Raw genomic sequence first — 288,358 nt, 5'->3', positions numbered from 1 at the left:
TATTATTTTTGTTTCTCTCCACTGTGGGTAAATGAGGTCTGGAGAAAGCTGGATGACTGAGAGAACAGCCAAGAGCTTCAAAACACTTTATTGGTGAGACGTGAAAGAGAAAGAAATCACAGGGACCCTTGTATCCCCCCAGTGTGGGAACGGACTGCAGCAGTGGGAAGACTCTCATCCCTTTTCTCCAGGAGACCCACTGTCCATCATCCTGTAATGTTCAACTGATAAAAGACTTACCTCCTGGCACCCGAACACAATGTCTGATGAGCAGGAGGAAGCAAGGGCAGGATGCTGGCCAGGGGATGGGCTAATAGAATCCAAGGACGAATGTGACATGCTTTGTAGGGACTCACTATTGAGGGAAGTTTAAAGACTTGGATCTGCATATTCTTTCTGGTTCAAAGTGATGGAAATCACACATACTGAGTGGAGGAATGTTTGGATTTGATTTTTGAATAAATTACTGTGACTCAGTCCATCCTCCCAGGGAGTCATATCTAAATAAAAATCACACGCACAGAAATGAAAGTGACCCTTCCTAACATCAACTTCAAGGGTTGAAAGGAAATGCATTTTGTACCAGTTTCCAGCAACTCTGGCTGACTATTGAGTTGATGAGGCCCACTGATGAGGCCCTTCTGTAGCACAACCTTGGGAAAATGCAAGCAGGACCTTGGGAAAATTCTCCCTTTGTCTGGGAGAAAAATGAGCACATCTGCCGAGGGAGTAGCTGAGCTTGAAAGGAGAGGGTGCTAGGGACTGAATGTTTGTGTCCCTGAAATTCATATGTTGAAATCTTAACCCCCAATGTGATGGTGTTAGGAGGTGAGGCCTTTGGAAGGTGATTAGCAAGGCCTTTGGGAGGTGGAGCCTTCATGAATAGTTTAGTGTCTTTTAAGCTTCGAGTGTATGCCTGTGTGTTAAATTGCTTCAGTAGTGTGCGACTCTTTGCAACCCTTTGGACTCTAGCCCTCCAGGCTCCTCTGTCCATGGAATTGTCCAGGCAAGAATACTGGAGTGAGTAGCCATTCCCTTCTCCAGGGGATCTTCCCAACCCAGGGATTAAACCCTGTGTCTCCTGCATTGCTAGCAGATTCTTTACCGCTGAGCTATCAGGGAAGCCCCTTTTAAACTTCTCCCAATATCAAATCCTTACTTGGGATTGGTGTCCTTATAAAAAGAGGAGGAGAGCTAACTACCTTTCACTCTGTCTCTCCCTGCCCTGAGGTATGCAACTGGAAGATGGCCATCTGCAAGCCAGGCAAAGGGCCCTCAGCAGACACTGGATCTGCTGGCACCTTGACCTTGAACCTCTCAGCTCTGAAAACTCTGGGAAATAAATATTTGTTGTTTAACACATTATTGACCTGGGGGATTTTTGCAGAAACTAATGCCTGTGGCCATAATATGTGTCTGGTCAATAATGTGCTAAGCCGTTCAGTTTTTGGTAATTTGTTACAGCAGCCTGAACGGAATCAGACAGAGGGAAAAAGAAATGTCACAGTGAACAGGCTGCTCAGGAAGCTTGTCCTAACCTCCCACAAGATATGGAAGATGCAGGGTTCCAAGCACAAACCCAGCCCCAGGAGCACAGAGGTAGGCCTATAGTCTTGGCCGGTCTATTAACTTTTTACACAACTCTGGGCCCTTGCTGAACAAGTCTCCTGGTCTCTGGTCTATGACTCTTGAAATAAATGATCACCAGCCTGAGTGCTCACTCCACCAGGCAGAGGCAGTGGAGAGTAGCAGTTGGGGAAAGCGGCTCTGAGAGCCAGGGTGAGGGTCCGAACACCAGCTCTCCATTCAGCCCTGTACAGCTCACACTCTTCATCTGTACTAACAAGTGAATAATAGTACACATCCGGCAGAAGGAATTGTTCCTGGCACAAAGGGAGCAGCTTACTTTGTGTTACGTGCATAAATATAAAACTAAACGAACCGGGGAACTTGTGACAAATACGGATTCCTCAGCCCCTTGAGGTGGGGGATCAAGTGGACAAGTCCTGGAATCTACATTTTTAACAAGCCCTCCCTAAGGGAATTCTAATGCAAATGATCCAGAGAAGAAAGTTTGAGAAACAATGAAGCGAAATCCTTGATTTTCAAACCTTTCTGAGACTGATTTCAATAAGAAACCAATTTTAAGACAATGCACAAGGCGTTCACACACACACAATCAAAACAGAAGTTTCATAAAACATATAAGGCTTATCTTGGAAGGACTGATGCTGAAGCTGAAGTTCCAGTATTTTGGTTATCTGATGCAAACAGCCAACTCATTGGAAAAGTCCCTGATGCTGGGAAAGATTGAAGGTAGAAGGAGAAGAGAGCAACAGAGGATGAGATGGTTGGATGGCATCACCGATTCAATGGACATGACCTTGGGCAAATTCTGGGAGATTGTGAGAGAGGCCTGGGCAATCGAACAACAAAGATTTGTCTTGTTCACGGCACTCTAATCTATTTTGCACTGTTTTTGTTCAATTTTATCTCATTTTTAAAAATGCTGTCCTTGCCTCACTAATTGCTTTTGCAAGTCACAAATTGAAAAACAAAACACTTAGAAAAAGATTTCTAAGTGCCCTCATTGGAAGGAGAACCTGATGCAGAAGAGGGCAGCAAAGGATGAGATGGATAGATAGCATCACCTACTCAATGAACAAGAATTTGATCAAACTTCAGGAGATAGTGGAGGACAGAGGAGCCTTGTGTGCTGCAGTCCATGGGGGTCACAGAGTCAGTCACGACCTAGTGTTCTCCCAACTCTTTGTGATAAAATCAAGATTAGCCATCCTGACACAACAAGTGTTCCCACAGATGGGACAAAATGAAACAGAGGAGCTACAGTGAAGCTCAAAGTATTTGCTATCTGCGGAGACAAAGAGATCCCTCCTGTGCTCAGGAGGGAAACTTGGATCAAGATGAGGAGGAGGAGGAATACCCTGCAGGGGTGCCATAAAGCGGGGAGAAGACAGGGGCAGGCCTACCAGGTGGGGAAGGGCAGTGTGCACTCTGACACCACTTCCTGGGCCCTTGAACCTTCATGAAAGTGAATGAGCTCACCTACTGCTTGATTGGCACTTCTGAAGGAGCCAGTTTGCATTTGTCTTGATAAAAGTCTACTCGGACTTCAAACAGAATTGCAGGAGCAGAGTCAGAGCGGACGCAGAGATGCTGCTGCCTACCTGTGGGCTATTTTTTACTTCTTGGTGAACCTGACAAAACCTCCCATTTTACAGGTGGAAAAGTTGAGTCATCCTATAATTTAGAAGCTAAATTTGGACTGAGAACAAAACTGTCCAAACCCTCCTCCAAGGCTTCTTGGCCCCCTCTTAGGATGCACCACCCAGGGTGGAAGATGAGCTGACTGGGGCACAAGAGGGCCAAGGTCCCAGCCTGGACTCCCCAGCCTGTTTTTTGCCCTCCTTTCCCTGGAGCAGAGTCTTCCCATGAGGAGAGTTGAGTGAAGCAGGAGAACTGATCCATCTGCCTCATGTAATCTGGGTTTTGTGTGTCCTGACTAGGAAGATGTCACACTTCTTTCAATGAGCAGGTGTGATGGCATGACCACTCCCCCCTTCCAAGTGCAGGACTTACCTGGTCAGGGAGGAGGGCAGGTTGACAGGCCCCTTCCAGCTTTGTTTCAGGTTCGCTGTGTCACACAAACAGGCTCCATTCAAAGAGCCAGCATTCAACAAAAGGACACAGAGATGGCAAGGGCAAGAAGCCACACGGAAGTCACATTTGTAATTACCACTCACTCTCCGCACCCAACCAGGCTGATGAAAACCTAACAAGAGTCCCTCTTGGTACCTACCTGACGTGCATATTTTTGTTCTTTGCAGCAAAGAATTGCTTATTCTTCAGGCTACATTTCCTATTGTCATGTCCCATCGTGTTCAGGACTGCTTGCCTCAGTAACAAACTGCTGGGGTAAATGCAAGTGACTTACAAGGAAAAAATTCGGTAAGTCTTCTATTTATAGCCTAAAATGAATGCAGTGGAGTGTTCTCCAATTCCACCTGCCCTGGGTATAACAGAAAGCAGTAAGAACATCAGCACAGACAGCATCGGGCAGTAGCCAAAGAAGGAGAGAGAGAGAGAGAGACCCCATGTGCAGGCTGTGGCAAGCACATAGGTAGGAAAAGAAAGACCTAAATTGCATCTGCTGGATCTGCAGAGTGCCTGGGACCTTTCCCACTTTGCTTCATCTCCCCTTCTGAACAGTTCTGTGAGGGAACTATTGTTATCTCCATTTTCAAACTTCCAAAAGCTACACAGCAAGTAAGAGTAAATGACTGAACGTGGACTTAAATACAACCCAAAACATATGTTGGGTCGACACTGCCACTCAGGTAACCAGTCCTCCCACCTCTCGTGCACTCCTGACCTGGATCACCTGGACTCCTGCCGATACCAAATGGCCTGTGAATGAAGAAAGAGTTGGTCCATTGCTGTATAGCACAGGGAACTCTGCTCCATGTTATATGGCTGGCTGGATGGGAGGGGAGTTTGGGGAAAAATGGATACTTGGAATGTACGACTGAGTTCCTTAGCTGTTCGCTTGAAACTGTCACAACTTTGTTAACCAGCTGTACCCCAGTACAAAATAAATTTAAAAAAAGAAAGCAAAGAGTTGGTCCAAGTGAGGGGAGGCCTCCTCTTCTCTTTGGCTCTCCTGGTCCCCTTAAGGCAATTTCATGTGTGGCCCCCATGGACATTATCCCTCAGATTCCTGCTTTTCAATGGTCAAGTTGTCTAGACCCTCACGTAGCCTGTACCAAAGGAAAACAGCATGTGGAATAGAAAGATCCGTGGCCCTAGTGCTGGCACTATGCGGTCACCTTATGACTTTCATGGGCCTTAAGCATTTTTGCCTTCGCGAGTCTCTTCCTCCATTAAAAAATATTAAAAATTTTATTTTGCAAGCGTGTTAGTATAGAGACTCATATAATCCAGTTTGGATTTATTATTATATATTCATTTATTATTCCTTCATTTTTTTCCTTCTGATTTTTTTTTATTGAATAGTTAATGTACAATATTATATAAGTTGCTGTTGTTTTAGTTGCTAAATCATGTCTGATTCTTTTGCAACGCTGTGGACTATAGCCCACCAAGCCCCCATCCATGGGATTTCCCAGGCAAGAATACTGGAGTGAGTTTCCATTTCCTTCTCCAGAGGATCTTCCTGACACAGGGATCAAACTTAGGTCTCATGCACTGAGGCAGATTCTTTACAACTGAGCCACTAGGGAAGCCCCACCTTCTGATTTTTAAAAGGAATGAAGAGGAAAACATTTCCACAGACCTCTGAAAGCCGGCCTTTGGCACTATGCTTACTGCACCTAATGAATATGAGCTCCCTCTGTCAAAAAATAGCCAGGTGACCTTGAGTAAGTCATATGACCTTTACACATTTCTACCTCCTCATCTGTCCTGAAATTCAGGAAATCAGTCCTGAATATTCATTGGAAGGACCGATACTGAAGCTGAAACTCCAATACTTTGGCTACCTGATATGAAGAACTGACTCCTTAGAAAAGACTCTGATGCTGGGAAAGATTGAAGGCAGGAGAAGAAGGGGATGACAGAGGATGAGATGGTTGGATGGCATCACCAACTCGATGGACATGAGTTTGAGCAAGCTTCAGAGTTGGTGATGGACAGGGAAGCCTGGTGTGCTGCACTCCATGGGGTCACAAAGAGTCAGACATGACTGAGCAACTGAACTGAACTGAACTGACTGACCTCCTTATCTGTAGGTCAGGTCTGTCTGCTCCACAGGGAGTGAGTATGGATCATGGAAGATAATTGTGCTCAGAATTCAGCCTAGCAGAGTCTATCACTTATGCCCTGACAGTGAAGACAGTGAGGGGCTGCAAGATGTATTGAGATAGCTCACTGAGTGGGACAGAAGCCAGAATCATACATCTCATCCCAGAAGAGCTTGAGCAGCCCAGCTGGGTGTCCACAAACACAGCACAGCAAGCTGTGGTCGCCAGAGCCAGCAGACCTCCCTGATCCAGCAGCTACACAGAGCACATACAGTTTAGATGCTTTGAGCCTATGTCCCAGCCCAGCAAATCTCACAGTTCCTAAGTAGAACTTCAACAGCCAGACTCACTTCTGCCTGCCCATTTCAACCGGGACGTGTTTCTCTGACTTCAGATCTTTCTTGCCTTTCAGTTTCAGCACCTGTTTTACCACCTCTCCTAATATTCTATCCAGCTTCACAACTGTGTTTACATTTTGCATCTACACTCTTGGCCGGGGGCTTCCCCAGCAGCTGCCACTTTTTGACTCACAGAAAGTCAAGCTGCGCTCACAGGTAGCTTTGGCTGTACATGGCCTGACACCTTGACCTCTGTTGAGAACTTGGAGGGTAACATTCTGATTCCAACTACAGTTTTTGTATTTTTCTCAGTACTTCCAAGCAGTTCTCCAACACCAAATGGGTATCCTACGATTCAGCTCAATTCTGACACTACATACCTGGAAATAGTGTCAGATTCCCAAGTTAAGGGCTCAGTCCCACACGGCTGTCCCCATCCCTCACTCTGATACAAGTTGTTACCTGTGCTCTGACCATAGATCAGAGGTTCCAATAACACCTTCCTCAAGTTTAATTAATTTACTAAAGTGGCTCACTCAGAAAAACACTGAACTCAGAGAAACATTTTACTTACTAGATTATCAGCTTATTATAAAAGGACATAACTCAAGAAGAGCCAGATGGAAAAGATACACAGGGCAAGGTACGGGAAAAGGACATGAAATTCACGTGCCCTCTCCAGGCACACCATTCTCCTCACCGCTTCACATGTTCACCAGTCCAGAGACTCTCCAAATGCCATCTTTTGGGGTTTTATGGAGGCTTCATTACATAGACATTATTGATGAAATCATTGGTCATTGGAAGTTGGGGGTGGGGGAGGGGAAATTTTCAACCTTCGAATCCCACACTTTGTTTCCATGGCAACCAGCCTCCAACCTTAGATATTTTCCAAAATCACCTCATTGACATAAACCCAGGTGTGGTTGAGAGGTTTGTTATGGATATCAACACACCTTTATTGCTCTTATCACTTAGGAAATTCCAAGAATTTCAGGAGCTCTGTGCCAGGAACACAGATAAAGACCAAATATATATTTATCATAAATCACAATATCACAGAGGGCTAGACCAGACAGTGAGGAATCCAGGGCAGGTGACACTTAAGTGTAGACAGCATACAGACCTGTACCTCTGGCCGTGAACAACAGGTCCCAACCACAGACCAGCAACCACCTAACGCCCATCTATCAGAGGATTGTTGAATAAATAACTCTCAATGAAAAATTAATCAGTCAATACAAGAAAGAAATGGAAAAATTATTTTGAGCCAAATTGAGGATTATAACCAGGAATAGCATCTCAGAAAGCTTTGAGAACTGTTCTGCCTTTTTAGACATCAAAACAGAGTTATATAAGTTTTTTGAGACAGAGAGCTGTACCTTATATGACATATTTTTAAGTTTACACAGTCCAGAGCTAAGTGTCATCATGGTCCCCTACAAGATCAAGAAGGAATGTTATCTTTTAAAGAGTTGTCTTGTAGATGCTAGGAGAATGCTGCTGTTTATGGTTAAGTAAGTATTTCTGTCAACGGGGAGGTTTTGCCGATGCAAAAGGCAGATACACAATGCACAGTAAACGGGAGATAGGAGGCCAAAGGGTAGAGAAAATGTTCTATGTCTAAATTTTTCTTCTCTTGCCATAAAATACATATTTTATTTCACAGACAGTCCTGTGGCAGGAAGGAAGACCCTTTCCAGGGCCCAAGAATGGGCTCTTGTCTAACACTTGGAAATAAATTGCCTGAGGAGACACATGTGCTGACAAAGCAAGAGACTTTATTGGGAAGGGGAGCCTGGGCGGAGAGTAGCAGGGTAAGGGAACCCAGGAGAACTGCTCTGCAGCGTGGTTTGCAGTCTTGGATTTTACGGTGATGGAGTTAGCTTCCAGGTTGACCTTGGCCAGCCATCCTGACTCAGGCTCCTTCCTGGTAGTGTGTGTATCATTCAGTCAAGATGGATTCCAGATTGTAGGACATAGGGACTGGCATCTCCTCTCTCCTTTTGAGCTTTTCCAAATTCTTCAGGTTGGTGGTAACTTGTTAGTTCTGCATTCCTTACAAGGACCTCCTGTTGTAACATAACTCAAGAGAGTGGTTACTATTGGGCCTGGCTAGGGAGGGAAGTTTTGGTCACTGGTTCCCCTAACAGTACAACAAAGAAGCATGCAACTATACAAAAGAGTAAGAAAGAGCTCTGCAAACTGAATGAAGCACTTTCCAGGATGTGGTGCTAAGTGAGAAGGGCAAAGCACAAAACAGAATCTATAGTTTGTTATCTCTAGTAGAAGAAAAAATTGTTTAGAAACTCTACATGTATCTTCTCTTTTGTGCAAAAATTTAAAAAAAAGAAAGAAAGAAAGAAACATAGGAAGGGATAGCCAGAAAAATACAATGAAGTTCATTATCCACAGGGGATGGGAGGCTGGGAATGGGTGAAAAACATGGCAGCAGTGGTGGTTTGGGGAAGAATTAACAATTTTCTGAGGATACTTTCTGCATCACTTTGATTTTTAGAATCATGTTAATGCCTTATATACTAAAAAATTTAAAAATAAACAAAACCATCAGGGACTCTGGTGGAGAAATTCAAATGGGAAACAGAAATAAATGACCCTTCAGTTCAGTTCAGTTCGTTTCAGTCGCTCAGTCATGTCCAACTCTTTGCAACCCCAAGGACTGCAGCACGCCAGGCTTCCCTGTCAATCACTAACTCCCGGAGCTTACTCAAACTCATGTCCAAAGAGTCAGTGATGCCATCCAATCATCTCATCCTCTGTCATCCCCTTCTTCTCCTCTCTTCAATGTTTCACAGCATCAGGGTCTTTTCAAATGAGTCAGTTCTTTGCATCAGGTGGCCAAAGTATTGGAGTTTCAGCTTCAGCATCAGTCCTTCCAATGAACATTCAGGACTGATCTCCTTTAGGATGGACCGGTTGGATCTCCTTGCAGTCCAAGGGACTCTCAAGAGTCTTCTCCAACACCACCGTTCAAAATCATCAGTTCTTTGGCTTTCAGTTTTCTTTATAGTCCAACTTTCATATCCATACATGACTACTGGAAAAACCATAACTTTGACCTTTGTTGGCAAAGCAATGTCTCTACTTTTTAATATGCTGTCTAGGTTGGTCATAGCTTTTCTTTCAAGGAGCAAGCATCTTTTAATTTCATGGCTGTAGTCACCAACTGCAGTGATTTTGGAGCCCAAAAAAATAGTCTCTCACTGTTTCCACTGTTTCCCCATCTATTTGTTGTGAAGTGATGGGACCGGAAGCCATGATCTTAGTTTTCTGAATGTTGAGTTTTAAGCAAACTTTTTCATTCCTCTTTCTCTTTCATCAAGAGGCTCTTTAGTTCTTCTTTGCTTTCTTCCATTAGGGTGGTGTCATCTGCATATCTGAGGTTATTGATATTTCTCCCAGCAATCTTGATTCCACCTTGTGCTTTATCCAGCCTGGCATTTTGCATGATGTGCTCTGCATATAAGTTAAATAAGCAGGGTGATGATATACAGCCTTGATATACTCCTTTCCCAATTTGGAACCAGTCTGATGTTCTGGAAGGACTGATGTTGAAGCTGAAACTGCAATACTTTGGCCACCTGATACGAAGATCTGACTCTTTTGAAAAGACCCCTATGCTGGGAAAGATTGAAGGTAGGAGGAGAAGTGGATGACAGAAGATGAGATGGTTGGATGGCATCACCAACTCAATGGACATGAGTTTGAGCAAACTCCGGGAGTTGGTGATGGACAGGGAGGCCTGGCGTGCTGTAGTTCATGGGGTCGCAAAGAGTTGGACGTGACTGAGCAACTGAACTGAACTGAATTGATGTTGCATGTCCAGTTTTAACCATTGCTTCTTGGCCTGCATACAGATTTCTCAGGAGGCAGGTCTGGTATTCCCATCTCTTTAAGAATTTTCCATGGTCTGTTGTGATCCACACAGTCAAAGGCTTTGGCATAGTCGATAAAGCAGAAATAGATATTTTTCTGGAACTCTGTTCCTTTTGATGATCCTATGGATGTTGGCAATTTGATCTCTGGTTCCTCTGCCTTTTCTGAATCCAGCTTGACCATCTGAAAGTTCATGGTTCACATACTATTGAAGCCTAGCTTGGAGAATTTGAGCATTACTTTTCTAGCATTTTTTGGCATTGCCTTTCTTCATGATTAGAATGAAAACAGACTTTTTCCAGTCCTGTGGCCACTGCTGAGTTTTCCAAATTTGCTGGCATATTGAGTGCAGCACTTTCACAGCATCATCTTTTCTTTAATATGAATTTATTTATTTTAATTGGAGGTTAATTACTTTACAATATTGTATTGGTTTTGCCATACATCAACATGTATCCACCACAGGTATACACGTGTTCCCCATCCTGAACCCCCCTCTCTCTTCCCTCCCCGTACCATCCCTCTGGGTCATCTCAGTGTACCAGCCCCAAGCATCCAGTATCATGCATGGAACCTGGACTGGCAATTCATTTCATATATGATATTATACATGTTTCAATGCCATTTCCCAAATCATCCCACCCTCGCCCTCTCCCACAGAGTCCAAAAGACTGTTCTATACATCTGTGTCTCTTTTGCTGTCTCACATACAGGGTTATTGGTACCATCTTTCTAAATTCCATATATATGCGTTAGTATTCTGTATTGGTGTTTTTCTTTCTGGCTTACATCACTCTGTATAATAGGCTCCAGTTTCATCCACCTCATTAGAACTGATTCAAATGTATTCTTTTTAATGGCTGAGTAATACTCCATTGTGTATATGTACCACAGCTCTCTTATCCATTCATCTGCTGATGGACATCTAGGTTGCTTCCATGTCCTGGCTATTATAAACAGTGCTGCGATGAACATTGGGGTACATGTGTCTCTTTCAGTTCTGGTTTCCTCAAGTGTGTATGCCCAGCAGTGGGATTGCTGGGTCATAAGGCAGTTCTATTTCCAGTTTTTTAAGGAATCTCCACACTGTTCTCCATAGTGGCTGTACTAGTTTGCATTCCCACCAACAGCGTAAGAGGGTTCCCTTTTCTCCACACCCTCGCCAGCATTTATTGCTTGTAGACTTTTGGATCGCAACCATTCTGACGCGTGAAATGGTACCTCGTTGTGGTTTTGATTTGCATTTCTCTGATAATGAGTGACGGTGAGCATCTTTTCATGTGTTTGTTAGCCATCTGTATGTCTTCTTTGGAGAAATGTCTACTTAGTTCTTTGGCCCGTTTTTTGATTGGGTCATTTATTTTTCTGGAATTGAGCTGCAGGAGTTGCTTGTATATTTTTGAGATTAGTTGTTTGTCAGTTGCTTCATTTGCTATTATTTTATCCCATTCTGAAGGCTGTCTTTCCACCTTGCTTATAGTTTCTTTTGCTGTGCAGAAGCTTTTAAGTTTATTTGGTCCCATTTGTTTATTTTTGCTTTTATTTCTGAAATTATGGGGGGTGGGTCATAGAGGATTCTGCTGTGATTTATGTCGGAGAGTGTTTTGTCTATGTTCTCCTCTAGGAGTTTTATAGTTTCTGGCCTTATGTTTAGTTCTTTAATCCATTTTGAGTTTATTTTTGTGTATGGTGTTAGAAAGTGTTCTAGTGTCATTCTTTTACAAGTGGTTGACCAGTTTTCCCAGCACAACTTGTTAAAGAGATTGTCTTTAATCCATTGTATATTCTTGCCTTCTTTGTCAAAGATAAGGTGTCCATAGGTGTGTGGATTTATCTCTGGGCTTTCTATTTTATTCCATTTATCTATATTTCTGATGACATGATCCTCTACATAGAAAACCCTAAAAACTCCACCAGAAAATTACTAGAGCTAATCAATGAATATAGTAAAGTTGCAGAATATAAAATCAACACACAGAAATCCCTTGCATTCCTATACACTAATAATGAGAAAATAGAAAGAGAAATTAAGGAAACAATTCCATTCACCATTGCAACAAAAAGAATAAAATACTTGGGAGCATATCTACCTAAAAAACTAAAGACCCCTATAAAGAAAACTATAAAACACTGGTGAAAGAAATCAAAGAGGACACTAATAGATGGAGAAATACACCATGTTCATGGATCAGAAGAATCAATATAGTGAAAATGAGTATACTACCCAAAGCAATCTATAGATTCAATGCAATCCTTATCAAGCTACCAATGGTATTTTTCACAGAGCTAGAACAAATAATTTCACAATTTGTATGGAAATACAAAAAACCTTGAATAGCCAAAGAAATCTTGAGAAAGAAGAATGGAACTGGAGGAATCAACCTGCCTGACTTCAGGCTCTACTACAAAGCCACAGTCATCAAGACAGTATGGTACTAGCATCATCTTTTAGGATATGAAATAGCTCAACGGGAATTCCATCACCTCCAATAGCATTGTTTGTAGTGATGCTTCCTAAAGCACATTTGACTTGGCATTCCAGGATGTCTGACTCTAGGTGAGTGATCACATCATCCTGGTTATTTGGGTCATTAAGCTCTTTTTTGTATAGTTCTTCTGTGTATTCTTGCCACCTCTTCTTAATATCTTCTACTTCTATTAGCTCCGTACCATTTCTGTCCTTTATTGTGCACATCTTTGCATGAAACATACCCTTGGTATCTCATTTTTTAAAAGAGATCTCTAGTCTTTCCCATTCTCTTGTTTTCCTCTATTTCCTTGCATTGATCACTGAGGAAGGCTTTCTTAGATAAATGACCTCTACTGTACTTCAAATGAATAAAATAATTACACTGAAAGGGGGCAGAGGGGAGGGTAGTATAGAACTAACATAAGTAACTTAGGAACAACATGTTTTGAAAAACTGTAAATAAATATTGTACTCTAGTTAGTAGATCTGTTTTCACTATAATATGGGTTACTAATTCTAAAACTACTTTAGCTGTATTAACATGAGGACTAAGCAAATAAGTGGACACATTGCAGATAAAAAAGAGACCGATTTCTCACTGTTGGAGAACTTACATGTAAGTAAAGGGGGAAGGCAAGTGAACCCTGTGTAGTATTGGAGGGAACCTGAAGATATCATTGTAAACTTGAGCTCATGGCTGTGTGTGCATGCACACACACATAGACACAGATGTGCTTTGTGTGCATGTGTGTGTGTGTATGTGGTTATAGGTTACCCGCCCCCATTCTAAAGTTAGGATTCCTATGAAAGCTTTCATAAGCTGATTGGTATAAAGTGAAAAAGCAATTACCTTAGAACACATCTTGCTAATGGATACACAAAATAAATCAAAATAAAGTACAGATGTTCATAGACACAGTACAAAGCTATGGCTTTGATGCAGAGATGCTTGAGTGTAGTTCCTGAGGAAGGACCTTGTCGGGGTCATTCTCATTACTCAGGGTGCAGGCTGCCTGTGTCATGACTGGCTGCAAAACAGTCCTTGAGCACTGTTTTCACATTTTTCTGTAAAAGTGAAGAATCCCTTCGAATTTCTATCAGGATTGGAAAACAGCTACTAGTGTAGATCTTTTACACAAGTGAAGTAGTATAAAGTGAGCTTTTGAAAAGCAGGAGATACCTCTGTGTGTGATGTGTACATATTTGTATGTACATTGATAGATATATAAGACACGTTTCTTAGCTCTGTTCACTGAAGGAGCTTAAAACTAATGACACCAAACATGAACACATGTAAGAATTAAAGATTTTAAAATTTAATAAAAAAAAAAATAAAAAAATAAAAAAAAAAAAAACTAATGACACCAAAGAAAGGGAAAACCAGTGAGCAAACCTAGGTCTTGATTTCACAATACCATTTTCCAATAAGAAGGACTAGGATCCCTTGGAGAAATGGCTATTTCCGGGGCCGAGGCACTGAAAACAAAAAGTCTGGAGTATCTTGTGATGTCAGAAACCAAGGAAATGTTCAAAAAAGGATGAGGACGTGCCAAAAGAACCTAGGAGCCCACTAGAAGAGGCTCCCTCCAGTCAAACATGGGACAATTTGAGCAGCAAATTAACAATGGATGATAACCAACAAAACAAAAGAATCCACAAACACACAGTGACTTAAACAAATAGATGGGGAAAAGAACAAATGCTTCCAACTAGTAAAAGTAGCAAAAACACCACTTGGAAACTACCACAGCAGCACCTGTTTCAGGCTAGAATCATTACTAAATGATCAATGTAGGGGGAGAAAGCATGAGAAACAGGATATTTATATGGTTTCAAAGTATTTATCATGAACCGTGAACTTTCAGATGTTCAAGCTGGTTTTAGAAAAGGCAGAGGAACCAAAGATAAAATTGCCAACATCTGCTGGATCATGGAAAAAGCAAGAGAGTTCCAGAAAAACATCTATTTCTGCTTTATTGACTATGTCAAAGCCTTTGACTCTGTGGATCACAATAAACTGTGGAAAATTCTGAGAGAGATGGGAATACCAGACCACCTGACCTGCCTCTTGAGAAACCTGTATGCAGGTCAGGAAGCAACAGTTAGAACTGGACATGGAACAACAGACTGGTTCCAAATAGGAAAAGGAGTATGTCAAGGCTGTATATTGTCACCCTGCTGATTTAACTTATATGCAGAGTACATCATGAGAAACACTGGGCTGGATGAAGCACAAACTGGAATCAAGATTGCCAGGAGAAATATCAATAACCTCAGATATGCAGATGACACCACCCTTATGGCAGAAAGTGGAGAGGAACTAAAAAGCCTCTTGATGAAAGTGAAAGAGGAGAGTGAAAAAGTTGGCTTAAAGCTCAACATTCAGAAAACTAAGATCACGGCATCTGGTCCCATCACTTCATGGGAAATAGATGGGGAAACAATGGAAACAATGGCTGACTTTATTTTTTGGGGCTCCAAAATCACTGCAGATGTTGATTGCAGCCATGAAATTAAAAGATGCTTACTCCTTGGAAGAAAAGTTATGACCAACCTAGATAGCATATTCAAAAGCAAAGATATTACTTTGCCGACTAAGGTCCGTCTAGTCAAGGCTATGGTTTTTTCCAGTGGTCATGTATGGATGTGAGAGTTGGACTGTGAAGAAAGCTGAGCGCCAAAGAATTGATGCTTCTGAACTGTGGTGTTGGAGAAGACTCTTGAGAGTCCCTTGGACTGCAAAGAGATCCAACCAGTCCATCCTAAAGGAGATCAGTCCTGGGTGTTCTTTGGAAGGAATGATGTTAAAGCTGAAACTCCAGTACTTTGGCCACCTCATGTGAAGAGTTGACTCATTGGAAAAGACTCTGATGCTGGGAGGGATTTGGGGCAGGAGGAGAAGGGGATGACAGAGGATGACATGGCTGGATGACATCACTGACTCAATGGATGTGAGTTTGAGTGAACTCTGGGAGTTGGTGATGGACAGGGAGGCCTGGCATGCTGCAGTTCATGGGGTTGCAAAGAGTCAGACATGACTGAGCGACTGAACTAAACTGAACTGAACTGAACTGAACTGAAAGTATTTATCCACAAAATACTTAATAAGCAGAAATGTAAAAAAAAGTTATGATGGAGAAATCTGTAAGCACCAACTTAATCACATGATCAAAGAAAGTGAACATCATTTGTAATAAAAAAAGAAAAGAAATAAATGCAATCTGTGATCGTAGACCAGGTAAAGGGCATTTGTGAGAGAACTGGCAAACTCTGAATGAGATCCTCCCCTAAATTAGTAAAAATGTTAATTGATGACATGTATGACTGCATAAATTATAAGAGAATGTCCACATATTCAGGAAAGAAACACTGAAACATACAGAAGTCAATACCCTAAAACATTTTGTAAAACTAATTTTGTGTGTGTGTGTGTGTGTTTGTGTGTGTGTCAGTTGGTCTGTCCACATGTCTGTGTGAAGACAGAGAACAAATGATTAAGCAAGTGTGGTACAATTTCAACATTTAGAGAACGTGAGTGAAGGGTATATGGAAATTCTTTGAGTTATATTTTTCCTAAACCTGAAATTATTTCAAAATAAACAGTTGAAAATATAGCATGAATGTGAGTTGCTGATATGAACAACAAAAGGCATCTTTTGAAAGCCCAGCAATTCAGACTGATCAGAATGTAACTTCAACTGACAGCACACAACTGCCGCTTTAAAGCTGAGGTTATAATGTAGTTTCTCTGCAACGCTTGCCATTTTGATTCTTTTCATGTTTGCTAATGATAAGTCATATAATGTTCCTGTCAAGAAGCAAATAATCACAGATTCTTATTCATGAAAATGACCCAGAAGAACAATTAGCTCAATTTCTCATTTTAACAATGAGGAAACCGAGGCTCAAAGAAGTAAAGTGCTTTTCCAGAGTTGCAATGGAGCAGGAAGGTCACCATCATTCTAATTCAACAACCGAAGAAGCCGACCCATAGAGGCCAAACGCCGCCCATGCAGAAGAGACACAGGCTGGAACCTAATACCAGAAACTGACAGCTAGATCTCTCAGGTAAGGATGGAGGACCACTTTGGTTGCTAAAACTCTGCCCTAGAGCTGTGGCATGATTGATGTTTTACCACAGTGATGGCAAACATAGTCATTTCTACAAAGTTCTCCCCTGAAAATCCTGCCTTGGGCGGCTCCCACCAAGGAGTACTTGGGGGAGGCACTGATTATTGGGAGCTGGTGACAGACCTAGAGCTTCAGTATAGTTTCTGCCCAGGGAAGGCACTACCCCCTGGGTATCTGCTTGGACCTAGATATTCAGGGTAGTCGGGAAACACCTTGCTTAGCATATTCTATTGGCAGAGTAATGACCTTGACATCAGAAGACTCTGGGTCTAGTCCAGGCCTCACCACTGACCATGTAATCCATACAATATAACTGAGTGAGACTAAATTTTCTCTACTCAAAATGGAGATGTTTGCCCACTCTAGCTGACAGTGTTGGTGTTCCACTCAGATCCTTTCAGAATGCTTTCCATCAGCTTTTTTTGCGCATCTCCTTCTCAAGTACAAAGCAAGTAAAGACTCAGCCAGGAAAGAAGCAATGAAATCTTTTTTATTTTCAGGCAGTTTATTATTCACATGCCACCCCTCAGGAGTGAGATCCGTTAATAGGGCCAGGTCTCGTGAATGCACAGGGTGGGTGACACCAAACACAAGGGGCCAGACGACTACAGCACAGATAATGGGATGCTCTGTTGCTGAGAAACTGTGCTATAAATATTTTCAATTTTGGGTATATTATGATATTCTGACATCTTTAAAAAAAGCCTTTCTGGCAGGGAAAGACTGTCCTTTCCTGGGCTGCTAGTTCTTACAGACTGGTCAAAGGGAGTTTTTGATCTGCCGACTAAGCCATTCAAAGTCCCTCCTCCTCCAAGTGGCTCTGGGGGTTGAGGGGAGGACAATATTTCTCTGTATTATCATCCCAGAGCCAGGTGCCAGGCAACCAGGAAGTAGTAGTGTTAGTCCCTCAGTTGTGTCCAACTCTTTGCGATCCCATGGACTGTAGCCCACCAGGCTCCTCTGTCTGTGGAATTGCCCAGGCAAGAATACTGGAGTGGGTTGCCATTCCCTTCTCCAGGAGATCTTCCCAACCCAGGGACCAAACCCAGATTTCCAGCATTGCAGGCAGATTCTTTACCATCTGAGCTACCAGGGAAGCCCAGGCAATCAGGGGCACCCCTATGACCCAAAGCCTGCCCATATTATTCAGATTAGCCAGTCTTAAGTTTTGTCTTGCCTTCCCGCAGAAAGCCCAATAAAGGCTCTAAACCTTCCCTTCACTCTATTGTCTTCTGCCTGCTGACCATCCTGCTGTCTTTCCCACGTGGCACTGCAGGGTGAGCCTCACCTCCTGTCTCTAGCACCTGTGAAGGTAAAAAGCTTTGTTTCTGAATTTCTCTTCTGTCTCCTCTTTTGGCCACGTTTGACTGACCTCTGGAAAGAATATGAAAACAGAAGCCCAGGTCCTACTGCAGCCAAGCTGTTTTAGAGCCAGCAGCTGTATCCCAGGTGCAGCCAAGCAGACAGCCTCCAACCTCATCAGAACCTGGGAGGCGTGAGCACTGTCTCCAGCCAGCCTCTCGGGGTAGAAAGCGGGTGAGTGAACCATGGCCTTGGACTCACTTCTCACTGGCCCCTGACCCTCTCATGTTCTGGGAGGATCACGGAGTATTCTAGCAAGACTTAGATTCAGCCTTAGTTCAAGCTCTGCCTTTGTGGCTTCTGTGGGGTTGTGCACAGGTGCACGGGTGTAGGGCACTGGGCCAAGCTGTTCCCTGCGCCCCCAGTTTTGGCATGCAAGTTGCTTCCAATAGCCAGTAATTGCTGCTCTTTTTCAAAGGACCATCCTCCACAGCAAAGAAGCAAGAAATGACTGGGAATCTATTCTTTTTCTCTCTGCAGCCCCTGTCTCACCCAGGGAGACCTTAGTTAATGACTGACATGCAGAAATTTGAAACTCTTGACTGTCTTGCCCTAGAAAAAGAGAAGATGTGAAGGGCAGAGCAGTGCAGGACAGGAGGACAGAGGGCAGATAAGAGCAGGTATGCAGAGGTCCATACAGAGTGCTATTCCAGGAAAAAGTACAGGCTGATTATACCTGCATTGTGTCATCCAAAAATAAAGTTGTTCATGGTACTGTCCTCATGAATGTGTGTGTTAGTCGTTCAGTTGTGTCTGACTCTTTGTGACCTCATGGACCATAGCACTCCAGGCTCCTTTGCCATGGGATTCTCCAGACAAGAATACTGGAGAGTGTTGCCATCCAGGGCATCTTCCCCATCCAGGAATTGAACCCGGGTCTCTTTAGTTGCATACAGATTCTTTACCATCTGAGCATCAGGGAAGCCCCCTTATCTCTGCTATCCCCACAGAGACAGAATTATATATCTGGGCCTTAAAGAGACCTTGGGAACTTGCCAAGGATCACAGAACTCACAAAGTGGAGGACTTGAAGCTTAAACCCAGGTCCCTTTGCTGGTTTGTTCTTTTGATGTGATTCATCTGCTTTGCCGTCTTAAGGCTTGTGAAGCCTCCACCTCTCCATGCCAGATCTCCTCCACCATGAAAACAATTCCCACTGCCTTCTCTCCCAGAATAATGTCTATGAAGTGCTGCAGGGCTTCTGGAAGGACCCATGCCACCATCGCTTTGGAGGCCAGCAGGAGACCATCCACCCACTGGTGAAACATTTTTTTTCCTGCTGCTGAGGTCCTTGGAAAGGGCTTCCCAGGTGGCACTAGCAGTAGAGACCCTGCCTGCCAACGCAGGAGATGTAAGAGATGCAGGTTCAATCCCTGGGTTGGGAAGATCCCCTAGAGGAGGGAATGGCAACCACTCCAGTATTCTTGCCTGGAGAATCTCATGGATAGAGGAGCCTGGCAAACTACACTCCATGGAGTCACAAAGAGTCAGGCATAACAGAACTGACTGAGCACGAACCAAGGCCTTGGACCCCAAAGGGCTACAAACCACAAGAGTATCAACCAACTTCATTAAGAGTTCACTCTTGGCCAGAAACTCTGATAAAAGTTTTACAGATCTTAATCCATTTAACCCTCCAAAAACATCATGAGATAGACAGTACCAGTCACCTTTTGCAAGAAGCAAAACCACAAAGTTAAGTCACTAGCTAAACACCACAGGACTGCTGAGCATCAGAGCTGGACAAACCCACTACCCTCTGACCCTAAGACCCTTTCTCTTAGCATAAGGCTTCAGTGTCTCCCTGACATGGTTCAGTTCAGTTCAGTTTAGTTGCTAAGTCATGTCCAACCCTTTGCAACCCCATGGACTGCAGCATGCCAGGCTTCCCTGTCCATCCTCAGCTCCTGGAGCTTACTCAAACTCATGTCCATTGAGTCGGCGATACCATCCAACCATCTCATCTTCTATCGTCCCCTTCTCCATCCGCCTTCAGTCTTACCCAGCATTAAGGTCTTTTCCATTGAGTCAGTTCTTCATATCAGGTGGCCAAAGTATTGGAGTTTCAGTTTCAGCATCAGTCCTTCCAATGAATATTCAGGACTGATTTCCTTAGGATGACTGGTTGGATCTCCTTGCAGTCCAAGGGACTCTCAAGAGTCTTCTCCAACACCACAGTTCAAAAGCATCAATTCTTTGGCACTCAGCTTTCTTTATAGTCCAACTCTCACATCCATACATGACCACTGGGAAAACCATAGCCTTGACTAGATGGACCTTTGTTGGCAAAGTAATGTTTCTGCTTTTTAGTATGCTGTCTAGGTTGGCCATAGCTTTTCTTCCAAGAAGTAAGCATCTTTTAATTTTGTGGCTGCAGTCACCATCTGCAGTGATTTTGAAGCCCAAGAAAATAAAGTCTGTCACTGTTTCCATTGTTTCCCCATCTATTTGCCATGAAGTGATGAGACTGGATGCCATGATCTTAGTTTTTTGAATGTTGAGTTTTAAGCTAACTGACATGGTTCGGAATCCTCAAATTCATTGTCTGTGGACTAAGGAAGAAATACCTATATGTCATAGAGACTGATAACATATAGATTCACTGAAAAATCATTAATCAATGCCTTGGAGCTATTTCATTATGCTCTCAATCAGCTGTGTACTAAAATCACCATCAACTATGAATTTAAAATTTCTAGTCTTTATCACACAAAACATAGTATTTAGTGCTGATTTTTCTGTCCTGCGCCTCTGTTTACCTTTTGGTGTTTTTGTATTATTTCTTCAATCAAGTAAACTCTTAGTTAGTGGAAATACACAAAATATAGTTAGTAGAAAGACTCAGAAGAATTTTGACTCAAATTCTTTTGAGTCTTTCTTGGTGTTCTTCCAGCATCTTACCCTTCATAAACATTCCATAGATTCAGGTTTGGCTGATGGATTGATTAGAATAGCTTCTGTAATATTTCTCCTCATAAAGGCCCATAGGGTGATGAGTCTCAAATCTCCTGCAGTGGATCATCACCGGGAGTGTCCTAATGTAGCCAGCATCTTTCTATCTAAAACCAGGCAGGATGGGGTGGGGGAACAGTAAAAATAACTACACATTTGGAGTGCCAACTATGCACCACATTCTGCACTCAGTGCTGGGGATGCAGCAGTGAAAAACCAAAGCACAGAGCTTGTCAAGTGACCACAGACGGCATTTCATTAAAACAACCACCTATAGGAAAAATGTCATCACCTCCTTTTACCAATGGAGAAGTTGTAGAGTAGCAGAGCTTCAGCTAAGATTTATCTCAGAATGTTTCAAATTGAGAGTTATGACCTAATGTTGGATTCAGTTCAGTTCAGTTCAGTTCAGTCGCTCAGTCGTGTCCGACTCTTTGCGACCCCATGAATCGCAGCACACCAGGCCTCCCTGTCCATCATCAACTCCCAGAGTTCGCTCAGACTCTTGTCCGTTGAGTCAGTGATGCCATCCAGCCATCTCATCCTCTGTCGTCCCCTTCTTCTCCTGCCCCCAATCCCTCCCAGCATCAAAGTCTTTTCCAATGAGTCAGCTCTTTGCATCAGGTGGCCAAAGTACTGGAGTTTCAGCTTTAGCATCATTCCTTCCAAAGAAATTCCAGGGTTGATCTCCTTTAGAATGGACTGGTTGGATCTCCTTGCAGTCCAAGGGACTCTCAAGAGTCTTCTCCAAAACCACAGTTCAAAAGCATCAATTCTTCAGCGCTCAGCCTTCTTCACAGTCCAACTCTCACATCCATACATGACCACAGGAAAAACCATAGCCTTCACTAGTGCATAGTAAAATTTACTCAGTGGGTCACAACTAACATTAATTTTAAAGGATTGGATTGGAATGGAATTATCAGAGCACTTAGGGGTACATAGTATGTAATAAAAGTATTATTTTCTGAGACTTCTGTTTCATTTATACACACACATATGAGCCACAACGTATTTCTTACTGTGGATCATGCCAAGAAAACATAAAAGCCACTGGTTTGTTCAAATTCCAACATGTCCTCCTAATTTCTATATTGTCTCTCCAGAGGAAGAAACTACATAGCATATTCTGGGAGTCTTTGTAAGCTTCCATGAACATTTTGGCCCTGATTATACTATGGAATGGACTTCCCCAGTGGTTCAGCAGTAAAGAATCTGCCTGCAATACAGGAGACACAAGAGATGCGGGTTCAATCTCTGGGTTGGGAAGATCCCCTGAAGGAGGGCATGACAACCTACTCCAGTGTTCTTGCCTGGAGAATCCCATAGACAGAGGAGCCTGGTGGGCTACAGTCCACGGGGTCATGAAGAGTCAGACACAACTGAAGTGACTGCATACATACTTTGGAATATGGGATACGCCGGCATCTTCCCTAGTGGCTCAATCACTAAAGAAACCACCTGCAATGCAGGAGACCTAGGTTCAACCCCTGGGTCAAGAAGATTCTCTGGAGAAGGAAATGGCAACCTACTCCAGTATTCTTGCCTGGAGAAACCCATGGACAGAGGACCCTGGAGGGCTACAGTCCATAGGGTTGCAGAGTCAGACACGACTGAGTGACTAACATTTTCACTTTCACCTGCCATGCTTAGGCAGTGTAGTTATGCTCCCATCATCCCTCCCACTGGAAAGCATCATTCAGTTCGCCTGCAGAACTCTGTCTCACTTTAACATTAACAAGCAACTCCTCCTCATTCAACTATTGTCTCTGTTGGTTTTATCAGCTTGAGATGCACAGTTAAGCTCCATGACAACCACAAAGATATGATGGATATCATCTAATTTTTTATCACTTAATAATAAAATGCTAACAAATGATACAAGAAAAAGGATAGATAATACCATCTAATCCTCTTGAGTGCCAGAACCACAATAACATATTAACCACAGAAGTATCTGAGTAACCACAAGTATCTGAGCATGTAGCCACCAAGACTTAAGAACACAGGTACAGGATGATATCTGAAGTTGCCAAGGAATTATGTGGCCTTTACACCAGAAACTAGACTCCTCATTTTGCACCTTGAGGAACTTGAGGCATCTGGCAGCTCCTCTTGTGCGTGTAGGAGAGGATGGGATGAAGAGATGCAGTGGGTGGTTCTATGGAAACAGCATAGCACTAGCAATGAGAAGACTGGGTCTAGTCCCAGTTCTTTCTCTCACTAAACATGGACTTGAGCAAGTCATTTAGTCTATAAGCCCCAATTTATTGCTTTCAAAATGGAAATGTAAAAGGATTTGCATTATTTATGGAATTATGAAGATTAGTTAAGATCATATAATCCAACTATAATTCTAAAATCAATTTAGATTTAAGGACATGCATAGTGTGAAAATGAAGAAATAGAAAAAGATACTTCCTGCAAATGATAATCAAAGGAGAGCAAGAATGGTTAAACTTACTTCAGACAAAATAGATTTTAAGTAAAAAATGGTAACAAGAGACAAAGAAGGACATTATATAATGATAATGGATCAATTCACTAGGAATATTAAACAATTAAAAATATAAATATATATGTACCCATCATTAGAGCACCTAAATATAGAAAGCAAACATTGAGAAATATATAAAAATACAACAATAGTAGGAAACTTCAATACCCCTCTTTTACTAATGGATGGAAGGTCCAGACAGATCACTAAGGAAACAGAGGACTTGAATAATATTAATCAGCAATTTAAAAACTTCTTAACAAAGAAAAGCCCAGAATCTATGGGCTTCACTGGTAAATTCTACCAAAAATTTGAAGAACAATTAATGCCAATCCTCCTCAAACTCTTCCCAAAAAAACTGATGAGGAGAGAACACTTCAAACTCACTTACAAGGCCAGTGTTACCCTGATATCAAAGTCAGACAAAGACATCAAAAGCATGATTCTACTTATATGAGGTATCTAATATAGTCAAATTCATAAAACCAAAGAATGAGATGGTGGTTGCCAGGGGCTGATGGAAAGGGGATGGGGAATTATAAATAAATGAGCATAAAATTTCAGTTGAGTAAGATGGGTAAGTTCCAGAGATCTGCTCTACAGCATTATACACATAGACAACAACACAGTTCAGTTCAGTTCAGTTCAGTCACTCAGTCGTGTCCGACTCAGATGTACACTCAAAAACCTGTTGAGAAGGTAGATCTCATATTAAGTGTTCTTACCAAAATTAGACTAAAATAAATTTTAAATAAAGCATTTTGTAAATATAAGACGTTTCTACATTTAGATAACAGTATTTAGCATTCGAAAAATAGTAGTAGTAACAGTAGAAAAAATATTAGCACAAGTAGTAGGCAAACTTTCTACAACTGCAAAATTCTAGTAACAACAAAAATTTTGTAAAACACAATTTTAACACAGAATGTCTCAACTACATAAGACAAAACAAATCCAAAATAACTAAAGTATGTATAATAAAATATATTCAAAGGAAACATATCTAAATGTTAGCAATGATTGGGCTGGTAGTCTTTCTTCCAATTTCTATATTCCTGTATTTAAACTTTAGTGTAATGAATATATAAATATATTTTGTAATGAAAAAAATATTTATTAAAGATGGCAAAAAAGATATCATTAACTTTTTAAAAAAGAGAACAAACGATTCCTGATTGGAAAGAGAGTTGAAAAGTTCTTTGGAAAATTCAGGGGCTCCAGGAATGGAAGACACATGAAGTTTTCACTTGTCAATTTGCATTCATTTTTCCCAGAAAGAAGCCAACACTACTAACCAAGTCATTAGAGAGCTATTGATATTGCCATAAGTAAAACTGTATTCATTAAATTGCACCATAATATAAATAAATTTTTCTTAGCTCTGTGACTTGAGAAGGACCTTTAACCCTCCTGAGACTGCATTTCCTCAGGTGGAAAATGGCAGGAATTCAGTGAAGATTAAATGAGACAATGCATGTAAGAGCCCCCACTTGTTTTTCCCCTTCCTCATCCAGCAAGGATCTTCTGATGTGTCTTTACTGTAATTCCTTGTCTTATTTGAGAGCCTTTATTCACAAATAACCGAAACCAACGGGAACCAGCTTAAAAAAAAAAAAAAAAAGCAAATGTCCTGGAAAGACACAAGAGCATCTCACAGATGGCAAAGCAGAGGTGGAGACAGGCTTCAAGGCATCATGTGATACTTGAACCAAGAACCAGCAAGCTGCTGCGGCTCAGAGAACAGCTCTCATGGTCTTGTCTCTGGGTCCACCTCTCTTCATGCTTTCATAGTCTGTGACATCGGTTCCTCCTTTCTCACGCTGCAGTTTGACAGTGCCTGTTTTTTCTCCTCAGGGCAGCCCACAGCTTCGGAGTTTACTCTCCTCACTGCCAGCCTCTCTCAGAGACTGGCAGGAAGTTGCTCACTTTAAGTCTCAATTCAAGGGAGGAAGTGGCTGTTGATTGGCCAACATGGGTCAGATGTCCACTCCAGGTCCAATCAACTCTTTCCTTCATCTACTTTTTGGAGAATTAGACCTTCTCCTCAGAAAAATGCACACATATGCAATTTTTACACATAATTTCAAGGGATTCACAGAACTGAGACATAACCACGAGCCATAAACCCCAGGGAAAGAATCCTTGGTCAGCACAGTTAACAAAACTCACTGTTTACCTCTTATATGTGAAAGAAATGAATCACTAATATAGTTTGCATAAGGTAAACATCCATATTCCAGAGGCACATCTTATAACCAGATTATAATAAAATGCTGCTTGGATACAAGCACAGCAACAGCACTTATATTTTACTGTTTTCTAACTGACTATGGCAACCACATGTCTTTACAAACCATTCCCATACATGCCGCTTAGCAGAACACCCACCTGGAGCTCCAGTGAATAACATTTCCATGTGGCTGTTTGGCTGTATCACTTTTCCTGCCCCTACACTTACACACACCCATGCTGTCTTTTTAAGGTGCGTATAAATTCTAATCTCCTTTCTTTTCCTGTTTTCCACCTGAGTTCTGTGAGATACTGAATCTTGCCTCATATGAAAATACGAGCCAAGCTTTTCCATCTGTTTCATGTGCCTTTCCCACCATATTACTCCAAGTTGCAAGCTTCTATCAGAATTTGAGTTGTAAAAACAAATAAACAAACAAAGAAACTATAACTCCAACTGTTTGGAGAGAAGGAAATTATTAGCTTATTACATAAATATTAGGTCACCCTAGGTCATGTAACTGAAAAATCCAAAGTAAGTAGAACTGACATTGGTGAAGGTGAAGTCGCTCAGTCATGTCCGACTCTTTGGGACCCCGTGGACTGTAGCCTACTAGGCTTCTCCGTCCATGGGATTCTCCAGGCAAGAATACTGGAGTGGGTTACCATTTCCTTCTCCAGAGAATCTTCCCAACCCAGGGATCGAACCCAGGTCTCCCACATTGGAGGCAGACGCCTTAACCTCTGAGCCACCAGGGGGTACACCTATACCTAGGGACAGAAGAAGGTCATTCAGATCGAGCCCATACATCTCTCTTCTCATCTCCCTGGTCTGCTTTCCTCTTTGTTGGCTTCACCTCAAACAGGACCTATCCACAATGAACCCCTGCCAGCTCCTGGTTTATACTCTCCTTTTAGCTAGCATTCTAGGAGAAGAAGAGCTTCTTCATCCTAATAATTTCAATAGAGCCTCAAAACTGAGTCTCCTTGGGGAAATTTGAATCATGTGCAGATTCCTGGACCCATCACTGTGGCTAAGGAGATGGCAGGTACTCATTGGCCAGGCCAAGGTTATACAGTTATCCCTGGTATCAACGACCAGGGGGTTGACCTCACCAAAACCTTATGGAGTGAAGTGGTTCTCCAAGAGAAAATCAGAGCTATTCTCAGAAAAGGAAGGATAAATAGTAGGCAGGTGAAAAGTACAAGTGTCCATTACTTTATCAAATTAAATTGTGTTTCCTTTTTCTTCCATTCTCTTCTTAGTTTTATAGCATCTTTTTATACCCGAGAACAAAAACAGCTACACTGAAGTCCAGCATATGCTTTGAGGGTCTCTCAACTCCAATAAGGTCCTTCTCTAGTGTCAAGTATGACTCAAGACTTGACAACCCAAACTCCTGGACCCCCAGAGGGATGAATGATGGAAAGTGAGTATAGCCTCAAACTCTTCATACCTCACACCCTGAGCCAGAACATAGATTGGCTATTCTAGGAGAAGAAGAGCTTCTTCATCCTAATAATTACAATACAGCCTCAAAACTGAAGAGTAATTCTACATATGTGTGCCTAGACTTCACAATTCATGACTTGGTAAACAAGGCCATCTGTTCATAACCAAAGATAATTAGAAGGATGACCCAGAATTTGTTTCTAGAATCCCAGAAAAGGGATTCTGATCAAGCACATAGTGTTCCCCAGTGGTTTTCTCACTGTGCAATAATCAATGTAACTTGGACTGTGTCATCTCTTCTCTAAAGCTTAAGAAGTGATTGAATTTTCTTTTTAAGCCCTATTTAATCCTAACACTTGTCCTGCCTACTTCACGGTAGGCTCCAAGAAGCAAATGGGGTGATGTGTGTGGATGTACTTTGAAAATTATAGAGTACAATTCAAAAGCAAGCTATTTTTATTATTTAACAATTAAAGTCATTTATTAAATTGTTCAATATTTATTTTCTAAATATTTACTGTTTTTCAAGCATCATGGCATTTTCTAGGGCTATGAAAATGAATAAGATGGCCTCAGGGATAGCACAAGTAACTACAGTACAGTGGGCTCTGAGATGGGTACAGACGTTGCAGATGCACGGGAGGAGGACCCAAGTCATCTTGGTGGGGGCGGCGGGGTGGGGGGGGGGGCGGGATGGGATTCACCTGAAAGGACATTTGAAAGAAGCATCCAATAGTGAGTATCCTCCTGCCAACTAGAGCAGGGAATGAGAATGTTTTTATTGTTCAGTTGCTAAGTCATGTCTGACTCTTTGCAACCCCATGGACTGTAGCCTGTCAGGCCTCCTGATCGCTCATTATCTCCCAGAGTTTGCTCAAGTTTATGTCCATTAAATCAGTGATACTATCCCACCATCTCATCCTCTGCTGGGAAGGAAGGTGTGTCTGACCAAAGACCCAGTGTGAGTAAAGACAGAAAGTGGACAAGCTTATGCCAGGCAGAGATTTGTCCAAGACGTCTTGGTTTGCTGGTTTATCTGTCTCTACCTGGCTATACCCATCATTCTCAATTTCCTGGCCTTTACAGGGTTTGTCACTATTTTAAATAACACCATAGCACTGCAGATGGTGATTGCAGCCATGAAATTAAAAGACTCCTTGGAAGGAAAGTTATGACCAACCTCAACAGCATATTAAAAAGCAGAGACATTACTTTGCCAACAAAGGTCCGTCTAGTCAAGGCTATGGTTTTTCCAGTGGTGATGTATGGATGTGAGAGTTGGACTATAAAGAATGCTGAGCACCTAAGAATTGATGTTTTTGAACTGTGGTGTTGGAGAAGACTCTTGAGAGTCCCTTGGACTGCAAGGAGATCCAACCAGTCCATCCTAACGGAGATCAGTCCTGGGTGTTCATTGGAAGGACTGATGCTGAAGCTGAAACTCCACCTCATGTGAAGAGCTGAGTCATTTGAAAAGACCCTGATGCTGGGAAAGATTGAGGGCAGGAGGAGAAGGGGACGACAGAGGATGAGATGGTTGGACTGCATCACTGACTCAATGGACATTGGTTTGGGTGGACTCCAGGAGTTGGTGATGGACAGGGAGACCTGGCGTGCTGTGGTTCATGAGGTAGCAAAGAATCAGACATGACTGAGTAACTGAACTGAACTGATAGCTACATATGTTTTGCCACCGATGGGGTTCAGGACACGTTACACTAAAATATGGCACCCCAGAATACTGACTATCTTCAGCTGCAGGAGTCAAAGAAAACAGTAAAAGCAGGAAGGTTGTTCTGAACTCCCCAACCACCCACCCTTCTTTCATAAAAGCAGGAGATAAATCTTCCATGTGAAATATACCTTGCCTGTACCAGGAGAAAGGGAGACATCCTTATCACAAGAGACAGGTTGTTTTAGGACCAAAACAGCTGTAAAAACAACCTTGTATCTTCATCATTTCCTACCCCTAGCCATAACCTCTCTGCCTTGTCAATTCTTCACATATTTATTGTTTATTTATTTAAAAGGTATAAAGGCTTCTTTATTTGGACCTATATCCTTGTAGGTCCATACATATGAAATTATGAATTTCATATGAATTTCCATACATATGAAATTAAATCTGTTTTTTTCTCCTGCTAAGCTGCTTTCAGTCAGTTCAGTTCAGTTCAGTCGCTCAGTTGTGTCCAACTCTTTGCGACCCCATGGACTGCAGCACCCCAAGCTTCCCTGTCCATCACCAACTCCTGAAGCTTGCTCAAACTCATGTCCATTGAGTCGGTGATGCCATCCAACCATCTCATCCTCTGTTGTCCCCTTCTCCTCTGCCTTCAATCTTTCCCAGAATCAGGGTCTTTCCAATAAGTCAGTTCTTCACATCAGGTGGCCAAAGTATTGGAGCTTCAGCTTCAGTCCTTCCAGTGAATATTCAGGACTGATTTCCTTTGGGACTGACTGGTTTGATCTCCTTGCATTCCAAGGGACTCTCAAGAGTCTTCTCCAACACCACCGTTCAAAAGCATCAATTCTTAGGTGCTCAGTTTTCTTCATAGTCCAACTCTCACATCCATACATGACTACTGGAAAAACCATAACTTTGACTAGATGGAATTTTGTTGGCAAAATAATGTTTCTACTTTTTAATATGTTGTCTCTTTTGGTCATAACTTTTCTTCCAAAGAGCAAGCGTCTTTTAATTTTGTGGCTCCAGTCACCATCTGCAGTGATTTTGGAGCCCAAGAAAATAAAATCTGTCACTGTTTCCACTGTTTCCCCATCTATTTGCCATGATGTGATGGGACCAGATGCCATGATCTTCATTTTTTGAATGTTGAGTTTTAAGCCTACTTTTTCATGCTCCTCTTTCACTTTCATCAAGCTCTTTAGTTCCTCTTCACTTTCTGCCATAAGGTGGTATCATCTGCATATCTAAGGCTGTTGATATTTCTCCCTGCAATCTTGATTCCAGTTTGTGCTTTATCCAGCCCGGCATTTCGCATGATGTATTCTGCATAGAAACTAAGTAAGCAAGGTGACAATATACAGCCTTGATATACTCCTTTCCCAATTGGAACCAGTCCATTGTTGCATGGCTGGTTCAAACTGTTGCTTCTTGACCTGCATGCAGATTTCTCAGGAGGCAGTTCAGGTGATCTAGTATACCCATCTCTTTAAGAATTTTCCACAGTTTGTTGTGATCCACACAGTCAAAGGCTTTAGCATAGTTAATGAAGCAGAAGTAGATGCTTTTCGGAATTCTCTTGCTTTTTCTATGATCCAGTGGATATTGGTAATTTGATCTCTGGTTCCTCTGCCTCTCTAAACTTGAACATCTGGAAGTTCTCAGTTCACATACTGTTGAAGCCTAGCTTGGAGAATTTTGAGCATTACTTTGCTAGTGTGTGAGATGAGTACAATTGTGCCTTGCATCAGTTTAATTATTAGACCGGCACAGAACCTAAACAGGAAGAAGGGAAATTTTTTCCCTCTCAACTTAATCTGATATTTGCTGTAATTCATCTTTCACCCTTTAAAACCTTCCTTCTTCTGTTTTTTGTTTTTTGTTTGAATTTTTCCTTCCTCTTCTCTCAGAAAGTATCAGTAACCATTTCGTCATTCCTGCTTTGAGGGAAAGATGAAATTTCTCAAACTGCCTGCAGAATTAACATGTACTTACCCCAACAGTTATTACCTTGATGTTGGGACTATTATTGACAGTCAATGGTCACTAAGACTATCCTAATTGTGACTTTTTAGTGAAAGAAATTAATTTCATGAAGATGTTTCCCTCCAAGTTGTTGTTCAGTTGCTAAGTTGTATCCAACTCTTTGCAACCCCATGAACTACAGCGTGTCCACAGAGCAGTATCCCACACAAGCAAGTATATTAGTTATTTTCCCCTGAATAGATGGTCAATGACAGTGTTCATCATAATTGTTCATTGAATATGATTTCTAATTACACAGCCATGAGCAGGGCTCCAGTTTTCATTCCAATTATGTTGTTCCAGAGGAATTTTTCCATGTTTCTCTCACCTAGATATGAATTCCCTGCCTCAGTCTCTCTACCTACTGTAGAAAATTGGCTGGACCAACCTTTGTTCTCACTATGGAATCCAGAAAACGTGAACTTGTATATAATCCTATTGTTATTTATAACTCACATTTCATCTCCAAGGAAAGAAGTCCCTCCTGCTCTTAAAAAAAAAAAAAAAGAGTTTTGATCTATGTGGATATCTTGAACCATAAAACTTTTTGTTGCAATCATGAAGCCAGGCCATGTTATTTTATTAGCTGGATACATGCAGCCATCACATCTGGTCAGAGCGGGTGGTGTCTTGGTGGAAGTGCTTAAGATTGCATGCTGCATGATGCTTACTCTATCAGATAAGGAAAAGTAGGTGAAAGAAAAATCAGAGTGGGGATCAGAAAGCAGAAGCATTCCTGTCAGGCTACAATTTGGAAATAGGAAATAAATCTATATCCCTTTTACAACCATCCGCATCCAATTAGGAGAGAGGCAAAGCATTAAATCGCTAGGCACTTTATTTAATTAATCACTAGTGAAGAAGAAGAGAAAACAAATAAATAGAGCAAGTGTCTTATTACCTTCATTACTCATCACTCTCACTGCAGTTTCGGCACCTAGTGCCTGCTGCTTCTAATGACATTTTAATGGCTCTTCACTCAGACAGTTTGGTTTGGAACAGTGGGACAGAGTCAAGACTTCAGTAGCAAGGTGAGATACCAGCCATTATGAGGGGTTAGGTGTCCCTCAGCAGTGCCCAACGCAGCAGGACATTCTGGCATCCTATCTGCCACCCAGGGGCCACTCTCCAATTAACTCATGAACACTGTTTGCCCTGACATTTCATCTGGGAAATGAAGACATCGTGACTTCTGGGGAGACCAGAAGGCCAAGCAGCCAAGGAGCCTGGAGGCAGGAATAGGAAGGTGGGATCCAGAGTTTTGCGATAGCTACCGCAGCACGTGCTAAGCAAGGTGAAGACCCCTGTGGTGACACTCCAAGAGGCCGAGTCTTCATCCCACACAGTAGTCTTCATGGATGTATCCACTCTTCCTTCAACAAGCAGTCACTAAGGGCTTATCAGAGGGCATACGACATTAGATGAGGGAGTGATCGGAGAAATAGGAGACACTGCCTCCAGGGAATAGGTGAGCCTGTACAAGAGGAAAAAGATGTGTCCCAAATGGTGATAAAGGGGAGAGTCCCAGGATGAAGCTGTGTGGGTGACCAGGGGATCAATCAATTCAAGTCAGAGGTAAGAAACGGGCTGAAATTTTTTTCTGAGAAAATGAAGTTGATAGAATACCCACTGGGTTTTGAATAATTGACAGATTTACATAACTGGGAAAGAGCTTGGGGACTAATTAGTGATAAGTACCTTAAAAACTCAGCAGAGACCATTATTAACCCACTACCACCACCAAAAATAGATTCCAAAATTTATGCCACAAAGGCTCAGCTGTGAATAGGGTTTACCTGGTCATAATAATGTAACTCCTGACTATTGATTGGATCAAAATGACCATATAACTACACTGGGAGATTGTGAAGGACAGTTGGCTTGGAGAAGGTGGTGAAAGCTTAAGTTCTCTTCTTCCTTAGAAGGAAGTCAATAGATAATGTCAGAAACTGAGAAATCAAGATATAGCAGTACAGCATGGAGGTTAGAGAAATGAAGCTATACCTCACTGGCCAGAAAAAAATCAGGTAGAGGAACTGAAAATAGTTGTTTCTGGATCTGCAAGAAATGAAGAAAGAGAAGAGTAAAAGAACCATGTTTTTATAGCAAGTCACAGCGAACTGTTTGACTTCCTGCACTTTGTGGGTGTGTAATGTGGATGAAGATAAAATGTTAAACTAACAAAACGAAAGCAGCTCTATGAGTCTCCATGGTGTGTTTATCAAGTCCGGTTGATAAATAAAATATGGAAACCCCCAATGACTTTGAATTTCAAATAAACATAAAAAATGTTTAAATCTAACATTTTGGCAATAAAATTATATATTTTTATGGTATACAAAGTGATATTTTGATATATGTTTATATTGTGAAATGATTATCATGATCAAAATAATTAATATATCCAGGACCTCACATAGTTACTTTGTGTGTGTGTGTGTGTGTGTGTGTGTGTATGGTGAGAAAACTTAAAATCTATTTGCTTAGCAAGTTTTAGGTATATGACATAGTATTATTAACTGCAGCCACCATACTGCACACTTAATCTCCAGAGTTTGTTCATCCTGCCTAACTGAAACTTTGTATCCTTAACCAATATCTCCCCATTTTCTGCACTCCTAGACCCTGGCAACCACCATTCCACTCTCTGCTTTTATGAGTTCAGCTTTTTGAGACTCCACATATAAGTGAGATTATGTAGTATCCAATAATTTGTTTTAATTTATTTTTTGGCCATGCCATATGGCATGCAGGATCTTAGCTCCTTGACCAAAGATCAAACTCGTGCCTCCTGCATCAGAAATTCTAACCACCGAACTGCCAGAGCAGTCCTCAATAATTTTTTAGTAGAAGTAATATTGAAAATATTTCATAGGACATACTTAAACTAAAAAATCATTCATTGCTATCTGAAATTCAAATTTAATTGGTATTCTATAGTTTTGTTTTAACCCAGCAACCCTCATCGTGACAATATCTTAATACTAAACATCTTGTTCATTATATTAGAGTCCACTTTGTAAAGAACCAGGGTAGAAATTTCTTTAAGATCTGAGGTCCAGAAAGAAATCCTGAGCAACATGAATGTATTGGTTTTACTTCTGGACACTATGAACTATATAGAAAAACTGATCTGGACTAGAGAATTGTTATCAATAAGTTATCATTCTGGTGAAGTCTACTCATTGGCCTAAAAAACTGCCAGAACCACCACAGATTTGGTTCTATTGCCTGGCCACTGGTAATAAGGAAGATGGCTACCTAAACAAGAGACAAATTGTATTACAAAAAAAAAAAAGAACAGAAATTAAATAAACAACAATGAAAACAAGCTCTCTGCTTTTCTAAGCCAGTCTGTTTTGATGGCTTCAAAGAAGTTCCAGGGGTGGGTGGACCAGAGCCTTCTTCAGCATTAGCTGGCTTAACAGTGAGGCCAGTGTTCATGGTGGTCCCAGGAGCCAGCCTTTGTGCCTCATAAGCCAACATCTTTCAGACAGCACCGAAATGTATCTAGAAATAAAACCTTTCCCTTCCCTTGCACCACGTGAGCATGAGGCATGAAACCCCAGCTGGCCACTCATTAGATGCCAGGGTTTGCTGCTTTCTCTCTGTAGGAAGAGTGTCTGTCATTGGGGAGGTGCTATCCTCAGCTGCTGGAAATGGGGAATAAATTATCTCTTTCCTGACATCCCCTGCCAGCTTGTTAGCATCACTGACAACTGCTCAAAGGCAGCAGAGCAAGAGAGGTGGCAATGAAGTAGGGAGAAAAAAAAAGTTGCCACTTTCAAGCTTACACTGGGCAGATTCTTATTTAGAGCAATAAGTCAGCATCAGTTTTGCTCAGATGTTCACGTCTCCCTCTGGCTTCCTATATAACAACACAAAACGCAGCCTGCGATCCCTATCCCAGTTGTAGCCGTGTACCTGTGCTCTGCCTACGTGTCGATGTGAAAGCATCGAGAAAGGATGAGTATTTCTGAGCCGCTCCCTACAAATGCTAGAGGGCATCGTGTAGGGGCTAAAGGGTACTCTCTGAGGTCAGCAGGGCCTAGGGCTTAAAACCTGACTGTATCGCTTATCTATTAGCTGAGTTCACTTTGAAGAAATAGCCTCCATAAGACTTTGTTCTCTCATCTGCAAAACTGGTACAATGAGTCCATCTTCACCCCAAGTTTACTGTGAGGATTAAATATTTTTTAAAAAACCAAATGGTCCTTGGCATAGAGTAAAAGCTCACTGGATGTGCTTATTAACCCGCATAGCCAAGCCTTTGAGCTGTGCAGCCCTCCTCCTCCAGCCATCCCATAATTACTGCCTTCTCAGCCCTACTGAGGGCAGCTAAACGATCAGTTCTCACACTCTGGGTGAGAGAAAACAAGGTGGGACAATGCTTGCTATGGCAGGAGTGCTAGCTGCAGGTCTCAGGCCAGCTGGCATGGCAGGAAGTTTCAGTAGTGGAATCACCAATGCCCCAGGACAGCACCCACCTTCTGGGACATGCCTGGCAGTGCACAGATGGATCTTCCTTTCTGAATCAGTGACTTGCTCCCAGGATGTAGGTGAAGCTTAGTAGTCTGCACAGCCTTCCAGAGCTCATGGCAAAAGTTTGTTTGAGGCAACTGATTAGAGGCTTTGTTGGGGTGGCTGTGCAGAGAAAGATCAGACAAGAGCATTTTCTTTTAGCCTCAAGACTCCTGCTTCAGGTGAGGGGGCAGGGCCAGAAAGGAAAGGCTTATTCTCAGATCCCCACTGGTTACCAAGCCCAGAGCTTCCATAAGCTGTTTCCTTGTGGGTAGGACATTACATTTTGTGGCAAAAACAATTTGCCACTCTGATATCCATTCACCCCTCTGTCTTGGTGATTAAATCCTTAATTTTCAGCTGTGCATGTGTGTGACTGAAGACCAGCTTCCCATTCTCCATTGCTGCTAAGTATGGCCCTGAGGTTAAATGCTGGTCAGTTAGATGGGGTCAGAAGTGCTATGCAGCAACTTTCAGGAACCTTCCTTGAAAGTTAGCTAATGCATGCTCTTTGCTACTTTCTCTTCCTTTCTTATTCTTGAGGAAAAATGTGGACATGAGGGCTGGAGTTTAAGCAGACTTTTCAGGGGAAGAAGACAAATGCTGATGAAGGAATAGATGAACTGAAAAAGTGTGGGAGCCTGGGTCTCTGAGGCTGTGAACAGCCACTGCGTTAGATCGGGACTGTCTCCATTTGTACTTCTTTCACAATGGCAAGAACTAAACTCTCTTTTGAAGCCACTTCTACTTATATATTTGTTTTTGTTGTACACATTTGGACCTAATTCTAACAGATACACCTTTTTATTCTGAATTAATATAGAATCATGCACCAATAGAGAAGATGATCTGAATGGTAGTAGGACCAAACAGTTTTCATTCTAGACAAGCAAAAATATTTTTTTCTGTTTTAAATTACTTTGTTACTGTTTCTTTGATATTGTTTTTATTGTTTATTTTCTCTCTTTTCTTGTCTTCCTTTCTTCTTGTTTTTTCAATGGGAGGTTCAGGTTTTAAAAAACATAAAATCTGTTTCTGTTTTTAAATTACTTGGTTATTGTTTCCTTGTCATTGTTTTTGTTGTTTATTTTCTCTCTTTTCCTGTCTTTGTTTCATCTTGTATTTTTTTTTTTGGCGGGGGGAGGTTAGTTTTGTCCATTCAGAAAATTAAACACAATTCCCTTGGCCCCACATCCCTTTATATTCTATTTTATTTCTGAAAGGCCAGTTTTCTGCCTGGAGATAAATGTTTTATGATTTTGTTTTTATCTTCAAATTGCTGCCACTTGAAAGACTTGTCATAAGTTTGAATTTAAATAAAAGGCTTTTAAAAATCTTTTCTCCCTGTCCTTTCTGTTGATATACTGGCATACTCCAGCATTTCTTTAGCAGCCTGTAAGGAAGGATACCCTTTAGGGAAGAAACCACCCCCACTGCTCAGGTCCAGCTGTGTCTGTTCAGCATTTGGACTTGGCATTTTCTCTGCAGCTTCATCATTGCAACCATCTACAACCACCCATGTCACTGAGCCCACTATGTTCTTATAGCCCAAGAAATCTACTTCCCTCAGTCATTCTGAGGCCCTGCCTAGTTTATATAGGCCATTTTCACAGCTGGCATCCTCTAAAGTCAGTCCACAAAAGCTAATTAAGCTAATTCATCACAATTATCCCAGTCACAGTTACTAGTCCATGTTATATATCTCAGATCCCCAGGAAATCATGTCAGGCTCATAAAAAATGGCAGCTGTTATCAAACCTGGGCTTTTTCATCTCCTTTTGCTTGGATTTTATAGGGGCAGGTGTCTCAGGAAGCCTCTTGCTTCGTGTCTCATACACATGCCTGACTTTAGCTTCCCCATAAAACTCACAGTTTGGGACTATGGGGGGAGGGAGGAATTTGATGATTACCTGTGCTTCCCAAATTCTTAGATGACAAATTTTTAGATTTCTGGATGACAAGAGTCACCTCTCAGATCCTAAATTCTCCCAACCCAGCTCAGATCTACCAAATCAGAATCTCCAGGGGAGATCAGGGAAACACTGGGCAGTTAGGGAAACACTGATCTAGATCTTTCTGAGCAAAACTAACATGGATGTGACAAGGGAGCTTCAGAGTGTGGCCCTAGAGTTAAACAGACCTCACCTCTCTTGCTTTAAGCAAGAGATTTAACTTTTCAACCCTCAATTTCATCGTCTCTAAAATGGAGGTAACAAGTCCAGCCCATCTGACTTGTGATGTAGATTAGAAATAAGATCCAGGGACTTCCCTGGTGGTCCAGTGGTTAAGACTTCGCTTTCCAATGCAAGGGGTGCAGGTTTGATCCCTGGTCCAGAGCTCAGATCCCACATGCCCTGTGGCCAGATCACCAAAACATAAAATTGAAACAATAGTGTAATAAATTCAATAAAGACATCAAAAAAAATGTTTAAAAAAATAAGAGAGAGAGAGAAGATCCCTGTGAAACAATTGATGCTTAGCAAGAACTCAGTGGTGGCTACCTGCATTCTTTCAGTGACAATGAGTTTTATGAGCCTGAAGAGCTCTTAATTTGCATTCAAAAATGAAGAGGACTTAAAACTTCACCCAGGAGACTGGAGCTCTTCTAACTTCAGCATACTGAAAGCTGGCTTGACAGGCAGATGGGAGAGAGGCATTTTTATCTTCTAACACGGAAACAAGGTAGAAGGCACAGTAGTTCTGTGATATAGGCAAGTCTAAGAGGGTAGACTTTTCAGGGACATTAGTGAACGTGATTCAGTCACTCAGTCATGTCCAACTCTTTTCGACCCCATGAACTGTAGTCCACCAGGCTCCCTTGTCCATGGAATTTTCCAGGCAAGAATACTGGAGTAGGTTGCCATTCCCTTCTCCAGGAGATCTTCCCAACGCAGGAAACGAACCTGGATCTCCTGCATTGCAGGCAGATTCTTTACCTTCTGAACCACCAGGGAAACCCAGCACATTAGCTTGTAAGGTATTTTCCCAGAAGGCAGGTGGGTAGGTAATTTCTTGGTAGGGGATAATTTTTGGTATTGCCTTGATGGTGGTGGTTTAGTCGCTAAATCGTGTCTGACTCTTGCAACCCCATGGACTGTAGCCCACCAGGCTCTCTTTCCATGGGATTTTCCAGGCAAGAATACTGGAGTGGATTGCCATTTCCTTCTCCAGGGGATCTTCCCGACCCAGGAATCGAACCCAGCTCTCCTGCACTGCAGGCAGATTCTTTACCGAGTGAGCTATGAGGGAAGCCTTGTTCAAGTAGAAATATTATAGTCAATTCTCAAGTCATATATCTTGGATTTTAAACCTGGGCTTCCCCGGTAGCCTGGTTGATAGAAAAACTGCCTGCAGTGCCAAAGACCTGGGTTCAATCCCTGGGTCAGGAAGATTCCCTGGAGAAAGAAATGGCAACCCACTCCAATATTCTTGCCTGGAGAAATCCATGGACAGAGGAGTCTGGCGGGCTACAGTCCATGGGGTTGCAAGAGTCAGACACAACTTAGCAACTAAACCACCACCACCACAAATCCAAAGAGAAGGTGTTAGTCCAAATTATCTTAAATATTTAGTCTGGGCTTTTCTGCTGCTGGGCCTCTGACCTCTCTACAGGCCTGGCCTAAAACCCTTCTTGACCTTGGTTTCCTCCTCCTCACTTACATACTGAGGTCCAGAAGTGGGAATTTGGACTCAGAAGGCTGGGGAACTCCTAAGGAACCAGGCAGGTCTTACTTCCCTTATCTCCTTGGAATAATATGAAGACTCCAGGTGGATCTAAACATTATTATCCCCTCAGCCTGTCCTAATCTCCTGGCTGGCATGAAGTCAAACAATGGAGAGTTATGACTGTTTAGTAGCAAAAAGACGAACTTGGGGACACTTGGCTAATTATGAAGCCCTCCATTATATGCCCAAAGTATAGCAAAGAGTTGAGGGCAGGAAGAGAAGCGTGGGTGAATGAAGAATTTTCAAAATTCTAGGCAAACTGAGCATTGTATCATTTAGTTTTCATAACAGCCCCATGTAATGAACTTTATTCTACACATTTACCAGTAAGAAAACAGATATTTTTCACAAATTGCTCAAGTCAAGCAAATTGCTCAAAATCACACAGCCAGTATGTTGAAGAGCCAGGGTATAGGTCTATGAACGTTTAATCCAAAACTGATGCCCTCTACTGTCTACCAGACTGCTTCTAATGACACTCAAGAAGAGAATTAAGAAATTCATAAACTAAAGGTTTCCTAGAGACATTCAATGGCCCCCACTCCAGTACTCTTGCCTGGAAAATCCCATGGACGGAGGAGCCTGGTGGGCTGCAGTCCATGGGGTCGCTAAGAGTCAGACACGACTAAGCGAACACTTTGACTTTTCACTTTCATGCATTGGAGAAGGAAATGGCAACCCACTCCAGTGTTCTTGCCTGGAGAATCCCAGGGACGGCAGAGCCTGGTGGCTGCTGTCTATGGCGTCGCACAGAGTCGGACACGACTGGAGCGACTTAGCAGCAGCAGCAGCAGAGACATTCCTAGGGCTTTCCTGGTGGTCCAGCGGCTAAAACGTTGCATTCCCAATACAGGGCAGCCCGGTTTGATCCCTGGTCAGGGAACTAGATCCCACATCCCGCAACTAAAAGTCCCATGTGCCACAACAAGGACTTGCCACAGCCAAACAAATAAATAGAATAAAAAGGCATTCCTGTACTTGGTTTAGATTTTACCTGGTTTCTCTTGAAATAACCTGTGTCACCTCAACTCAGGCCCTGCAGTCCACATGTTTTGTGTGGCAAACCACCTTTGCCTGTATAGGTGAGAACAGCACAGAAGTGATACACACGAATGAGCTGTCTGTGTTGCAGTGAAAGTATTTACACCAACAGCTGTCATTTGCCAGCCCCTGCTCTAGAGGAACAAGGTTCTTCCCTACTTCTCTTCCAAGCTTTTTTTTTGTCTCATCCAAATCCCATCCAAGTGTGTGGACTATGAATATAGGCATAGAAACCAGATGTTAGCTGATGCACTCTGCTCTCTGAGATTAAAATGAAACCACTTGCAGAGGTAGGCCTGCACGCCACCCAGGTTCTCAAGGGTAAATGAACATACCCTGTGGTATAAAGTGGTTCAATGTATGGATCATATTGCCTTCTCATATTTTCTATCCTTATTCTACACCGCATCATGCCAGACATAGATCCTAGGCTTGTTCCTTAATACACACACACACATCTGGTCATACAGAAATTTGTTCATAGCTGACAAATATCCATGGGGAAATGGATACTGAATTCACAGTGAAATAATTCAAACTATTTAACATCAAATGTGTTATTCTCAAGATTCTTCTGGCCACTTTACCCCCTAATTTCTAGCTCCCTACCATCTTTTTGCTTACCATCTTCCAGATAATTCTCACATTTTGTTAGGCAGAGCTACTCGATCCATCTCCATGCTCACTAGGCGTGGCTCTGCAAGGAGATGCCCTGCCTTTTCTTCACTCTCCCCCCAGCCTCTGTAAGAGGAAATGGATGACTTAGAAATACCTCCCCATCATCTCGAAACCACCCTCCTCTCTAAAACCAAAAGGTACTTTACAGTTTTCGTTTTAAGTGTTATTTCCCCTCCATTACACAAATTAAAATCACTCTGTAAGGATTTTTTTACTTTGAGCAAAAGAAGTAAGCTCTACCATAAATAGGAGATAGGTGTTATTGAATGTATACTGAGGAAAAGCTGAAGAAATGGTTTCAGAGTGGCAAACAAGACATAGCACAGGCCTCGGTGGGCAGGAGCCTGTGGTTTCTGTTTCTCTAACGTACACCCACTAAATGTGATACCAGAGGCTTTGACCCCGAGTGTCTCTGTTCCAGACTGGATTCCAGAAAGAGTGACTCACTCTAATTATCTGGACCACATATAGTTCTTGTGGTCAAGAGTCTGAGTACTGAAATGAGCAGCCGCATCAGAACCCATCAAGTCTGGGAAGGCAAAGTCTACAAAAGGGATGCTGTGCCCTCCTCAAAAACAACCAAACAGATATTCACTCTACTATGCTTCCAGTTGAAGACTTCTCAGCCAGAAGGACAGAATTACTAGTTAGAATGCTCCAAATATATCTTACAGGCAAATGTAAGGAGATCAAAACATTTGCTTTTTGGGGGAAAGGGGGGTGAAATTCCCTGGAGATCTAGTGTTTAAGAATCCACCTGCCAATGCAGGGGACATAGGTTCAATCCCTGGTCTGGGAAGATTCCACATGCCTCAGAGCAATTAAGCCCATGCACCACAATTACTGAAGCCTGTGTGTCCTACAGCTTGTACTCCAAACAAGAAAAACCACCTCAATGGCCCGTCCACCGCAGGAGCCCCCTCTCGCCACAACTTGAGGAAAGCCCATGTGCAGCAACAAAACCCCACTGCAGCCAAAAATAAATAAATACATAAATAATTTTTTTAAACTTAGATTTTTTCCATTAGCTACCTCTCACTTGCCTAGCACTGGTTAACGTAGTAAATGTTTTCTAAGGTACAGGTGTAGCTGGTACCTAAATCCAGGCTCCCCCGCTGAAAGTCTTGCTCTTTGACTTACAGACTCTCATTTATTCATGATTGTCCTACAAATTATAGATGAAGGTGTATTATTATGCCCATTTCACAGATGTGGACATTGTGACTCCATTTCTGTGACAGGTCACTGACACACCTAATTTGTGCCAGAGGTGGAGTGTGAAATTGGTCTTTACTACTTCAAGCCCACACTCTTTGGCAGGATTGTTGTTAAGAGATCTTTTGAATGTATAGGTCACCTGACTATCCCAGACCTCATCTGTATAAACTACATGACTCTTTGCCACCTGCTTACACAGAAACCACCCCCTTTGAATCCCCCTAGTCTCCCTCCCTCCCTGGGAGAGCATCTCATGAATGCTCAGAAAACACTTGCTCATATTCTCTGCCCCAGCTCCTCACTGAGGCTCCTGGCCCCTCTACTGAGGCTGAACCCCAGGAGGATACAAAGATACCTCTATAGAACTCAGGCCTCTTTCCCTGATGAACCTGGAGTTCTCAGGGTACCAGACATGCCCAGGGCACTGGCAATCAGAAGCAGAGTGGAAGGACAGCCCCTTATCTGACTATGAATTTTACTGTTTCTTTGCCCCCCAAAAGATGCTGATGGTTCCCAGACAGGGACAAAGTCTTTCAGTGACACTAATCTTTCAGCTTCTGGCCCCAACCTCCTCCTGCTCACTAGTTTCCAGTTCAGAGTCCTTGAAGGGTTTGTTTGACTGCCCAGGCCTCGGTTATGCATCACACACAGGCAGCAAAAAGGCCAGGGTAACGATTGTCTAGACTTCTCCCCTCACACTGTGGAAGTCCTAAATATACAAAAAGATTCAGAAGTTAGAAGGTCAAAAATAAATAAATAAAAAGGGCAAATGTCCATTGGATGCCACGTAGCCCCTCCGCTATCACCCTCACCCCCAGCTCTATCATCAGATCCTCTTTACTCCTTTGGCAAAAACAGCCAAGCAAACCAAAAAAATTTTTAATCCTCTTTGCATATGAAATTATGCAATTCAATATCTGGGAGGAGGTACAACCCTACACACCAGAGGAATCAAAGTACTGCCATTCTGAGGACAATGGGGAGCTCAGTCATAATTCATTAAGGAGGACACAATTGGGAGACCAAGGAAAGATAAGGATGGGGGCAGGGAATGAGGAGCCGAAGTCTTAAGGCTTAGCGTGGATACTTTCTATAAATCAGCTCCTAAAACTTGTAAAAGAAAGACTTCACGCTCTAAAGTCAAATAGACCCAAGTTTCAAACTTTGGTTTCATCACTCTGTAAACTTGTACAAGTTACAATATCTCTGAACTGAAGCTTCTTCATTTGTAAAATAATGAAACAGAAAATCGCTGCCCAATTTAAATAAGATAATGGAAATAAAGTGGCTTGGAGATTGTCACTTAATAAATACTCTTTCTCCCCCTCCCCTCTGGGGAATTAAGATAAATAAAATTTTCATTTGCACAGTAAGCTAGTTTGTATATTTCTTGCATGATTTTCCATATTTATAACTTTTAATGAAAGTATTTTTAATATGGCTGTGAAAAAGCATCTATAATTACATTTAACAAGAATTTTAAATGACTATTTTAAAAAAGGGTTTTTCTTCTAAGTGGAAATTGTAGATTAAAAGTTATGAAAGAGTAGTCTATATAGTGTGGCTATCTAAGTAAATTGTAATATATGATTTTTGGCTTATAGGGAAGAGGGTAAATTAACTTTTGCAGGGTGGTGTTATTGGGTGCCTGCCACTAGGCTGGGTGCTTTATATTTAATCTTTATAGCAACCCTATAAGAAAGTCATTTTACAGATAGAGGAACTTGAGGCATTAAGCAATGTAGCCAAAGTCACAAAAGAGAAGTTTGCCTGACAACGAGGCACATCATGGAGAGTTTAGCCAAGTTACTTGATGGTGTTGCTGCCTCTGCCTCCCTTTTGTTCAGCCAAATAGCCTGCAGGGCCCTAAACTAACACGAGGCCTCTCCTGCAAGCACAAGCCCTGGAGAGCAGCCACAGAGTCACAAGTGAATGCAAGCTCCTGATAGGACTTCTCGACAACCCTTGTGTCCAAGGTCTCCCCTGCCCCCCAGCTCTTGCCCTTTAGGTGCCGCTTAGGTAAGCCATGCTCTCCCAATGGAGTTTACCAAAACCTTGCTCTTTTGGTTTGAATTGACCAATCAGGCCCTAGCCCAGGATCTCCAAAGCCCTACACCCACAGACCCTAATAAAGGCACATGCCCCAGGTCCTGACTTTCTCTCTAACTCTGCCTTGACCTCCCCATGTGGCCCCTTGCAGTGTGCCTGGTGCTTCCTCCCACCCAAGAGGACTAACCTTCTATTTCAATTTCTCTTGCGGTCTGTTTTGAATTGTACTCAGCTCACCATCCAGCACCATGGATCCCACTTACTATATGCTAATTTGACAAAGTAATGACACACATACTCAGGCTACTTCCACTAATCCACTCTTGCTCACTCAGACCGTGGCCACCAAACAAAAGCAATAATAAGTGTGTCCAACCGTCAAGTATTCACTAAGCAGCAGCAGAGCAATAACAGTTTGTCTTCTCACAGCCCCATAGCTTTGGCCAGCAAGAAGACAGTAAGTCCAGACAGATTGAGACGTTTTATTATGCACAGCGCAGCAGACAGTGTAAGCTCCCTGCCTGCATCAGGTCCTTACTGCCCAAGTCCCATGGGGGCGACGCAGAGGCAGGCACACTTGAATATCATGCAAGGAGCGGGTGTCTGACCCCTGAGGAACCCTGAGCTGCCTATCCTCCCCTCACCCCACACCCCTAGGAGATAGGAGATTTATTACCCTGCAGTATAAACAAATTTTCCTTGAGAAAGGGAGAGGGAGGTCTTTATCTTTACTGTCCTGGACTCTCTCCATGAAAGGAAACATTCTCTCTACACTCCTGGAATGTAAACAAATCTGAGTAAACTGGTGGTTAAAACCTAGCTGAGAAGAATGTGAGAGATTCATAAGGAATTGTCTCCCATCCCCCTAAAAATGTAATGGGGTGTTAACACACCACTCTTTTTTGTTTAATTTTTCCTTCATTTATCAAACAAATGTTAATTCATTGATTCACTCATTCAAAATCTATTCACATATTACTAAGTGATTCCTGTGTATACTGGTAGGTGTGCTGATTGCTGAGCATAAAGCCATAAGACAAACACAGTCCTTACCTTCATGGGGCCAACATTTTGGCTGGGGGTCAAAATCTGTTTCCACAGCAATCTTTGGCAGGTGGTATTCACCAGGGCCGACCCAGAAAAATCCAGTTGTCTCTGAAAGAAGGCATGTGCTTAGTCACTCAGTAATGTCTGACTCTTTGTGACCCCGTGGACTGTAGCCCGCCAGGCTCCTCTGTCCATGGGGATTCTCCAGGCAAGAATACTGGAGTGGGTTGCCATGGTCTCCCCCCAAGAGATCTTCCCAACCCAGGGATCTAACCCAGATCTCCTGCCTTGCAGGTGGATTCTTTACCAACTGAGCCACCAGGGAAGCCCAAGAAAGTAGGCATAGGCAGTAAAACAACTCACAAAATCCTTTCATAGGCACTAAATGAACCTACATATAGACTCATCATTAAAGAAAGGAACTGAATGTCAGGGCATATTGAGGTTCCTAACACATTCACCAAGTATTCTGGTAGATGGTGTCATTGTTGCTGGTGAGGAGACCCAGGTAAAAAGGACTGAAGAGCCAAGAAAAGCAGTCATTTTTTCCTTAGAATTTAATCTTACCAACAAAAATTCTCCTATTTCCATAATAATTACTAATTTGTTAGATACTATTTTAGTTTTCATTATATCTGAAAATAATATATGCTTATTGTTAAAAGGGAAACCCTTAAAACATGTAGAAAGTGTAAAGGAATGAGTTATCATGCAACATGATGCCACTCAGGTAAAACTATTTTAACTTACTGGAGTAGTATTTCCCTGGTTAACTCAAATTCACATATTCAGATATCTGTGGGGATTTTGTTGGTCTTTCTTTTCCTGAATCTATTTTACATTCTACACTGGATTATTCTGTTAAACTCTCAGCTTTTGAGGGGAAGTGGATGATAAGGGTGAGGAGGAAGAAAGGGAAAAGGGTGCAGGAAAAGACAGATTCAGAGGCAGACAGCACTCACATATTTGTAATCCAGGAGTTCGTTCTTCCCAGAGTGCAGTGGGTGGGGGCGCGTATCCATTTTCCTGAATTTGGTTCCAGGAATAAGCTCTGGTTGACCAATGCTTCTGGACTCTTCCCCTGTGGTCCCCATCAGAGTCTTCAGTGATTTTCATAATAGATGAGGTCACTGACAACTCTTCAGTTTTAGAACTTTAGAGAGTTCCCCTTTGCAGGGGCTGAGAAGTATCATAGCCTCAGTCATGTTGCCCAAGACTAACTCTTTAAATTATATCCAGATTACAAATGTAATTTTTCAGAGAGTCTTTGCTTTTGTAGATTTTTTTCAAAAATATTTCATATTAGCTTTAAGAATATTGGGAATGAAGAAGATAATATGAGAAAATAGACCATCCATAGTCTTCACAATCACAGTCATTGTTAACATTTCAGCAATTTTTCTTCCAGGCTATTATTCATACTTTTTTTCCTTTTATAAAATTGTAGTCTTACTCAGCTTTTTTCCACTAAACATTGCCATGAGCGTTTTTCCATGATATTACATAACCTACAAAAACATTCTTTTTAATGGCTACAAGATATCCCAGTGAGAAGAAGAAACATAATTTCTGTTGCCATTCCCTGTGGGAAGGCACTTAGAATATTTCTGACTATAAATAATCCATGTCAACACTTCTGCCTATAAAGCTAATTAAAGCAATGTTAGCTTTGCTCTGAGACAGATAATTTTTAGATACAAAATAGTAATAATGGCTAATAAAAATAGTGATGACTTATTGAACACTCATTAGTCTCCAGGAACTTTACTTATATTACTCTTAGTCACAATGACTTTTTTCAGGTAAATAGTAATAGCTCCATTTTGTCAATGAAGACGCCAAGACTCAGGCATTAATTTATCTAAAATGTAATGCTAAAGCTCAACCGAGATCCTTTCATTTCAAAATCCCTTTCTTTCCATCCAAACATACTGTTCTTTTATTATATCAAACAGTGTAAATATTTTTAAAGATCTTGACACATGTCATGTCCTACTATTTCTGCCATCTTTTCTTCAACATAGAAAGTTATAATTTTCATGGATCTGTTTATTTGTTTGCCTGACTAACATGGATAATAAACATGGATTTGTTTATTTGTTGGACCTAGAATGGTTTTTAGAGGTTTATTTTGTGAGTGTCAGTCTTCCCCTCTATTCTAAGGTTGGAAAGTTGGTAAGTATCACTTTTTTCTGTAGTTTGAATTTTTTATATTTAATGACTTAGTCCATCAAAAAATTTAATTTAGTATATATTCTACATGCTAAAGAGAAGAATTTTTCTCTTGAATTCCTAATCACTTACCCTATGCCCATTTATTGCTGATATTCTCTTTCCTGTTAAAAGAGATAAGATGCCTGTATGTAATAGGATGTGTTTCTTTGCTTCCTCCTTTCATTTATCCATTCACTCTTTTAGCAAAAATTAATTCAATGGCTACCCTGTGCCAGACACTGTACCAGGTCTTGGGGATACATTCATAAAGACAGCAAATTTACTAAACAAATAAACCAAGTATTAACGATACAATGGTGCAAACCACTCCAGTATTCTTCCCTGGAGAATCCCATGGAGGGAGGAACCTGGCATGCTATATAGTCCATGGAGTCGCAAAGAGTCGGACACAACTGAGTGACCAACACTGTCACTAACACATTAATAGGTACAACAGCTCTAAAGAAAATAGAGAGGACCAGGGTGGCTCACAGCAAGAGTACCTTAGCTTATTCTTGCACAAATTTCACACTTCTAATTACTGAAGTTTTCTTAATTTTAGTATCTAATAAGTTAATATTTCCTCCCTAACTCATTGCTCTTCTTGACTGCTTATTCTTCCAGATGAAAGTAGGAATGATTTTTTTTTCAACTTTTGAAATTATCACATTGTACTATTGAATTAAATAACATTAAACAATAATGAAATTGCAAGACTTGACATCATTATGAAATTCCATAATTCTACCCTGGTTTTCTTTTCTAATTCTCAGTAACATTTTGTAGTTTTCTCCAATACATTGTTCAATTTTCTTGTTAAGGTTGGTTGCAGGCATTTCATATTTTTCTGCTATTGTAGTCAAGATCCCAGTTTTTATTATATTTTATAACTTGTTTTTAATGTTTATAAAAGCAAACTATTGATTTTTATATATTTATAATGCTTTCAGTATTCTACTGAGCTCATTAGTTCTCATATTTTTTCCAATTTTGCTCCTTTCAGTTTTCTGTAGATACAGTCCTATCCACAAATAATAAGCTTTTTTTTTTTTTTTTTTTACTAAATCGGCCAGAATTTCCAGAAAAAACAAATTAAAATGGTGATTATGGGTTTCCTTTTCTGTGCCTGGTTTGATGAAACTTTCATTATTCCACTGTTTCATATGATGCTGGTTGATGGTAAGCCTGATACTTTTTAATCAGAATAAGAAAGTATCCATTTATTCCTAATTTTTAAAAAGAGATGTTATTAGGAACAGGGATTTAATTTTATTATTTCTGTGATCTTCTGTAATGTTTTTTTTTCCTAATGATCTTGATGTAGGAGATAGACAGGCCTCTGGGCTGGACAGCTGGTGTTCATCAAGTGGAACAAAATTGAAGCTTTGTTCTCACCCAGACGCTCCAAGGACAAAGCTTATGGCAGAAGCTGAGCTCTGCTGAAGCAAAGAGATAAGGTGCCCACTCCTAAGGCCAAGGAAAACTTCCCTGTCTACACTTGCACAGGAAGGCTTCTTGGGAGACAAAATGGGAGGGGGCACCACCCCATAATAAGTGTGGACATGCACCCACGGGCCTCTTTGGTGGGATCCAGTTTAGCAAAATGTTGCACAGACTTGCTGGCGCAAGTCCTGGGACAAGTCAGATGCACGAAAGAAACAAGATAATTGGCCAAAATATAAACAAAGAACCAGAAGGAGTGTCCTATACAAGTGATTTACGTCACCTCCTGAGTTCCTCGTTCAGGAAGCCTGTCCTCCTCTTCGGGTGTGTATTTCTGCCTAGCTTCTGATTTACTGTGCTCCTCTTCATTAGAGAGGACACCCATACCCTTCCTCTCTGGGAGGTGTATTTCTGCCTTGCTTCTGTCTTAAAGAGCCTGTTTCTCTGTGTAGTCTTCCACTTGTGCTGTGTCTCTAATAATCAACTTTGTACCTGTTTTTACAGTTTTTGCCTCCTTGAAACATTCTTGCTTTCAAATGGAGGAAACACCGGGGAACTTTGCTTGTAGACTGTAGCCCCTGGGGGGGGTCTCACAGTTAGGATTCCTGGTTTTCATTCAGGCTACCCAGCTCCAATTTCTGAGCAAGAAACTAAGATCTCTCTTCAGGACTGCTCACTGCTCTCCTTCCGAGATCAATCTCTCTTTTTTATTTTTATTTTTTACTATCTACATAACATGATTTTATTGTCCCCCAGTAGTCATTAACATGGCTTTAATATTTTAAGAAACTCTTGCCTAGGAAGATAAAAGTTGCAAATAAATAGTATTGTTCATTTTAGAAACATCCAGAAAACTTATTTATTTATTTTTGAGGTTTTTCTGGCTTATAGTTGATTGAAAATGTTGTGTCAGTTTCTGCTGTACAGCAAACTGAATCAGCTCTACATTTACATATGTCCACTCTTTTTAAAAGTCTTTTCCTGTATAGGTCGCTACAGAATATTGAGAAGAGTTCCCTGTGCTATTCAGTAGGTCCTTATTAGTTATCTGTTTTATATATGATAGTGTGTATATGTCAATCCTAATCTCTCAATTTATCCTTCCCTCACCCCCTCTCCCCCTTAGTAAACATAAGTTTGTTTTTACACAGCTGTGACTTTATTTTTGTTTCATAAATAAGTTTATTTATACCATTTTTTAGATTCTTCATGTAAGCAATATCATACGATATTTTTTTTTTTCTGTCTGACTTATTTCACTCAGTGTAAGTCCATCCACGTTGCTGCGGACATTATTTCATTCTTCTTAATGGCTGGGTAATATTCATATATATATATATTTATATATATATACCTCATCTTCTTTACCCATTCATCAGTTGATGGATATTTATGTTGCTTCCATATCCTGCTGTTGTAAATAGTCCTGCAATGAACATTGAGATACACGTATCTTTTCAAATTATGGTTTTCTCTGGGTATAAGTCCAGGAGTGGGATTGAAGCATTGTATTGCAGCTCTATTTTTCATTTTTTAAGCAACCCACGTGTCATGGCAGTCCAAATGTAGGTTGTAAAAGAATTTCCACACACAGTATTGCAGAAAGAATAAGTATACTAAGAACAAAGAGCAGAGATAACATGGGCATTGCAAGCACAGTGGGCTGACACCTCCTGACAGGCCAGGGAGAGTTGATGCTTTTTGTGGATCAGAAGCCAATTTTTATAGTCTCAAAACAAAGAAAACTCCTGCTGGAGGGTTGGAATTAGGTGACTGGTTAGGGTGCTACAGAGTAACTATTAGGGTGGGTGTTTTTGCATACTTTGGGGTCAGAAAGCTGGCCAGTAAGGATCAGGGGGCTTTTGGCAGTGGTTCCAGTGGGGTTCAGCCAGTTCTGGAGGTGACCTTCTTTCTGGGCTCTGCTTCAGCAGCCTCAGTACAAGGCCTACAACCTGTGGCCTTGGGATAGGACTCCACACTCTATATGGTTTTCCACAGTGGCTGCACGAATTTACATTCCTACCAACTGTATAGGAGGGTTCCCTCTTCTCCATACCCTCTCCAGCATTAATTGTTTATTATTTTCTTGATGATGGCCATTCTGACCAGTGTTATGTGATGCCTCATTGAAGTTGTGATTTGCATTTCTCTGATAACTAGTGATGTCGAGCACCTAATGACTTTCAATGTCAGATAATTATTTCTTTAGTTCATAGCTGTTGCATTGGTCACATTTGGTTTGGCAATTTGGTGATTTTTTTTCCCCCTAAAGATGACTGTAACATTCCTGAGTACTTTGGTAGCTTTGAAAAGAGACTGGAACCAGGAGCTAGCCCACCTTGGAAGTGTAGGAACAGCGCTGTGAATTCAAGTGGAATATGTGCAAGGTCCTGAAGAATAAAGCCAAACTCCCACAGGCATCTAAGTGAGGACCACTGCAGAAGGTTCTGTAATTTGGGGGAACATTTATTTTTCTGAGAGAATAATGAATTGATTTGATAACGGAAGGGGCATGGAGTTTTCAGTGTCATAGAGAGTCAAAAATTTGGTGCAAGTCCTCTTCCTGGCATGCGGTGTTAAAGTTTGATGAAGGACATAGCCAAATACAATTTGAAAAGTAAAGTTAATCTTGGCCATAACTTTGGACTCTTGCAATTACACGCAAGAATCTTGACTTGCTGACTTGCCCATCTCAATGACCATTTATTCATGAATATTTATTGGTATTCTTACATGTCCTGCACTAGGCTAGAGTGTCTTAAAAAGGTAGGTTTTATTATATCTCAGGTATTGTGAGGCCAATAGATTAGGAGATGGTTGCCACTGAAAAATAATCTGTTACTTCATAGGGTTAGGCTCTCTGCTTCTGATTTTTCCTCAAGATTGCTATGGCAATTCTGGGCCTTTTATGGTTCCGTGATGAATTTTAGGATTTTTTTGCTCTAGTTTCATGAAAAATGTCATCGTTAATTTGACAGTGATTGCAGTAAATCTGTATATTGCTTTCGGTAGTATGGCCATTTTAACAATATTTCTTCCAATCCAAGAGCATGGGATATGCAAACAGCTCATAAAACTCAAGAACAACAACAAAAATCCAATTTAAAAAAATGGGCAGAATACCTAAACAGACATTTTTCCAAAGACAAACAGGCCCACAGAAAGATATTCAACATCACTAATTCTTAGAGAAATGCTCATCAAAACTACAATAAGGTACCTACCACATCACATCAGTCAGAAAGGCCATTGTTAAAAAATCTACAAATAACATTCTGGAGAGGATATGGAGAGAAGGGAACTCTCCTACACTGTTGGTGGGACTACAAATTGGTGCAGTTCAGTTCAGTCCCTCAGTTGTGTCTGACTCTTTGAGACCCCATGAATCGCAGAATGCCAGGCCTCCCTATCCATCACCAAATCCCGGAGTTCTTCAGACTCACATCCATCAAGTCAGTGGTGCCATCCAGCCATCTCATCCTCTGTTGTCCCCTTCTCCTCCTGCCTTCAATCCCTCCCAACATCAGAGTCTTTTCCAATGAGTCAACTCTTCGCATGAGGTGGCCAAAGTACTGGAGTTTCAGCTTTAGCATCATTTTTTCCAAAGAAATCCCAGGGCTGATCTCCTTCAGAATGGACTGGTTGGATCTCCCTGCAGTCCAAGGGACTCTCAAGAGTCTTCTTCAACATCACAGTTCAAAAGCATCAATTCTTTGGCGCTCAGCCTTCTTCACAGTCCTACTCTCATATCCATACATGACCACAGGAAAAACCATAGCCTTGACTAGATGGACCTTAGTCGGCAGAGTAATGTCTCTGCTTTTGAATATGCTATCTAGGTTGGTCATAACTTTTCTTCCAAGGAGCAAGCGTCTTTTAATTTCATGGCTGCAATTACCATCTGCAGTGATTTTGGAGCCCAAAAAAATAAAGTCTGACACTGTTTTCCCATCTATTTCCCATGAAGTGATGGGACTGGATGCCCTGATCTTCGTCTTCTGAATGTTGAGCTTTAAGCCAACTTTTTCACTCTCCTCTTTCACTTTCATCAAGAGGCTTTTTAGTTCCTCTTCACTTTCTGCCATAAGGGTGGTGTCATCTGCCTATCTGAGGTTATTGATATTTCTCCCGGCAATTGATTCCAGCTTGTGTTTCTTCCAGTCCAGCGTTTCTCATGATGTATTCTGCATATAAGTTAAATAAGCAGGGTGACAATATACAGCCTTGACGTCCTCCTTTTCCTATTTGGAACCAGTCTATTGTTCCATGTCCAGTTCGAACTGTTGCTTCCTGACCTGCATACAGATTTCTCAGGAGGCAGGTCAAGTGGTCTGGATTCCCATCTCTTTCAGAATTTTCCACAGTGTATTGTGATCCACACAGTCAAAGGCTTTGACATAGTCAATTAAGCAGACATAGATGTTTTTCTGGAACTCTCTTGCTTTTTCCATGATCCAGCAGATGGTGGCAATTTGATCTCTGGTTCTTCTGCCTTTTCTAAAACCAGCTTGAACATCTGGAAGTTCACGGTTCGCATATTGCTAAAGCCTGGCTTGGAGAATTTTGAGCATTACTTTACTAGTGTGTGAGATGAGTGCAATTGTGCAGTAGTTTGAGCACTCTTTGGCATTGCCTTTCTTTGGGATTGGAATGAAAACTGACCTTTTTCAGTCCTGTGGCCACTGCTGAGTTTTCCAAATTTGCTGGCATATCGAGTGCAGCACTTTCACAGCATCCTCTTTCAGGATTTGAAATAGCTCCACTGGAATTCTGTCACCTTCACTAGCTTTGTTCGTAGTGATGCTTTCTAAGGCCCACTTGACTTCACATTCCAGGATGTCTGGCTCTAGATGAGTGATCACATCATCGTGATTATCTGGGTCATGAAGACCTTTTTTGTGCAGTTCTTCTGTGTATTCTTGCCACCTCTTCTTAATATCTTCTGCTTCTGTTAGGTCCATACCATTTCTGTCCTTTATTGAGCCCATCTTTGCATGAAATGTTCCCTTGGTGTCTCTAATTTTCTTGAAGAGATCTCTAGTCTTTCTTATTCTGTTGTTTTCCTCTATTTCTTTGCATTGATCGCTGAAAAAGGCTTTCTTATCTCTTCTTGCTATTCTTTGGAACTCTGCATTCAGATGCTTATATCTTTACTTTTCTCCTTTGTTTTTCACTGCTAAATAAATTGGTGCAGCCACTATAAAAAAAGAGCATGAAGCTTCTTAAAAAACTAAAATAAAGTCACCATATGATCCAGCAATCCCACTCCTGGGCCTATATATGGACAAAACTATAATTTGAAAAGATACATGCAACCCAATGTTCAGGGCTTCTCTGGTGACTCAGATGGTAAAGAAACTGACTGCAATACAAGAGACTCAAGTTCGATCCATGGGTAGGGAAAATCCCCTTTAGGAGGAAATGGCAACCCACTCCAGTATTCTTCCCTGGAGAATCTGATGGACAGAGGAGCCTGGCAGGCTACGGTCCATGAGGTAGCAAAGAGTCCATAGCAACACTATTTATAATAGCCAAGACATGAAAGGAACCTAAGTGTCCATCAACAGAGGGATGGATAAAGACTATGTGGCAATATATATATATACACATATATGTATATATATACAATGGAATATTACTCAGCTACCAAAAAAATGAAATAATACCTTTTGTAGCAACATGGACGAACCTATAGATTATCATGGCAAGTGAAGCAAGTCAGATGGAGAAAGGCAAATGTCACATATCATTTATATGTGAAATCTAAACTATGACACAAATAAACTTATCTGCAAAACAGAAACAGACTCAAGGATACAGAGAACAGACTTGCGGTTGCCACAGAACAGGGAGGTGCGAGGGATAAATTAGGAGTTTAGGAGTAACAGATGCACATCAATATATACAAAATAGATTAAAAACAAAGTCCTACCGTATAGCACAGGGAACTGTATTCAATATCCTGTAATAAAGCATAATAGAAAAGAATATGAAAAAGAAAGTATATATGTGCATGTGTATATATGTATATGTGTGTATGTGTATGTATGTATAACTGATTCACTTTGCTATATACCAGAAAAACAGGGCTGTAAAACAACTACAGTTCAATAAAAAATAAATTTACAAAAAAGAATAGAGAATTGTTTCAATAAATAATGGTTAATCATTTATTCAGTTTTTAGATTATTTATTGGTTAAATACACGATTAAACTATAAAATTGCAGGGTTTTTTCCTTACAAGTCTCCTTTGCCATTTGCAAGGATTATTTTATGATGCAGAACAGTATCAAGAAAACAGAGAACTTTTCATCTTGCTGAGATTGTTTTCATCAGCAGTTGAAAGGGGACACAGTTTCAAGGCTAAGCAACATAATTCCACTTTTTAGCACATAGAAAAAAATGTAATGGGCTAAGGATCTGAGAACTCACAGTACTGAAAGGAGAGGATAGCACAGCGGTATTAACAAATATATTTCAGGACATGAGAAGTTTTTCCACTTTGCACTCAAAAGCAATTCCAATTTTTACTGATGTTCTTAAAGAATATCACAGAGGATATAGTTCTAAACCATAGCAACGTGTCTTAAAATCCTTTCTTTTTCTTCCCTCTCAATCTTGCTTCTCCACCTTGTTGTTCAAAGCCTCTCTCTCCATTTCATTTCCAGCTCGCTGCCAACCCTCTGCTATAACTCATCCTAGTGACTCTCAACTCCTTTGGCTCCCATCTTCCCCCCAACCCCCCCACCCCTGACTCTTGGATCTATTTTTTCTCTCTCACACCAGATATTTGCTTCCTTTTTGATGGAAAAGTTCTGGCCTCTCCCATTAGATGCTCCAGCCCAGGCATTGAGCTGACTTTCTCTTAGAAGGGGAGGGGGAAGAAGATTCAATGATTCTCTTTCTTTCACTGTCAGTGGGATGGGGAAAATGCTGTAAATCACATAATTTAACTTTTTCTTTGTGACTCTTATCATCATGTGGCGGTATCTTCAGGATCAAGCTTAGGGTGTAGATCTAGAAAAAAATGGCCCACAGAATGCAATTGGCATGCTTTTAGTCCGGACCAGGGATCCTTGGGTGTGATGGGTGCAGGGGCTGGGAGAGGGAAGAGGAAAGTTGTTTATTTCCAGGGGAACTTTTTCAAATTCTCCATCTCCCTGGAAATCCTGAGTGCTTTCAGCTGAGAATCACCTTGACATCTCCTGCATTCAGTTTTCCAGCCCTGCATTCGGTTTACCAGTAAATCCTGTTGACTTGACTTCAGAAAATTCCACAATCTAATCACTTTTTAACATCTTTTCAGCCACCACTCTAGTCCAAGGTGTGATCAACTCCCACTTGGATTACTGAAGTAGCAAACCTGTATTCGTTTCCATTGCTGCTATAACAAATTACCATGAACTTAGTGGCTTAAAACAACACAAATATATTATCTTACAGTTCTAGAGGTCTGAAGTCCAAAATGGATCTCAGTGGTCTAAACTCAAGATGTCAGTAAGGCTGCTTTCCTTTCTGGCTCTAGGGGAGAATCTGGGTCCTTGCCTTTTCGAGCTCCTATAGACCACTTGCATTGCTTGGCTCATGGTCAAGTCTTTCTCACACTGCATCATTTTCTCAATCTCCTGTCTCACTCTTGCCCTTATAAGGACTTTTGTGACTACATCTGTCCAACCTGGAAAATTCAGGATAATATCTCCATCTCAAGGTCAGCTGATTATCAATCATAATTCCACCTGCAACCTTCATTCCCCTTGCCTGTAAAATAACATATCCATAGCTTCCAGAATTAAGATGTGGACATCTTTGGGAGGATCTTACTCTGCGTACCACACTTCTAACTCATCTCCCAGCTTTCACTTGCCTCATTTCAGTCTTTTCTCCACAGCCAAAGTGATTCTATTAAGCTATTTATCACATTACTCCACTCTGCTCAAAACCTTCCCACACCTCCCACTTCATAATCCCAATACCTCTCAACATCACCAAGGTTCTCATTGGCTCTATTAATAAATTCGCTAATAGTGAATAGTCCTTTCCGGCATTGACCCTACAGCACTGCGGAGAGTAGGACTGCATTTTTTGTCCTCATGTTTCGTTTAGAACGTATTTGCCTGTGTTCATCAGTGAGGTAGGCCTTTTGCTTTCTCTGTGCTCTTCATTTGATTTTGCTTTGTATAATAGGTAGAAGGCTATGCATCATCTGTAGCTCAGAGAAATTGAAACAGCATAGAAAACTTTAGCTCCTTAAAATTTTGAAAACATTCTGTGTCTTTTAATTTTTTTAATTTAAGGGAGCTTAAAACAATTGAGCATAACACATATTAAGTAGTAAGGTGACCAAGTTTTATAGAGCAAGTATTTTAAAAATACATGTAATTTGGGCTTCCCTGGTGGCTCAGTGGTAAAGAGTCTGTCTGCCAATGCAGGAGACACAGGTTCAATGCCTGATCTGGGACGATCTCACATGCAGCAGAGCAACGAAGCCCATGTACCACAGCTGCTGAGCCTGTCTTCTAGAGTCTGAGAGCCACAACTACTGAAGCCCAAGCACCCAGGGCCAGTGCTCTCCAACAAGAGAAGCCACCACCAACAGAGGCCTACACACCGCAACTAGAGAGGAGCCCGAGCAGTGGTGAAGCCCAGCACAACCAAAAATAAAGAGATGAAACTTACATTTTAAAAAATACATGTAATTTGTTGCCTTTTTCCAGGGTCCTTCTCATTCTGTTTATTCATTCATTCTAATCCAAATAGAATACAAAAACTTTGATTATGGTGCTCCTTTCTACCGTGTCCAGGCCTATCTGATAACCTAAATTGTAACACTGCCAGAGTTTCAAGGTGATTGGTTTCCAGAGGTCTCTTCCTGTTAGCCAGGTTGTTGCCTCAGTTTACAGGCAGCCTGTTCACCTGGGTAAACTGAGAGAGCTATTGGAAGAGAAGGCCTGAGGTCAGTTTCTAGGACTCTGGAGTAGCTGGGAAATCCTTCCCCAGTTCTTTCCACCCCAAGAGTCCCCTACATGCACCCTCTGACAAGCCAGACTGAAAATGGAATTGGTTACAATTCTCCCCACACACGTTAAGACACTTCAAGCCACCACGACAACATACCATAGGCTGGTGGCTTAAACAACAGACATTTCTTCCTCACAATTCTAGAGACCAGGAAGTCCCAGATCAAGGTGCCTGTGTGGCTGATTTCTGGTAAGAATGCTCTTCCTGGCTTGTCAACAGCTGCCTTCTTGCCCTGTGCTCATGTGGCAGAGAGAAGGGGCAAGCTCTCTGGTCTTTTCTTATAAGGACGCTAATTCCATCATAAGGATCCCACCCTCAAGACCTCATCTAAACCCAGTTATTTCTCAAAAGCCCCAAGTCCTAACACCATCACACTGTGGGTTAGAGCTTCTGTATACGAATCTGGATTGGGGCAGGGTGGGGGAACATAATTCAATCTACAGAGCTTCCGAAGTGGCTCAGTGGTGAAGAATCCTCCTGCCAAAGTGGGAGCCGCAGGAGACGTGGGTAGGAAGATCCCCTGGAGGAGGAAATGGCAACCTATTCCAGTATTCTTTGGAATAATCCCATGGACAGAAGAGCCTGGTGGGCTACAGTCCATGGGGTCCCAAAGAGTCAAACACGACTAAGCGACTGAGAATGCATTCGTGCAACAACTCAGTCCACAGCAAACAGCTATCTCTAGTCAGTAAGAGGTCATCTTCCACATTAATCTAGTGGGAGAATCAAATGTTGTCACCTCCCCCCACCCCCCCCCCACACACACACATACACAGCCTCCTTTATTTGAATTAAAAGCTGCTGACGAGTTTGCATATTGTTATTTTCCTGAACATCACCTCAGTCAATTTTTATAATGCACTTCTACAAGAAACCCCTTCAGAAACTGCTCTCAGAAAGAGCCTAAACCCATTCTAAGAAGGAGTCCCATGTTAAATGCTAAATATGTAAACATGACTTTGGAACTGAGACTACAAGTTCACTCTGTACCTTAGAATAAGTCTTTGCTGCCCTGAAGAGTTGACGGGAGCAGTTCTGGAAGTCTTGACTGCCAAATAATGTGAGGGTCTTTGCTGATCCACTAAACCACATCATGGCTATGAGTCCTGGGCTTTCTTGTGTTTCAGATGAAAATTAAGAGAGAATTAGCTATATGTACTACATCCATGCATTCCCCCAGGGTTTGCTACAGAGTGTGGAGCATCCCTGCTACAGTTGTGAAGGGAAGCATTCCAGGTCCCCCCCACCCACCTCACTCCCCCACCCCACCCTGACACTGCATTCAGCGCTGCAGCCTCAGAGGTGTATCAACCACACAAGGAAAGACAGTCAACCACAATGCTCCTAGCGGGCCAGAGTGGCGTGGACATTCATAGCAGTGACCATGGCATAGTTACCTAGACCAATATTTTTCCTCTCTCTTTTCACATCTCAAATCAATGAGAGGAGTTACTGCATATCATAAAGTGATGGTATGACCAAAAGCCACATGAGACCATTAGCTCCATTTGGTTACAATGCAATCTGTGTAAGACCTGATCCCCAGCTGCAGGCAACATACAGTACAGTTAGGGAAACAAGAACAATACAACAGGAGATTATCCATGTAAGTATTTAGCATATCACATACCTGGCACATAGTGGGGATTCAAAGAGCATCAGCTGTTAGTACCATTACGATTGCTACTGTGAAGATGAGGCTGCGGTGGGGCTTCCCTGGTTCAGTGGTTATCAATCTGCCGTGCAATGCAGGGGGACGTGGGTTCAATCCCTGATCAGGGAAGTAAGACCCCACGTGTGTCAGGGCTACGAAGTCCCCATGCCTCAACTACTGAGCCCATGCATTCCAGAGCCAGTGTGCTGCAATGAAGACCCAGCACATACCAAGTAAAAAATAAAGTTAAAAAAAGATAAATAGATGAGGCTGTGATTGGAAGCAAGAGAACAATGTTGAGAAGCACTCATATCCTCACTGCTTCTCTGGTCACCATCCACCCTCCTCCCCCTACAAGGGCCAGGAGGTCTGAAAATGAGGCAGCACGAGGTCGCCAGGGACAGGCTTCCAGTCTGAGCTGTCTGGGGTATAAAGAGTCAGAAGACGGGGCACTGAGACAAGACCTGAGGAACTGCCAAGAGTCAGGGCCAGGAGAGCAAGTGTAAAAACCCACATCCAAGTGCTGTTTGTGAGCAAGAGAAGAAGCTGGAGGTCAGGGGCCAAGTAGGCCAGAGTAGCAAAGAAGCTGCTGCTGCTGGTTAAGTCGCTTCAGTCGTGTCCGACTCTGTGCGACCCCATAGACTGCAGCCCACCAGGCTCCCCCGTCCCTGGGATTCTCCAGGCAAGAACACTGGAGTGGGTTGCCATTTCCTTCTCCAATGCATGAAAGTGAAAAGTGAAAGTGAAGTCGCTCAGTCGTGTCTGCCTCTTAGTTTGAAGGAAATCAAGGAGGATCCTGGGAGGCTGTCCAAAAGGATGGAGAATAGCCACGGATCACCCTGACAGGCTGTCGGGCATGGCCATGTCTAACCATCAGAAAGCTTTAACTGTAGCATAAAGAATATGATAGGTAACTGGCTCTTGACGTGGGGGCCTGAGGTCGAGCAGCAGTGGCATCACCTGGAAACTTGTTTGAAATGCAAATTCTCAAGCCCCACCCCTGACCTGCTGAATATGAAAATCCAAGGGTGAGCCCCCTGGGCTTCCTTAGAATCCATTTGCAATGCAGGAGCTGCAGGAGATGCAGGTTCAATCCGTGGGTCAGGAAGATCCACTGGAGGAGGACATGGCAACCCACTCCAGTATTCTCGCCTGCAGAATCTCATGGACAGAGGAGCCTGGCAGGCTGTAGTCCATAGTGTCACAAGGAGATGGACATGACTTAAGTGACTTAGCAAGCATGCATGCAAAGGTGAGCTCAGTGTCTGCCCTCAGGAAGTACAGTAAGACAAACTTTCAAAATCAGCATTTCTCTCCTTTGAAAGTGAAAGTGAAGTCGCTCAGTCGTACCCTACTCTTTGCGACCCCATGGATAGTAGCCTGCACCAAGCTCCTCCGTCCATGGGATTTTCAAGGCAAGAATACTGGAGTGGGTTGCCATTGCTTGCTCCAGGGAATCTTCCCAACCCAGGGATAGAACCCAGGTCTCTCACATTGTAGACAGACGCTTTACCATCTGAGCCACCAGGGAAGTCCTACTTCTCTACTTTAGCTATACCCTAAGATCACCTGAGCAACCCATCCTACATCAATGACATCAAAATCTTTGAAAGATGGGGTCATGGGGAATTTACCTGTTATTTTAAAAATGCCCAGGGCAATTCCAGCAGTAGAAAACTACTAATTTCAAAAAACCTTCCTTAGGAGAAATCTATTTATAAATGAGGGGTATTAATATATCATTGCTGTTCCCTGGGCTGGAAATGGTGAGAGACCATATGTCCCAATTTTATCAGCCCTCTTCTCTGGGTTTCATATAGCCTTAAATGAGATGGCTTATTGGAAGGACCTTTAACATTAACTGGCTCTAGTTGGTAAGGCTTTCTACCCTCCTTCCCAACAAATAACTCCTCAAGTGTCAGAGTAGAAAGTATAATCCTTTAAAGTGAGTAAGGGCATGCTTTCCAGAAACCTGGGATCAACAGAATCAAACTGCGTGTGTCATCTCACAAATGACTGAGTAAAGACCAAATGCTTCTTCAACTGAGATGAAAATTAACTCTAAAGTCAATACAGCTTCATTGTGTTCATTGCAGTGGAGTATCTGCATACTGATTTCATCTGGGGCTTAAATTATTACTGTCTTCTCAGCATTTCAATCTTTTTTCAATTTTTTAATGCTTCTCTACTGAATTTTAATCAGGGATGTTATTATGTCCCCTCTGGTTTTTCCTCTCCTCTTCTCTGAATTCCTCCTGCTCATCCCTCCTCCTTTTCACACTGAGATACATCATGTAGATTTCATGTGAATTACATGTCCTTGGGATTGTGGCAGTGCTTGTGTTAGGACCAGGGGCAGTTACCTCCAGCCATAATGGCCATAATAATTAGATGCAATTATTTGCTAAGTGTGCTTACAAATTTACCAGAGAGCCTAGATTAATTGCCATCCATATCTTAAAGCTTCCTATCACCTTAAGGGGCCACTTAATCCCTTCCTTCCTCTAAACTAATTAATCCACAAGCAATATGTGCTTAATAGTCTCTGAATAATTACCAAGCCGGTCCAATCTTTGCTAAGCTCAGCCCAAGTGAGGTAGTCACGCAGGGTCCCCAGGGCAGCAGCACCAACCCAGCTTCCTATACGTGGAGCTGCCTCCCTGGCATCCTGCTCTGTTTGCCTCCCTGGGAGCAAGTGAACTCCCTTTCTCCATAATAATGTTTCTGAATATTTATTTGCTTCTTTTTTGAATGAGGAGGGATGGGACATAGAAGCAGAAATAACCTTTCATGCCTACAAAGTCAGCTTTTTCATTCCTAACTCAACCTCTCATTGAGTGCAACAGGGGTGATTGAAGGAGGGCGGGAGGTAGGGAACTGTCTGGCTGCCTTAAATTGCAAGCTGCAAGCGATTAGGAAAGTGGTGTGAGGATTCCCGGCAGCAGCCTGTTTGAATGCTGTAGATTAACCTGCACCCACTTCCACTCCCCACCCACCCTCCCGTGCCTTGCACTTCACAGCCATTGCCAGCATCCCCACATTGTAAAAAAAGCATGCCTCTTGGTTCACAAACACTTTCGCATCTCATTTTCACTGGGAACAATTTAGGTGACTTGACTTAGCAAGTTTCCTCTCCATCTTACAAATAGCAGAAATGAGGCTCCCGGAGTTTCAGTGACTTGCCCCAGGCAGAACTCAGACTACTGACTCCAGACTGCAGTTCCTTGGGGGAACTACACTGCTTCTCTGGGAAACTTAAAATCTTCCAAAAATACCTTCTTGGAGTTGGTGCTTGCCCACCCACCAATCTCCATATTGAAAGTTCCAAACTAGAGATGTTCCGTTTGTCTGGGACCCAGGGTCTGAGTTAAAGTGTGCTACCTTCAGATTCCATGGAACACTAACAAGACCTTGATTAAACTTCATGCTCAGAATGTTCCTTGCTGAGTGGAGACTGAGGGTCTAGGAAAGAAGAAAGCAGCTTTCTTGAGAACAGGAAACAAGAAGGCCGGCCCCCAGAAAGCAGATATGTAGTACACTCTGTGATGTGGGGTGGGGAACGTGAAAGTGGACAGAGAACAGAGGTCAGAGAAACGGGAGTTACCGGCTGCATACCTCATAACTTAGCTTCAGGGCAGCCTCATCTCCTAGATGAGGAGTGCTAAAATGTGCTTGCACTGTATAATCCTAAGGGATTTGATTTAGGTCATACCTGAATGGTCTAGTGGTTTTCCCTACTTTCTTCAATTTAAGTCTGAATTTAGCAATAAGTAGTTCATGATCTGAGCCACAGTCAGCTCCTGGTCTTGTTTTTGTTGACTGTATAGAGCTTCTCTATCTTTGTCTGCAAAGAATATAATCAATCTGATTTCGGTGTTGACCATCTGGTGACGTCCATGTGCAGAGTCTTCTCTTGTGTTGTTGGAAGAGGGTGTTTGCTATTCTTGGCAAAACTCTATTAGTCTTTGCCCTGCTTCATTCCGTATTCCAAGGCCAAACTTTCCTGTTACTCCAGGTGTTTCTTGACTTCCTACTTTTGCATTCCAGTCCCCTATAATGAAAAGCATATCTTTTTTGTCTGTGAGTTCTGAAAGGTCTTGTAGGTCTTCATAGACCCATCCAACATCAGCGTCTTCAAAATTACTGGTTGGGGCATAGGCTTGGATTACTGTGATATTGAATGGTTTGCATTGGAAACAAACAGAGATCATTCTGTCATTTTTGAGATTGCATCCAACTTCTGCATTTCAGACTCTTTTTTGACCATGATGGCTACTCCATTTCTTCTGAGGGATTCCTGCCTGCAGTACTAGATATAATGGTCATCTGATGCTAAAAGCAGAAGCTCCAGTACTTTGGCCACCTCATGCGAAGAGTTGACTCATTGGAAAAGACTGATGCTGGGAGGGATTGGGGGCAGGAGGAGAAGGGGACGACCGAGGATGAGGCGGCTGGATGGCATCACGAACTCGATGGATGTGAGTCTGAGTGAACTCCAGGAGATGGTGATGGACAGGGAGGCCTGGCGTGCTGCAATTCATGGGGTCAAAAAGAGTCGGACACGACTGAGCGACTGAACTGAACTGAACTGAGTTAAATTCACCCATTCCAGTCCATTTTAGTTTGCTGATTCCTAGAATGTCGACGTTCATTCTTGCCATCTCCTGTTTGACCTCTTCCAATTTGCCTTGATTCATGGACCTGACATTCCAGGTTCCTATGCAATATTGCTCTTTACAGCATCAGACCTTGCTTCTATCACCTGTCACATCAACAACTGGGTGTTGTTTTTGCTTTGGCTCCATCCCTTCATTCTTTCTGGAGTTATTTCTCCACTGATCTCCAGTAGCATATTGGACACCTACTGACCTGGGGAGTTCCTCTTTCAGTATCCTATCATTTTGCCTTTTCATACTGTTCATGGGGTTCTCAAGGCAAGAATAGTGAAGTGGTTTGCCATTCCCTTCTCCAGTAGACCACATTCTGTCAGAATCAAATTCTGTCTAAATCAAATCCCTTATGATTATAAGGTGGAAGTGAGAAATAGATTTAAGGGACTAGATCTGATAGATAGAGTGCCTGATGAATTGTGGACCGAGGTTTGTGACATTGTACAGGAGACAGGGATCAAGACCATCCCCATGGAAAAGAATTGCAAAAAAGTAAAATGGCTATCTGAGGAGGCTTTACAAATAGCTGTGAAAAGAAGAGAGGCAAAAAGCAAAGGAGAAAAGGAAAGATATAAGCATCTGAATGCAGAGTTCCAAAGAATAGCAAGGAGGGATAAGAAAGCCTTTTTCAGCGATCAATGTAAATAAATAGAGGAAAACAACAGAATGGAAAAGACTAGAGATCTCTTCAAGAAAATTAGAGATATCAAGGGAACATTTCATGCAAAGATGGGCTCGATAAAGGACAGAAATGGAATGGACCTAACAGAAGCAGAAGATATTAAGAAGAGGTGGCAAGGATGCACGGAAGAATTGTACAAAAAAGATCTTCACGACCAAGATAATCAAAATGGTGTGATCACTCACCTAGAGCCAGACACCCTGGAATGTGAAGTCAAGTGGGCCTGAGAAAGCATCACTACAAACAAAGCTAGTGGAGGGAATGGAATTCCAGTTGAGCTATTTCAAATCCTGAAAGAGGATGCTGTGAAAGTGCTGCATTCAATATGCCAGCAAATTTGGAAAACTCAGCAGTGGCCACAGGACTGGAAAATGTCAGTTTTCATTCCAATCCCAAAGAAAGGCAATGCCAAAGAGTGCTCAAACTACTGCACAATTGCACTCATCTCACACGCTAGTAAAGTAATGCTCAAAATTCTCCAAGCCAGGCTTCAACGGTATGTGAGCCATGAACTTCCAGATGTTCAACTGGTTTTAGAAAAGGCAGAGGAACCAGAGATCAAATTGCCAATATCCGTTGGATCATCAAGAAAGCAAGAGAGTTGCAGAAAAACATCTATTTCTGCTTTATTGACTATGCCAAAGTCTTTGACTGTGTGGATCACAATACACTGTGGAAAATTCTGAAAGAGATGAGAATACCAGACCACCCGACCTGCCTTGTGAGAAATCTGTATGCAGGTCAGGAAGCAACAGTTAGAACTGGACATGGAACAACAGACTGGTTTCAAATAGGAAAAGGAGTACATCAAGGCTGTATATTGTCACCCTGCTTATTTAACTTCTATGCATAGTACATCATGAGAAACACTGGGCTGGAAGAAGCACAAGCTGAAATCAAGATTTCTGGGAGAAATATTAATAACCTCAGATATGCAGATGACACCACCCTTATGGCAGAAAGTGAAGAGGAACTAAAAAGCCTCTTGATGAAGTGAAAGAGGAGAGTGAAAAAGTTGGCTTAAAACTCAGCATTCAGAAAACGAAGATCATGGCATCTGGTCCCATCACTTCCTGGGAAATAGATGGGGAAACAGTGGAAACAGTGTCAGACTTTGTTTTTGTGTGGCTCCAAAATCACTGCAGATGATGATTGCAGCCATGAAATTAAAAGATGCTTACTCCTTGGAAGGAAAGTTATGACCAACCTAGATAGCATATTCAAAAGCAGAGACATTACTTTGCCAACAAAGGTCTGTCTAGTCAAGGATATGGTTTTTCCAGTGGTCATGTATGGATGTGAGAGTTGGACCGTGAAGAAAGCTGAGCGCAAAGAATTGATGCTTTTGAACTGTGGTGTTGGAGAAGACTCTTGAGAGTCCCTTGGACTACAAGGAGATCCAACCAGTCCATTCTGAAGGAGATCAGCCTGGGATGTTCTTTGGAAGGAATGTTTCTGAAGCTGAAAATCCAATACTTTGGCCATCTCATGCAAAGTGTTGACTCATTGGAAAAGACTCTGATGCTGGGAGGGATTGAGGGCAGGAGGAGAAGGGGATGACAGAGGATGAGATGGCTGGATGGCATCACCAACTTGATGGACATGAGTCTGAGTGAACTCCGGGAGTTGGTGATGGACAGGGAGGCCTGGCGTTCTGCGATTCATGGGGTCACAAAGAGTCAGACGTGACTGAGCGATTGAACTGAACTGAACACGTGCTACCAGACCTGAAATGTCTTCTCTGTTCAGGTCTAAAAGGCCAGGGACATAGCCCATCTCAAAGAGGGACAGAAGAGGCAATCAGGCAGGAGCCCCAGATCTGTGCTGCACTCAGATTCTGCCCCTTTCTTTTGTCCAAGGCTGACACCTTTCCCCATGCTTGTTGCTAACACAGCAGAAACCTGGATTTTGTCATGGGATGAAGCAAGGTATGAGATATGAGATCACAAGCTATTTCATTGTAGTTAGTCTCCTTTGAAGGATTTCTAGGTGGGTGGCACTAAAGGTAAAGAGTCTACCTGTCAATGCAGGAGACATGAATTTTATCCCTGGGTAGGAAAGCTCCCCTGGAAGAGGACACAGCAACCCACTCCAGTGTTCTGGCCTGGAGAATTCCATGGACAGAGGAACCTGGTGGCTACAGTCCATGGGATCACAAAGAGACATGACTGAGCAATTAACACTTTCACATTTTCACTTTCTTTCAGGCTCCTTTGGAAAAACCTGATTTAAAACAGGTTAACACTCTTCTGCCAAAGCCTTTGACTGTGTGGATCACAATAAACTATGGAAAATTCTGAAAGAGATAGGAATACCAGACCACCTGACCTGAGAAACCTATATGTAGGTCAGGAAGCAACAGTTCGAACTGGACATGGAACAACAGACTGGTTCCAAATAGGAAAAGGCATATGTCAAAGGCTGTATATTGTCACCCTGCTTATTTAACTTATATGCAGAGTGCATCATGAGAAACACTGGGCTGGAAGAAGCACAAGCTGGAATCAAGATTTCTGGGAGAAATATCAATAACCTCAGATATGCAGATGACACCACCCTTACGGCAGAAAGTGAAGAGGAACTAAAAAGCCTCTTGATGAAAGTGAAAGAGGAGAGTGAAAAAGTTGGCTTAAAACTCAGCATTCAGAAAATGAAGATCATGGCATCTGGTCCCATCACTTCCTGGGAAATAGATGGGGAAACTGTGGAAACAGTGTCAGACTTTGTTTCGGGGGGGCTCCAAAATCACTGCAGATGGTGACTGCAGCCATGAAATTAAAAGATGCTTACTCCTTGGAAGGAAAGTTATGACCAACTTAGATAGCATATTCAAAAGCAGAGACATTACTTTGCCAACAAAGGTCTGTCTAGTTAAGGCTATGGTTTTTCCAGTGGTCACATATGGATGTGAGAGTTGGACTGTGAAGAAAGCTGAGCACTGAAGAATTGATGCTTTTGAACTGTGGTGTTGGAGAAGACTCTTGAGAGTCCCTTGGATTGCAAGGAGATCCAACCAGTCCGATCGTCCTGGGTGTTCTTGGGAAGGAACGATGCTAAAGCTGAAACTCCAGTACTTTGACCGCCTCATGCGAAGAGCTGACTCATTGGAAAAGACTCTGATGCTGGGAGGGATTAGGGGCAGGAGAAGAAGGGGACGACAGAGGATGAGATGGCTGGATGGCATCACCGACTCGATGAGCGTGAGTCTGAGTGAACTCCGGCAGTTGGTGATGGACAGGGAGGCCTGGCGTGCTGCCACTCATGGGGTCACAAAGAGTCGGACATGACTGAGCAACTGGACAGTACTGAACTGAACACTCTCCTAGTGCCCACTTCAGAGATAGTGAAAGTGAAAGTGAAGTCGCTCAGTCGTGTCCAACTCTTTTGCGACCCCATGGACTGTAGCCTACCAGGCTCCTCTGTCCATGGGGTTTTCCAGGCAATAGTACTGGAGTGGATTACCATTTCCTTCTCCAGGGGATCTTCCCGACCCAGATGCTTTACCGTCTAAGCCACCAGGGAAGTCCTTCAGAGATATATATATGTATATACACATATATACACCTGTACTCCTGAATCATTGTAAAGCAATGTGCTTCAATTTTAAAAAAATAACAAAGTCTATCTTGAGTGCTCAAAAAAAAAACAAAACAAACTTGGTTAAATATGTGGACAAAAAATGTCACCTGCCATATCAGTTAAGAAAGGATGTAGCAAGCGTCAAGCCATCACGCACCGTAGCTGCCTCAACTGTGCCACCTGAGGGGATACAAGAAGAAGAAAAATGGGATACTGGCCCTCAGTAGTTAAGATGAATGTCAAAGGAATGATTTCAATGAGCCTATTGCAGGAAGCAGGACCCCTTCCAAGGCCAGAGAGTGGGCCTTGTCTAACACTTGGAAATGAATCATCCGAGCTGACACGCGTGCTGATAAGCAAGAGACTAAAGACTTCTTATTAGGAAGGGGCGTTCAGGTGGCAAGCAGAAGGGCCAGGGAAGCCAGGAGAACTGCTCTGCCACGGGGCTCACAGTCTCAGGTCTGATGGTAATAGTGTTAGTTTCCCGGTCGTCTCAGGCCAATCGTTCTGACTCAGGGTCCTTCCTAGTGTCCCGCACATCATTCAGCCAAGATGGCTTCCAGTGAGGAGGAATCTGGGGGGTTTTTAGGACATATGGACTGGCATCTCTTCTCTCCCTTTGACCTTTCCCAAATTCTTCTGGTTGGTGGTAGCTTATTAGTTCCATATTCCTTACCAGGACCTCTGTTGTAACATAACTGAAGTGAATGGTTACTATCGGGCCTGGCCAGGGCAGGTGGTTTTGGTCAGTGGCTCCCCTAACAAGCCCAGACTCTTGCATTTTCCCATACACAGTCAAGCACTAAATTCATTAACCTGAGATGTCTGGTTTTCTTTAATTAGCAGTAATCTTTTTGATGCTCACTGCCTGCTTTTTCATCTGTTTGTTTGTTTGACTGCCCATACAGCCTGGCTTCTCCCTTAACCACTTCAGAGCACTCTCTCAGAGCTATATGAGAGGCTGCCTCCCAGGCTTAAGCCCTCAGCAAGTTTCATCAAACAAAACGTAATTCTCAACTTCAAGGCTGTAATTTTTTTTTCACTCAACAAACAAATAAAAATGAAGTCTAGCTGAATATGACACCCCAAAGGATGCCACTTTGGCTTTAGAATTATTTTATGCTGAAAGAAGTTGAGAAGAAACAAAAATAAGAACTCTCTGCCCTTCACACAATTTGCCTAAAAGCAGGACATAAATTTACCAGCATGACCCCTTACCCTCTCTACCAAGAGGGACAAAGGTTAATCAGCGCCCATCCCCAACAACTTGAAACCTTCATCAATGGAGAAGGCTTGGGCCTAAATTTGTATCATTCTCTCGTTACCTGTATTTTTCCTGGTCACCTCCTCAGATCCTCCTCCATCCCTACCACATACACACCTTTCTTTTCTTTGTATTTATTAGAAGATGCCATATAAGTTGCAGTTTTAAGCCACCTCTGAGAATCACTCATATTCCCTTGGGTATCTCTCATGTATACATGAGTTATACATGTTCTTAAAAACAACATTCAGGTAAGTAAATTTAATGATCTAGCCGGCTTTATTCAATAGTTCATGAATCAAGCAGCCTTTCAGCTAACAAATGGAATGGAGCTCTGAGGAGGTGTATGAAATGGAAGGATTCTACAGGCAGAAGAGGGCAGGAAAAGGAAGTGTCTAATAAACACAAGGAGCTTAACTCGGTGCTCTGTGATGACATAGAGGGGTGGGATCGGGGGTCAGAGGGAGAATCTAGAGGGAGAGGATATGTGTATACTTGTAGCTGACTCACATTGTACAGCAGAAAATAACACACATTGTGAAGCAATTATCCTCCAATTAGAAAAAAGTTTTCACGATAAGCTTAAAAAAAAAAGTGGATTGTTTCAGTCAAGGTCACCTTCCTATGGGGGACAGAACAGGTCTATTAGAGGACTGCCTCAGCAGTGCTAACCAGGAAATTCCAGACTGACCAGTTTAAGTTTGCATTCCCAGGAGAGGCTAACACTTCTATTAGGTTAGGTGTTAAGTCCTGATTTGCTGACCTGGGACTTAGTACAGGTTGACTCCATTTGGTGCTTGCTCTTTCTTTTCTTTGTTTCTTCTTATTTAAAATTATTTCTCCCTTTTGATCAGACTCTCACTTTAACTGAGAGATTAAAATTAAAGGCATTAGCATCACTCCCAGCTACTTGTCTCTATTTCTTACAGCTTTTACTGATCCTGTGTCGTAGTCACATGACATGTTTTGCTGAATCTCTGTGATCTTCATAGGTCAGGACTTCAGAATCACATTTCTTAAGTTGGTTATTCTCTTTGTCCCCTGTTTGATGTTTCAGCCTTAGAAAGAACATTTGCTTTGCGGTGAGCAGCTGCAAACATGCATTGAAAGCTTTTGAGACAATACAACGCACTAGGGAGGTGACTGTGATTGTTATAAGCAGGGTAATTCCCAACGTTTGGAGTGCACTTCAGAGCCACGGTCCCAAAAGCAAAACCAAAATCAAATAAGTTCAAGGAAGACCCTGTTGAAGGAGTTACCGTTTTAAGCCAGTGGCTCACTCAGTGATCTTCCATATTGAGCCTCAGTTTCCCCAGAAGCATTAATCCAGGAGCAGCAGGTGATGTTGGCCACGGCACAGACATCTCTTTGCTCAGCTAAAAGATAATCAGGGATAATATCCCAATACTGGTACAGTTTTGGCCAGAGAGTCTAAGGATTTTTGTTCGGCAGCTCCTGCTTTAGCAGTAGATTCTGCAGTATCTTCAAGAGCTAAAGAAAGGTTTCTGGTCATAGACTCATTTTCACTTACTCCTAGCCAAAGCAACAGTGATCTGCCAGAAAAACTCATTTTGAATCATGAATGCCTCTCGGTAATTTCCATTTGAGTCTGTGGCTTAAGGTTGGAAACGTAGGCCAGTAAAAGTCACAGGTGGTTTTATTCTTATTACCCTTGCCTTGTGTCACTTTCTTTGTATAGAGCCTGGAAACAAGGTTTCTCAAGTTTGGGGTTGTTAACCGGAAACACGGAAATGGGCCCACAGAATCTCAGAGTCTGACACGAAAGGGGGGCTGCGTTTACTCCAGATAAACTGAGGCACTGAAAATCTGGGTGAAAATTGTAATGGGCAGAAATACAAGATTATGATGACATCAGGAATCGAAGAAAAATCGGTCATAGTAAGGACCACAGGGTCCTCAGCATCTTGGACATATCAGAGTTTCTTTTATGACAAATCTTGCAGTCTCGTAAGATTACCACCACCCCTTCTGGCAGTGAATGTACAGGGTGATGGCATTATTTTTACATGCCAATGCCAGAGTGAAGGAAAGAGAGAAAAGAAAGGGTTTTATGTTTAATTGAAATGGAAAGTCTTGACCCAATGTCTTGTGTAGAAGCATTCTATGTCATGTGTCAGCTGCTTCTCTTCCTCATTAAGTGGCTTGAAGCAGGGCTTCAGTTTCCAGCCAGAGACTGAAGTCAGACGGCGGGGGTGAGAGCACAGAATCCTAGCCACTAGACCAGGGGTCTGTGACCAGGCCCTGACTCTTTGGCTTTGCAGAAAAAGAATTCCCACAAAGTCTGGAAGTAGTGAAACAAATAAAGTATTTATTAGGAGGAAAAAAGAGTACAGTATGGGTGGATAGACACATGCACAGACTCAGAGTGAACGTGACAGAGTCTTGCCCTAGTGGTAGCTTGAATTACTTTTATGAGGGTGTTGCAGGGAGAAAGCCAATTCTGACTCCATGTTGGAAACTGTTTTTTTGACTTGCTTTTCCCTGCTTTTATTATTAAAATCATACTCAATGGCTTGCCTGGAGGACCTTGCCACTCTGCTTGACTGCAAATTAAAGTGCCTTTGTTCAGCTCCTAGACAGATAGTTTGTCCCTGCCCACCTGTGAATAGAAGAAATTAACACACCCCTTCCAAAGGCTGGACATTCCCTTGGAGATGTTTTACAAGACAGAAGACCCTTTCGCTTCACTTCCCTACTTCATCTCCCGCTCAATGCTGCCTTTTGATTTTCGTTCTTCATTGCTTCTTTCTCTCTGATTTATAAAAGAACCTGGCATCCAGACCCCAATAAGATGGTTATTTTAAGGTGCTAGCCTGCCATCTTCTTGGTCTGCCGGCTCCCAGATTAAAGTCTCTTGCTTCAACATGTCATCTGTTGAATTCATTGGCCTGTCTTGCGGCAAGCAGAATGAGCTTGGACCCAGTAACAGGGACATTTCTTCCAGGTTTCCTTTGCCAATCATTTTGATTTGCCTGGTTCCAAGACCATATCTGATATACCTCAGGATCCTCCCATGTGCACACACATCTCTTAGCCAAGATGGATTCTATCAAAGAGGCCTATGGGTAGTGAGCCATCAGTTAGGATCACTCCCTTTTTTACCTCCAAGAAGCCTTTCTGCGCATGTGTGGTCAGGGTGGTCTCCTGACTTCAACGGTGAAAAATATGTGGTTTTTTATCTTCCATCTGGGCAGGGGATGCTTCTTGAGGTCAAGGCTGGCAAGAGTTCAGTTCTTCAATACTGGCAGAAATAGTCACTGGTTTTCCCAACTGAAAACTGACAAGATATTTGAAAGGATTTTTTTCAAAGTAGCCTTGTGTCCAGAAATTGGACAAATGGAAAGCTGATATTCAGAACCTGATAGAAACATTTCTTAGGCCTCCTACCTTAAGCTAAAATAAAACTGTGTACCCAGAGGAGCAAAAAAAAGTCTTCCAAATACTCTGTGAAAGGATTTACTAAAACATTTCAAAGACAGAAGTTCTAAATCCAGGACATATATCTTTTGATTTCCATCTTAGGTGGAAATCTTCTCTCTGATATAAAGAAGCAATTTGAAGATACTGTGGTTGGATAGGTGGCTCAACTTTTGATGGCATTTAAGCTGCAACCTACTTGTCCTTTTTAACAATTAACCCTGGTGGCTCAGAGGTTAAAGCGTCTGCCTGCAATCCAGGAGACCAGGGTTCAATCCCTAGGTTGGGAAGGTCCCCTGGAGAAGGAAATGGCCACCCACTCCAGTACTCTTGCCTGGAGAATCCCATGGACAGAGGAGCCTGGTAGGCTACAGTCCAGGGGTCTCAAAGAGTCAGGACACTGAGAGACTTCACATTCATCTCAAAAGACTTGTAGGTATTATAAAAAACTCTGCCCTTAGGAAACAAAAGTCCTTCTTAACAGGCACTTGTATTCTTTTCCTGGGCCTTTCAGGTGTAAATATTCTACTTGATTCCTCTAGGAATTCTTATCTAGGTCATCTCTTTGAAATACCAACTTCAGGGAGATAATTCTTATCAGAAGAAAAACAAAAGGGGGAAAGGTTATTTTGAAACTTAGGTGAATAAAAAGTCTGTCTTCCTCCAAATATTAATAAGCTTTAGCAATCTAAGCAGGTAACTTATCTCATCTGCCAAAAAAAATTTGGATCCAATCTCTTTTATAACTGGTGAGTTCAGTATTACTGCACCAGATTCACAGCTAAAATTGGAAATCGGAAGCTATAAGGTCTCTGTTTACTTCTGAATGTATGTTTATGCATATGGATGCGTGCATGCTAAGTCACTTCGGTCGTGTCTGACTCTTTACCATCCTATGGATTATAGCCTGTCAGGCTTCTCTGTCCATGGCATTCACCAGGCAAGAACACTGGAGTGGGTTGCCATGCCCTCCTCCAAAGGATCTTCCTGACCCAGACATGGAACCTGCATCTCTTACGTCTCCTGCATTGGCAGGCAGGTTCTTCATCACTAGTGCCACCTGGGAAGCCCATGTATATGGGCCCTCGATCTTTCTCAAAGATGGAGAAGCTCTATTAGAGTCAGCAAAAATAAGACCGGGAGCTGACTGTGGCTCAGATCATGAACTCCTTATTGCCAAATTCAGACTTAAATTGAAGAAAGTAGGGAAAACCACTAGACCATTCAGGTATGACCTAAATCAAATCCCTTATGATTATACAGTGGAAGTGACAAATAAATTCAAGGGATGAGATCTGATAGAGAGAGTGCGTGAAGAACCATGGACGGAGGTTCATGATATTGTATAGGAGGCAGTGGTCAAGACCATCCCCAAGAAAAAGAAATGCAAAAAGGTTGTCTGGGAAGGCCTTACAAACAGCTATGAGAAGAAGAAAAGTTAAAGGCAATCCGGAAAAGTAAAGCTATAGCCATTTGAATGCAGGGTTCCAAAGAATAGTAAGGGAGAGATAGGAAAACCTTCTTCAGCCATCAGTGCAAAGAAATAGAGGAAAACAATACAATGGGAAAGACTAGAGATCCCTTCAAGAAAATTAGAGATACTGTTAGGGGAAGCAAACTGATTGAAACCGCCCACCCTGGCCAGGCACCATAGTAACCATTTGCATGAGTTGTTTTATGACAGGAGGTCCTGATAAGGAATACAGAACTAATAAGCCACCAAAGCCACCACCAACCGGAAGAGTCCGGGAAAGGCCGAAAGGAGACACCGTGAGTCCGTCCACGTCCCAGAATCCCTCTCACTAGCATCCATCTTGGCTAAACGATGGGTGCACCACCAGGAAAGACTCTGATAAGAATGATTGGCCAAAGACCACCCGGAAACTAATCCCATCACCATAAAACCCGACATTGTGAGCCACGCGGCAGAGCAGTTCTCGTGGGTTCCCTTACCCTACTGCTCTCCACCCGGGTGCCCTTTCCCAATAAAATCTCTTGCTTGTCAGCACATGTGTCTCCTTGGACAATTCATTTCCAAGTGTTAGACAAGAGCCAAGTTTCAGACTCTGGAAGGGGTCCACCTTCCTGCAACAATACCAAGAGAAATTTTCATGCAAAGTTGGGCACAATAAAGGACAGGAATGGTATGGACCTAACAGAAGCAGAAGATATTAAAAAGAGGTGGCAAGAATACACAGAAGAACTATACAAAAAAGATCTTTACAACCCAGATAATCAAAATGGTGTGATCACTCATCTAGAGCCAGACATCCTGGAATATGAAGCCAAGTGGGCTTTAAGAAGCATCACTACAAACAAAGCTAGGTGATGGAGGTGATGGAATTCCAGTTGAGCTATTTCAAATCCTGAAAGATGATGCTGTGAAAGTGTTGCACTCAATATGCCAGCAAATTTGGAAAGCTCAGCAGTGGCCACAGGACTGGAAAAGGTCCATTTTCATCCCAATCTCAAAGAAAGGCAATGCTAAAGAATGCTCAAACTGCCACACAGTTGCACTCATCTCACACGCTAGCAAAGTAATGCTCAAAATTCTCCAAGCCAGGCTTCAGCAGTACGTGAACCACAAACTTTCAGATGTTCAAGCTGGACTTAGAAAAGGCAAAGGAACCAGAGACCAAATTGTCAACATCCACTGGATCATAGAAAAAGCAAGAGAGTTCCAGAAAAACATTTATTTCTGCCTTATTGACTACACCAAATCCTTTGGCTGTGTGGACACAACAACCTGTGGAAAATTCTTCAAGAGATGGGAATAACACATCACCTTACCTGCCTCCTGAGAAATCTGTATGCAGGTCAAAAAGCAACAGTTATAACTGGACATGGAACAACAGACTGGTTCCACATTGGGAAAGGAGTACATCAAGGCTGTATATTGTCACCCCGCTTATTTAACTTATATGCAGAGTACATCATGAGAAATGCTGGACCGGATGAAGCACAAGCTGGATTCAAGATTTCCAGGAGCAATAATGAAGAAATAAAGAGCCTCTTGATGAAAGTGAAAGAGGAAAGTGAAAAAGTAGGCTTAAAACTCAACATTCAGAAAACGAAGATCATGGCATCCAGTCCCATTGCTGTAGCCATGCGTTCTGGGCAACAAACTCCCTCAGAAGGACAATGCAGATACTGGAGTGCAGTTTATTACATCCGCAGGCCCGAGGCAGAGTCTCCTCTTAGCCAAGGACCGTGACCAGTTTTTGTGAAAACCTTATATATCCTAAAATAAGTGCCCAAACCCACCTCCCCAAATTCCTTGAAACTAGTTTGAACAAAGGAAAAGAAAGATACAATCAAAACTAACCCGTGATTCATATGCCTTAAGCCTAGGTAGTTAACAGTGGACAAATATGTTCAGCTATCAGACCACCTGACCTGCCTCTTGAGAAATCTGTATGTAGGTCAGGGAGCAAAATTTAGAACTGGACATGGAACAACAGACTGGTTTCAAATAGGAAAAGGAGTATGTCAAGGCTGTATATTGTCACCCTGCATATTTAACTTATATGCAGAGTACATCATGAGAAACGCTGGACTGGAAGAAACACAAGCTGGAATGAAGATCACTGGGAGAAATATCAATAACCTCAGATACGCAGATGACACCACCCTTATGGCAGAAAGTGAAGAGGAACTAAAAAGCCTCTTGATGAAAGTGAAAGAGGAGAGTGAAAAAGTTGGCTTAAAACTCAACATTCAGAAAATGAATCTGGTCCCATCACTTCATGGGAAAATAGATGGGTAAACAGTAGAAACAGTGTCAGACTTTATTTTTTTGGGCTCCAAAATCACTGCAGATGGTGACTGCAGCCATGAAATTAAAAGACACTTACTCCTTGGAAGAAAAGTTATGACCAACCTAGATAGCATACTCAAAAGCAGAGACATTACTTTGTCAACTGAGGTCCGTCTAGTCAAGGCTATGGTCTTTCCTGTGGTCATGTATGGATGTGAGAGTTGGACTGTGAAAAAGTCTGAGTGCCGAAGAATTGATGCTTTTGAACTGTGGTGTTGGAGAAGACTCTTGAGAGTCCCTTGGACTGCAAGGAGATCCAACCAGTCCATTCTGAAGGAGATCAGCCCTGGGATTTCTTTGGAGGGAATGATGCTAAAGCTGAAACTCCAGTACTTTGGCCACCTCACGTGAAGAGTTGACTCATTGGAAAACACTCTGATGCTGGGAGGGATTGGGGACAGGAGGAGAAGGGGACAACAGAGGATGAGATGGCTGGATGGCATCACTGACTAGATGGACATGAGTCTGAGTGAACTCCGGGAGATGGTGATGGACAGGGAGGCCTGGCATGCTGCGATTCATGGGGTCACCAAGAGTAGTACATGACTGAGTGACTGAAATGAACTGAACTGAACACAGATAAGTAGGGTATTCTTTTAGGCTACGGAGAGTCTAGGTATGAGCCCTGGGGCTCTTCCATTGGGGTGGGGGGGTCTGGTTTTCCAGTTGGTATGTCGTTTCCATAGATACTGGGCATGTAGCTCAAAGTCCACAATCTGGCCCAAGATGGAGTCCTGCTTTCAAGATGGAGCCTGTTCTGTTTCCTCCTTCACCATCACTTTGCGGCAAACAGATGGGGAAAAACAGTGAGAGACTTTATTTTGGGGGGCTCCAAAATCACTGCAGATGGTAACTGCAGCCATGAAATAAAAAGACCTTGCTCTTTGGAAGAAAAGTTATGACCAACCTAGACAGCATATTCAAAAGCAGAGACATTACTTTGCCTACAAAGGTCCATCTGGTCAAAGGTATATTTTTTCCAGTAGTCATGTGTGGGTGTGAGAGCTGGACTATAAAGAAAGCTGAGTACCGAAGAATGGATGCTTTTGAACTGTGGTGTTGGAGAAGACTCTTGAGAGTCCCTTGAACTGCAAGGAGATCCAACCTGTTCATCCTAAAGGAAATCAGTCCTGAATATTCATTGGAAGGACTGATGCTGAAGCTGAAAGTCCAATACTTTGGTCATCTGATGCGAAGAACTGACTCATTTGAAAAGACCCTGTTGCTGGGAAAGATTGAAGGCAGGAGGAGAAGGGGACAACAGAGGATGAGATTATTGGATGGCATCACCAACTCACTGGGCATGAGTTTGAACAAACTCTGGGAGATAGTGAAGGACAGGGGAGCCTGAGATGCTGCAGTCCATGAGGGTTGCAAAGAGTCGGACACAACTGAGTGACTGAACAACAAAAAAGAAAAATTAAGTGCTTAAATAAATTAAGCATTTTTTAAAACTTTTAGTAATATAACAGAAACTTCACCAAATGCTTTTCAATTTCGTGTGATCTGGGAAGATAGTCTGTATTAAATTTAGTTTTAAAAAAATTTTTTTAAAGTTTAAAACAGGTGTATCATAAGAATTACCAGCATTAAACATAATACTGCATCCTACATTTGTGTACAAAAGGTCAAAAATGCTCATGTTATTGCTTACAAAATTTGTCAGCAAAAATAACAGCTTGAGATTGAAGCCCTGTAACTCAGATTAGAGCTTGAACTCACATTCTTTTAACTGAGATCACTTATCTGGACTTAATGAAGCTCAGGTTTTTGATGTCTCATAGCAGAAAGAATTCAGTGAGAAACAAAGTAATTGGTAAAACGTGGATTTATTTAGACATAAACACACTCCACAGACAGAATGTGAGATATCTCAGAAGGCGAGAGTGGCCCCAGGGTATGGGGTTGTCAATTTTCATAAGAGGGGGTAATTTCATAGGCTAAAGATTTGGAGGAGTATGTCAGCTCTTTGCAGTAAAGGGTAGGGATTTCCAGTAATTGGGCGACTGCCCACTTTTTGACCTGTATGGTCAGGCTTTGAACTGTCCTGGCACATGTGAGTGTGTCATTTAGCTTGCTGATGTGTTACAGCGAGCATATATTGAGGCTCAAGGGCTGATGGAAGTTGATTTGTCCACCATCTTGGACCTCAGTTTAGTTCAATTCAGTTCAGTCGCTCAGTCATGTCTGACTCTTTGCAACCCCATGAATGCAGCACTCCAGGCCTCCCTGTCCATCATCAACTCCTGGAGTTCAACCAAACTCATGTCCATCGTGTCGGTGATACCATCCAGCCGTCTCATCCTCTGTCGTCCCCTTCTCCTCTTGCCTCAGATATGCAGATGACACCACCCTTATGGCAGAAAGTGAAGAGGAACTAAAAAGCCTCTTGATGAAACTGAAAGAGGAGAGTGAAACAGTTGGCTTAAAGCTCAACATTCAGAAAACGAAGATCATGGCATCCGGTCCCATCACTTCATGGCAGCACCCAGGGTCTTTTCCAATGAGTCAACTCTTCGCATGAGGTGGCCAAAGTATTGGAGTTTCAGCTTTAACACCTGTCCTTCCAATGAACATCCAGAACTGATCTCCTTTAGGATGGACTGGTTGGATCTCCTTGCAGTCCAAGGGACTCTCAAGAGTCTTCTCCAACACCACAGTTCAAAAGCATCAATTCTTTGCGCTCAGCTTTCTTCACGGTCCAACTCTCACATCCATACATGACCACTGGAAAAACCATAGCCTTGACTAGACAGACCTTTGTTGGCAAAGTAATGTCTCTGCTTTTGAATATGCTGTCTAGGTTGGTCATAACTTTCCTTCCAAGGAGTAAGTGTCTTTTAATTTTATGGCTGCAATCACCATCTGCAGTGATTTTGGAGCCCCCAAAAATAAAGCTTGCCACTGTTTCCACCATTTCCCCATCTATTTGCCATGAAGTGATGGGACCGGATGCCATGATCTTCGTTTTCTGAATGTTGAGCTTTAAGCCAACTTTTTCACTCTCCTCTTTCACTTTCATCAAGAGGCTTTTTAGTTCCTCTTCACTTTCTGCCATAAGGGTGGTGTCATCTGCATATCTGAGGTTATTGATATTTCTCCCAGCAATCTTGATTCCAGCTTGTGCTTCTTCTAGCCCAGCGTTTCTCATGATGTACTCTGCATACAAGTTAAACAAGCAGGGTGACAATATACAGCCTTGACATATGCCTTTTCCTATTTGGAACCAGTCTGTTGTTCCATGTCCAGTTCGAACTGTTGCTGTCTGACTTGCATATAGGTTTCTCAAGAGGCAGGTCAGGTGGTCTGGTATTCCCATCTGTCTCAGAATTTTCCACAGTGTATTGTGATCCACATGGTCAAAGGCTTTGTCATAGTTAATAAAGCAGAAATAGATGTTTTTCTGGAACTCTCTTGCTTTTTCCATGATCCAGCAGATGTTGGCAGTTTGATCTCTGGTTCCTCTGCCTTTTCTAAAACCGGCTTGAACATCTGGAAGTTCACAGTTCACATATTGCTGAAGCCTGGCTTGGAGAATTTTGAGAATTACTTTACTAGCGTGTGAGATGAGTGCAATTGTGCAGTAGTTCAAGCATTCACTGGCATTGCCTTTCTTTGGGATTGGAATGAAAACTGACCTTTTCCAGTCCTGTGGCCACTGCTGAATTTTCCAAATTTGCTGGCATATTGAGTGCAGCACTTTCACAGCATCATCTTTCAGGATTTGAAATAGCTCCACTGGAATTCCATCCCCTCCACTAGCTCTGTTCATAGTGATGCTTTCTAAGGCCCACTTGACTTCACATTCCAGGGTGTCTGGCTCTAGGTGAGTGATCACATCATCGTGATTATCTGGGTCGTGAAGATCTTTTTTGTGCAGTTCTTCTGTGTATTCTTGCCACCTCTTCTTAATATCTTCTGCTTCTGTTAGGTCCATACCATTTCTGTCCTTTATCGAGCCCATCTTTGCATGAAATGTTCCCTTGGTATCTCTAATTTTCTTGAAGAGATCTCTAGTCTCTCCCATTCTGTTGTTTTTCTTTATTTCTTTGCATTGATTGCTGAGGAAGGCTTTCTTATCTCTCCTTGCTATTCTTTGGAACGCTGCATTCAGATGACTATATCTTTCCTTTTCTTGTCTGCTTTTCACTTCTCTTCTTTTCACAGCTATAAGGCCTCCTCCCACTGCTGTAAGGCCTCCTCAGACAGCCATTTTGCTTTTTTGCATTTCTTTTTCTTGGTGATGGTCTCATCCCTGTCTCCTGTACAATGTCATGACCTCCATCCATAGTTCATCAGGCACTCTGTCTATGAGATCTAATCCCTTTAATCTATTTCTCAGTTCCACTGTATAATCATAAGGGATTTGATTTAGGTCATACCTGAATGGTCTAGTGGTTTTCCCTACTTTCTTCAACTTAAGTCTGAATTTGGCAATAAGAAGTTCATGATCTGAGCCACAGTCAGCTCCCAGTTTTGTTTTTGTTGATTGTATAGAGCTTCTCCATCTTTGTCTGCAAAGAATATAATCAGTCTGATTTCGGTGTTGACTATCTGATGATGTCCATGCGTAGAGTCTTGTCTTGAGTTGTTGGAAGAGGGTGTTTGCTATGACCAGTGCGTTCTCTTGGCAAAATTCTGTTAGCCTTTGCCCTGCTTCATTCTGTACTCCAAGGCCAAATTTGCCTGTTACTCGAGGTGTTTCTTGACTTCCTACTTTTGCATTCCAGTCCCCTACAATGAAAAGGACATCTTTTTTGGGTGTGAGTTCTAAAAGGTCTTGTGGGTCTTCATAGAACAGTTCAGCTTCAGCTTCTTCAGTGTTACTGGTTGGGGCATAGACTTGGATTACTGTGATATTGAATGGTTTGCCTTAGAGACAAATAGAGATCATTCTGTCGTTTTTGAGATTGCATCCAAGTACTGCATTTCGGACTCTTTTGTTGACCATGATGGCTACTCCATTTCTTCTAAGGGATTCCTGCTTGCAGTAGTAGATATAATGGTCTTCTGAATTAAGTTCACCCATTCCAGTCCATTTTAGTTCGCTGATTCCTCGAATGTCGACGTTCACTCTTGCCATCTCCTGTTTGACCACTTCCAATTTGCCTTGATTCATGGACCTGACATTCCAGGTTCCTATGCAATATTGCTCTTTACAGCATCGAACCTTGCTTCTATCACCAGTCACATCCACAGCTGGGTATTGTTTTTGCTTTGGCTCCATCCCTTCATTCTTTCTGGAGTTATTTCTCCACTGATCTCCAGTAGCATATTGGACACCTACTGACCTGGGGAGTTCCTCTTTCAGAATCCTATCATTTTGCCTTTTCATACTGTTCTTGGGCCTATTTGGTTCTAATCTGTTTATGTCATGTCCTTGGGCTATGTCATTCTTTTAAGGTTGTGTCCCGCCCCCTTCCCTCCTATTGCAGGATGATGACTGATTTTGTCTAACATCTCATGAAACATTTGTGAGTAGCCTAAACAAAATTATTGGAAGCGAGTAGATTAAATAGATGAAAGTGGAACAAAATAATTTATAATTAGCTTTTCCATAATAGTCAGGTTTTATAAGCTCTGTCCATTTAAAAGTAATTTCTAAAATATTTTAAGTTGAAATCTAGAATTGTGCTTAGTTAAGTTAAATAATGGAAGCATTAAAAATATAGATCATTTTAAAACAGGATAAAATACTGAAACATTCATAACTGAACTTAAGTTTATTCACTTTTGGCTTCTTTTTTTCAGTAAAAACTAAAGATATTTGGGTCCTTTAGTAAACATGTTTGTGACACACTAAAAATTTTATTATGAGAAAGTATAGGTCTCTAGAAACTATACAAGGTATTTATAAATCTGCCAAGCCACAGAATGCTAATATTACAGGCAGTTTACAGTTGCTTACTTCTTAATTTTTAATACTTAGGTTTTTACTTAATTAGGTTTTTAAGGGTTAAGAATTCTAGTATATGAAGTCAAATCTGCTAGAAATTATTAGGCAAACATCTTCGTATGCAAGGAAAATAGAATTGTACTATTGGTAAAAGAAATTATGAAGAATGGAGATGCATTTTGTTGTTGAGAAGGAAAAAATCCTAAAGATAATTCCAAAGATTTTGTCCTAAAGTGAGGCTGCTTGTTTCAGAATGGGAAAGAGAAGAAAGCAGGATAAAATCTGAGTGCAAAAAGAAACTTGTAAAATGTTTGTGGAAAAGAAATCTTTGGAAAGGAATTTTAATGTGTAAGTGTATAATTAATTTAATTAAATTAAATACTTTTTTAATATAAATAGTAAGCTGGTACAAAATTAGAGTTTTAGTTTTTCTGTCAAGGATGACGAAGTATTGTTTCACAGTGACCTGAGATCCTGTTTGATTAAGTGCTTTAAAACTGATATTTTTGACAAACTTCCCCAAAATAAATTCTAAATGAAGTTTTTTTTCTTTTTATGCTGATCTGACTTTGGGATTTTTTCAGAAGGCCGCTAGAACATCTCAAGAGATTCGTTTTCTCTCCTTATAAAAAGAGAGAGATTAAACTAATTAGGCTTATTTGATATGTTACATTAAATGGGAAACGTTTTCAAATAAGGAATAGTAAGTTTTCTTTATGTTGTGTTTGTATAAGCATCTTCAAGGAGACTCATAGAAAAGAAACTGACATGTACAGGTTTCTGATAACTTTAAGAGCATAAAACCAAACTGGGTAAGAATTTCCAGAACTAATGGAAAAATGTTATTCAAACAGAAAAAGAATTAATAACATGGGACTCAATTTTTATGACTTCTTGTTTGAAATATTGCTGATTCTTTAATGCTTTGTTTTTCCAGTCTTAAGCTTCTGTAAGGAAACATTTTCTCTTAAGCTACTTACAGTAATCTGGTAAAGTATACGTTTGTAAGCAGAGATGAAACATCAGCCCCCTACCTGATCACTCCAGAATTCAGAAATTCTTGACTATTCTTTTCTTTTCATTAAAATGTGTGTGTGTGTGTGAGTGTGTGTGTGTGTATGTGCGTGTGTTAGTTGCTCAGTCATGTCTGACTCTTTGTGACCTCGTGAACTGTAGCCCACCAGGCTCCTCTGTCCATGGACTTCTCCAGTCAAGAATACTGGAGTGGGACGTCATTTCCTTCTCCATATATATTTACTCTGGGTCTTAGTTGCAGCATAAGGGATCTTTCTTTCACCACACAGACTGTCTAGTTGTGGCACACGGGCTCTGGAGCTCGGGGGCCCAGTAGCTGCTATGCACAGGTTTAGTGGCGTCGTGGCATGTGGGATCTTGTTTTCCAAACCAGAGATCGAACTTTGTACCCTGCGTTGGAAGATTGGTTCTTAACCACTGGACACCAGTCAAGTCCCTTGACTTCTTTTCATGGCTAACATAGTTAATTATTTGCATAATTTCAATAAGGACCTCTTCTCCTTTAATAAGACACAGTTGGAAACATTGGCTGTACCACTAAGGCTTTGGTTGGAATGTCATCTTTGAGAGATGTGGATAGACTCAGACATGACCAGACTGTTTTAAGGAACTAAGATTGGCTTTTACAGAGACAATATAGCCCCTTGGAGAAACCTGATACTTTGCTTAGAAGGCTCCAGCAAAGCAGTTTTGAAAAGATCTTATGTGGTTGATCACTGTTCTTGCCGCATTTGTATAGATAATCAGGCCAAGTTTAATGGTAACAATTTATTTTGCTGTAATTATCTTTTGTTTAAAAAAAATGAGGTCCTTGTAGAGAGAAGAAACTGTTTGCTCCTTCGTCTGTGCTGGATTCTGGTCATGTTGATTGCCTTTGAGGCTTTGCTATATACCCATGACTGGACTGGGCCCTGAGTTCTTCTAGTTTCCTCAGATATCTGCCTCCAGCTCTCCAAATGAACATTTCTAATTTCCCCCCTCTTCTTGGGAATCACTGAAAACAAACCCTGAGCTTGACTTGTCTTGGAAGGGACTATGCCAAGTCCTTCTCACTACCCGGATGGCAGCTAACCTTCAGGGACTTGAACCTTAGGGAATGCATATCACACATAAAGAAGCCTCCATCTGACATCTGGTCTTATACCAATGTTGGAGGCCACTTGAGATCAGAATAACATAGAAGTTTACCAGAAAATGTCTCAGAGTCCCATTAGTTATGAGAAAAACCCATTCAGGGGCCCTGCCTTGAGGTGATATGGGGTATCTGTAAGGGCACTAACTTGATGGATTGTTGTTTACATTCTCATGGTCTCTTTTGAGTGAAAAGGCAATTCAGACAGGATTACTAGGATGAATATTAAAATAAAGGAGGATAGAAGGGAGCAGGAGTTATGAGAATCTTATAGTCTTTTGTTTTAGATAATATTTTGTCTGCTTGTATCTTTAATCTTTCATTAGCCGTTTATAATGACCCTTTCAATGAAGCCATTTTGTGATTTTAAGGCTTTAGGAATTTTCTGCCCACCAATTAAAATAGATATCCCATTCCGTTTGATTTTGGGGGGGAAAACTTGCTTTCAAATACACTTCTTAAATGAATGATCTTGTCTAATTAGAATGCTCCCCATTACAGCCATTATAATTCTCTCTCTTTTTTTTTCCAGTAAGATTTTAACATCTCTCTAGATATTTATAACTTCCAGGACCACAGTTCTTTGATATGAAATAGGCAAGTGTATCAAAAGTGCTGTGGTCAGCTCTTTGGAATTTAAGAGTTCTGTTTACTTATTTAGCTAAGACTTTGAGTCTCTCAGAGCCAACTAATACCTAAAAGTGATGTGCTGCTGGGTTGGGAGTAGTGTAATGTTTTATAGTATGTCTCATTGCACAGAAATTGTATTGAGGTTGGTGAGTGACCTAGTGTCGAGCTAACTCATTTTCCTTGACCAACTTCTCCTAATGTGAGAGTTTTGGGTGGCAAGTTTTAGGTGGCAAGCACTTTAATAGTTTTTCAATGCTTGAGCCATGCTTACCAGTTTTTGTAGGTTTTTGTCTTCCGAGGTTTCCACTAGAATCTACATCCATAGGAGGAAATGGAAAGAAAAAAGGGACCCAAGCTATAACTTAGAAGAATAGAATAAAATCATTTTTCTTTCCCTACAAAAGAAATGAAGAAGTTTAATCTCTCTTCCCTAACACTGGACATCTGGTGATATCTTATGGAGGGTAGGGACTAGGTTTAATTTCTCTGTGCATCTGAAGCACTGGCCTAATGCCAATAGGCAATAAATGCTGTTGAAACATCCATTTGGTGTTGCTGATCCTTGGTCCTTGTCTCATCTTCACAGTTCCTCAGGCTTTCTGTGGATCATTTGTGTTCTTGTGTGCATGAGTTCAGGGTCTGGGGGCTTGAACCCTTCTCTAAGGAAACTGACATTCTCTGTACTGTTCACTGCCATTACAATCTGATGCTTTCCTTGCTTATGCTTCTTCCCGTATAGCATCTTTTCCTAATGCTCCCTGTGTCTAAACTCTTTCCTTTAAGTGCTTTCTCTAGGCGGCTCCTCACACTCTTACTCCCAGAATTAACTCTTCTCTACCACCACAGTTATCTAAATCCTTTACTAATCACTCAGGCCAAACTGACAGTCGAGTGTCCATTTTTAAATGCTAATTGCTTTTGGGGTCTGAGCCCCGTCAGTCAGTGGTGTGCTCTATTACCTTTGGTTACTTATGTTCCACAAAGCCTGGTAAATGTCCTTGTGCTCCCTCCCTCCCTCCAGCAGGGGGAACAGAAAGTATGCTCAACTAGTATAACAAATTATTTTCATGCAAGGGGCTTACAAATGAGAAGGAAGTAAATACCATCACAAAGCTGGGTCTCAAATCACCTAAGTCATGTTCTTCTCTGCAGAGAGTAGATGGGACCTTGTGAAAAATTCCTATTCCTGGGCTTTGCTTCAGGCCCATCAGGATCTTTGAATATGAGTTCAGGACCTGAGTTTTAACAAACTACCCCTGATGATTCTTATGTTTACCAGTGTGAGAGCTATGGGAATAGTGTTTCAAGCCTGGGCCTTGGGACTAATTGGGTTTGATTTTTTTTTTTTGCTGTTGTTGTTACTTTTCCTACATAATTTTTCAAGTTGATATGTTGTATTTCATCTTTATTCAGTTCAAGAAAGTTGGTTTGTTTGTATGTTTGTGTTTCTCCTTTTGGCTGCAGCATGCAGGATCTTAGTTCCCCAACCAGGGACTGAACTTGCACCCCCTGCAGTAGAAGCACAGTCTTAACCACTGGGGCACCAGGGAAGTCCCTGGGTTTGATTCTTGGCTTATCGCTTTACTTCCATGTGCCTCACTACATCGTATGTAAACTGGAGGCAAAAACAGTCCCCACCTCAGAGGATTATTGTGAAGATAACTGAAGAAATGTACTTAGCCTGGAGTTTGGCATACTGTGTGTGTGTGTGTGTGTGTGTGTGTGTGTCCAGTCATTCAGTCATGCCTTACTCTTTGCAACCCCATGGACTGTAGCCTAACAGACTCCTCTGTCTGTGGGATTTTCCAGGCAAGAATGCTGGAGTAAGTTGTCATTTCTTATTCCAGGGGATATTCCCAACTCAGGGATCAAACCCACATCTCTTGTGTTTCCTGCATTGGCAGATGGATTCTTTAGCATAGTGCCACCTAGGAAGCCCTTGGCATAAAGTAAGCGCTCAAAAAATAATCACTTTTGAAGAGGGAAGTGCTTCTTTACAACCCTCGATGTTTCCTTCTGTGTGGAGGGAGCTCCATTAACATAACATTCTCAGCACATCTCCACCCCATCAGTCAAGGTGGAGAGGAAGGATATCACACTGATCAAAGCAGCAAGAGCACAGTGGCCATGCCTGGCTCAGTTGCTTCTTTTTCCTCTTAGGAATGAACTAGCCCAAAAGAGTACAAACCCTCCCTGTTCCTCCAGAGACAGACTCTTTTTGTACGAATGGGTGCAAGGGTGTCAGAGAAAGAGGTGGGAATGGAAAAGGAGAAGAAGCGTATGTAACCCTGATCCATCCTGATTCGCACTTCCCAGCCCCAGCTCTGCTAAACCCAGGGTTTGGTAGTGGGAAGCTGTAGTGACATGGCTCCAGTTACTGTTACTGCCGGTGACCCATTGGAGACTTGGTGTTTCCCATCTCCTCGACTTTGGGCTCTTCTGGTTTAGAGGTCCAGGTTCCAGGTCGGGGAGGGGGGTCCATTCCCACCAGAGAATATAACAAAAGAACCACCGAACTATAAGTAATGGCTACTGCCAGGGTACTTGGAGCTCACTGCGCCAAGGAACTTGGCAAGAAGTACAGTTACCATCTTGGCCAGAGAAATTGACCCTGGCCCATAAGAGGAGGTAGGGCTGCTGTACACATTGGCACACTGGGCATACAAAGGAATCTGGTGCCCAGGTCATCCGTTTGCCTCTCTTGGCATCCCCTTGACCAATTTTTCATAGTAAATGGACAACTTTAGCAACCACAGCCTAAGGAAGGCATGGCACCCAGAGAAAAGATCATCAAGGATGCGAGTCTCATCACACCACCTGTACAGCCACTTAGACCAGCAGAGGTGTTTTCTGAGGATGAGGGAGACAGTGAGTACCAGCTGTGGTCTCAAGACCGGCTCCTGTGATGATGGGGCTGTAGTTTGTCCCACTAGTGTTTTCCTTCTACGCCTTTGCCAGGAAAAGAAGCCTGGCAGCATTATGGAAAAGTTGCTTCCAGAAATTGAATAAAGAAGTAGATTCATGCAATGGACACTCTCATGACTGGCCAGGATTTTCTTGGAGGAAAAAACAACTCTTCCCCTTCTGCTGTAGATGTTGCTGGTGGACAGCCCTCAGCCAACAGTCCTCTCTAGGGACTGTCTTTAACTGAATATCGCCATCTTCCAAAGTCACACCCCTTACCAGGGGTAGCCTGAGTCCTAGACTGGCCTATATAAGAGTATAAAGACCAACTGTGCTCCAACTGAGACCTCTGAATGGCCCTCATCATTGCTTCTTTCCTCTCTGCCAACCCTGCTTTCTTTCCATTTTCTCCTATGGTTGTAGATCACATGAGGATTCCCTAATAGACTTCCTGCAACCTAATCTCCAGCTCAGATGTTGCTTCCCAACATGTGCAACAGAAACCCATTTGCTCTCACTGAGCAATGTTGCCCAATCTAGTCCTTATCCACACTAAGATGCTATCTGGCCTACGTCTACCTTACTCTTTGCCTGATTTCTGATTCAGAATCTGGACAGGATTGCAAGCACTGTTGGACTGCTTGCAGTGGACTTGCATGATGGACTGCTTCAAAATCCCAAAAGTCGGGCTTCCCTGGTAGTCCAGTGATTAAGAATCTGCCTTGCAATGCAGGGAACACCGGTTCCATCCCTGATCCAGGAAGATCCCACGTGCGTTGGAGCAGCTAAGTCACAACTATTGAGCCTACATTCTAGAGTCCTCAAGCCACAACTGCTGAGCTTGCATGCTGCAACTACTGAAGCCCGAGTGCCCTAGATAGAGCAGGTGCTCCACAATAAGAGAAGCCCGCACAATGAGAAGCTCATGAACTGCAACAAAGAGTAGCCCCCCTCTTGCCACAACTAGAGAAAGCCCCTGTGCAGCAACAAAAACTCAGTGCAGTCAAAAAAACAATAAAATAAAATTATAAGTCTTGAAAAAAAAAAAAACCAAAAGTCATTATCAGAAAATCAAGGAAAGGCCAGTGAACAGAGGCAAGCAGGACACCAATGGTATCTCTGTCATATGGACCATCATTTATAGAACAAGAACCAGGCCAAGAGTCTAGGGTTCGGGAAAGTCAGGAATGGACTCAACCATGGTGAGAGGAATTTTTTTAATTTTTTAATATTTATTTTTACTTATTTGGCTGTGCTGGGATGTTGTTATGGCACATGGAATCTTTAGTCATGGCATGTGGGATCTAGTTCCCCAACCAGGGGTCAAACTTGGGCCCCCTGCTTTGGGAGCATGGAGTCTTAGCCAGTAGACAACCAGGGAAGTCCTGCGAGGGAATTTAATTTCATGCTTAATTTCATGCTTCATCCTTCATAAGAAGCCTCACTGTGGAGCATCTTACAGCCAAGGATCAGGCCAAGAATTTCCTGACAATAATAAAGGATGAGGTGTTCAAATGTGCCTGATAACTTCATCGTCTGGCCAGTCATGAGCAGTAGGGTCTAGTGAGAATAACATGGGCTTGGGACAAGAGTGACCACGGTCTGACTCCCAGTTTCCCTATCATGACCCCAAACAAGCTGCTTAACTTTGCTGAGCCTCCTTTCCTCATCTGCTAAATAAAATAAGAACCTTGCAGAGTTGGTGGGAGGATTAAATAAGATAATGTATGTAAAGCTCCTAGCACAGAGCCTGGCTTTCAACAACCGATAGGCATTTAAATTTTTCCATAAAGAGTTTTTAAGCTTTTCAATGTGATGAGTTATGACTGGTCTCTCCTAGCCAATTCATTTACCTCCCACTGTGCCATTTCTAAATAAGGAGACTGTTTACACTTGGGCAGAGCGAGACGTGAGTTTTTGGGCAGCTATGTAGGGCAGGGAGCTATCTAATGAGCATGGCTTATTTTTATCCACCACTTCTACATTTTGGACGTCACCAATTTGATACAGTTCACCCCTTCCGGTAAAATGATATTTCCTGCTCACCTCCAAAAGTGAGTTATATAATGCCACTTGGTCTCAAAGGACAGAAGGCAATCAGCTCCAAACAGAGTGAGGTGTTGAAGCACAACTTAAGGGCATGTGAGATCAGGAGGCCAGAAGGCCAGGCTGGAATGGACAAGATGATGACATGGCCAGGGCTAGGATCTTTGCTGGGACAGAGCAAGAAATGAAGAAAGAGAGTTCCTTGGTTCAATGGCAATTCTTGAGTCATCTTCCCAGAGTCCATTGCAAGAAAACAAAGATAATAATTCAGAGAAATACTTTCCCTCAGGAGGAGGAAATGCTGGGAGAAAATATCAAAGGGATTTGAAAAATAGAAGTTCAAGGCTGTCACCAGGGAAGACTCACCCCTCTGCCCACCCCTTTGGCACCATATCCTTCAGGCTTCTGTTGACAATAGAATTTTTGTCCCCACATCCCTCGGCTTCAGCTTTGGAAAAAGAAGATTGACCTGAACAAGAGAGGGAGCAAGACAAGTAAGAGCTTCCTAAGGATCCTGGACCCCTGGCTCCACCTGAACTGGCTCCTTCAGAAGACTGAGGGGTCTTCAGACCAGACTGGACTGGCATCTGGAGGGACAGGCCCATCCGACCACCTAGGGAGTGGCCTTGTCAGCTGCTCTGGTCTGCTTTTCTCTGTACACCAAGTTTTCACCTGAACAAATCCAAAATTCCTCTGAATTTTGATTCTCGGTCCCAAACTTCCTTTCTCTTTACCCTTTTACCATTTTTCCACCTTCTACCACAGACACTGTCTAAGGACAGAAGCTTGAAGGGGATTTTCTTCTTTGAAATCTCTGGGGTGGTCTACTGGTTAGCACTCATCTGATTGCACAATGGAAAGCTTTGTCCTGTGCTGAATGCATTCCCATGCCCCGAGAGTGGAAAGGGGCTCAGGTGATCGAGAGGGCCCTGGTGACTATGTGTGTGTGCATGCTCAGTCTCTCAGTCATGTCTGGCTCTTTTGTGACGCCACGGATTGTAGCCTGCCAGGCTCCTCTGTTCATGGGATTTCCCAGGCAAGGATACTGGAGTGTGCCGCCATTTCCTTCTCCAGGGGATCTTCCTGACCCAGGGATCAAACCTGGGTCTCCTGCATCAGCAGGTGGATTCTTTACCACTGTGCCACCTGGGAAGCCCCTCGTGACCCTGACCCTCCTGCAATCACAGCCCTGGCACCTAGGCTACCCTCAAAACCCTTTTGCTTCTGATTACATCAGTGTATGCATCAGAAGGGGCCCTTGGGCAAAACTACCCGTGACAATAATAGTAATAATGCCATCAATTGAGCACCATGACATGAAGGGCTTCTCATCCATTACTTTATTTAATCCTCACAACACCCCTGTGAAAGCAGATATTATTGTTTTTCCATTTAGCAGATAACCAAACCAAGATTTGGAAAGGATAAATAACTTGCTCAAGTTGTGTAGGTAGTAAGTGACAGAACCAAGGCTGACCCTCAGTTCTAGCCGATGGCAGACCCTAAGCTCTTAACCACACTTAACTCTATGGAGCCTCGGGTGCTTCTGTATAAAGGATCCAGGTACATACTTCAGCCCTCATGCCCCTTCCTCCAGAAAGCTTTCCTTAGTCCCTCCCCACCCACCCTCCAGCTCCCCTATTCCCAGGCCACGTCTTGCTCACAGCTGCATTGCTTCATGGGCTGATGAGTCTGCTTCCCTCAGTACAGTGAGGATCTTGCTCGGCTCTTGAAAAAGAAGATTATCTTACTCATTCTTATATCCTTGAACCCTGTGAGAACCTGATCCAAAGAGGGGTTGAACCTAGTTCAGGTTTTCCCAGAGACTAGAGCCACCACGTAGGCCCTTGAGGGGTGCAGGATTGAGGAGGTAGGTGGAAGAAGAAATGGGACTGAAAATCAACCTATCTGGAGCCACATCCACTGAAAGTAGGTTGTTGTGGTGGTTTACTCACTAAGTCATATCCGACTCTTTTCGACCCCATGAACTGCAGCATGCCAGGCTTTCCTGTCCTTCACTGTCTCCTGGAGTTTGCTCAAATTCATGTCCATTGAGCCCATGATGCTATCTAGCCAGCTCATCCTCTGTTGCCCACTTTTTCTCCTGCCCTCAATCTTTCCCTGCATCAGGGTCTTTTCCAATGAGTCAGCTATTCACATCAGGTGCCCAGAGTATTGGAGCTTCAGCATCAGTCCTTCCAATGAATATTCAGGGTTTATTTCCTTTAGGACTGACTGATTTGATTTCTTTGCAGTCCAAGGGGCTGTCAAGAGTCTTCTCCAGCACCACAATTTGGACGCATTCATTCTTCAATGCTCAGCAAGTGGGTCACTTTTCTTAATGGCCACAAAGGTGCTCTTGGGATAGCTAAGCCACTCTGAACTGGGAATTAATAGTTTGACAGTTGGAATCCACATCATACAGCCAAGATGCTTCCAATCCTCTTTGTTTTAAGCAATCCAGTTGTGAAGTTTCATCACGGGGATATTACAGACTGAATGTTTGTATCTCCCCCAGATTAGTATGTTGAAATCCTGTCCCTCAGTGTGATGGTATTAGGAGGAGCTAATTAGGGTTAGATGAGGTCATGAAAGTGGGGCCCCCATGAATGGGATTAGTGCCCTCCTAAGCATATTGAAAAGTAGAGACATTACTTTGCCAACAAAGGTCTGTCTAGTCAAGGCTATGGTTTTTCCAGTAGTCATGTGTGGATGTAAGATTTGGACTGTGAAGAAAGCTGAGCACCAAAGAATTGATGCTTTTGAACTGTGGGATTGGAGAAAACTCTTAAGAGTCTCTTGGACTGCAAGGAGATCCAACCAGTCCATTTTGAAGGAGATCAGCCCTGGGTGTTCTTTGGAAGGAATGATGCTAAAGCTGAAACTCCAGTACTTTGGCCATCTCCTGTGAAGAATTGACTCATTGGAAAAGACTCTGATGCTGGGAGGGATTGGGGGGCAGGAGGAGAAGAGGACGACAGAGGATGAGATGGCTGGATGGTATCACCGACTCGATGGACGTGAGTTTGAGTGAACTTCGGGAGTTGGTGGTGGACAGGGAGGCTTGGTGTGCTGCAATTCATGGGATCACAAAGAGTCGGACACGACTGAGCGACTGAAATAAACTGAAGAGTCACAAGAGAACTTGCATCTCTCTGCTCTGCACCCAGCGAGGATACAAGAAGTCAGTAGATCTCAACACAGAAAAGGGTGTCCGTAGGGCTCAGTCTTGCAGGCGCCCTGATTTCAGACTTCCAGCCTCCAGAGTGATGAGAAATAAGTGACTGTTGTTTATAAGTCACTCAGTCTATGATACTTTGTTATAACAGCCCGAACAGACTAAGACAAGATGTGATCTGAGGTGCCTAGTTTGGTTCAACCACTTACGGTTTTCAAGATAAATGTCCTGAGTAGGTCAAGTTTATTTTTCTCCATCCTGTCTGGGACCTTGAAGTCCCAGCAAGAGCATGTAGCTGTGAGTTTCCTGAAGCAAGCAGCTCAGGCCTGAGTCACTCTCTCATCTCCTCTGACAGCCCAAACTTAGTTCCTTTCAATTATATGCATGAAAAATAGCATTTAAACCAGTAAACCCTCATCCCAGCGTAGTCTTACATTATTCAAAACCAGAGTAATGATCCTTTAAATAGAATCATAAGCTTCACCTCTCTGTCACCATGTCCTTACCTTTCAAACTGAGGACCAAAATCACCAAAAACAGAGACACTATTCTTAGTTATTTTAATTGTTTCTTATAAAATCAGCTAAATATAAAAGGTGCTGGGTATTCATTTGAACATTTGGGCCAACTAAGAGTGGTGGGTGTCTCCTGGACACCAAGATAAAATTCAGTCTCTAAAGCTCATTTCGGTTGCTGGGTTAGCCCCATGCACCGCACAATGCAAAGCATGGGCTCTGGGGCCAAACTCATCAGCCAGGTGCCCGGCTTACATTGTATGACTCAGTGTCCTCACCTGCTAACATAGGGAGGGTGATGGCACCTTTCCTGTAGGATTACAGTGAGGGTTTAGCAAAATACTCCCAGTGAAGTACTTAGCATGGTGCCAAGCGTGTAGAAATGGTTACGTGTAAACAAAAACGTTTTTTAAAACATCATTCCTGTCTGAGATACAACTAAAATTATTCCAAAGAGATTGGGCCCTTTTAAAAATGTAATCAGCGGAGAGTTAGTTTTATGAATTGTCAGAAATTACGCCTGACACATCTGCAGAAGCCCAGAGATTGTAAATAAGTTCACCGTGTGAGCCTGAGAGACACAGAGCAAAGCTGTGGCTCCGCCCATTTCCCTTTCCCAGCTGGGACAACTGAACAGAAGAATCAGTCCATTTATTGTTATCGTTCTCATGTCCAGCACTTGCTCACTCTCCCGTTTTGTTCCCCAGGGTGACCTGCAGGCCTGGTAGGTGGCACCGTTGGTTCCAGCTGTGCTTGGATTCTCTGAGCAACCAGACCATGTGGTCTTGGGTAAACTCCCTATCTGTTCAACTCACTCATGGGACTGAGGGTCTTGGGGGTCGTCTTAGGGATCCTGGGACCCCCCATGGGCAGTGGTAGAGGAGAGCACACCTGAGCCTGGACCAGGTGAGCTGCTGAGTTGAAACATAAGTACCAAGAGGAGGTGCTCTTGCCCAGGAAAGTCTCAGTTTGAAAACTGAAAGTGTTAATCATTCAGTCATGTCTCATGGACAGAGAAGCCTCGGGGCTATGGTATATGGGGTCGCAAAGAGTCAGACATGACTGAGCATCTGAGCATACATCCTGACATATAGTTAATGTCTGAATCTTTACAACCCTACAGACTGTAGCCTGCCAGGCTCCTCTGTCCTTGGAATTCTTCAGGCAAGAATACTGGAGTGGGTAGACATTCTCTTCTCCAGGGGATCTTCCCAACCCAGGCATTGAACCTGAGTTTCCTACATTGCAGGCAGATTCTTTACCATCTGAGCCACCAAGGAATCCCTTGAGGACTGAAAGTCCTGGGCAAACTGGGGTGGCTGGCCACCCGAGGAGAATCCTGAAGGTCCCCTCACAGGTGGTGCCTGGGCAGAGGCGTCAGTCATGTCAGGATAGACACTAGACCAACAGCATTGACCCCCGACGTTCTGACGGTGTAGTCACAGCCCTTCAGAGAACTCAGTGCTAGTCACCAGGCTCTGGCCTGGTGTAAGACCTTTGATATGCTTAGGAAGCATGTTTATCTCATCTTTCTGTTTCCTCCAGACTACCTGTCCCTTCAGGCTGTGTGCTCACCTTGGAATCCCCTTGCCACTCTGCTCTGAGCTCTCACCACGATGGGCCCTGGCTTTGCCTTTTGGAACCAGAGAAGAACCAAAGGTTCTGGGAGTCAGGCCCCAACTCTGGGTCAAATTCTCATATTTAGAATCCAGGGGGCTGTATGGGCTACAGGTTCAGAGCCCATGAGACTCTATCCTGGCCTCATCCGAAACTAAGTGTGCATCAGAGCAACCAGTTTAGCTCTGGATTTGCTCAGAGGTGTGTGAGGGGTGAGGTGTATGGCAGAAAAAGTCTTGCCCAGGGTGAAACCAAGCCAGAGTGGTGGAACTTTCTCCAGAACACTCCTTTCTTGTCTTTGTTAGCATCCCACCCACCTTTACTCTCCGGGGTCTTAACAAGCCCCTGTGAGGGCACCTGCCCCTATGAATCTCCTCTGAGAAGCCTCCCCATCTCTCCCTCCCACTCTTCAGCCCCTACTATAAACTCCTAGTGTTATCAGAGATTGTACCACAAAAATGCATACTTAATGATCATGAACTCCGTATTGCAAAATTCAGACTTAAATGAAGAAAGTAGGGGAAAACCACTAGAACATTCAGATATGACCTAAATCAAATCCCTTACAATTATACAGTGAAAGCGACAAATAAATTCAAGGGATTATATCTGATAGACAGAGCGCCTGAACTATGGAAGGAGGTTTGTGACATTGTACAAGGGGCAGACCAAGACCATCCCCAAGAAAACAAAATGCAAAAAGGCAAAATGGTTTTCTGAGGAGGTCTTACAAATAGCTGAGAAAAGAGGAGAAGCTAAATGCACAGTTACAAACAATAGCAAGGAGAGATAAGAAAGCCTTCCTTAGTGATCAATGCAAAGAATTAGAGGAAAACAATAGAATGAGGAGTAGAGATCACTTCAAGAAAATTAGAGATACCAAAGGAACATTTCATGCAAAGATGGGCTCAATAAAGGACAGAAATGGTATGGACCTAACAGAAGCAGAAGATATTAAGAAGAGGTGGCAAGAATACACAGAAGAACTGCACAAAAAAGATCTTCATGACCCAGATAATCACGATGATGTGATCACTCATCTAGAGCCAGACATCCTGGAATGTGAAGTCAAGTGGGCCTTAGAAAGCATCACTACGAACAAAGCTAGTGAAGGTGACAGAATTCCAGTGGAGCTATTTCAAATCCTGAAAGATGATGCTGTCAAAGTGCTGCACTCAGTATGCCAGCAAATTTGGAAAACCCAGCAGTGGTCACAGGACTGGAAAAGGTCAGTTTTCATTCCAATCCCAATGAAAGGCAATGCCAAAGAATGTTCAAACTACAACACAATCACACTCATCTCACACGCTAGCAAAGTAATGCTCAAAATTCTCCAAGCCAGGCTTCAACAGTACATGAAACTAGAACTTCCAGCAGTTCAAGCCAGATTTAGAAAAGGCAGAAGAACCAGAGGTCAAATTGCCAATATCTGTTTGATCATAGAAAAAGCAAGAGAGTTCCAGAAAAACATTTACTTCTGCTTTATTGACTATGCCAAAGCCTTTGAATGTGTGGATCACCACAGACTATGGAAAATTCTTCAAGAGATGGGAATAACACATCACCTTACCTGCCTCCTGAGAAATATGTATGCAGGTCAAGAAGTAACAATTAGAACTGGATGTGGAACAACAGACTGGTTCCAAATTGGGAAAAGAGTACGTCAAAGCTATATATTGTCACTCTGTTTATTTAACTTCTAAGCAGAGCACATCGTGTGAAATGCCAGGCAGGACCAAACACAATCAGGGATCAAGATTTCTGGGAGAAATATCAATAACCTCAGATATGCAGATGACACCACCCTTAGGCAGAAAGTGAAGAAGAACTAAAGAGCCTCTTGATGAAAGTGAAAGAGGAGAATGAAAAAGCTGGCTTAAAACTCAACATTCAGAAAACAAGGATCATGGCATCTGGTCCCATCACTTCAAGGCAAATAGATGGGGATACAGTGGAAACAGCAACAGACTTTATTTTCTTGGGTCCAAAATCACTGCAGATGGTGACTGCAGCCATGAAATTAAAAGATTATCCTTGGAAAATAGTTATGACAAATCTAGACAGCATATTAAAAAGCAGAGACATTAGTTTGCCAACAAAGGTCCATCTAGTCAAAGCTAGATTTTTCCAGCAGTCATGTGTGGAAAGAGTTGGACTATAAAGAAAGCTGAGCACCAAAGAATGGATGCTTTTGAACTGTGGTGTTGGAAAAGACCCTTGAGAGTCCTTTGGACTGCAAGGAGATCCAACCAGTCCATCCTAAAGGAAATCAGTCCTGAATATTCATTGGAAGGACTGATGCTGAAGCTAAAGCTTCAATATTTTGGCCACCTGATGTGAAGAACTGACTCACTAGAAAGACCCTGATGCTGGGAAGGATTGAAGGCAGGAGGAGAAGGGGATGACAGTGGATGAGATGTTTGGATGGCCTCACCGACTTGATGGACATGAGTTTGAATAAGCTACAGCAGTTGGTGATGGACAGGGAAGCCTAGCATCCTGCAGTGCATGGGGTCACAAAGAGTCAGACATGATCGGGCAGCTGAAATGAACTGAACTGAGCTGAATGACTGTCTTAAGACTACCCTTTCAGGGATCATTGGTGTAGTTCATTTCCAGAGACATTTGTCTGAACATGTAGAAGCCAGAGAAAGTCCCGTTATGTAGGGGAAATTAAAAAAGACTTTCTTGTTTTGTTCCTTAATTATTTCATGTTAATTTTGTTTTCTCAATACTGTTTCAAGTTCATTTAGAAATAAGAAGCTTGTCTTATTTATCGTACTCCCTCTTTTTTTAAACCTTCACAGCATCTGTCTAGGTGTCAGAAAGCTAAAAGGGACTCAATAAATACAATCAGAGGATGTTGAATGAATTCTGAATATACCATGGCCCCAGCATGACACCTCACAGACCAAAACTCAACAAGTGTTTGTTGAAAGAAAGAATGAACACTCCTATATCTTGGAAATGGATCCAACTTATCCAAATTTGCTGTTCACTGGCTTGGTGAATAAGAATTCGCCAGAAACAATACAAATATAAATGTATGGAATGAGACAATAATATAATAGAGTGGGATGTAGCCCTTGGTAGCTAAATGATTTCTCTACTTTTTATGGAGAGATTCTGGCTCATTATCTTCTCATTCATTGGCAAAGGGAGCCGAATGTATATTTGAAATACACATCTACCCTTCCTCTGGGATTTTTCCTTGTGTCAACTTTTAAAAAACCCCTGCTTCTTCAGTAGCTATAAGACAAGCCACAGGATGGCAAATTTTAATATGAAAAAATAGTGGCATACATTTAAACTGCTGATATTCTGAGAAAAAATCTTTCATAGTACTTTTCATTCTGTTAGCTGCTGTCTGCACATTGCCCACATAGATTTCTATTTACTAATGGTGGTAATTAAGGCAGAGTCTTAAGCTTAACCAAATGATTGCTTACTCCAGCAGATAAGCGAATCAATTTCCCCGTCATGTTTAATTTTTCCATCTAGTCTGTTATGTGGTTCCCATAGTCTCAGAAGGAACAGCCTCTGTACTATGATACCAGTCTTCCTGGCCATATATGTAAACCTAACAGGCAATAACAGAGAGATTCTGCTTTTTTAAAAAAAAGGGAAAAGAATGACAGGAAATTCCTAGCCAGGTAACCTTCAACATCACTGTTCTCAGTGTCTTAATCTATAAAATAAGCATGCATGCTCAGTCACTGAGTCGTGTCTGACTCTTTGGGACTCCATGGATTATAGCTACGCAGCTCCTCTGCCCGTGGGATTCTCCAGCCAAGAATACTGGAGCAGGTTGCCATTTCCTTCTCCAGGGGATCTTCCCACCCCAGGAATTGAACCTGCATCTCCTGAGTCTCCTGCATTGGCAGGCACATTCTTTGACCACTGAGCCACTTGAGAAGCCAAAATAAGCATCAGTTCAGCTCGGTTCAGTCGCTCAGTCGTATCCGACTCTTTGCGACCCCATGAATCGCAGCACGCCAGGCCTCCCTGATTTTTCAATTAAATATAATTGTACGCAGTGCACTTAACCTTGAACATAGACTATAACTGCTCAAGAAATGTTAGCCATTGTAATAATAATTATAAAATATATTAAGAAAGTATACATTGTTGTTATTATTGTTGTTGCTAATGCTGAAGGGAAAATTTTGTGGAACTGGAGCCTGAGATGACCATATTAGGCCTCAAACACCTGCAGAAAGAGAGGAACTAGAAAGAAGCAGGGATGAAAGAGATCACTGCTTCCTACCTTCCCATTTCGGCTTCCACTGGTTTCTTGCTCTCAGATATTCATGAAATTGAATCTGCTGCCTTTAAGTACATGCCCTGTGGAAGTCAGTGCCTTTTGATCAACTGACTTGGGGTAAAAGTTGAGCCCCCAGGGAAAGACTTCTTCAGTGTGAGACTGTAGCAGTGGTGTGTGCGTGTTTGTGTGTGTTGGGGCAGAGAGGGTTGGAAGTCATACATTTTTATATCTTTAGGAGAAACACAGAAAGGGTAAGAGAAAGGGAGAGGAAAGGGGTGAAGGTCAAAGACTCCATGACATGACTTCCTTTTGCTTCTCCTCCATCTTACGTAAAATTACTAAACTCACAAGATAATCAAGACACATGAATTGGAGAGGTGGAAACCAGTGATGGGGCAAGGATTTATTTTCATACTAAAGTATTGGGATAAAGGCTGTGCAGGTAGCCTGCAAGCACAGAAGCAGAGAGCAGGAGGAACAGCAAACATCAAGTGCACAAATAAACTGCAGGATGGACTTTCAGAGTTTCCAAGAGCTATAACACTGAGGCTTGGGGACAGCTGAGTCTCTGAGCCACTGAAGACCCGATAGGCATCTTGGATTGATGCATGGATGGACAGATGGATTGATGGATGGAAAGATGCATGGATGAAGACAGAGGTAGAAAAATGTGTGAACTCCTTGAAGGCTGAGAGCCACAGCTTCATCTTATTCATTTTTGTACATTCAGTGTTATACATGGCAGATATTTTCTAAATTCTTATTGAATAGATGAGTGATAAACAAATGAATAAACAGATAAATTAACTTGCAAGTACTAATCTTTTAATATACATTCTATCTATCCGTTCACTGTTATCGTTGTGCTGAAACATATGTTTATTTTATAAGCTTACATATATTTCAAGGTTGAAGAAGATATTCCATCAGCTTAAGTCTACTTACCATAAAGGAATGATTTAGTGCTTACAGAAGACATACTCTTTCCTTCTGGTCCACCAGACAAACACTTATGTTCCATCTTCATTTTCTGCCATCCATCTGGGGACAAGGCAGTGGGAGAGGAGACTGCAGAATGATGTAACCAGCTAATGCAGCACTACATCGCCAGCCTGAGCAAGGCAGGAGCTACTACAAAGGAGCTGACCTGGCCTGTGAAGTGTATTCTGATTCTCTGTCTCAGGCTTCTCCAGATTTCTGGGACTGAACATACCATTCGGCTCTGCATATCTGAACAGCTCTCATCACTGGCTAGATGTGAGAGTCTCCTGACTGTGAAGTTCTAAATCAGGCACGGACTCTGCCGTCTCTACACATATCCACACACAGCTCTCTTGGTCTGCACTGGAGCAATATGGAACTGCCAACTACTGCAGATTAATTTTATTTAGGCATCTTTTTTTCCTAACCACACAGATAATTTCAATAAAAAAGAAATCACTCCAATACCAGCTGTCAGCCTCAGTGTAGTCCTGGTAATTATCACCTTGTCAGACCTTGGAATCTTCCTACATGCTATATCATGGTTCTGAGTTCATCTGAATTTATGCATTATTTACAGAGATAATGTCACCTATCAGATCACCTTTTAGCTTCATTTGAAATGAAATTAACTGGCAAGGAGACCATAATGACTTATAGGAAGACACTCTAAGCCTTAAAATAGCAAACTGATTTCCTCTCTCCTTTACCTACTCTGCCTTTCCTTCACTTTTCTCTCCAATTAGCCTGCCACTTCCTTCATCATCTCATTGGAGTCTTAGAAGGGCAGGAAACTGGAGGGGCCAGATCATTTAAAAAAAAAAAAGATGTTCACTCATGTGTGTGTGTGTGTGTAGACAAGCTGCTGATTCTAATTTCAAAGGATGGCATTTCACATCTTCCTGCTCTATTTCTCCGCCTGTCAACACCTCACTTAACGCTAGTGAGGTTCTAGAAGGCAATCCTCAAAGATGAAAATGAAACGAAATTAAAATTATACATATAATTAACCTCTTTTCCCTTCTTTCCCCTTTCCCTTTCATTGCCTAGAAATTAGACTTATCATTACTTAACTCTAGCCCAGAACTTTTGCCTCAGACCCCTCTGTCCTATTTCCTTTTAAATATCTCACCTCAGTGACCAATTGATCTTCAGAGTCAACATATCTGTGGTGGGGACTGCTACACATTCACCAAAACCCACCTCAGCTACATTTCCCAGTGTTCCATGCGGGTGCGTGTGGCTATATGACCAAGTTCTAAGCAAAGGAAGTTGAGAAGTGATGTGGATCAGTACCAAGCCTGACTGACACTTTGCAGAACCTGCCACGTGACACTGCCTGTTCTTTGCCCATCTGTTGACTGCATGGAAAGAATTCTAAAGACCTTGAATAGGTTGAGGAGCCACAAGACGGAAAGAGCCTGGGCCTCTGGATGAGCTCGTGGGAGGCTCTCTGGCTGGGAACTCCTGCATTGAACTAGGATGTGAACCGGAAATAAACTTCCATTGTATTCAGGATTTACCTGTTACCATGCTTTGGTTCCCTGAGTAGATGTGGCGGGGGGGCGTGACCAACCCCCAACTCCAAAGGTGGTTTGGATGTTAACACTGATGATGCCACATGTACACAAGAGGGCATGAAGAAATCTATTAGTCACAGGATGAATCTTTCAGGAGAAAGCAGGACAGGCTCCCAAGAAGGTCTAAAAATGGCTTAGGAGAGTGAGGAAGGGTGATTGACTCAGGCTTTACTGTGGTTAGTGGATGAAACTAGGGAAGGCTCCTAAACAAGCCAGGTGTTATATGACTGGGAATGTCATTCTGACATTCTTATCAGCTTGCTCAGATATGGGAAAAAGGGGAAGGCAGCTGTCAGCAATCAAACATCAAAAACAGAACCAGAGTCGATTGCACCATAGCTGGAATCACCTTGACTTACACAACATCAAAACTGAACACATTCTCATCCATCACCCAGCTCACTCTTGCCTTCTGTTATGTTTCCCTTGAGACCAGACTGACCAACCCCCCAAAAGTTGGACACTGAACAAAGGACAACCTCGGAGAAGTGATTGGCATGACAGCCACACCCCGTGAGCGCTCACTCTGCTCCCACCTGCTCCCGTCCCCTCACAGCCCCAACTGGGAGAATTTCCCAGAGATTGAGGGCAGAGCAGGAGCCACGAGGGCCCTGTTTCTGCCAGAAGCACTACACGAGGGCTGAGCTGATGATGGCTTTCCGATACCTGCCCAGTACCCAGGAGACCATCCTTGGCTTTCTGTATGTTCCTCCCCACAGCTGCTTCCATGAGCCGGAGTCTCATAAGCCAAAAAACAGCAGTCAGAGAAAGACCTGGCTTTTCCCCCCCAAGGTTTCTCAGCTGTTACAGGTACAGAAGGTGATGGAGTTCAGTGTTACTCACTCTGTTACTCTGGAGACTCAGCTGTCTCTGCTCCTTTGAGTCGGTTTTTCAGTGATTTGGAGGAGAATGAGCCCAGGGAGCTTTGCAGGGGTAAACAACCTGCAGACGCTCTGTCTGGGTCTTTGCCTGTTTTCCTGTTACTGAACCAGCAAGACCTCTCCAGGACGCGGGCCTCCCCGTTGTTTTAACACTCTTCCCTCCTACATTCCTCCCAGGACAGTGATTCCTACTGACTGTAGGACTTATCTCTGCCTCCTGCTGATTCCAAAAGCAATCCAAAATTCAATTTACTTCAACATATATTTACTGTGGCCTGTTTAGGACTAAGGGTTTCCCAGGTGGCTCAGTGGTGAGAATCTGCCTGTCAATGCAGGAGACCCAAGAGACACAGGTTGGATCCCTGGGTCAGAAAGATCCCCTGGAGTAAGAAGTAGCAACCCAGTCCAGTATTCTTGCCTGGAAAATTCCATGGACAGAGGAGGCTGGCAGGGTACAGTCCTTAAGGTTGCAAAGAGTTGGATAAGACTGAGCGGCTCAGCACACTTTTAGGACTAAGCCTAACTCTGGAACTAGTGAAATAAATACTTACCCTCAAAGAGTTTATAACCTATGTGATCCTCAATTCAACCCTTTCAATTTATTCCTACATTCAAATTATTTGGATTATCATTAGTGTCATTGTCCAGTTTGGAGCAAGCCCAAACTTTTCACATTACTTGCAATGTTTAGTTCCATATGTGGAACCCATTCCATCCCATAATACATACTCATTGCTCTGTCACCATCAAGCCCAGAGAGCTCCCACACCTCTCTCTGAGTCTCTCCTGCTGCATTTCAGAGACATCATCCCTTGTGATGCTCGTGACTGCAGGCTCTGCCCAGGTAGGTCTAGGAAAGCCTGCTGATGCGCTCAGCCCAGTTCCCACAGAACACCCCTTCCACGTGACACCTCTTCAGAGTCCTCACTGAGAAAGAACTGCTGCAGCCCCAAATGAAGAATAAGGGGTGGGGAAAGACTTCTCCCCACCCAAATCCTTCCATCTGCCCTCCTGGAGCCTTCGGTTCTTTGAAGAGAGTATCCTTGAAGTGTCTGTGCCCAGTCCTACGAAATGGATTCTAGACACCCTGCTCTGGACACATGCATTCCAGAACGGATCTGGTGCCTTCATGGGAAGTTCATTGGCAATAAATGTCATACAGGACAGAGTCGAGTGCAAAGCCCCACAACACCTGTTTCAGGATGACCTTCCACCTTCCAGGCTGATGCTGATCCATGAACCAGCACCCTTGGGTCTCCTCTGTTTAGCTCCCTAGAAAGTATCACCATCCATGGGGTGCTGAACACTTGGATCTAGAAGGCACTGGGTTTCTCCGAGCTGTGAAGTTGAAACTCATGATGGGGCTTCTCCACCTGTAACCCATACCTAGGTGGCATGTGTCTCAAATGAAGAACGTGATCAGGGCTCAGTTTCTTATATTTACCTAGGAGAGGTAAGTGCTACAGCCACCGCTGGCTCTTCAGTGCTAAGTTTTCCACCGCACTTGTAACCATGTTAGCTAGTTAGGGCTAGATACCATAGTGCAGTTATTTTAATCTAATTTGTTGTTGCTGTTTAGCCCCTCAGTTGTGTCCAACTCTTCTGCAACACCATGGACTGTAGCCCACCAAGCTCTTCTCTCCATGGGATTTCCCAAGGCAAGAATACTGGAGTGGGTTGCCATTTACTTCTCCAGGACTGAATCTTTGTCTCCTGTTTTGGCAGGTGGGTTCTTCACCACTGAGCCACTGGGGAAGCCCCATCTTTAATCTAATCGTGAAATATTAATCAATATGAAGAACTGCTAATTTTAAAGACTGGTTGGCATTGGATTATGCTGTGATTTCCAGCTCATGGAGAGGGATGTCTGTACCTCATAGAGTCTAGAAAATTTCCTCAATTTCGGGCCTCATCTGTAGCATCTGCCAAATTCTGTGGTGTAAATCCTCCCAGCATGGCTGATTGAAAGCTATTCCTGGGATATCACTGAACACAAAAATGAGAGGAGGTGCAAACTCGTGTGCTTTTACACAGTGTTTCCACCACAGATGCAATTGACATCATCTCAAAAGCATAGATCACAGCAAAACGTAATAAAATAATTAGGAGGTGAAGAGTTTTGACTAGATTTTACCTTTGTTTTAATTTAATGAATTTAACTCTAAGCTTACATAATCAGTGTTAATGATAGCTGTGTTTAACAACCATTTAGCAAAATCCCTAAAAATACAGTGATCAGTTCTCATAAGCCTGTATGAGCCAGCTCAAGCACACTACTAGCTGGGGAGGAAGAAAAGGTGGGCATCACAAGGTGTCCAAATGGTCAAGTTCACAGAACAGGAAGACACTCCTGGGGCATCCAGAGCTGTCTCAGCAGAATTTAACAGGAGTAGAGAAGTTCATAGCGAGGGTGGAGCAAAGCATGGATGATACTATTCTGTGGCTGTATTGACCCTGTATCTATTTCCCAGTTGTGAGTGGAGCGGTAATTGAAACCCAATCAGAGATGTCAGTATGAATGCTTTCTTCCCTGCAAATGCAACTATGCAAAATAACTGCATCACATGCAGAGCTCCTGGCAACAAGACAGCTCCTGGTTCCTAGTCAAGAAGACACTAAAGCCTGTCCCATCTTTCCCCAAAAACACCTGGCTGTGTCCTGAAGAATCACCTCTCCTCTCGGCTCACGTTTCCCTCTGCCTGGATGAGGGCATGTTCCAGGATGCCTCCTCAAACACCTACAGCAATGACAGCCTTCTGCCTAGTCCTCTGCAGCAGAGGCAGCCCTGAGATGCAAACTTTGTTTGCTGGCACACGGTTTAGAACAGAGCAGCCCAAGTCCAAGAAAAGAAGAGGTTATGAAACAGATCTGTGCAATGACACAGCGTGAGCGCAATTAATTGTTGTCAAAGCATTTTGCTGGCTGCATTCATCTCTTATGTAGGAGAACAAAACTGTCATAAGGGTGACAACTTTATTCAACACTGGTGCAATTATGAAGCCTAAAAATAGGAAGCAGAGGGGAGATTTGCTTGAGAGAGCTGAGCTCTGTTACCCATGCCTGGGACGGTTCTGCTCCCAGGATGGAGGGTGGAGAGGAAGGAAGCTTAGATTCATTGAATGTTGCCATGTGCTACTATGAGAAACGTTTTACTGTCTTATGTGACATAGTCCTCCCTTCAACTCTGTGATGCGAGGAAGAGTGGAGCAGAGCTCTGAGGAGCAAGATCTGTTGAGCACTTAGTATGAGATAGGCTCTCTGTACACACTCTACATACATAATCACTTTACCATAACCTCTCTCAAAAGGAGGTATTATCCCCACTTTACAGATGGGAAAACTGAGTCTCAGAAAGATTAAGAAGCTTTTGCAAGATCCCATGCTCAAATGCTTTCTATTACAAAGTCATTTATTTGGGCTTCCCTGAAGGCTCCGATGGTAAAGAATCTGCCTGAAATGCAGGCAACATGGGTTCGATCCCTGGGTTGGGAAGATCCCCTGGAAAAGGGAAAAGATACCCATTCCAGTATTCTTGCCTCGAGAATTCCATGGACAGAGTAGCCTTGTGGGCTACAGTCCATAGGATCACAAAGAGTTGGACACGACTGAGCGACCAACATACACCCAAAGTCATTTAGGGACTTCCTTGGTGGTCCAGCAGCTAAGACTCTGAGTTCTCAGTGCAGGAGGCCCAAGTTTGATCCCTGGTTGGGGAACTAGATTCTGCACAATGCAACTAAGACTCAGCACAGCCAAATAAATAAAAATAAAGATTAAAACAAACAACAGTCATCTACGGGGACTTGTTCACCGTGAAACCTGTGAGGTGAGCAGAGCCACACTTCAGGATAACGCCTCCTCTCTTCTCCCTTCTTCATCCCCTTTTCTACTCTTTCTCGAATGGCCAAGGCTACAAAGCCACACAGCAGTGGCAGATCCTTGACTAATACCCATATCTGTCTGAACCCCCTAAGCATGTGTCCTCAGACTGTGCCAGACAAACTGGAGAGAGGTTTCATCTTCCCCAAGACGCAGGCAGAGAAAGCAGAAGCAGAGGTAGGAAGAGAAGCTGGGTATTTCTGCCCCACATCTCTGAGAAGGAACCAGCCCAATCCTGGGGGCCAGGCACTGCCACAGCTTAGGAGCTGCGGCTCTGTCAACTCTGGCCAGAGTCTGACCAAGTGCAGCTGAATTGAAATTTTCGGCTGTTGTTTTGGCACTAAAGATCCAACTGATGTGACTTCTTGTTGGTAGCTTTGGCAGCTCTTGTGAGGTTCTCTTTTTAATGAAGAGATACCAGTCACAGTATCTTACATATCTTTTCAGGTGAATCCCACGATCGTCGGTGGAGCTCTTGCCAAGGTCCAGAACCACCTGAGGTGTCTATCTGCGTTTCCTCATTTAGCTCCTTCTATTGACTTCTGAGAAAGCTTAATTGTTCCCATTTTACAGAAAAGCAGAGGAACAAAGAGGATTGTCCAGAGCACTTGCCTAATAAATTGCATTATTTTGGCTGCAATTCACGGGGCATCTGCGATGCGTGGGCACTGAGCCAGGCACTTTCTGTCCATGGTCTCTCACTCCCACAGCTCCCCTAAGATGGGAGGGATCATAGCAGTTTTGCAAAGGAGGAAACTGAGGGTCAGAGAGGTCATCCAGTCAGGTTAAGATAAGAATTTGGAGCCCAAGGGCAAAAACTTTTCCTTTGTTGCACAACTTGTAAAAGCCTTTTTCAACGTGGATTTTTGTGTTGATAAATTGAGTGCTTGGAAAAAAACTGGTAGAAGCTAGACTTGGGCTGGAGTCTACACTCTATGACTTCCTAGTAACTGTGACAGTTGCTCATTTGTTTAACCTCTATGAGCTTTAGCGTTTCAACTATACATTGGGGACAGGAAGAGCTCCTGCCACACAGCACTGTTGTAAGGATTCAGTGACACCTTGCAGGTCAAATGCTTTGCACAATGCCTGGCACAGGGCAAATACTCGACAGCAGTTGTTATCATGATTGGCCAGAGAACATGGCATTGAAAAGAGGTATCAGGTCCCAGCCTGACCTCCACTTAGGACACTACAGATGGAAACATCAGTGGGGGTAGCTGCTGGGTAGAAGAACACCAGAATCTCCACTCCTTCCCATGGCCAGGTTACTTTCCTCCCATTGGAGGACCTTGGCCTGGGTGGGCACCAGGCAGAGAAAAGGATGGCGAGCAAGACCCACCTCCTACAAAGAGTTGTGTTTACCACGTGCCGGGCATTCTTCTAGATTCTCTGCAGATGTGAACTCATTTAATCTTTATAATGTCAGTGCAGAGGGTGCCACTGTTCCCTTCATTAATGAAAGTGAAAAGTAAACTTAAATGACCCTCCTCCCCCACCAGGTCCCACTCTGACCCTTAGGGCACAGCCACACCAAGCGTACGGCCCTGCCTCCCTAAGGCAACGGGCACCAGGTCAGCATGGATGCCCCCCTGTGATGTCTGTGCCCCTCCTCCTTGATGCTCAGACCATGCTTGGAAGGAAGAGCTCTCCATCACCCAAGGGTGACATTCCCTCTGTGACTGATCCAGGGTGCTGCTTCTCCCACTTCACCCTCCTTCCTCCTTTCGGTCATTTCTGTGTGATAAACGACAAGTGACAAAGATACTCAAGAAGGAAAAACGATGCGAGAAGAGGCAGACCTGGGCTTCAGTTCCAACTGTAGCTATAGACACACCCCTTACTATTAAATAGCTCTGCGTCTCTGCAAGTGATTCATCTTCTGGACATTTTTCATCAATAAAGCAGAGATACTATCGACATCATGGTTTTCTCATAAGGATCAGATAGAAGCACATGAAATTTATAGTATAATGCCCAACTCCTCAATTACTAAGCTGTTGCTATTATCTGGCCATTTATTCGTAGCCTTAAGCTCTGGTCTGGCTGTTCACCCAAGAAAGATTCATTTGCCCTGAGCCTCCCTGTTTTCCTGACCTGTAAACTGGGGGTTGAGAACATGTAACCTACCTTGTAGGATCACTGTGAGAGTTGGGAGAGGTCTTGCATAAAGCTCAGCACACAAAATGGCTCCACCAACTGTGTACTTTACTCTGATTCTTATCACAATTAACTTCTCCCAGGAATTGAAAATTGGCTTAAACTCCCAACAACCACTGGAATTTCTTCTCAGTCACAACTCGTGGGGGAGAAATATTTGTATATTTCTCTTTCATAAACATAAGAACTGCCCAAGAGACATTTGAAGATTTACAAGCTTTTAGACAACCACCTTAGAGAAGAACTGCTCACAATAAAGCAAGTCTGAGGCTGGCCCATGAAAAAAAAAGAAAATCAGGTGCTTCCTCTATAACTCTGTTTTAAAAATCTTCTCCTTCTCTCAGAAAGTTAATGTTAATCAAACCTTAATAGGATCCTAGCTACTTTCCCAGCTCTCAGGTGTGATGAAAAGAACATGGGGTTTAAGGTCAGACAACCTGGGGTCAAAGGCAGGTCTGGAACTGTTGTGTGACTACAGGTAAGACAGTTACCCTCTCTGAACCTCAGTCTCCTCACTTAGAAAATGGGAAAAAGAATCATATCAACGTCATAGGAATGTGAGGAAAAGTCAAATGAGATGTAAAAACAGTCTGTAAAATGAAAAACACTATGAAAATGTGAATTGTTATTATTTACTGTTAAGAGAAACGATATCATATTTAACGCTCAATCCCAGAAACACGCTCAATCCCAGTAAACAGAGTCCCTCAGGAAGCCCCGCATCTCTGTGTCCTCCTCCTTTTTAAGTTGGACGTTGCTATTTACATTTTAACAGTCTTTTCACATCTGTATCTGCTATTATGTCATTTCAAATTGCTTTGGAAAGAGGCAAAGTATAAAAACAAACAACACCTCCCGGATCATTTATCCTCTGCTCTCAGTTGCATTTGCAAGATGGCAGTAGGGTCAGATTTGCTGTCTGCAGCCTGGAACCCAGGACTGGGTTCTCGGTTGAAGGTAGCCGGTCATCTCAGGAATCGAATCAGAAATGATACTAACCAGCCCTAAAGGGAACTCTCTCAGCTAAGGGGAAGCCTGATCCCAAAAATATTGCCTTGAATCCTCTGGTTTCATACCTTCAACCTCAAAGCAGAAATCTGCATTTTGTTTTCTGTAGAATTTTTAGAATAAACATGTCTTTTTGAAACTTTGCTTTGTCCACCTACTAGTTTACCATCTATATAGAGATGAAGCCAGCCTGTAATGGGTTTAAAATGAGACAGCCAGGTAGGCGAGACACTCAAGCAATCGCAGCGTTTTAAACACAGAATACATGTTACACAAACACCATTCATAAACCTGAGTCACAGACTTCGGATGGAAGCTGGTACATGTACAAATAGCCTGTGTATGTCAAACACAAGAAAAGAAGGGAAGTTAGGGGAATAAGATCAAAATCATGGTGCCCAATTTAAACATAATAAAAATCTCAGCCTTATTATTTACAACCCCAAGTATAACTCCTACCCAAGAAGGAGAGAATGTCGAATGGAAAATTCTAAATGAACTAATGTCCTCGTGTTGAACCAGACAGCACGAGTGATGCATCAGCATCACTGAGGCTATAGTACTGTCGTCTCACTTCTCAGCGGCCGGATGCCACAGCACAGAACTGCCACACCAGCTTTTTCTGGCCTCAGGACTGTTTGGGAAGCCTTAAAAGTTAGTAGTTTTGACTAGTGTTGATTAATTGACTCACCTTCAATGGCCCTGTGATGGTTTGGGATGACAACAAAACTGTACAGTTTGTGGCGGCGAAGAATTAACACTTTGAACATGTCATCAGTATTTTAAAAAATCATTTTTTCCTACAATTGCCCCCTTCCCACTTCCCAGCCCCCACTCCTGATTTTGGCCATAATTCTTTACCAACATACCGTCCCAAACTCAGTTCCCAACATCACTGGGCTCTTACAAAGCAGAGCAGAAAAATAGACACCCTTGCAGACTCAAGGCTGGTTACAGTCCAAGGCAAGTCTGCACACTTTCCAGGCCCCGCCCATCGAAGTGAAGGGCGTGGCCAGGGCTTGGAAGAAACGCGAGAGTCTCAGGTAAGCCCGTGACATCCTTGAGATCTTCAATCGGTCCTACAGACGCAGCCTTGACTCTGGGTCACCCAGTTCCTCAGAGGGCACCCTCCAGCCTTCCAGCCATCACACCCACAGACCAGGAACGCAGCATGAACTTCAGGGAGCCTTTCAATAAAGGGGATTCAGGAAGCAGCAATTCTCGTTCAGAAGAGGTTTCGTGTTTCATCACCCCACCTGCCCCTGCTGCCCAGAAGGGATCTACAGGCCAAGTGTGGGGTGCGAACGAGGAAGACTGGTACACAGGGCGACAACACGTGTGACAGCAGGCTGGCTCGGCCGCTGGCTGCTGCCTGCTTCCGGCTCCCAATTCCGAGTATCTGCCCATCTCTGTCTGTCACATCCCCACACTGGTCCCTGCTCCCGTCACCAGCAGGATGGACCGCACAGCCTCGGGCCTCTCCCATCTCAGTCTCTGTGGACGTGCGTGGTCTTCAAGTTAAGAGCTCACTAAAGTGTAGATCATGCTGGATGCAAAAAGAAGAGGAAAAAAGACGGCATTAGTGGGAGCCCTCAAAGGACTTAGGCGACCCTTAAAAGAGGCACCTTCCATAAGCCAGACCCCTGGCTTCTTTCTCATTCCTGTCATTAAAGCAACTTATCTGCTCCCCAAACTCTTCCCTCTTCTACTTCCCACCTCATGTAACCATTGTTACAAGGCCACACTGTGCCCCTTGGATGAGAGATATGACTGCTCTGAGCATCTCTCATTATTCTCAACAGGATAATAATTAGGGCTGCTATTCCTCTTTTCTGCAATTGCAGGGCAGGTCCCCAGGGGTCCAGGGTGCCATGGATTCTTTATGCCACCAGCTGCCACATGCATATGTGATGGCCATGTCCAGGGGCTCCGAGATTATGCTGGTTAATGTCAGTGCTGGGGAGAAACTCACCATCATGACTGTAGGGACGTGTGTGTGTGAACACAGGCCCTCTGGGCTCACAAACTAAATGAATTCGTAGCTGGTTAATTCCCCGGCCCTCTTGTTTTTAACAAAGTCTAGGCATTAAACATGCATTAAGAGCACGCGTCCTATGTCCTACGGTGGTGTTCCAACACCACAGAGGAGGGGTCACGCATCCCTGTGCCCTTAGAAAGGGCTGCAAGCTAATTCTGCAACAAGGAAGAAGATTCTATACCAAAATATACACTCTATCTGGCAGAAAGAAAAACAACTCTTTTATAACATAGAGAGAAGAAAGGAAAATCTAAGAAACAAAACCAAAGACAATGAAACTGAAGAATTCTGCTTCTAACCTCCAGCTGCAAAGCCCCATCAAGGCCCTTCTGAGGAGCTCAAGTTTTGCCTTTGAGAATCTGGTACACTTCATGCTCACGGAGCCTCACCGGTCAGGGCTGGAGCTACAGCAGTCTTATTGGACACGGGAAAATATGGGGATGAAAAGTGGATCACTCAAGGTCACAGAGCAAGGCGAGGAGCCACGTTCCAACACCAAAGCCAGTGCTCCTTCCACTATAACACTGAGCCTCACAGTATCTGTTCACTCACTTTCCTTCCTGCGTTCATTCAATATTTACTGAGTGTCTCCTGAGGGCCAGTCCCTATTCTCAGTGCTGGGAAACTGATGGAGTATACAGCCCCATCCACTGCACTGAGGGAAGGTACAGTTAAGCTGTAGCAACAATAAGGATTGGGCGAGCACCTACTATGTGCTGGGCACAACCAGGGCACTACAGATACAGAGGTGAATGAAACAGACGAAGTCTCTGGCATCAAGTACATCATAAATAACATACGCAGAGTGAGAGAAACGAACAGGAGGGGAGGCAGGCACAACCCAGAGTAACTGGTTAGGAGGGTGGTGCTACTTAGGTATTAGTACCATTCTGGTTTACACCCTTAATTTGAAAAGGACTTTATGCTGAACAGGCAGAATCCACACTGGACTAACCAGTTTCTATTAATTTTGATTTTAATATTAGCATTAGTACTAATATTCAGTCAGTTCAGTCGCTCAGTTGTGTCCAACTCTTTGCAACCCCATGAACCACAGCACACCAGGCCTCCTTGTCCATTACCAACTCCTGGAGTTCACCTAAACCCATGTCCATTGAGTCGGTAATGCCATCCAACCATCTCATCCTCTGTCATCTCCTTCTCCTCCTGCCCTCAATCTTTCCCAGCATCAGGGTCTTTTCAAATGAGTCAGCTCTTTGCATCAGGTGGCCAAAGTATTGGAGTTTCAGCTTCAGCATCAGTCCTTCCAATGAATATTCAGGGCTGATTTCCTCTAGGATGAACTGGTTGGATCTCCTTGCAGTCCAAGGGACTCTCAAGAGTCTTCTCCAACACCACAGTTCAAAAGCATCAATTCTTTGGCACTCAGCTTTCTTTATAGTTCAACTCTCACATTCATACATGACCACTGGAAAAACCATAGCCTTGACTAGATGGACTTTTGTTGACAAAGTAATGTCTCTGCTTTTCAATATGCTCTCTAGGTTGGTCATAACTTTCCTTCCAAGGAGTGAGCGTCTTTTAATTTCATGGCTGCAATCACTATCTGCAGTGATTTTGGAGCCCAGAATCTACAAGATTGTCTAGAACTAACACCCAAAAAATATGTCCTCTTCATTAGAGGGGACTGGAATGCAGAAGTAGGAAGTCAAGAAACACCTGGAGTAACAGGCAAATTTGGCCTTGGAGTACAGAATGAAGCAGAGAAAGGCTAATAGAGTTCTGCCAAGAGAACGCACTGGTCATAGCAAATACCCTCTTCCAACAACACAAGAGAAGACTCTACACATGGACATCACCAGATGGTCGACACCAAAATCAGATCGATTATATTCTTTGCAGCCAAAGATGGAGAAGCTCTATACAGTCAGCAAAAAGAAGACCAGGAGCTGACTGTGGCTCAGATCATGAACTCCTTATTGCCAAATTCAGACTGAAATTGAAGAAAGTGGAGAAAACCACTAGACCATTCAGGTATGACCTAAATCAAATCCCTTACAATTATACAGTGGAAGTGAGAAATAGATTTAAGGGACTAGATCTGATAGACAGAGTGCCTGATGCACTATGGATGGAGGTTCGTGACATTGTACAGGAGACAGGGATCAAGACCATCCCCACGAAAAAGAAATGCAAAAAAGCACAATGGCTGTCTGAGGAGGCTTTACAAATAGCTGTGAAAAGAAGGGAAGCGAAAAGCAAAGGAGAAAAAAAGTATTAATATTAAGTAGCCCCTATCCTGGGGTTTCCTGGGTGGTGCTAGTGGTAAGGAATCCACCTACCAGTGCAGGAGTTGAAAAGGACTCTGATTTGACCCCTGGGTTAGGAAGACCTCCTGGAGGAGGACATGGCAACCCACTCCAGTATTCTTGCCTGGAGAATCCCCATGGACAGAGGGGCCTGGTGGGTTACGATTCATAGGCTTGCAAAGAATCAGACACGACGGAAGTGACTTAGCACACGTGCACAACCCCCATCCCATGTAACCTGCAAAGGTCTCCTGCTCCACAAGGCAACCTGAGGAGGGGGTGGCAGTGGATGCTGGGGTGGTTCACATGGCATACGGGGCAGAGTCCGGCTCTGGGGTCAACTGCTAACTGTCAGTTAGGACCTTCGACACATTTCTTCATCTCCATGATGTTGTTAGGAACCCATCGGGAACCTCAAACTGTAAAATCCAAACCCCCTCCTTTACAGGGTTCCCAGTGGCTGTCACTCGAGTCCATCATTGTGCTCGACTCAGAAGCAGCTCTCCGTGCCCATGGGTCCCCTTCTGTCCCTGTGAGAGTGGCCTGGGCTGACAGTCCTGTGCTCACCGCAAGCCCTGGATCTAAGGAGCTGGGAGCCCCTGAGGTATGAGAAACAGGGTCTGTGAGGAGCTCTGAAGAGCACCAAGAAGTCAGAGTCAACAAAGAAGGCAGGACCCTGATTGCCGCCCAGGGTCACAGTGAGGCGGGAGAAGCAGTTATTTCCCCTTTTGTTTCGGAAACAAAGTCATTAACGAATGTAACATGAAGGCAGAGTCAAACTAAACCAAAGGACAGACAGACAGAATGTCTGGAACATGGTCAGTTACAGTATGATCACAGCCATCTAACAGGCAGGAGCCCCAGGACTGCCCCCACAGCTCAGCAGACAGAGAGCAAATTCATGAGGACTCCTATGCCTTCTTCCCTCCAGCACCTTAGGTTCCAGCAGTTACTGCAACAAAACTGAAATGAGGGAGCTTGATCTGCCATCCAGACTAAAGCGGATCCCCAGTGAACAGGGAAGGATCAGGGGAAAGTTCTTTCCTTGTTCTGCTGGCTTTGAAGAGGGACAACACTGCCTCTGGGGACAGGCCCCTCACCTATGACTCAGCAGCAGGGACTGCCCGCAGCCCCACAAAGAAGCTGAGCACACTCCAGTGAGGAAACCTAACTTCCCTGTTAGCCTAAGGTGAGCAAATCGCTAAGCCCAAGAAACCTTGAGTCACCTTCTGCAGGCTTCCCAAGATAAAAAGCAGTTTGAGCCAGCTTTCATTAAGACACTTGGGCCAATCTGCTGGGCACCTTGGAAAGCTCCAGAGAGGCTTCAGAGACCCTTAAGCTCCTTGCAAATTGAAATAGGCAATGTACCAGGACATTCCATCCAGGAAGAGGATAGAAGTGTCACCCTGAGCCTGAACCAACCCTTGACTCCAACAAGAATGTGGTAAAAAAAAAAAAAGAGAGAGAGAGAGAGAGAATGTGGTAGAATATTCTGAATCACCTCCAGGGCTGAGTTATTCCAGAAGTTATAGATGCGGTGCTTCTGAGTCTTCTGGACCCTGGGGATGCAGAGAGGAGAGGAGGTGGACAAGCAGCATCTCCTGGATGATGCATAGCCCTGCAATTCTGAATAAGCAGACCTGAGACCAAGAATCTGCTTGTTAAAAAGCATACCCTCCTCACCCCCTGATCCTAAGGCAGAAGATCCAAAGACCACATTTCGATAAAAGACTTTTCTAAAGGTTTCCCTAAAGGAAATCAACCCTGAATATTCACTGGAAGGACTGATGCTGAAGCTCCAATGCTTTGGCCACCTGATGGGAAGAGCCAATTCGTTGATAAAGACCCTAATGCTAGGAAAGATTGAAGGAAGGAGGAGAAAAGGGTGACAGAGGATGAGATGGTTGGATGGTATCATTGACTCAATGGACATGAGGATGAGCAAACTCCGGGAGATGGTGAAGGACAGGGAAGCCTGGCGTGCTGCAGTCCATGGGGTCGCAAAGAGTCGAGCACAAGTGAGCAACTAAACAACAACAACAAAGATTTTCTAAGAGCCACCAGTTAAGAGCTTGGTCTTTGGGACTCAACTTGAGAGGGACTTCCAGCTTTGTCACTAAGAGCTGTGACCACGGGAAAATGACTTAATGTCTCAGACTCAGTTTCCTCATTGTCAACAAGAGGGCAGTGACAGCATTTAGCTCATACACTAGGCAATATACGTCAAGCTCTTAGCTCAAAGCATGGCTTGGCTTTTTTTAAATTTTTAATTGGAGGATAATTGCTTTACAATGTTGTGTTAGTTTCTGCCATACATCAACCTGAATGAATCAGTCATAGGTATGCATATGTCCCCTCCCTTTTGAACTCCCCTCCTACCCCATTCCACCCATTGAGGTTGTCAGAGAGCACTGGGTTTGAGCTCCATGTGTCATATAGCAAATTCCCACTGGCTGTCTATTTTATATATGATAATGTATGTGTTTCAATTTTGCTCTTTCGTCTCTTCCTCTCCTTCCCTCATTGTGTCCACAAGTCTATTCTATGTCTGGGTGCCCACTGCCGCCCTGCAAATGTGAACCATCTTTCTAAATTCCACATATATGCATTCATATACAATATTTGTTTTTCTCTTTCTGACCTACTTCACACAGTACAGTAGGCTCCAGGTTCGTTCACCTCATCAGAGCTGACTCAAATGCATTCCTTTTCATGGCTGAGTAATATTCCGTTTATATATATACCACAACTTCTTTATCCATTCATCTGTTGATGGACATCTAGGTTGCTTCCATGTCCTGGCTACTGTAAATAGTGCTGCAATGAACATTGGGGTACATGCGCCTCTTTCAGTTATGGTTTCCTCAGGGTATATATGTGCAATAGTGGGATTGTTCGGTCATTTGATAGTTTTATTGCTAGTTTTTTAAGGAATCTCCATGCTGTTCTCCATAGTGGGTATATCAATTTACATTCCCACCAACAACGCAAGAGGGTTCCCTTTTCTCCACATCTTCTGCAGCATTTATTGTTTGTAGATTTTCAGTGATGGCCATTCTGACCAGTGTGAGGAGACACCTCATCATAGTGTTGATTTGCATTTCTCTAATAATGAGTGATGCTGAGCATCTTTTCATGTGTTTATTAGCCATCTGTATGTTTTCTTTGGAGAAATGTCTGTTTGGGTCTTCTGCCCACTTTTTGATTGGGTTGTTTAAATACTGGGTAAATGCAGCTGCTTTCCGCCTGCCCCCAGCCTAACTCAAACTCCAAGGCAGGCCCCTCTTCCTCGCCTGGCTACTGCCGACCAGACCACTTTGAGGATAGCGCTGGGTACCTGGAGATATTGTGGCCTGGTGCAGATAGGGACAGGAGAGCAAAGTGACAGGTGAGACACCTCAGGGATGAGCCCAAAAAGGAACAGGAAGGAGGAGGAGACATTTTCAGAAAAGGCACTTCCTGGGGTATCAAACCACAAGACACTCTGTTTAGAGCTATTCACTTCATTAGGATATTCTACTCAGAAGTGAAGTGAAAAGAGGGGAGACTCTTGAAACAGAGTTACAAAGTCAGCATGTTTTATTTAATTAGAGTGATGTTGCATAATATTGGGAGAATTGTGAGTATAAGCATTTAAGGACCCAAAATGCCCTTTTGTGAAGCGTGACTGCCCCAGGGGGTCTCTGTTATGGTCCCCAAGAATGCTTTCACATGAGACTAGGGGGCAAGGGGCGATAAGGCTATGCATCCGCGGCCACTGGTGACCTGACTGTCTGAGCTGTGGAGCTGCTGGGGGAAGGGAGCCCTACGGAGGAGTAACCAAGTGCACTTTACCAACAATCTCCTAAGAGGGGTTGGCAGAATGTGTTTTCACTGTGTAGCTCAAAGGCTACACCTGTCAGCTGGCAAGGTAGGACCTTGTGCCCCTCCCTCTCCTTCATACAGAAACCGTTAGATGGCTCCAACCGTCCCTGCCAGGCCAGGACTCCAATGCTCAAAGGCCTGATATCCCCTCCACTTGCTACAGGAGTCAAATCCACCAAGAGGAGCAGAAACTCACCAGTAAAGGTAGTAGAAGAAGGAGAGGAGATAGAAGGCCAGCTTACACCACGCCTCCTTCTGACAGTAACTCAAGGTGTCTGCGTTCATGACCACCGGTGGGTCATAGGCGAGCTCGGAGCTGTCTGCTGGACAGTGGAAATACCTGCAGGAAGAGCAGACATGCCGTCATCGGCTCTGAGACCTGGGAGGGACATGGGAAGTCATCAAGGCTGAGTCTTCCTGATGCCAGGCTTCCCTCTGAGGAATCGCTGCCAAGCAGTCATCTGCATTCTGCCAGAATCACTGCCCAAAATACAGCCGAGGAATCACTAACCAGTGGCTCGACCACTGTCTTCCAGCAGGTGGTAACACCCGAATACGCAGACCCACCAGCGTCACATTCGCCCCACACACAGGTGCCCTGGTAGAAGGAAACCGTGTCACTTGGGAGGTACCAGGAAGAGCCTCCTTTCTGCAGGGATGTGGGTGGGTGAGGGGTGGTCTGTGTTGTGGGCAGGTTGGGGGGTGTTCTGCTATGTGTACAGATCTGGGCATCACTAGGGGCACAGGTGTGTGTGGACGTCAGTTGTATCTCTGCCTCCAAGTGTTGCTGTACCACAATTCTACCATACATATTCATTACTTTGGATTAAACATTAAGTCGTTTTGGATTATCCTCCTCCCAGACCCTCTTTTAAAATCCCGGGTACTCTGGAAGGGACATCACATTCCCACTTGAGCGTGGAGGAGTTTACAGGTAATTTTCTCCTTGAGAGAAGGATGAGAACAACAAAAAGAACATTGGCCACTGCAGGGAGAGAGCTGCTCCAGAGGGAAACGGGGTGAACCCAGACAGCGGTGGGAGGAGGGGGCAAACGCAGACTTGGTGTCAGCTTCAAAACATCGCCTTGGCGCAGCGTGAACCAGCTGTGCTCACAGGAAGCAAGGCTGTGCTGGCTGAGACCTCGGGAAGTGGTCAGGCAGGAGGTGAGTCCTGCCCCTGAGGCTGTCCATCTGTCTGGCCCTTACAAAGACACTGCCCCCAGGGTCTCAGCCAGCACCTCATTCAAAGCCAGAGAACAAAGTGCAGCTGAAATCGCTCTGCAGCTGCTTTTTTGTCAGTCTGGTGAGGGAATCAGGAAGCCGGGTGCAAATTAACGGCTCCTGTGAGGCTCTGGGTCCCACCATGGTCCTCGAGGGAAATGGAGGACCAGGCGAGGGGTGTGACGGGCTTAATCACACCGCCTTTGAAGAGCATCCCTGTAACGCAGCAACTCCCTGAGCTGGTATTTCAGTTTCCTCTTCATCCCCTTCAGAGGACTGCGCTGACATTATCTGTCATCTATGCTGTGCTGAGAGGAAATCACAAGCCAGATTCAATGACATCTGCCAGCTCACAGCCCTCCAGGCCACTCACTGCTCCTCTTCCTGGGAGCACATTTCAAAACCTATTTGCTTTTGCTGTGCCTTGTTCCCAGGTGACATCATTAAGTGAAGGCAAGGGTGGCAGGGTGGTTGAGTGGCTCAGGGACTGAGCTTCTTCGAGTCAGCCATTAACCTCTCTGAACCCCAACTTCCACATCTGTAAAATGGGGCTGAAACTGCCTACTCCAAAGGGCTCTTGTGACAACTGTGTGAAGTGATGGGTCCAAACAAACTCAAAGAACAGATGCTGAACAAAAGTACTGCCGTTCTACTTGCAATTAAGCAAACAAAGCTAAGGCAGAGGGGGCTTTAACTGCCCTAGAAACATCACTGGGCTGGACCTTCGGAGAAAGGAGAGAGAGGGAGTTCAAGGACTCTGATTTGTAAAGGACACTTCCCCTCCTCAATCCTTTTTCTTTCATTTTCTGGGTACTTACAAACTGCCAGAACTAGGCTAGATCTGTCAGGGATTCAAAAACATAAGGCTAACTTCCTACTGGCAAGAAAATTGCAGTCACTCCCTTATACACGGAAACGTTCCAAGTGGAACGGCATGGCTAGCTCTCCCTCCCTCCCTTTTGGAGGGGTGATAGCCCTAAGAATCAGTACACTAACCAAACTTTGGTAAATAAACCACATTTTTGATACCCTGGATTAACAACGCACTGTTTGAAGAACTCTGGGACAAATGACTTTTAGAGGGAGAAGAGCCAGCCGTCAGGTGACAAAGACATGACCTGTGTTCCCTGCAGAAATGGCCCTGCCATGTCCCAGCTGAGTGATGCTGGGTTGTGACTTAAACTTGCTAAGTCTTTGTGACCTTTGTGTACCACCCACCCTTCTGTTGTGGATAATGGAGGAGGCAGACATGGAAAGTCTCTGGGTGGGTACGCAATCCATTTTAACACCATAATGTTTCTATTTGACTTCTCTTTAAATTCAGATTTTAGTAGGTTACCTTTACATAAAAGGACTTTCGTACGTAACTGAATCATCTTCATTCCTCCCTAAACCTGCATCCTGCTCTTGGTCACCTCCTAGCCACCCAGCCTTGACATGCCCCCTCTTCCTCACCTCCTGTTTCCAATTATTGGCCAAATTATGTCCAGTTTACCTCTCCAGACCTCTCCCCCTCTTTTCTCTCCATCCCAGCTTCCATTACCTGGGACAAGCCTTCATTCTTTCCACCTGGAATTTCACCAGAACCTCCTAATTAGATTTCATCCTTAAAATTTCAGCCTCCTGCCCAGCCTTCCCACTGCTGTCAGGGTCACCATCCTGAAAATTGGATCCAGCAATGTCATTTTCCTCCTGGAAAGCTCCTGAGAGTGAGCCATTCCCTACAGAAGAAGCGTTTCCAACTTCCTACCAAGTCATTTCAGACCCTCCACACCTGATCCCCAGCTGTCAACCTCATCTCTGCTCCCTTTCATCTCAGAACCGCACAGCCAACCACACTGAACAACCGCTGCTCCCCAGAACACCAGGAGCTCTCTTACCTCTGAGCCTTTGCAAAGGCTAGTCCCTTAACCTCGAATGTGCTTTTCCAGATTCCCCAGTGCTGCCCCTCCATTCCTCTACATTCCACCCGTGCTCCTCAGACACCTGGTAAGAATATATTTCCCTCCACCACCGGGGTATATATTCCTTGAAGGTAATATTATATTTTACATTCATCTTAGAATGCCCCCCAGTGTCTGGCCTCTAGTATGTCTTCCATATGTTTGCTAAATGAAGGAGTGAATGTTCTAGACGTGACTGAATACAGGCTATACTGTATGGTGTAATGGCAATGATTAAATATTTGTGGGGCACCAAAAGTGTGGCTCGTTTATCTGTACAATTGCATCTTTTACTACTTTGGTATACGCTTCCCCCACCCCCAACCCACCTTCTATACCCATATGGTGATTTCTCTTTTACAAAAAGCCCAGATCATATGATCTGATGCATGGTCTTAGCAGGGAATAGAACATTTAAAATCAGAACTGTCCCAGAAAATGCAGCCCATCTGGTAGGTGGGTTATTTTTATTAATGTATAATTCATATGCCAAAAAATTCACCTTTTAAAAGTATACAATTCAGTGGTTTTTAATATACTCACAGCATTGTACAACATCACCAGTATCTAATTTCAGAACATTTTCATCGATTTCAAAAGAAAACAGTGTACCCATCAGCAGTCACTCCTCACTCCCACTCCCTTCCTGCCCCTGGCAATCCCCACTCTACTTTCCATCTCTATAGATCTGCCGGTTTCAGACATTTCTTATAAATGGCTTTTTGTGATTGGCTTCTTTCCTTGTGGCTCAGCTGGTAAAGAATCCGCCTGCAATGTGGAAGATCTGGGTTCAGTCCCTGGGTTGGGAAGATCCCTCGGAGAAGGGGAAGGGTACCACTCCTGGAGAAATCCATGAGGTCGGAAAGAGTATTCTGGCCTGGAGAATTCCCATGGGGTCGCAAAGAGTCAGACATGACTGAGTGACTTTCACTTCACTTCTTTCACTTGTAATGTTTTCAGGCTTTGTCCATGGTGTTGCATCCATCAGTACTTTATTGGTTTTTATTGCTCAATAACACTCCATTGTAAGGATACATCACATTTAGTTTCTTCATTCATCTTTTGATGGAAACTTGGGTTGTGTCTTTGTTGTTGTTGTTGTTTAGTCGCTAAGTTGTGTCTAACTCTTTGCAACCCCATGGACTGTAGCCAGCCAGACTCCTCTGTCCATGGGGTCTTCCAGGCAAGAAAACTGGCGTGGGGTGCCATTTCCTTCTCCAGGGGATCTTCCTGACCCAGGGATCAAACCCACATTTCTTATGTCTCCAGCATTGGCAGGCGGATTCTAGATTGCTGAGCCACCAGGGAAGCCTTGGTTTTGCCTACTTTGTGGCTACTGTGAATAATGCTATAGCTGCCTTTAACACTGATCTGTGAGGGCTGAGGCTGTGGTTAGTGGAATCTATAGGAAGGACCTTCCCTCACTGGACTTACTGGACTGCTATCTGAGAGCAGCTTGCAGGGAAGGCTTTGGGGTAAGGGTCACCCAGGAAGGGGTGAGAGGAAGGCACAGCTGGCTGGTCCATGTGGGGGGTGTCATCTCTACAGGGCAGGCTGCCCGCGCAGGAAAGGGAAGGACGGAGCAGTCCCAAGCAGACTTACCTCCAGAAGTGATAGAAGAGCAGAGGGACATTGAGCCCCAGGGTGAGCCACTCCTGAGCACACAGGAACATGATGCAGAAGAGGCTGTGGATGGAGTATTCTGGCAGCACCAGCTGAAGAGGAAGCAGAGACGCAGGCCTGAGTGAGGGGGAGGAGAAGCCACCCCAGCCTCTACAGCAGCTGACGTCTGCCTGGATCCTGCCTCCGACACGCTGCTGACACACAGCCCCTGCCCCGCACAGCATCACAGAGTCACTGCCCCGGCCACTTCTGGTAAGTTCTCCTCTTATGTGACCAGAGCCATGCTTTATACCTAGCCCTAAATGGACAGAGGCCCTCAGCACCCTACATACCAGAACAGGGCACTTGCTTCACAGGGTCACCCATGGATGACCCCCCTGGGAGAAGCAGAAGAGGCCATCCAGCCCCCGTGATGTCTGACCCCGGGTGGGAGGCACTGGAAGAAACACTGATAGGGTTTTCCGTGATTCAACAACTGCGCTGCTCCTGTTTTCCTAGCCCCTATGCATTCACATATGGAGACTCACAGACCTAAAGCAAATATTAATATGTGTGCACGCATCCTAAGTCACTTCAGTTGTATCCAACTATTTAGTTCAAATAAAGGAGAGCTGGGGAAACGGCATTTTGCTTGATGGTGGATGGATCCAGAGGAACCTGAGAGGAACAACATGTAATGATAAAAGAGGGAAACTTGAACCTCCGGAGGGAAAAGAGTCCAATCCAGATCAAGAAGGGTCAGACGGTAGAAGGTGACCAGCAGGAAGACCAAACCTCCCAACCCCAATCCACCCACACTGGTGTAAATGGTAAAAAGAGCTCAATGACTATGAACCAGCCCCTCCTAAGGGTGGTTACATCTTAACAGAAAGTAAAGTTGAAACAGAAATCAAAGTGACTATAAAAGAGAAATCTGGTACCCAGGCAAGTAGCAAGGAAACCCTAAAACAGAGATATAAATGTACCATCTTTCTCACTCATAGAGGAATAAATATTTAATGAATGAGTATTTAATGCATGTATACATCTATGTCGGGGTGGGGGGTGGTTAGTCTCTGGGCATTGTTTAGACCATGATGAACGCTTTGGTCCAGCTAGCATATTCTAACCATCCTTCAAGACCTGTCTCAAACACCACTTTCTAATGGAAGCTCTGCCCATCCCACCGCACCGCTCCCCCACCCTAAAGGTTTCAGCCCCACAGGATGCTTTCTGACCCTCACCCAGGGGGATTCTCCACGTCCATGATGGAGTCATAACCTTCCTCCCACCTCTCAACACATCTAGATCTCTTCCAGGATCTACTCCACAAGTCTATAAACTGTCCTGGCCAAACTCTATTTTTGCACTTAGTAGAGACTTAGCAAGTATTTGACAAAATCAATTGAACTGACCATGCGCGCGAGGCTGGAGCATGGCTGGCTGGCATCAGGGATGCAGCCTGTGGCCACAAACCAAAATTCCTCTGGATGGGAAACAAACTGCCTCTAACTGTCCCATCTTGGGGAAAGAACACGACCTCGGTCTCTTTCGTCTCTCACTTTAGTCAGATTAGCCAACTGGCCCAGATGACAGATACAGTGAGGGACACGCATTTGAAATAAATACATGCAGAGGCACACGTGGAAGAAATGCATTTTGTAACTAAGTGGCATCTTCTTTCATCTCAAGTCCAGTGAAGAATGAACTGCATTGACCCACATCTTACAATTCTCAGGCAGTAATCCTAGAATCAACATACAAGAGCCAGCCGTGACCTCAGTGGGGGAACTGAGCACAGCCAGCCCCTAAGAGCCTGGACCACGTGGTAGGAGGGGGTATGTCCCATCACTTCTCCTCCCAGGGCCTTGCAGCCATCTTTACCAGCCCCATCTGTGCCCAGCCAAGGCACCGCCTCACCTCCTCCTGCTTAAAGAGAAAATCCCCCTCCTCCCTTCTCCAGTTCTCAGCCTGCCAGCTCCAGGGGGCAGTGGCTGTGACCTCTACTACTTACATCTCTTCATTTTTTAATCATCAATTTCAGACACATATGCCAAGGTAATTAACATGTTAAGAGACAGCCACCGCGGGCCTGGATCATCCCCGTCTGTAGCTCCAGTGACAAACCTCCGACTGATTACAGGTCCCCCTGTTCATCACCATCACTGCTTCTCTCTTCGGAGCTTGATTTATAGTGGAAGCTGCAACCTTCTGAGCAGGGAGGATTCGTCACTGTCACCACACCGAGGAAAACTGCTTAATGGGGGCCACCTGGGTCCACAGGGGACACAAGCTGAGAATCCATGCTGCTCTTGGGGTGGCTTCTCCCAGCTGCCTCTGCCTAACACTGAGCAGCACCCTTGCAGGTGGGACAGCAAGGGTGCCCTTTATGTCCACGCATTGCTTTTCTCCTGCTTCCCCAGGAGGTCCCTGTTCTGTGACGGGGACTGTTCCTCCTGGACCCAGTGAACCTCCACCAGGCCACGTGCTCCGGGCCTGCCCACTGGGCGTTACTGCTGCCCCCCCCACCCCCTCACCCCACCCCGGCTCCCTTCCACGTACCCCCCCCTCGTCCCCACCCCTCACACTTCCTGAATCTGCCCTTAGGATGTTACTGGGTGGGGCCGAAGGGCTGTGAGCAGAATCGGCTGGAGGTCTCTTTCTCCCCTATGACACAGCAAGGCACACTTAGGTGGAGGGTCCTCCATCATCCTGAAGCCGTAAGTGAGCAGAGGTGCTGGGGCAGCTGGGGATGGACAACCAGCATGAACAAGAAAGAAATGCGGTTTGGAGGGTTTGGTTTGGCTTGTGTTTCTGCTGTTGTTGGGTGTTTTGTTTTGCTTTTTGTGGTTGTTTGGTTTGTTTGTGTGGCCCAGCCATGCAGCATGCAGGATCTTAGTTCCCTGATCAGGATTCCAATCCACCTGCAGTCTTAACCACTGCACTGCATCCTATGCTACTGAGATTCGGGAGCTGTTTCTTACCATAGCATCATTTAACCCATCTTGTCTGGTAGAGAATGAGTAATCAGTGGGAAGAGCAAAGTGGCGACTCCTCCTGATGAGCAGCCTGCCCTTGCTTTCACCAGCATTGGGTACACTGAGGCAGGGGCTGAATGATCACCAAGTGGGCATAATGCTTATTTTCCATGTGGGCTGTTTGGACTAGCTGTCCCATCCCAACCCTGCTTATCTCACTCTTCTACAAAGACTGTCCCTGCATCTCCTGAGCCAACTACAGGAACACTGAGGGGAGCACTGACTGTCCCCCCACCATCCTGAGTCATCCCCTTCAATGGAAAAGACTATTTCCTTAATAAGACGAGCTGTTGAATGGTGCCAATCTCATTCTTTCATACAACAGACAGAGGAACTGCTTCACACAGGCCCCAGTCTATTGAATTCCTGTGTCTCCTTACGCCTTGCTTTACAGAGTCATAAATACTAACTAAGTGGTCTCGATATAGGTCTTGTGAGATTGCTGAAAAGACTGCAATTCACTCCAACCAGGGGGGCTCACAGAAGGCTTCGTCATCAAGGCGGAATCCAGGAAACTTGAAGGGATGAGTAAAACCTAACTACATGAGGAAGCTAGAAGTCAGCCCTCCGGGAACAGGAAATGATGGGGCAAAAGAGAGAGGTGACAGTCACCACCTGGGTGGGTTCTTCACAAGCCCACCTAACAGGCTACTTAGTCACCACTGAGTGGATTAAGGCCCGGCCTGATGCGAGCCAAGTTCTGGGTAAATGTTCATTTTATTCCCCTCCGGCTGGGACCCAGCTTTCTCATCCCCCAGGGCTGCAGCCTTTGTGTGTCGCCATCATAAACTGCAGAGTACGGGCTGGTCATGAGAGTACAATGACAACACAGCCTCCTGCCACTCCATCCTGCCCTGATGCTCGCAGAGGTCAAGTATCAGGTGAAGTTCTCAGAGCACACTAGCAAAGCTCAGAGACTTGTCAGTGAAGACCTCAAAGGGTTCACCCCACCTTCCCCCCTGCCCCCCAGCTTCTTCCATGGCCCCTAAGAGGATGGATGTGGTGCCTGGTGAGGATCACCTATCCTGACTCCCTGCCCAGATTCTAGTCCTCAATTTCCAATTCCTGGCAGATGCTTCCATCCAGATAAGTTTGCAACCACCTGGTGCTGAAAGCTCAATCTCCTCCCAGCACCTGTAAACTTTATCTCCTAAATGTCCAATTTCTGCTAACAATAGCCATCTCTGGCTTCTCTGTCTCATCCATTTCTCAAGCCACTGTTTCCAAATTTTGCCATTTCTTCTTCACAGCCACTTGGATTTGTTTTCCCTTTTTTAATTTCTACTGCCCCCTACTGGTCTACTTCCCCTACTGGAGAATGGGCCCCAGCACATTCTCCCAAGGCTGGTGCAAGAACCTTCTAGCAGGTTTCTGTCCCTGGACACTGCTCTGTCCAGCAGAGCAGCTACTGCTTCTCTCCTATATGTGCCACACTCAGCTCAGCTCTAAACTTTCATCCACCACCTGTTTCCCCCAGGAATTTTATTTTCTTTCTACTTAAGCATCATCTCATTCATTCATATATCCATTCATTAGCTGCTTTAGCCCACAAGTGATTTGCAACTGAAGAAAGCTGAGCACTGAAGAATTGATGCTTTTGAACTGTGGTGTTGGAGAAGACTCTTGAGAGTCTCTTGGACTGCAAGGAGATCCAACCAGTCCATTCTAAAGGAGATCAGTCCTGGGTGTTCTTTGGAAGGACTTATGCTAAAGCTGAAACTGCAATACTTTGGCCACCTCATGCGAAGAGTTGACTCATTGAAAAAGACTCTGACGCTGGGAGGGATTGGGGGCAGGAGGAGAAGGGGACGACAGAGGATGAGATGGCTGGATGGCATCACTGACTCGATGCACATGAGTTTGGGTGAACTCCGGGAGTTGGTGATGGACAGGGAGGCCCGGCGTCCTGCAATTCATGGGGTCGCAAAGAGTCGGACATGACTGAGCGACTGAACTGAACTGAATTGAAAAATCTTTACTCATGATGGGAGAATACTGTAATAACGTATCGATGTCTGTCTTATTTCACTGTGGTGGAGAAGGGCTTAGGAGCAGGAAGAGAAGCTCTTCTGACCCCTAAAGGGAGAGAAAAGAGAGAGGGAATGCTTGGAGTTGAAGCAAAGGAATCAAGCTCCCTAGGGAGAGAGTGGATTCCCTAAGACTGGGGAGGAGGAGATGGCAAAGGTGGTACCAAGCATCCCTAGTGGTAGGGATGCACTCCTGGATCCCACCAGCATCCCAGCGGGACAGGATTTCTGAGGGGCTGGGATAAGCCTGGCTGGGCCCAAACACCCCAAGAGCCAAGCCATAGAAGCCACGGGGAAGGTCCCAGGGCGCGTGTAGCTTGAAGGGAGTGTCAGCTGTGAGACCACCCATCTCTCAATGAACCCTGTTGACTCAGACAACAAGCTTTTCTGCTGTGATCACATTGGGCTAAAAATATTAGCCCACTATCTCAATGTGTTATATAAATTCTTACCAGTTACATAATGATCGACCGTGTGATACTGAGAAAAACTTATTTCCCTCATCTGTAAATGCCAACGTGTGCGGCCTACCAACAAAGTTGCTAGAAGGGACTCAGCGTGTTCTGTGACAGTGCTCTCAAGGCGGAAGAAGCATCAAAGAAAGAAAGATGTCGTTGTGGAGACGAACGTGATCATCACCTTTGTTACCAGTTACATTTGAGCTTGAGTCTCCATCCAATCTCCTCTGACCTTCCCTCACTCTGATTAAACCAAGCTTCCAGCTTCACCAACTGGGAAGAAAAACCCACAGTTTAACAGCCTGCTCCAGTCCTTGCCTGTTTTCAACAACAACCCAGTTCCCTGTGTGTCTGTCCTGAGGTTTATCTGCCCCAGGAGCCAGTGACTATGAAGAAGAAGAAAAGATAATGTCTCTTTCATTTGATTGCCCAGCCCACACCAGACTGGCCCTAAAACAGAGATGCCCTTCTAGGATGAGCAGGGCAGAGGCAATCTTCTCATAGATATCCAGCATGGGGATCTGTTCTCCAATTGCCCCAAAATGAACCATCGTGCACATAATTCACATGAGGAGGAGGAGACAGCAGGATAAGAGGCATACGATGGCAGCTCAGGAACCTGGGATTTTGCTAAACTGGAAGACTATAAAACAGCATCTAGGCACTGTCAGGAAACCTTATTCTGTCTTAGTCCCTTTGCTCAAAGGAAGTCACTTTCTCTTTAGTTGCTCCGGGTAAAGCTCTCCTGGCATGCTGCAGTCCATGGCGTCACAGAGGCAGACCGACTTAGTGACTGGACAACAACATAGCTCTCCTGGAGAAGGCGCTGCCCCGTAGCAGGGAGGCAAGGGCCTGCACCAGACTGGGGCCAAGGAGGGCCACCCAGACTCGCCAGTCAGCACCCCCAGAGGCAAGGCTTCCCTGCAGCCTCTGCTCCCTCCGGTGGAGGGCTGGCATCCCAACCACAGATGGCACAATTAAGGAAGAACATCCCAACAGCTCAGACTTGGGATGGGCCAGCTGGAGTGTTGCCTATTTGATGATGCTGGCACATCAAACTGTTTGACCTCCTGGATTCTGCATCAATGTTTATCCAGTATTTTTATGGGGAAAGCAGATTATTCTGGTACATATGCAACTTAGCCAAATAAAAATGCAATTAGAATTGTAATTTAAAGTCACCATAAAATTGGGGGGAGGGGATGATAAATAAGGAGGTTAAGATTAACAGATATACACTGCTATATATAAAATAAACAACAAGGACTGACTGGATAGCACAGGGAATTATATTCAATATCTTGTAATAACCTACAAAGGAAAAATAATCTGAAAAGAGTATATGTGTTATATATATAACATATATATTACATATATACATTACACAAACACACACACGTACATGTGCTGTGCTGTGCTGAATCACTTCACTTCAGTTCAGTTCAGTCGCTCAGTCGTGTCTGACTCTTTGTGACCCCATGAATCGCAGCACGCCAGGCCTCCCTGTCCATCACCAACTCCCGGAGTTGACTCAGACTCATGTCCATCAAGTCCATGATGCCATCCAGCCATCTCATGCTCTGTTGTCCCCTTCTCCTCCTGCCCCCAATTCCTCCCAGCATCAAAGTCTTTTCCAATGAGTCAACTCTTCCCATGAGGTGGCCAAAGTACTGGAGTTTCAGCTTTAGCATCATTCCTTCCAAAGAAATCCCAGGGATGATCTCCTTCAGAATGGACTGGTTGGATCTCCTCATGTCCAATTCTCTGTGACTCTGTGGACTGTAGTCTGCCAGGCTCCTCTATCCGTGAGATTCTCCAGGCAGGAACACTGGAGTGGGTTGTCATGCCCTCCTCCGGGGGATCTTTCCAACCCAGGGATCAAACCTGCATCTCTCACATCTCCTGACTTGCAGGCGGGTTCTTTACTACTAGCACCACCTAGGAAACATATATATTTATTTATAAACTGCATCTATATATAAATTGTATTCCTGTGCTATAAAGAAAAGATCTTCATCATCCAGATAACCACGATGGTGTGATCATTCACCTAAAGCCAGACATCCTGGAATGTGAAGTCAAGTGGGCCTTAGGAAGCATCACTATGAACAAAGCTAGTGGAGGTGATGGAATTCCAGTTGAGCTTTTTCAAATCCTAAAAGACGATCCTGTGAAAGTGCTGCACTCAATATGCCAGGAAATTTGGAAAACTCAGCACTGGTCACTGGACTGGAAAAGGTCAGTTTTCAAGGTCACTTTTCATTCCAATCCCAGAGAAAGGTAATGCCCCAAAATGTTCAAACTACTGCACAATTGCACTTATCTCAAATTCTTGCAAAGTAATGCTCAAAATTCTCCAAGCCAGGCTTCAACAGTACGTGAACCATGAATTGCCAGATGTTCAAGCTGGATTTAGAAAAGTCAGAGGAACCAGAGATCAAATTGCCAACATCCATTGGATCATAGAAAAAGCAAGAGAGTTCCAGAAAACCATCTACTTCTGCTTTATTGATTATGCCAAAGCCTTTGACTGTGTAGATCACAACAAACTGTGGAAAATTCTTCAAGAGATGGGAATACCAGGCCACCCAACCTGCCTCCTGAGAAATCTGTATGCAGGTCACAAAGTGACAGTTAGAACCAGACATGGAACAACAGACTGGTTCCAAATTTGGAAAGGAGTACATCAAGGCTGTATACTGTCATCCTGCATATTTAACTTCTATGACGAGTACATCATGTGAAATGCTGGGCTGGATGAAGCACAAGCTAGAATCAAGATTTCCAGGAGAAATATCAATAACCTCAGATACACAGAGGACACACTTCTGGCAGGAAGTGAAGAGGAACGAAACAGGCTCTTGATGAAGGTGAAAGAGGAGACTGAAAAAGCTGGCTTAAAACTCGGCATTCAGAAAACTAAGATCATAGCATCCAGTCCCATCAATTAATGGCAAATAGATAGGGAAACAGTGAGAGATTTTATTTTCTTGGGCTCCAAAATCACTGCAGATGGTGACTGCAGCCATGAAATTAAAAGATGCTTGCTCCTTGAAAGAAAAGCTATGACCAACCTAGACAACATACTAAAAAGCAGAGACATTATTTTGCTGACCAAGGTCCGTCTAGTCAAAGCTATGGTTTTTCCAGTAGTCATGTATAGACGTGAGAGTTGGACTATAAAGAAAGCTGAGCACCAAAGAATGGATGCTTTTGAACTGTGGTGTTGGAGAAGACTCTTGAGAGTCCCTTGGATTGCAAGGAAATCAAACTAGTCAATCCTAAAGGAAATCAACCCCGAATATTCATTGAAAGGACTGATGCTGAAGCTGAAACTCCAAAACGTTGGCCACCTGATGCAAAGAACTGACTCATTTGAAAAGACTTTCATGCCAGCAAAGATTGAAGGCAGGAGGAGAAGGGGATACAGAGGATGAGATGGTTGGATGGCATCACTGATTCAATGGACTTGAGTTTGAGCAAGCTCTGGGAGTTGGTGATGGACAGGGAGGCCTGGCATGCTGCAGTCCATGGGGTTGCAAAGAGTCGGACACAACTGAACAACTGAACTGAACTGAAACTGAATCACTTTGCTGTACACCAGAAACTAATACAACACTGCAAAAAAAGAAAAAGTCGCCATAAAATCAATCTGACAGAGGCCAACTGTATGCACACCAGGAACTGCGGGCACGGCTCTGTGCCCTTTGCTGCCAGCACGTCTCCCAAATGCCTGGGCCAAGTATTGCTTTGCCCTTGTGAGAGTCAGGATCAGACCCTCACATCCAATCCCAGGAGACAGAGCCAGGCCTCAAGGGAACCAGGCACCGATCATTTCCCCATGAGCCTGTTCCGCAGGAACACAGGGGAAATAAGGGGAGACAGTAGGAGAAGGAGACTGTCTGAGTGACCCAGGGCCTGGACAGTGATTCCCAAATGGTATGGTACTTCTCAATCACCTGAGGGTTTTGCTAAAATGCAGATGGCAGGGCCCCACACCTAGCATTTCAGATTCAATAGGTCTGGGTGAGGTTTAAGAATCTGCCTTTCTAACTAGCTCCCACGTGAACCACTGAGAACCTCAGGCCTCAGAGTGTGGCCACAGGACCATCATCAGCACCACCTGGGAGCTTGTTAGAAACAGAATTTAGGCTGCATCCAGACTGCTGAATAAGAACTTGGTGAATTCTAACAAGATCCCCAGGGGATCTGTATGCACAGTAAAGTCTGAGAAATGGCTGCTTACCACGGATTCCCAAAAGAGGGCCTTCCAGCCACCTGCAGCAGAACACCTGGGACACTTGTTTAAAATGCAGATTTCTGAGTTCTACACCCATCTACTTGCTAAGATAAACTCTCTAGCCAAGAATCTGCAATTTTCAGAAGCATCCCAGTTGATGTTCTTAAACACTGGAGCTGAGATTCATAGCCAAGAGTTTGAAGAACACAAAGGGCAGAGGCTTCCATTTTCAAGACCCTGGGTTCCAGTCTCCCAGCAGGGCGGTGACAGTCCAGTGCTCACAGAGTAATGCTTACTAACTACTGCTCGTGGACTTGAGTCTGCACAGGTAGTATATGCAGATAAGGGTGGTAGTGTCTGGCTCCCGGCTCTCCAAGCCACTGCCAAGTGGGAGAATCCCCATGAGGCTCCCTGAGAAATCAAGGCCGTGGTGTCTAACCTTGAAGGGTTAGCCTTGGCATCTTCCAGCGATGGAGGTCATCTCTCCAGCCTCCTCTCCCCTCTAGAACCTTGCAGCCTCTATTTCCCACCATCCTCTCTCTGTCCCCAGCAGGTGATCCCCTGACCTTCAATGTCACACACAATCTCCTCCTGCCCATCTATGGCCTTCCTTGGGTCTCAGTGGACTTTCTAGACCTGGGAGATGACTGGTTTGTTTTAGGACCAAACGTTTGGGGTTCCAGTCCTCCCCTGCCCACACCTCTCAGCCTGCCTTTATCACCATTTTCAGGCAGCTTCAAGACACTTGAATTTCAAAAGCCTCTCTGCCAGTTTCCTCACATACTTGTTAAATTACTAAACTACCTATGAGCCCACTCAAGGAGGAGGTGAGAATAAAAGCACGCTCTCAAATAATGCCATATTTTTAAAGGGACAAAATTCTCCTACAACTAGCTGGCAATTCAAAGACAGCTTAAGCTAACACTTGTAGCTACCCACTCCTTTCTTTCTTTCTCTAAGCTAGGGATGAGAAGAGTGGGAATTGTCGTGTTCAGAATACAGGGAGTGATTAGGCAAAAGTTCAGATTGTTTGAGAGGAGAGAGACAAACAGAAGGGAAAGTTCTAGAATGAAAAGGGCAGAGGGCTAAGTGATTGACAAGCCTTCCAGCGCTGAAGAGCTCCACTTAGGCACTCAGTCAGTAAATATTTATTATAAGCCCTTGGGTGCATGCTAAGTCACTTCAGTGGTGTCCAACTCTGTGATACTATGGACTGTAGCCCATCAGGCTCTTCTGTCGATGGGATTCTCCAGGCAAGATTACTGGAGTGGGTTGCCAAGCCCTCCTCCAGGGGATCTTCCTGACCCAGGGATCAAACCTGCGTCTCTTGTGTCTCCTGTACTGGCAGATGGGTTCTTTATGACTAGCACCACCTGGGAAGCCCATAAGCCCTTTCTAGGCAGTGAACGCAAAGCAGTCTAGTTGAAGGAGACTGGCGTGTAAGTGAGCATGGAAACCACGGATTCTCCAGCACAACAAATAAGAGCTGAGGTACAGAGGCAGCATGGAAGCAGCATGAGGAAGAAAGAAAGGAAAGAAGAAACATCCACTCTGAATGAGGAGTTGAAGGAGGGCTTCCTGGAAGAGGATGGCCTCTGAATTGAGATTTAGAAGATTAGCTGTATGAGGAAAAGCAGAATACTCAAGCTGGGAGCCAGTTGAGGTGTTAGATGATTAGATGAGAGAAGAGAGGAGAGGATTACTCTCAGAAATCTTCAACAGCTAGGTGATGAAATTGGAAGAGAAAGTGTTTTGCAGGGGGCAAAATAAGGGCTCAGGACTGGCCAGTGTTTGAGAAGTCTGTAGGAGAGTTGAGTGTGGAGGACTGGTCCTCAGAAGAAGGACTTGGAGGTTATAGAAACACTGATGGTAAATGAAATTAGGATTGCCTGGTAGGAGAGTGCAGAGTGAGATGAGATTAAGAACAAAGTCCAGGTTAAAGTCCTTAGGTTCACTAATATTCAAGGGGTAAGCAGGCCAAGAAGGCTAATAACAGAGGGCAACCAGACAGGCAGGAGGAGGACCCGAGGGCACAGGGTCATAAAGCCAGGGGATCTTGGTGGTTAGAGATGGAAGGAGAAATGGGCAGCCAAACACTGCTGGGGGAGATGAGCATCATGGGAGGGAAAGATGCCCACTGGATTCAGGGACAGGGAAGAGACAGCCATTTCATTCCCTGTGAAAAAGAGCCTGGTGAAGAGCAATAGCTAGGCACATGGGGATAAGGGCTTTGTTATTTGTCTGTTTTCTGGAAGGCACATGAGATAAACAAAATTTCATATGGATATGGGCAAGTTCCACAGTAATAGTGATCCCGTCCCTCACCAGATAAAGTGACATGAATCTCTGGATTGGCCCAAAGACTGAACAGCAGGTGGAAAAGGGTTTGTTTTTTTAATCAAACAGTCAACTTTCCGGTGAATTTCTGGAATGCAGACAATCCATTTGAAAGCTGGGGACAGCCCGTGCTTCTTCTGTAGCCCCTGCAGTTCTGAGGAATAGTGTTGCCAGGTGTCCTAGAGTAGGTGTTTGATAATAACTCATCCATGAGTGGATGAATGGGGTGACCCTGAGGTCCCTCTAATCACTTCTCTATGGAATTTCAATTGTGACCAGCTCATTCATTCCATCCACTCATTCAACAGACATTATTCAGGGGCTAGCCTGTATCAGAGCCTGGGCCAGCCAGAACTTATACCACCTCACACAGCGAACGTGTGGGAGGCACAAACAAGTCCTTCAAAACACATCCTCCTGCCACCTGGGAAGTGCAAAGCAGGCAGCTCTCCACACTCCTTGCAAAGTAAGGATCCTGTGTGTGTTTATTTCCATGCAAAGAGCAAAGGAAATGGGCCAGTACACGTCTCCTCTTGACTCCTCACTATCTTTCACATTTTCCCTGGTGCCTATAAGAAATCTGTCTCAATAAGATAATTCGCATGAGTTTAAGGAATGAAGGGGTCTTAGGGAAGTATATATTTTTGTGAAGCTGTGCTGATAGAGAACTCTGGAAATGTTTGACTAAAATATAAGGGCTGGTGTTATCCTGTCTGTGACTCCCAAGCTGATGTCTGGAGGCTGCTTTAATTTCAGGGAGCCCAGGCCCTGTAGAGACTGCTTAGAACAAACACAACATTAATGCTATGTGTTTCAGACTAACTAAAAATTACACTGAAATGGAAGGATCAAAAGTCAGGCCAAAGTACTAAAAAGACAGATTTCATACTGGGTAGAAAATAGCACATACTTTTCTCCTTTCAATAAAGCCAGCCATAAGCATATATGCTGGTTGATATAATAATAACTAATGTTTATTCAGCCCTAGGGCTTCCCTAGTAGCTCAGATGGTAAAGAATCTGCCTGCAATGCAGGAGACCCCGGTGCGATTCCTGGGTTGGAAAGTACCCCTGGAGAAGGGATAGGCTACCCACTTCAGTATTCATGGGCTTCCCTGGTGGCTCAGACAGTAAGGAATCCACCTGCAATGCAGTGCTAAAGCCTAGGTTACAGACCTGGGTTCAATCCCTGGGTTGGGAAGATCTCCTGGAGGAGGGCATGGCAACCCACCCCAGTATTCTTGCCTGGAGAATCCCCATGGACAGAATAGCCTGGCGGGACAGTCCATGGGAACACGAAGAGTTGGACACAGCTGAGCAACTAAGCACAGCACAGTACATTCAGCCCTGACCACTATGTTAAGTGTTTACTGCCTTATCCATTTATTCCTTGCAACAATCTCTGAAGGAGGAGCTCTGATAAGCTTCATTTTACAGAGCAGGAAACTGAAGTTCAGAGAAGTAACTTGACCAGGGCTATATGACCTTGGGCAAGTGGTCATATATGTGGACTGAATGTGGACTCACAGATGTAAATCCCTGGACACACACACATCACATACATGCGGATGAGGCACTAGAGGAGGTCATCAATAGGACAGGACCACCAGGTGACCTGGAAGCTAGATCTGAGCACCTGAAGGCTTCTTACCCCCTCGCCTGTCCTTGCAAGATACACACAGCCTCCTGTTGCCATAGTGGCAGCTGCACCAAGGATGCAGCCTTGAGAGAGTAAGCTGCTGTTGAGACCATCTGGACTGTATATATGACTGAACCCCTACATAAACTTAAAGATTCTGGTGGGTTGGGTGCAGAGCTCTACTCATTTTATAGCCACCTAAGACGAGCTTTATAAATAAATTTTTAAATTTATGTTTTGCTTATTAAACCTGCCATCTATCAGTCTAGAGTGATATACCTCTTTCAATGGTCTCTCCTTGCCCTCTGCATACAAAGACTAGTTTTCAAACCAAAAATTGGTGAGCCAGCCAGTAGACTAAAGAAATGGGCTTTGGGAAAGAGGCATCTACAAAGGAAATCCCACACTGGCCACAAAATTCTATGTGGGGAGGGGTGCCCTGTATGTCAGATGACTATGGACCCCTGCATGAGTATGAGTACACCCTGAAAATGCCACTGCTTTAATGCATTTGGCTGGAACACTATGCAGAGCACACCATGGCAAAGAGCAGCGAATGGCTGCCCCAGTAAATGGCCTTTACTATGGGCAGGTCAGTGGCCATCGATGCCCAACTACAGGCTAAAGCCTAAGTTAGAGAGTTGAAAAGAAGAGCGTAAATTAGAAAAAAAAAATGTAACTGTCTACTATTTTGCTAGCTTGGGGGCTAGCAGATAAGGTGGGAGAAAAGATTAGTAAACTGGAGACTTTAGTACAAGATTTTGCAAAGCCAGGAGGGCACAAGCTGCCGCAGATTAATATCCGAGCACGTGTGACAAAGTCTGGTTAGGGCACTAGAGGTAGAATCCTTGGAGAAGCTGGGATAATGAAAGGGAGGATATTATGGTAACTGACAATAAAACAGACAGAGTGCCCCACGTCATCCAACTCCTAATACAAAGGGAATTTTAAATAGCAATTACCCTAGACTTCTGATAACAGACAAATACACCCCAAAACTCCTAGGAGCAAACCTGCAGTCTTTCTCCGTCCCTTGAAATTGTAAATCTTACCACATCTTTGAAATGTAAACACCCCAAAGGACAACTAAGTCCCTGCCTACAAAGACAGAAGGAAAAAAGGGGGAGAAAGGTTTTTTAAAATATAGACTGCTGGGCTTTCTTGGAGGTCCAGTGGTAATGAATTTGCCTTGCAGTACCAGAGACACCAGTTCAATTCCTGGTTGGGGAAGATCTCACATGCCTGGAGCAACTAAGAGAGTAACCCCTGTTCCCATAAATATTTTTTAAAACATAGTGCTATAGAAGCTCCCTTGCCCGAAATCTAGTTTACAGCCTCCTTGACAGAATTAGTCAAATATAAATCTTAAAAGTCTTCCTCACAAATACTGGATAAAAAGCTTTAACCATGTGAAGGAGAGCCTAATTCATGGCTAAAGTTTTGGAATGAAAGCTATGGGGTCTCTGTTTGTATGTTTAGGTATGTGTGCATATATGTGTTATGTTTTTCTATCTATGGAAAGTATTATCAAAGTTATTTTATAAAAGAGCTCTATCTAATTGGCTTCAAGAAAAAAAACCTTTAATATCAATAATGGACTTATATAAAACTGAAACTCACTTTTTCTTTCATCTGCTAAAAGGAAGAAGGCCTTTTGGACTACTGGCCTGTTTGTGATATGATTATAAAAACTTTTCTTTACCTTTTAAGTAATCTGCCTACAAAACAAAGATTCTGTGTTTTATAAAAATATAATTTCCTGTTTTTTAACAGGTCTTGAGAAAGTGAAATCTTCTTTATTAAAAGAGCTAAGCTTTTATATATATATAAAACTATGTTACTTTGCATTTGCCTTTGACCTCTTAGTTGTCACTTTAGTTAAATGGATAACTAAGTGTTGTTATGCAGATGACACCACCCTTATGGCAGAAAGTGAAAAGAAACTAAAAAGCCTCTTGATGAAAGTGAAAGTGGAGAGTGAAAAAGTTGGCTTAAACCTCAACATTCAGAAAACGAAGATCATGGCATCTGGTCCCATCACTTCATGGGAAATAGATGGGGAAACAGTGGAAACAGTGTTAGACTTTATTTTGAGGGGCCCCAAAATCACTGCAGATGGTGACTGCAGCCATGAAATTAAAAGACTCTTACTCCTTGGAAGGAAAGTTATGACCAACCTAGATAGCATATTGAAAAGCAGAGACACTACTTTGCCAACAAAGGTCCGTCTAGTCAAGGCTATGGTTTTTCCAGTGGTCACGTATGGATGTGAGAGTTGGACTGTGAAGAAAGCTGAGCAGCAAAGAATTGATGCTTTTGAACTGTGGTGTTGGGGAAGACTCTTGAGAGTCCCTTGGACTCCAAGGAGATCCAACCAGTCCATTCTGAAGGAGATCAGCCCTGGGTTTTCTTTGGAAGGAATGATGCTGAAGCTGAAACTCCAGTACTTTGGCCACCTCATGTGAAGAGTTGACTCACTGGAAAAGACTCTGATGCTGGGAGGGATTAGGAGCAGGAGGAGAAGGGGATGACAGAGGATGAGATGGCTGGATGGCATCACTGACTTGATGGAGGCGAGTCTGAGTGAACTCCAGGAGTTGGTGATAGACAGGGAGGCCTGGCATGCTGCAATTCATGGGGTCACAAAGAGTCAGACATGGCTGAGCGACTGAACTGAACTGAAGTGTTGTTTCAAAATGAACTCTGATCCTACTTAATCAAGCATTTTAAACCTTTTGATATTTTTTACAAACTTAAATTTGGGCAAAATCTTTTAAATCCCCAAATCAAATTCTAAATGAATCTTATTGACTTCAAAATTACTTTGGGCTTATATTAGGCTTATTTGATATGCTAAGTTACATGAAAAACAATCAAATAAGAAATGACGATAAATTTTCTTTAGGTTTTTTATATAAATATATGTCATTAATATAAATGTTCCCAAAAAGGTTCTTCAAGGAGATTCATGGAGAAACTAAGATCAATTTGCCTTCATACAGGAGGGACAGCAGTGGAGCTTTCAAATACTCCTATGAGGCACAACATCATAATATGGGGTTGGCCAAAAAGGTCACTGGGATTTTTCCCATATTACAGAAAAACCCAAATAATCTTTTTGGCCAAAGCAATATACCCAAAATGGTAACCTGAGACCTGGCCTGTTTTTCTTCCCCACATCAGTAAAATGTGCCTATTAATGTTGATGTAAGGTTAACATACGAAGACTTGCCTCTGCTGCAGGCCATTCTGCAGGCTTTACTGGAACACCTGTGAGGGAGAAGATTAGAGATAGACATGCGGAAAATTCAAGGTCCAGGTACTGCCCTAAAGTTTGGGGGAATCATTTGGTTAACGAAGACGTTCATTGTCCCAGAAGTTGTGATTGCTAAGATGCAAACCTATTAAAACCCCTAAGAGCATGAAAAAGATGCAAGCCTTTGCAAGGATTTGACATCTGGAGGACTTCTATTCCCCACCTGGCACAGCGCCTCCATCCCTGATCTGCCTGGGAAAAAGAAGGCACATGTGGGATTGGGCATCACAGCAAGAAGCCACCTTGAGAAGGCAAAAATTCTAAAGCTCTGGGCAGCTCCTCAGCAGGGCTACCATTGAGTTAGATATATCTGTGACTCTGGAAGGTATGTTTGGGCGCTATGGCAGAGACCAGGGAAGGAGAGAGTACCCCAAGGATTTTGGCCCCAGCTTTAAAAGAGGGCACAAACATGATCCACTCCCATAGAGCAACAGCTCCTAGCAATGTACATAATACTCCTCCAAGGAGAATGCCTCACATATCATGGCAGTAACATCCCTTCCTATCAAGGGATAGATTGGAATATGTTCCACTGACCTTCCTCTGCCATGGATCCCACTTTGACTCAATAGCATGCTTATTTGCTGTAGCTCACTGTCTCTAAAAATGTAGGTGCTACTAAGCCCTGTAAAAAATAGATATATCCTCCAAATGACCTCTATGCCTATAGCAGCCTCTATGGCCAACAGAGAGAGAATAGGTGAGTTTCCTGCTGATGCCTGTTATACAGATGCCTAGAAACAGGAATAAACCACACCACCAATAGGCTGAACTCAGAGCAGTTTGGCTGCTGATCACTCATGAGTCCAGGCTGTTAACAACCCAGGAAGTCAAGGGATAGATGACCATAAGTAAACCCTTGTGGGGTCAGGATACCTGGAAAGACATTTGGGTTCATCTGCAAGAGCCTGAGGCATTTCTTACTGCCCTCCATGCACCTGGCACTGACAGCCATAGCAACCAGGAAGTTGATGCCCTAGTTCAGGTATGAGCCCTGGCAACTGACTCTCCAGTTCATACAGCAGATTGGATACACAGAGCAGCTACCACAGCACACATTACCAAGGACGCCAGGCCACCCTTGAAATGACTAGTTTGATGCAGTAACAGCATGTCCTGTGTATTCAAAACTATGCCCAAGGCAAGTGCCAAGGAAGTCTGGGGTCATCCACAGAATTCCCAACCATCGAGGGACTAGCACGTGGATTATACTGGCCACCCCACTCGGAGACAGCGTTCTAAATATGCCTTGGTTTGTGTGGACACGGCATCTGCCTTAACCCAAGCTTTTCCCTGTTGCCATGCAAGCCGCTACTGTCGCCAAGGGACTCAAGAAACTGAGTACCACGTACAGATACCCTCGTGGAACAGTGATCAGCAGTCACAGTTCAAAGGCCATGATATGCAAGACTGGACAAAAGAACACGGCATTGAATGGAGGTTTCATCTCCCCTATATCCCACAAACAATGGGATTAACAGAAAGAAAATATAAAACATTAAAACAGCAGTTAAAATTCCTAACAAGTAAAACTATCTTGGCTGAGTAGACTAAAGTGCTCTTCCAGGATTTAATAGATTTGAATGATCAACCACTAGAGCCCATCGCCCCATGTGCCAGACTGGGGACACCTACCAATGCACCCAATACTATAAAGGCGTGGAAATAGTAAGAAACAGCCACTGCCCCACATTTCACCATGGACCAACATGCTATGCTGCTGAGAACACCAAGCCTCATCACACCTAGGAAAGAAGTTACCTACTGGAATTTGCAATGAGATATCCCACTGGGATGGGTAACATACTTGGCACCCCCAGGTAAGGGATAACTCTAGTGGGATCCCGTTGTCCTACTGCAAGCTGGATCTGTGAAAACACACTACAGCTGGAACGGAACATGCACCATCAAAAGAGGAGAGAAAGTGAGGGTCTTGGTCTGGCATATCCCACTCACCGTCCACCTCCTCACGCCTCTCAGTTCTGCCTTCTTCAGCTGACATGTATGGTACGTGCAACCAGGTCAAGTCCTAAAACTGTCAATGTCTTTCTCCTCAAGGAGGGGACACACTCTGTTTTCCATTGGTATGATCATTTGGCCATATTTGTCCCCTCTATCAGCCTAGAGGACATTATAACGTGCATAGAAGCCCTTACAAAATTCTGAGCAAACCTCAAATGATCTAAGCCAACAAAGTGTTTAAGCCTTCAAATAATTTAAGCCTGCCCTTACTGAACACTGCTCAGTTGCTTCAGTCATGTCCGACTCTGTGCGACCCCATAGACAGCAGCCTACCAGGCTCCTCTGTCCCTGGGATTCTCCAGGCAAGAACACTGGAGTGGGTTGCCATTTCCTTCTCCAATGCATGCATGCATGCTAAGTCGCTTCAGTCGTGTCCGACTGAACACCGAAATGTCTTTAATCAGAAAAGTTGTCCTCCAAAATAGAATTGCCTTGGACATTATATCATAAGGAGGCACCCATGCCATTATCTAAACAGAAGGTAATGTGTTCATACCTGATGAGTTCACCAATACATCATCACTATTAAATCACATAAAGACACAAATGAATGACCCGAGTGACCTGACCCCAAGCCTAGGAGACTTCATAAATCCGTGATTCAGATCATAGGGCTGATGGTGAGGGGGAAGTTTCCCTCTCTACCCTTCTTGAGTTCTTGTGGCTGGACTAAAAATCGACACTAGACAGATTAACAGGAGAAAAAGAAACAAGTTTCAACTCATGTGCACAGAGGTCTTAAAGAAGTGGGACCTAAGACGTGACCAAAGCAGGCAGTTTTTATACTTTTTAGACCAAGAAACAGTACGTGTGTATTAGTCACTCAGTCATGCCCGACTCTTGGTGACCCCGTGAACTCTAGTGCACCAGGCTCCTCCATCCACGGGATCTCCAGGCAAGAATACTGGAGTGGGTTGCCATTTCCTTCTCCAGGGGATCCTCCCTAGAGAAACAATGAATGAGGGAGGAATTGACAAAACAAAGAAATTAAGCTTTGGATGCTTAATTAGTGAAGAATCTAAATTGTGTGGGCTTGGGGTAGTAAGTGAACGCAATAACAAGGCATGTTTACCAGGCTTCTCAGCCCTGAATTCCCAGGCTCCGGCGATAATGGTGTCCTTTTGCATTCAGGTGCACAGAGCTCACCTCTAACAGGAGAGAAATTTCCTGCTTTGCAGGGAAACAGAGAGGGGTGAAACTATCCCTCTTGTATCAACCATTTCTTCAGTAACTTAATTTCAAAATAATCAATATGCCATTGAGGCATAGTCTGAGCTCCAATAGGGCTCTTGATAACACACACACACACACACACAAAAATGTTATTTAGTTTAGGAATCATTATCTTGATCTGTGTTTTCTCTTGCACTTGTCTAGACTGTGGCATCAGTTTTCAATGCAGCCAGACAGCCTTCCAACAAGTCACTTGCATGCTGGGGAAAACCCTTGCTGACTATTCAGGGCACATTATGGAAAGGGGACATACAAGATTGTAAGAGCCGGTTGTGAAGGAGGAAGTGATGGAGGAGATCAACTAGAGGGCGGGACCACCGGCTGACCCTTGAGCTGGCCCGGGGTGTCAAGGCTCCTCACCCCCGCCCTGTCCTCTGCCTGCCGCTTTCACAGTGGGGCCTGTTCCAAGAGAGAGCAGGGTGAGACCCTGTGGACTGAATGCATGACTAACCCAGTTAAGGCCTCCATATAAAGTTTTAAGATTCTTGGGGTAGGTGTGGAGATCCACTCATCTTGTCTTCATACAGGACAGCCTTGTAAGTAAGCTCCCTGGCTTATTAGACTTGCCGCCTACCAACCTGGAGTGGGCTGCCTTTTTCTTCACTCTCTCCCTGCCCTCCATATACAGGGGCCAGTGTACGAACCAACACATACTGAACAATCAAAGCAAGGCAAGAGCTGTGATATCCACAAGACTCCTGAGAACTGTGCAAAGACTTTGTTGTGACAATCAAAACCACACATGCCTCTCAGCAGTGACTCTTTTTTCCCTCCCTTTGACTTTTCAGTAAAACCAGAGATGGGTCTGGAAATCACAGGTACAGTGATGATATTTTAAATAACTGCAGAGGGAGGTCTCCCAGGCAGTGTCTGTTTGACACCTGATTAACCCACTACTGAAGGTCGTATTTCCCTGAAGATCCAGGGTTTAACACCATTACAGTCAAAAGAGGCATACAGGACAATACTTTTGAGAATGCTGGAAGAGGGGGAGGTGGCAGGAATTTTAGATGTAGCTAAATTAATTAAGATTATTTAATGTTAATCTTTCAGTCAAAGCAACTGCAAAATCGATGTGGCAGCTGGAAAATCTAAGAAGTTTGGAAACTTAGGATAAAGCTTTCCAGAGTTTTCAAGGTGGTTGCCAGAGCAACCTCAGGGACCAGATACTGGAAGAGTTGAAACATTCTATTTTAAAAACAACCAGTTGTTCATCATAAAGCCAGAAATGATACAACCAAATAATAGGATACACATTGGAAAGTCTTATAAAGATAAGCATTTTCTCAAAACTGGAACTAATTCCATCTGCGAGCAGTATTTTGACCCTGGAAGCAAACATTTCAAAGTGACTCCCGAGAGTTTGGATAATCATCTGCCTTTTGCACAAAATATTGAAATTTAAAGCTCCTCTCTCTACTTGAACTTTCTTTCAACTCGCGTCTGCATTTCAGGTTCCTCTTACCCATCAAGCCCCATCTCACTGAAGAAGTCTCTCACATGTGCATGCATGCATTCATTCAAACAACACTTGTTGAGCAATTTATTGTGCTACTATGAGTGAGATATCCTGCCAGGTGATCCAAAGGTGAGATGACTCAGTGGCATGGTCCCGATTTTGGGGAGAGTCTAGAGGGACAAGTCAGATAGATACATAAATACAACACAAGGCAGTGTAAGATCCGATCGTGCGACTGTAGGACCCCAAAAGTCAGTGGTTCCCAAAACTGTTGCACATCAGAATCCTATGGTAGAACATCACAAAAATGCATATTTCCAACCCCATTTCACAATCTGCATCTGGATATTTTTTATTTCTAAGAGGATGTTTTTTAAAAAAACTTTTTATTTTATATTAGAGTATAGCCAATTACCTGGCTAGCTCAGTTGGTAGAGCATGGGACTCTTAATCCCAGGGTCATGGGTTCAAGCCCCATGTTATTTTGGGGCTTCTAAGGTGGCTCAGTGGTAAAGAATCAGCCTCCCAATTCAGGAGTTTCTGGTTCGATTCCTGGGTCAGAAAGATCCCCTGGAGAAGGAATCAACAACCCACTCTAGTAGTCTTGCCTGGAAATCCCAGAGGAGCCTGGGAGGCTAGAGTTCATGGGGCCAAAAAGAGTCAGACACAGCTGAGTGATTAAACAACATAACCGATTAACAATGTTCTGATAGTTTCAGGTGGACAGCAAACGGACCCAGTCATACATATACATGTATCCATTCTTCCCCAAACTCCCCTCCCATCCAGGCTGCCACATAACATCGAGCAGAGTTCCCTGTGCTATACAGTAAATCCTTGTTGGTTATCCATTTTAAATATACTAGTGTGTACCATGTCGTGGATCTGGGTTTTAAATGCTATGCATCTGACTCTGATGAGCAACCAGGTCTGGAAACAGCTGCTATGGGTGACAGGGGCAAGAATTTACCCTCAGCCGAAATGACAAAGATTTCACAGAAGTGGATGCGCCTCTAGAGTCTAGGGAAGATATGCACCTAAGAGGAGAGGGGTTACCTGACTGGCCTGGGTTTAAGCTGGGGAGAAGTAGAACAACAGCCTAGAAAAGGCCCCTGAGAGGGCCAAGAAGACCAGGTGAAGGAGTCGGGACTGGAGGCAACAGGCAATGAGAAAGAATCAAAGGCCTCCAAGGACGGGATGGACACACATATGGCAATGTCAGCAGGAAAAATTTGCCCGAGTTATGACGGACAGATCAGTCAAAGTTGGCATCTGGTTTTAGAGAAATCTCTGATTATTAAGAGTAAAGACATTAAAAAAGAAAAAAAAACTAAGCTGGTTGCAGTAGGAATGAAAAGAGATGAAGAAACAGTATTTAATGTCAATGTGCTGCTTTATTTCGAAACAGATTTGTTTTTAATTAGTCATGACATACTCATCTCTATAAAGCTATATTTAGTAACACCTAGGATCATGCTTCATTTATTTGTGTTTTTAAACACTTTTCTCTGGGTTTGTTCTATTTCCTACTTTGGAGAAAATGTGATTTTATCAGCCCATCAATAGAGTGCTTCCTGTGCACCAGGACAGCATAGGACCACAGACAATTCAAGGTCGAAGAAGATGTAGCACTGGCCCCCAGGAAGACTGCAACCAGGAAAGGAGTCAGATATGTAAATAAGACATCATTATGTAGGAAGACCACTGAAAGAGCCAGTCAGACAGAGAAGGCAGTCAGACACTTCTTTAGTGAATTTTTAAGTATTTCATGGAAGAGGCCGCATTTGAGTTGAAACTGAAAGACAGCATTTTAGCCCACAGAGAAGGATATCCAAGTGATGAAATAGTGTAAGACAAGGCACAAAGAAAGGAAGTCACAGTCTTATCTATGGTACTCAGCACAACCCCCAGCACATAGTAGGTACTCAATAAATGGGTGAGCAGATAAGTGAAAGGAAGTAGATTTTAATAAGGTTAAAAGAGGGGGTAGGAAATCAAAGAGGGTCTTAAAAGAAATGCTGAGTATTGGCCATTCATTCTCTAAAGTTGGGACCCCCAAGAAGACTTTCCTTCCCTGGTGGCTCAGTTGGTAAAGAATCAGTCTGCAATGCAAGAGACTTGGGTTCGATCCCTGGGTTGGGAAAATCCCCTGGAGGAGGATTTTCCACTCCAGTATTCTTGCCTGGAGAATTCCCAAGGACAAAGGAGCCTGGCAGGCTACAGTCCATGGGGTCGCAAAGAGTTGGACATGACTAAGCGAAAGCAAGAAGACTTTGGATAGGAAAGTCATATATGGTAAAGATTGGCTTAGATCACTCCAACAATAATGTGCAGAGTGAACGGAGGAGCAGGGCTAGGGAGCAGACCAAAGACCAGAGGGAAAAACCCACCTAGAAGGTCACTGCAATAGTCTAGCAAAAGAAAGGAGAGCCAGAGCTCTTGAGGAAGTGGCTTGGGGAAGGACAGTTGCAATTCATGAAGCACTTCAGAAACAGAATCCACAGACCAGTAACAGATGAGGTAGTAAACCTGAGTGGCATGAAAGCTAATGTCCCAGTTAACCAAGGTGGTTAACCAAAAGAGTAGGCTGTAAATCTATAGTAAGTTTATCAATTCAGTCAGTCAGTCGTGTCCAACTCTTTGTGACCCCATGGACTGCAGCATGCTAGGCCCCCCTGTCCATCATCAACTCCCAGAGTTTACTCAAATTCATGTCCGTTGAGTTGGTGATGCCACCCAACCACCTTATCCTTTGTTGTCCCCTTCTCCTCCTGCCTTCAATCTTCTCAAATGAGTCAGTTCTTCACATCAGGTGGCCAAAGTATTGGAGTTTCAGCTTTAGCATCAGTCTTTCCAATGAATATTCAGGACTGATTCCCTTTAGGATGGACTGGTTAGATTTTCTTGCAGTCCAGGGGACTCTCAAAAGTCTTCTCCAACACCACAGTTCAAAAGCATCAATTCTTCGGCGCTCAGCTTTCTTTATAGTCCAACTCACACCCATACATGACTACTGGAAAAACCATAGCTTGGACTAGACGGACCATTGTTGGCAAAGTAATGTCTTTGCTTTTGAATATGCTGTCTAAAGTGGTCATAACTTTTCTTCCAAGGAGCAAGCATCTTTTAATTTCATGGCTGAAGTCACCATCTTCAGTGATTTTGGAGCCCAAAAACATAAAGTCTGTCACTGTTTCCACTGTTTCCCCATCTATTTGCCATGAATTGATGGGACCAGATGTCATGATCTTAGTTTTCCGAATGTTGAGCTTTCTTTTTTTTTTAGAAACAGTTTATTTCCATCAGCCAGATTTCCATTTTGATGCAGGTTCTACAAGTGTTTGGAAGAACAGCTTACGACCACTCGGTGGTGGTTCCTACCCATTCCGTGGCCTGGGCAGTGGGGGCTGCAGACCAGTCTTCAGTGGAAGGCTGAGCACTCCAGTCTTCAGTAGGGAACTGCTGAATGGGCACGGAAGGCACCTGCATGCCTTCGGACCAGTCTGCCACCTCAGGCTGGGCAGCCGTGATCTCTGGAGCTGGAGCAGTCCATTCGCTCTGAAACTCCTCCTTGGTCACAGCCTTCTCAGCTGCTGCCTGCTCTTCCTTTTCAATCTCCTCGGGGTCCCTGTAGAAGTAGAGGTCCGGCATGACCTCCCACGGGTGTTCTCGGGAGATGGTGCCGCGCATGCGCAGGACTTCCCGGGCGAGCATCCACCACATCAGGCCCACTGAGTGCGCCCCCTTTTTAGGATCTCAGAGCACGATACACGATTAAGAAAAGAGTTAGGAATATTGAAGAGAAAAAAAACAGGCTATTTAAAAAATGTTTTCACCTCTCCTTAAAATCATACTTTTGTAGCAAGTATTACTATCCAACTCCACTCATTGGGCCAGAGACCCTTGTGGTGTTAGCGAAAAACTTGCCCCTCATGTAGCACACTACCTACACTTGTGAGTTCACCAGCCAGTGGCCTCAACTCCAAGCTCTAACAATGTGCAGCGAATGTTGAGTTTTAAGCCAACTTTTTCACTCTCCTCTTTCACTTTCATCAAGAGGCTCTTTAGTTTTTCTTTGCTTTCTGCCACAAGGGTGGTGTCATCTGCATATCTGAGGTTATTGATATTTCTCCCAGCAATCTTGATTCCAGCTTATGTTTCATCCAGCCAAGCATTTCTCACGAGGCACTCTGCATATACGTTAAATAAGCGGGGTGACAATATACAGCCTTGACATACTCCTTTCTCTATCTGCAACCAGTCTGTTGTTCCATGTCCAGTCCTAACTGTTTTTTCCTGACCTGCCTACAGATTTCTCAGGTGGCACATCAGGTGGTCTGGTATTCTCATCTCTTTAAGAATTTTCCAGAGATTGCTGTGGTCCACACAGTCAAAGGCTTTGGCATAGTCAATAAAGCAGAAGTAGATGTAAGTTTATGGACAGGTGACAAAAGGGAGAACTCTGAGCCCTTCAATTCCTTTCTCTGCCCCAACCCATAAAATAGGAATTCAACCAACAGTTTCCACATCTTAGGGAAGTATTAGGGAGGAAGCCTGTGGCCTGGCTTCTCTTGCTTTAGGGACTGCCTGTCCCTAAACTTCATTCATTCTCTTCCTCCACTCCTGCAAGCATGTGGTAGGTTTATGTGGCCAAGGTCTAAAGCCTGCTTGCATGGCAACACAAGCCTTGAGCCCACCCCTCTTTGGTATTCACTACTGAAGGTGCTGGAATCCTACCTTGACCATCCATGGAGCTGGATGGATAGGACACTGTATTTTCATCCTCATCTAGACTCATGTCTGTTCTCAATTGGTTCAACCCAAAAAGGTGGAGAAGTGTGATTCATTAGCACTCCTTGAGGTACAAGGAGTAGAACCAGGTAAAGATGCTCAATAGATGGCTTCAAATGCTTGCCTGGAATTCAAGAGGAAGACAGAGCAGGAGAGAAGGTATAGGTTTGGGGGCCACTCTAAGATGAATGATGATAGAAGCTCCATCGTTGGAGAGGGATGAGCTCAGAGAAAGCAGAATCTTACACTCAAACGCATATAGGGGTAGGCAGGTGGGGGAGTGATTGGAGTGGAAATGAACTGAAAAACGCACTTCCCATCTGAAGGCGTCATCACTATCTCACTTCAGCTGATTGTTGTCTTGAGGGGTACGGTTCCAATACTGCCAGGTCCCTTGCAATTATTTTCCCAAAAGAAGCTGAAAATCCAGATTTTTGTATGAAATTTTCAGATTCTTAAAATATTAAAAGGGTTAAACAAAACAAATTGGCAGGCCATATATAACCCATAGACTGTTGACTGGAACTCCTAGTATAGAACAGGAAGAAAACAAGGTCAAAGGCAGAACATGAATGAACGGCTGCATTTGGAGTGTGAGGGAAGAGGAGTCAAAAAGGAGTTAGAGATGAGCGGACACAAGACAGAAAGAAAATTAAGAGGGCCTAGTGTCAGGAAGTCAAAAAGAAGGAGTGTCCAGTAATGCCACACGACAGAAAAGTCAAGGGTGTAGGAACGAAGAAGTCGATTGACTGGATTTGTGACATCATTGGTGACCTTCAAGATACCATTTTCAATTGAATGACAGAAGCATCTGGCAAATTGCAAGGAATTCAGAGATAAGTAGGAGTGAGGAAGTGTAGGCAAGGGGTGTTGATGACTTCCCAGAATTTGGCAAGAATTGAAAGAAGAAATGTGTGGGCTGGCAATATGAAGGGTTACCAAGGTCAGTGAAACTGTTTAGAACAAGGCAGACTAGATGCGTTTAAAGATGAGGGGGAAAAGAGTTGGATCGCAATGAGAGAGAAAGAAGGTACTCCGGAAAGAGGGAACTAGTTTGGATATGCTCCAGATTGAGTCAGAAGGAGACTGAATCAAGGGAACCCACGGAAGGGGTAGAGAGGGGCCCCGGAGGAAGAGGAGGCTCTGAGAGATGAAGATGGAAAGCAGAGCAGGAAAGAGACAGGAACCTGGCGCTGCTGGGCTCCATCTACTCATGAGCAAAAGTGGCCACTGTTGAGAAACAGCAGAGCAGTCTGGACACTGAAGGACAGTGGAGAAAGCCACTTGCAACCAGTGAGGCAGTGTGACAGGGGTGGTGTAGGGATAAGTCAGGGGCCAGCTGCAAGCAGTGAGGACCCCCTGTAGGGCGAGGCCAGCGGGGTACTGAGTCAGCAGAGGGAAACTGACGAGGTGGGGCAGGCAAGTCTACGGGGCAAGGTGTTCACACCTGCTGCTCCTTCCTTCAAGGCTACACGGCAGGCGCTCAGAGAATACTGAAGAACAGTGTAGCCAGTCAGCTCTCTATCTGACAATCAGGGTCTCAGTCGTGCTGCTCAAAATAATGTGCATCCAGACGCCCTGGAGATCTTGTTAAAACCCAGACCAGGATCCTGTAGATCTCGATGGGGCCTGAGAGTCTGAATGTATTACAGGCAGCTGTACCACAGCCAGCACAGCTGGACTCCCACTGCTGGTTGGCCAATTCCACCAGGAGAAAGGAGAAAATAAAAACTGCGTCTACAAACTTGATGGTGAACTATCACTTGTCCACTTCAGTAGAGGGGGTCCCTGTGATGTTCCAAAGAAGCACAGAGCCTTTATTCTAGATTGAGGAGTGGTTTTGTGATTGTTGGTTTTCATCCAACAAATCTACTCTCCTGATTACATCTTGTTTATACTTGCATTAAAAAGGACTTCTCTTTCCCATGGTCAGAAGGGAGAGATAGCCAACTGGAGTTTAGATACTGCGGTAGACAATAATATGAAGGATTATCCATCTGTGAATGATGGAAAGTCAACAGGACTTGGAAATATGAAGTGAATAAATAACCCAATGAAATAAAGGTGGGTGGAGGGGGAAAGGACTCAGGGTAAAGAGGGGACAGAGTTAGATTTCACTCTGCCATTGTGGGGGCACTGCATCTCTGTCTTTCTGCACTTTGATTTATCTTCAGGGAAGGAGCTGGACCAGAATTCACAAAGGCCCTTCCCAGCTCTAACATTCTAGGATTCTAACCCAGAAGTCTGTGACTATTGGATTGTCAGAATTGGGTCCAACTTCCATTACCATTCACTCACTGAACGCTGACTCAGCACGCATACGGTGCAGGCACCATGCTGGGGTCTAGGGAGTTCGATTTACAACAGACTCGGTCCCTGTCCTTCAGCAGCTCATGGTCTAGTCGGGGAGAGGGAAATGCATTGCTGCCTGGTAAGCCTTAGGGTAGACATCAGCCCAGGGGCTGCGGGACCCTGCAGAAGGGGCAAGACCCCAACCAAGGGAGGAAGCAAAAGGCTTCCTAGAAATGGTGACACGGGCTGAATTTTAAAGAATGGGTAGGTTCAGCCAAAAAAAAAAAAAGGAAGAATGAGCAGGAAGAGGGAAAGTGAATGGAGCTTAGTTGGGTGTGGTCAGAGCAGGGAAGCAGGCAGCCTAAGAAAGAACCACCCCCCCCTCCGTAGAGACTTTTCCACCACCCACTGCAGCTGCGGATGGAGAAATCAGACACACCCCTGCCACACCCACTTCAGTGAGGCTGCATCAAGCAATTAGACCCTGAAGATCCAGCCCACAAAATACTTCTGGAGATGCTAGGAGAGAAAGGAAAGGAGGAGATGAGGATGCTGGGCAACCAGAGAAGGTAGTGATCACAGGGTCTGGTGATCACTCCAGATCAATTAAAAATAAACATCGTGGGGCAAGGGTGTGCTCTGCACAGCAGGCTGTAAACAGCAAGCAGGGCAGCCCTCTCCAAAGACTGAGAAGCAGGAAGGGGCAGCCTCCAGCATTCTCCACATAAACCTTCCTGTGGGGAAATCACCTTGCCCAGTCCTCTGGTGCAAGGCTCCTCAACCCTGCTGCTGCCCATTGGAAATGCCCAGTGAACTTTAAAAAACTACCCATATTCAGAGATGCTTCGAAAAAGGTCAGTGTCATTAAAAAAAAAAAAATGGAGAGTCTCTTTCAGATTAAAGGAGAAAGTGGGAAATATGGCAACTAAATGCTATGTGCGCTACCTGACGGGGTCCTGGATATTTTTTAAAAACCATAAAGAACTTATTGGGAAAAGAGAGGAAATGTGACTACAGACAACTGTTATTAATAGATAACATTATGATGACAATGGCTTTAGGTGTAATCACGGTAGTGTGGTTATGCTGGAGAGAGTATTCAGGGGTAAAATGTCATCACATGTGCAACTAAATGGTCCAGCAAAAAAAAAAAGCTACATGCCTGGGGGGAGGGGAGAACAGATACAGCAAACATGGTGAGTGATAACTTTTGGTAAAGACTACATTATAGGTATTCATTATACTACTCTTTAAAAAAATTTTATTGGAGTATAGTTGCTTTACAGTGTTGCATTAGTTTCTACTGAACAGCAAAGTGAATCAGCTATACATATACTCATATCCCCTCGTTTTTGGATTTCCTTCCCATCTAGGTCACCACAGAGCACTGAGTAGAGTTCCCTGTGATACACAGTAGGTTCTCATTAGTTATCTGTTCTATGAAGTGAAATGAAGTTGCTCAGGCGTGTCCGACTCTTTGCAACCCCATGGACTGTAGCCTACCAGGCTCCTCAGTTCATGAAATTTTCCAAGCTAGAATACTGGAGTGGGTTGCCATTTCCTCCTCCAGGGGATCTTCCCGACCCAGGGATCGAACCCAGGTCTTCCGCATTGCAGGCAGACGCTCTACCATCTGAGCCACCAGGGAAGCCTTAGTATCAACAGTGTACATACGTCAGTCCCCATCTCCCAGTTCATCCCACTCCCCTTTCCCCCTTGCTACCCATCTGTTTGTCCTTTACATCTGTCTCTGTTTCTGCTTTGTAAATAAAATCATCTATATGAATTTTTCATTATTTTACTCTTGAAACATTCCCTTTCATTTGACATTTCTCCCTTCCCCAAGAAAAAAAATTCTTTTTAAGTTTCTATGTGCAAATCTCACCACTATATTGGAAACTCAGAGAGTGGGGCCAGGCCCTCAGCATTTCATGAAACACTGCAGAGAGGGCCTTGGTTCAGGCAGTCATGAAAACTGCCACCCTGTTTCTTCTTGGAGCTGGAAACACCTCTGACCTCTAAAAGCCTGCCCATCCCAGCAGCTGAAAGGCTTTGCCAACTGTTGGAGGTACTAGGAGATTTGGGGGGAGCTAAGGACCAACCAGTCCATTCTGAAGGAGATCAGCCCTGGGATTTCTTTGGAAGGAATGATGCTAAAGCTGAAACTCCAGTACTTTGGCCACCTCATGAGAAGAGTTGACTCATTGGAAAAGACTCTGATGCTGGGAGGGATTGGGGGCAGGAGGAGAAGGGGACGACAGAGGATGAGATGGCTGGATGGCATCACTGACTCTATGGACGTGAGTCTGAGTGAACTCTGGGAGTTGGTGATGGACAGGGAGGCCTGGCATGCTGTGATTCATGGGGTCGCAAAGAGTCGGACACGACTGAGCGACTGAACTGAACTGAACTGAACTGAAAGGACCAGGTAGGTGTCTGTGCACCCCTACCCAGCCCTGCACTAGGGAGGGGAGGCGCAGGGTCAGGGAGGAAGTCGGCCCCAAGACCCACTGGGCCACAGCAGCCAGGCCACACAGGGTACTTTCATGCAGTAGTGAACCTGAATGCTGAACCCTGCCTGGCAAAGAGTCTCAAACTTGACTGTGTATTATTACAATCACCCGGTGGCGGGGGGAGGTTTTAAAAATCCTGACTCCCAAGATTTATGCCAAACCAATTAAGTCAGAATCTCTGGAGACGGAACCGGGCATCAAAATTTCTTAAAACTCCCCAAGGGATTCCAGTGTGCAGCCAAGTTTGAAAAACAGAGCACTTGGCAAACATTAGATATCACGGTTAATAATTATGTGGGCCTGACAAAGGCGGTGGCCAGCTACAGGACTCTACCAGCCCCAGCATCAGCCATGGGCTGGGTTAGCACCCTGCGGGCATTTCAGCAGAACTAGGTAAGCACCAGGCACTCCCACACCCCAGCCCCTCACCAAAGACACACACACACCGCTGTGTATAAAACACCTGAGTCACCGCTGCTCTGAAGCTCCCCACAGCAGCCCGTGGGGCATTCTACCCATTCTGACTCAAGGTGAGCAGTGGATGGCAGTGAAGAGCTGCGTGCCAGTCAGGCATGTAAGAGGCTGCTTTGGCTTCTGGCTTTTGCCGGTGGTCTGCGTAACTCCAGGGGGGTGAGGGCTTGGGCTGCTGTTCTGGAGGCAGCCGTGTGGGTCGCGCCGGTACACATACTGCAGGGGATAAGGCGTGGGATGCAGGTGGAAGAACAGAAGGTCTGTAGACTGCGGGATGAAAATGACATCACTTATGTAGCAGGAGGGCAGCACATCCTCGCTTTTCTGGTCCTGAAAGAGAAGTGATGCACAGCCCCTTCTCTCCCAGAGACAGCGTTCCAAATCGGCAAGAGCTGGAAGGCTCTCAAAGGTCCTGAAGGCTCTCCAGAGGGGATGCGCTGCAAGAGCTAACATCAGCCCTTCCAACCAATGTGTTTCTGCGGGACCAGGGCAGTGACTAGAAGGAGGCTGCTGGGGGAAGGATATTACCTGCAGCTTCCGGCGAAAATTCCCCTGACCTTCGAGGAGAGGGCCTCAAGGAGGGAGGAAGGGATGAGGGGAGAGACAGGAAAGTGAGAGGGAAGAAAGGACCCTGGAGTCTGCGAGGATCGCTCTCAGAAGCCCTCCACTCTGGCGGACGGTGAGAAGCCCCTGGGCAGCTCTGGCAAACACCACTGCCTACGCCCTCTTGGCTAATTAAGTGAGACACTCTTATGGGTGGAGCCTCTGCACCCGGAACTTAAAAGCGCTCCAGGAGACTTCAATGTGCTGCCCAGACTGAGAAGCTCGGGTCTGTGAGAACAACTTCCTGATCACAACCTTTTTGGGAAAGTAATCTGGCAAATTTTTTAGAGTACAAATTCATATCCTCTTTAACCTGACAATCTCACTCCTGTGATATAAACACACAAAGGTATTTATTGCAGGGTTACTGATATAGGCCAAATCAACAAAACTGGAAAGAAACAGAAAGTCCACAAATATGAACATGACTGAACAAAGTGGGTGGACTGTGGTAAAGAATCCGCCTGCAATGCAGGAGATCCCAGTTAGATTCCTGGGTCAGGAAGATCCGCTGGAGAAGGGATAGGCTACACCACGCCAATATTCTTGGGCTTCCCTTGTGGCTCAGCTGGTAAAGAATCTGCCCACAATGCAGAAGACCTAGGTTCAATTCCTGGGTTAGGAAGATCCCCTGGAGAAGGGAAAGGCTGTCCACTCCAGCTGGCCTGGAGAAGTCCATGGACTATAAGGTCCATAGGGTCACAAAGAGTCGGACACGACTAAGTGACTTTCACTTTCACTGTGAAATACTATGACAGTTTGTGATTATTCTTAAAACAGATAGATCTATAGTACTCTACTGATCTAGAGGGTTGTCCATAATAAAATGGTATGCAGGGGAAAAGTTACGGAAAAAATTTTTTTTCAATTATTGGGGAAAAAAGGCAAAAGGCCAACTCCGAGGGAATGTACACGTATGTATGTGTGTGTGCTTATGTGCACTTGCCTGTGTTTGTGCATGGAAGTAGGAGCAGAGACCCAAGCTTTTAACATTAGTTATGTCAGAGAGTCAGGAATAGAGAGGAGTTGGGAGCTTATTAATATTTACTTCGAATTAACTGAGCATCATTTTCTAGTTAAAACAAGGAGATACAACTTCTACAATTAAAATCATTAATGAAGAAAACCCACAGAGTGTCTGACTCTTTCAGGATCCTGTAGCCCGCCAGACTCCTCTGTCCATGGGATTTCACAGGTAAGATTACTGGAGTGGGTTGCCATTTCCTTCTCCAGGGCATCTTCTCGACTCAGGGATTGAACTTGAGTCTCCTGCACTAGCAGGTGGATTCTTTAAGACTGAGCCCAGGGGTCAGATGACCTAGATTCAAATCCTGGCTTCGCATGTCCTACCTTCAGTTCCTTAATCCCTCTGCCCTCAATATGCTCATTGGTGAAAGGGGACCAAAGTGATGCCTACATCAGAATGGCATCCACATCAGAGATGAGCATTAAGTGAGATGACCCAGGCAAGTGCTTTGCACGATGACATCTGGCATATCCTAGGCCACATACAGCAATTTAATAAACATTGTTGTCATGGAAAAACTTTTCCCTAAGTCACTAAAAACCAATCTTCAAAGTCTATGTAAGCTCACCTCCTCCAGCAAAGAAAAAACCCAAGCCCCCTTGTGACTCTCTACATTGCTTCAGCCTTCCCGAGAGCTGTGCATATAGCGACTTTTCTGTGCAGCCTGCAAGGCACTATGGTGGGCAGCGTTCTTTATGACTTCCTCCATCTCTGCAATGGGTCATGCTGTCCTGCTACCAAGTGACAGCCGCTGGGCAGGGAAGTGCCTGGGATCTCCTGGGAAAGGATGTCCTACAAGCAAAAAATAGTTACAATAATTATATAACTTCAGCCATCCTCAGTAACTGGCCCTTCTGTAAATGCTCACAGTGCATACATGGATTTGGTCCTGACCCTGGGCCTGCTGAGGAGAAAGGAGCCAAAGCTAATTAGAATGATGAACAACCCCAGCCTTGTCCAGTGTGTGCTGAGTCAACTCTCTATGCTTGGATGACTGGCTCCACACGCTGCTCCCTGCGAGGGGTGTGACAGTTCGAAGAGGCCAGGCCCTGTTCTTTCTGTTTGGAGCATCTCTCCTGAAGAATGATGGGAGCACTTCTTCACAGGCTTTGCTCAGAACAAGCTAGCTTTTTATTCTGATAAACATGCAATAAAATCCACCAGAAAGAATCAGTCTTGCCTTCTCTTTCCCTGGATAACAGTTGTGCGTGATAAGAAAATGCTCCAGAAATCTAAACCCAGGGGCTCACCTTTCACTCTGCTATTTGTCAAGGAACAGAATTCAAGGGAAGGCCAATCACTGCTCCTAACCAAGGGAATGTCATTGCCATAAAAACTCTTCCCTGGTATCCATATGGATCCTGTGACAGGTTGAATTGTGTTTCCCCTCAAAATTCATATGTTAAAAGTCCTAACTCCCAGTAACCAGATCAGAATGTGACTGGATTTGGGGATGTAAGTCTTTAAATCAATGGGTGTGTGTACATGTGTGTGCTCAGTTGCTCCGTTGTGTCCGACTCTTGGGGATCGCATGGACTGCACCCTGCCAGGCTCCTCTGTCCATGGAGTATCCCAGGCAAGAATACTGGGGCAGGTTACCATTTCCTCCTCCAGGGGATCTTCCGTACTCAGGGACTGAACCCACATCTCCTGTGTCTCCTGCACTGGCAAGTAGATTCTTTACCACTGAGCCATCCGGGAAGCCACAGTTAAGGTTAAACCAGGTCATTACAGTGGACCCTGATCCAATATGACTGGCGTCCTTATAAGAAGAAGGCGTTAGGACACAGACACACAGAGGGATGACCAGGTGGGGACGCAAGAAGAAGTCAAGCCAAGGAGAGAGGCCTCAGGAGAAGCCCACCCTGTTGACACCTTTGCCTCTTTCTGGTAGTCAGACTGGAGAAAGGCAAGGCACACATGTGCTTGTGGCTGACAGGGGATTGCCTGAATGGATAAATGCCGGTGGTCAGAGGGCGGTATCCAAGTGTGCTCTGCAAACGCCAGAGCCCTTCTGTAAATGCTCACAGTGCATACATGGATTTGGTCCTGACCCTGGGCCTGCTGAGGAGAAAGGAGCCAAAGCTAATTAGAATGATGAACGACCCCAGCCTTGTCCAGTGTGTGCTGAGTCAACTCTCTATGCTTGGATGACTGGCTCATGCTTTTAATCCCTAGTGCATGGAGACATAAAAACTACTAGAAAGGGCAGGCGTTTGAAAGTAGAGCTGGATTTGAATCCAGACCCAGCACTCCCCACCTGAGTGATGTTAGGCCTCAGGTCTCAGGTCCTCATCTCCACCTCACAGAGTTGATGTAAGAATAAATCCAAGACTGTGGGAAAAGTACAGAGCATATCCAGCCATTCTGCCAGCAAAGAATTACTGAAAAGGTGCTGTTTTCTAGGTCAGGTAAGCAGGGAACAAGAAACAAGGGCCCTGCCCTCATCAACATTATAGTTGACTAAGGAAAACAAACATTTTATAAAGAATCGTCCTTCTGACTTTGCCCTCCCACACTGCATTCCTTTCAAGTTCACAATATTGGGGCTTGAAGTATTTCGTCAATAACTGAATAACTTAAATGTCAAATACTCAAAAACAATCCAAGGTCCCTCATTTTTGGTTTCTATTAACAGTTGGCATCAACACTATCAAAAAGCATTTGAAATAGCACAGTTATACGTGTGTGATAGTTTATACAAAAAGAATTATACAGACCCTCACAGGAGAGGCGTTGTTGGTCATTTAATCAGTCCATCCTGCTGACGTCATCTGCACAGTGTATACATTCCCAAGAGCGGGGATCTTGCTTAAGTGGCTCCCTTATTCAGTTCCTACCAGGACACCAGCGACACCGGCACCACTTTGTGCTGATGCGCTGAGTGGTAAGGGCAGTGATGTCACCACGAGGAAGGCCACAATAGCAGAGCTGTTTTTCCTGTGTGTTGCCCGCCCACCTCCCTGTGCTATAATCGGGGCCCATTGTCTTCCAGAATTTCATCACTGCTTGGACCATGTGGCAGACACAGAAAGGGAACAGTATGGCTTTTCTGTCCCTTTGTAATAATGGCACTTTGCATTTGTATAGCACATTTCACATATTCAATGCATTTTCTTGTCTATTGCCTGGTCTTATCCTAATGAAACAAAACCCCATGTGTTTTGTAATTGTCTATGCCGTAGAGACAGCTTAGGAATCAGAGTCAGTGAAATTGTGCTGGAGGAGGCCCGATGCCCCAAATCTCTTCAAGAATAACAAATCCCATAGAAGTTGCGAATGGAGCCAGCATGATAATGCAGCAATACAGCTATTCCGTGGGGAGCAGATGCATCTGGAGCATGGGAATCAATTCAGCACAAGCCGGGGAGCCCAGAGGAGTTCTCTTCTGAGTCTCAGGGCTCTCCCTGTGGGCCCTGCCTGGGCGGAGGCTGGTACTCGGTTCTAACTGTAGGGAGAGGCAGAGACTGGGCAGCAAGCACAGGGAATCAGAGACCATTAGGATTTGGTAACACTGGTACATTTTGTGGCCCAGAAACGTGACCCAGAAATGTTTCTTGCTTTTTCAGCAGTTTGGAAAGGGCAAGAATGAGTATCTGGAAGGGTGAGCATTTCGGGGGTTGAAAACCAGAATTTTCACTTATCGCATTTTGGAAAAGCCAGCAGCTAGAAGCAAAGCTCGCACGGAGAAAAACAAGTTGTCTGCCCATTACTTGCAAGGCGTCTCCCACTGGGTTGAGCATCTCCCAGGAAGCAGGAAGTTAGGCCCTCACTCCTTTAGTCCACCTGGGCACCCACTGGTAAATTATTGCTTTTACTCTGGTACCATTTAGAAAATTACAGCTCTCTAAATCATACTCTGGGGGACCAAGCAAGAGAAAATGCCTCCTCACCTGCATTGCCAAAGCCTGGTCTACCCTTCAACTCAGTGATTTGGAGCTTCGCTACACATTAGAATCACCTAGGGAGCTTTTCCAACACCCCCTCCACCCCTGCCAATGCCCAGGCTGCATTCTAGAACACTGAAAGAGACACGCTGGGGGTGGGATCCAGGAACAGTACTTTTTAAGCTCCCCAAGTGATTCCAGTGTGCAGCCAAGGTTGAGAACCAGCCCGCTAATCATCGGGTTGGCCAATAAATTCGTTTGGGTTTTCTAGAAAGTATAATGGACAAACCTGAACAAACTTTTTGGCCAACCCAAAACATCCATTCTTGTGCTCAGTGGGATGCTCTGGCAAGTGAGGGATGCTCTGACAAGACAAAGCCTGTCACACCTGCCACAAACCTTTCTTTGGTCTCCTTCACTTGCCTTAATCCCATGCTCAGCAGTGATAATTCTACTGCATACATTAAGAAAATAATAATCCAAGCCATTGTGTGGTTGCTGGGCTCATGCTCACTAATCCATTTAGCTAATTAACATGAATCAGACACCATGCTAGGCAACACAGCAGACACAAAAATTAGGAGGACATGATCCCTGCCTTCAAGAATCAACCGTGGAAGACAAGGTATATGAGTGACTGTGATTCGAGGCAATGTGAGATCAGAGGTTTCAGACTTAGGCAGGAAATCAGAGAAAAAATGAGCTGGACTGATGTCTTCACAAATAACACATCTCACAGATATACACACACACAAACAATCATCAGCACACAACACGGAACTCCATACACAGCAGGTCTAAATGAATTCTGCTTGAATGAATGAAGAAATTCAGATTGCTCTCACTGGAGCTCATCAAGGCCAATACCCAGGACTCCCTGCCTCCTTTCTCTACCCCCACCATGTCCAGGCTCCTCCGGGTACCACCAGATGTCACCTCAGCCTCTAATACTGAGTCTCTCTGCCCCCATCCCCTTTGCCCACGTCACACTGCCCTTGGAGTTCCGGGATGCCTGACAGTGGCTGGGTGCCCTGCACTGACCACTCTGCTGAATGAATTTCTCCCAGAGACCAAGGCAGCTATCCTCTACCATCCATTCCCCCTGCTCTCTGAAATAAAATCCCTGATCTGAAGCTAAGCATATAGCAACCCCCATGCCCACCCCGCAGAAAAGACCAGATATGGCCATTTGCCTACGATCTGGCTGGTGAATTCAGCGGAAGTGATGTGCACAGCTTCCAGGTCATGTCCTTCTCTGAAGCAGCCCTTTTCCTGTTACCCCTCCATCCTGCTGCTTGAAATGACATCATGGTGTGATGCCCTCATGAACCACATGGACAAGAAAATGCCTTAATGATGGCAGAGCTCCGAAGGCAGGAGGAGCCTGGGTCCCCAGACACCCCTGTGAGGCAGGGTCCTCTCCCACCCCGCCCTCAGCCCAGACGAGCTCCTCTCAGACAGAGCGGGCTCCCTTGTATCTTTTACTCACACTCAGACCTGTAAACCGCTTTCCTGCCTCCATCACATCCTACAGTACGTGGAGTTTCTTTGTATATTAAACAAAGGAGAAGGTGTGGCAGAAAACCAAATGACCTCTGTCAGTACGGTCAATGACTTGTGACTTCTCATAGCAGAACTACTGAGAATCCATAAGTCTGCTTAGGTCAGCCTTCGAGAATCTGCTTTGCTAATGAATTCGATAAGTTGACTGGCCTCTTTTTTCTGGTCTACGTGGTCCGTGGAGACTACAGGGGAAACTACGTGATGGTCATTCTTGGTGAGTGACTCATAGAGACTGATTCCTAGAGTCAAAAGAAGCTCTGTAAAAGGTGAGCAAGGTTACCAGCTCCTTCAGACCAAGACAGCAAAATGCAAAGGGAGTACGCAAGGGCTCTGGAACCAGACCCGTGAGCTAGCTGACCTTGCCGTCAATCTACCATATTTCTGAAGGGAAGGGATAAGATATCACTTTACTCCTGTTAGAAGGACTAGCATCAGAAAAGATGAGATAGCAACTGTTAGAGAGGATGCGGAGAAAAGGGAACCCTTGTGCACTGTTGGTGGGACTGTCAACTGGCGCATCCGCAATGAAAAACAGTCTGCAGGGTTCTCAAAAAGTTAAAAATGCAGCTATCACATGAGTGAGCTCCAGCAATTCCACTTCTGGGTATGTATCCAAAAGGAAATAAAAACACTATGTTGAAGAGATACCTGCACCCCCCATGTTCAGCATTTCTAACAATAGCCAAGACATGGAAACAACCAGAATGTCCAGTGACAGATGAACAGATAAAGCAGTTGCAGTATATATGTTGATATGTTTAGTCGCTCAGTCATGTCTGACTCTTTGCAACCCCATGGACTCTAGTCCACCAGGCTCCTCTGTCCACGGGGATTCTCCAGGCAAGAATATTGAAAAGGGTTGCCATGCCCTCCTCCAGGATATATGTTTATAATGGAATATTCAATTCAGTTCAGTCGCTCAGTCGTGTCCAACTCTTTGTGACCCCATGGACTGCAGCACGCCAGGCCTCCCTGTCCATCACCAACTCCCAGAGTTTACCCAAACTTCTGTCCATTGAGTTGGTGATGCCATTCAACCATCTCATCATCTGTTGTCCCCTTTCTTCCTGCCCTTAATCTTTCCCAGCATCAGGGTCTCTTCAAATGAGTCAGCTCTTCGCATAAGGTGGTCAAAGGATTGGAGTTTCAGCTTCAACATCAGTCCTTCCAGTGAACACCCAGGACTGATCTCCTTTAGGATGGACTGGTTGGATCTCCTTGCAGTGCAAGGGACTCTCAAGAGTCTTCTCCAACACCACAGTTATTCAACCACAAAAAGAAGGAAATTCTGCCACTTGTAACAACATGATGGAACTTGAGGGCATTGTGCTAAGTGAAATAAGTCAAACAGAGAAAGATAAATACTGTATGATCTCATTTTCATGTGTAATCTAAAAACAAAACAGTAAGAACAACAAAAAACTAACAAAAAGAGATCAGATTTCTGATTATCAGAAGAGTGAGAGTGCATTTGATAAAAGTGACCAAAAAAGTACAAACTTCTAGTTTATAAAATAATTAAGTAGTAGGGATATGATTGGAGAAGGCAATGGCACCCCACTCCAGTACTCTTGCCTGGAAAATCCCATGGATGGAGGAGCCTGGTAGGCTGCAGTCCATGGGGTCGTGAAGAGTCAGACACGACTGAGAGACTTCACTTTCACTTTTCACTTTCATGCATTGGAGAAGGAAATGGCAACCCAGTCCAGTGTTCTTGCCTAGAGAATCCCAGGGACAGAGGAGCCTGGTGGGCTGCCGTCTATGGGGTCACACAGAGTCGGACACGACTGAAGCGACTTAGCAGCAGCAGCAGCAGCAGGGATATGATGGCATTTATGGCACCAACTGGGCTTCCCTGGTGGCTCAGACAGTAAAGAATCTACCTGCAATGCAAGAGATCCGGGTTCCACCCCTGAGTTGGTAAGATCCCCTGGAGGAGGGAATGGCTACCCACTCCAGTATTGGAGAATTCCATGGACAGAGGAGCCTGGTGAGCTACAGTCCATAAGGTTACAATGAGTTCAACATGATTGAGTGACTAACACTTTTCACTGTCATGGCACCAATTAATGGCCTCCCTGTATCCACACTCATTGCCTTGGAACTCTGTAGTCCCTTCCACTGTGACCCTGGGCTTGGCCATGTGACTTGCTTTAGCCAATAATAAGACATTAGAAGATTTGATGCGGGCTTCCCAGGTGGCTCAGTGGTAAAGAATCCACCTGCCAATGCAGGAGACAGAGGAGACATGGGTTCGATTCCTGAGGTCAGGAAGATCCCCTGGAGGAGGAAATGGCAACCTGCTCCAGTGTTCTTGCCTGGAAAATCCCATGGACAGAGCCTATCAGACTGCAGTCCAAGCAGTTGAAAGAGTTGAACACGACTGAGCACAACTGAGCCCAGGATTTGATGAAAACCAAGCTTGAAAAAATGCTCGTGTATTTCCACTTCTCTTGCTTCTCTGTGACACCACAAGAAAAAGTCTGGAATAGTCTCTGGAAAATGAGATGGCCCACCCCTGCTGAGGGCATCCTAGATTAGCTTACAGCCTGCTGACTGCAGGCAGATAGATGAATAAGACCCAGCCAAGACCAGAAGAACACCTTCGTCTCCCCACAAGCCCAGCCAAGATCAGTGGAACTACCAGATCACTCAAGGACTTACAAGAAATATAAATCATGGTTGACACGAGCAGCTATCACATGGCAATGGAGACCTAATACGGATAGGGTCAACCAGCTCCCCCAGATTAGAGTGAAAGGCCAGGGCCCCTGTGGGAAGCCTGGTGTGCTGCAGTTCATGAGGTTGCAAAGAAGCGGACACAACTTAGCAACTGAACAACAATAGTGTGTAAGGCAGCTGTCGTGAAGTTCTTGGTTTCTCCAGCTGCGGTTTGGGAGTGGAGTGAAATGAGGACAGAGCTCTTCCTCCAGCTTCTGGTTCAGCAACCCTGTGACAGCACCATTATCCACACAGCGAGTAAAATGTCCCCCCTTTCCCTTTGACTAACAAGGAGTCTGCCACAGAAGGCAGAAAATAAATTATACATGAGACACAGTTTCTGAACTAGTTGCAAGTTCTGTTCCAGGATATTTTTACTTTTCTTCAAACATTCCCTCCAGGGGTGAACAATTCCACCAAGAAATTAAATAGAAAAGAGCCTTAAAGAGATCCACTTGGCCCCATCACGGTGAGCTAAGCATATGATAGGGTCCCTGAGGCCTTCCGGAGCTTTGGTATTTGTATCTTCCCTTTAAAATAGCTGAGCAATATTGCTGTAGTGGTGGTCCTTAAGGAGTGTGTTTCAGAGAGAACTGACAATTTCTCCTTCAATGTGGAGAATGAAACTGTGGACTGTGTCCAAACAGACTTGCCTTCAAATCCCAGTTCTACCAACTTATGACCTAAAACACTCCAGGAAACATGTATTGAAACTCTCTAAGCCTGATTTCCTCACCTGTTAACTGGGGCTGTTAATCGTGGCTACTTCATAGAATTGTTGTGAGGATTAAAAGAGTCAATCCTTTTAAAGGCACACAATAGTCATTCAAGAAACGTAAGCAGTATTGTCATGCCTTGGACATTCCCCAAGCCACAGAGAATTCTCATTTGGAAAACTTTTGAGCCAAGGATGGTCTCTCCAAGGCATTCCACACGACTGCCTCTGAGTTTCTGCATCCCTTTTCTCAGTAGTATGTCTCTCCATGAAAATACGCCATTCCCTCCAGAGCCCTGCAGGAAGAAATACACTAACAGCTAAAAAGACTGGAAATCAAGCGAATCCCTCGTGGCAGGGAGTGCCAGTGATTACAGAAAAGACATCGTCTTTGCCACTCTTCCACATAGTTAATGCATGACAAATTTTGTGCTCCAAAGTGACATGAGTCTTTCTCCAAGTTCTGGTATATAAATGCACTTAGTAGCCTCCTCTTAGGTCAAAGAAATTGGGACAGAGTTTGAAAGTGTCTATTTATAAATTTGTAGAGTCAGCAAATGGCTGATCTCTGCCACAGAATGAAATCTCTTAAAAAATAAAAAGATTCCCCCTCCACCTTATAAAAATGGGAGATGCTTATAGTAGTATCAGCTAGCTATTGCCATAATAATGCTGCATAACAAATCACTCCAAAATCCAGTGGCTTAAAACAACAGTTATATTTGTTCATGCATCTAGAGGCTGACTGGGTGTCACGTCACCTAGTGGGTTTGGCTCTGGGCTACAGGTAGGCTAAGGGCTGTATCTCATGCCTCCCATGCTCCTTGCACCAGTGGGCTGGCCTTGGTGATGTCAGAAGTGCAAGAAAGGAAGAAGAAATGTCCAGTTACTCTCAATGTCTCAGTACACACTCACAAGTCCTCCCTCGTTCCAGGGGACACATCCTGTCACACGGCTGAACCCTATATCAGCAGGGCTGCTTCCAGCAGGAAGAACTGCAAAATCATATGCAAAGGTCATGGACACAGGCAGGGCCAGCTTCAGGGACATGCCACCCATGAAGACGTACCTGGGCCCTATACTCAGGAGGGCCCCACCTTTGGCTGAATGCTCTGTTGTCAGCTGTGTAAGATTACTAATAAATTTTTGTCATGGAGCCCCAAGTTTTCATTTTTTACTGGGCCCTGCCAATTATATAGCCAGACTTGAATATGGGGGAGGATAAAGAATTTGGAACAATAATGAATCTTCCTACTTAACAAACTGACTTTGGACTACAGAGGTGTCATATTAATTTCCCAACTCCTCCAAGATCCTGCATTCAGCACCACATGGAAGAATTTCTGCAGTGAATCCAGGTTCACACCATTCAGCTTCAGATCACACCATGATGCCCTCCCTAAGACAGAGGAGTGGTTCTGACAAGCATGGAACAGGGAGGGGCCTAAGTGGTCATCAGTTGTTACACTTGGGGCCTTACCCCCATCTTGTTCTTTCCAGAATTAAACTTGGAGCACCTGGCCCCCTGCACCAGGCTGGTTATACTTCCCCAATTAACTCAACACCCCCACCTACCTCCAACCCCCTCGCCCCACTTATCCTCTTTTTTCACATCTCACTGTGACTGCTCGATGGAAAGAGTAAAATTATCCATCCATGAGAGCTTTTCACATCCACCACAGTCAGAAAAACTGCAGAGAGACTAGACACACTCTTGGGGAAATCAGGGGTGTGAAACGGAGAATCAAAGGTTTTTCAAACCAAAGGGACATCCCAAAGCCTCTCAGGCAGGTTCAGCCTAACTCAAAACCATCTTAGACATCAGGCAAACTTCATCTGAGGGAGGTAAACATTTCTTAGTCCCTGAGATGAACAACCCCAAGGTTAGATGACAGCTGCTTATGAACAAAGTTTCTCTTCATTCTACGCCACTCTCAGGCTCTCATTTAAGTTCATTTCCTCTAACCAGGCCCTGAACTTGAAGATGCAACAGGAGGCCTCTAGTCAATCTCCTCCACATGAGAACCCTTCCTGAGAACAGCCGTCTAACCAACCTCTGCGCTCCATACTCCACCCGGCTCTCTACATTTGACAGTGACCCTCAGAGCGACAGCACGCCTGGTGGGAGGGCAAGTGGCTCTTGGCACAAAAAAATGAATCATAAGCACAAATTGACACAAGAATCCTGCAGTTCAGACAATTACCCAAAGAACACATTTTCTGCTAATTATAGAGCTAAAAATGGACCCACTCTGAAAATTCCTTCCTCTCTCCCGAGAAAGCTGAGGAGGTGGTTTAACAACAATCAACTGCTGAGATGCATCACATTCCGGGGTACTTAGGAGGCGAGTTCCAAGAAATTTCTTGGAAGGTACAGTTCCCACAAGGTGGTGGTGCTAAAGAAACCTATTCACCACCCCCCCCACCTTCCCTAGCACGTGTTCACAGCTGGGGAATCTGAACTTGGAAACCCATTCAGAACTAGCCAGGAGGGAGGGGGCAGGCCTTCCTGCCCTGTGACTCTGCTTAAATGGCAAATGACCCTCACCCCCACAAAATGTGAGGGGCTGTAGCCAGTCCAGGGTTATTTCAGCACCATGGGTATGCTTGGGGATGTTATAAGAAGTTTTAGGCAGCAGCTAAGGGTCAGGATAATAAGAGTAACATTTAGTACGTGGTGAGTATTTATGAGCTAGACGCACATGTATCATCTCATTTAATTCTCACAGCTCCATGAAGAGGGTGATGAACTTATCACCCCCACTTCAGAGTCACACTGAGGGTGACACAGAGAATCCAGGCATAGGCGGGAAGTACCAGAAGCCTGCACACTTTGCCAGCGCCCTACATCATGCGTCCAGTGCCTGTCCAGAACAGGCAGAGAGAGTTTATTCATAAGGTTAAAATACAGACTACAAAGAGGGGAGAGGACAGAAACACAGAGGAAAGGAAGGGGATAGAACCTGAGCTTAGAGATCTTCTGTGTCAATAATGAATACAGTAAAGAGTTAAATTAGATTTTAAAATACAAACCTGATGTACATAGCAAATGTGGTAAGATTTAAGTTTTGTGCTCTGTCATGGACACTGTTGAAGTGAAGAAATGAAAAGACTATTACAGGATCGAAACAAGCTTCAGAGCTTTTGCACAGCAAAGGAAACCAATAACAAAATGAAAAGATGACCTATGGAACGGGAGGAAATATGAGCAAATGATATGACCAAAAAGGGATAAATGTCCAGAATATACAAACAGCTCACACTATACAGTAGTGAAAAAAAAAAAAGAAAAATTTTTAAATGGGCAGAGGACCTAACTAGACATTCTTCCAAAGAAGACATACAGATAGCCAACAGGAACATGAAAAAATGTTCAACATCACTAATTATTAGAGAAATGCAATCAAAGACACAATGAGGTATCACCTTGCATCTGTCAGAATACCCATCATCAAAAAGAGAACTTTCCTACCCTGTTTGGTGGGAATGTAAATTGGTATAGTCACTATGGAGAACAGTAAGGAAGTTCCTTAAAAAACTAAAAATAGAGTTGCCATATGATCCAGCAATCCCACCCCTGGGCATATCTCTGGAGAAAACCATAATTTGAAAAGAAACATGCACCCCAATGTTCTCTGCAGCACTGTTTACAATAACCAAGACATGGAAGCAACCTAAATGCTCACTGACAGAGGAAAAGATATACAAAGAAAGTGTGTGTGTGTGTGTGTGTGTGTGTGTGTGTGTGTGTGTATGTATATATATATATATATACACACACACACCATGGAATATTACTCAGCCATAAAAAAGGATGAGATAATGTTATTTGCAACAACATGGATGGACCTAGAGATTATCATACTAAATGAAGAAAGTCAGAGAGAGAAAAACAAATAGGATATAATTTATATGTGGAATCTAAAAAAATGATACAAATTAACTTTCTAAGTCTCAGAAAACAGACTTAGAAAACAAATTTATGGTTACCAAAGGGGAAAGGGGGGAGGAATAAATTAGGAGCTTGGGATTAACATATATACACCAGAGTATTTAAAATAGATAACCAACAAGGGCCTACTATATAGCACAGGGAACTCTACTCAATATTCTCTAATAATCTAAATGGGAAAATAGCTTGAAAAAGATAGATACGTGTGTGTGTGTTTATATATATATATATATAAAACTGAATCATTCTGTTGTACACCGGAAACTAATACAACACTATAAACACACTATTTACTGAGCATACCTGCTCAGTCGTGCCTGACTGTTTGTGACACTATGGACTGTAGCCCACCAGGCTCCTCTGTCCATGGGATTTCCCAGGCAAGAATACTGGAGTAGATTGCCATTTCCTCATCCAGGGAATCTTTCCAACTCAAGGTCTGAACCCACGTCTCCTGCATCTTCTGCACTGGCAGGTGGATTCTTTACCACTGAGCTACCTGGGAAGTCCCCCAAATCAATTATATGCCAATATAAAATATTTTTAAATACAATTAATTTCTCTAAAAAAAGCCACAACGAGTTATCACCGCATACCTGTTAGAACGGTTATCATTAAAAAGTCTATAAATAATAAATGCTGGAGATGGTAAAAGGAAGAAAAGGGAATCTTCCTACACTGTTGGTGGGAATATGTAAATTGGTGCAGCCACAATGGAAAACAGTATGGAAGTTCCTTAAAAAACTAAAAATAGAGCTACCATATGATCCAACAACCCAACTCCTAGGTATATAACCAGGAAAAATGAAAACTAATTCAAAATGATACCAGTACCCTAATGTCCACAGCACTAGTTATAATAGCCAAGACATGGAGGCAACCTCAGTGCCCATCGATAAACAACTGGCTTCGGAAGATACGGTGTATATATATGTATACAATGGAATATTAATTGGCCATAAAAAATGAAATATTGCCATTTGCAGCAACATGGATAGACCTAGAACATATTATACTTTAGTTGAGTAAGTCAGACAGAGAAAGAAAAATACTATATGATATGGCTTCTACATAGAATCTAAAAAATAAGACAAGTGAACCTATATATAAAACAGGAACAGATTCACAAACATGGAAAACAAATGTATGGTTTCCCAAGGAGAGAGGAAGGAGGGGAAGGACAAATTAGGTGCATGGGATTAACAGATACAAACAACCATGCATGAAATATGTGAGTAACGATTGGCTGTAGAGCACAGGGCTGTAAGATGGGACCTCGGCAGAGGCAGCCACAGGCAGTAAAATACTGCCTGCTGTCTGGCTAGAGTCAACGACACAGAAAGAGTGAGCGAGGCTCAGATGTGACTGACGGAGGTTACTGCTCTGCCAGAGAATTCAGGACGGTACATTTTAAATGGGGGCGGGGGGCAACTTGGAGTTGAAAGACCTTGGGTATCAGTCTTAAAAAATTAACTGAAGACTACGGAAGTGACCGCTGGAGAGGATTATTGGTGTCCGAGACATTCTGTGGGAAAATAATCTACGAATTCATGAATCACTCTTAAAACCACATGCATGCATGTGTGCTCAGTAGTGTACAACTCTTTGGACCCTTTGGACTGTAGTCCGCCAGGCTCCTCTGTCCATGGGATTTTTTAGGCAAGAGTATTGGAGTCAGTTGCCATTTCCTCCTCCAGGGGATCTTCCCAAGCCAGGGATCAAACCCACATCTCCTATGTCTCCTGCATTGGCAGGTGGAATCTTTACCCACTCAGCCATTGGGGAAGCCCCTTAACACCAAATGTCATATGTTATTTTCTTAATCATTCTTTATTCCTTGGATCACTAGTATTTTCATTATCTGAGCTTACTTCCCTGCTGTGTCATAGCAGATGCGGAACCCTGACATACTGAGTTTCTTGAAAAACAGTAAAGGACAAGTAATTAGCTAGAAATATAACTGATTTCTTGATTAAGCTCTCTCTCCCAATGAAAGGCATCATTATTGAAATATAGGGGAAAAAAATCAAAAGCTTGCAAAATTGTTTCCCTTCCATCAATGCTGGCATAGCATTTGATTTCTCTCCTGTTCACATAAGGCTCAAAAACTCCTTTTGGGTGGACAGAGGGCTTTCCTACAGCCTGTAGCCCATCCACTCTGAATAGAGATCAGGGATGTCCCTTGGCTCAAGGTAATGGACTCTTAATTTTACATGCAAGTTGCTATTCTCCACACTTTGCTACAAAAAGTACACGCTTTCCTTACTGGAGACTAGCAGACTGATCTCTCTGTCACAGGGGTCTCCCAGCTACATCAGCAGTTCAGTTCAGTTCAGTCGCTCAGTCATAGAGCCCTGCTAAATACTAAGCTTAAGCTGTACATGCATACATGAATATGCGTGCACACGTGTGCTTTCTGAATGCGCTGAGGGCAGCTGTGACCTACTGACCATTCATTCAGAGAAACTCTCTGAATGCCTGGCTCCCCCTTCAATAACATCTCCCACTCCGCCCCTCCAACACTCCTGATGATGCTGTCAATCAAACTGCAAAGCTGAATGGCAGGTTGAAACCTCAAATGAAACCCAACAACCAGTTAAAAATTTGGCTGAGCCAGGCAGGAGCATTTCTGAGCCCAGCATCAGATAGGAACAAAGGCTGTGAAGGAGTTATCAGCTGTAAAGGCCATCCATCATCAAGCAAAGATAAAGAATCTCAAAATCTAACCAGAGGGCACTTGCAAATATCCAGTGCTGTTCTGACACTTTGATTGATGGCCACCCCTTTTAATTAGTGCCTCTTGTCTCCGGAGGTTTCCAAAGAACTCACTTGCTCCCACCTCCTTCTCCCCCACCATCATTTGCCTTTGTGGGGAGACAGGGACCGAAGCAGGCATTCAGCCTCACCAGTCCCTTTCACTGTGTGACCACCCATGACCACGTGACCATCCACCCTTTGGCATGGGGCACTTGCACTGACCTTTCGCAGAAGGAAGCATATTCGCTCAATGTTCCTCAGCCGTTCCCTCTATCAGGAGGCACAAGAAAGAAAAGAGAGGGGAGGTTAGGCCTTGTGCTGGAAAAACACTAGAAACCCCACATTCAGCCCCTAGTGGAGGAGGCAGAGTCCACCACAGACCCCTCCCAGCCATGACCTTCAAGCTCCGACCTTTTGCTAAGAAGAATTTCAGCTCATACAACTCAAGAGCAAAAAAAAAAAAAAAAAAAAAAAACCACACAAATAAGCCAATTAAAAATGGGCAGAGGATCTGAACAGACAGTTTTCCAAAGACATACAGATGGCCACCAGGCACATGAAAAGCTCCTCAATTTCACTCATCACCAGGAAAATCCAAATTAAAACCAAAATGAGATATCACCTCACATCCGTTAGAATGGCTAGCATCAAAAAGACAAGTGATACCAAGTGCTGGTGAGGCTGTGGGGAACTCCTACACTGTTGGTCGAGTGTAAATTGGTACAGTCACTATGGGAAACAGTATGGAAGTTCCTCAAAAAATTAAAAATAGAAGTACCACATGATCCAGCATTCCACTTCTGGATATAACCAAAGGAAACAAAATTACTATACTGAAGAAATATCAGCACCATTATGTTCATAACAGCATTTTTTAGAGTAGCCAAGACATAGAAATAACCTAAGTGTCCATTGACAGATGAATGGATAAAGCAGTTGTGGTATACACATAAATAATGGGATATTATTCAGCCATAAAAAGGAAACCTTGCCATTTGTGACAACATAGACAGACCTCAAGGGCACTATGCTAAATGAAATATCAGAGAAAGACAAATACTGTATGATCTCATTTATATGTGTAATCTAAACACAAAACAACAAGAACAACAGACAAACTCACAGAAAAAGAGATCAGATTTGCAGTTACCAGAGGTAGAGAGGGATTTTGATGATGGTGGTCAAAAGTTAAAATCTTCCAGTTATAAGACAAATAATGGCATGTAATATATAACATAACAACTATAGCTAACATGCTATGTGGCATATTTGAAAGTTGCTAAGTGAATAAATCCCAAAAATTTCATCACAAGGAAACTATTTTTCTTTCACATCTATACAACATGATGGATGCTAACCATTTATTTTGCAATGTTAACCAATTATTTTGCAACGTTTGCAAGTCAAGTCATTATGCCATACACCTGAAACTAAATATACTGCTATGTGTCCATTATATCTTAATAAAACTGAAAGAAATAAGAGTTTCAAGTTTTTCTCTATCTATCTTGCACAGTTATTTGCTCTTAACCCAACTTCCCCAGCAAACAGCATGGGTTCAGCTTTCTTTTCAGCCCAGCACGTTTCTTTATTTCTTTTTCCTAAAACCTCCATATCCCTGCAAGACAGTCACACTAAAGAACAGGGACCACGTGCTCATGAATGTCCTGAAGCCCAGAGTCAGGCCCCCTGGAGGGCCTCCCACTCAAGTCTCGAAGAGCGCGTCTGTGCCTGATTAGTGTATAAGGTGGGGAAGCTCTCCGCCCTTGACTTTATTTTTCTAAAGTGAATGTCTTTAGAGGAAGCAATCTTCCCACTCAATTAGACACCAGCAGTGCCTCCGGGCTAAGAATTTTCAAGATGGCCATTTCTAGAGTTTGGCTCACTGCCATGGAAAAATGCCCCAGGGGTGGGCAGGTGATGATGCTCAGCTCACACGCTGAATGTTGCCTCCTCTTTCCCGCAGTGACTTTCGCGATCTCTGAAGCCACCCTGAACACAGCTGTGGCATCTCCCAGTGCTTCATTACCAAGGCAATTTGGTTGCGGTAGATGTGATGATAATGAGGCTCCTCCTGGATCACAAGAAGACAGGTGGCTGGGCCACTTCAATTTCTCTAATTAAATCACAAATAGAGCAATTCCTGTGCATCCTTTAAGCCCAGAGGAAAGAGCCCACATCAGGACAAATTAGTGTCCACATGGCTAGGAAGACAGACCACATTCTCCTCAACACACATGTGTGCTTGCACGTGTACAAGCAAACGCACACAAACACAGCTGGGCATCGAGGCTGCCTAAACGGAGAACACGTGAAAAGACGTGTGATCCCAAGGATGAAAGAGCGGGGGTCAGGACACATGCGAGCTCTTTCTCCAGCAAGCCAGATCCTCCGAAGGACAACATCTCTCCTTACTTTACAGTGATATTAAATGTCCCGCTGATAAAAGGAAAGGGAAAGGGTTACCATGAGAAACTCAGAGTAAAAACAAAGCATTCCTCCTCTTCCCACTGGCTGGAAGCGGGGGCTGATGGTCAACCAAAGGGTCCAGCAGTGTTTAGAGCTTACATCTAAAGAACCAGTGGACCTCATGCATGTTCATTTAGAAATACTCCACACCAATCAGCAACTGTTTGCACAAATTTGTCCAGGACTACAGTTAGCAACCAGTGAAGCAGCTTTGCCAAGCCATCTGAGCCCAAGATGCTGCTGCAGAGACTCTATGGGGGCCCAGAGAGATTAAGGATGAGTTAAATGAGGCATCCAAAGTTTAAGTTCCTGCCAGGGAGTAACATCATAAAATCCAGGGGGAATGTGCCTAATACTCTTCCATTAGGGCTTTAAAAAATATCAGACAGGAGTCCTTTACAAAGCTAAGGGCTTTAGTCTGTCTATAAGATGTCTGGCCTTTGGGGCGCTGCTGCTGCTGCTGCTGCTGCTAAGTCGCTTCAGTCGTGTCCAACTCTGTGCCACCCCATAGACGGCAGCCCACTGTCCCTGGGATTCTCCAGGCAAGAACTCCTTAATTAATTCATTGACTGATTAGATGTGGGGCTTTATTTTTTCAAACTTTTATTGGAGTATAGTTGATTTACAACGCTATGTTAGCTTCAGGTGTACAATAAAGGGAATCAGTTCTATACATACATAGATCCAGTCTTTTCAAGATTCTTTTCCCACATTACTACAAATATTGAGTCCCCTGTGCTATACAGTAGGTCCTTAATAGTTATCTTTTATATATGAACGTGAAAGTTGCTCAGTCATGTCCAACTCTTTGTGACCCCATGGACTATACAGTCCATGGAATTCTCCAGACCAGAATATTGGAATGGGTACCCTTTCCCTTTTCCAGGGGATCTTCCCAACCCAGGAATCAAACTGGGGTCTCCTGCATTGCAGGTGGACTCTTTACCAACTGAGCTATCAGGGAAGCCTTTTTATACACAGTAGTGTGTATATGTCAATCCCAATCTCCCAATTTATCCCCCCTCTTCCCCACCCCTGATAAGCATAAATTTGTTTTCTATATCTGTGAACAAGTGTGGCTTTCATAATAGGAATAAAAAGTTGAGGTTCAGCTTCTCTGCTATGTAATCTCGCCCTTTAACAGTCATTCATTCTTTCAGCAACAGTTATTAAGCACCTACTGTGTGCAGGTTCTGTCCTTGCACTGACCTTGTGCAGAAGCTTCCCACTGGACATACACTGGTCCTGATTTTTTGTTCTTCCTGAATTAAGAAAACTGTCAAGGTAAAATGGAAACAGGCATCATGAACCTGTCTCATGGTTTCATCAACTCTCTTGCAATTTGGTGTTGAATTCACATGATGGATTTGAGAGGCAGGACACAAGAAACTCTGGGTATTCTAAGTGAGCCACTTTCTAATTTGAGCCCAAGCCACCAGAAGGAAGCAAAACAGGCTCTTGACTCCCAGACATTCCAAACAGAGGTGCCCTCTCAGCCTAGAGCGGCTCTATGCACCTGGTCGATGTTGACGGGCCAGGTGTGTGATGCTGGTGCCAAACACAGAAACATCCAGAATGAAAGGAGGCCCAGGGTGCAACCTTTTCAGGCCTGGAGGAGCCAAGTTACCCCTGGAGGGTGGTGAGGCTGGCAGATGGAAACAAAATGAATTTTAAATAATGACAAGTTTCACAAGACAGGTAAGTTGTAAAGTAGATCTTAGGGATTCTTCCAACTTGCCACAAAACTCTGCTTCACACGGTTGACTTGGAAAGGGTCAGCTCTGTTTCACAGAATCAAGGGATTATAAAAACAGGTGTTTAAAGAATCAGATCTATTTCTTTTTCTACAACATAGAGTAAGTGGTAAGAACACAAGCAGACCTGGGTTCCAGTTCTGACTTCAATGTGCATGAGAATGAGTCCTTGGATAAGAGTCTAAATTGGGCAAATGATGCCTGTCTCACAGAGTTATGAGAATTATAGGTTTTATATATGTGTGTGTGTGTGTCTATATGGGGCTTCCCTGGTGGCTCAGCAGTAAAGAATCTACTTGCAATGTAGCAAACACAAGAATAATCCTCAAAGAAGGAAATGGCAACCCACTCCAGTATTCTTGCCTGGAGAATCCCATGGACAGAAGAGCCTGGTGGCTACAGTCCATGGGGTCACAAGAGTTGGACATGACTTAGTGACTAAATCACCACTGAATATATATATATATATATATTTTTTTTTTTTTTTCTTCAGCTCGGTTCAGTTCAGTTGCTCAGTCGTGTCAGAATCTGTGACCCCATGGACTGCAGCACACCAGGCTTCCCTGTCCATCACCAACTCCCGGAGTTTACTCAAACTCGTGTCCATTGAAGCAGTGATGCCATTCAACTATCTCATCTTCTGTCATCCCCGTCTCCTCTTGCCTTCAATCTTTCCCAGCATTAGGGTATTTTCAGATGAGTCAGTTCTTCACATCAGGTGGCGAAAGTATTGGAGTTTCAGCTTCAGCTTCAGCTTCAGCATCAGTCCTTCCAATGAATATTTAGGACTGACTTCCTTTAGGATAGACTGGTTGGATCTCCTTGCAGTCCAAGGGACTCTCAAGAGTCTTCTCCAACACCACAGTTCAAAAGCATCAATTCCTCGGTGCTGAGCTTTTTTTATAGTCCAGCTCTCACATCCATACATGACTACTGGAGAAACCACAGCTTGGACTAGACGGACCTCTGTTGGCAAAGTAACGTCTCTGCTTTTTAATATACTGTCTAGGTTGGTCATAACTTTTCTTCCAAAGAGCAAGCGTCTTTTAATCATGACTGCAGTCACCATCTGTAGTGATTTTGGAGCCCAAAAGAGTAAAGTCTGTCACTGTTTCCACTGTTTCCCCATCTATTTGCCATGAAGTGATGGGACCAGATGCCATGATCTTAGTTTATTGAATGTTGAGTTTTAAGCCAACTTTTTGACTCTCCTCTTTCACTTTCATCAAGAGGCTCTTTAGTTCTTTGCTTTCTGCCATAAGGGTGGTGTCTTCTGCATATCTGAGGTTATTGATATTTCACCCTGCAATCTTGTGCTTGTGATCTGGAATCTTGTGATTTCAGCTTGTGCTTCATCCAGTCCAGCATTTCTCTGATATACTCTGCATATAAGTTAAATAAGCAGGGTGACAATATACAGCCTTGACGTATTCCTTTCCTGATTTGGAACCAGTCTGTCGTTCCAAGTCCAGTTCTAACTGTTGTTTCCTGACCTGCATACAGATTTCTCAGGATGCAGGGAAAGTGGCCTGGTATTCCCATCTCTTGAAGAATTTTCCACAGTTTGTTGTGATCCACACAGTCAAAGGCTTTAGCATAGTTAATAAAGCAGAAGTACATGTTTTTCTGGAACTCTCTTGCTTTTCGATGATCCAACGGATGTTGGCAATTTGATCTCTGGTTCCTCTACCATTTCTAAATCCAGCTTGAACATCTAGAAGTTCACGGTTCACATACTGTTGAAGCCTGGCTCAGAGAATTTTGAGCATTACTTTGCTAGCGTGTGAGATGAGTGCATTTGTGCGGTAGTTTGAACATTCTTTGGCATTGCCTTTCTTTGGGATGGGAATGAAAACTGACCTTTTCCAGTCCTATGGCCACTGCTGAGTTTTTCAAATTTGCTACCATATTGAATGCAGCACTTTCACAGCAACATCTTTTAGGATTTGAAATAGCTCAACTGGAATTCCATCACCTCCACTAGCTTTGTTTATAGTGATGCTTCCTAAGGCCCACTTGACATTGCATTCCAGGATGTCTGGCTCTAGGTGAGTGATCACACCTAGATCACCTAGTGATCTGGGTCATAGAGATCTTTTTTGTATAGTTCATCTGTGTATTCTTGCCACCTCTTAATATCTTCTGCTTCTGTTAGGTTCACACCATGTCTGTCCTTTATTGTGCTCATCTTCGCATGAAATGTTCCCTTGGTATCTCTAATTTTCTTGAAGAGATCTCTAGTCTTTCCCATTCTGCTGTTTTCCTCTATTTCTTTGCATTGCTCACTGGGGAAGGCTTTCTTATCTCTCCTTGCTATTCTTTGGAACTCTGCATTCAGATGGGTATATCTTTCCTTTTCTCCTTTGCCTTTTGCTTCTCTTCTTTCCATAGCTATTTGTAAGGCCTCCTCAGACAACTCTTTTGCCTTTTTGCATTTCTTTCTCTTGGGGATGGTCTTAATCACTGCCTCCTGTACAATGTTACAAACCTCCATCCATAGTTCTTTAGGCACTCTGTCTATAAGGTCTAATCCCTTGAATCTATTTCTCACTTCCACTGTATAATCATAAGGGATTTGATTTAGGTCATACCTGAATGGTTTAGTGGTTTTCCCTACTTTCTTCAATTTAAGTCTGAATTTGGCAATAAGGAGTTCATGATCTGAGCCACAGTCAGCCCCCGGTCTTGTTTCTGCTGACTGTATAGAGCTTCTCCATCACTGGCTTCAAGGAATATAATCAATCTGATTTCAGTATTGGCCATCTGGTGATGTCCATATGTAGAGTCTTCTCTTGTATTGTTGGAATGTAATAAAACCCACCCAAAATTTAACAGTAATAACTGTTAAATAATAATCCAATAATAACCCTGTACTTTACAAGTGGACACCAAAGCCTATTCCCTTGGTCTTTTAGTAGCTCCCAAAGAACACAACTCTCTTCAGGGGGTCTGCGGCTAAGGAGAACAGACCTCTTTGTCCTTGTCACTAGAGAATTATGTCACTAAATGATGTCACGAAAGCCTTCCAGGTTAATATTCACACAGATATATACTACATATATGTATAGTCACACTAGTAAATCCTGGCATTCACTCTACAACTTTTAACTGAAACTATCAACAGAACTATTCAAACAAAAACTTGCCTTAGCCCTGGAAACCAGGGCCTGGAGGGAAGTTCAACACAACGCAGGCTCACTGAGCTTATTAGACTAAGAGACAGACCTGCATGAACTATGACCTCCATCCTTTGAGTTCTGGTCCAGAAGAGTCTGGAAAAGGCTCTGTACAGGCCTGGCTGGTGCCTGGCTCTGGGATGTGGGCTGCAGTGAGCCAAGGAGTGGATAGCCAGCATCCACCCGACTCTGCAGACACGAGGTCCTTTTCCTCTGCTCACATCAAGGCTTCTTCCTACATCCATTCCAGGCACGTGGAAGCAGTGGTCATGGCCTGACAAGCCAGACCGAGCATCAGGACTCAGGGAGCAGCAGGGGCAGGGGGTCTCTCATATTCTGAACCGGGGCCAGACAACTGGACTGCATCAGGTTCCCAGGGGGGAGGCGAACTGACCTCAAACCCAGACAGCCTCCTGAGATGAATGCTCCCTGGGTGATGGATACAGTGAAATGAACTGCACATGTCAACCCCCTGCAAGTTTCCCTGTGGGAAACCTGGCAAAGTACAGAGTGGGGATGACCACGGTGATGCTCCCACATCTGCCAGCATGACGGACAGCCTGGAGCCTCCCTCCCTGTTCAAGATCCACTAACATGGGGCCACGAGGAATCCTCAGCAGAGCTTTCCCACCCAAGTACTGGGACTGCTATACTTGACTTTTCAGGATAAGTTAAGACCACTGCAGCCTCAGGGACTACCGCCCTGAACCAGACATGGAGGTGCAGCCAGGGCCAAGTATGTGCTTCACTCACCCTACTCATCAAAACTTTACCCTCCTTCACAGGTCCTGGGTGGCCTGGAGTGACACCACCCTTCCAGTCACCAGCACCCACTACTTACCGCATGAAGAGGGTTGCACTGGTCGATGGGGCTCTTAAAATCCGTTCTTAACTCATCAAAGGCAATTATCTGAAATGGAAAACACAGAGTCACGATGTTAGTACAGAATGAGTCAGTTCACCATGTGGAAAGCTTCCTGTAGATGTGGTCCAAAATAACTCAGGAGGCAGGAGAGGGGTCCCAATGACACGACACTGGCCAGGAGTCACTGTCAAAGCTGGTGATGGGCACTTGGGGTTGACTGTACTCTCCTGTCTACATTGTATATGCCTGAAAATCCCCTACATGGGGAATGAGAATGATGTTGTTCAAGGGTACATATTTAAAATAGCAGATAAATAAGTCCTGGAGACCTAATACACTGTACAGTGCTAACAGAAAACAAAATTGTATTATAAACATTATACTTGCTAAGAGACTAGATCTTAACTGTTCCCAGTACTAGAAAAAATGGTAACCGTGATGGACTAGAGGTGTTAGTTAAGGCAAAAGTGGCAACCATATTGTAACATAAATGTACCAAATCTATACACTGTACACCTTAGATGTACTCCATGTTGTATGTCAAATATCTCAATGTTTTAAATCCCCCAAATAAAGGTTTTTTTAAGTTTCTTGTGCTTCACAAAAATGTAGAGAAAACTCTGTTACAGTGAGAGCAGGCTGGGCTTTGAATAAAGGTGTACACACACACACAATTAAAACTTCAAACCAGCACTTTCCATTTTCTCCTGAAGGAAAAAGTTGTTTATTTTTTACTTTTGTTTATTCTGGCAGAGATGCTGATTAGAAGTTCAATGAATAGAAGTCAGGCAAAAGGGAGAAGAGAAAATTAAGAAAGCAGAGTTGACAATACTAGAAACAATTGAATCTTTAGCCATCCAAAGGCTGGACGATCAGCTCCTGGACAATCAAGGTGTCAAGCTTACTCCATTGGACTTGAGTTCTCAAGGTCATTCTGGACAGAGGCTCAGAGGTCCCCAGCGAGCAACGGTTTCCCTATCTGTCTGGAGGGGAAGATATTAGAGGTAACCTTCTCCAGTCACAGAATGAGGCATGACCCAGCCACACAAAGAACTAGCTAGAAGGGACGCTTCCTAACCCCGACCACTTTGTCCCCCAGGTGTCCTCAGAGACTCAGTAACAGAACAAAGGTGTGTACAGCCAGTAGGGTGTCCTCTCCTAGGGTGTGAAGGTCTCAAGACCTTTCCTGGGCTGCACACAAATGGACAAACTGACTCCCCCAGGAAGGCACATCCCAAGCATCCCTGAACACTCAGGAGAATTGCTGAAACAACGAAGCTAGTGCCCCTGTTCAAAACAGTCCCTGTTCCAGCAGCAGGGGGCTGATAGTAAGTACCAAGTGAAGGAAAATGACTTGTTTCCCTTAAAAAAGCGGTATGATTTTAGCGCAGTCACATGTCATTCTGATTTTAATACTCCTACAGAATTAGGGGGGAATTCTAGTGTAAGTAGTATTAGACAGACGCATTTATGTATCATCCCTTGCCAAATAGTTCATTATCCAGCTGATACCTGAAGCTTTAGTAACAAGAAACTCACCACTTACTGAAGATGCTCCTTCTATCCCTGGCTACCTCTAATTAATCATTATCTTCCTTAACTGAACTCACATATAACTCCCTAAGGTTTCCACCCACATGCTAAGCCAGTGTGAGCAAACCACAGCCAGCAGGTCAAATCTAGCTGGCCACTCATTTCTGTACAACCTGTGTGCTAAGAATGGTTTTTACATCTTTAGAATAACAGAAAAAAATAAAATAATAATATTTTGCGACACATTAAAATTAGATCATTTCAAATTTCAGTGTCCATCGATAAAGTTTCATTGGAACATAGACATATGCGTTCTTTTATACATGGTCTATTTTCTTGCACCACAGTGGCTGAGTTGAGTAGCTGCAACAGAAACCGTATGGGCAGCAAAGCTCAAAATAGTTACTATTTTGCTCTTTAATGAAAAAAATTTGCTAACCTCTGTTCTACTGTTTTATTTCTCCTCTGAGCTGCATGTTGTCCAATATGGTAGCCACATTTGGCTATTTTAAATTTAATTACTTAAAATTAAATTTAAAATTCAGTTCCCACATTCTAATTACTTAAAATCACAACTTTCTAGTAGCTATCAAACAGCATAGATATAAAACATTTCCATCATCACAGAAGGTTCTATTGTAAAGCACTGCTTTAGAGACATGGAGGATCACTGAATCCCTCTTCCACAATGAATTCTTATCAGTATTGCCAGCTATGGTGAATCCAGCAAATCCTTCTTCAGGCTAAATCTCTCCAACCATTTTATATATATATACACACACACATGTATATATATATGTATATATTTTTAAGTCGCTCAGTCGTGTCTGATTCTTTGCGACCCCATGGGCCAAAACGTCCATGGAATTCTTCAGGCTAGGATACAGGAGTGGGCAGCCGTTATATTAACTGGCACTAAACTATCTCACCCTTCTGATTGTCCTTCAGTCACATTACAGTTGTAAACGTCTTTACTAAAACATGACTGTCAGAACTAAACACCATACTCAAGGTGAGGTCAGTTGGCTCAGAGAGTAAAAGCATCACTCACCTCTGTTCTGTAAACCGTACCTCTGTTAATGTGACCTGATAGCATTAGCCTTTTTGTAGACACATCATATTCCTGGTTTCATACTGAACTTGCGTTGCATAACAGCCCAGGTCCTTTTTATGTGCTTCAGCTAAACTAAACCCACTTCCTTCCACACGCCCATTATTGGATTATTGGTCCCTAAAAGCAGTAATGGATATTTATCCCTTTTAATTGCTCCCTATTGGTCCAATGTGTTGAGATATGTCTCCAAACTACAAATGTTAATGTTAATGAACATAATGTGTTATCCCCAGATATAAATGCAAACTGAGCAGAACCGAGGGCAGAGCCTGAAGATCGCCCTCCTAGATCCCAGTAGGCTGACATAAGCAAGCATTCCACTCATTATGTACCTAATTATAAAGACAATTCATCAGATTTAATCCAGTCAACTAAAAGTCTCTGGATGGCGTTAGAACCCATTACTGTTGGTACAGCACATATAAGCTCCCCAAAGAGGCTAGGAGCCCATTCAGAAAAGGGATCAAGCCCCACATTACTGCGGCAACTGAAGATGCTCCTGTGTGATTCCTGCCTCAAGCCCGCTCCCTATCTAAGTGAAGGGATGTGGATCTGGGCTGAAGGGAACAAAGGCAGCTGATGCTTGAAGCAGCTAGACAGGAGCCCCAGGGGGTTTCAAGCTGCTGAGTTGAGTCTGACAGCAGGCAACCACAGCCCATCTCAGGACCCTACTTAAAGGAAGGTGTGAAAAAAGGAAGGCCAGAATGAAGCTTATGCCTTCAAGCTCCATGAGATAACAATTACTTCATGGGTGCTTTCTGATAATGGTGATGGCAATGGACATGCAAAAAGGAAGAGAGTTACAAAAAAAATATTTATTTCTGCTTTATTGACTATGCCAAAGCCTTTGACTGCGTAGATCACAATAAACTGTGGAAAATTCTGAAAGAGATGGGAATACCAGACCACCTGACCTGCCTCTTGAGAAACCTGTATGGAGATCAGGAAGCAACAGTTAGAACTGGACATGGAACAACAGACTGTTTCCAAATAAGAAAAGGAGTACGTCAAGGCTGAACATTGTCACCCTGCTTATTTAACTTATATGCAGAGTATATCATGAGAAACGCTGGGCTGGAAGAAGCACAAGCTGGAATCAAGATTGCCGGGAGAAATATCAATAACCTCAGATATGCAGATGACACCACCCTTATGGCAGAAAATGAAGAGGAACTAAAAAGCCTCTTGATGAAAGTGAAGGAGGAGAGTGAAAAAGTTGGCTTAAAGCTCAACGTTCAGAAAACGAAGATCATGGCATCTGGCTTCATGGGAAATAGATGGGGAAACAGTGAAAACAGTGTCAGACTTTATTTTTGGGGGCTCCAAAATCACTGCAGATGGTGACTGCAGCCATGAAATTTAAAGACACTTACTCCTTGGAAGGAAAGTTATGACCAACCTAGAGAGCATATTCAAAAGCAGAGATATTACTTTGCCAACAAAGGTCTGTCTAGTCAAGGCTATGGTTTTTCCAGTGGTCATGTGTGGATGTGAGAGTTGGACTGTGAAGAAGGCTGAGTGCTAAAGAATTGATGCTTTTGAACTGTGGTGTTAGAGAAGACTCTTGAGAGTCCCTTGGGACTGCAAGGAGATCCAACCAGTCCATTCTAAAGGAGATCAGTCCTGGGTGTTCTTTGGAAGGAATGATGCTAAAGCTGAAACTCCAGTACTTTGGCCACCTCATGTGAAGAGTTGACTCACTGGAAAAGACTCTGATGCTGGGAGGGATTGGGGGCAGGGGGAGAAGGGGACGACAGAGGATGAGATGGCTGGATGGCATCACCAACTCGATGGACAAGAGTCTGAGTGAACTCCAGGAGTTGGTGATGGACAGGGAGGCCTGGCGTGCTGCGATTCATAGAGTGGCAAAGAGCTGGACACAACTGAGTGAACTGAACTGAACTGAATGAACAGAAAGGCTTTCAGCATCCCCTCCCTAAGCTAACTACTAACTAAACAATCCATCCATTCACTTGACATTCAGTGAGCACCTTTTACCCCCAGGCACTGGGCTAGGCCCTGCAGGTACAAAAATCAATAAGATACAGCTCCTGTCCTCAACAATTCCCTGGTCTAGAAAAGAAGACAAGCATGTAAACAGATCATTATGCTATAATGTGATGAGTACTATTAACAAGACAACTATAATAATATCTACCATTTAGTGCATGCTTACATGTTGGGCTCTAGGCTTCACATTATATATGCTTTTTATCATTTAAGTCTTCAGCCACCCCATGAGATAAGTACTAGTCTTGTCCTTATTTCAGAAATTAAAAAACCGAGACCAAAAGTGATTCAATTACTTGTCCAAGATCACTGCTTTGGGGGCCAGGATTTAAACCAAAGTCTCTCTAACACTAAAACCTATACAGTTACCATTAAGTCATCCTACCTCCAGTACACACAGAGAGAAGGAAACAGAGTCCAAGGACAGGTGGGATGGGCACCTATCTCTGTGGAACAAAAGCAAAGCTTCCCAGAAGCCGTGAGGATTGGGTTACCCTCTTCTTAGCACTAGTTCCTAGTTTCCCACTCCCAGCCTCCTGGCCAGTATCTGAGAACAGACAACTCAGTACAGGGTTATAGAGCCCTTTGGTGCCACAGATGTCTATCTGGAGCCAAACCATTAGGATAAGGGATGGACTGTGAGAAAGGCATGATGATGATGCCATGATCAAAGGATGACCGGTTTAATTCAGCTGTATCCAAAGGCCAGCTTATCTGAGCCTCTGCTCCCCCGTGCAACCCAGCTATACCATTAGCTTGCTCCTTTTGGTTGCTGAGTAGTATTCCACTAGAGAGATGACCAAAGTTTGTTTACTCATTCACCTGTTAAAGAACATGTGGTGGATTTCCCTGGTGGTACAGTGGTTAAGACTCCAAACTCTCATACAGGGGGCCTGGGTTCAATCCCTGGTCAAAGAACTAGACCCCAAGTGCCACAACGAAGAATTGGAATGCCACAACCAAAGATCCCGCATGCCTCAGCAAAGACTGAAGAGCCTGCATGCTGCAACCAAGACCCACCACAGCCAAGTAAATAACTTCTTAAAAAATAAGCGAGAGAGAACATGTGGGTTTTTCCAGTTTTTTACAGTTATGAATAAAGCTGCTAGAAACATTTGTATAACAGTTTTCATGTAAATGTGTTTTCGATTTTCTGGAGTAAATAGGACGTGTATTGCTGGTTCATGTGGTAACGAACTGTATGTTTATATAAGAAATGGAGAAATTGTTTTCCAAAGTGGCTGTACCATTTTGTATCCCCACTAGTAACATATAGGAGTTCCAATCACTCCACATCCTCACCAAAACTTAGTATTGTCAGTTTGGGTTTCTTTTATTTTAGCCATGACAAAGAAGTGTAGAGATATCTCATATCTCCAGTAATTAATGATGTTGAGCAATTTTTCATGGGCTTAATGGTCATATGTATGTCTTTTTTGGTGATATGTGTGTTCAAATTACTTGCCCAACTTTTAAAAAATTGATCTCTTTGTTTTCTTATTGATAATTTTTTGAGAGTTCTCTGTATGTTCTGGATACAAATCTTTGTCAGTTATGCAAATTGAAATTTTCAAAAAAATTTAATTGACGTGTAGTTGATTTACAATGTTGTGTTAGTTTCTGGTGTAAAGTGATTCAGTTATACATATATAGATATATGCTTTTTCATATTTCTTTCCATTATGGTTTATTACAACCTATTGAAAATAGCTCCCTATGCTTTACAGGTAGGACATTATTGTTTATCTATTTTATATATAATAGTTTGCATCTGCTAATCCCAAATTGCTAATTTATCCCTCTCCCTACCTTCCCCTTTGGTAACCATAAATTTGTTTTCTATGAGTCTCTCTCTGTTTTGTAAATAAGTTCATTTGTATCATATGCAAATATTTTCTTCTATTCTGTACCATGTCTTTTCATTCTTAACTGGATGTTTCTCAGAGCAAAAGTTTTTCATTTTAATATTTATCAGTTTATCCAATTTATCAGTTTTTCTTTGATTGATGTATTTTTGGTGATAACTCCTAAGGCCACAAAGATTTTCTCTTAGGTTTTTTCCTAAAACCTACAGTTTTCATAAGGGAAAGTTTAAAGTAAAAATTCAGTTTCTTTAATAGATTTAGGACTATCAGATTATTTCTTATTACATGCGCTTGAATTGTGGGTGACTTAATAATTAGCCAGTTTCATCACAGTTGTCAAACTTATAGATTGAATTAATATTCAGAGCCACATTCACTGCTTATTTTGCTTTCTTGTATAGGCAATCTTCCTTCCTTGTTCTTTTGCCAAACTTTTGAGATGGAGGTTTGAGTGAACACAGAAAAGACTAGACAAGACAGCAGCAGGATAGTAGAGACAAAGCAAGACAAGCAGCTCTTCCACCAGCTGCCTGACAAACATTCTGGCCAATCAGGCTGCCTACGACCTTGCCTGGGACTGCGCTGTGCCGGGGACGCTGCTCAAGAGGGAGAGAAGGTCAGATGCCTGCACCTAGTTGTGTGCAGAGTGGAGGCTCCAGGAGATGCAGGGCCAGGGGCCCAAGGAGTCCACAGGGAGGTTCAGAAAGGGAGGGAGGTCCAAGCAGAGAAACACTCTGGATGCGAAGCTATCTCTGTGAATCTTGAGCTCTGTCCTTGCCACCACTAGGCTTAGGCTAACTCATTTCCAAAGGCCCTGACCCAAACCCTCCAGCTCTTCCCAGCACCCTCAGGGCCCAGGATAATGAGTCAACAATTCACAGATCTTTGGAAGAATTAATATTGTTAAAATGGCTTTACTACCCAAAGCAATATACTGATTTAATGTGATCCCTATCAAAGAACCCAGACATTGTTCAGAGAACTACAATAACTCTAAAATTTATGGAAGCACTAAATACCCAGAATTGTCAAAGCAATCTTGAGGAAAAAGAACAAAGCTAGAAGCATAACCCAGGCTTCAGATAATACTACAAAGCTACAGTCATCAAAACAGCATGGTACTGGCACAAAAACAGACACATGGCTCCATGGAACTGAATAGAGAGCTCAGAGATAAATCCTCATGCCTATGGTCAATTACGTAAGATCTGCCACCATAAAATTCCTAGAAGAGAACACACACAAAACATTCTCTGAAATAAACCATAGCAATGTTTTCTTAGAACAGTCTCCTAAGGCAAAAGAAATTTTTAAAAAAGAGAGAGAGAGAGAGAGACCTAATCAAATCAAACTTATAAGCTCTAGCACAGCAAAGGAAACCATCAACAAAATGAAAAGACAACCCACCGATTGAGAGAAAATATTTGCAAATGATGCAACCAGCAAGGGGTTAATTTCCAAAATATACAAAGAGCTGATATAGCTCAGTACAAAAAAAAAAAAAAAATCAAAAAATGGGCAGAAGACCCAAACAGACATTTCTCCAAAGAAGATATACAGATGGTGAACAAACATATGAAAAGATGCTCAACATCACTAATTACTAGAGAAATGCAAAGCAAAATCATAACTCATACCAGTCAGAATAGCCATCATTAAAAAGTCTTTAACTGCTGGAGAGGATATGAAGAAAAGGGACATCCCAGTGCACCAGCCCCAAAGAGAAATGATATGGGGAGGGAGGTGGGGGGGGGGGCGGTTCAGGATTGGAAACTCATGCACACCCGTGGTGGATTCATGTTAATGTATGGCAAAACCAATACAGTATTGTAAAGTAAAATAAAGTTAAAAAAAAAAATGAAGAAAAGGGAACCCTCCTACACTGTGGGTGGGAATGTAAATTGGTGCATCCACTATGGAAAACAGTATGGAATTTCCTTTAAAAAGGAAAAATAGAACTACCATATGATCCTGCAATCTCACTACTGGACATATATCTGGGAAAGACAAAAACTCCCATTTGAAAAGATACATGAGCTCCAATGTTCATAGCTGCACTATTTATAGTAGCCAAGACAGTCAAGCAACCTTAATGTCCATCAACAGGTGAATGGATAAAGAAAGTGCAGTGTGTCTGTGTGTGTTTAAGAACTGATGATTTCAAGTTGTGGTGCTAGAGAAGACTCTTGAGAGTCCCTTGAGCAGCAAGGAGATCAAACCAGTAAATCCGAAAGGAAACCAACTCTGAATATTCACTGGAAGAACTGGTGCTGAAGCTGAAGCCCCAATACTTTGGCCACCTGATGCAAAGAGACAACTCTTTGGAAAAGACTGATGATGGGAAAGATTGAGGGCAGAAGAGGGTGACAGAGGATGAGATGGTTGGATGGCATCACCAACTCAATGGACATGAGTTTGAGCAAAATCCAGGTGGTGGTGAAGGATACGGAAGCCTGATGTGCTGCAGTTCATGGGGTAGCAAACAGTTGGACACGACTGAGCTACTGAACAACAATAAAACTGAAATAGACTCACAGACATAGAAAACAAATTTATGGTTACTAAAGGGGAAGAGGGAGAATAAATTAGCAGTTTGGGATTAATATGTATACACACTACTAGATGTAAATAGATAAACTCTAAGAGCCTACTGTATAGCACAGAGAATTAAATTCAATCTTACAATAATCTATACTGGAAAATAATCTGAAAAAGTAAATATACACAAAATCACTTTGCTGCATACCAGAAACTAACACAACATTGTAAGTCAACTATGCTTCAAAAAATTCAAAAATTCACTCTGTGAGGGGCCTCACTATGGACTAGAGCCTCTCCTGTAGCCAGGCATGGGTTGGCCCTAACTCTAGACAGCCTCCATGCCATCAGTCCACATCCCCAGATGGGGTGAAGCCTGGCCCCACCTCAATGGCTGTTGTCATTGTTCAGTCACTAAGTCATGTCTGACTCTTCAGTGACCCTCTGGACTGTAGCCCACCAGGCTCCTCTGTCCATGGAAGTTTCCAGGCAAGAATACTGGAGTGGGTTGCCATTTCCTTCTCCAGAGGATCTTCCCAACCCAGGGATCAAACTCACAACTCCTGAATGGGCAGGCAGATTCTTTACTGCTGAGCCACCTGGGAAGCCACCTCAAGGGGCAGGAAATTACAAAAGTCCTCTACTAAGCATCTCAAGAAGCCTTCTTTGTTTAGGCCCACAGCATTTATAATTAGGAGATTAAAAGTTACCTTGCTTGTCTGAAACAGTTATTTTGCTAAAAATAACTATACTCTCAGTTCAGTTCAGTCACTCAGTCGTGTCCGACTCTTTGCAACCCCATGAATTGCAGCACGCCAGGCCTCCCTGTTCATCACCAACTCCCAGAGTTCACTTAAACTCACGTCCATCAAGTCAATGATGCCATCCAGCCATCTCATCCTCTGTCGTCCCCTTCTCCTCCTGCCCACAATCCCTCCTAGCATCAGAGTCTTTTCCAATGAGTCAACTCTTCACATGAGGTGGCCAAAGTACTGGAGTTTCAGCTTTAGCATCATTGCTTCCAAAGAACACCCAGGACTGATCTCCTTTAGAATGGACTGGTTGGATCTCCTTGCAGTCCAAGGGACTCTCAAGAGTCTTCTCCAACACCACAGTTCAAAAGCATCAATTCTTTAGCACTCAGCTTTCTTCACAGTCCAACTCTCACATCCATGCATGACCACTGGAAAAACCATAGCCTTAACTAGATGGACCTTTGTTGGCAAAATAATGTCTCTGCTTTTGAATATGCTATCTAGGTTGCTCATAACTTTCCTTCCAAGGAGCAAGCGTCTTTTAATTTCACGGCTGCAGTCACCATCTGCAGTGATTTTGGAGCCCCCAAAAATAAAGTCTGACACTGTTTCCCCCTACTATACTCTACTATGGCAAAAACCTTCCTGAAAGAGTAAGAATGAGAGAAAATTCCACCCCCATTATTTTACAAGTCCCCAGGGCTGCCCCGTCAGAGAGTTTAGTGTTTGGAGAAGCCTCTTTTCTCTGGAACATTCTCTCCTCTGTGTTCTTTCCACGGTGTCCTCTGGCTTCTGAAAGACCTTCACGGGCTGAAGCGTCACAGTCTCACATTTGTATCCCATTATGTCCCGGCACCATTTCATCTGTACAAAGACTCTGTGCACTGGATGGGGATGTCCCCCTAGCGTAGAGTTGGGGAAACCAAGCCCCAGGCAGAGCGTCTGAATGAAGCGCTGGCCACAGCACAGTGGGCTAGCCACAGCCCACACCAGGACCCGGTTTCTGAATCCTGATCAGCTGATGCTCCATGTAGCACCATGCAGTTGTCTACATACTCCATGAGGTTGTCTCTCTGTGACTTGAAATCTAAAACGAAAGTATTGAGTTACTGAAGATGCCCCAAAGACTCTTCACTAAGCACCCACGATGTCCCTGAAACTCGTCTTGGCTCTGGGATATAGCAGTGAACCAGAAGACAAGGTCTCCGTCGTCACAGACAAGGGCAGAAGACAGAATCAACAAATAAACAAACAACAACAACAAAAATCTGAAAATGCCAGGCTGTGTGAACAAAGAACAAGGTGATATGAAGACATAAAACTGGGGTGGGGGCGGGCGGTGGTCAAGGAAGACCTCTCGGAGGAGGTGCCATCTCAGCTGAGAGACTGAGTGGTCAGGAACCAGACACAGAAAGTTTCAGGAGAAGGAAGTTATTATGCTGCAGAGGCCCCAGGGGGGAACAAGGTCATCATGGGTGAGGGGCAGAAAGGCCACAGCAGGTAAAGCCCAGTGACTGAGAGAGACAGCGGGAGGAGATGGGGCCAAGAGCAGGACTGACCAAGAATCCTACCCATGTGGGACTCAAATAACCCCCTCCTCAAAGCAGACCCGAGAGGAGAGACCCCGTTCAGCCCAACTGCTCCGTTGCTGATGTGGCCTCTATGTGACTCTCAGAACCGAGTGCCTTGGCCACTTGCGGTTCACAACTCAACAAAGGGATGTGGCCAAGAGGGATGATACGACTCAGGTCAGTGTGTGAAAGCAGGGCCGTGTGTGCACACTGAGGAGCAGGCGGCAAGCTGATGATCTTCTGGTCCTTCCTGCGAGGCCGTTAAATCACTCAAATGTAAAGTCAGTGCTCAGAGGCAGTATGAGGAAAGACCAGGGATCCTGGCTAGTCAGACCCAGAAAGCCAGAGGGTGACTTTGGGTTAACCCAACCCAGAGAGTAACTGGACATGAGAAGAGCTGTCCAAAGTTTTCTAATGGGAGGGCACGTGGCCTGAGCCCCCCAAAAGTTCTGTCTTCTGACCCATCTATCAATAGGGACAGTTCTTTCAGCCAGGTATGTGTTCAGATTCCTGACTGCAGTAGGGCCACCTGGACAGACCTTCTTTTTTGATTTCTCCATGTTGTGGGCTGAACCTCAGAGTGTGGCCTTATTTCGTTTTTGTTGTTTTTTTAATTTTGGCTGGGCTGCGTCCTTGCTGTGGCCTGCAGGCTTCTGTAGCTGCAGCACATGGGCTCAGTACTTGTGGCACTTGGGCTTAGTTGCCCCGTGGCATGGGGGATCTTAGTTCCCCAACCAGGGATCGAACCCACGTCCCCTGCATTGGAAAACATTTTCTTAACCACTGGACCATCAGGGAAGTTCCCGTGGCCTTATTTGAAAATAGAGTCGCTGCAGAACTAATCAGTTAAAATGAGGTCATACTAGATTAGAGGCCCTAAACCCAGTGGAAGAAACACAAGCTGGAATCAAGATTGCCGGGAGAAATATCAATAACCTCAGATATGCCGAAGATACCACCCTTATGGCAGAAACTGAAGAGGAACTAAAAAGTCTCTTGATGAAAGTGAAAGTAGAGAGTGAAAAAGTTGGCTGAATGATTTTGGAGAATGGCATTCTATCATGTATATTATCATGTAAGAATTGAATCACTAGTCCATGTCTGACACAGGATACAGCATGCTTGGGGTTGGTGCATGGGGATGACCCAGAGAGATGTTATGGGGAGGGAGGTGGGAGGCGGGTTCATGTTTGGGAACACATGTAAGAATTAAAGATTTTAAAATTAAAAATTAAAAAAAAAAGACAAAAAAAATAAAGAAAAAAATAAAATAGCTATAGCCTAAATTCAAAAAAAAAAAAAAAAGTTGGCTTAAAGCTCAACATTCAGAAAACAAAGATCATGGCATCTGGTCCCATCACTTCATGGGAAATAGATGGGGAAACAGTGGAAACAGTGTCAGACTTTATTTTTTGGGGGGCTCCAAAATCACTGCAGATGGTGACTGCAGCCATGAAATTAAAAGATGCTTACTCCTTGGAAGAAAAGTTATGAGCAACCTAGACAGCATATTCAAAAGCAGAGACATTACTTTTCCAACTAAGGTCCGTCTAGTCAAGGCTATGGTTTTTCCTACGGTCGTGTATGGATGTGAGAGTTGGACTGTGAAGAAGGCTGAGCGCCAAAGAATTGATGCTTTTGAACTGTGGTGTTGGAGAAGACTCTTGAGAGTCCCTTGGACTGCAGGGAGATCCAACCAGTCCATTCTGAAGGAGAGCAGCCCTGGGATTTCTTTCGAAGGAATGATGCTAAAGCTGAAACTCCAGTACTTTGGCCACCTCATGCGAAGAGTTGACTCATTGGAAAACACTCTGATGCTGGGAGGGATTGGGGGCAGGAGGAGCAGGGGACGACAGAGGATGAGATGGCTGGATGGCATCACTGACTTGATGGACGTGAGTCTGAGTGAACTCCGGGAGTTGGTGATGGACAGGGAGGCCTGGCGTGCTGCGATTCATGGGGTCGCAAAGAGTCAGACACGACTGAGCAACTGAACTGAACTGAACCCCAGTGACAGCATCCTTATAAGACGCAGAAAAGGCCACACAGAAATGGGGGGTGGGGATGATGCAGCCACAAACCAAGGAGCACCAGGGATGATCAGGAGCCGGCAGAAGCTGGAAGTCACAGGGAAGGATGTTGCCTAGAGCTGTCAGGGGGAGCAGGGACATGCCCTGAATTTAGACTTTCAGACTCCTGAACTGTGAAAGAATAAATTCCTACTGAGTCACCAGGTTTGTAGCAATTAGCTAAGGCAACCCTGGGAAACCAATACGCTCCACTTGCAAAATATCTGAAATTGTTGCTGATGTGACCTAAGATGTTTACCAGGAGAGAAGGGCATGCGGCGCTATCAGTGAAAGTTGGTTAGTGTGAAACAAGCCAACAGAAGGTTGCTCATAACTTTTCTTCCAAGGAGTAAGCATCTTTTAATTTCATGGCTGCAGTCACCATCTGCAGTGATTTTGGAGCCCCCCAAAAATATTTCCAACCCAAAATATATACCTTCCCTGGGGAAACAGGCATTTACACTCACCACACGCCTTGTAAGTTCCCTAAAGTCATGCTCAGAATATACTTCTAATTTAGAAAGAAGTCAGTTTTTGTTTTCTTTTAACTTCTTCCCCATGTTTTGTCTCAACAGGAGTAATGGCCCCAAGCCTTGGGGCCATTTTTGAGAGTCAGGAGTTCAACTGGATGGGAGAGAGAAGGGGGATGGGAACAGCTTTACTGGTTGTAACACAGACGGCTTCAGTTCAGTGTTAGTTTTATGTCTGACACTGGAGCAGCTGAAGCATCCTAAAGGTTCTATTCACTGATTCTAAACGGCTATGGGCAACAGTTTGCTAAGCCACACCTGAGCCCCCAGGAAGAAGCAGCATCAGCTCCACACTCATGGGTACCACTTCTGCCGGCCCCACATCCCCCTCCTCACCATCGCTAAGTGAGCCACCATCGACTCCACGCCTCCTGCTGTCTCTTTAGAGGCAAGAAGCCCGCACCTGGAGGAGGGCTCAGTGGGGTCTTGACCCTGCAAAGACTAGCTGTGTGACCTTGGGCATATCTCACTTCGCTTCTCCAGACTGTGGTTTCCTTATTCAGAAAATGGAAATAATAACCATCCCTACCTCTACACCATGAGGCGCCATGAGGATGAAATGAGGTGCCACAGATCACAGCATCAGAGCAGGAGAGATGAAGATGGGGCTGGATGAGGAGTGAACCGCCGTTACAGAGAAGGCATCACATGGTAGAATGGTTAAGCCTATGCCTGTGAGTCAGAAAGTTCTCAGTTCAAATGAAAACTCCACCTCATCTGTTCGTGAGACTGCAGGCAAACTGTTTAACCTTTCCAACCACAGTGTCCTCAAATATAAACACAGGACAGTAATGGTTCCCACTTCCTATTGTGGCTGTGAGGATTAATGGGATAATGGCCATAAAAGCACTGGGCACAATGCCTAGTGGCAACAGTAAATATTGTTATTTTTATTACTGTAGTTATTACCAGCATGCAGATGTTAGGACTCCACTTCCCTGGCCTTGAGCACAGTTATTAACATCACAGTCTGGATCCAGAAGAACCCAGGCACTTTAGGGGAGGAGGATGTAGGTAGGTGTGGAACCACTCTGAGGCTACACATGGATGAGAAAGTGGCAGGGCCCATCCTGTCCCCGATGGGAGACTGAGCACTGGGATACTGGGAAGGAGGCTGGGATACTGGGAAGGAGGCTGGGATACTGGGAAGGAGGCTGGGATCAGCACATCAGCTGCGAAAGCAGACATCAGCCCCCAGACCAACCCCTGGACCCAAACGACGAGTACAACTTGGGGAACACAAGGACACAGCCTATTTGCCATTGCCTGTGCCAGAATTTGCAGACACAGTTGGTTTTGACATTGTTTCCCCAGTGCTCATCTAATTAACAAAAAACAAAGATGCCCCAGAGCCAGGTATGTTTGGCATGGGAGCCAAGAGAACAGGAGACCAGGCAGGCACAGCTTCAGCCAGACATTCCAGAAGGGAGGAGGTCAGGAGAAGGCCCCCATGTTCTGCTAACTTGGGGTGGGCGAGGCAGCCCCTCTGAAGAACACACGCAGTGAGGGAAGGGTGGGAGTGGAACAGGGAAGAACAAATCCCAGTCCATTCTGAATGTTTCTCTTACTTTAATCTTTGTATTCCGCTCTGCTTTCACTACAAGAAGGCTCCATGTAGCCTGGGATGTACAGGACATTCTCAAGGCTCCGACCTTTAGAGGCATAACACTTTTCCATTCACACAGAGATTAAAAGTCACAGAACAGAGAATATCATTTGTCTTGTTGGCAGTTTACCAGAAAGTCATGATCTTTAAACACCTACAGGGACAGTTTCAAGAACAAAAGATTCTGACACAAAGAAGTCTGCAATAACTAACCATACCCCTTCCTCCTCTAGTGTAAAAGAAAGCCTGGATTCTAACTGGGGTAAGATGATTCTTTGGGGGGCTTCCCTGGTGGTCTATTGGTTACAACTTCACCTTTCAATGCAGGGGCTGTGGGTTCAATCCCTGGTTGGGGAGCTAAGATCCCATATGCCTTGTGGCCAAAAAAAAAACAAAACATGAAATGGAAACAATATTGTAATAAATTCAATAAAGACTTCTAAAATGGTCCACATCAAAAACAAATCTAAGGGGGAAAAAAAGATGATTTTTTGGGACACTAGTCCAACATCTTCTCCATCTGCTGGCTTTTCAAATAAAGTCGCTATCCCTTTTCCCAACAACTTGTCTTTCAATTTACTGGCCTGTCACACAGCAAGCATTGGAGAAGGAAATATAAACCCACCTCAGTGTTCTTGCCTGGAGAATCCCAGGGATGGGGGAGCTTGGCGGGCTGCCGTCTATGGGGTCGCACAGAGTCGGACACAACTGAAGTGACTTAGCAGCAGCAGCACATGGCAAGCAGTACAAGCTCTTTGGTAACAGGAGGACGGCAGCAGTGGGCAGCATTCTGAGGTCTTCCTGGTCTCACTCAAGCAGGCCACAGGCTCCTGCTCCACTCAGCCCCTAACCCAGCCAGCACCCACAGTACCATGAGCTGCTATGTGATGCAAGTTGGGAACCACAGAGTCTAAGTGACTGTTAGCAGCCCCAGGTTCCCCCTTTCTCCTACCACACTTGCGCTTGCTCTGGCATCCTTGGTTCTCAAACTTGAGGTTTCAGGAGCAATTTCTGGCTTGAAGGGTTTGGTGACCTTCCAGACACCTTTCTGGGTCTTGGCCATCAGCTTTCCACACAGCTCTTGGAATTGCTCCTCCCTCTGGCTCCAATGTCCTCTGTTTCTTGGGGCAAGCAAGTGCCCCCTCAAACCCCCAGGCCTGCAGTGCCCCACAGCCAGTAGGCCCAGTTCTGGGGGAGCAAACGTTCAAGGGTAAGTGTGAACATGCATCAAGGATGCTCTAACACCCCGGAGAATCTTCCAGGAAGATCCATCCTTATCACAGTCGTTGTTGTTTAGTAGCTAAATCATATCCAGCTCATTGCGACCCCATGGACTGTATGTAGCCCACCAGGCTCCTCTGTCCATGGAATTCTCCAGGCAAGAATACTGGAGTGGGTTGCCACTTCCTTCTCCAGGGGAGCTTCCCAATCCAAGGATGGAACCTGCATCTCCTGCACTGGCAAGCAGATTCTTCACCACCCAGCCAGCAGGGAAGTCCATCACTACTCATTCTTATACTTACTAGGATCTACCATTTGCCAGGCACCCTGGTAGGAGTTGGAGATACCATAGAAAGGAAGGCAGACAAGGCACAGGGCTCTCCCAGTGACCAAGGTCACTTGACCAAGGTCTCCTTGACCAAATCTTAGTCAGGCTCTTCTGAGTCTTCTTCTCAGCTAGGCTTCAGTCCTGAGCTCTGTGTCTGTCCTTACCAAGTCTAGTTTTGCTAAGTTGGTTGAGAGAATCCCTGCTCTAGATATCTGATCACCCTGGCCTGTCTTCAGTAAGAATGCTAGTAAGTCAGTTTAGTAAACCTTTCCACCCACCCATAATGTCTCATCTTAGTGATTTTTCACCACCAACCCCTTTACCATGCTTATTGGCTACAAATCCCCATTGTCAGGAATTTCCCTGATGGTCCAGGGGTTAAGAATTTGCCTTGCCCGATTCATCCTGACGTTTGGCAGAAACCAACACAATACTGTAAAGCAATTATCCTTCAATTAGAAATAAATGAATTTAATTAGTTTTTTTAAAAAAGAATTCACCTTGCAAAGCAGGGGATGTGGGTTCCATCCCTGGTCAGGGAACTAAGATCTCACCTGCCACGGGGCATCTAAGTCTGCACCACAACTACCAAGCCTGTGAGCCACAACTAGAGAGAAGCTCTCCCACCACAATAAAAGATCCCGTGTGCCACAACTAAAACCCAACACAGCCAAAACTAAAATAAATATTTTTTTAAAATCCCTATTGTCCTTGTATTCATAATTGAGCCCACTCTAGCTCCCGTATTGCAATAGCCCTGATTAAGGCTCCCTTACCACTTTAACAAGTGCCAGAATAATTTTTTCTTTATTCATTCTCAGGTCAACTTCAAAAAAGCAACAGCCTCTGGGCACAACAGCCTATTAAGCAAAACACTGACTTTTCCAAATGTGAGTGTGAACTCTTTAATCAAATTAAAGGTTAGATATATATAAAGGGATGCAAGACCCCAAGCTCTAGGCCAGAACTTAAATTTTTCTAAGTTGGTGGTGGTGGGTTGCTTCTTTTGGTTTGAGATTCTCAGAAGCAGAGGGTAAATTAACCACACTCCTTGGCTCATAACACACTGTCATCAAGGATCTGCGCAAGGTCCTCTCTTACTTTACTAATTTATCGATTCATTTCCTTTTCTCCCATTAGCCTTTCCTTCCATTAGAGGTGATTATCGGTTTATGTTTAATGGGTATCTTTCTCTTTGTTATATTCTTACAGAACGTGCATATGTTTATGTACATATGTGTGTGTGTGTGTGTGTGTTTGCATGTGTGCTGGGTCTTCACTGCTGCACAGGATTTTCTCTAGTTGTGGTGAGCCAGGTCTGCTCTTCGTTGTGATATAAGGACTTCTCATTGCAGTGGCTTCTCTTGTTATGGAGCATGGGCTCTAGGCACTCAGGCTTCAGTAGTTACAGCACGCTGGCTAAGTTGTTGCAATTTCCAGGCTCCAGAGCTTGGCTCAGTAGTTGTGGTGCATGGGCTTATTGCTTCACAGCATGTGGGATCTTCCTGGACCAGAAACCGATCGAACCTACACATCCTACAGTGGCACGCAGACTCTCATCCACTGTGCCAACAGGGAAGTCCCCTGTGTGTACACATTTTTAATTTACCTAACTGTATCTCATTCTCTTGCTTACCTCTTGCACTTAGCAAAGTAGCTACAGGGCTCCATAGGTATAGCCTCTACAGTTTGTCTATCTGTGTTCCCAGGGAGAGACACAGACTAATTTGACCTTTGCACATCGAATAATGCTCCAAAATCCCCATGCATGTTCCCTTAGGGATTGGTCTGACATTTCCTCTAGATTTATACCTAGGAGTGGGACCGCTGGGCCATGAGGTTTACGGTTTTTTTAAATAGAACTAAGTACTAAGGGGCTGCAGTCCACAGGATTGCAAAAAGTCGCAGACAAATGAAGCAACTAAACATGCATGCACTCTCCCACCACCCTCCTAAGTGGCTGCACTCCCGCTGTGGGGTGCTAAGGACTCTTCATCCTACATGCCTGCCAACACTTAGCAGCATCCAGCTTTCCCCCTTTCGAAGTCTAATAGGTTTTAAGTGATCTTTTTGTTGTTTTAACTTGCTTTCTCCAGATAGAGCCGCTCTCCATATAATGGAGAGCCTTTTATATTTCTTTTCTGTAAGTTGCCTGCTTAGCTGCTAGGCCCATTTTTCTATGTGGTTTTTGCTCTTTTTCTTTTTGATTCGAACTTGTTGCTACTATGCTGTAGATGTGAATCTTCTTTCAGTTTTAGATATATTGAATACCTCCTCTCATCCATCACCTATTAACTGTAGTATCCTTCATTGAATGGAAATCAAATTTTCCCTTTATGTGTTATATTTTTTGAAGTTTTTTTAAAAAGAAGTTCTTCCTTGTCCCTAAGACACAAAGATAGACTCTTATGTTATTTTCCATTTTCTTTATGAGATTTTAGTTCTCTAATTAGTCCTTTCCTGTTCTCCAACACCGGTGACTTCACTTGTTATTGTTAAGTCACGTCTGATTCTGCGACCCTATGGACTGTAGCCTACCAGGCTCCTCCGTCCATGGGATTTCCCAGGCAAGAACACTGGAGCAGGTTGCCGTTTCCTTCTCCAGGGGATCTTCCCAACTCAGGGATCAAACCCACATCTCCTGCATTGGCAGGTGAATTCTTTACCACTGAGCTACCAGGAAAGCCCAGTGACTAGGCTTTGGAGAGTCAACTAACAGGGATCAGAGTTATTAGTTCATTCACTGAATACTTAATGAGCCCCTACTATGTGAGGCATTATGCTTGGAGCTGCAGACAGAAGGAAAGACACTGTCCCTGGAGCAGCAGATAGACAACAGGACATTGTCCTTGGACTCAATGACAGGAGTGGAATAGCAACTCCATGTGACGTAATAGGAGATGAGAGAAGTCTGGGAAGGGCAAGCCTAACTTGAAGAGATTAAATTTCAACTTGCAAACTGCCTGGATGAGACTTGTCTCAGAAGGCATATGTAAATCATATGCAAGTCAGATGAAAATGACTATGCAAATATTTGTATATCCCAAGAATAGCCCAGAGAGGAACATCCTTGGGACTTTAGAATTCCTTTCCCAGTCTAATGTAAATTGGCGCAGCCACCAATGGAGAACAGTATGGAGGTTCCTTAAAAAACTGAAAATAGAGCTATCATGTGATCCTACAATCCCACTCCTGGGCATATATCCAGAGAAAACCATAATGTGAAAAGATACATGCATCCCATTGTTCACTGCAGCGCTAACTACCATAGCCAAAATGTGGAATCAACCTAAATAAATGTCCATCGACTGAAGAATAAAGAAGATGTGGTATATATATATATATATATGTATATAGATAGATAGATACACACACACATACATATGCATACATTAAGAAGGGCATGGTAACCCACTCCAGTATTCTTGCCTGTAGAATCCCAGGGACAGAGGAGCCTGGTGGGCTGAAGTCCATGGGGATACAAAGAGACACAACTGAAGTGACTGAGCAGCCACATATGCACACGTACACGTGCATGCACACACACACACACACACAACATATATATATATATATAAATAATATGGAATATTACTCATCCATTAAAAAAAGAATGAAGTAATGCCATTTGCAGCAACATAGATGGACCTAGAAATTGTCCTACTAAGTAAGTAAGCCAAAAACAAAGGCAATGGCACCCCACTCCAGTACTCTTGCCCGGAAAATCCCATGGATGGAGGAGCCTGGTGTGCTGCCGTCCATGGGGTCGCAAAGAGTCGGACACGACTGAGCGACTTCACTTTCACTTTTCACTTTCATGCATTGGAGAAGAAAATGGCAGCCCACTCCAGTGTTCTTGCCTGGAGAATCCCAGGGACGGGGGACCCTGGTGGGCTGCTGTCTACGGGGTCGCACAGTGTCGGACACGACTGAAGTGACTTAGCAGTAGCAGCAGCATTGCTTATATATGGGATCTAAAAAAAAATACAAATGAATTTATACACAAAACATAAATAGACCCATAGACATAGAAAGTAAACTTATGGTTACCAAAGAGGAAAGGAGGTGGGAGGGACAAATTTGGAGTTTGGGACTATCATATACACACTACTATATATAAACTAGATAACCAACAAAGATCTACTGTATAGCACAGGATACTTACACTCAATATTTTGTAATAACCTATAAGGAAAAAGAATATATATACTCTTTTATATATATACATAAAACTATATATATATATGCAACTGAATCACTTTGCTGTACACCTGAAACTAACACAATATTGTAAATCAGTGACATCTCCATTTAAAAAAAAACAAAAGCAGAATTCCTTCCTCCATCTAGAAGGATTTGTACCAGGACTAGAATGTTAGGCTTTAACAATCAAGTCCTCAAAACCAAATGTGGAATCAATCATGAAGAAAAATATTGATCAAATGCCCTCAACTCAGCCTTCATAGTGCACCTAATGGGCAGACTTTTTCCTTGGAAAGCCATTTTCTGGGACTCATTTCCTCCATAACTACACATACCCATAAATGAGTTTGGCCAAAGAAGGCTTAGCTATAACTCTCTGTGGAAACCTCCAAGGGCTTGCAACAACACTTCTGGTAGCAAATGCCTGCCGGAATGATCTCCTGCAGAGAGACTTCCCCACCAGAGGAATACCTAAACACTTTACTTACTAAGGTTTTCAAAGCAGCACCATCTGCCTTGAGAAGTCTTAAGAGTCAGGCACTATACATTTAACAATTGAAATAATTCAGTGGAAGAAGAGCAAGTACAGTATCAAGTGGGAATGAAACCAAAATGCCCAGGCCATGCTTCTGCTGGCACTCCTTCCAGAGCAGGGGAGAAGGTGGGTGGCTAACCTCACAGCAAGGGTGTGTCAATACCCCACCTCCCCACCCTCACTACCTGCAGGCACATACAAGGTAAACAGCCCAAGCTCAGGGAAAGGGTACCTTCCTGTGTGGGAGTCAGGAACTTGAGTTTGGGTCCTGGCTTTGCTCTTAACTGTGATGTTGGGTAATCTCTTTGCCTGATTGTGCTTCAGTTTCCTTGTATGCCAAACCAGCACATGGGGGAAGATAGCATTTCTGAACATTGGATAGGAACAGTAAGCATGTCGGGTTTTTTTAGGGATGTTGTCAAAACACAAGCCCTGCCCTTGATCTGCTAAGTCAAAATGAGGATAGCATGGCCAGAACCACTTGAAAACTACGTTTCTCTCTGCTCTAACGTGCTGTGTGAGACTTGGAGAATGTCATCACATCATGCACCTGCAGCATCCCTCGGACAAGAAAAGCCCAGCACATTAGCCTCCTCAGGAACTACAGACATAGTCCTCAACTTTATCACTGTCTTTAACTCCTACCTGTAGATATCATTCCATGGTGTTAGGAGAATGGAAAAAACCTATAAATCTCTTTGTGAATGTGTGTGTGTGTGTGTGTGCTAAATTGCTTCAGTCATGTCCAATTCTTTGCAACCCTATGGACTGTAGCCCGCCAGGCTCCTCTGGCCATGGGATTCTCCAGGCAAGAATATTGAAGTGGGCTGCAAAGCCCTTCCCCAGGGGATCTTCCCAACACAGGGATCAAACCCAGGTCTCCTACATTACAGGACTGAACCTGTGTCTCTCATATCTCCTGCACAGGCAGGCAGATTTTTTACCACTAGCATCACCTAGGATGGGAAGCCCCTCTCTGTGAATACAAACAACCCTAACAAAGTTTTTTATTTATTTTTAATCTTGGTTTCTTTTAAATTTATTTTATTTTTTGGCCACACCAAGCAGCATGTGGGACCTTAGTGCCCCAACTAGGGATTGAACCCTCACCTCTTGTAATGGAAGCACAAAGTCTTAATCACTGGACTGCCAGGGAAGTCCCCTTTAACAATAGTTTAGATCTATAAACCCTAATATGAAAACATAGCTTTGATTTTAACAGTGAGCCTCCGCATATCCCAAACAGAAAGAACTCATGCAAAGAACCCCATTGGTTATGAGTGCCTCTGGGATTTCAGGATGAAATGCTCTGTGAGAAGAGACGCTGTTTTGTTCATCACTGCTGTGAGATAATAGAAAGTAAATATATTGGTCTCTGCTCCTGTTCCTGGCATAGAGCTCCTAAAACTCTTATAAATTCCAAAGTGACTGGGAGCAACTTTCATTCTATTGAGGAAATTCTGGGTGGTCTCCTGGATGGGGACTGGCCACCAGAAAGACCAGGTCATGATTAGAAGCTTGGAAATTTCAGCTTCTCATTCTCCAGAGAGGAGTGAGGGGCTGGAAATGAGTAAATGATTAATGATGCCTATGTGAGGACGCATCCATAAGATACGAAGAGTACAGGGTTTGGAGAGCTCACAGATTAGTGAAGATTTCCACACTGGGAAAGTGATGCACCCCAACTTCACAGGGACAGAAGCACCTGTGCTTGGGGCCCTCCCAGAGCCTGACTTTTGTATCTCTTTATCTGGCTGTTCATCTATATCTTTTATCATGTTCTTTAATAACCTGGTAAATAAAAGAAGTGCTTCCCTGAGTTCTGTGAGCTGCTGGGGCAAATTAATCAAACCTGAGGGGGACGGAGTCATGGGAACCTCCAGTTTGTAGCCAAGTAGGAGGTAATTTTCTACAGTTTATTGTGATCCACCCATTCAAAAGCTTTGGCACAGTCAAGAAAGCAGAAATAGATGTTTTTCTGGAACTTTCTTGCTTTTTCAATGATCCAGTGGATGTTGGCAATTTGATCTCTGGTTCCTCTGCCAGCTTGAACATCTGGAAGTTCACGGTTCACGTATTGCTGAAGCCTGGCTTGGAGAATTTTGAGCATTACTTTACTAGCATGTGAGATGAGTGCGATTGTGCGGTAGTTTGCGCATTCTTTGGCATTGCCTTTCTTTAGGATTGGAATGAAAATTGACCTTTCCCAGTCCTCTGGCCACTGCTGAGTTTTCCAAATTTGCTGGCATACTGCGTGCAGCATTTTCACAGCATCATCTTCCAGGATATGAAATAGCTCAACTGGAATTCCATCACCTCCACTAGCTTTGTTCGTAGTGATGCTTTCTAAGGCCCACTTGACTTCACATTCCAGGATGTCTAGCTCTAGGTGAGAGATCACACCATTGTGATTATCTTGATCATGAAGATCTTTTTTGTACAGTTCTTCTGTGTATTCTTGCCACCTCTTCTTGATATCTTCTGCTTCTGTTATGTCCAAGAGATGGGAATACCAGACCACCTGACCTGCCTCTTGAGAAACCTGTATGCAGGTCAGGAAGCAACAGTTAGAACTGGACATGGAAAAACAGACTGGTTCCAAACAGGAAAAGGAGTACATTAAGGCTGTATATTGTCACCCTGCTTATTTGACTTATATGCAGAGTACATCAGGAGAAACGCTGGGCTGGAAGAAGCACAAGCTGGAATCAAGATTGCCGGGGGAAATATCAATAACCTCAGATATGCAGATGACACCACCCTTATGGCAGAAAGTGAAGAGGAACTAAAAAGCCTCTTGATGAAAGTGAAAAAGGAGAGTGAAAAAGTTGGCTTAAAGCTCAACATTCAGAAAATGAAAGATCATGGCATCCGGTCCCATCACTTCCTGGGAAATAGATGGGGAAACAGTGGAAACAGTGTCAGACTTTATTTTGGGGGGCTCCAAAATCACTGCAGATGGTGACTGCAGCCATGAAATTAAAAGACACTTACTCCTTGGAAGAAAAGTTATGAGCAACCTAGATAGCATATTCAAAAGCAGAGACATTACTTTGCAAACAAAGGTCCGTCTAGTCAAGGCTATGGCTTTTCCAGTAGTCATGTATGGATTCGAGAGTTGGACTGTGAAGAAAGCTGAGCACCGAAGAATTGATGCTTTTAAACTGTGATGTTGGAGAAGACTCTTGAGAGTCCCTTGGACCGCAAGGAGATCCAACCAGTCCATTCTAAAGAGATCAGTCCTGGGTGTTCTTTGGAAGCAATGATGCTAAAGCTGAAACTCCAGTATTTTGGCCACCTCATGCAAAGAGTTGACTCACTGGAAAAGACTCTGATGCTGGGAGGGATTGGGGGCAAGAGGAGAAGGGGACGACAGAGGATGAGATGGCTGGATGGCATCACCGACTCGATGGACACGAGTCGGAGAGTATTCTGGGAGTTGGTGATGGACAGGGAGGCCTGGCGTGCTGCAATTCATGGGGTCGCAAAGAGTCGGACACGACTGAGCGACTGAACTGAACTGAACTGAGGAGGTAATTTACATATAAACTGGGAACCACTGCTTGCAGTTGGCATCTGAAATGGCAACCGTCTTGTGGGTTGTTGTTGTTTTGTTGCTAAGTCATGTCTAATTCTTTGCAACTCCATGGAGCCTGCCAGACTCCTCTGTCCATGGGAATTCTCAGGCAAGAATACTGGAGAGGGTTGCCATTTCCTTCTCCAGGGGATCTTCCCAAAGGAGGGATCAAATCCACATCTCCGGCATCTCCGGCATCTCCTGCATTGGCAGGCAGACTCTTTACCATCTGAGCCACCAGGGAACCTCATCTTGGGGGACTGAGCCTTGAACCTGTGGGATCTGTACTGTACTATTCCAGGCAGTCAGTGTTAGAACTGAGTTAAATTGTAGGACATCCAGCTGACTTCTGCAGAGAATTACTTGGGAGGTGTGTGGCAGGGGGCTTCCACACACTTGGTGACCAGAAATGAAGTTGTAAAGGAAACACAACAGAGGGGAAAATCTCAGTTTTCCCTTATACAGCTGCCTCCCCACCATTTGGATTAGGGCCAACACAATAGATGTTCCTTGGAGAAGGAAATGGCAAGCGACTCCAGTAGTCTTGCCTGGAGAATCCCACGGACAAAGGAGCCTGGTGGGCTACAGTCCACGGGGTCGCAAAGAGTCGGACACGACTGAGCAACTAACACACAGCCCACAGTAGATGTTCAACAAATATCTACTGAAAGGATAAATGAACAAGTTTACCTATCTTTGTATCCTTGGCCCAGTGCTTGCAATAAGTGGTAAATGAGCACATGAACAAATAGGAAGCATTTTAAACTTCTCAAGATACTTGCCTAAATACTTCATTAATTGAGCACAATCACCCACCCAATGCTTCTTGCAGACAAAGTGAGGGACATCCTTCTCCTACCCTCACTTACACTTAAGGAAATATTATCTCTGCACCAAAGATGGAGCCCCAGGGGACTCCAGCATTCAAGAGGTCAGTTCCCTGAGGGCAATGACATCTTCATCCAACATGAGGCAGGTCCCAGGTTTCGGAACCTTCATCTAGACCATTCTCCTCCAGACTCGCTAAGTGATTAACTGAATTTACCCATATTCAAAATGTGTAAGAATACTCTACCTTATAGGAAGTTACTTCAGGTAGCTTCTCAGAACTACATAAAATAGTTTTTAAAAAATGAGAATAAAAGTTAGATCCAGGAAAAAATTCAAATCTGAATGAAAAGTAAAAGTTGAAAGAAGGAAATACACACACACATGCGCACGCACACACACAAACATACATAAACTCTAGGATCCCAAAGGAAGCCAAATTAGGTGGCTTGAAATTTTGGATCTAAGCTTCCCAGAAATTAAGATAGGAAGAGAAATCAGCTACACAGTTCTCGATGTCCAGAAAGAACAAGGGTTCCTCAGGGGAAACAAACTATCCCCAACACTCACATCGAAGTTATTTGTCGCACATATTTTAAGTCACAGTAGAGGGCACACACAGCAATAGGTAGACTGGCATTGGAGCCACACTCAGTGATGGCTGAGAACTCAACATGAAGTGTGACTCAGTAAAAACAAGTCATACTGTCCAGATTTTGAATGTTCTGCAAATAGTCTTCCCTGAGTCTCCCACTGAGGCATCTGAACAGATGCAGAACACGTAAGAAGAGGCTGGTTTTCCCAGTAGGGACCTCCACTGCAGGTATCCTGTGATTCTCCTATTACATGGAGCTCCAGTGGCCACCAGCAACACTGACAATGCCTTGTGAAAACTGAGGAGTCTAGCCAACTTCCTCTCTCCTGCCTGGAGGTCCATTTTCCTTCCACCTGAAGGTGAGCTGTGCTGAAAAGTCTCCATCTACCCCTCTAGATCCCACTCAGCTCTCCTCCACCCTATGCTCAGTCACTAAGAAATGTACCACCTGGCTCTTCTTGCCCTCTGGCTTCTTATTACTTCAGGCCAACAGGAGGCACTGGAAGGGTACTTATTCCCTGGGTCCCTTCTTGCTGGACCTGGGTTAGGCAGGGTTTCTGCCCCTCCACTTGAGGCCACAGGCCCCTCAGGAAGCACCCTCACCCCCACAATTCTCATGAAGTTCTGGCAACTGCACCCCACTTGCCCCACCAGACTGGAAGTGGTAAGTTTCCCCTTCTGATTGACCCTGGTGCTTCACTATCCATGTTGGTTTCTTAACCCAACTCCTCTTCTGTAAATTTTAAACCATCCTCAATCACCTCCTCTGAATGTGTCATCTGTCTTCTACTGCAATCCTGACCAATACAAGAGACCGGAAGGTTAGGCCAGGTCTAACGTGGTGAAGAATCCGCCTGCAATGCAGGAGATGCATTGGATTGGATGCAGATTGGATCTCTCGGTTGGGAAGATCCCCTGGAGAAGGAAATGGCAACCCACTCCAGTATTCTTGCCTGGAAAATTTCATGGACAGAGAAGCCTGGTGGGCTGCAGTCCACAGGGTTGCAAAGAGTCAAACAGGCTGAGCAACTAAACACACATGCATACATCTAAAAATGAAGCAAATAAACACTCTAGTACCAAAACATCTACTTAAATTCTTTCCTCAGTACCATTCCTTCAAATAAAGTAATTTGGCACCAAAACAAACAAATAAATATTCTAGATACATTCCAGCCTGTGAATCGATGATTAATCAAGTTCTCAACATTCTGTATGTCATACAGAATGGAATCATTTTGGCCTAGATAAATTTCAAAGCCAGTACTACTAGTTAACTCATTGCTCAGCAGAGGAATTTGTTTGTTTGCTTGTTTGTTTTTTAAATCTCAGTAACACTCCTGTGAAATAGCAGCCTTTGAATAAAACAGCTTTCTAATGAATTCTCCAGGATGAGTTATTTGCAAAGTGTGCCCAAACTAACTAAAGGAAGTGACCTGTTATATGGAGCTATTGAATGTAACCAATTAAATTTTACAGGACATCTGCTGATGCTGGTTTTAGAACTAGGTTTCACACAATGGCTAAAATAAGTGCCTATTGAGGCCACTGTTAGCTTATGACCAAAGTTAAAAAAAGAAAAAACTGTATCATCAGCATACAGAAAATCCTATTAAAAAAAAAAAAAAAGACAAGCTCCATAGCAAGGAGACATGCACCTAGATTATCCATAAGCAACTTCAAATCTTTAAGTTTAGGTTAAAAAGGAAGAGGGGCTGGAACATAGCTGCCTTTGTTCAAAACAAATATCTGACCTGGTAGAAGCCTCTGAGTTCACACTGACTTGCAATAGCGTTAAAAGACAACAGTAACTGAGAGTTTGTGTTGAGTTCATACAATTTCACCATCCACAGAGTACAGCCTTAGACAGTCTTATATTTTCTTTACCAGCTGCCTTCCTGAGAGGAGTGTTAAAAATAATCAATAAAAAGATAGAAATATCTGAAACCCAGTTGCTCCCCCATGTAAAATACTGGTTTAAGAAATGCGAACCCACACCTTAAGGAAGAAAAACATAAAATGTAAATGAAATGTCTAATAAACTCAGTCACTTCTAATGATGAGGTCTTCCCAGTTTGAAACATGATTAGCCAAAAAATGATTTTGAAGGGAAATGTAACCTAATTAATAATTTACTTTAGCTGCAGAAATGTGGCCAGTCACTCAACTGGGTAGGCACGAAATGTTTTCCCTTCCTCATGTTCCTTGCCTTGCCATGAGCAAAGGAAATTTCCAGTGATTCCTGCTTCTGCGTCATTTCCACCACCTCTGTCCTCTCCACGCCTGCACAACCAGAGCTGCTAAGACCTGCCCAGATAGGTTTGAGTGGAGAACAGAAGCTCATGTCCTCCTAAGCAATCCTCACCAGAGTCATAAGGCACATCAGCAGCCCCAGCCACATCAGCTGCTGCAACCTGGACTTAGTTTTGCTTCCCTGGGTTTGGTTTCTAAAAGAAGTCCAGAGATGACTGTGTGGTGCAGCTCTGATGTCTTTCCTGTTCTTTCTTTGGGGACATGGTGTGTACAACAAGGATCCTTCCTCAGCCACCCTGCCCAGTATAGGACTTGCTTGCTGTAACAGGATTGTGCTTGCCAAGGCCCAAGCACTGCTTAGCCCTTGTCTCCCCCCTCCTAGGGGCTTTAATTCTGTTTCCTTACCCCACACCCTTTCCTCCTATACCAAGCAACTGGCCAGAGTCCAGCTGACTGCAAAAGGACTGATTACCTGGAATGGACACTTGCGCCAACCTCACTTCCAGCAACCTGCCTACAGCGGCTGAACTCATCAAACCTGTTGACTCTTGTGCAGCAGACCCTTGAGGACTGGAGCCACATTATTCCCGACCCCCTGATGTCGAGTCCAGTCCAGGCATTGACCCCAGTCTTCCTTGTTGATCTGCTTCAACACAGACACCATCTGCATGCTCCTATCTGATCAAGCCTCTAGCACACAGGGAAGGAAGGTCTGGGTGAGGTCACACGCCAGTGTTTTTCCAACCCTACAAAACCTGGAAATTAAAGGTCAGACTTCCATGCAATACTTCTTTGCAGAAATAGCCAACAGAGGCTTCCCTGGTGGTTCAGTGGTAAAAGAATCCACCTGCAATGCAAGAGACGGGTTCGATCTCTGATCTGGGAGGATCCCACACGCCGGGGAGCAACTAAGCCTGTGCCCTAGAATCCGTGGTCCACAACACGAGAAGTCACTTCAGTGAGAAGGCTGCACACCACAGCTAGAGAAAAGCCCACGCAGCAACAAAGACCCAGGACAGCCAAGAATAAACACATAAATTTTTTATAATGAAAGCATTCATTAAAAAAAAAATGAAGACGAAATAGCCAACAGGTCAATAGCATTAAAGAAGCTTTTCAACCTCACTGATAAGCAAAATAATGCAAATGAAGGTAACAGTGAGATATTATTTGACACCTATCAAACTGAAAAAGAAATGTAACTATGATAAGTAAACTGCTGTTGGGGAAGCAGAGAAAAAGGAACCCCCACCCACCACTGGTGAAAATGTGAACTGACACAGCCTTTGGAAAGCAATCTGATAATGTCTACTGTTAATGAAAACAAACACCCCCTTCACCCAGCAATCCTCCTTCTGGGGCTCTAGTTTCTTGAAATAAAGGCACCACTAGGTAAGACTAGATGTCCAAGCACTGTCTGAGATGGAAAAAAAACTGAAAACACAGTGAATGCTTCTCAGTAAGAGAATGGCTGCATAAGAAGTAATGGGTCCAATTCATGGCTTCTGACGCCGCCCCGAGCTGGAGCTACACAGATGAACTGAGAAGGGCTTCCTTGAGCTGTGACTCAGCAGGAAAAGCAGGGTGCAGAAAAACTTCAAACCAAATCCAAGACACTCCCTTAAGGAGTATTTGTGTTTGTATGTGATTACATGACCATGAAGAAATATATGGAAGATGCCTCCCAGGCTGCCAACACCAGTGACCTTGAGTATGGGAGGTGACAGGGGTGGGAGGGGAAGGCAAGTGCCCACGGGTGGACAGAATAGTAGAACGAGAACAGAGGCGAAAAATAGAACTTTCTAAAGTGGAGATGAAAAAAATAGATTATATGATGTAATTTCATATAATTCCTTTTATGTAAAATTATGCTATGTGTGTCCATAAAAAGATACATGAAAGTATAGTCACCAGAACGCTAATACGGGTTATCACTACGCAGTGGCCTTATACCATTCCTGCATTATCTGCATTTTTATTACATATGAATTATTCATATAGTCAGAAAAAATACCCTTCAAAGCTATTTTATGCTAATTTTTTTATTCCCCTGCTTTTCTAATTCTACCATCACTCTAAACTCCCTACCTCCAACCAAACAAACCACATCACAGAGAAGCCGCACTGGATTCAATGTTGACCTGTGTGTGTGAGAAGAGAGAGAGAGAGAAAGTCTCCTCTCTGACTTGGGCCAGAAGATCCCATCACGTTAGTGTCTACACTGAATACAGGCAGGTGGGTCCATATCTACCTAGTCACCTTTGCAGGAAAAGGGAGCCCAGATCGTAAACCAGGCTTAGGGGAGACTTGCCCAAATTCTAGCAACAACAAAGAGGCTTCTCTTCAATCACCATCCCAGGAGTTGGGTTCTAGCAAATCTCCTAACCTCTTACATCCAAGAAGAGAGTTTCTGAGGCCTCTGGGACTTCCCTGGTGGTCCAGTGGTTAAGAATCTGCCTGCCAATCCAGGGGACACAGGTTTGATCTCTGGTCCAGGAAGATCCCACATGCAGTGGGGCAACTTAGCCCTTGCACCACAACTACTGAGCCCAGGCTCTAGAACCCATGTTCCGCAACAAGAAGAGCCACCGCAACCAGAGAAAGCCCAAGTGCAGCAATGAGGTCCCAGCCCAGCCTAAAATAAGTCAAAGAAATAAGTAAAAATTCTAAGGCCTCTGGAACCTCGTATGAATAGAAAGGTTTTAGGAACAGCATGCCAAGCCTCTAAAAGAATTGTTTTTGTCGTGGCTGTGGGAACAGTCCTTCCCTCCACCACCCATATTTTGCCAACATTACCGTCTAGAGTCCCAGAGCCAAAAACAGGGCTACACACAGGGGCAGCAGGGCCAGGGGCCGCTGTCCAGAGCCAGGCAGCTGGGCCAGGTCACGTGGATCTGGTGCTTATTTGCAAAAATTTACACGTGGATCTCAAGAGGCCTAATTCTAAGTTTTTAAAATCAAGTTGCATAGTTTGTGCAACTTCTTGGAAGTGTGTGTTCAATGAACCGCCCTGCTTGGTCTAGATCCAGGGACATAGCAAGCCTGTTGAAAAGCACTACTTAAGCAGGGAGTGCCCCTCTACACTCCAGAAAGTCCTCCAGGGGAGGACTCCAGGGGAGCTCCTTGGCCTCAGAAGCTGGTTGAGGGTGTGGACAGCATGGCCCCAGGCCCCGTGTTGGAGGCTTCACCTTTTTCAGGACACTTAGGTTCTATGCAAAGCAGAATTTCAGCTGCCACCTCGGCACAAGAGCACTTCTGTAGATCATTCCAAGCATCAGCTGCTGGCCTATGTGAGCATCTTGAGCGCAGGAAGCACACCTGTTCAACAAGCCCTTACCCACCGCTCCTATCTCCTGAGCCAAATGCCCATCTGACTCCACTCTCCGCTACACCTCGCTGACTAAATTCCTGCCAATTCCCAGATGACTAAGATTCTGTTAAGCACAACATTCACGTGCAGCTATCACTCCACCTGGCTTTCTGAACGCATGGAAATCTCCTGGATTTGGATTTGCAGTGAAGAGAGTATGGAAGCAGTGAAGGGCAAGACAGAGCCAAGGCAATCAAACAGCCCTCCCAGGACTGCTCCGCTGGGTGGCTCAGATTAGAGAACGGATCCAAGGGGATGACAGAGAATGAGATGGTTGGATGGCATCACCGACTCGATGAACATGAGTTTGAGCAAGCTCCAGGAGATGGTGAAGGACAGGGAAGCCTGGTGTGCTGCAGTTCATGGGGTCTCAAAGAGTTGGACACAACTGAGCAACTGAACTGAACTGAACCTGGGGATTTCCTTGCTTGGGTAGTTTCCTCCAAGTCTCTACCCACCCAAATGAAGCAAATAGAAGGGTGGGGGGAATGGAAACAGTGACAGACTTTATTTTCTTGGGCTCTAAAATCACTGTGGATGGTGACTTCAGCCATGAAATTAAAAGACATTTGATCCTTAGAAGGAAAGCTATGACACACTTAGTGTATTAAAAGCAGAGACATCACTCTGCCAACAAAGGTCGGTATAGTCAAAGCTGTTTTTTCCAGTAGTTGTGTACGGATGTGAGAGTTGGACATAAAGAAGGCTGAGTACCAAAAAAAAAAAAAAAATGATGCTTTCGAACTGTGGTGACGAAGAAGGCTCTGGAGAGTCCCTTGGACTACAAGGAGATCAAACCAGTCAGTCCTAAAGGAAATCAACCCTGAATATTCATTGGAAGAACTGATGTTGAAGCTGAAGTTCCAATCCTTTGGCCACCTGATGTGAAGAGCTGACTCACTGGAAAAGATCCTGTTGCTGGGAAAGATTGAGGACAGGAGGAGAAGGGGACGACAGAGGATGAGACGGTTGATGGCATCACCTACTCAATGGACATGAGTTTGAGCAAGCTCCAGGAGATGGTGAAGGACAGGGAAGCCTGGCGTGCTGCAGTCCATGGGGTCGCAAAGAGTCAGACACAGCTGAGCAACTGAACTACAGCAGAACAACAGATTTGAGAAAACACCATTGAGAACCATAGCTTGGGGCTTAAAGTATTCATCCAATAACCGGAGCACCTATGTAGGTATAAATTGGAAATTAGTTGTATGCTGGTATATTAGTTTCCTATAGCTGCTGTATCAAATGACCACAAGCTTAGTGGCTTAAACAACAAATATGTATTACTTCACAGTCCTGAGGGCTGGAATTCTAAAATGGGTCACAAAGGGGCTAAAATCAAGTGCTGATAGTCCTGCAGGCTCTAGCGAAGAATCTGCTCCCTTCTCTCTCCCGGTGTCGAGCCGCCTGCAGTCCCCGGCTGTGAGCTTCAGCCAGCCATGGCATCCCTCTGAACTCTGCTTCTGTCACCACTCCTCCTGTTCTGACTCTGGTCCTCCTGCCTCTTCTTAAAAGGAACCTTGTGATTACACTGGGCCCACCTGGACAGTCCCCTCATCTCTGCATCCTTAATTTAATCACATCTGTGGAAGTCCCTTTTGCTATGTGAGGTAACACAGCCACGGGTCACAGGTGCCAGGGAAGGGGCATGGACATCTTTGGGGCATCTTTCTACCACAATCTGTGAGCACAATAAATATGGAAAGCCCTACTACTTACACACTGGCTAAGAAGGTGAGAGATTCTGTCTGCCCACCAATGCAGGGGACACGGGTTTGATCCCTGGTCCGGGAAGATCCCACATGCCGCGGGGCAACTAAGCCTGTGTGCCACAAGTACTGAAGCCCGCGCACCCTGCAGCCCACGCTCCACGACAAGAGAAGGCACAACAATAAGCAGCCCGTGCACTGCAACCAGAGGCACCAGTGTAGCCAAAAATTTATTAATTTTAAAAAGAAAAGGAAGACATGCAGGGATTCTGAAAGGAAGAAACTCAAGGAACAAGGGACAGTGGGTTGTTCGCAACTCAGGACAAATCAGTTCTGGGCCTGTTACTTCCCACATTTCGTAGTGGTGGTTGGAGCTCACACCTGTAGAACGGCTGAGGGCTTTCTTGCTCCTGCTTCCCAGGAAGGAACAATTACCAACCTGACTGCAGAACCTGAGTAGGCCCTGCTTCCTGGCAGGCCAGGTCACCGGGCACTGAAAGCTCAACAAGCCCTCACACAACATTCCTCTCTCCTGAGCCAAACGCCCCGCCGTCTTACTCAGTTCTCCATCACACCCTGTGGGTGTGGACGCACACTGGTGATCAAAGTTGGATTTGAGCTAAGAGGAGGCAGAGATTCCCAGTTCAGTGATAAAACCATGAGGTGTGGGCCCCCACACAGCTGTGCTGGAGCTCTCTGCACCGGGAGCCCTGAGCACAGGCCTGAGTCCTGATAAAGTGAATCCTTGTTCCCCAGTGCGCTTTCCTGTTCCTCATATCCACATCCCAGGGAGAAGTGATGGAAAGTTCAGATACTCCCCCATCACTAGCTCCAACATCGCCTCAATAAGGCAAATTTCTCCTCAAGCAGTGCTCTTAGCTTCTAGAGGACTCTGAAGAATGAGGATTGCCTATTACAATTCCTGGTGCTACACAAATATCTGGTGAATGAATAAAGGAATGGAAAACATCCTGTCTTCACGCTCTTTCCCTTTGGTGATCTCATCTCTTCCCACAAATTCCACTGCCATGTCTAGACTGACAACTCCTAGCTGGACAACTTCACTCTCTCCCCAGCTCCAGACTCAAAGTTTCCTTCCCAGGGTCCTTCAAAACCTCAAACCCAACACGCCCAGAAAAGAACTCATCAGCACACCCCTCTGAAACCTCCTCCTACTTTTGAATTCATAGCCCCCAGAGGGGCTCCAAGACTTAAACTACTTCTAACTCTTCTCTGTTCCACCTGCCACTGGTCCCTGAAGCCAGCCTGACCCACCCAGACCCTGTCTGTACCTGCTCATTACACTGGTGGTCTGACCGTCTTCCAAGATATTGCCTCCTCTCTCCATCACCCTGCTTGGTTCCAAACTGCCTTCTTTGATCACTCTGCCACCAAGCCATAAACTTCTGGCTCTAGGGGGTTTCACCCCATCCCAGCCTGCGTCTTCTCCAGAACTGAGGTTAACACATATTCCCCAAGATTGTTTAAGACTTTGTTTTTTAAGAACAGCTTAAGGTTTTCGGCAAAATTGAGTGGACGGCACAGAGGTTTCCCCGCTGTCCCTACACATGCACAGCTTCTTCCATTAACAACATCCCCCAGCAGAGTGGTACACTCGGCACATTAGAAGCACCCGAAGTCCACAGTTACATTAAGGGGCATGCCTGGTGTTGTACATTCTATGGGTTTGGACAAATATACAATGGCATGGGTCCACATTAGAGTATCAAACAGAGAGTTTCTCTGCTCTAAAAATCCTCTGTGCTCTGCCTATTCATCCCTCCCCACCTGCAACCCCTGGCAACCAATGATGATTTTATGTCTCCGTGGTTTTGCCTTTTCTGGAACGTCAGAGTTAGAATCGTACAGTATGTAGCCTTTTCATATTGGCTTCTTCCACACAGTAATATGCATTAGTCTCCTTCAAGCCTTGACATCTCCCTGGTGGTCCAGTGGTGAAGACTCCATGTTTCCAATGCTGGGGGCACAGGTTCATCCCTGGTCAGGGAACTGTGATCCCACATGCTGCACAGTCTGGTCAAAAAAAAAAAGTTTCCTTCAAGTCTTTCCATGGCTTGATAGTGCATTTCTTATAGCATCTCCCAAGTTTTTGAGCTTCACTTTCTTCTAGGGGTTCTGACCCAGCTCCCCACTTTGGTTCTTGCCATCACTTCAGTCTCAGGTGAGAACTTCCTGCCACAGGCTTGGTCACACAGAACCAAGTTTCTGCCAGCAAATGCTTAGCCAGTTTCTGCCTATTCCAAATCCCCAGGGCCAGGCACCGCTGTTTCACATCAGCGACCTTGCTTTGAACTTCCATCGTAGACCTCAGCTGCCTTATCTTAGACTGCAAGATTCCTGAGGATGGGGCCTTAATCTTACACGTTATGTTTCCAGTAAGTTCAAACACAGTGACAGATAAACAAGTGCTCAATATAACTATGAATAGAATTAAATAAAACTGGTTTCCCTAAAGGGCTGCCCAGCTCAGGGCTGAAAATATCCTGCACATCGCCAAGGGCAAGAGATTATCTGGTCGGTGAATTAAACGTGGTCCATTCTTTCCTCACATCTCCCCATTGCTTTCTGTTCATTGGTCATTTCAGTCCTTATTAACTCCTTCAGGGAAGGAAGACCAGGGGAAAAAAATAAATATACATGCGCTATAACATAAACTCTTCCATTTGGGGGTGGGGGCAGTGGGAGAGGTGGCAACAACTGAACTTCGGATGTTTGTTCATGGCTCAAAGCGGTGAGGCAGCCACTGCCAACCCCGTGGGTACTGCCCGCACAGGTTCTCTAACATGTTCCCATTTCCCTTAGCTGCACAGAGACCTCAGCTACCGCCACACAGGAGCCCCCAGCCGTCCCCCTGCACCTCCAGCTCAGATGTGTAGGCATTTGGCTGCTTAAACATCTATTGCTCATTTGAGTTTTCAGAACTGGCCTTTGCCTTGTTCAGTCGTTCAGTCGTGTCCGACTCTTCTTGACCCCATGGACTGCAGCACGCCAAGCTTCCCTGTCCTTCACCATCTCCCAGAGCTTGCTCAAACTCATGTCCATTGAATCGGTGATGCCATCCAACCACCTAGTTCTCTGTCATCCCCCAACCCTCCTGTCTTCTGTCTTACCCATCTTTCCCAACATCAGCGTCTTTGCCCACAGTCCAGATTTCCCAGTAGGCAAACCTTTGAACTGGAGGCTGCTCTGGAAAACCTCAGCCCTCTAGTGGCAGTGGGTAGGCATTACAGCATTTCCGAGAAAAAAACGGGTTTCAAATTGAAGGCGAGGCTGTTTTGAACAGTCAGGTGTCTTCGGGGTAAAGGATAGTCATCCACCTGCAGCAGCCAGGAGAAACTTAATGAAAAATGGATGAGAACAAAGATAAATGGGGAAGGGTTATGTGGATGCTTTTTTCCTTCCAGAGAACTGCAGAGTTTGTTTCAGCAGACACATGCTGCTGTATGCCAGGCAGCATGATGGAGTCAAGAGGTCCCCTAGACATCATTTGGTCCAACCCCACTCTCTCCGATATGCTGTAATGCATCTCCATAGCTACCACTCTGGATGTGAAATTATCCAGTAGAGATATTTACAGTCTCTTCTACACATTCAGTCACCAAGCACATGTTGAGCACCTTCGAGGAAGAATCAGCCCCACCTTCATGAAGAAAGTGCAGTCGAAGAGGCCCCCAGAGTCACTCAGCCTCCAGCCCAGACCAAAGGTCCCACCAGCATTCACCAGGGTTGTACCAGTACCCACCTTCCAGCTATGGAAACCCTGGAGCTGCCTCATCTTGGCTGGATTCTCATCTCAGGTGCCCCCAACGTTGGGGGTCACAGAAGGGAGGCTGCCTGGCCTCCTGCCTCCTGGACTCACTGGCCTGGATCACTCCTGTCAAGCTGATGGGCCTGCGGGGCCCAAGGCAGGATCAGTGTGGTTATATTTAACATCTTACTGCATCTTCTCCAGGTTCCTTAAGTGTGAATGAGCCTCCATGTAGATGTAGCTGGAACCAGTGTCCCAAAGATACTGCAAATATGATTCCCTGAGGAGGCAGCAACCAGTGCCCTGGAGTGCTGCTGTTCCTATTATGTGTGTCTTCTCCTAGAGACTGCTACCTCCTTCAGGGAGGCTGTGTTTCCTTCCTCCCTATATTCCTGAGGCCCAGGACCCTTGGTAGGTACTTGATGATTGTGGAAGGACTATATGCATTTAAGGAAAGGAATATAAAAGCTAAAATCAAAATGCACACTCTCCAAACGCCAGCCTTACAGCCACCAAGACCATAGAAGGCCTACAGACCGGTCCAAGCAGCCAGGTGGCAGGTGGCTGACACCGGCAAAAATAGGGACCTTTTGGGGGCCCCGCATCTTGGCTTTTACGTCCAGCTGTATTGACAAGAGCTCTCGAGAGAGAGCGGAGTAGAATCTGCTCACAATGTCCTGACTGCTCCTGCCTACCGCTAACCTCATAGGCTCAGGCTTCTCTTTTTTTTTTTTTTTTTAATTGGATTATAGTTGATTTATAATGTTGTGTTAGTTTCAAGTGTACAACAAAGTGAATCAGCTACACATATGCATACATCTACTCTTTTTTAGATTCTCTTCCCACATAGGTCATTACAGAGTACTGAGTAGGGCTCAGGCTTTCTATCTCAAGATGGATGACCTAACCACCTCTGGATTTTCTTTCATCAGAGATACTCACACGTACGTACAGTTCTAGGACTATGCTGTTGTTGTGTAGTTGCTATGTCACGTCTGAGTCTTATGTTAGAACAGGACATGTAGCCCATCAGGCTCCTCTGTCCGTGAGATTTCCCAGGGAAGAATACTGGAGCAGGTTGCCATTTCCTTCTCCAGGGGTCTTCCTCAGACATACCAATCATTTTCTTTAAAAAAAAAAAAAATCTCTACCTACAGAACACAGAGAGTTTGGCATAGTTACCCAAAAGGTACAGCAGAGAGGCGGGGTAGCGCATGGAAAAGAGCCATATTCTGGGGTCAGACTGCCTGGAATCCCTACTGGCTTGGCCACGTATTACCTGTGTGACCACAGGCAAAGTTTTTGTGCCTCCATTTCCTCATCTAAAAATAGAACTAACAACAGGATCTGCACAAGAGGACACTGTGAGGATTAAATGAGTCACTACAGTTAGGATACTACCTGGTGGACTAAGTATTTAATCACAATATTAGCCATCATCACAGCTAATATCCTCCCATCCTCACAGAGAACAGCAATCCAGGTCAAAGCTCATTCTCTAGCGAATCCTTATATACAAACTGAGCATGATCAGTCCTCCCACCCAAACCAGAATCCTCAAGGGCAGGAATTAATCTGAACTTCATGAACATTTCCTGGTGACTCACAAGCACACTCAAATTTGAGAATATAAGAATATGAGTAAGTCACCTACATATAAACAAGTTCTGTTCTGAGAGCGTGTTCATAAGTCAAGTTTGTTCGTAAGTCCAACAAAGTTAGCCTAGGTAGCCAACTAACACAATCAGCTACATAGTACTGTACTGTAATAGGTTTATAATACTTTCCACACAAACAGTACATCAAAAACAAACAAAAAATAAAACATTTTAATCTTACAGTACAGTACAGTACCTTGAAGTACCTTGAAGGCAGGAAGAGAAGGGGACGACAGAGGGTGAGACAGTTGGATGGCATCACTGACTCTATGGACATGAGTTTGAGTAAGCTCTGGGAGTTGGTGATGGACAGGGAAGCCTGGCGTGTTGCAACCCATGGGGTCACAAAGAGTCAGACACAACTGAGCGACTGAACTGAACAGTACCTCGAAAAGTCCAGTAGTGTAGTACATTAGCTGGCATACAGGGGCTGACATCGAGTGAACAGGCAAAAAGAGTTACCGACTGGAGGAGGGAGAGGCGGTGGGAGACGGTAGAGCTGAAGGATCGTCAGCAACAGGAGACCAAGGGCAAGCTGTTAATTTCACCCATGCCTGATGTTGATGGCACAGGTTCTGGTTCCTTCCTGGCACCAAATGCATGTTCACATCATTGAAAGTTTGCAACTTGAAGGTTCATATGTAAGAGACTTACTCTGCCTATAAGGGAGACCTCAAATGGAATGACTGCAACATGCAGGCAGAATGGAACCTACAGCTTTCATCAGTTTTACAAAGACAACTCAGTGTTCCATTCTCAATTAACCATCGTCAGAGAAGGAGACAGAGCAGGGGAAAGAGAGCAGACTAGAGGGATGGCTCACGGTCCTCACCTCAGGTGATGTGAAGGGGAGTTAGCTGTCACCATGAATCTCACAAATGCAATCCATTTGTCTTCCATTAACTACTGGTGGGAAAGAAAAGTGGGGGCGTGGCAGCTTCAAATTTGGAGGTGGGACAGGCCAATATCCCCCTCCTATGAGAGAGATGCTGGAACATAAGAGAAGTAATGGAGGGAAAAGGAGGTGTGTTGTGGGGAGAGCCCCATGGCCTCTGAGAGCCAGCTGCCCTTCATTTGAGAAATGTGCCACTGCAGAGACCGACCCAGAGCCCACAACTGTGGAAACCATACTCTTAGCAACGTTCCACTCAGATGTCATGATACTGATTAGTCACAGGGCTGGTGGTCCAAACTGGAAGAGGAAGCAAAGGCTGGGAGGTACTGCAAGGCCCTAATTCTCTGCACACTGGCTTGGGGAATGGAGAGGCAAGGAGGAGCTCTCCTGGGGTCTCCAGTGTGCCTGGGAAGAAGACAGCATCACTGAATAAAAGCAGGATTCCAGAGCCCAGCTGGGGATGATGGAGGGGGATTTCCCCCTTGGATGGTACCTGGTCATGTTGGGCACAGCCCCGAGAAATGACTGGTGAGCAGGGAGGCATGATCCCCAGGAAGGGAATCTTCTCTGTCTTCCTTTCCTAAGTGCTACAGGCCTACCTCTACAGGTGGGGCTAAACCACTTTCCACACAGCAGGTGCCAGGCAGCCTCTGGGTGGTACCTGGGTCTGCAGAAGAGGCTGAGCCCAGGCTGCCCCCTCAGTGGCTCTGCCACCACCAACTGTGCCCCAAAGACTCTCGTTGCAGCATCTTCATATCCCGACTGCACTGAGGGCAAGTCTCAGAGGCCCTAGGGAACTGCACTTGCCTGATCAAGGAAGCAAATATAGCACATGCAAAGCACAACAGTTCGGTGTAATCTTCCCAGAATGTCAACTGTGTCATGGGAAACGTGACACCTCCAGCTCCCCTTCACAATCGAGTGTTCCTTCTCCCTTCACCTTTGGATCTGCTGCTTAGGAAACAGCAAGCAGCAGCCTCCAGCCCACCCCTAACAGCCCTGCCCCTTAGCGACCACTCAGGGTCCCTCAGCATCCCAGCAGATGGCGGAGGAGGTCCTCCATCGTCACCCAAACCTCTTGCCTCTGGGCCCAGTGCTGCCCCCACTCCACCAATTCATCCTCATTTCCCTGGCTTCTCCGGCCCCTGCCCACTCAGGGCACAGACACTAACGAGCAGAGAAGAGCTGGAAAAGGCAGTGGGGATGCTAAGGGGTAAATAAATTATTCAGAGGATCACAGGAACCAAGAGACACAAAGGTTCTCCGGGAGTCTGAATCACCAGAGCGCACATGTAGCTTCCCCGGACTTGACACCAACATCCTTTGCAAAGAAAGGCCTTTTCTAAGCAGCTCTCATCAATCGCTTCTGCAGGCACCTGTTGTTACGGGTGCCAAACAGTGAGTGGGTCTCACTCTCTTAAGAGCAGAAAGGGGCTTCAGCTGTCACCGTGTCCACCGCTTCACTTTACCGATGGGAAAACCACAGCCCAGATAGGTGGGCTGAGGCTGGGGAGGTAGGTCATTGTTACAAAGCAGAGATGTTTCAGCCTGCACTCAACACACGTGGAGAGCGAAAAGAAACTGCAGGCCTCTCGGTGGATAAGAATCTGCATGTCAATGCAGGAGACACGGGTTCCATCCCTGATCCTGGAAGATCCCACATGCCGCAGAGCAACTAAGCCCGTGTGCCACAACTACTGAGCCCCATGCTATAGAGGCTAGGAGCCGCAACTACTGAGCTCGTGTGCTGCAAGTACTGAAGCCTGAGCACCTGAGAGCCTGTGCTCCACAACAAGAGTCGCCACTGTAACGAGAAGCCTGCACACTGCAACAAAGAGTAGCCCCCGCTCGGTGAAACTAGAGAAAAGTCCAAGCAGCAATGAAGACCCAATCAGCCAAAAATTAATAAATAAATTAAATTATTTTAAAAAGAAGAAGAAACTGTAGGCCACAAAGCAGGCAGCCGATGTCACTCCTTTTCCTACTGAAGCCAGTTGGGCCCGGGGCTGCTGGGTAGGGGTGGGGACAGGTGAACCCCACCAATATCTAGCTCACAAAAGTGTCAGATAAGGGGGCTTGTTGTATTTGAAAGTCCACTTCAAGAAGAGAACAGACCAGTGCTGTTAATGTCCCATAAGACAGAGGTCAAGGATCAATAGTGATGATCAGGCCCCTGGCTGACAGGGGAGAACAGTCAGGAGTTCACTCTGTTACAGGGGAAAGAAAATTCACAGATCAAACAACCAAACATATTTCCTCATCAAAACAGTAAAGACTGGGGCTTCCCTGGCAGCCCAGACATTAAGACTCTGCGCTTCCAATGCATGGAATCCCCAGTGGGAGAACTAAGGTCCCACCTGCCACATGGCACTGCCTAAAAATAAATAAATAAATAAAATAAAACAACAACCCCAAAAAAGTCATAAAAAATAAATAAGGGGCAGAAAATGCAAGTAGATACTTAAACAAAACAAAAAACAAAACAAAACAAAACAGAAAAGACTGCTCTCTGTTGTGAGATAAGATGCACCACCTGGAGGGCCTAGAGAGAACCTGAGTCAAAACAGAAATCAGCAGGTAAGAGGCAAATTCTGGGAAACTTCCTGGAAAAGGGAAAAAAAATGGAAATATAGAAAACACTAATAGAACTTCAAATAGAAAGATCACATGCTATGTGTAAACCAGATAGCTAGTGGAAAGCTGGTGTATAGCACAGTGAGCTCAGCTCAGTGCTCTGTGGTGACCCTAGAGGAGTGGGATGGGGGTGTGGGGAGGGAGACTCAAGAGGCAGGATACATATGCATACTTAGAGCCGATTCTCACTGCTGCACAGCCGAAACTAACACAATTTATAAAGCAATTATCCTCAAAAAAAACATTACATGCTAGAAGTGTACATGTGGGACAAAAGGAATGACAAGGTGATTAACTTTATTTAACATGGTGCTCTGGAAAGGAATCTTTCCAGAATAAGACTCAAAAGAGCCATAGACCATCAGGGAGAGCCTCTCCAGAGCTTGCTGCAGCTTCCTAATGCTGCCTGAACGTCCAAGTCACCTGGGAGCTTTCTGAAAATTCCGAGTCCAGGCCCCTCGCTGCTGAGAATAACATCCCAGGGTCAGGCATCTGTAGGAACCACTAGCCCAGGCACGTCGTTTCACAGAGTCGGAAAGTGAGGCCCAGAGCAGTGAGACGAGGCTGGTAAAGTCAGGGAAAGGCAAACAGGAGGCAAGTTCTAGAGCCCAGATTCAGAAGGTCAGGCCTGACATGACACAGGGAAGAAGGATCCGCAACAGGTGGAGGGAATCCCCCTGACTGTTGGGATGAGCACCCTGGTAGGCAGAGCAGTGAGGGGTGGGGGGTGGAGCCTACTGGGTTTTCCACAGAAGGCTGACCCCTTCCTCCCTGCCCAGCCTGGAGGCAGGGGCTAGGGTGAAGCCCTGTCACCATCCTCGGCCCCTTCAGCATCTCCCTGTGCCTTTCAACTGTTCAAAATCCTCTGCAGACACTGCCCTTCCTCTTCCAGGTGGTTCAGCATCACCCAGACTGACTGTAAAGCCTCATGAAGCAGAGCCTACACTCATGAGTCCTGGGTCTAAGATGTAGATCAGGCCCTCCTCATCCATCATCATGTTGGTACCCCCCGCCCAGACATGGCTGCAAAGCAGTCTCCCCATCTCACTCTTTGAAAACAGGGTTTCTATCTTGGAGACACTATGAAGTGAAGTGAAAGTCGCACAGTCATGTCTGACTCTTTGTGACCCCATGGACTGTAGCCCACCAGGCTCCTCTGTCATGGAAATCTCCAGGCAAGAATACTGGAGTGGGTTGCCATTCCTTTCTCCATGGGACCTTCCCAACCCAGAGATCAAACCCAGGTCTCCCGCACTGCAGGTGGATTCTTGTAGCTGACTGCAGGTAGCTGAGCTACCAGGGAAGCCCAGAGATGTAATACTAAACAGGAAATACCACTTGCTTTGTGTGTCTTTCTTATTCATCCATCTGAAAAGCATTGGTATCACAAGCAATCCGATTTGTCCTCTGCAAGGCAGGGGTCACATGTGCTGTTGACCAAAGGGAGCAACTGAAAATCAAGGAGAGCAGAGGGTCTCAGAGGGCCCACCCTCGCCCCAAAACACACCACCACAGCATCGTCCACACCCAGCTGGGAGGGTGGTAGTCACACAGTCACAGTGTGACCAACAAGCCAGCTGTCACCTTGCTCAGGACTTTGTGTCCTTTAATTTAATACTGACTCAGAGGAAGGGAGGAAGGGTGTGGCTTCACTGATGGTTTACAAAGACTTTCTCAAGGCAAGGGAGGGACGGGACAAAACCCTGAGAATGTATGACCAAGATGTCTTGCGTGACAGCTGGAAAAAAAGTGATCCCAACTCAGGACACCATGAAGAAGAAAAGACTCCCCTGTTTGATGACTAAAGAGACTACAACGCAAAGAGAGATGAATTGACATGTCAGGTGGCTTGGGGGCAGGCACCAGGCACATCACACATTATGAATCAGATGCTGAATCAGGACGACACGTGAGGCTGGGCCTCATCCAGTTCAGTTCAGTCGCTCAGTCATGTCTGACTCGTTGTGACCCCATGGACTGCTGCACGCCAGGCTTCCCTGTCCACCGTCAACTCCCAGAGCTTACTCAAACTTACTTTCATTGAGTCAGTGATGCCGTCCAACCATCTCATCCTCTGTCGTCCCCTTCTCCTTCCTGCCCTCAATCTTTCCCAGCACCAGGGTCTTTTGCAATGAGTCAGTTTTTCACATCAGGTGGCCAAAGTATTGGAGTTTCAGATTCAGCATCAGTCCTTCCAATGAACATTCAGGACTGATTTCCTTTAGGATAGACTGGTTGGATCTCCTTGCTGTCCAAGGGACTCTCAAGAGTCTTCTCCAACACCACAGTTCAAAAGCATCAATTCTTCAGTGCTCAGCTTTCTTTACAGTCCAACTCTCACATCCATACATGACTACTGGAAAAACCAAAGTTTTGACTAGACAGACCTTTGTTTGCAAATTAATGTCTCTGCTTTTTAATATACTGTCTAGGTTGGTCATAACTTTTCTTCCAGGGAGCAAGTGTCTTTTAATCTCATGGCTGCAGTCACCATCTGCAGTGATTTTGGAGCCCCCAAAATAAAGTCTGTCACTGTTTCCATTTTTTCCCCATCTATTTGCCATGAAGTGATGAGACCAGATGCCATGATCTTAGTTTTCTGAATGTTGAATTTTAAGCCAACTTTTTCACTCTTCATCAAGAAGCTGTTTAGTTCTTCGCATTCTGCCACAAGGGTGGTGTCAACTGCATATCTGAGGTTATTGATATTTCTTCTGTTAATCTTGATTCCAGCTTGTGCCTCATCCAGTCCAGCGTTTCTCATGATGTACTCTGCATATAAGTTAAATAAGCAGGATGACAATATATATGAGGCTGGGCCTCATAGACAGAAACAAACCTCTGACCACAAGGGGAAAAGACACCTCTTAATGTAGTTTTTTAAATATGTTTTTAATTTTTATTTTATTTAAAAAATATGTCTGACTCCTCACAACCCATGGACTATAGCTTCCAGGCCTCTCTGTCCATGGATTTCTCCAGACAAGAAAACTGGAGTGGGTAGTCATTCCCTTCTCCAGGAGATCCTCCCGACCCAGGGACTGCAGGCAGATTCTTAACCATCTGAGTCACCAGGGAAGCCCCAAAGTATTTCATTTTCTTTTTAAAATATTTATTTACTTATTTATTTGCCTGTTTTCGGTTTTAGTTGTGGCATGTGGGATCGCCCATCTTTGCTGCAGAGTGTGAGATATTTTAGATGCAGCATGTGGGATCTAGTTCCCAGACCAGTGATGTAACCCCGGCTCCCTGCATTAGGAGCACAGAGTCTTAGCCACTGGACCACTTGGGAAGTCCCTAAAGTATTTTTAGTAAATGAAAAAATTTAAAACAACCCTCTAATTCACATCTTCCCAGAGCTACACAATATCTTAAATATGGGGACTGACAAAATATCACGTGTCCCTCTTTTCTTAATTCAGTTACCAGTGTTCTCTTTAGCCCACCTAGAAAACAACCAAACATCATAAAATCTGATAATGAGTTGTGGGGGAAGTATGAAGATTTAGTCTGCACAGTTGTGAAGGTCAAGGTGCTGCTGCTAAGTCGCTTCAGCCGTGTCCGACTCGATGCGACCCCATGGACTCCAGCCCACCAGGCTCCTCCGTCCCTGGGATTTTCCAGGCAAGAGTACTGGAGTGGAGTGCCATTGCCTTCTCCGGAAGGTCAAGGAGACACACTGTTATTCTCTATTTCAGTTGTGATAAAAACAGGACAGGTTTCCCTGATGAAATCCCTCTGGATGGAGGAAGAACTGGCTGGGGAACTGGGAAACCTAGAGGTATGCTCTGGGCTTGGCCATGACCTCACCTCTGCACATTAAAGCACCTCATTCCAAATGTACAGACAGACCAGATGATCTTAGGTGCCTTTAGGTGTGGGGATTCCAGGCCTATCCGAGTATGTGGCTCCATCCCTTGCCATCAATGTGCCAAACAGAACACAAACCAGCAAACTGTAAACGAAACCCACCCTACTCAGCCTCATTTCCAGACGAAGCAAGGTAGAGGGCGCCGAGGGCCAGCGCATAGCAATTGACTCTTCCTAATGGCACCCCACTCCAGTACTCTTGCCTGGAAAATCCCATGGATGGAGGAGCCTGGTGGGCTGCAGTCCACGGGGTCTTGAAGAGTCAGACAGGACTGAGTGACTTCACTTTCACTTTTCACTTTCATGCATTGGAGAAGGAAATGGCAACCCACTCCAGTGTTCTTGCCTGGAGAATCCCAGGGACGGGGGAGCCTGGTGGGCTGCCATCTATGGGGTCGCACAGAGTCGGACACGACTGAAGCGACTTAGCAGCAGCAGCAGCAGCAGCAACAACTGGCTGAGCCTGGACCCCAGACTCTTTACTGGCTCAGGTTTCCACTTTTTTTTTTTTTCTTAAATGAGATATTCTCCTTGAGGGACGTCCCTGGCAATCCAGTAGTTAAGACCTTGCCTTCCAATGCAGGGGGGGTGGGTTCGATTCCCGACTGGGAAGCTAAGATTCCACATGCCTTGCAGCCAAAAAACCAAAACAGAAATGAGACTGTAACAAATTTAATAATGACTTTTTAAATGGTCCACATCACAAAAAAATCTTTAAGAAAAATATTTTAACAAAAAGATATTTCACTCAGAGTTTTTATATAACAAAGGAAAAACTGAAAAATTAAGGGAAAACGTGGACTAAGAAGCAGCTCCAGCAATCAAATTCTCTGTGTGGTCCTAGAGTCTTTTCTTCCTTGGCTTTAATAATCCTGCCACATCAAACTTCACCGGTTCCTTCATGACAACCCTGAAACAGCGGAGCAGCTAGTTTTAACAGAGGTGCCAGCATACAACACAGCTCTGAACCGTAACATCACCTCTCCCCTCGGGAGACAATTGACGCTGCCTCTCATTTACAGAGCAAAACAACTTACTCTGTAGAGTGGCGGAAGTTGCCAACTTTGCTAATTGTAAGAAAGTGACTCCTGGTAGGAATGCAGAGCGGGGCATATTAAGTGGTTCACACAGGGCTTGGGAGGGGGCCCTGTCCTGGCTCTGCATGGAGCAGGGAATGGTAATTGAACACATCTGCTCAGCCCAGTCTAGATAGAGGGCCGTGGGGGGTGCTTTCAGAAAGAGGAGGGCATTTGAGGGGAAGGGTTTGCTTTCCCAAGAGGAAAAGGAATAGCTGGGCTCCACTCTACCATGTATGCTCTAGAATTTGGGGCTAAAGAGCCTGGAAGACACCAAACTGGCAAGACATCACTTTTGTTTTTCTTTTTTATTATTATGTTTCTTTTCAGCTGAATTGGGTCTTAGTTGAGGCACTTGGGGCCCTCCTTTCAGAGTGCAGGCTTCTCTCCAGTCATGGCACGCAGGCTCCAGAGCTCACGGGCTGTTTATCCTGCAACACTTGGGCTCTCGAGCTGAGACATGAGGGCTTAGTTGCCCTGGAGCACGTGGGACCTTGGTTCCCCAAGCAAGAATCGGACCTGCGTCCCCTGCATTGCAAGGTGGATTCTCAACCACTGGACCACGAGGGAAGTGTTGCTTCACACAATTGCTGTTCTTCATTCTAGACGAGCATGTGCTGTGTTAAATTCCTGCTAAGTCCTCATCCAAATGGTCTCTGTGAAAGCTGCAGGCTCCATCACCTTGCCTCCGATGTTTTAACAGTGAGACAATGGAAACTTTATTAAGAGGCAGTGGGTGGTCATTGCCCAAGCTGGGGAAACACACTCAGGACCACGAGTCCAGTAAGTCCATCCTCCTGGCCAGTGCACAGCTGCTCCTCATCAGGCTGGAAGGAAGACAAATAAGATCTTCTTGGCAACTCTCTTAAGATAACACATCACAGGGCCTGTGGCAACAAGTTAACCTTTACTTTAGAGAAAACGTTGCTTTCTCTGATTACAGGGGAGGTGACAGGTAAACTGAAGGGCTCAAGTAGTGAACATGGGTCACTTTTTTGGTTACTCAACATTCATACCCACTTTTCTACACCGGTCTGATTTCCTCTGGAGAATTACCTCTCTCTCTTTGACTCAGAGCCCTGAGGGCTCAGAGGTGAAGAATCTGCATGCAATGTAGGAGACCCAGGTTTAAGCCCTGGGTCAGGAAAACCCCTGGAGAAGGGAACGGCCACCCACTCCTGTATTCTTGCCTAGTAAATTCCATGGACAAAGGAACCTGGTGGGCTATAGTCCATGGCGTCACAAAGAGTTGGACACGACAGAGCAACTAAAACACACACACACACCTTTTGCAGAATCCAGGTGGGAGGGTAAACCCAGGTGCCTGACCTCCTACTGGGGAGGCTGGGAGATCCCTGTGTTACTTCTACTCACCACTTCAGCCCACAGGGGCACCGACCCAGACTCAGTCTATAACCCTCTCCATCCTTGGGAGTATCGGGGACAGAAAAAAGACGGGCAGTGATCACAATCAAAGTTATCTTATTGCTTCAAGTCTAGTTTTGAAGGCTTTCTGTCCATCCTGTGAGCATTCCAATTCTATTTGCATAAATTATTTCTTTGATTAAGGGGGACTGTCCTGATATCTCAGAGAAGGCAATGGCAACCCACTCCAGTATTCTTGCCTGGAAAATCCCATGGACGGAGGAGCCTGGTGGGCCGCCCTCTATGGGGTTGCACAGAGTCGGACATGACTGAAGCCACTTAGCAGCAGCAGCAGCAGCCCTGATATCTAAGAACCTTAACTAATTATTCCCTCCATAGAAATCTGACTGAATGCCCAGGAAGGCCACCGGAAAAGGAAAACCATGACAAGAGAAAAGGAAGAGAAATGCAAGATGCACGTAGCAAGTATGTACTTGACGAGATGAGATGCATGGATCAGGCAATGGAAGAACCGCAGAATTCTGGAGCTGGATAGAAGGCTAGACAGAGATCACTTTACTCAGCATCTTCATTTTACACACAGAAAAACAAGAGGCCTGGGGAGATGCGAGGACTTGTCTAAAGCCCAGAGCAGCTTGCCGAGAGCTCCAACTCAGCAGCAGCTTCAGCCCCATTAGCCACCAGCCCCTTTCTAGGGCAGGCTTTATGATTCTAAAACTGCCAACCAGTGCGAGAAAAGGATGTCAAGCCCAGACACATTTTTCTCCAGTCATTTTTCTCCAGTCAGCACATATGCTTGGTTGGCTTCAGTTCAATTTCCTCATCACTCTCCAGAACCTCCAAGAAAAATTATCCCAGAGAAGTCACGGTCTGGTAATGATGAAGTGGCTTTAGGTTCCTCGGCATCTGGTCCCGATTCCCAACTCCAGACAGCAACTCCACGTGCAGTAAGAGGCCGGCCCTCCTCAGCCACAGCCCCTCACACACTCCCACTCACTGACGGTTATGGATGCCCGCCCCCCTCATCCTCCAAGGTAGCCTTGATGCCACCACACTCCAGAATGCCTCTCAAAGATCTCCAAGCCCCACCCGATGGCCTGCTTAGGATATCTGACAATAAGAATAAAAGCTCCATAGAGATCTCAGGCCCAGGACTTCACTAGAGGTCCAGTGGTTAATCAGGACTCTGCCTTCAAATGCAGGGGGTACAGGTTCAATCCCTGGTTGGGGAGCTAAGATTCCATATCCTCAGGGGCAAGAAACCAAAACATAAACAACAGAAGCAATACCGGAACAGATTCAATAAATACTTAAAAGAAAAAAAATGTTTCAGGCAGGCCTAGGGGATTCACTGGACCTATGGAACAAGAGAAGCATCATTTGTGTATCCAGTCCATGTAGAATTTAGAGACAGTTGGAGCATACTTGTTCTCTTTGGCCCTGGTCTGCCTACAGTTGTCTGAAGCCTCCCAGGCGGGCAGTACACCTGGGTGGACATAAATCCAGACGTGCAGCTCCACATCCACACACACATGATCAGATGGGACCCCTCTCCCCCGACGAACCCGAGGGAGGGCTACCTCAGGCAGACAGCCAGAGCAGCGCCATGCCCTCAAACCCATCCTCCCCCACTGAGTTCCCATATCTGAGCCTTCCACCTCCCAGTTCCCATTGCTTAATCTCTGCATTCTGGAAAACTAGAATCATTTGGCTAGTTTCACACCCACAACACCTGAATGCAGTTGCTGCTAATTCCTTTTCTCAGGAAGATTTGCAGAACACATTTCAATATTTTTTTTTTTTAATCCAAGATACAAATGCCTCTGTTATATAGGGGACCATCTGGGCTGCTATTGCTAGCTGGCTATGTTGTTATCAACTCTTTTTTTAGGGTTCATGAATCAGTTACCAATAAGGAAAAAAAAGAAAAGGAAGTCAGCTCCAAGACTCTGCTCTCCTCCCCTGCATTTTTCCCCAGCAGGAGAGCTATATCCCATCATCAAAATGGACCATGTGAACACAAAAACAGAAAAGATACCTAAAGCTAATGTTCTGGAAATATCAGCCCACGGTTCTAGATGCCCTGGGGGAGGGAGGTGGTGTCAGCTAACATCCCAGCACTCAGGCCCTCCAGCTGAGCTAAGAAATACTGTGCGGGCTCTGGCAGAGTAAGATCTATGCAAAGGAAAAGGAATAGAAGGAAGCAGGGAGACAGAGCCATCAGGGCCTGGGATCCCTAATGCCAGACACTCGCCAACCACCACAGGCTCCAGCCAGCCCAGAGCACCTCGGGCAGTCCAGGGGCTGAGCTCCGGGTGCCAGGCCAGGGAGGGTGAAAGCGAAAGTGTCAGTCGCTCAGTCATATCCGATTCTTTGCGACCTCAGGGACTATAGCCCTCCAGGCTCCTTTGTCCATGGAATTCTCCAGGCAAGAATACTGGAGTGCGTTGCCATTCCCTTCACCAGGGGATTCCAACCCACAGACTGAATCCAGGTCTCCTGCACGGCAGGCAGATCCACCAATATAAATGGGAAGCCAAAACCTGAAAAGGATGTGAATGGGGAAGCTGAGGAATGACGGTAGGCAGGGGGTGAACCCTGGACTCATAGTTGCCGAGCCTGCAGTGTCTCCCTCTCCAGGAGGAAAGGCATCCAGAGGAAGGAAGTGGGTGTGTCATTCAGTTGGAAACATGTCCAGAGTACCTGTCTATAGTATTTACAGACACTGAAAAGGGCCAGAGGTCATGGCTCCAGCTAGCCAGATGGCATCACAGAAGTTGGACCTCACCCCACAGGCAGTCCCAGGTGCTGTACATACTCAAGGGCAGACCATGCAAACAGGCGTGGGGGCCTTTGACCCCAAGCCTCTGGGTGGTAAGTCACTGGTTGTGTATGGATGTGTGGTTAACAGCTCCCACCCCAACTGTGGGGACTGCAAATGGACACACAGGGATGCCCACTGCCCATAGCCACCCTTACCCCTAGAGAGACAGAGGAAAGCAAATTCCATCCTCCCCAAATTTATGGCCAAGAAAAGGTGGGGTCTGCATTGCTATGGAGAATTTTTGTTGTGGTGGAACTGTGTGCACATGCGCACAAGTATGTGTGTGTGTCTGTGTATTATGTTTTTATAAATCTGGTTTGTCTTTTAAAACCACTTTTGTGACCCAAGAAAACTTAAAGAAACTAGGAAATTAAGTCATCCTCCAAACTGTCTCCCAGTGAGCTAAAACCTCTTCATTTCCATGACCCAGCAGTCCCCAGTTTTGGGGTAAAATTGAACTTGAGTCTTCGGCCCAGGTAAAGTTGCCTGGTTCCCCTCCCTGACAACCACCAAAAGAAGTGCTGGGCCTTTGGGCTTCCCACTGATTCATGAGCAGAAATGCAAAGGTTTAAATGAACAATAAAAAATTTTTGCACAAGATCCCTTTGTTCTCAACAGCAGGTACATCTCTCAATCCTCACACATCTAGGCTGAAAGGCTCAGAAAACACTGCTAGCTCTTCCTGATGAAATCCTTTGGAAGAAATGGCTGTGGTCATGGGGCGACGGCAAAACCCAAGATCTGGTAAAATCTGTTTAAGGAGCATTTACAACTTCTCAATAAGGTTCAACTAGGACTCCATGCTATGGTTTGAAGAAAGATTCTGCAACTATTTTATTCACCTAGAAGACCTGAGGATTCCAGAGTAATGTAGCAAAACAGACCAGATTTTTAAGCAAGCAAATAAACCCAGGATGTTTGAGGCACTGCTGTTGGTCCATCCTAGAGCAAAGAAGACAGCAGCAACAGACAGGGGCCAGAGAGTCAAGAAAAGGCAGAACTGGTGCCGAAAAGACTGAGGACCAAAAGTTCCTGTTTGAAAAAGTTCCTGCATTTCCACCTGTGGGTTGTTGTTCAGTCACCCAGTTGTGTCCAATTCTGCAACGTCATGGACTGCAGCATGCCAGGCCTCCCTGTTCCTCACCATCTCCCAGAGTTTGCCCAAGTTCGTGTCTATTGCATCAGTGACACCATCCAGCTGTCTCATCCTCTGACACCCTCTTCTCCTGCCTTCAATCTTTCCCAGCATCAGGGTCTTTTCCAATGAGTCAGCACTTCTCATCAGGTTACCAAAATACTGGAGCTTCAACTTCAGCGTCAGTCCTTTCAAATGAATATTCAGGGTTGATTACTTTTAAGATTGATTGGCTTGATCTCCTCGCTGGCCAAGGGACTCTCAGGAGTCTTCTCCAGCACCACAGTTTGAAGGCATCAATTCTTTGGTGCTCTGCCTTCTTTATGGTCCAACTCTCACAACTGCATGTTGACCACTGGGAAGACCTTAACCTTGATTATATGGACCTCTGATGGCAGAGTAATGTCTCTGCTTTTCAACACACTTGTGGGTTCAGTTCAGTTCAGTTGCTCAGTCATTTCCAACTCTTTGCAACCCCATGAACGCCAGGCCTCCCTGTCCATCATTAACTCCCTGAGTCCACCCAAACCCATGTCCATTGAGTCGGTGATGCCATCCAACCATCTTATCCTCAGCCGTCCCCTTCTCCTCCTGCCCTCAATCTTTCCTAGTATCAGGGTCTTTTCTAATGAGTCAGCTCTTCGCATTAGGTGGCCAAAGTATTGGAGTTTCAGATTCAGCATCAGTCCTTCCAATGAACACCCAGGACTGATCTCCTTTAGGATGGACTGGTTGGATCTCCTTGCAGTCCAAAGGACTCTCAAGAGTCTTCTTCAATACCACAGTTCAAAAGCATCAATTCTTCGGCACTCAGCTTTCTTCACAGTCCAACTCTCACATCCATATATGACCACTAGAAAAACCATAGCCTTGACTAGATGGACCTTTGTTGGCAAAATAATGTCTCTGCTTTTGAATATGCTATCTAGGTTGGTCATAACTTTCCTTCCAAGGAGTAAGCGTCTTTTGATTTCATGGCTGCAGTCACCATCTGCAGTGATTTTGGAGCCCAAAAAAATAAAGTGTTTCTACTGTTTCCCCATCTATTTGCCATGAAATGATAGGACTGGATGCCATGATTTTTGTTTTCTGAATGTTGAGCTTTAAGCCAACTATTTCACTCTTCTCTTTCACTTTCATCCAGAGGCTTTTTAGTTCCTCTTCACTTTCTGCCATAAGGGTGGTGTCATCTGCATATTTGAGGTTATTAATATTTCTCCCGGCAATCTTGATTCCAGCTTGTGCTTCTTCCAGTCCAGCGTTTCTCATGATGTACTCTGCATAGAAGTTAAATAAGCAGGGTGACAATATACAGCCTTGACGTACTCCTTTTCCTATTAGGAACCAGTCTGTTGTTTCATGTCCAGTTCTAACTGTTGCTTCCTGACCTGCATACAGGTTTCTCAAGAAGCAGGTCAGGTGGTCTGGTATTTCCATCTCTCAGAATTTTCCACAGTTTATTGTGACCCACACAGTCAAAGGTTTTGGCATAGTCAATAAAGCATACATCAAAAATGAAAAACTGGGTATCAAAGAGATATTTGCACACCCATGTTCACAGCAACACTATTCACAACAACAGCCGAAAGGTGGAAGCAACAGATGAATGCATAAACAAAATGTGGTACACACACACACTGGGATATCTTCAACCTTAAAAAGTAATGAATTGTTGTCACCTTCTACAACATGGATGAACATTGAGGATGTTACACTAAGTGAAATAAGCCAGACACAGAAGGGCAAATGCTGTGTGGCTCCACTTATATAAGGCACATGTGCCTGTGTGCTAAGTCGCTTCAGTCATATCTGACTCTTTGCAACCCTATGGACCGTATTCCACCAGGCTTCTCTGTCCATGGGATTATGCAGGCAAGAATTCTGGGGTGGGTTGCCGAGCCCTCCTCCAGGGGATCTTCCTGACGCAGGGATCAAACCCGGGTCTCCTACTTTACAGGCAGATTCTTTACTGTCTGAGCCATCAGGAAAGCCCCATATAAGGTGCAAAGAATAGTCAAATTCCTAAAGACAAAAAGTGACATGATGGTTGTCAGGGGCTGAGGGGACGGGGGAATGGGAAGTTACTGTTTAACGGGTATGGAGTTTCAGTGTGGAATCATGGAAAATTCTGGAGATGGATAGTGGTGATAGTGGTACAATCACATGAACAGACTTAATGCAACTGAACTGTAAACTTAAAAATGATTTTTAAATGGCCAATTTATCTTACCACAATTAAAAAATTTAATCAGTTTGAAAAATGAGAGGAGCCAGAGAGAGTCCAAAGTAGAAACTGCAGGGCTAGGTGCAATCCCGTTTTCTCTCTCAGGTAACCAGGGAAACACAGAGAAAGCTGAGCAAAAGGTAGCAACAGGACAGAACTAGAGAAAACAGCTTGACCAGGCAGCCTGGGGCTAAAGCTGGGTTGGTGTAACTAAATGATGGAGACTGGACAGAAATCTCCAGTCCAACTCAGCACACACTCAATCAGTGTCTACACAAGCTCAGGTAAGACAGAGAAGATAGTCCCTGCCCTCTATCTGCCTGTATGTAACTAAGGCCCTTACAAGCCCTGAAGCTAGGGCAATGGAATTATTTATTTGTGACAATGGCCTCAGGGTCAGGTGGTGATGGTTCCATTCTCAGCACCCCAACACAGACAGGAGTGTCGAGCCTGCAGTAAGAGGCCAGCCCCTCAAGGATGAAGCCAACCTCTGTGACAGCGGTACCTGGCTGGTGCATCCCTTCCAGGTCAAGTCTCAGAGCAAATGGAAAGAGAGGCTGCTAGCTCACCGGCACTCACAGCACCCAGATGGAGCGCCACCTGGCTGGGCCAGCTCCCAGGCCCTGCTCTCAAGGCCGGCCACCACAGTCACCAGAGCCAAAGGCTCTCTCTTTTCTTCAAAGATTGAGTTCTTTTTTTTAAAATTGGGGTATAGTTGCTTTATAATGTTGTGTTAGTTTCTGCTGTACAATAAAGTGAATCAGCCACACATATATAAATATATATCCCCTCCTTCCTGGACCTCCCTCTCACCTGCCATCCACCTAGGTCACAGAGGACCGTGCTAAGCTCCTGTGCTATCACTACCTACCTATTTTACACGTGGTAGTGTATAAATGTCAATCCCAATCCCCACCCCCGACCCTGTGCACACACCCATTCTCTACGTCTGCATCTGTATTCCCGCCTGCAAATAGGTTCATCTCTACCATTTTCCCACATACGAGTTAATACACGATATTCACTTTCCTCTTTCTGATTCACTTCACTCTGTATGACAGTCTCTAGGTCCACCCATATTTCTGCATCCCAATTTTGTTCCTTTTTAATGGTTGAGTAATATTCCATGATACGTATGTACCACATCTCGAAGGGTGAACTCTGAGTTAATGAGCCAAACAAGGCTACCAAACAGGTGATTTTCATTCTTCCTTTCATGGCCAATCTGAAGACCACCCACTGCCAGGTACATGATCCCCATGTGGTCACCGTGTCCTCCTAAGTTCTGTGAAGGCATGTCATGGACAGCTAAGGACCCTCCCCTCTAACAGTGCCTACTACACTTAGAGAGTTCGGGACACACATGTGAAAGTGTCCTACACGCACATGAGAAAGTGAGCTAGGTGAGCTTTCTTAGAAGCCTGTGGTAGGCTGGAGTGAGTAGAGCTGACAATGTGAGATTTGAGCGAGACAGTGAAAAAATGTGCAGAATTTAGACCTAAGAGGGTAGAAGTCTTTCCTTGTGGAAAGAGGAATAAAATGCCCATTTCTGGGCAGCAGAGTCTACCTGTGGAGTTGGGGCCATGAGATGGGAGGAGTGGGAGACCAGCAGCAGGCAGGCAGACACTACAATGCGGCAGGCCCCCAGCACCAAACTGCTGGGGACACTGTCCCGAGAGATCTCCCGAGGTCCCAGCCTTACTCTGCAATCCCCGTGCCCTATAGCAGGGAGTGTCCCAACCAAGATTCTCTAAGGCTTTCAATGCCTCTGACGCTGTGCACAGAAATGTTGGGGGCTCCATTAGAGTCTAAGAGCTTAATCTCGGTTTAGATATCTTTTTAGAGTTTTATAGTTTATATTTTGGCTGTATTTTAGTAGAGGTAAGAATGTCTTCAGGACTTCCCTGGCAGTCCACTGGTTGAATCTTCATGCTTCCATCACTAGGGGCACAGGTTCGATCCCTGGTCCAGAACTAGGATCCCACACAGTCAGAACGTTTTGAAAAAAAAAAAAAAGAAAGAAAGTCTTCTGTTTGCTTTTCTACACCCAATTAAAAATATTTGCCAGCATCATCATTAAGCTGTATGAGGATTTACTGAGCCCCTTCTACATGGCAGGCACTGTTCCAGGCTCCAGAGAAACCGTGAAAGCAGAAAGGGTCCCCTGCTCTTACGGAGCATCGTCCTGTGTTAGCTGTGAGGCAGTGGAGAAAGAACACGGTGGCGGATGAGAGAGGAGGGGAGCGTGGGAGGAAGGCTGTGCGAACATCACATCTAAGAGTGACATACCGCAGAAGATGGGGCTGCCTCAAACACACCAGAGAGTGGAGACCAGGTAAGGCAGAGCGAAGAGATCAGCACCCCCATCTGGACAGATCAAAGTAGGGTCCTCAAAGGACAGGCTATTGCCAAGCCCAGGCATCCGACCATCTCATGTAAACCCATTATTTTCGTTTCCAGGCGGATAATCTGAGAAACTGAGAGGTCTGCTCAGTTCCCTGTGACACAGGCTGGAACTGGCTGAAAGGCTCAATCATAAAGACATTTCACCTAGCAAAACTGCCGCTCAGTCAGCATTATTTGTTATCTTCTGTTGGGGCCTGTTAAAACTCTCCAATGGCAAATGCTGCTGTGAATCCTAAGAAATATCATTGGAAATTAATTTTATTTGTACGCTGCAAAACTCAGCTTTTGAAAGTGACTCTAGATATTTAAAAAAAAAATTTTTAACTAAAAATCTGAAATAACTGGTATGAATCTTCGATCTTTTCAAAGAATGGTTTCATCTGTGTTTATATAAATGAGACAGTCTGCAAACAGGCTCAACCAAGCTGGAGCTGAGAGGGCTCTTGCCAGTAACATTGTTCATTTTATACTGGCTGGAAACAGACATCACTTCACATCTGAAACCCTTTAAAACACTTTTTTTTCCTTCTAAACACCCGATGTGGATTTTAAAAAATACACACATACACAATGTTTGGAAGAAGAGACATCCAAACCTCTTCCGGATGATGACATTAGCAGTGATTTCGGTCCATGACTATGTACCTGTCCTTTCAAAATTCGGGGCAATGAACTTGTATAAACAGAAAAAATATATATTTTTTTCAAAAAATGAAATAGAATTTTCTCTTTTTAAAAAGGAGATACAGTATGTTTGGTGTCATCTTCCTGTTGCTGTGGCTCTAATCAGAAATTCCAACTCCAAATACTTCATCTATACAGAAAAAAGTAATTCTTTGGATACGAATATTATTCACTATTATCAAAGCTAAACAATCCAAAGACAGTGACTAGAGTTAGAAAAGGGACATGGGCATAATAGCCTGAGACTCAGCTAATCTCTCAGCTCTAACACATACCAGCTGTGCAACCTTAGGCAAGTTTCATAACCTCTTCATACAGTCTCTTCATCTGTAAAATGTCAGTTCCAAGGACAAAAAGGCTGCCTGGGCAATAAGGGACCATGTATCTGATGGTATGCAAAGCCACACAGACAAAAAAAAAAATCCTCAGTTTTATTCTGCATCTTCCAAATGTAACAATTATACTCAAAGACGGTGGCTCGTATAGAATAAATTAATCAGTAATATGAAATCTTTCCATTTGAAAACAAATGCAGATAAATTTTCAAAGTAAAAAGCAAAACTTGAAAGCTTTAAAAATTTCAGCTTTAAAATTTTCTTTTAAAAATATCTAGAGTCACTTTTAAAAACTGAGTTGTGCTATGACTGGCCACATCCATCCTTGCTTCCAGACTTCCCGTCTGGAAGAGGAGACAGGTAAGCAACTGGAGATACACCTGAGGAGTCCTCTGTAAGTCCCTAAGACTGGTCTACGACAAACACTCAGCAAACAGCAACCACTCCTACTGTCCCTAAGTGTGTACAATTAGGTGAGAAAGAACCATCTCCTTTTCTTCAGCCCAGACATGGCAGGGAGGCAGGTCTTTTAACTGCTGTAAATTAAGTGCCCAAGTCATTATTTAGGATGTCAATATATAGTAAGCAATCAATATGGCTTGTCAGATCAAGAAATGTATAAGGAACATAAGATGCTGGAAAAAAAACACAGAGTATAACACAGACTAACTAAATTTTGGTTGAAATAATCATCACCGTATAGCCAACACCCCCACACACAATGGGTACACAGACTGTGTCGATGTGTCTCAGATTTCCCCTTTCAGTGTTCAGGAACCAAAGCAATGCAGTGTGGCTTTGGATCGTTTGCTTTGCAGAGAGGGTGATGGGAAAGACTAGGAAAGGAAAAGGGGCTGAGACTTGGGAGTTGTCACTATAATTTGAATTCAAAGAGCACAAACTCTGTTTATCATCAGAAACTGGAATCTTGCCAGGTCAGGAAGGAGGTCCGGACCTGACCCGGACTTTGAACCTGACCACGTCCAGCTACCCCTCGACAAGGGGGTGAGCACTGGAAACCAGAAGAGTAGAGGCCAACATGGGATTGCAATAATGCTCGATTTTGAGTCAAATGTCTATCAGTCAACCAGCTGCACAAACCATCCATTTAATTAATCTACTCCTGAATTATTTATTATCTTCCTGAGTGAGAGAAAATTATTCTTTCTGGTTACCTGCTTTGCTTTAGGGACTAATTCAAAGCTCTCTAAGCCTGACAGTTTGATGAAGCTCTCTGGTACCTGCCACCCTCTGGCCAAGGCAAAAGTGAAAAGAAACAGCGAATGAAGTATTTCTTAAAAAGAGGGGTAGTTAGTCTTCTAGAATGCAAACAACTCCCTTGATCTCAAGAAGCACAGCAAGCTCCTTTAAAGCACATTAGGAGAGGTCTGTTGCATGTTTGGGCATGACCTGTTCTGCACCCCTTTTTATCCTAAAGTTTTGTTTTCCCTTAACAAGTGTCAGCAACTTCAAGGCTCTGTTCTCCACTGTACGATAGAGCCAGCCTTCCCCACAGGGGAAGAGATGATGCAAAATCTCATCACTTCTCACTCGCAGAATTTTTGATCAGCCCCAAAATTCCCACGTATGAATTCCTTCTCTCTCACCCCTAGATGAATAGGTCAACTGATTCACACACTTATATACCCTCTTAGACATAAGGGGAAGCTTGGAGATCATCCAGGTCAAATTTCTCACTTTTGAGGTGTCTTTCCTAAGCATCTTCCCTAAGATGACACAGTCCGAAGTCTTCCCCCTCCTGGGGTTCCTGCTCCTCCCTGTGAGAGAGCCTTGTAACAGGGACTGCTCTAGCTACTTAGTTCTATTTTCAAAGAAATCCTCTCACTCTGGAAACCATTTGCACAAAACATCTTCATCCCACCCACCACGAAATTTTCTCCTGGTCTTCAATCCACCGAATGCATGTTCTCTCAGGCTCACGGGATCCACGCCTCCAGGAACTCATCTCAGCATCCTTCCCTGGCACCTGACTTCCTGGGCAGCACAGGGGTGTTCCTAAAATGTGCGACATTAGCTATTCTTTCCAACAAGTCTCTGATGGTGAGGGCGGGGAGCTTAAACAACCTCAGAGGAGGAAGCTCTGAGAGTAGCTAGACGTGTCCGATGTTGTGCAGTCTGTGAGAGAACCAGCGTTCCTCACTTCTCTCTCCCTCCTTCTATTCAGAAGCACTCTGTCCCCTATTCCCACGCCACACCTGCAGAGCCGGGACTCATCACGACTGCCCTCAACCTGATGCAGCCCCAGGAAGGGCAGCAGGCAAGTGTGTGCCCACTGGGGATGCCGAGGATCTCGCCAAAAGGAGGTGCGCCACCTGCAAAGCCTTTCAGGAGTTGACGGGCTCAGACCCCAGGAGGGCAACGGAGGAAACTCTCTCCCCTCCACCTGTCTCTGCGGAGACTTTCCTCAACAGCCTCATTCATGCGTGTCTTTCTCCGGCCTCCCTCCCTGGTCCTCGCTTTCCTCTCTCATCCTCACTGGCCCACCCCCTTCGTTGCCCACCTGCATCACCTGGCTTCCCTCCACTCCCCTTCCTGGCCCGGCGTCTCCCCACTTCCTCTTACAAGGCGCTCCCGTTGTGTTTCCACTTTGCCTCCAGTTATGCGGAAACGCAACCCACCACAGATGCTGACATTTTAAATATTTAGTTGTTATAGTTACTTGACTAACTGCCGGGCCCATGGTGGCGCCTCTCCTTCGCCTCCCCGCGGGCAGGAGAGGAGGGGGCACGGGCAGTGGGGGGATGGTTGCTGGGGCTGTAGACGCTCATCCCGGGGCCTGGGACACAAGGCCAAGCCCTGGCGAGGGTGCCCTGCCCCGCGGCCGGGCGGTCCCTCCGCCTGCCGCCAGTAGGAGGGCACCGAAGGCGCGCCGGCCTCGGGATGCTCTGAACCATCTCCCGCCCGGGACAACCCGGCGGCGGCAGAGGGTCTAACCGGGTGCGCAGCGGCCGGCCGCCTATCCACCCACACTCGCGATGGAGAAAGTGAGGCGGCATTTCAGAGGACCTGGGGAAGGAGGCGGCCAGGGGCGCAAGAAAAGAGTTAGAAGCCGCTGCCGGTTACTCACGTGCCAGATGGCGAAGAAGATGAGGGCAGCGCACAGCACCAGCGAGAGCATGTAGCAGAAAGCAGCGAAAGTGAAGGCCATGGCCGGCCGGCGGGGGGCCGCGCGCACCCCGACACCAACACACCAAGCAGCGCCTAGGAGGCCGAAGTCCCTCCGGAGGACCGCACTCCCTCAAAAGGCGGGGGACAGCAAGCAGCCAGGTCTGCACCCTCCGCTCGAGGCCAGGGGCTAGGAAGGAGGCACGCCAGCGGAGAGCCGTGCGGGTCTGGGAAAGGGGCAGGATTCCCGCAGGCTCCGGCGACCTGAGACGCCAGCTCGTCCGCGAAGACAGGTGCGTCGCGCGTCGCTGGCGGGAACTGTCCCCAAATCGAAGAAGAAACCAAATCAATAGCGAACTTCTGCAGTTAGTGCCAACCAGCCAGTTTCTCGAGACAACACGACGCGGGGGTGCAAGGACTCCTCGGAGGACCGCGCGAGCCACGGAATCCCAGGGAAGAGCCCCCTCTGCTTCCCGCGTCTGAGCGGCACAGGAGAGCCGAGAGCGCCGCTCAGGACCCTCCCGCGCCACCTGGGCGCCAACCGAGAGCGTCCAGCGAGGTGCCCGGAAAGGGGCGGGGGTGGGGGGGACCCCGAGCTCCTCTCAAATCCCAGATCCAGCAGAGGCTCTTTCCCGGGAAAACAGGTCTTTAGGTAGCCGAGAAGAGCGAGGTTTCCTTGGCCCTGCGCCCCGGATGCGGTTTCCAGAGCTGCCGTGCGCTCCTAGGCGCGCCAGGCTCCGGCGGCCCCGGGGCCCACCAGCCTTGGTAATCCAAGTTCCCCGGAAACTAGGGGGTGGGACTCTAGTGTCTCCTGGGTCTAAGCGGCACAGGAGCCTCGGCACACGGGCTCCAGCCCAGCAGGCCCGCTGGAGTGAATCTCAGGCCAAGAGCTGCTCACCGCGAAGCTCGCTCCACCTGCTGCTGCTGCCTGTGCCGCTAAGAGCACTGAAGCTGCGCGGCCCGGGTCCCCTCCCTCTTGGCGCCCCACCCTCGGCTCCGGCTCCGCCGAGCACGCCCTCCCCGGCGGGCGGAGACTGCGGCGGCGGCGGGGCCGGGGAAAGGTGGGCGGCCAAGCGCCGCTGGGCGCTCGGGCGCCGAGGCTGCCTCACTCGTGCGCGCTGGCCTCTCCGAGGAAACTTGAGGCCAGCAGCGCGGGTGGGGCGGGGCGGGACGGGACGGCAGTGCCGAGGTGGGGCAGGGTGGGGAGGAGCAGGGACTCTTTAAACACGTGCGTCTGGAGGAGGTGGGAAGCTGCGGAAGGGTATGTGTGTACCTCGCACCTAAAGGCTGCGGCTTCTCCTGGATCTCGCAGTTACACTGGAGCGGGCATTGTAGGTGCTGAGGGTGCTGATACTCTGTTGGTTGGAGAGACAGGAAAATCTTTTGGACCCCAGGGTTGTCCAATGGGTTTTCCCAGCTATGGATTTCATAATGCTTCAGGCTGCGCCTGCAAATTCTCTGTGAGCATCTTTCCTTCGCATCCTTCACCCTCCCCCGCCGTCTGACCTTGGAATTGAGGAAGCTAGACTTTGAGGACTATTGTGGGCTAGAGAGGCGGCAGCAGTGGTTCGGTGTATATTGGCGTTGGTCTAGTGGACGTGTCAAAAGCTTGTGCTTTTGCAGTCAAACCCCATTCTAACTGCACCTTTCCTAACCTCTGTAAATCTCGGTCTCCTTATCTGCATAAGGGTCAACATTTAATTGCCTCTGGGTCTACATACTTTGCACTGCCAAGTGCAAAATGCAAATATGGGGCTTCTTATTTAAATATATATGGGGGAGGCGGGTCTTCCCTGGTAGCTCAGCTGGTAAAGAATCCGCGTGCAGTGCAGGAGACCTGGATTCGATTCCTGGGCTGGGAAGAAACCCTGGACGCGAGGGCACGGCAACCCACTCCGGTGTTCTTGCCTGGAGAATCCCCGTGGATAGAGGTGCCTGACGGGCTGCAGTCCATGGGGTCCCAAAGAGTCGGACACGACTGAGCGACTAAGCACAGCACAGAGAGAGACTTTCAGCATAGGAACAGCAGATTATTAAACCAAGGTTGAGGCCCGTCTGAGTACAGGACACCCTGCCCCAAGCCCTACAACTGTAGAGGTGACTTCAGCCCTGCCCTGTATTATATTTTTTGCCACTATATCTTTCACCTAAATATATCTCCGAGTATAAAGTTTCTTTTTTTTATGCGCATTTATCTGTATTTGGATTAAGGATATGGTTCACAAGCCACACAAAATTGAGACAAACTGGAAAACTCAAAGAAGAGTACCATATCTGCTCCCAGCCGCCTAGAACAAAAGATCACATGAAAGATCCAGAGGGTGAATTTCCACTGTGTCACCCGGCTGATCTGTACCTTTGAAACAGAACTGGGAGTCCGCACTGATTTATTGTTTCTGTTGCGGTTCAGGTATAGCCACGGCCTGGTCATAGCTATGTCTTTTGACCTTTTTGTCCCCTTCCTTGATGGCTCAGAGGGTAAAGCGTCGGGAAGATACCCTGGAGAAGGAAATGGCAACCCACTCCAGTATTCTTGCCTGGAGAATCCCATGGACAGAGGAGCCTGGCAGGCTACAGTCCATGGGGTCACAAAGAGTCGGACACGACTGAGCGACTTCACTTTCACTTTTTTTGTTCCCTTAAAATCTGTAACTGGGCTTCCCAGGTGGCTCAGCGGTAAAAGAATCTGCCTGCCGAGGCAGGACACATGGATTTGATCCCTGGGTCAGGAAGATGCCCTGGAGGAGGAAATAACAACCCACTCCAGTATTCTTGCCTGGAGAATCCCATGGACAGAGGAGCCTGGCGTAAAGTTTCTTAAAGAAAATTTGGAAATACAGAGATGGAAAAAAATGAAGCAAACGCTGTTTGTCACTCTCAGACGCCACTAACACAAAAGTGGTGTATTTCTTTCTAGCTCTGTTTTTTGCTTTTTATTTTATATCAGTTATTTCTTTTAATTGTTGTGATTATGCTGCATAAATTTTTGTAACACCAGAACAATACAATAATCTCAAAGGGAAATTTGATCACTCAAATATTTCAAGACCCTTAAGGCTAATCTATTATCTTTTGTTTCTACTGGTTCCTTCCTATGGAATCCTAGCGTCTCATCTGTCTAGTAATTTTATACTGTATGTCAAACTTTGTTTTGAAATGTTCTTTGTGGAAATTTGAGGTTTGTAAGATGATGTTATCCTTCTCCAAGGAAAATTTTATACTTCTTTTGCCAAGTGTCTGGGGGAAATGAGCACTCTAAAATTACCTGGATCTAGTTTCAGAGACTGAGATTTTGTGGACTAACCCACTAACTGTGGTCTGCGTGAAGGATGTCTTTATTTCTGGTTCACTCTTATTCAAGTGGAGCAATCATTTTAGATCGCAAGCCAAAGCAAGTGGGTCATCAAGTTCTAAACCATGGTGGTCCTTGGACTCTGACTTTTGCTCCCACCCTGGAAAGCACTAAAAGCACAACCCAGTCTGTCAGCCACCTCCTCTAGGTTAGCCAATGTCTCTAGAGAAAAACTGGCCCCAAGTGCTAGTCTGGCCTCTCTGGGTTCCCAACCATTCTCAGAACTTGGCCTCAGTAATTCCTTACTCCTTTGTTGAGTCTTTGGTGCTTTAAAAAATAATAATAATATATATATATATATATATATATATATACACACACACATATTTCATTCAGCTTTTAAAATTGTGTTCAGTAGGAAGATTGGTCTGAATTATCTAACCCAGCATTACCAGAATCAGAAGCCCCTACATGAAAGGAAAATTTAATTATCCTACCACTCTAACTTTCAAGTATCCATCCATATCACAGGCCCTATTTTTCTTGCCCATTGCTCAGCCATGTTGTATCTCATTTTATCAGTTATAAAGTGGCATCTTAGTAAAGATGACTGAAGTGGTAGAATTTCAGAAAATAAGATCCCAGGCAGTTACTGTTATTCAACAACTATCTAGTACCCATATGTTGTAGGCATTCCTAGGGACCCATAAAGTTCCCAGGCTGATTGCTGAAGTAGTACATAACTCCTCCACAAGCCAATGTCTTAAAAAAAATAAATAAATAAAAGTGCATGTGACACAGTACAGGAAGGCAAGGAATAAAGTGATTAGGAATGGGTGTTGAGTGACCAACTAAAGTGTTCTGTACCCAGTTCCAATGTGAGGGGTCTTCCCATATCACCAAGCAATCCTCAGAAACCACTGGGCGTCCTGCAATTCAACTCAAATCTTAATGGCATCAGATTCCACAAGTTAGGGCTCAGTCTCACAAGCCAGTCTCCAGTTCAGATGCCAATGGCATGATCAGGTAGTTACTTCTGCTTCTGCCAACTGGCAGCTGATTGGAGGTTCCAATGATCCCTTCCTTGGATTTGATTAATTTGCTAGAGCAGTTCACAGTACTCAGGAATCCAGTTTACTTAACTAGATTACCAGTTTATTACAAAGGATATTCAAGGATATGAATGAACAGCCAGATCAAGAGATATATAGAACAAGATCTGGAAGGCTCTCAAACTTAAGAGCATCTGTCACCATGGAGTGTGGGATGCACCACCCACAGTGATGTGTTCTGGTTCAGCAACCTGGAAGCTCTTGGCTGTTGCTGACAAACTCAATCTCCATCCCCTCTCCCCTTGCCAGAAATCAGGGAGTAGGACCGATCCTACTGTTAGCAACCAATCATAGTTGATTCCCCACTCAACTAGCCCCCTTTCTTAGGAGTGTTCCAAAAGTCACATCATTAACATAAGCCAGTTGTTGCAGAAAGGAGCTTGTTATGGATAGCAAGACACCATTTCACCTTTCTGGCTCTGAAGTGATTTCAGGAACTGAGGACAAGAGACCAAATATTATAACAAAAGATGCTCACACTGCGCTTATCTCTCAGGATATTTCAAGGGTTGGGGAGCAGTGAGTCAGGACAGTGGACATTTGAATGACCAAATATGTATCTCTTATAAATCATAATATCCTGCCAACCTATATTGCTTCAGCTGCTGTAGATATTTGAAAAGCCAATTACTTGGCTTTCTTTTCCCCCAGCCTCTGTACAGGTAAGAGTGACCGTTGTGACACAGCTTGAACCTCTGAGATATATACTTCTTTTTGCCTGGAATGCAAACCTGATGCCTAGAAATACACTAACAGTCTCATGGTCATAAGAAGGAAATCACCTCATTAAGAATGGAAAAGCTAAAGAGACAGAGGGAGCAAGTACCATTGACAACATAGTTGGGCTTCCTGAAATAGGAAGAACGCAGGCCAGGCACATCCTATAAATGAATGACATAGCCCTTGAGGATATGATATAAACTGGTTAGAACCAACTAGGTCCACAATGGCAGAAGCTTTGACTTCCAGTGGACCTTGAACCTCTTTATACAGGTTAGGTTAGCCTCCTAACCTCTTCCCAAGCTTGTGTATATAGGTTAGTTTGGGTTTTCTTCCTTCTCTTAACTTATGAATAGTAACATTTCAGTTTCTCAAGAGTGAAGACATATAACATGCCCCCACATGACTGAAGACTTGGTTCATCATGAAGCTTCTTCCAACCCTCAGCCCTATCCTGCTTCTTCCTCCCCTGACCCTCCACCTGACCCATAAGCATCAGTCAGAGAAACAGTCAAAGTTTAAAGAAGTATGTCTTTGAATCCATGGGAAGCTCAGTTAAGTGGGCTGTGAGCCCCTTCTATCCCATCACCAACCCCATTCTACTAATAGGAAAATCTGACCAGACTTCATTTAGCACAGAATTCGAGAGTATATCCTGGGACGTCCCTGGTGGTCCAATGACTAAGACTCCGTGCTCCCAATACAGGGAGTCCAGGTTCAATCCCTTGTCAGGGAATTAGATCTGACATGCCATAACCAAAGATCCCTCAATAAAGGTCAAAGGTCCCCTGGGTTGCAACCAAGACCCAGCCCAGACAAACAAATAAAATTTTTTGAAAGTATCTCCTTACTGGGGCTTCCCAGGTAGCACCAGTGGTAAAGAATATGCCTGCCAGTGTAGCAGATATAAGAGACACAGTTTCAATCCCTGGGTCAGAAAGATCCCCAAGGGGAAGGCATGGCAACCCACTCCTGTATTCTTGCCTGGAGAATCCCATGGACAGAGGAGCCTGGCAGGCTGTAATCCATAGGGTTGCACAGAGTCAGACACGACTGAGTGACTCAGCACAGCACAGCACATGTCCTCACTGTCATTTCACATAAATGAGCTCTGCACCTTTCAGGGATGGTGTGGTATATCCAATTACTCCTTTGCTTCCCAGCCAAACTCTGTCAGAATCCCAGAAAGCTTTTCCCATCCTCCTGTGTAAACCCTACTCACCAGCTTTTCACCAAGCCACTATGCAAATACTCCTCAAATCCCTACCAGACAGAGGATATGCCCACTTAATCCACCTCACCAAGACTCTCTGTTTCTCTCTCTTTGGTGAATTTGGTTATTGGAATGCCCTGAGAATTAGGATTTTTTAATGGCTTTTATTATATAATTTGGAGTTTCCCTGTTGGCTCAGTGGTAAAGAATCTGCCTGCCAATGCAGGAGACTCAGGTTCAATCCCTGGGTCAGGAAGATCCCCTGGAGAAGGAAATAGCTACCCACTCCAGTATTCTTGCCTGGGAAATCCCATGGACATAGGAGCCTGGTGGGCTACAGTCCGTGGGGTCACAAGAGTCGGACATGACTAAGCAACTAAACAACAGCAACAACAAATTATAAAATGTTCAAACGTATAGAACAGCAAAGAAAAGAGCAGGTTGAATATTCAACTAGGTATCACCTGGATTCAGCAACTGTTAACGTCCTGCTGTATGTGCTTCCAATTGTCCCCAAATTGTATTTTATAGCTGGTTTGTTCAAACAGGGATCTAAAGATCTTCCCTTCACTCCTCATCTCTCAAAGCATTATAACCTTTTGCTTGCATGTAGTTTAATCACCAATCCTTTGTTTTAAAAGTTGAATGCCTGCTGTTAACAGCTCTGCGCTGAGCAAGGTGACTTTGTTCACTGGTTTCCAATGTTTGTTGCTCTGCATGCCCTCAAAAATCTAAGTTAGTATTATCTAGCCTAGGAATTTGTCTACTTAATTTGCTTGGCACACATTCACACATGTGCAGAAGCTGGCTATCAATTGTAGACTCGTGACTTCTGGATGAATCACTTCTTCATTTTCCTTAAAATAATTTAAATCCAATTGGACCTCCCTTCTAGCTTGCAGGACTATTAGGAAATTCACCATCAGCCTTCAGTGGGGTTCCCCCATGAGTTTGGATAGAGCTTCTGCGGGGCTTACATAGCATCAAAGCACCAGGCTTTGGTCATCTGTCCAACTGGTTCCTGCTGAGACATCCTAAGTGAACTGGTCATTGGTTCTTTCACCTCTGGGCTTCTGTTCTTCCTAGGTGGTGTGTCTGGGAGCTCCTCTGCCTGGCTTTTCCAGCCTCGCTGGGCACCACACTGCCATGTCTCTAAGGTCCTGCCGCTTCTGTGAGTCACTGGCATGAAGTACCGTGTGGGTCACCTCTCCTCCAGAACACGTACTTCTGCCTCTTTGCTGTCTGCAGGATATTGCTTCCTGCTTCCTTCTTGCTACTGCCAAAGCTGTTATCTCTCCCTCTCATTTTTCTCCGCAGGGACATCTCGCAGAATCTCTCCCAAATCAGGAAGAACCCTTGACTTGACTTCAAAGACCTTCTACTTTCCACTTTGCAACTTATTCAGCCAATATTCACTGGTATAACTGTAGTGATTGTGATACTCTTGAAAGATTTCTGTTCCAGTTGGTAAGAAGAATGACAGTTACTGCAGCAAACAGTAAAATTAATAAATAATTAAAGATTCTAAATTAAACTCATTCATTTGGGTCAATTGTCATAGGATGTCACAAGGACCATTGATAAACGGGCCTCTCAGATGTTTATTTATCACAAAACACACCATGCAGTTGACATCCCTGTTTATCACTATACTGGAATCATGAGGTTGCCACGGATTCTAAATAGTTGCTACTTCAGTTGTATTTGTGCATTGTAATGTTTGTGTAAGTGGTAAATGTAGTGTTTCAATATTTATAAACTCAAGAATTTATCAATAAATATCTTTTAAAACTCTCAGAACAAAAAAGAGGAACAAGCATGGATACATTCATTAATGTTACATTTAAATATCATACAACTCAATCTTCTGAGTCTGCAAAGAATAAACAATATTAATAATGAAATGTAGCCTAGAATACCTACTGTGTAGATTTCAAAATGCCCTGAACATTTTTATACTGAGCAAGAATTGGTACAAGTTCACATAATACTTTTTATTTCTTTAATGCAAACTAGATTGTTTTAAAATATGAGTGTCTCATCAGTGCTAGGAATATAAATATAGGATGCAAATAGTGCTCTAAGTTGACTGTTAAAAGATTTAGATATTCAACAGAGTGGCAATCACATTTTGCCAAAGCTTGAGGTTCAATAAGAAGAATTGTAATTATCAATGAAATAATCAAAAGATCAGTTTCACACTATAATGTATTTGAAAGAACAAAATCTTCAAAATTTAACAAAATATTGATTAAATGATTTAAAATATTCAGGAAGTAACTTTTAAAAGATTAACTAGGGACTTCCCTGGTGGTCCAGTGGTTAAGAATCTGCCTTGAGTGCAGGGGACAGGGGTTTAATCCCTGGTCAGGAAACTGATCCCACATGCCCCGGAGCAGCTAAGCCTGCACACCGCAACTACTGAACCTCCACACTCTGGAGCCTGTGTGCCACAACTAGTGTCTGTGATACAATGAAAGATCCCACAGGATACAACTAAAACCCAACCCAGCCAAGTAAACACATAAATATATATATTAAAAAAAAGAAAAAAAAAAAAGATTAACACTAGCCAGCATGTGCTTCAGCATAATCAAGCATTTCCCAGCATGAAATATTCAACAGTCATTTTAAAAAGAATAGTATCTATGTAAGAATACATTACATTCTAGATTTATGTTCCCACTTGTTGGAAAAGATATACCTACTGAAATGAGAAAATAGCTTATTTTAAAAATTATAAATCAAAAGAGTAAAACACTTTCTATGAACCTTCAACTGTTTCATATAAAAGCATATCAAAATTTATTTTAAAACAAGAAATTTTAAATTTTGTTGATCTTGTGGAGTTAAAATAATATTTGAAATAATAACCAAACTTTATTGCCTATGTTTAAGAAAAACAGTGTCGATAAGACATAGTTTCATGGAAACTTTTTGTTCAGACAGCACTAGTACCTGTATGTTAGGGGAAAAGTCCCTATTTCAGTCAAAATTTTAGAAATATTTCTAAACATTTTTAATTTGGCACTAAGTCATTGGATTCAATTACCCCTGGATGATATAATAAAAGATGTAAAGTACTTAGTACTGTTTTATCCTAGTACTTATTTATCTTATAAATGGAAGTTTGTACTTCTTGACCACCTAGTCTCTATTTCATTTATTTCCTTTCTGATCTTTATTTTTTCCTTCTTTCTACTAACTGTGGGCCTTGTTTGATTATCTTTTTCTAGTTCCTTTAGGCATAGGGATAATTTTTTTGAGATTTGTTGGTTTGTTTGTTTCCTAAGTTCGACCTGTACCACTACAACCTTACATCTTAGAACTGCTTTTGCTGCATCTCAGATTTTGGAACATTGTGTTGGAAAACTGTTCTATATGTAAGTTGTACTTTTGCTGTGTTCATGGGAGGAGACAAGCTTAGGATCTCTCTACTCTGCCATCTTGATCCCACCCCCACAGAATTTAAAATGTTTATATTCATTTTGATGTAGATGTAACTTGTAAAATGGAAGTAAACATGTAGGAAAAAATTAGAGAATTAGCCTTATAAACAATACTCTAATAGTGATAGTCACACTTTCCATGACTTGGTAAGAAATGTGTTTCTGTTAAATTGATTTAATTCTACAATTAATAAAAGTAATAAAGCCTATAAGGACAAATAAAGGAAGCTTTAGAGAAACAAAGAAATATCATATGCCACTTGAAACAAAACAAATTATAAATTCTAAGAAGGCTGTTCAAACATCTAGGTAAATTATGTAAAGTGGATGATGACAAGAGTCAGCAGTGTAATGAATTTTTAAGTTGTTTCTATTTATTAAATGGTGTCATTCTGCCAAATGATGTTTGCAAAGCTCCATGGATTGAAGCTAATAAAAAATCAATCTGAATTATTAAGTTTGTTATTCCATGAGAACAGAGAGGCCTGGCCAGCCCCCACTTCTCCCCATACTTTTGGAGAGGCCAACTTGACTCTTCCAACCCCAGACCCATGGGTTAACTGTGTCCAGCACCACATACAGCAGCAACAACACGCAGCTGAGCCTAGCCCAGGGCTGAGCCATGAGCAAAGAAAGAGTGGTTATTGTTTTAAGTAACTAAGTTTGGGGGTTGTTTGTTTTGTAGTGATAGACCATTGCAAATGTTCTTTATTCACCAAGTGGCCTTTTTAATTTGGTGTCCACTGTGGATAGAACTCATGGCTTCTAGAAGGAAGTGTATAATGAAGCAAACTCCCTTATAGCTTAGGTAAAATACACCTCCAGATCTTATATCTGCATTTGCTCTGATTCCCACATCCACACAAGCCCCATTCCACAAGCAGGGGCACAAAGGCTCTGAGGTCTGGGCCAGGCTTGGGCTCCAGGGGTCAGTTGTCCTCAGACATCAGAGTACTTACCACCTTGTTTGTGTAAAGGATGTTGTTGTTGTTAAAACATATATAAGATCTACCATTTTAACCATTTTTCAGCATTTAGTTCTGTGATACTAAGTACATTCACATTGTATACAACCATCATCACTATTCATCTCCAGAAATTGTTTTAACTTCCCACACTGAAACTCCACCCCCAGTGAACAATAAGGCCCCATTCTCCCTGCCCCAGCCTTGACAACCACTATTCTACTTTCTGTCTCTATGAATCTGATTAGTCTAGATACTTCATATAAGTACAATTTGGAAAACTCAGCAGCGGCCACAGGACTGGAAAAGGTCAGTTTTCATTCCAATCCCAAAGAAAGGCAATGCAAAAGAATGCTCAAACTACAGCACAGTTGCACTCATCTCACATGCTAGAAAGTAATGCTCAAAATTCTCCAAGTCAGGCTTCAACAGTACATGAACCGTGAACTTCCAAATGTTCAAGCTGGTTTTAGAAAAGGCGGAGGAACCAGAGATCAAATTGCCAACATCCGCTGGATCATAGAAAAAGCAAGAGGATTCCAGATAAACATCTACTTCTGCTTTATTGACTATGCCAAAGCCTTTGACCGTGTAGATCACAACAAACTGGAAAATTCTTCAAGAGATGGGAATACCAGACAACCTAACCTGCCTCCTGAGAAATCTGTATGCAGTTCAAGAAGCAATAGTTAGAACTGGACATGGAATAACAGACTGGTTCCAAATTGGGAACCAATTGGTTCAAAGCTGCATATTGTCACCCTGCTTTTTAAACTTCTATGCAGCATACATCATGCAAAATGCTGGGCTGGATGAAGCACAAGCTGGAATCAAGATTGCTGGGAGAAATATCAATAACCACAGATATGCAGATGACACCACCCTTATGGCAGAAAGCAAAGAAGAACTAAAGAGCCTCTTGATGAAACTGAAAGAGGAGAATGAAAAAGTAGGCTTAAAACTCAACATTCAGAAAACGAAAATCATGGCATCCGGTCCCATTAGTCATGGGAAATAGACGGGGAAACAGTGGAAACAGTGGCTGACTTTATTTTGAGGGGCTCCAAAATCACTGCAGATGGTGAGTGCAGCCATGAAATTAAAAGATGCTTGCTCCTTGGAAGAAAAGTTATGACCAACCTTGACAGCATATTGAAAAGCAGAGACATTACTTTGCCAACAAAGGTCCATCTAGTCAAAGCTATGGTTTTTCCAGTGGTCACGTATGAGAATTGGACTATAAAGAAAGCTGAATGCATAAGAATTGATAGTTTTGAACCATGATGTTGGAGAAGACTCTTGCGAGTCCCTTGGACTGCAAGGAGAACCAACCAGTCCATCCTAAAGGAGATCAGTGCCGAATATTCATTGAAAGGACTGATGTTGAAGCTGAAACTCCAATACTTTGGCCACCTGATGCGAAAAACTGACTCATTTGAAAAGACCCTGATGCTGGGAAAGATTGCAGGCAGGAGGAGAAGGGGAAGACAGAGGATGAGATGGCTGGATGACATCACCAACTCAATGGACATGAGTTTGAATAAGCTCTGGAAGTTGGTGATGAACAGGGAAGCCTGGCGTGATGCAGTCCATGGGGTTGCAAAGAGTCAAACACAACTGAGCAACTGAACTGAACTGAACCACTCTGTCTTATAATTCAACTTTTAAAATTTTATTTTATTGAAGAATAATTTATTGACAATGTCATGTTAGTTTCTGCTGTACAGCAAAGTGATTGAGTTATATATAATATTGTTATATAATAATATATATGAGTTATATATATATATATGAGTTTTAGGGGCTTCTCTGGTGGCTCAATGGTAAAGAATCACCTGCAATGCAGAAGACCTGGGTTTGATCCAGGGTCAGGAAGATCCCCTGCAGAAGGCAATGGCAATCTACAATATTCTTGCCCAGAAAATTCCATGGATACAGCAGCCTGGTGGGCTACAGTCCATGGTGTCACAAAGAGTTGGACACAACTGAGTGACTAACACACACACATGAGTGTTATATATATATATTCTTTAATTCAACTCTATACATGTTGAATATCTATCTCCCTCTATAAACTGGGACATCTCTGACATAAAGATTTTCTTTATGTCAAAGATTCAGAGACTTTCTTCTTTGAATCACCATTATCCCTCCCAGTGTCTGGCATATAATAGAGGTCTGGTAAGGGTTCAATAAATGGATGTGTATGCGTGTGGATGGATAAGTGGGTGGATGGACTGATGCAAGTATCACTGTCCCTAGCAGAGTAGTTGACTTAAGTCTGCCCACTGATGACATGCAGATGGATCATGTCTATTTCCTACTTATTCACCCAAGAGCACTTCCCAGTCCAGTTGTCCCCCAAAACAGGGCACAGTCCATGCCCATAAGAATCTAACAGAGATGAACAGAGCCATCTATGACTTTGATAAGAACCCTAACAGAGAAATTGCAAATACTTATAGAGACACCTAGCACGGGGCTTCGGACATAGAGCACATTCAATAGGAGTATTTTTCACTGAATTGAATCAGATGACAAACTAGCCAGGAAGCTTTGAGCGTCAATTTCCACTTTGAAGCTGTGTGACTTTAGGCAAATTAATTTATCTCACCGCGCCCTGCAGACGTGTTTCAGTTCTGACAAGAACACCAGGTATAAGCCAGCTTGGCCTATGCAGATAGGACCCAGCCTTTCACAGAAGCCACATTTTCATCAAAATGGTGAGAAGGACAGAGGGGGACCAGGGAGGACCAGGGGGACCAGGAAACCACAGAACTGGTTCCAGAGAGTCGTTAGGGAGGGAGAATGGGAAGCGGCTTCCCGCTCATGTTCTGAACTCACCGAAATGTCATCTTCCTGCCAACGCGGGCTTCTGTGGAAATTGTGATTTTGCTATTATTAGTTCTGTTAAACAGGCACTGTAAACAGATTGCAAACAATGAGCCTTTGTCAGAAACGCCCCATTCTGTTCTTGGCCCTGGCTCCTTTCACACCTGGAGAAACATCTATTTTAACAGTACTGCTTAAGAGGCAGCTGCGGTGTCAGGGGAAATTGTCTTACTCAGAAACTGAAGAGATTTCAGGAGGAGGTTAATGGCACATGCTGGAGTCTGCCTTTATCCTCGTAAAGCACCGAAGCGGATGCCTCCATAGACAGGGCCAGCGTTACTACTAACATGGAAACTATGTGTTGCCATTCTTGTTTTTCCATTTGCTGATTCAGATAGATTTGAGGGCCTGAGTGTTTCCATCAGATGTGAAATATCTTCCCATGCTTCCCACGTGCTGTGAGCGGGCGTGCTGTTTTTAATAACAATTTCAGGCATTCTGCAGAAAATCTGAGGCTACTAAGTTTAGTCCCATAGCTAATGAGTCTGTAACTCACAAGATTAATGTTAGATCTAATTTTATGGAGTCTGAATATCACTGTCATGATTTCCTTTCCTTTCTTCAGTGTGCTCTGAGAGTCCCATATCTTCTTGAAACTTTCCACACCTCTGTGCCCTACTGGCACCTTCATTTTTATTGATTAAAGCTGTGAGTCACTTATTCCATTTTGTCGATTCTTATAAAGGATATCTGAAACCATTGCAAAGATCAGAGTGTTTGTAAACATACATGCCCACACCATCATGCGCGTACTTGGAATGAAATTCTTTCACTTTTGGACAAAACAAGTCCTTGAAGTGTCATCTGAATGAGCACTACATGTGACAATGACCCCACCAGATAGCAATAGCAACTGTTTATGTGTTCTGTGAAAGTATTGATATTCTTTGAAAATATTCTGATATCTGATATTCTGTGAATGTATTGATAAGTAGTGGTTATTAATAATCAATGCTGGGGGAGTGGGGTGAATTGGGAGATGGGGATTGACATATATACACTACTATGTACAAAATAGGTAACTAATGAGAACCTACAGGTGAGTACAGGGAGCTCAGTGCTCTGTGGTGACTAAATGGGAAGGAAATTCAGAAAAGAGGGGTGCCAGACCCTGAGCAAGTACTTGCCATGCACTCTCTCCTCTCATTCCCACACTCTGTGATGTGGGTATTTATCATCTCCATGTTATCAATGAGAAAACTGAGCCTCAGAGAGGTCAGGCCCTCACCTAAGGTCACACAGCAGACAGGAGGGTCCACTAGGATCCACGTCCAGCTCTGACTCTAAAGCCCACTCACTAAGCCTCAGAGGTAGAGGCCGAGGGATGTGGACCTCCTGGACAGGGATTGAGGAAACCTGGCAGCTCGGCCTCTGAGAGTGAACATGGGCTGTTGTACAGTTCAGGGCCAGGGAGCCTCACAAACAGAAGAGCTCCAGCTGGGACTGTGCCAACCTTCACGTCCTGGTGTGCAGGGCAGGGAGCAGATGCCAAGACAGTTAGACCTGATTAGCCTATGCTCTCTCCTGATCCTCTGGAGCAGAACTCGAAGAAACCCATCTGGTCTCCTCCCATATGCCATCTGGAAGGCCCAGAGGTACAGAGAAGTTAAGTAACTTTACCAACAACACGCAGCTAGTAAGTGGAGGAGCTGGGATTCAAACCCAGGCCACCTGATTGCAGAGCTGGTTTTCAAACCCTGCACTTCAAAAAAAGGCCTGGACTAACTGCCTCAGATTAGTGCAGGGCATAAATGACTTCACAGTTCAGAGAGGGCGGAGGCTGGGAGAGAGGGGAAGCTAGGTGGAGAGTTGATCCTTTAGCCACACCTGGAAGAGCAGGGAGGCGGGATTTATGGAGGTGATGGAGCGGAGGATGCCAACCTGTGAGCAGATTAGCTTGGCTGTGAGTTTATTAACAGAGGAGTGAGGGGAGAAGCCTAATCAGAAAAGTAGGCTTGGTGGCCTTGAGTGCCAAGCCGGATTAAATAAAAAGAAGTTCAAGAGAAGTTAGAGTCTACCTTTTCCAAGTGCCTCCCACATCATGTTTCTGTACAAACAGCTCTAGAAGAGGAGCTGTTTCTGCACAAGACCCCTGTAAGTGTTATGGGGAAATGTAAGGCATAAATGAAGCCTCAGAAATCCCCAGAGGCTCTGGAAACTGCCATCACAAATTCAGCCAGTACCTACCACCTGGGAGGAGAGAGGGAGGGGGAGAGCCAAAGCCGTGGAAAGGAACACTCTGCAGCATACGTGCACCCTCACGTTGAAGATTAAGATGGACAGGACTCCCCTGATGGTCCAGTGGTTAAGACTTTGCACTGCCAATGCAGCAGCAACAGGTTCAATCCCTAGTCAGGAAACTAAGATCCTATATGCCATTTGGTGCAGCCACAAGATAAAAATTTTAAAAAAAAATTTTTTAAGATGAAAGCAGTTAGCTGGGGAGGGGAAGAAGTTATAGAGGTAAAACAACCCCAAAGAGCAGGTAACCTCAAAATCTTTCAAATGGCCAATTGTAGTATTTAGGCTTCCATTATTTTCCCATTTGTTTAACAAACATTTATTCATGGTCTACCATCTGCCAAGTACTGTGTTGGCATTTAAAAGCGAATATGCTGATATACTGGTAATTCTCAAACCTCCAAGCAAAAGAATAAGATTCCACTGGCAAGCCTCCATTTGGAGTTGCCTGAAACCGCTCCTCAACTCCTGTCCGCCCACAGTGCCAAACTGAGGTATGGAGGTGAGATGGGAAGAGACTCAGAGAACACCCCCATGGAGCTCCCTGTAGGGGTTAATAATCAGCCACCTGTTGCTTTGGCTAAGCCATGAAAAAACACACCATGGGAAAAGAATAAAAGCAAAATATACCAATACAGTATAATCTAAGCAAAAGTACAGGGGGTTGATTAGTTGGGGTCATCATTCCCTGCTAAGCTAAGGAAAAACATAGTGTGGACCTTGGAATGCCGGATCAGTGCAAGTTCAGAACGCTGCTTGTGCATGCACCAAGATGTTTTCCCAAAGCATATGTGGGTCTATGACCTCCAGCTGGGTGATACCCCTTGTACAAGAAAATAACAAAGACAGTTCAAAGTAACCAATAAAATGGGAGACATGACCAGGGTCACAGGAGGCTGATTTTTATCATAGCACAACAGATGTACTTTCTGCATGTCAGGACACTGAATAAAAGTGATGTGGCTCTGAGGAACAGGGCTCTTGATCCAAGAGGTCTTGAGTCCTCTGTCCCATCTTTAAAACTTTAATTCTGTCTCTGGTTTCTTTTTCCCAAACTGTGTGTTGACCACTTTCAATCCCTACCTGCTGCGCTGGCCTCAGCAGCTCTCTAATGCAGGCCAAGAAGTCCTTTCCTGGGGCTGGGCAGCTGTGAGTGTATTCTGGGTTAAAAATCTTCTCCTCCCTGAAACTTGAGTTTGGGGTAGAAATATCACTTTAAGCTATAGAGCAGCCATCAGAGATATGTGTTCAACTGTTGGCTAAAAAAAAAAAAATTCCAAACAGCAATCCTGGCCAAACCCTCCAAGAGTCAGCTTCGAAAAGGGGCAGCCTGCAGTTCATGGGACAAAAATCACTTTTGCCTGCACATTGAAAGGTATATAACTCGTTTTCATTTAACTCCATCTCCTCTAAGGAGACTAAACAGTTATTTTGACTTAGAATGTAGACTTATAATAACGATGATCTGTTATACCTTCAAAGTGCCCCTGAACAAGACGTGAGCACAGAGATGCTAGGAATTCAGTGGCCCTCTGTGGCAGAGCCTGTGAAAAGCAATGCACTGAGTTTCCGTCCCTCAGAATTATTCTGTTGTTCTAATGTCCAGGCAAAAGTGAGGCAAAAGCAGATCCAAACCCAGAATAGGAAGTTGGGGCATTTTCAAGGTTTCTGAACAGCAATGATTGTGCTCAGTCAGCCACTTTCATCACCAGAGCTCAGCCTGTTTAATCAACTCTCACAGAGATCTGGAAAACTGATACACAGAATGATCCCATGTAAAATCTTTCTGCTCTCCCCCCCACCCCCCACCAAAAAAAAAAGGATCAGGAAGAAGCTAGTGGCTTGGCCCAAGGCTTAATGCTAAACCAGCTTCAGAATCGAGAACAGGTTTCTAGGATCAGCCTTTACTCTCCCAGTTAAGTTCTGCAACCTGAAAATCTGGCCAATAAAATTCAAAATCTTTCAACACTCAGAATCAGCAGCATCAAGTCAGAGCTAAAAAATAAGTAAGTGTTGCCTAGTGCTGCCAGCAAAATAAAGAAAGTGTTAAAATCTAGTTAATTACTCAGGACATGTTGGCAGACACCTCTGCTTGTCAAATTCCTGGTTGTCTGTATGGTTGTTTACATCTGCATTAATTTGCACTTGTGGAAGTTTTAAATACTTAAGTAGTACCAAAGATATTACCAGAAACTGTGCTGTTTTGGAAAAATTCCTCTCCTCCATTCCTGATTTATTCACAGGTATAGGACACGTTGCCATAGAGCCATGACTCTTGAGCTTGGAGAGATCTTAAATGGATCTCACACTCAGACATCACAGCTAAAGCCACTGCCATCCTCCTGGCTCTGCCTGGACCATGAACTTGATCCCCAGACTTCTACTCTTACAGTGCACAGTTCCAATGCAAAGACTCTAAGAAAATCTAGACACTCATTTAAACTTGAAAAATAAAAAATGGGTGAAGGTGATCAGGGGTTAAAACTTACAGTCATAAGACAAATCTGTTCTGGTGATGCAGTGTATGGCATGGTGACTATAATTAACAATATTGTATACACAAAATTTGCCAATATACATGTTAAAAGTTTTCATCATGATAAAAAATTTATAACAATGTGAGGTTGACTGATATTAACTAGACTTACTGTGGTGATCATTTCATAGCATATACAAATATCAAATCATGATGGTATACATCTAGAAATAATACAATGTCAATTACATCTCCATAAAACTAGAAAAAAATTAAAACCTAAAACTTTGACAAAAACATATTGAGGAAAAATTTTTTTAATATCATTTAATCATTTTGAATTTTTTCATTCACTCAACAAATGTTTCCTGAGGACATATTTTGTGTCATATTGTACCATTAGGTCTTGGGGACACGTATTCAAAGAATTATCACATCACCTCTGCCTACAAGGAGTTCACAGTTCAGTGAAGGAAACAAACACTGGGAGAAAAACACAATGGAATAGGTGTGTACAGTGGAGTGGGAGTGAAGTTTACATTTACATACTAAAACTCAAATATGCAGAAACTAGAAATATATTTTCTACAACTAGTCTTACCTTGCGCTCAATCCCCAGTGACAATACACATGCACAAATCTTAAATTTTTCAGTAACAGATAACTCAGGCCCAGGGCTTCTCTGGTGGTCCAGGGTTAAGCCTCCATGCTTCTGCTGCAGGGGGCTTGGGATCAGGCCCTGGTTGGGGAATGAAGATCGTGCACGCTGCATAGTGCAATAAAAAAAATAACAATTAAAAGAAAAAAAAAACCTCAGGTTCTTCTAGGTTAAAAACATTACTTTCAGGTAAAGATTCACTCACTTTCCAAGTTCAAATTCCCTTTCAGGTCTCTTCCCCTTTCCAAAGAAGCTCTGGTCTAGCCACACATCCAATTCCTTCTCAATAAGGCACCAGGTGCAGCAGGAAACTTCCTAACCCGTTGGCATCCTCTACTGAGGTCTCCTCTGGACACTCATTTCTTACCCAGTGTCCACTGCTGTGACTGACCTCTCTCAGTGTTCTGGGTTGCAGTGTTCCCTGCTAGGGCTGAAGTCCTGGTCTGGTCTCCTCTGGACACTCATTTCTTACCCAGTGTCCACTGCTGTGACTGACCTCTCAGTGTTCTGGGTTGCTAGGGCTGAAGTCCTGGGTCTCTGGCCCTCCTCTCCAGCCTCCCTATCCCACCCCTGACTCTTCTCTATCTTCGGCTCCTTCAGCCTGTCTATATTCCCACTCAGGCCCACGTAAATGCCAAGTCTCAGAAGCCACATGCCTTGGCTGCTCTCATAAGCCACACTACCCCACGGCTCTGCATGGTAGTCATTTCCTAGAGCTGCCAGAAATCTGGAATCAAGGCCATGGCCCGCTGAAGTCCCTGCAGGAGGAGTTTTCCATGCCCCTTCCAGTTTCTAGTAGATCTCAGTGTCCCTTGGCTTTCAGCAGCGACACTCCAATCTCTGCCTTGACCTTCACATGGCCTTCTTCCCTGTGTCTTTCTCTGTCTTCTCTTCTTATAAAAACACCAGTTATCAGATACAGGGCTCCTAAGAGATTTGCAGTCTCCCAGGGAAGCAGACAGAGTATTTGATCTAATGTTCCCAGAGTCCCCATATCACCTGGTAATTATTCGATTCCCTTTAGAGGTCTGAGGTCCAGATCTTTAGCCCACTTGGGAGAACCAGATCACTCCCATGTAAACGTCCCTCTCTGCCTACTGTTTTCATTTACATTGTACACTATACTGTGAATGCTACTGCTGCTTCTGATCACCAAATGCAAGGTCAGGGGTAGGGAGGGTGGGAGGATTTCCACACGTCAAGCAGTTCTGCAGAATACTGTCAAATGCTTTTCCTGCAGCTGTTAAGATGATCGTTTTGAGTTTTAAGCCTTCATTTCATCCTTCTGCAGACACTAGCTGGGTGTCCTACAATTCAAGTCAATTCTGATACTATTTACCTGAAGATAGTGTCAGATTCCACATGTTGAAGGCTCAGTCCCACAAGCCTTCCCCATTTCAGATGAGGGATTCTAGATGCAAGTCTAGATTGTTACCTGTGCTTCTGATCAATAGGCTATAAATAGGCTATAAACCTGTGACCCTCTCCTTGGGTTCAATTAATTGTCTAGAGTGGCTCACAGAACTCAGGAAGCCAGTTAACTTCCTAGATTACCAGTTTGCTACATAGGATACTAAAGGGTATGAATGAACAGATGAAGAGATACATAGAGTGAATCTGGAAGAATCCCAAACACAGGAGCTTCTGTATCCACAGGGTGGGGTGCACACGAATGTGTTCTGGTTCACCAACTTGGAAGTTTTTGATGTTTGTGGAGGCATAGTTCATAGGCATGGTTGATTAAATCAGTAGCCACTGATGATCAAAGTCAATCTCCAGCCTCTCTGCCCTCCCCAAGGTAGGTGGTGGGACTGGAAGTTCTAACCCTCTAATCACATGGTTAGCTCCCTGCCAACCAGCCCTCACCCCTAGATTACCAGAGAGCTTTCCAAAAGTCACCGTATTAATCTAAACTCAGCTGTGGTTCAAAGGAACTTGTAGAGACTCCCTAATGATCCGGTGGCTGACTCCACACTCTCAATGCAGAGGCCCGGGGTTCAATCCCTGGTCAGGGAACTAGATCCCACATGCTGCAATTAAAGATCTTCCGTGCTGCAACCACAGAGAAGGCAATGGCACCCCACTCCAGTACTCTTGCCTGGAAAATCCCATGGGCGGAGGAGCCTGGTAGGCTGCAGTCCATGGGGTCTCGAAGAACCGGACACAACTGAGCGACTTCACTTTCACTTTTCACTTTCATGCACTGGAGAAGGAAATGGCAACCCACTCCAGTGTTCTTGCCTGGAGAATCCCAGGGATGGGGGAGCCTGGTGGGCTGCCATCTATGGGGTCACACAGAGTCAGACACAACTGAAGTAACTTAGCAGCAGTAGCAGCAGTATGCTGCAACCAAGACCGAGGGCAGCCAAATAAATAAATACTTTTTAAATAAATAAAGGAGCTTGTAATGAATAAAAAGACATTTATTTCATCCTTATATCTCTGAAGCCATTTCAGGAACTGAGGGCAAAATACGCATATATGTCTGTGTGTACATACTGTAACACGAAATGTTCTCATTGCTTGTATTGCTTAGGAAATTTCAAGTGTTTGAGGAGCTATGAGCCAGAAAATGTGGACAAAGGCAAGATACATGTCTTTTATTATAAGTTATAATATCAACTGCCCCATTTCTCCCCTCTCCCCACTCCCCAGGCACTGGGGAGCAGGGTGGGGGAGAGGGGAGTTTCCTTTTTTCTATGAGGTGAGGATTTCCTTACCTCTTACCCTGAGCTCCCTCTATATTCATAGTAAAAAAGTCCACCATCGGCAGAGGTTCAGACTGGCTCCCTCCTATTAAGCAAGGGGGCAAATGTGAGTCTCTAGCCCTTTCAGCAAAGTCTAGCCTTCAAGACTACTGCCTGGTTATAGATTCAAAAAATCTAATATGAAATTTAGCACTGAACCATGATCCTCTGTCATAGGCTATCCCTCCCTGCCCACTTCCCACCCACCCCCCACCCCGCTGCCTCTCATGAGACGTTGATTCAGTGTGTGTGCAGCTACAGCTGCTGTAGCTGCACAGAAACTGTACAGAAGCTCAGGGCATTTAGTCATGAAAGAACTGCAATTTAATTGAATATCATTCACATACTACCCAGCACATCTACTGTATGGGCTATGGCAGCACGTATATGATCCCCTGAAGGAACTGTGTCTTATCCGTTTTTGTTCACAACATCAGCATCATGCCTGCCACATGGTAGATGCTCATTATGTATGTGTTGAATGACTGTGGGGGTCTGGAAGGCTTCGTGATAGAGGCAACATTGCGTCAGGCCTTGAAAAATAGCTGAGTAGGATTTTGACCAAGGGACATGGGCAGGAATGTCGTGACAAAGGGCAAAAGAACAGAGGCATAGAAGAGAGTGGATCGTCAGGAATGGTGAGGAGTCTGGCATGACTGGTGGGTGGTGGCAGGTGAGGCTGGAAAGCTCAGTTGAAGCAAATTCTAAAGGACTTGAGTGATATGCCACCCACTGAGTTGAGATGTTAGTGGGAAGGAAATGGTGTTGCAGACTGAGAGTAGAGGCTGCTGCGATGTTGTTCATATGAATTGTCAACCGAAAAAATGTACAACGTGAGAGCCGTGAGTTACGATTTATTTGGGGCCTAATGAAGACTATAGCCCAGGAGACAGGCTCTCAGATGGCTCTAAGAAACTGCCGCAGTGAGGTAGGAGGAAGTCAGTATATATGTGATTTTGGTGACGGGAGTTGTATGCAGTCAAGCACACATTTTGGCAGAAGGTTGCTGCTGGCCACAAGGAGCAGATGTCTCCATTAATTGTTTTTGTGCTTTTCTAGATATGAAGAGACACAAGAATTTGGGTTCATAAAATCTTCTCCTGAAAATATGACTATCTGAAGTCCTATTCTGCCAGTTCTCCCTAGAGTACAGAGTGCCTCATTTCTGATCTACACTCTAAACTCCTTTCGGTGGGTGTTGAAGGTCAACAGCTTTAGTGCCTAGCGACTTCATTCTTGTGGAACAAGATGGAGAGTTTGACAATTTTTCATTGGCAGAATTAATGCTTTGTTGGTCTATAACAGATTATGGGAGACGCCAGCAGGCCTGGAGGTTCTTCCCTGGCCCACTGAGACTGATGTTAGCAGATGCAGCTGAGTTGTTCCCACTCCTAATTAAGTCCCATGGTCTTATCATCACAGACTTAAGGCTGGGTCAATCCACACTGACATTCTGAGTTTCCCCTAAGGCTGAAGGAAACACCATGCAGGCAACTAGACCACAAACTAGAAATATTTCAAAGAAACACATTCAACCACTAAAGAATGCTTGACTTTTTTCAAAAGAATCAGTGCAAATCAAACTGCTGGCTGAATCATGTAGCCAGATACATACACATAAATCTCAACTGATAGATACTATTCATCAAATTCGAGCATTGCAGTCCTGTTGACTACAATGCGAATATTTTTACCAGTCTTTGTTCTATGACCAAAAGGATCAGCTTCCCAAAAAGGAAGGATCTACATCAGCACTTTTTCTCTGCCTTTTAATGAAACATTGTTTGCTCTGACATGAAGCATTTGTGATAAAACCAGTGGTTTCTTCCTCTAGTCCCCAAACAAGACTTAAATTCAATTTGTTTAAGATCAAGAAGTACCTTACTATCTTAAATATCACCAGGCATAACATTATCTCTGAATTTCCCATTATTCTAAGGATGTCCAAGGACAAATTATCATACAGAGTTTATGGCGATTGTGAGCCTCTATACAAAATAAACTTGAGATTTTTTTTTTCCTTAATCTCTTTTCTCTGTATATTTTAACTCTCTTTTAAAGAAGACAATGGGACAAAAAAAATGAGGCTGGAAATTATTATAATAAAATCTTTTTGAAACATTGAGTGATGTAAGCAATAATAGTGTACAAAAAAATATATCCTTTTTAAAAGTTGCCCACAAAGATCTCAAAGAACTATAGATTCAGTGGATTTATTTCCCAAGAAAGGGTAATAAGTGAGGCTAAGGCACTTGCAAGTGATTTGGAAAAACTAACGTGTTCTAATTTGAAAAATACATAAATAAATAGTGATGTTGATGAGAAAATTAACCTGTCAATCTAAGAAAGAAATGGAAAATTTGAAAAACTTATGGTTACCAGGGGGAAAGGGGCAGGGGCTATAAACTGGGAGGCTGGGATTGACATATACACACTGTTACATATAAAGTAGATAACTAATAAGGATTTACTGCATAACACACAGAATTCTACTCAATACTCTGTAATGACCCACAGGCAAAAAGAATCTTAAAAAGAGTGGATATATGCATATGTATAACTGAATCACTTTGCTATACAGACGAAAGTAACATAACATTGTAAATCAACTATACTCTAATTTTAAAAGATTTTTTTTTAAGTAGGGCATTGCAATTGTAGGGCTTCTCAGGTGGCGCAATAGTAAAGAATCTGCCTGCCAATGCAGGAGACCTGAGTTCAGTCCCTGGGTTGGGAAGATCTCCTGGAGTAGGGAATGGGTACCCACTCTAGTATTCTTGCCTGGACAATGCCGTGGACAGAGGAGCCCGGTGGGCTACAGTCCATAGGGTTACAGAGTCAGACACGACTGAGCAACTTTCAGATTCAAACAATCCGATCTCTAAATTCACCCTCCACCTTTGCATAGCATATCTCAGTTAACCTGCCTAGAGCGTCTCTTTGATAATGTTCCAAATTTTCAGAAATTCCCAGTAGTGAACAGGAAAATTGATATTTACTTGGCTCCCATCCACTGATCTCATACCCATTTCTTATCTTTTCTCTCACTCTCTCACAGTCTGGCCAAACTGGTCTACTCCCTGGCTGGCATTTCAACCATTGAGCTGAGAATACTGCCTCCCCTAACCTAGCATGTTCCCCACCCACCCCAACACCCACTCACCAACTGTTCCCTAACAAACATTCCTAGTTATTTGAGACTCACCTCAAATTCTGCTTTGATAAAGACTTCTCTGGTCGTGAAACTGAATGGGGCCCTGTGGAGCTCCTGGGCAAGGAGATCTTTTTGTCTGCCCGTCTTCACCCCACCGTTTTCTGTAGACAAAACTCCAGCCTCCATGACCTTCTTGAGTTCCCAATTCAAATTATTGTTAATCAAGGAAGGAGCAGCCAAGAAAGTGCCTGAAGCAGGATTAAAGGGACCAGAGATTAAAGGAACCATTGAGATTACCTAAGGGACTTCTCTGGACCAGTGGTTAAGATTCTGTGCTCCCAGTGGAGGAGGCATGGGTTTGATCCCAGGTTGGGGAACTTGGCCAGAACAAAACAGAAAACATTACCTGAGACCAGGTTAGAGAAGTGCAAGCCCTACACACACCCTAATCTTATCAGCAACCCCACCCTTGAACTGTTGCTATAAAGTGAAGGTCACTCAGTCCTGTCCTACTCTTTGCAACCCCATGGACTGTTGCCTGCTAGGCTCTTCTGCATAAAGAATTCTCCAGGCAAGAATACTTGAGTGGGTAGCCATTTCCTTCTCCATTTCCTTCCCAACCCAGGGATCGGGCCTGGGTTGCTATAAAACCCCTCATCAAATCCTCTCAGGGTTGAGACACATAGTTTTTCAAGACAGAAGCCCACTATGTCCCCCTTTGCCTGGCAATGGAGTAAAGCTATCCTTTCTTCAGTTCAGTTCAGTCGCTCAGTCGTGTCCGACTCTGTGACCCCAGGGATTGCAGCACGCCAGGCCCCGCTGTCCATCACCAACTCCAAGAGTTTACTCAGACTCAAGTCCATTGAGTCAGTGATGCCATCCTATCATCTCATCCTCTGTCGTCCCCTTCTCCTTTTGCCTTCAGTCTTTCCCAGCATCAGGGTCTTTTCAAATGAATCAGTTCTTCGCATCAGGTGGCCAAAGTATTGGAGCTTCAGCTTCAGCATCAGTCCTTACAATGAATATTTAGGACTGATTCCTTTAGGATGGACTGGTTGGATCTCCTTGCAGTCCAAGGGACTCTCAAGAGTCTTCTCCAACACAACAGTTCAAAAGCATCAATTCTTCAGCATTCAGCTTTCTTTATAGTCCAACTCTCACATCCATACATGACCACTGGAAAAACCAAAGCCTTGACTAGACAGACCTTTGTTTGCAAAGTAATGTCTCTGCTTTTTAATATGTTGTCTAGGTTGGTCATAACTTTTCTTCCAAGGAGCAAGCATCTTTTAATTTCATGGCTGCAATCATCATCTGCAGTGATTTTGGAGCCCCCCCCCCCCCAAAATAAAGTCAGCCACTATTCCCCCTGTTTCCCCATCTATTTCCCATGAAGTGATGGGACCAGATGTCATGATCTTAGTTTATTGAATGTTGAGTTTTAAGCCAACTTTTTCACTCTCCTTTTTCACTTTCAAGGGACTCTTTAGTTCTTCTTCACTTTTTTGCCATAAGGGTGGTGTCATCTGCATATCTGAGGTTATTGATATTTCTCCCTGCAATCTTGATTCCAGCTTGTGCTTCATCCAGCCCAGAGTTTCTCATGATGTACTCTGCATATAAGTGATGCAGGGTGACAATCTATAGCCTTGATATACTCTTTTTCCTGATGGGAACCAGTCTGTTGTTCCATGTCCAGTTCTAACTGTTGCTTCCTGACCTGCATACAGGTTTCTCAGCAGGCAAGTCAGATAGTCTGGTATTCCCATCTCAGAATTTTCCACAGTTTGTGGTGATCCACACAGTCAAAGGCTTTGACATAGTCAATAAAGCAGAAATAGATATTTTTCTGGAATTCTCTTGCTGTTTTGATGATCCAACAAATGCTGGAAATTTGATCCCTGATTTCTCTGCCTTTTCTAAAACCAGCTTGAACATCTGGAAGTTCACGATTCACGTACTGTTGAAGCCTGGCTAGGAGAATTTTGAGCATTATTTTACTAGTGTGTGAGAGAATGCAATTGTGCGGTAGTTTGAGCATTCTTTGGCATTACCTTCCTTTGGGATTGGAATGAAAACTGAACTTTTTCCAGTCCTGTGGCCACTGCTGAGTTTTCCACATTTGCTGGCATATTGAGTGCAGCACTTTCACAGCATCATCTTTCAGGATTTGAAATAGCTCAACTGGAATTCCACTAGTCACCTCCACTAGCTTTGTTTGCAGTGATGCTTCCTAAGGCCCACTTGACTTTGCATTCCAGGATGTCTGGCTCTTGGTGAGTGATCAGACTATTGTGATTATCTGGTTTGTGAAGTTTTTTTTGTATAGTTCTTCTGTGTATTCTTGCCACCTCTTCTTAATATCTTCTGCTTCTGTTAGGTCCATACCATTTCTGTCCTTTATTGAGCCCATCTTTGCATGAAACGTTCTTCATAGAACAGTTCAACTTCAGCTTCTTCAGCGTTACTGGTTGGGGCATGGACTTGGATTACCGTGATAATGAATGGTTTGCCTTGGAAACCAAGAGAGATCATTCTGTCATTTTTGAGATTGCTTACAGGTACTGCATTTTGGACTCTTTTGTTGACTGTGATGGGTACTCCATTTCTTCTAAGGGATTCTTGCCCACAGTAGTAGATATAATGGTCATCTGAGTTAAATTCACCCATTCCAGTCCATTTTAGTTCGCTGATTTCTAGAATGTCAATGTTCACTCTTGCCATCTCTTGTTTGACCACTTCCAATTTGCCCTGATTCATGGACCTAACACTCAAGGTTTCTATGCAATATTGCTCTTTACAGCATCAGACTTTGCTTCTATCACCAGTCACATCCACAACTGGGTGATCTTTTTGCTTTGGCTCCATCTCTTTATCCTTTCTGGAGTTATTTCTCCACTGATCTCCAGTAGCATATTGTGCATCTACCGACCTGGGGAGTTCATCTTTCAGTGTCCTGTCTTTTTTGCCTTTTCACACTGTTCATGGATTCTCAAGGCAAGAATACTGACGTGGTTTGACATTCCCTTCGCTAGTGGACCACATATTGTCAGAACTCTCCACCATGACCCACCTGTCTTGGGTGGCCCTACATGGCATGGCTCATAGTTTGATTGAGTTAGACAAGGCTGTGGGTCCATGTGATCAAATTGGTTGGTTTTCTGTGATGGTGGATTTCAGTCCGTGTGTCCTCTGATGGAGAAGGACAAGAGGCTTATGGAAGCTTCCTGGTGGGAAAGACTGACTGAGGGGGAAACTGGGTCTTGTTCTGATGGGCAGGGCCTTGCTCAGTAAATCTTTAATCCAATTTCCTCTTTCCTACTTCACCTAAAACTCTGTCTCTGAGATTTTACTTGACCAGTGCAGAGAAGCTGAGCTTTTGACATCAGTCACTCTGGAGTGTGTCCACTACCAGAAATGGTCTCTGTCCTCTGCATGCTCACAGCACTTCGTGTGTGCCTAGGGAAGGTAAGTACCTAACGAGATGAAGGTGGACGTGTCTAGGTGCCCAGACTCAAGGGAGCAATTTCTTTAAAGGTTAATGTTTTTTTTAAATGTATGTGAGTTTTGAATTCTCTATATTCAATTTATGGAGACCACCAATCTCTCAGGCAGATGTGCTATGTTTTTTCTGAAGGCTCTGTTACACTGGGCACATGCTGTATACCCAGCAATACATGAGTTGAAGTCACACATCTGAGTTACAAAGGGAGGAAGGACTCAATAAAAAATTTCTGAATTAATAAATAGATAAATGAAAACTGTATTATGTCCAGTTTTTCTCCCTTCTATGGTTAAGAATACCTCCTAATCTCTAAATTTCAGCCTGACCATCCCCAATATTCAAAAAAAGAATGCCCTCTGATTAGCAGGACTCAGCCTCCTTAGAAAGCATTTGAAATATCTTTTGATTCCTGAGAAGGCCTTTTGGGGTCCCCTACCCTGACCTCAACAGGCTTCTCAAAATATTTCTTCTAAAGACATACTCCTTCCTACCAAAAGGAATTTGGGTGAATAAAGTTTCATTTCATTACATATATATGTAAGGAGAAAAGTTTGTGGTGATTCACTCAGGTATGTTGCATAAAGGACATCACCCCAGATGTTTCAATATCCATCACCACTATTTCAGATTAAAACTAATCAGTTGCATGACTTCTCTCCATGGTCTAGTGGTTAAGACTCCATGCTTACACAGTAGGGGGCGTGGGTTCAGTTCCTGGTTGGGGAACTGAGATTCCACATGCTGCACATGGCAAAAAACAGGCATATCAAGAGATAAGTTTTTTTAAAAAAGTAGTTAGTAGCTACATTAGGGAGAAAAAAATTATGGGTTTTTTTCCCTATCTTTATGTAATATACTTAACACAGCCAAACCTATGAAAGAAAAGCCTGGCCACACCTATCTCTATCATAATAAGAAAACGCTTGCCTCTAAAACTTTATGTCAGTACATTAACACATTTTAAGACCTGTCCACCTACGGGTCTCTATCAGCTATAAAAAGCAGTTAAATAAACTCAGGCACAGCTGGAATAAGTGCAGAGAGAGGGTAAAGAAAACCCCAGGACCTCAGGATATCAGGATAACCAGATAGAAAGCTAACTTTATGAATGAAAATGCAAAGATCTTCTGAAGAAGAACCAGCTCCTCCCATCCTCCCATGTCCTTTCGCCCAATTCACCTTCATCAATCTTCATTCCCTTTTTATACACGCCTGCTCTATCTTCTGTATGGATAAATGTTTAATGTTACATCCTGGCAAGTTTTGTCTGACTCCAGAGATGTGAAAATTCATCCAGGACATGCAGCTCCAGTTCCCTCCTCTCGAGGCTTCCGAGAGTCGTCGTGATCCCATTGTAATTTGGATATGAACAGTCTGTCTCAAACTCCAGGCTTAGAATGACTCAAATGTTATCCCTAAAGATCCTTAGCAAAGTAGATTAGCTAAATATGACCTTAAATCATCTTTCAAGAAAAGAAAAATGATGCATGTCACCTTTAAAAAGTCAACTATTCAATAACAAACCAGTGGGTTCGTAAGAGTGATAATTATGATTCCCCATGATGCAAACCCTATACAGTAGCACTGCTTCAAAAGAGAAGTATGACTTACTTCTCTTCTATCCTCACATTAGGAGGTAATCAAGTGCTCTGGATTCTTCATATCATGGTCTCAAGAGCAATGAGTAATTTATGTGTCCCATTATTATTTGTACCAGTCAATCAGTCAAAATCTATAGTCAGATTAACTAGCAGATGGTAGAGACCTATGAAAGCGGGACACAAAAGTAAAAGTTTATTTTTTATTTTTTTATTTGGCTTTGCCACATCTTAGTTGCTGCATGTTGGGCCTAGTTTTCCAACTGGGAATCAATTCCCAGGCCCCCTGCTTTGGGAGCACCAAGTCCTAGCCACTGGGCCACATGAGAAATCCCAGTTAAAGGCTTTTAAGTAAGCAATAGTATGGAGTAAAAGAACTGGAGCAATGATTTACTTTCTCCCCTATGATGATGCCTTTTTTATTTCAAGAAATTTTAGGATCCTGGTTAAGACAGCAGACACAAAAGAAAGACAAAGGAAATTTCTGAGATGATGGTGAAAAAAGGCATCAAGATAGTGGCTGTTCAGTATACACAGGGCATAACTAATCTAGTCTAGAGAAGGTCAGAAGCTCTAGAATCATCAAAAAGATGAAACTGAAAAGGTTACCTCATGTAGTTACACGATAAGAGTAGCTTCATACACTGGGAGCAAGTAGGGAGAATGAATTAGTGTTAAGTACAAAGAATGCTAACCGGCCCAACAAGGCAAAAAGTTTTACAGCAAAGAAAAAGTAATCATAGCATACTACATGGCTCAGTTGTGAATTGTTGTTTTTTAGTCCATAAGTTGTGTCCAACTCTTTTGTGACCCCGTGGACTGTATACCACCAGCCTCCTCTGTTCATGGGATTTTCCAGGCAAAAATACCAAAGTGGGTTGCCATTTCCTTCTCCATGGGATCTTCCTGACCCAGGGATCAAACCCATGTACCTGCATTGATAGGTGGATTCTTTACCACTGAGCCACCAGGTTAGGGTTATGGAATACTTATACACTCACACACACACACACAATGGAATACTGCTCAGTCACAAAAAAGAATGAAATCATCTGATATACTGTTTTAAAAATGCTCATTTATTCACTGAAATAGTCACAGCAGGATTTCTATTTGCAATAACTTACAAATACTTTCTAATTATTTCACTAAAAAAAGAATAAAATTTTTCCTTTTGCAACATGAATGGGTTTGGACTTGGAGGGTATTATGCTTGATGAAAAAAGTCACACAGAGAAAGACAAATACTGTATGTTTTCACTTACATGTGGAATCAACATCATTAAGTCTATAACAGAAAAGAAACAGAGTCACAAAGAGAACAAACTAGTGGTTACCAGAAGAGAGAGATAAGTGGGGACGGGCAAAATAGGAGCAGGGGATTAGGAGATACAAGCTACTGTGTACAAAATTAATAAACTACAAAGACATACTGTACAACTCAGGGGAAATAGCTGATATTTTTAATAACTATAAACAGAATATAACCTTAAAAATTGCGAATCACTATGTTATATGCCTGAAACTTACATACTATTGTAAATCAACTATAGTTCAACTTAAAAAAAAAAATCAATTCCAGATAAACTGAAGACTTTAACATGAAAGGCCAAACTATAAAACATTTAGAAGATAATACAGCCTATATGCTCATAACCTCAACTGCACAGAAATGGCACCAAAAGCTAAACCATATAAGAGAAAGTTTGGTAAATGGACTAAGCTAAAATTATGATGCCTGTTCACCAAAAAACATGTAAAGAGAGTGAAAAGAGAAGCTACTTGTTGCAACATATAGTTGGGGTATTGTCTCACTCCATTCAGGCTGTGTGACAAAATACCACAGTTTGAATTGTTTACAAACAACAGAAATTAATTTCTCACCATTTTTGAGACTGTGAAGTCCAAGATTAAAGTGGCTGTAGACTCTGCCTGATAAGAACTCACTTTCTAGTCCTAGTCAGTCGTCCTTTCCCTGTGTCCTCACACAATGGAAGGGACCAGGGCTCTCTCCAGGACGTCTTTTCCATCCCATTCAGGAGGGTTCCACCTTCATGACCTAATCATCTCCCAAAAGCCCTACCTCAATCATCATTACATTGTGGATTAGGCTTCAACATCTGAATTTTAAAGGGACACAAATATTCAGCCTGGGCTTCTCAGGTGACTCAGCGGTAAAGAATCCACTGGCCAAAGCAGGAGAGGTGGGTTTGATTCCTGGGTCAGGAAGATCCCCTGAAGTAGGAAATGGCATCCCACTCCAGTATCCTTGCCTGGGAAATCCCATGGATAGAGGAGCCTGGCGGGCTACAGTACAAAAGGTCCCAAAGAGTTGGACACGACTGAGTGACTGAGCGTGAGCAAACACTCAGTCTATAGCCCGTAGTATCTAAAATACACAAAGAATTCCCACAAATCCATCACAAAAAGACACAGATCCCAATAGAAAAAGATTGGCAAAAGACATGATCTGCTCTTTGCAGAAAAAGAAATATAAATAGCCATAGCCAAAGAAAAATGTGCTCACGTCATTCATAATCAGGGAAAAGAAAAATTAAAACCACAACAAGATACCATCTCACACCTCCCAGACTGGCAGAAGTTGAAGGAAAAATGACTACATCTGAGGAAGGAGGAGGAGGCTTCCAGGGGAGGCACACAGGGGATTTCAAAAATAAAGCTGAACATAGGTGTCCACTATTATAGTTCTCTACACATCGCATATATTTTATGAATACTCTTTGAAGATACTCAATATTTAATCAAAAGAATTAAATGAGGTGATGACCCAGTAAAATACACAACACAGTGGTTGGCATATGCTAAGTGCCCATTCTTCTTCTACTTCTTGTTTCACTATAAATATTTTAGAAAAAAATTGAGCAAAACTAAATAGTGGCTCTCTCGTAACTCCAATACTACTTGGTAGATGGAAGACTATAGGATCAGATTCCAGATCTATTCAGAGACAGAGACAAACAAGTCTTTTCACTCCCAGTCCCCAATCTTACAATCTAGTTATTTATGCCAATTTTACTAAAAATAAGTATCCGAAAGTGTTTCATTCTCTCTTGTATCTTGATTTCTACCTCTTTAGTTCTCTTTTCAACTGGAAAATGGTACTTTGGTGAAACCATTATGAGAGAAGCCACAGGTGAATGGTGAAAGGAATAAAAATCAAGGCACAAGGGATGCCTGCAAGCCAGCACACTATCTCAGCCTGGTCCTCCACAGCATTACACGGTATACAGCAGGCAAAAAAGGAGGAAAGCTAATGGCTTGCTCCATGCCTGCTCTTAGATTGTACCGTGGCCCACATGCTGCTGCTGCTGCTGCTAAGTCGCTTCAGTCGTGTCCGACTCTGTGCAACCCCATAGACGGCAGCCCACCAGGCTCCCCCATCCCTGGGATTCTCTAGGCAAGAATACTGGAGTGGGTTGCCATTTCCTTCTCCAATGCATGAAAGTGAAAAGTGAAAATGTCCGACTCTTAGCGACCCCATGGACTGCAGCCTACCAGGCTCCTCCATCCATGGAATTTTCTAGGCAAGAGTACTGGAGTGGGGTGCCATTGCCTTCTCTGGCCCACATGCTAGAAGTCCCTGAATCAGTTTGAAAACATCTGTCATACAAAGAGCCCCAGACCAGATGCAAGGGAGGGAGGAAGGAGAGGATGGGACAAACTGAGGGAATAGCATTGACATACCTGCACTGTCCTGAGTAAAATGGGGCTTCCCTGGTGGCTCAGATGATAAAGAATCTCCCTGCCATGCAGGACACCCGAGTTTCATCCCTGGGTCGGGAAGATCCCTTGGAGAAGGGAATGGCAACCCACTCGGTCTTCTTGCCTGGAGAATCCCATGGACAGAGAAGCCTGGTGAGCTCAGTCCAGGGGATCGCAGAGAGTTGGACACAACTGAGCACCTGGACACACTAAGAGGAGAAGCAGGGGTGGCCATGAGTGCCCAGGGCCCCAGGCTGGCTGGCTCAGCCTTCCCAGAGAGTTCAACACTAACCTCTGGTTCTAACAAAGAGTAGGAGTTAACCTGATGAGGTGGCATCATTGCAGGAAGGAGGATCCCTTCCAGGGCCCAAAAGTGGGCTTTGTCTAACACTCAGAAATGAATTGTCTGAAGGGACACATATGTTGACAAAGCAAGAGATTTTATTGGGAAAGGGGCACCCAGGCAGAGAGCAGGAGGGTAAGGGAAGCCAGGAGAACTGCTCTGCCACGTGGCTCGAAGTTTCGGGTTTTACGGTGATGGTGTTAGTTTCCAGGTTGTTTCTGGCCTATCATTCTGACAGTCCTTCCTAGTGGCGCACACATTGCTCAGCCAAGACAGATGTCAGCGAGAAGGATTCTGGAAGGTAGTCAGACAGTGGTGTCGCCTTTTGACCTTTCCCAAACTTTTCTGGTTGGTGGTGGCATGTTCATTCCATGTTCCTTACGAGGACCTCCTCTCATAAAATAACTCACACAAATGGTTACCAAGCTGCCTGGCCAGGATGGGTGGTTTCAGTCAGTGTGCTTCCCCTAATTGAGTGGGTGTAAGAAGCAAGGAGAGAACGCCCCAAGTTGGGGAGTTGCAGGTGTGGAGGCTCTGGAGCGAACCAAGTTTCCTTCTGGATACTAGATGGATCAGAGGGCCTGGAGCAAAGAATGCAAGAAGGGCGGACCTGGGTTCACGCTCTCCTTGGGATCCTGCCCACCAGACAAGCCCAGAAAATGTCCAGCCTTAGTCCTGGAGAGCAGAGGGCATGATCCATCCACCGCCCTCTCCTGCACTTGGCTGCAAGGATGATGCCAGCTGGGAGGTCTGGTTGGGACCTGACAGTGATTCAAGGAATGCAGCTGGACAGTACAAACTGAAATTACAAGTAAAGGCTGGTTTAAAATTTTCCCAAGAGAAAAACTATTGCAGCGTGGCCCCTCCCATACTCTCAGGTCTTCAGCTCCCCTGCTGTCCAGGGAGAGGTGCTTCCCTTGTGGCTCAGTGGGTAAAGAAGAATCTACCACCAATGCTGCAGACACAGGAGTCACAGGTTCAATCCCTGGGTTGGGAAAATCCCATAGAGGAGGGCATGGCAATCCACTCCAGTATTCTTGCCTGGAGAATCCCATGGACAGAAGAGCCTGGCAGGCTACAGTCCAAGAGTTGGACACAACTGAAGCGACTGAGCACGCACACACGTATATGAAGAGGAGCCTCCAGCATTGCAAAGTATATATCTGGGAATGGTCACCAGCTTGACAGCCTGACTATTGATGATGAGAATACCTCTTTTGAGAGCTACCCTGGTAGCTCAGCTGGTAACGAATCCACCTGCAATGCGGGAGACCTGGGTTTGATCCCTGGTTGGGAAGATCCCCTGGAGGAGGGCATGGCAACCCACTCCAGTATTCTTGCCTGGAGAATTCCATGGACAGAGGAACCTGGCGAACTACAATCTGTGGGGTCGCAGAGTCAAGAAATGACTCAGCAACAAAGCACAGCACAGCATACCTCTACTGAATGGAAGAAATTACTTTTTTCATTTCCAGACCTGCCCAGACACAGACTTAGGGGCATCTGTAGGGTGAGACAGAAGAGTCTACCCATCACGTACTTAGTCCTACACTACCCCACCCACTCACCCCTGTGCTCCCCACTTGCTCTTCTAGCACTGCAGCTGCTTCAGGCTCTCTTAGCTAGAGACCTGTCAGGAGTCAACTGAGCTGCATCCATCCAGGTATTGCCATACATTTCTTTCAACTATAATTATTCCTCCCAGCAGACAGAGGCCTCCTGGTGTGAGACCCAGCAGGCCAGCACCACGCAGGCACATGGGCCAGGCAGCAGGCAGAGTGCAGTGAGGTGGCTTTGCCATCTGGTGCTTAGAAGGAAGGGCTTGAGACTCACATCTCCACCCTCAGCCCCCAAACTCCAGACTTCCCCCAGCAAAGCATGTGGTAACACCTCCGTTCAATTCTTTTCAGCATCTCTGGTCCCATGGGTCCATTTTGTGACTTCTCATGGACAGAGGAGCCTGGCGGGCTACAGTCCATAGGGTCGTAAGAGTCAGACATGACTGAAGAAGTCAAGCATCCATGCATCCTTTTCCAGTTAGCCCTTGACATTCATTTTGACCTGCTCTCACCAGGTCCAAAATGCTGGGTTGTCAAGGCCAGGGTATGGAAAGCAGAGAAAGTTAACTGCGTAATTAGCATTAAGTTCTCTACAAGCCCCCTTGATGGCTCCGAGGTGGCACAGTGGTAAAGAATCTGCCTGCCAATGCAGGAAATATTGGGACGGTTCCCTGCAGAAGGCAGTGGCAACCCACTCCAGCATTCTTGCCTGGAAAATTCTATGGACAGAGGAGCCTGGTGGGCTACAGCCCATGGGATTGCAAAGAGTCAGACCCGACTGGGCAACTAACACTTTCACTTTCATTTCCACAAGCCCTGGTGACAACTTAACCTCTTCTATCCAGGTGTGGTACTGGTGGAGATAATAATGAATTCTTTTCCTGAAAATAATTATTGTTATGGTCAAAGCTAAATTGTTCTCTAGTTTTGTCATCTTTTCTAACAAATGGTATGGTACAATCTGATGTGACATTGTACATATGGTACAACATGTGTGCAATCTCTGATGTGACTCTTCTGCCCCTTGTGCCACCGCTGCCTTGCACATAGCAGGCACTTATAAATGTTTACTGATGCCAGATGATGAATAATTAGCACCACAGCCTGCTGGTTTACAAAAGGAACTCTCAGGAAACCAGAGATCTAGAAGCATAGGCATGAACTCCCCATACAGGGCACACTTCAACATGGGACTGCTCAAGGGAGCCCACCCTATCAAATCAATATCAATGTGATTCGTGTCACATGGACCCTTTCAACATGGAGACCTATTCCTCCCCAGGAGTCCACCTATGGATCCCCTAGTGGAAAAATATATATTCACCTTCCAGATTTTATTGGAGATTCTGTCCTCTCTCTGGGAAGATATTTGGAGACACCACTCAGCAGGAGAGATTTTGGAGGGAGCAGATGGCTGGTAAATGAGAGGCTATTCTCAATCCAGGGCCAACAGGAAAGCAGAAAGCCAGAGCTCAAATTTAGACTGAAACCTGGTACCCAACAGTATAAACTTAGAAACTCCCTTGAACCATCTGGCTCTTTTAAATAAATACCTGTCTGTCCAATCCTAGAATGGAAAGGAACTTCAAAGTCTAGCTTTTTTCCCAGACACAGCATCTGCAGAGCCTAGCAGCTACGGGAGATGCTTGAGGTGGACCAGCTGACTGAGCTTACATTAATGGCTGCCAGTCTTACGGATCTTAGAGTTCGTTGGAATCTTTCTAATTCCACACATCTTTCACACTTCTCTTCTCTCCATCTAATTCTTTGTTTCATTACCGTAACTGAGGTTAGAATGTATGTATACACACACATGCATACACAATGCAACCCTGTCTAAATGTTCTAATACATCACTGTCCCTCTGCTGGTCCACTTATAATGGCCTTTCCCTCTCGTTGACATTTTCCACTTTCCTTCATGTCTCTCTCCCCTTCTTGACAATGACCCCTAAAAATCAGCATTTTACCTCCCTGTGTGAAGTCACCATCCCTAAGTATTCTGAAATATGGTGTCTCCCAGCCAAATCAACATAGATCCCAGACCCTCCTCCCCTCTCCAACCATCACATTGCCTTAAGACCTCTCCCACCACACACAGGCTTGCCATGAGCTAACACTACCTTGACCAAAAGGTAGTGACTACACTACCTTGACTAGAAATGGCCTTACCTGATCAATTCCTTCAACTGAATCTTCAGCAAAGAAGTGGGAGGGGTGGAAGAAAAGACCACAAGAAAGGAAGACAAACAAGACATCCCTTATGTGTTTCCCCCTCCTCCCCTATTGTTAAAGAGTGAGATAAAGTGCAAAGGTACTCGGTAAACTGTTAGATCCAATACAAATGCAATTTAACATTGCTATTAATTTTTTATTACAAAATAATCCCTTAATTAGCATAGAACTAGTGTCATTGAACGGAGAAGGCAATGGCACCCCACTCCAGTACTCTTGCCTGGAAAATCCATAGACGGAGGAGCCTGGTAGGCTGCAGTCCATGGGGTCTCGAAGAGTCAGACATGACTGAGCAACTTCACTTTCACTTTTCACTTTCATGCATTGGAGAAGAAAATGGCAACCCACTCCAGTATTATTGCCTGGAGAATCCCAGGGACAGTGGAGCCTGGTGGGCTGCCGTCTATGGGGTCACACAGAGTCGGACACGACTGAAGCAACTTAGCAGTAGCAGTGTCATTGAATGAAAGTGAAGGTCACTTAGTCGTGTCCAACTCTTTGAGATCCCATGGATTATAAAATCCACGGAACTCTCCAGGCCAGAATACTGGAGTGGGTAGCCTTTTCCTTCTCCAGGGAATCTTCCCAACCCAGGGACCAAACCCAGGTCTCCTGCTCTGCAGGCATATTCTTTACCAGCTGAGCAACGAGGAAAGCCCAAGAATACTGGACTAGGTAGGCTATCCCTTCTCCAGTGTGTATTCCTGATCCAGGAATTGAACTGGGGTCTCCTTCATTGCAGGCAGATTCTTTACCAACTGAGCTATGAGGGAAGTGTCATTGATGGTTCCCTCAAATGAGCTCCACCTCCATGACACAATGATTTAGTCTCACTCTTACTCACCCTCAACTCCACCCCCTCCCTCGCCCTTCACATTGTCAAGCACAGTTTCCACTCACTCTATCTTCAGAAAGTCCTTCAATTCATTCTCCTCATCCAGTCTCTTTTGCCCTGAACTCAGCCCAGTTTTTTGTCATCTTGACACTGAATTATGACTGTCTCTTACTCGAAGATCTTCCCACTTTGTATCAGTTCAGGTCCTCCAAGGAACCAAGCCAAGATGGGATTAGATTTGCAAGATGTTGACTGGGATGGGGGGAGGCAATGGTAGCATATGAAGGATAAAGAGAGGGAGGGAGTGGCAGAAGGTGGAGAGAGCCTCTGGACCCCACTGTAGGTCTGACATCTGTGAGGGGCGGAAGGAAGCCTGGGTATGAAGAGCCTCTGACCACAATGCAGTCCAGAGAAAGTCTCAGTAGACCGATGAGTGGTCTCCAAGCAAATGCCCCCATTGGAGGTATCCCACATGGACAGAAATGAGGCTTTAGTACCCTCTGTGCTCAGGCACTGATAGGCAATAGCCTGGGAGAACTGTGACCTCAGCATAAATATGAGTTATGGGGGAAAGACAGTCTTCTCAATAAAGGGACTAGATCAACTGGACATAAAGGAAAAAATGAAACTTAATTTCTCTCATATCATTCACAAAAATTAGTTCCGGGTGAACTGTAGATCTAAATATGAAAAGAAAAAGACAAAAACGTTTAAACTTTTAAAAATAATACAAGAGGGGACTTCCCTGGTGGTCCAGAGGTTGGGAATCTGCCTGCCAATGTAGGGGACACGGGTTCAACCCCTGATCCGAGAAGATTCCGCATACCCTGGGCAACTAAGCCCTTAAGCCACATCCACTGAGCCCACATGTTGCAACGACGAAAGCCCGTGCACCTGGAGCCTGTGATCAGCAGCAAGAGAAGCCCATGCACACAGCTAGAGAGCAGCGCCCCCACCCCAAGCAGAGGAAGCCCACTCGCAGCAACGAAGACCCAGTGCCGCCACAAATAAATGTAGGTTTTAAAATAACAATAATAATATAAGAGAATCCATTTATGACCAAGAAAGGAAACCTACACACTATACAAGAAGGATTCATTGGAATACATTACAATTAAGAACTTTTATTTATCAAAATTAAGAACTTCTGTTTTGGAAGGCAGAAGAGAGTGAAAAGACAAACCAGGGTAAGAGAAGTTACCTTCAACGCATTTGACTGATAAGGGGATCATAACCAGACTATAAATAAAACTACTAAAAGTCAATTAAAAATTTAAAAAAACAACAAAGAACTGAGTAGAAGAAAAGGGTAAAAGACTTGAAAAGATGTTCCACCAAAGAGCATGCCCAGCCAATAAACTTATGAAAAGGTGTCTAATATCGTTAATCAAGACGGGAATACACACAAAAATCACAACAAGGTATCACTAAGCACTCACTTGGATGGTTAAATCTAAAAAATTCTGGTAACACCAAGTGCTGGAGAAAACATGGAACAACAGAAGATCCCTGATGTTACTGAAGATTGTGCAAAATGGTTCAGTCACTTAGGAAAACCGTTTGCAATCTTGACTACTAATAGGCTCAGCCTGTAACCCAAGAATTTCGCCGTAGGTTTGGAATTACCTAGAAATAGAATCACATATGCATAATATGCACACCAAAAGACGTTCACAAGAAAGAATGTTCACATCAGCACCATTATCATGAGGCAAACGTCCACCAAAAGTAAAAATGGATAACTAAATTGTGGTCTAGTTCTTCCACCGTGTACCATAGTGAAAATTAATACATCAGTGCTTCACCTGACAATATGGATGAATTTCGCAAATACCGTGCTGAGTGAAACCTACTCCAGGAGTATACAAAGCTCAAAAACAAGCGAAACTAAAACTTGGTGTTTAGGGATTCATATTTAAGTGCAAAACTACTGGGGACAAAAAAGCAAAGACATGATAACCATCAAAGTCAAGATGATGGTTACCTTCAGGGAGACAGAAAATTAGAAAGAGATAAGCATGAGGTTTCGATATGCTAGCAACGCCCTACGTTTGACCTGAGTATTTGCCATGTAATAACTTTTAAAGTCTTCTTTTAACGTTCATGCATTTTTCTTAATTGTGTTATATTTCACAGCTTTTAAAATGTTTCTTTAAAATAAAAAATGAGAAAATCTTATAAAAGAAGGGCAATCTAGATAGACCTAATTCCTGTTCCTGAGAGCCTACGCCTGATTATCTAATAGGGACTGTGTGAAAACCCTGGCAAAATGTAAGGAATAGAAGACCAAGCACAGAGAAGTTAATTTCATGATATGACAAAGCATTGTCACCTCTTTTTCAACATTTTTATTTATTTATTTATTTTGGGCTACGATGGGCCTTCATCAGGCTTTTCTGGTGGCTCAGTCAATAAAGAATCCTCCTGCAATGCAGGAGACCTGGGTTTGATCCCTGCATTGGGAAGATCCATAGGAGAAGGAAATGGCAACCCACTCTAGTATTCTTGCCTTGGAAATCTCTTGGACCGAGGAGGGTCTTTGTTTCTGCATGTGGGTTTTCTTCTAGCTGTGGTACATGTGGCTTCTTGCCGTGGCTTCTCTTGTTGCAGAGCACAGGCTCTACAGCATGGGCTCAGCAGCTGTGGTACATGGGCTTAGTTGCCCCGCAGTATGTGGGATTTTCCCAAACCAGGGATCAAACCTGTGTCCCCTGCATTGGCAGGAAGATTTTTAAGCACTGGACCACCAGGGAAGAACCTGTCACTTCCTTTTTTAATAAAAAGTAGAAACCAGAAGGTATTATTACCAGAAACATCCATGGAAGTAAAACTCCATAGAGCCCCAATTGTCTGCTACCACCCCAACTATATAGAGAGTTGAGATAACTTCTCCTCTTATCAGGGTTAGCACCCCCTCTCCTAACCTGGCTGGCAGTTTGAACTCCAAAGAAAGACATCACTGTGACTCATACAAGCAAAAGGTGATTGATAGCTCATTTTCCCAGGGTACTTTGGGAACCACCTTGCAAAGGGTACTCTCAGTACTCTGGTAATTAATGTATAAGCTGGCAGGCACTTTTTCACTTAAAGACATTTATTTCTTAATTAAAATGACGTGCAAATGTTAACATTTATTAATTATTTTACTAGCTCACAGCAGTGTAATTAACTGACTTGAAAAGCTGAAAATGATACCTCCATCTTTCAGAAATTGCAGCACAGGGTTGAAATGATAATATGAGGTAAGAAAAGTTGTTCCTGGGCGCTCCTCAGCTCCTTTCACAGTCTCCACCCCACATTCTACCAAGGGGGCTGTGAGGATTAGGATGCCTGATTTCCAAAGCCACTTTGCAACCACTGTGCTGTTCCAGACGACCTGGCAGAGGACACAGTAAAGCAGAGAGGAGCCATCACAAAGCCAAGGGCAAGCGGCGCAAAAAGACAGGAAAACCTAGCGACAGGCGGGGCAGTCTCTGCTTTCATGATTCAAGGAGAGAGCGAATGCCTCAAGACTGCAGGCAATGGATTGGAAGAACTGAATGAGGGAGCATATCATGATAAAATCAACACGCTGGGCCTGCTGTGCGTTACAGCCACTCTTCCTCATCAGTCTTAGGTGAATCCCTGTAAAACTTCACCGGCTGCCAGTGAGCAACACATCTGGAGCAGGAGGGGCCTTACAGACAGCCGCTTGGGGTGGAGGGTCAGTTATTCTGCCTATTTATGATCAGCTGCAAGGAACAAGCAGGTATGGAGTATGGCCAGGAACATGAATGATTGATAATATTCATTAGGTCTCACAGCCACAGTGTTGGGTCTACAAGCCCATTCAAGGGCAAGGGAAAAGTTTATATATATGAACTATGAAAAGAATACTACAACACCACAATCAATAAATGCTTAATTACCTGCCTACAAAATGTGAATTATGTCAGCCCCATTTGTTAAATTAATATTCATAAAATTTTCATTATGCTTAAAAACAATCTGCAGGTTAGGCTTTCTTTCTTCCCAAAAATTCCAAGTGTAAATGAGAAACTACAGCCAATCATGAATTAAGTAAACTGTTCATAGCCTGATTGCTTCGAAAGCAAAATCATTTCTTACAGGTCTTCCAAGTGTTTACAGCCAAAACAATTGCATTTCCTATAACATTTTATTTTTAAAAATGATGTAGGATAGAGCCTCCAAAGGAAGTGTTCCTAGATCTTTAAAACAGCACTGGCCAGCTTTGTCCTGAATCTGCAAAGGACCATTAAAGGCCTTACCGAATCCAAGTTCTTCGCACAGTGACTGAAATGTTGTTGGTCTTCATTAAACTGTAATTACATCTGGAGGCAACACTTTCCACACTATGAGTACAGGATCTGGAGTCAGACTGCTCATGTTCAAATTTTTTCTCCATAATTCACTGTGCATCCTGAGGGAAGTGGCTCAACCTCTCTGAGCCTCATTTTCCTCATCTGTAAAATAAGGAGCATGATAGAATCCCCTGTAAAAGGTTGGGAGGATTAACTGAGTTAATACATGTAAAGCATTTATAACTGTGCCTGGCACAGAGTAAATATTGAATAAATGTTACTCATCCACAGAAACGTGGATCTGCCATAAGAACCCTATCCAACTATTTGATCATTTTTACATCTTTCCAAGGTGAATGTGCACAAAGGCAGGCAGAGACGCTTCTTCAATCAGGTTTCGCCCAGGCAAGGTCAGGCTGTGTTTCCAGGCAGAAGAGTAGTGGGTGTTCAGGGCCAGGGGACAGATAGGAATTGAGCAGAGAACAAGAAATCCAGGGCACAACAGCACTTTCACGGCTGAGACTCTTGCCCTTTGGTCTCTGAAATGCTTTTCTACCCCTCCCCCCCAAGGTGGATTATTTGTGCCTATGGAGATAAAAGAGAGAAACTTTGGAAAATTACACAGTTAATTAATCCTCAACAAACTGCGTAGTTGACCTGCAGCAAATGGATGCTTCCTAAAAGAGGTGACAATTATTTGAATGCAAATTAAGTAGTAGGCCCTTAGAAGAGGGAGATAATTCCTTATAAACATCCATTTTGTTAGGAGGGAAAGGAAGGGAAAAAGAGAAAAAGGAAGGAAGGAGGGGAGAGAGGGCAGGAAAGAAGCGGAGGAAGAAAGGAAGTAAAAGAAGGAAGAAAGACCCTAGAACCAAAGAATCTGTAGTACGAACTCATTTGTAAAAAGAAAGAAAAAAAAGAATCCAAACTCCACTTCTGATGTTCCACATGTAAATGCATAGAAAAAAGACTGAAGGAATATGCATCCAATTTTAGGGAGCGCTACCTCAGAGAGAAGCACAGATTTTTAGTGGGGGGGAGGGGCTGTGGTAGGACAGTGGGAGTGGAGAGATGCCCGCAGTCTAAAGAGAGCAAAACCTGGTTAATGAGCTGGGTCCCCCAAACCTCAAACTAACTCACAACGTGGCCACCCCCTACTGGAGGCCTCCCAACCAGATCTGAGTGTGGGAGTGAAACAGCAAGGAATTCTTGCCAGAGGAGAAGAAAACCAATCTGCGTCTTACAGGCTAAGCAGCACCACTAGGCAAAGATGGCAGCAAACAAGCCAACTAGTGAGAAGTCCACCTGTCCAGAAGAGCCAAATAAGCTCCTGAAAGTCCCCGTAGAGCAAGCACACTTTCACATCTCTCTCCAACTGAGTATCTAAGATGGTAAAAATCCCAGGGTAGTCTGTATGCAACTAACCTGTGCCTGGAGTTCCAGATGTGTAATATTTGTAGGCTGGAGAAAGCCTTAACATCTCTGTCATCAAGGATGTGCCTGTCCTATAACAGCCAGGCGAGCGAGCATCTCAAAGTCACCTGATCCTCCTCTAACCCTCATGGTCTTCCTACAGGTACATCTTGAACACTCATCAACACCACTGTGTGCTAAGCATTTGTACAGTCAGGCCAATCAAGATGGCAGTTCTCAGGGCTTCCCTGGAGACTCAGTGGTAAAGAATCCACCTGCCAATGCAGAAGACACAGGTTTGATCCCTGATCCCGGAAGCTCCTACATGCCTCGGAGCAACTAAGTCCATGCACGGCAACCTTGCTCTAGAGCCCACGTGCCACAACTACTGAAGCCGTAGAGCCAGTGCTCCACAACAATAGAAGCCACAGCAATGAGAAGTCCACACACTGCGACTACAAAGTAGCCCCACTTGCTACAGTGAGAGGAAAGCTCACACAGCACACAGCAATAAAGACCCAACACAGCCAGAAATAAATAAGCTGGTGGCTTTCTTGCTCTCTGTGCATCCCCTTCCCAACCAGTCTCTGCTTCACCTGTACCCCTGTCACATGACTGACCTTCCCTCCTAATCATAAAGCTTAATCAGTAACTGCTTGCATACTTGCCTTCTGGGCCCCAGCCAGGGGTTGTCCTAATCAATCACTGTTAAGATCAAAACAGCGCCACTACAACAGTTTATCAAAGGGAAAACATGTGCCCAGGTGATTAACCGGAGGGGCTATAAGAGATGTGCCCCTCTTCTCGTTTCCCTGGTAACGGATGAGCCAACCTGATGTCAGTTCCCACT

At 44.3% G+C, this 288,358-nt stretch overlaps 1 protein-coding gene and 1 non-coding gene across 3 annotated transcripts; both read right to left on the bottom strand.

The window, feature by feature from the left end:
- Positions 1-112,102: 112,102 nt before the first annotated feature.
- Positions 112,103-243,121, bottom strand: CNIH3 (cornichon family AMPA receptor auxiliary protein 3). Of its 2 annotated transcripts, XM_068986474.1 has the most exons (6): positions 243,041-243,121; positions 180,823-180,891; positions 172,805-172,852; positions 123,523-123,635; positions 118,953-119,096; positions 112,103-112,130 (listed from the first exon to the last, which is right to left on the bottom strand). In XM_068986474.1, the coding sequence occupies exons 1-6, from the start codon at positions 243,119-243,121 to the stop codon at positions 112,103-112,105; spliced, it is 483 nt and encodes a 160-aa protein (XP_068842575.1). The 2 variants fall into 2 exon arrangements, with proteins under 2 accessions (XP_068842575.1, XP_068842577.1); XM_068986476.1 differs by lacking the exon at positions 172,805-172,852.
- Positions 149,145-149,294, bottom strand: LOC138090947 (small nucleolar RNA SNORA62/SNORA6 family). The gene has a single exon (XR_011145915.1). It is a non-coding gene; the product is annotated as a small nucleolar RNA SNORA62/SNORA6 family (small nucleolar RNA).
- Positions 243,122-288,358: the final 45,237 nt, after the last annotated feature.

The sequence above is a fragment of the Capricornis sumatraensis genome, chromosome 14 (genome assembly GCF_032405125.1).
Source record: "Capricornis sumatraensis isolate serow.1 chromosome 14, serow.2, whole genome shotgun sequence".
Taxonomy (NCBI): Eukaryota; Metazoa; Chordata; class Mammalia; order Artiodactyla; family Bovidae; genus Capricornis; species Capricornis sumatraensis.
Note: the sequence above shows the minus strand (reverse complement) of the source record. Positions and strands in the feature narration are given on the sequence as shown.

Coding starts and splice junctions, on each gene's coding strand:
- CNIH3 (XM_068986474.1), bottom strand. CDS start 243,121: ATGGCCTTCACTTTCGCTGCTTTCTGCTACATGCTCTCGCTGGTGCTG. Junction 172,853..180,822: donor AGTGCAACCCTCTTCATGCG/GTAAGTAGTGGG, acceptor GCCTCCTGATAG/AGGGAACGGCTGAGGAACAT. Junction 112,131..118,952: donor TTCTTCTACTACCTTTACTG/GTGAGTTTCTGC, acceptor TTTTGCATCCAG/CATGATCTACACTTTAGTGA.